We start from the raw sequence: 288,358 nt of genomic DNA, 5'->3' as shown, positions 1-288,358 counted from the left end.
GGGCAGCAAAATAACAGCACAGCAGCTGAAATTACTCCAAGTAATGAATTAAGTCACACTATGCTGTCAGAAAACTCCAACTGGTCATAGTTAAGCCCCAGGCTATTGACCTCTCAGGGGCTGGAGGCATGCTTGTTCCAGATGTGAGAAGAAGAAGGTAAGGAAGTACCCAAGGTCATCAGTTTTGATAGTCGCACATTATCAGAAGCTGAAATATCTTACTCTGTGTAAGAATTTGAAAGTTTAGCTGTAATATGGGCATTTAAAAAATCTGAATATTTTTTGTTGGGTAAGAATACCAAAGTTTACTGTAGCATCAGTCACTGTCATTTCTTTTAACGTGTAAACTATTGCACTGTAGATTGTGAATGGCACAACACAACAGTCTAATTACCTTAAGGTTTGCAAGCAAATGAAAATAATACAACAGCAAGATCACAGACAAAGGAAAGTCATGCAAAACCTCAAGCAGGATGAAGGTGGAAAGGTAAGTAAATGGTTATCAGGAGTAAAAGGGCATTTTGTTTCATAGGAAACATGAAAAATCTGATCAATGGTGTGTGTATATTCCTGAATATTATGTAGACAAATTTATAAGACACACACAAGAAGTATGGGTTCATTATGGAGTAGGAAGATGTACTGAAAAACTTGCAAGATCTCGTTATTTTCCGAATTTGAGAAGTCGAGTCCTACAGGTATTAAGAAGGTGTGCAATATGTCAAAAAACAAAACAGTCCGTTGTGTCAAAATATACTGAGCTACATCCAATACTCACAAAAAAAAACCTCTAGATACAGTATCCCCAGAAATAGGTGGTACACATCCAGAAGTAAAGGAGAAGTAAGATATGTAGTAACACTGAAACATATCAAAATGTATTCCATTACAAAGGCAACAGCCACAAATATCGGAAAAAGAATTGAGGGAGACAATTTGAGAGGAGTAGGTAAACCAAAGATGCCTAACTGATAATGCTTCATATTTTGTTGGGCAAACGTGAGAACAATTTATGCCCTCACAAGGCATAAAGCACATTTTAGTAAGCTTTTTTCACCCACAAGCAAACCTAGTAGAATGAGTCTTTAAAGAATTTAACCAGTTTATTAGGACAAACACCGTTCACAAACACACCCAATGGGTAGAATACATAACTCCTTTCATGCAAGATGTCTATAACCTTCCACATTCTTTGACAGGTTTCACACCTAATGAACTGATGTTCCAGGCAAAACAAACAAATGAGTGGGACTCACCCATACCAAAGTTACCGACTACAGAAATGAAACTACAAGACTAAATCAAACAAGCCATGGTTACACTAGAAAACAGAACGAAGAACAGAAAGAAGATTTATAAGAAAATGAAACATGTAGCACAAGTTTTTGAAGGGCAAGGAGTCCTCTTATGCACACACCCTAAATTGATAAAATTTGGCAAACTGAATAAGAATTACTCTATTCTGGACCATATGTAATTTCCAAAATACTGTGCCCTGGGATGTACAGTTTAGTCTATGAGAAAACAGGGAAAGCAAAGGTCCTCCACCCTCTCAAAGATATAAAAGCTTTTATAGAATGATGAAGTTAGGTAGCTTTTTTTCCTTCTATCACATGATAATCGTACATAGTGTATATGGTTGTAGGTGTAATTTTTCTTCTGAAGTACATTTTAAGATAAAGTAATGTGTATAGGTACAAGTATTTCTTTTGATCTGTACATGTAGGTATAAAATTAACAACAGTGAGAAGTAATACATCACTGTATGTGAAGCGAAAGTATAAACAAAATTAACATATGGCTCACATGGCCATGCTCAACAATACACACTGACATCAGTAGTAGGAGAGGAGGCATTGACCTGTGTGCAAGAGTGACAAACCAGCAGAAGGTGCAACCAAATAGGAATGCAATAAGTAAAAGTACTTAACTTAAATTCAAAGTTAACAGAAATACTAAGCAAATACATCTTCTGCCTAAGAGCTAAGGAACCTATTGATATATGTACACAGAGATTCAATTAAATGCTAAGCTATATACAACATATTTACAACCAAAAGGAAGCATTATGAGAAACTATACGAAACGTGTAAGCTAAGGGTAAACAACAAAATACCATAAGAAATGTCAAATAATTTTCTTTGCAGAGTCAATGGTCATAATGGGTAACAGAATGCATGAATGTCTATGAATCTAAATAAAGTATGGAAATATCTGTAGACATATGCAATGCCCAAATGTATTAGTGGCCATCGAGCTATGTAATTCAATTAATTTTACATTAGTTTTAAGTTTTTTTCTTTCAGCAATCAGTGCATTTTGAAGAAATGGGTCACACCTCGAGTAAACAATTTAGTTATAAGGATATTTATACAAAGGTATAATATACAAACGCAGAAGTTTTGAACAATCCAGATCTAGAATAAACTGAAGTGGATGATGATGTGTAATAAATTGGAACTCATTCACCACCTGAGAATGAAAGTGAGGTTCAGCCAACCAACCAGTTGCTAATGATACCAACTGGGATAAAGTCATTGCCAGAAGTGGATAGGAGTCTATTGCAGAACCATCTCAAGAATATTGGTGTTGTTGTGGTTGACAGTCACCAGCCATTACAGAGCCAACCCCCCAGCCGCCCAACTCCTCTTCCTACCACCTATGTGGAGCATGAGGGAGGAAATGAAGGAGTGGTGCTGAGGTCAACGAGGCGACAGGAGGTCATTCAGTGTTGGGTACAGTGTGTGGCAAGTTTGTCTGAGTAGTTTCATCATGGGTGGCAATCAAGGGGAGCACAGTTGAACTGTTTCTCACAGGTCTGAATATCTTCCAAGCAACCGTGTCATGACTGGGATAGGAACCGAGTTTGGCTCAACTGCTTCTATAGCCGATGAGGCATAACCATGCATGACCAGTTGTCCTGTGCTGTCACTTTCTTGAAGTCACAGTGGGCATCAAATGAGTGCTGAACAGATTATAAATCTGTGGCTGATGTGGGGAATTTCTGGTGTGTCCAAATGGGACTCCAGCACTGTGACAAGAGAGAGAAGGTGGGGTGTCAATGGAGAAGATGTTGACATGTGGAGGCTACATCTACCAAAGAGACTCTCATCGACTCAGAGGGATAGTGTATGTTGAGAGTGTGGTGCAGTTGATGTGACTAACTAATTTATTAGCTAGTTTGATCTTTGATGGGTGTGACAAGTGCCATGACTGCCATTGTTAGGCTGAAGGCCGAGAGGAGGAAGGTATGCTGGGTACCGATCCATTGCAGGTCATGGTTGATGTTGGTGTACACAGAAACATAGTCACACAGTCCAGTACTGTTGTGTGAAATTCATGTTGCAAAGAAGCACTGAAGTTGTTGGTGATAGTTGGAGTTGAATAGTGGAACTGACAGTTGTTGCACTGACACCATGTTATGTGTGATTCCTCCATAGTGACCCAAATGTGGCATAGTAGAGTACCTTCAGTCTAATGTAAATGTGTGGTAATCAAGTATGGTACCAGGTAATGCAGTCAGTGTAGTCAGTAATGTAATGTGAAGATCAGCATCACACGGTGACCGAGCTGCATTACAATGAGCCATGTGGAAGGGATGTGGTGTTACTTGCTGTCCAGGCAGAGGAGCATGTCCAAATATGCTAACAATGGGAGAGCCAGATGGTGAGGAGACACATGGTGTACTGTTGTGTGTGTTTTGTTGCATGTCCAGAATCATTGACAAACATAGATGCTGGATAGTGACGGGGATGTGCTTTGTCAGAATTAGGGTAGGTATGACCTCTTGGCGGGACTGGGGTCATGCATGTGCTGCCACATTGATCACAATGACAGTTGTGTCTCAAGACCATGAGTTGCTTACATGTCATGGTGAGGACAGCAGATGTGTTTTTAGTATGTTGTGGGAACAACACGATCTCTGTACAAAGTGCGCCTAATGATGCAAGGCAATCAGTGTAGTGTTAGTGAATCGCCAAGAACTTGTCAACTGAGGAGGCACAGTGCATGAGTGTGTAAATTGATTTATGATTATCTTCCTGCTGTTTGTCTCGAATGGTTGATGTACCAGGTAAGGCAGAAATGAAAGGTCAAAAGTCCTGGGATGCAGTGGCTTATGTTAACGTACAATGGCAAGGTGTTATGTACATAGAAGGAGAGGTGGAACTGGAGTAAGAAATCCATCACTAGGTCTGGTTTTATGTCATTATGAGAGAATGACCATGTACGAACATCAGTTTATTGGAGACTGAGGGCTGCCCATGGCCAAAACTTATTTCTGTGTGTAATATTGAACTCATACAGAAAGTGAGCTCAGGTCAGAATATGTCTGAGCATATCCAACAGATCATCATCACATAGCGCAGAAATCAGTTCTAATTAGTCTTTGTGGGATAAGCAACTAAATCAGCCATTGCTAATTATTCAGTGGAACTCAGTCATTCCATAAACTATGATGGAATGAGCATTCTAGCACAGAGCATATATAGTGGGACAGTGTTTTAAGAGAGTTACAGAGTTAAAGGTGGCAGAAAATCTCATGAATCATGACACTGGGCAACAGTTCAGTAGCACCTGGGATCCTGCACTGGTGTTGCTGAAAACACCATGGGAGCAGCAGCAGAACTCCACAAAAAGAAGAACTGAGGATGTGATCATGGTGAAGAAACCCCAGAGAGACCACCAAGTGTGTCATACTGATGAGTGGAACATCGCAGGGCATTTCTAGCAGAGCAGATCACTGAGGAACACCTCAAACTACACAATGGCAGCATGCAGACAGGTGCACTGAATCAAAGATAAAACACCAATGGTCAGCCTGTCACACTCGATCAAAAAGGAAATCATTATGAATGTTTTCGGTGGGAGTGGATTGCAAAGGGAACATCTGGAATTGCACCAGACCAAAAAAGGAACGCCAAATTGCTGATATATGCACCAGACCAATAAGAGAATGCCTAATGACTCTGCTAGTGGGAGCAGATGTCAGACAGAATGTGATAAGTGCAGAAAGTTATATTCCTACATCTAAGCTGTTGTGATAAGATACAGGCTAGCCAACATTGCCAAGATAGAGCGAGATAGAGAGAGAGAGAGAGAGAGAGAGAGAGAGAGAGAGAGAGAGAGAGAGAGAATGTATGGCAACATGTTAATATTGTGTACTATAAATCACATACTATAGAGAGTTTCCCATAGCATTATTTAATTTTTATATGTTGTGAATTTTGTTTAGTGTTTAAATGATCACCTTTCTGATGTGAAATTTTTGATGGAAATTTAGTTATGCATTGTAATTGCTTAGATAGTCAAAAACAATTATTACAAAAACATTTCATGAAAAAGTGATATATGTCATAAGTATTTTTCGTTTGAAATTTCTCCTTCCCATTCTCTCTCTAACATGGAGTGAAACATCTTGTAGTAACATCAGTAGAACATTTTGTAGGAAGTCAGCATACATTGCACCATTTAGATTGCCATCGATAAAATGGGGGCCAATTATCCTTCCTCCCATAATTAACCCATACATTAACCCACCAAGGTTGCTGATGTTCCAGTTGTTGCAGTCATCATGGATTTTCCATAGCCGAATAGTGTGTATTATGCCTGTTTAATTTACCACTGTTGGTGAATGATGCTTCGTCACTAAATAGAACGTGTGAAAAAAGTCTGTCATCTTCCCGTAATTTCTCTTGTGCCCAGTGGCAGAACTGTACACGACATTCAAAGTTGTCACTATGCAATTCGTTGTGCATAGAAATATGGTACTGGTGCAATCAATGTTGATGTAGTATTCTCAACACCGATGTTTTTGAGATTCCTGATTCTCACACAATTTGTCTGCTACTGATGTGTGGATTAGCCGTGACAGCTGCTAAAACATCTACTTGGGCATCATAATTTGTTGCAGGTCATGGTTGACATTTCACATGTGGCTGAACACTTCCTGTTTCCTTAAATAATGTAACTATCCGGCAAACAGTCCGGACACTTGGATGATGTCATCCAAGATACCGAGCAGCATACATAGCACATGCCTGTTGGACATTTTGATCACAATAGCCATACATCAACACAATATTGACCTTTTCTGCAATTGGTAAACAGTCCAATTTAACACAGGTAATGTATCATGAAGCAAATACCATCTGCACTGGCAGAATGTTACGTGATACCACGTACTTATACATTTGTGACTATTACAGTGCCATCTGTCAGAAAGTGAAAAAAGTGGTCCAACTAAAACATTCATATTTCTTTACATATTATATGAATATGTAATAAAAATGGGTGTTCCTATTTAAAAAAAGCAGTTGATATCCGTTTGACCTATGGAAGTGCCATCTAGTGGGCCAAACATAGCGCCATCTGGTTTCCCCCTTCAGGCTAGATCAGTTTCATTCTTTGTAGTTTTTTTGTTTGATGCTTATAAAACAGAAAGAAACTTCCACATGGGAAAAATATATTAAAAACAAAGATTCCAAGACTTACCAAGCGGGAAAGCGCCGGCAGACAGGCACATGAACAAAACACACAAACACACACACAGAATTACGAGCTTTCGCAACTGGCAGTTGCTTCGTCAGGAAGCAAGCAACTGCCAGTTGCGAAAGCTCGTAATTCTGTGTGTGTGTTTGTGTGTTTTGTTCATGTGCCTGTCTGCCGGCGCTTTCCCGCTTGGTAAGTCTTGGAATCTTTGTTTTTAATATATTTTTCCCATGTGGAAGTTTCTTTCTATTATATATATATATATATATATATATATATAACTGAAAATTGCCATTCAGGAGGTCATCAACAGCATCAGTGTTCTGACACTTCAGTGGGTTATGCAGAAGTTTGCTATTTGTCTGTTTTATTTGTCTGTGCCACATTGCCAATGATGACACGTATATCAAACATGTTGTAACCTAGAATCTGAATATCTGTAGTGATGATAACATGTTGAAAAAAGTGTGTGTGCACCATAGTTTGTAACTAATTTACATTTTTTTCATATTGTTCAATAATTGTCACACTGTATGTACTTATTAGAACAGTTCACAATGGGAGGTAACCTCCATGGTATACAGTCACTGTAAAGGAACATCAAAAGAAATAGAGATTAGTGCATAATAGGTGTACAACAAAGTGTAGAGCTACTGATAGAGAGAGATGCTGAATGAAATTTGTTTGGCTGTCAGGAGAACAATATGTGATGCTTACCATAGCAGAAATTGTCAAATGATATTTCACAAAACCCAAAGAAATTCTGTAACATGTAAAGGCTATCAATGGGACCAAAATTAAGTGTCCTGTCCATAGTGAATGCGACAGGAACTGCAGTTGAGGGTAACAAAACAACAGCTGAAATGCTTAACTCATTTTTCAAATGTTCCTTTGAAAAGGAAAATCCAGGACACTTACCCTAATATAACCCTTGCACCACAGGAAAGATGAATGAAGTAAGTATTAGGGTCTGTGGCATTGAGAAACAGCTGAAATCATTATAGCTGCACAAAGCACAGGACCCAGTGAATCACTATCAGAACTATACTGAATTTTCTGCTGAGTTAGCCCATTTTCTAATCTATCATAGATCCCTAAAAAAAACTGCCCATTTCTTGGGAAAATGCACAGGTAACAAATGTCTACAAGAAGAGCGCTAGAAGTGATCGACAAAACTACCACTCAATATCCTTGACATCAATTACTTGTAGAATCTTAGAACATATTCTTAGCTCAAACACAAGAAGGATCTTGAACAGAGTGAGCTCCTTAATGCCAACCAGCATAGATTCCAAATACATCAGTCATTTGAAACTCAACTTGCACTTTTCTTACATGACATACTGAAAGCTTTGGATCAAGGCAGACAGGTAGATGCAGTGCTTTTCGATTTCCAAAGAGTATTAGACTTATTACCACACCTACACTTATTGTCAGAATTTTGATCTTACGGAGTGCTAAGTGAAATTAGTGAATGGATTGAGGAATTTTTGGCAGGGAGGGCACAGCATGTTATCTTGAATTGGGAGTCATTACCTCATGCAGAACTAACTTCAGGTGTGCCTCAGGGAAGTATTTTGGGACCCTTTCTGTTCATGTTGTATAATAATGACATGCAGGCTGGAAGAAGCTGCATAAATATTTGGTAGATATTGATAAGATTTCAAAGTGGTGCAGAAATTGTCAACTTGCTTCAATGTTCAGAAATGTAAAACTGTGCACTTCACAAAACAAAAAATGGCAGTATCCTATAACTATGATATCAAAGAGTCACAGATGGAATCAGTCATCTCACATAAATACGTGGGTGTAACACTTTGTAGTGATATGGAATGGAATGACCACATAGGCTCAGTTCTGAGTGATGCAGATGTTAGGCTACAGTTTATTGGTAGAATACTGTGGGAGTGTAATCAGTCTACAAAGGAGATTACTTACAAATCACTCACACAATCCATTCTAGAATGTTGCCCAAGTGCTTAGGACCCATACCAATTATGACTAACAGGGGATGTTGGATGTATATAGGGAAGAACAGCATGAATGGTCACAGGTTTATTTGATCCATGGGGGGAGGGTCGCAGTGATGCTAAAGAAACTGAAGTGGCAGAATCTTAAAGATAAATGTAAACTATCCCATGAAACTCTTGTAACAAAGATTCAAGAAACTGCTTTAAATGATGACTCTAAGAATATACTACAACCCCATATGTATTGGCCACATAGTGATTGTGAGGACAAGATTAGAATAACTGTAACATTCACAGAGGCATTCGAACAATTACTCTTTCTGCCCTTCATAGCTGAAAGAAATGGGAAGAAACCCTTTTAACTGGAATGTACTCTTTGCCATGCTCTTCATGGTGGTTAGCAGAATATGAACATAGATGTAGATGTAATATGCCTCATTGTTGAGGTCAGCATTTAGAATTAATGTTATTCTCCTAAAATGATGCTAGTCGTTAACAATGACTGTGCTACATTAACAGACTGTACTTTTACTAAAATAAGGTATATTTGATGGAAGACAGCACATTTGTGATATGAGAGTGTATGACCATTAGAATTTACTCTACAACTAAACGGGAATTGCTAATTTAGATGTTTTTAAAACTTTTACCCACGATTGGAAAAATATTGAAACAGAATATTTGAAAACAATTTTCATATACATGGACATATGAACACTGGACATTAAATAAAAAAAGAGTTGGTGAGTAGATACATATCATATGTTCCCATAAGAAAGGAAGTCAGCTAGTGAGAGAAAAAACAAGACAATTGAAAAATTTGCATGGAATTAAAGTGAAAAATTTGGAATGAAAATTCATAAAAATAAGACAAAAGATTATACAGCAGAGTTAAAAATTTGTAAATTCAAATTTATGTGACATAATACATCAGTAAATCAAAATAAATTTAAGATAACATATGATGTAATTTTAAAGACATTGAAATAACACGAAAATGATAAGCTGGTTTTTAGTTCTCTCGGAAATGTCCCGTGACAAGGTGAAAGATAATCTACATCATATACAGATGACCTAGTGCTACAGTTAAATTTAATAAATTTTATACCTTTGTAACAGTGCTTCATTGTCTTCCACTTCTACTGTATGCTGAACAGTTTTCTCTGGCTTGGCCATAGATTTCTTTGGAACCTTTTTAGATTTGCTATCTTGTAATTGAAGTTTTTGTCCCAGTCCAAATATATAGGGGTCATCTAAAACATTTTTACAATAATGAAAATTAGAAGTGAATTAGTGTCACTCTTCTAATAACTGGTTAAAGAATGCTGTATGTATTATAACTGTTATTAAGGGAGGCAACCAAGTAGATATCAGTATTCAAACTTGACAATCACATTGTGCACCTGCTGTAAGCCATTATTTAATACTCCTCATGGTTCATAAGATAGTGAGTCAGTTATTCTCTGGACGAAATGTATTATGATTCACACAAAGATCAATTGACAGTTAAACAATAATATTGAAATGAGGCCTGGGCTGACATATGAAAAAAGTATGAACTGCTCATTCTATGTATCGTACTGTGAACATATGTTTTCCAGGGTTTAGCACTGCCTGTGTGTTTTTTCAAACTCTCCAGACCCTGGTAGACTGTTATCAAGGATAATGTTATAGGTTTTCAAATAGAGTAAGCTGAAATCTTTCCATCTGCTCTTGGATTTATATCAATAATTTATGTTTTTTCTCTTCCTCAATTTAATCTATATCTAGTTATAAACATCACATGTATGTAAATGTTTCCAAATTTGTAAAACATCTTATACAGGCCATACATTATGCAGCTTTGCTATTCAGACACTAACTACCAATATGCTGTCACACTAGTATATTTAGATTTATTAAAAACAGAGTTAATGAAGAATAATGAATAACTGAATATGTTGCTATAGCATAGATTTCAATTGAGGTAATTCATGTTTTTATAAAATACTGACACCTACTCACAATCACTATGTGGCCAATACATATGGGGTTGTAGTATATTCCTAGAGTCATCATTTAAGTTTTAACTGTCCTGAAACTAATTAACTTAAAAGATAATTGGTGTTGAATTCCAGACACACCCAGTTACTGTTGCCTTTTGTGCCATTATATGTGTTTAAAGCACAAGTGCGGTGGTCTAGCGGTTCAGGCGTTCAGCCTGGAACCGGGAGACTGCTACGGTCGCAGGTTCGACTCCTGCCTCAGGCATGGATGTGTGTGATGTCCTTAGGTTAGTTAGGTTTAATTAGTTCTAAGTTCTAGGGGACTGATGACCACAGATGTTAAGTCCCATAGTGCTCATAGCCATTTTAAAGCACAAGTTTGATACAACACTTCTGCTGGCCTAAGTTTTCTAGACCAAATGACATCCATCTTTATACAATAAGGTCACAATTAAGAATTTACACAATTTATTATAATTTCAGATGTGGCAATTGTACTCCTAAATAGGTAATTCCTAGTGCAGACATGCAAAATAGTTTTGTAACCTTTCAAAGTTTGTTAACTAACTACTTTGCTGCATTGTTAACTGCAACAGGCAAAAGACGTCCTTTGTGGTGCTGCTCCTTTTGCAGTTTTTACCAAGATAAACTCACACTGCCACGTTCTTCTTTAGAACACTAGTGAAGAAGTGTGTACAAAATCAGCTAAGTGAAAAATCCTTGCAATACGCTTGTTTATTTATATTTATACACAAAAACTGACTTATTAATTTTCCTTTGTGTGACACAATGTGTAGAAGATCGTGTGCCAATTTAAAGTTCTAGATTCACATATTTTACTATTTGTATTCTTTCTGTGTTATTTTTTAGTGATTGTATCGATACCTATTTGTAATATGATATATTGTGAAATTTTGAACATTCGCAAGTGCCGTGATAAACTTGCACTGTTAGTGTTAGTTGCAGGCTAAAACGTTATTGTGCTCTTTTAAAAATTTTTAGAACTATAGACTTATCATCATTCAAAACAACTGTTCTCTAATTTCATTGTACAATTACATGAAAATTAGGTTATTTTGAAAAAATTTGGATGCTCCTAAACCTATATTTTCGTAAGTTCTGGTAGAAGAGTTTTGGATACAGGTAGAGTACGTAATTTATTTCGTAGCAAATCAGCATTCGTGAGTCACAGTTCTGCCAAAGAATGCCTCATTCTTGAACTTCATTGTATATCAGTGCAAATTACAACCACTTTTGAAAATTGTCAAAAGCTCCCATTGTCCTTTACATAAACCAAGAGCAATTTGTAACAAATTGGCATTTGTGATTTACATAGTTATTGTAGCAGATTTTCTTACTAACATATTGTGTGACACCTAGCTTTCCCTTAAAGAGGAGTAGCCTGATATGTTATCTGCTTTTGTAGTAAATTACCTCTGTTTTCAAGTTTGCTAACAACTATAATCAACCTCAAACCGTTTTAGGAAACTAGCAGTTTTTACCATAGTTACCATAATAGAAATCTCGTTTTGTGTATTTGCTTCAATTCATAGAGGAAATTAGCAACTTTATAGCTCAATAGGTTGAAAGATAACCAGCAAGCTTAATTTGAAGTTATATGTTCACTGCCTTGTAATTCATTTCAACAGGCCAACCTGCAGCCCCACTCTTAATGCGGTTCCCGAACAGGGTATGAGTTGGTTGATGTTCATAAGCCGCTGGAAATCATCCTGAACACTGTCAAAGGATTGGCAGCTGCTGCAAATCAGTGTATTGGGAGAGCTCTCAAGAGTTGTGTGCCTGTGGTATCTGTACCAGTGGTACCTCAAGTACTGTACTCTGCCATTGATTATTCATGCACTTGACTGTGAGTGGTGTGTCAGTGGTGTGTCAGTAGTACCATAACTGGTACAATGGGAGGTACCCTCTGCTATGCCATCACAATGGTTTGCAGAGTATGGGTATAGATGTAGACTTATTATGTAAATAACGTTATTGCTTAAACATATAGTTCACCTTTCCTACTAAATTTCATTCTTGTTGTTGTATAAACAATATATATTTTTCAAAATCATAAAATAGTTTTATGCCAGTCTATAAGTAACTCTCTTGTTCCTAGAATGCTCAGTCTGCTCTCGATAATCACTTGAGTAATACCTAGGTGTGACAAGTCCATGGGTAGCCATTTCCATATTATCATCTATGAATCGAGTCTGTATCCCAAGATAAATATGCAGCATCATTGTGGAAGTCCCCTAATATCAGCATTTCAACATGCAAGCTCATGTAGTCAGGTCAAGACTAACAACAATGCAGTTAACAATTTCATGAAAATTGACATTCATCCAGCCTGCATCATGTGATGAGATGTGTAAAGCTTGTCCTATCTTAGCTGGAATAATTAACATGTCCACAACATTTCTGATGCTAATGACATGTCTAATGAAATGTCTGTGTGATTTTTGTAGGACCCTGCAAGAATTAACTGTATAAACTGATCCATATAAGATATATGTGTTTTGTTTAACAGTACAGTACTAAATGTCTTTAGTAAATTATGTAGAGGACTGTGATCAGTTGTGAGTGTTTTATGAACTGTGATTTGTTTAACAAGGTTTATGCCACATATTTGCACTGAATCTGTCATTCAGTGTGTTGGTAGCCTGGTTTTTGGGTGCTACATAAAGAGCAGCATTAATAAATCAGTAATCATGCAATAAGTCAATTTGAGTATAATAAATATATTGTCAAATGAAACTAAAAATGTTGGTGTTACATCCCTTAAATGTATAAGTCAATTTGAGTCTAATAAATATATTTTCAAATGAAACTAAAAATAGTGGTGTTACTTACATCCATTAAGTGTGTAACAGATCAATATCCAAAAGTTTTTCTCTGTGGAGAAGTTGAACAGGATGTGCTGTCAGGAATAAGGACGAGGCATTAACCAGGTTAATGTTATTTATGGTTTATACCACCATATATGCATTCCTAAGATGTTGGTGCTCTGGTCTGTCTCTAGAAACAGTGAAGTAATATAGGGACTAATGGAATGAGAGAACCCAAGAATGGCTTTAAGTCACTGTGTACAGTCAGTTTGTTCCATGTCTTTATACTGTAGCATGACATATGCCTTAATAAACAATTTACACCTAGATCTATACTTTGCCAATCAATATAAAGTGTGTAGTGGAACATATATTAAGTGTACAAGCTGTTAAAGTTTCTACCCATTCCATTTTGAAACCAGGTGTGGGAAGAATGGCTGTTCATATCTTGTCTTTGCAGTCCCTACTGGAGTGATACATAGAGGGCTGTAGTGTAATCCTAGGCTCATCACTTAATGTTGATTTTTGAAACTTTGTGAGCAGGCTTACTCAGGATAGTCTGTGCCTATTTTCAAGCATCTTCCAGGTCAGTTTCTTCAGCATCTCCAATGGGTCAAACAGACCTGTTACCATTTATGGTTCATTTATGTGAATATGGTCAATATACTTCATAGACCTATTTGTTACAGGTCGAACACATTTGGACAATATTCTATGAGTGACTACATGAGTGTTTTCTAAACTATCTTCTTCCTTAGTATTCTATCAATGAATTTAGCCATGACTCAGGCTATGTGGTCATTCCATTTCATAGACCTTTCAAAGTGTTCTGCACTGGTCTTTGTATGAGTTGAATGATTCAGACTGTTACTGTTGATATTTTATTCATAGGCTATACACCCTGTATTGTGATTGTTAGTAATCAGATGTGTTGTATACTATGGTAGGTAAATCTCAATCTCTTATTTTGCGCTCTTCACATACTGTGTCCTGTGTGTGTCACAAATTTTTCTTGATACATTATATAATCGTCCTTTTAATCATGAGCATAGGTGTGGTACAGCATCAAATGTTTGTCAGAAATTGACAATGCTGAATCTTCTAGTCTTCCCTGATCCATGACTTTCAGGATGTCATGTGAAGAGAGTGTGAGTTTGGTTCCACAATTCAAATTTACACATGTTCTTTCTGTTTAAAAATTATCCCACTAGTAAAACACCACTCATGGATTAGGTCTTAGGCCTGTTCCAACTGGTCAAGTAAAATGTACAAGGTGATGTGAGGAGCAATCTATGATCATAAAATGTGTGATATGTGTTATTGCTGTGTTATTGCTGGTAGATGAATCCCGATGACACCACTGCTTCTTTATTCAAACAGCTCCTCATTTGGCCTCAAAAGAAGGTGGAACCCCAAACCTAACCTCCCTACCATAGAAAACAATCTGAGGAGGTAGCAGACATGGAAAATGGGTCCTTCTGTACTGCTTACAGCAATACTAATCATTCGCCTGCAGAGTAGTTATTATATTTATGTTGTTCTAATTACGGACATCTAAAATTTTTCCAAAGATGTTTAAGAAGTGGCCTATGATAAAATACTGAGTTATTTGACTGTGCAGAATTTGTTAGCTGCCTCTCAGTGTGGTTTCTCACATAAATGTCTAGAGGGAAAACAATACAAGATCTGAAAAATTAAATCCTAGCAGAGTTGGACAACAATAATCATCCTGTCAGTGAATTTTGTAATCTGGCCAAAATCTCTCATTGTTTAGATCACAAACTTCTGTTTGTTAAAACTGAATTGTTGTTGGCTCTTTCTTGAACAAATAGTCTTACCATCATGACAAGATCCTGTGGTGACTACTGATGCACACATAATAGTTACCCTCTCTCTGTGGGATGCTCTTTTGACTCTAGTTTGCTTTCTGTATAAGGGTGGTGTGTGAACTCTCTGTTTTTTTATATATTATTAATTTGATGAATAAAATGTGTTTCAAACTTACTGTGAATTTATACTGGTATAAGTTGTGAATTCTACTTTGGTGGCCCCCATTTTACATTCAGTCACATCCACCATTCCACATCGTACATGCCTTGGGTAATGATCATGAACTATGGAGCTATTTCACACCACCATTTTTGAGCTTGTTTGCTCTGGACATTACACAGATAATGCAAATGTGTCTGGTGGTGCAACCTCCAGACCAGTCACAATCTACTTTGCCACCTCACCCTCATGTCTATCACACTAACCTGCATGATGCAATGCAGCCATGGTGGAACTCCATGCCATGTTGTCAGAGTCATTTGGCATGGTTGCTGATCCCTACAAGATGACAGTTTCTTCACCTCAGGCTCCCTTGACACACAATATGTCTCTCTTGCCCATGTCTCCAGTTTGCTCCATCATTTGTTTTCAATCAGCTATGGCTGTGGCACCCACACCAGTATTTCATTCTTCTGCACCAGTCATGAATCCAACCACACTGGGTTTTACCTTACCAGTTGATGCTGTGTCTTAGACATCCTCGCTGAATCAATCTCAGCTAACATCGATACACCAAGCATTTGCCATGCCACAGACCAGCTCATTTCAAGGTGTTCCAGTAGTACCCAATGAAACTATAGGTTGTTTCCCTAAATTAGTCCTTTCAGTCAAAGAAAGCTTGAAGACTTGGCTTGCCCCTGTGGATAACATCTTTGACATACTCAGGATCCGAAACAATGATGTCAAATTTTTCTGTCTAATACCTCACCTACATGAACAGATAAATTTGGTCAGTGATCTTAACCCAACTAACCCCACCTGGTGTAAGTATGCTGATGGTGAGAACATTGTCACTGAGCACTTACCTTGCTCTGAATCATATCATCCACACGGAGCAGTTAAGCAACCAGATGCCATCACAGCTTTGGTGCTGATTGCATGCCCTCACTGACCTCAAAATATTACACTTTGGACTGTATGGGTGTTGAATCTACTGCACAATCTCCAGCTGCAATTTCTTTCCCATATAATAGACTCTTTGGATGCTTGTTTCCACCTCGCTGATTGCGAATATGATATTATCCATCATCATCCTCCTATCTTCAGCATGTTGGCACAGGATGCAGTTGGAAAGAATGTGATAGAAACTTCCCCCTCTTGCTCATACTGCAGAGGCCATACAAGGGTGTGTACAACATGGGATGAGGCTGTGCTGCCACTTGGGAGCCAGCCACTAGTGTTAACTACTCTCGTCTCACTTCCTGTTCCACCATCTGAAGACCAGTCGACTTCCAGTTACCATCATTGTGCAACAAATGGCGTGAGCGACTCCTGTTGCACTCCACATCCAGTCAATCCACTATGCTGGATTCATATGATGTTTGGTGATGCCACACAGAACTGTTGTCTGGCATGTGTGTGGAACCAAAACATGCTTTGTAGACCAGTTCAGGTGCCCCAGCCCATGCACCTATCTCAGGATGCCTCCTCACAGTCATATCCTGGTTCTTTGTCATCTGGCCAGCTGTATGTGCTTGACCAAGTGCTTGACCGAGCTTCTAATTCATGTTTCCTCATGGATGTGGGTGCTGATGAAAATGTTACTCCCCCTTCAATTACTCCTTTTAACCTTATTCTGTCATTGGTAGTCCTTCAAATGGCTAAAAGCTAGACTATCACAGTAAACAGTGCTACCAGTCTTCAACTACAGTTTATGTCAATGCTCCAGTTTCCTTGGACCTTCCACATCACTGACGTTAATGGCCTGGTGCTCGGAGTTGATTTCCTCCAACATTTTGCCCTCTGTCCAGGCCTACATGCAGTAGCTTTGCATCACCTCCCATTGGCCAAAATCATTCTGGGCTCTTTTTCCCTAGATATACAGCCCTGGGTACTTCGCATGATCCACTCATTTCCACATACACCAAGTGCTCCTGTTGATAGCTTCCCTTGCCAGATCCCTCACTAACCTTGTGTCACAATGCCACAACATCATTGCACTATGTGCCACCAACAGCATCCTTCACCAGCTGATCGCCAACACATCAGACAATGTAGAGTGTGCTTGTTGAGTGATCAACAACCTTGCTGCTTTTCAGGCACGACACATTCAGGATTCTGCCTTTTGTTCTTTGCAACCACAGTGCATACACTCAAGGGTAATGACTGTCATTTTTCCAGTATTTCACAAGACATTCTGCCACACTCCTTGTGGGAAGATGAACGAATCTGCAACCTGTAACTCTGCTCCACATAGAGTCACAGCAGCTAACAGTAACTTCCACAGGTTGAACTTGGTGGAAGGCTCACTCATCCATTTCAAAGCTAGGCATCTTACTGTTAAGAAATTACATCATGTGAAGGCCACTGCACAAGGACTCGTAGATGGGTGTATCTCGCACCCTTCTGATAGCAACTAGTCTTCCACAATTTGTGTGGCTCCTAATAAGATGGTTCCCTTAGCCTATGTGGTGACTATTGTAAACTTAATGTATGTACTGTCACAGACAACTATCTGATACCTCAGGGGTTGGTGTGCCCTCTGGGATTCCATGCTGGAAGCCGAAAGGGAGTCTTCGGCAGAGAGAGATGAGCAGGCCTGGGCGGAGCGATATCAGAAGATTGCAGAAGCCATGTCAGCAAGGGGTGGGGCTGGCCGAGCAGAGGAACTGGAGTTGCTGCAGGGACTCACTGTCGTTCGTTCTTTTTATAAGGTCAACCTTCCTCACCCTGTGGTTACGGGCTGGTGTTATTCTGGCCATCACCTTATTGGTGGCATTTGGTTAATATTGTTAAAGGTGAGCTGGTAGTTTGGTGCATCTTCATCTGGTGGAGTTACAGTGAGACTTCTTTCTGTAGTATTCTGGCTTGCGCTCTTGAGCAGTGGGTGTTCCCACGTCGCATGTCGAAGTACTGACTTGTGCCCTGGTTAATTTACGTATGAACTAGAGTGCCTATGTGAGCATGTTTGCTTAAATTGTTGATGAAGTGTTTCACAATACCCTTACTTGAGTGTCTTCGCATTTCAGTTTATTACTGAACTTATGCCAGTTAAGGAATGCCCAAATTGTCACACTAGTCAAGTAAAGTTTAATTCTACTGTGACACCACTCTTTACCTGTTGGATTAAAATTAATTCAATCTTAACCACAGCTATGAATAATTCAAGGCTAATTGTAAGTGCTGTTTTTTTAATTTTTTTTTATCTCTTACTCACTACTGTTGAGTGTCAAACTGTTTTGGAAACCCATTCCACACATCTATTGCATACTAGGGTTTTAGTGCCAACCGCCAACAGTGTGGTAACTTGATATCAATCCTTTTCTGGCCTACAACTATTGATGGATTTCTGTGGTAAAATTCAAATGGAGGCACTGTCTTGTTAACTTGACTGAACTGAATTTTCTTGCCTTATAAACCAGTTCATTACTGATTCTGAGTAGTTTAAGCAGTGGTAGGGCACTCATTACTTGGCATTAATTGCATTGTCTTGGTAAATTGGTGTGCTACATAAGATTATAATGCAAGTGCCATTGTGGGTAACACTTACCATTTAACTATATGAGTTGGTTTTGTGACTCATTGTGGCACACAAGGTCACGTAAGACAGTGCTGTAGTGGGCAGATATTGCTATACGTCTGTGATATTATTTCCTGTAAGCCATTGTGCCCATTAGGTTTTGTAAGGCTTAAATACAGTGACCAGTTTGGTAATTTTCTGTGTTTTGTAATAACATTTTACGAACATTAAAATTTTTGGAAAGGTTTAAATCTCATATTTGCAGATTGTTTGATGTTAATTAACTTGTTGATGGTTCATGTTAAATCAGCTGATGTACATTTAAATTGAACAAGTTATATGCCAATATGTTGTTACCAGTACCTTGCATGAATTTTCTTGCATAATAAATTAAATTTTATATTCTATCCTCAATTTGTTGTTCAGCCTTCCACTCCAGTAGCCCCTGTATCCTGCTCCCAACCATATCAACAGAGGTTATGGTTTTCATGGATTATTGATCCCTCATGGATGGCCTCTGCAATCCTGTGTCTGGTCTACCTCCTCGCCATTTTTGACATTCACTATATGATCAAAAGTATCTGGACACCAGACTGAAAATGACTTAAAAGTTTGTGGTGCCCTCCATCAGTAATACTGGAATTCAACATGGTGTTGGTCGACCCTTAGCCTTGATGAAGGCTTCCACTCTCACAGACATACATTCAATCATGTGCTGGAAGGTGTCTTGGGGAATGGCAGCCCATTCTTCAAGGAGTGCTGCACAGAGGAGCGGTCTCGATGTCTGTCGGTGAGGCCTGGCACAAAGTCAAAATTCCAAAATAATCCCAAAGGTTTTCTATAGGATTCAGGTCCGGTCTCTGTGCAGGCCAGTCCATTGCAGGGATGTTATTGTTGTGTAACCACTTCACCACAGGATGAGCATTATGAACAGTTGCTCAGTCGTGTTGAAAGATGCAATCACTATCCTTGAATTGCTCTTCAACAGCGGGAAGCAAGAAGAAGCTTAAAACATGAATGTAGGCTGAATGTTGGCTGAAACCAGACATAAACAGTAATGAAATCCTAACTCAGATTGGAATATATATCGCAGAGACAGGCTGGACAGTGAAGGGGGAGGCGTGTTTATAGCGATAAAAGTGCAATAGTATCGAAGGAAATTGACGGAGATCCGAAATGTGAAATGATTTGGGTGAAGGTCACGGTTAAAGCAGACTCAGACATGGTAATTGGATGCCTCTATAGGCCCCCGGGCTCAGCAGCTGTTGTGGCTGACCACCTGAATGATAATTTGGAAAATATTTTGAGTATATTTCCCCACCATGTTATAGTTCTGGGTGGAGATTTTAATTTGCCGGACATAGACTGGGAGACTCAAACGTTCATAATGGGTGGCAGGGACAAAGAATCCAGTGAAATATTTTTAAGTGCTTTATCTGAAAACTATCTTGAGCAGTTAAACAGAGAACCGACTCATGGTGATAACATATTAGACCTTCTGGTGACAAACAGACCCGAACTATTTGAAACAGTTAATGCAGAACAGGGAATCAGCGATCATAAAGCAGTTACTGCATCGATAATTTCAACCATAAATAGAAATATTAAAAAAGGTAGGAAGATTTTTCTGTTTAACAAAAGTGACAAAAAGGTGATTACAGAGTACCTGACGGCTCAACACAAAAGTTTTGTCTCAAGCACAGACAGTGTTGAGGATCAGTGGACAAAGTTCAAAACCATTGTACAATATGCATTAGATGAGTATGTGCCAAGCAAAATCGTAAGAGATGGAAAAGAGCCACCGTGGTACAACAGCCGAGTTAGGAAACTGCTGCGGAAGAAAAGGGAACTTCACAGCAAACATAAACATAGCCAAAGCCTTGAAGACAAACAATGCAGGCAGGTCAGTTAGTAAATAACGTGGGTGCTTTCACACGTGCCTCTACCTTTGATCGTGTCCACCTACCGGGTTACAGGACTGGAGTAGGTGGTGGTGGCAGGGTGCATAGGACAGGTTTTACACCGGGGGTTGTTACAAGGGTAGGAGCCAGAGGGTAGGGAAGGTAGTTTGGGGATTTCATAGGGATGAACCAAGAGGTTACAAAGGTTAGGTGGACGGCGGAAAGACACTCTTGGTGGAGTGGGGAGGATTTCATGAAGGATGGATCTCATTTCGGGGCAGGATTTTAGGAAGTCGTATCCCTGCTGGAGAGCCACATTCAGAGTCTAATCCAGTCCCGGGAAGTATCCTGTCAAAAGTGGGGCACTTTTAGGGTTCTTCTGTGAGAGGTTCTGGACTGGACTGGAGCAGATTCGTTTGCCAAGAAGGCCTAGGCCTCATCCCCTCAAACCCAAAACCTTTCACAGAAGAACCCTAAAAGTGTGTGAGGGTATATACCTATCCTTTTTTCCATCCTTTTTTCCCCCTAAGTTAAGTCTTTCCACTCCCGGGATTGGAATGACTCCTTACCCTCTCCCTTAAAACCCACATCCTTTCATCTTTCCTTCTCCTTCCCTCTTTCCTGACAAAGCAACCGCTGCTTGTGAAAGTTCGAAATTTTTTTGTGTGTTTTTTTATTGGGCCTATCTACCGGTGCTTTCCCACTTGATCTGCTTGGTAAGTCTTGGAATCTTTGTTTTTAACGTATATATATACTTGCTAGTTTACTCCAGTAATTAGGTGATGTAGAACCATCACAATAAACAACCATGTGAGCATATTTCTCTGTGTGCACATTCTTTCCCCTCTTCAATACTTGATGGTTCTTACATCATTTTATCTGTGCTTCCATTGTTTGCGTCTTCATGTTTCATTGTGTGAATGCATAAGTGTGTCTGTGTATCCTGATTGTCCTGATTCTTTGGCCTACTTATATTAAATAAGTTTAAGGATATTGGAAACCACGGAAAATAAGAAGGATTTCAGTGACAGAAGTATATGAATATGTAAAGAGGGAAAAACAGACTGGTACTCAGATGAGAAGTAGGAAAGGGAAGAGTAGAAATGGTTGCTAAGATCAAAGAGGAGAAAGACAATAGCCCTAAAGACAGGAAACCCTTCCCACTCCCCTTCCTCATGATCCCTACTACGCTGGTACTTGAGTGAGAAGGCAGAGGATGTATGCTGTTAAACGACTCCTACAGAACGGACACTCTCACCTTCTCCTTTGAAGTCCCTGAAGAAAACCTTAGAAACCCCTGTGGAACAACAAAGGGTGAAGAATCAGTCACACGTGTCTGCAAGGATTGTCTGAAAGATGTGGTGTGTGTTTAGTGTTAGTCATGTTTGTAGTTACCCTACCCACCCCTTCCAAAACTAATACCAACCCTCCCTTATACATCACATCTCATAAAAGATATAAAATGTTCTAAAGAAATAGAAAATTATATACTGCAATCAAATAGTAGTTTAGTTAATCACTTTACACTATATTTTGTGCACAAATGAAATACTCTGTTCAGTTTATGTCGTCTAGACATCACTTGGTTTATATAGTATAATCATATTATACCTTTCACTCGAATAATATTTTATTTGTTTCATTTCATGTCTAGAAACCACTGTCCAACTACTTTACCTTCATATCCAGTTTTCTACAGGAATAAAATTGTAGGGTAGTTTAAGAATTCAAGAATAGATTACAGAATAGTTTAAGATTTGAAGGGAATTCGCTGCAGGAAAAAATAGCACAGAAGGAACACCAAAAACAACTAGGGATCTGACGGTCATCACTCCGCCCGTTAACACAGAATGTTAATGTCCCTGGGAGACAGATGTTACTCTGCTCAGATCCCATGGATCTGACATTAACCTCACTCTATTACTTACGGACCAATACTTCTCATTAAATTTTGTGTGAAAGCTTCCCCACGACAAAACAATTTCCACTTTACTAGGAAACACAACATTAAGTAAAATTATTCTATTTTCTACTCTGTCAAGGACAAGTTTGAATTCCTCACACAAGTCATCTATAAGATTGCTATTATCATTAAGTTTGGAAAAAGCAACACTAGAAACGTTTATGGAGATTATCCTCATGACAACTTTTCAATCGATTATTTCCTTTACCTGTTCCTCCAGATTACTTATATTTACTAAGTGTGAAGTGACTAGTTTCTGCTTTCTGCTTCAAGTCACGTTCCATGTCATCAACTAAAGTGATACCACCTGCAATTTGTGACTGGACTATAGGTATTAAATTGTCCGGTTTCTAAACACTTTCCTTTAAAGTGTGTATCTCTGCTTTACCACATCAAATGCAGCATTACATACACTTTTAAATGATCCTAATTTTTCACTAAGTTCAGATTCTACATTACTACATTTATCTTCAATATTAAATTCTAGTTTTTCAGCTAAGTCCTGAAATTGGTTACTCTGGGTCTGACTAAAGTCAGTGAAAACAGTTGGTTTACACGGATAGTCAGGGAATTACTTAATTCATTCTTTAAATCTAATTGCAAACTCTCCACATTATCATTTAAGGCATTGAACTTAGCATTTAAAACCTCACCCAACACTTCTAGTTTTTCACTTAAAGTAGCACTTAAGTTCCTTTCTTATTGAAGTATTTTGAGCAGTCAGTTCTTTATTTTGTGTATCTAATCTAGAATTTAATTGTAAACTCTGAGCTTCTACATTTTTACTTAAAGTAGCAATTTGAGCATTTACAGCAGCTGAATCTGCCTGCTGGGCTTTAATTAAATTCACTATTTTGAACCAGTCTGGCATTTCCCTAGTCACTTTAATAACTGTGGCTGGTTCTGTTAGTTGCTGTACTTGATTCATATTCTTTCTACTTTTAGATCTGCTGACCTCTGAGTATAATAACTATACTAACAGTCTATTATTTAATAGTGTCCTTAACTTAAAATTCAAATAATTATTGTGTTTCACGCATCCAGCGTAGCGTCTTAGGTTGCGGCAGTGAGTAGGTGTAGAATTGGTGCTGGTAAACAGCATGGGCACCGGCAACATCGAAGGTTATTTTCAGCGTCAGTGTCGGTGAACAGATTTGTAGTCAGCACCAGTGAGCAGCAGTTGGTGCTGTTGACATCGATTGTAGGTTACCACATCCACAGCCCCGCGATGTGTATGAGGGCTGCTTACTATCCACAGTGGATCTCCATCATCTAACAGATCTCAGCGTAACTCTTCTTAGTCTAAACAGTTAAGATTTTCTTCCTCTTTTCTCTGGTATTCATTAACTTTCATCCTTTTTGCTGTTTATGCAGAACCCAACTCTGTGAAATAATTTCTCTGTCTTGTTACTGTTTGTTGCTATGGCAACTCACCATATCTTCTTATCTTGATTTCGTTTTAAAATTCCTTTCTCCTCAAGTCCTGATTATGTTGGTAGCCACGATCTAAGGGTTTCTTGATGATAGAATGTGTGCAGTACATATACAAACTTTATGTTTTCACCAGTAAATGGTGGAGTTAAGTATGCAGAATAACATTCTCACATTCCACATATAAATATCTTCATCTTCTCGTATTTCACTCTTAGTTCGAGTTTTAGAAACACGTTTAATTACATTTAAAACGAGTTGGTTTAAGAACCACACATAATTTAAAGACAGTTCTTGCTTCTAGCATGTCGAATATCCAAATTAACAGTCTCTAGTCAAATCATATTTCATTTGTTCATAACAATTACAATCCTTACACCGTCAAGGAATAACGTGTGCTTGCTCATCGTATGTCACAAACAGCTTCTATGGCACAAGCGGCAAACACTTGACTGCACTGACCAACTGCCATGATTGCAGTATTCTCCCAATACAAGTCCATCCTGCGCACACAAAAACCGGTGGAGCAGACACATCTCCACTCTCCCACACTCATACTTAAAATATCAAGTATTCAAGATGGTGGAAGACCAAGTGTCTCTAGAATTAACCTCGAAATTCTCAAGGCACTACAAAGATAATCAACAATCTGATATTAGCATGGTTTGCCCTTACAAGAATCACTCATTGTATTGATCTAAAGATGAGAGTATTGGCTAATTGTACAAATTTCCACCTCATGTTGTGTAATATTATCTTCTGGGGTAGTGCACCTGGTGAATGAAGTGTTTATTTAAAATTTTCTTTCTATAAATTGCCTGAATTTCTGGGTTTATTGGATGGAAAGATCTAGCAGATATATAGCAAACAATATTGTTCATTTTAAAGCTCCATGACAAATATGTGTAGTAATGTTCTTTCTAATTCACTTAATTAAATTTGGCTGTCATAAGGATGAATAGCATTAAGCATTTCTGTGATACAATGTGCAGATTAAATTACTATGATTGTCTCATCTATTGTTAATGTATTCCATAATTTGTTTCACATGATAAGAGACTCTACTTCTTGAGGAAATCTACAGCACATAATCAATGAATCCTATCAGTTAAGAAACCCCAGTCCAAAACAGACAGGATTCTGTTCCCAGCTAATCCAATCCAACACACCTCCAAATTCTTCTCAAGGCCCTGCTGCTCACCATCACTGCTGAACATGAAGGAGTTAATCCCAGGCTACCAATAAAATGAGTCACCTTGGAATTAAATTCCACTCATAACCTAGCTATCCTTACTGTCACCTGTATTTGCAACATTCATGGCCATACATACGCTGACTACCTGCAGTACATCATCCTATCACTCACCAACAGAAACAAATATGAATCCCAAAGTCTCTAACAATTCCACTTCTTACATTACTATCATTAAAAAAAAACAACAAAAAAAAAAAAAAAAACAAAAAAAAACATAAAATCTCGCCAAATTGTTCTCATTGCAAGTCCCAAAACCTTCATAGAGACTATCAAAGCCTGTAGTCTCTTGCCACAAGGAATTCCCCCCAGTGAACCTCACCCTGTAAATGTCTCAGCTTTCACATCATAGCATGGTCATTCCCTTTCAGCACTGCCACAATCATGATCTTGAAGATCATGTATATTCTAACAACTGTGAGAAAATGCTTCATTTTTTTAAATGTAATCAAATCATCTTGATTTAAAAGTCTTCATCTGTGTGTAGTAATGAACTCATTACCAGTATTTGAGTTTATCATATTGAAACTATGTAAATTTTCACCTGATAGCCAAATTGTGTCCAGCAGCTAGTCAACACTCTCATGAGGAATTAAAATAACAATAGAGAAGAACAAAACATGGAATTCACAATTTGATTGGGACATCTTACAAAAACTATGAGAAATCTGGCAAAACATCATGTCTGATTGGTAAATTGTAATGTTTCATCATTAGCACATTATGTAATTTTGTATGAAGAGGACATTTTTGATATAATTCGGAGACCCAATTTCTCAGTTTTTATTTTGTTGTTCTTTGGTACAGGTTGAAATGTTGAAATGTTCCTACTCTCAAATAGTACATAATTAATTTGCAATATCAATTGTGTAATCTGCATTATACTCCACAATGGAAATGGGTATTTGCAAGTAATATGATAATGATTTATGGAGTAGGAAACATTTTGATAAAAAATTGTACTTATCTGGTTTGACTGGAAGTGTCAGTCATAGCTGATCAGTTGAACACACAATTCTTTTGTTTGTTGCAGAAAGTAATGGTGTCACTGTCCTGGAAATAGGAGGGAGGACCAGAAAGTACTGCACAATAATTTTTTACTCCCTGGTATTTCAGCTGGAATGTTGAGATTTCATGATGATATAGTTTGAAGTTTGTGCTACAAAGGGCATTTTGTCCTCATGTGCAGCTCTTGCAAGAGAGGTCTGAACTGTGAAACAAACATGGTGCACATGTTACTGTCATCAGCATCATCTGCTCAGAAATTGAGACACTGGAGAAAGAGGGCAAGTATGAAAAAATGTTTTGAGTAGCCAAGGAAATGTATTTCAGGGAAGGAAGAACAAAACAAACAAAGAGATAGAAGGGGAGGTGGAACTCTTTTAAGTGGCCCACATGCTGTTCAGAATAGATGGAAAGAATATATTGAAACTCTCTATGAAATGGGTCAGAGACCTTTTGATCTGCAGATTGAGAAGACAAAATCAGTAAATAAAGCTGAAAAAGGAGATTTTATCCTAGATTGAGAGGTAAATAAGGCACTGGAGAACCTTAAAAACAACAAAGCATGTGGTGTAGATGACATTACGGCAGAAATCTGAAAAAGTTTAAAAGAAACAGGCGAAAATGATTTCACCTCTCTTTGCAATGGCATCTATGACAAAGGGGAATTGCCAGGAGACTTTCTCAGAAGTATAATACCTCAATCCCAAAGACTAATAATTCCAAAAAGTGTGAAGACCACAGGACAATCAGCCTAATACTGCAGGCAGCAAAAGTAGTTCTATGAATTCTGAATAGGAAGTTATATGAAATGCTGGAAGAAACACTTGATGAAGAACAATGTGGTTCACAAGCGGAAAGGGAACATGAGTTGCCACTGGACTTCTAAGAATATATATTGTTTTCATAGACCTTGAAAAGGCTGTTGACAGAGTGCAGTGGGATAAGCTGTTAGATACCTTGAAAAAGAAGGGAGTGAAGTGGAAGGAAAGAATATTGATAGGAAATGTGTACCTGAACCAGAAAGCTTGGGTACAATTAGGTAAGGGGGCTCTGGAGACAGCAAGATTGGGAGACGTGTTAGACAGAACTGTTGTCTCTCACCAATCCTACTTAACATCTATTTGGAGGAAGTACTGGAAAGCTGTTTGGATGAGACAAGAGGCATCAGGGTAGATGGGCAGAAAATTGAATGTATAAGGTTTGCAGATGAGTTTGCAGATGACATGGTGATGCAGAAAATCAAGAGATGCTGACTCAAATGCTAAATGACCTGAATGAAGCTTCTTGCAGCATATGGTATGAAAATTAATAAAAAGAAAACAAAAAGTGTAGATATACGCCTAAAGAAAAGAAAAGTGAAAATTAAGTTGAGGTCAGAAATCATAGAACAGGAAGAGCATTCAAATATTTGGGAAGATGGATTAAAGAAGACTTGGATTGTCAACAAGATATTGAAGTGAGAATGGCTCTGATGAAAGAGGCATTTCAAAATCAGACAAGACTCCTAACTAGTTGTTTAAACAAGGAATTAAAGGAGTGACTGGTTAAGTGCTTAATATGGAGCATGACCTTGTATGGAGCAGAAACATGGACTTTGAGAAAGCAAGATGAGAAGGGAATTGAAGCTTGTAAAATGTGGATATGACATAGAATGGAGATCAGCTGGATTGATAAAGTCAGGAATGAATAATTACTGGGAAGAGTTGGAGAAAAACAGAGGAACAGGAAACTAAACTGGATAGGCCACAATCTAAAAAGAGGTTGCCTTCTAGTAAAGGCAATTGAAGGTTTCATTCTGGGAAAGAGAGGCAAGGGCAGAAATAAGTTCCAGTTGCTGGATGATGTCAGCAGGCCACAAGGAGGGTACCAAAGAATGAAGAGGAACATAGAAAACAGAAGAAATGGAGGGCTGTGCAGTCAAAACCTGTCACAATTTGGACAACCCAATGATGATAGTGGTGCATACATGTTATGCTGAAGCACTGCTTCCAATCAAGTACAGCCCAGATGGTGTGGTAATTGCCTGTTGTTGCCATGATTTTGTTACCTCTTGCTGAGATGTCACTGCAGCAGACAGTGGCTCTTTGGCATACAATATGGGAACAGACTGGTGGTGTTGCTCTATCTGATATTATGGTGCATTGGTCAGCACTCTACTCACTGGTTTCCACAACCCTTTTGCAGCAGACATACCAGCACTGCTATTTTAATCTACAGGACTGAAAAATGGTGGCAGTCCTACAATATGTAATTTCTTCCGTTACATAACTTATCATTAGCAAATCCACAAAAGTCCATAATGAGTCTCTACACTGAGCAAGTGATATACTGAACTTCATTCCATAACATTACCAACACTTTATGAATCCAGGGGATGGCCTGAGAGAGGTGGGGGGGTTGGAGAGAAGAAAGAAATACACCCAGTACCCCACCCCTACCTCTCTGTCCAGAAATTAAAAATTCCCCCACAGTGAAATTCACTTCTTATTTTGTAGACAGTGACAAATGTAAATTTTTGGGGATATACCTAGTTTAAAATGTTAGGTGAGTACACCGTATCAATTTTGTATGCAGTAAAATCAGCAGTTCACTGCACTTAATTAGCAAACTATCAAAATTTGTTTCTAAACAAACATTAAAAACTGCTTATTATTTGGCAATATTTGCATATATTGATTATGGAATAGAGCTATGGGGATGTGCTGCTGATAGGCACAAGAACAGAATCCTAACACTACAGAAAAGAGCAATCAGAACCATGCATCAACTAGGATACAGAGATTCGTGTAGGGAAACCTTCGTACAACATAAATATCTAACAGTATATTCCTTGTATCTGTAAAGATTAATAAAATTCTTTGTGGAACATAAAAATAGTGAAACTAGGGGATCTGATGTGCATACTCATAGCACAAGTCGAAAAGATTGCTTCTTCAGACACAGAACCAAACTAAAGACAACAGATCATAGTTCTTGCATTAATGACCAGATATGGTTTAACAAACTGCTAAGTGCTATAAGATGCCACAGAGATAAAGTATTCAAAAGGGAATTAATATCATTCTTAATTCTCAAATGTTTGTACTCACTGAATGAATACTGGTATTAAAATGTAATTATTCTTAAATGTAGTCCTAACTCCTCTATCTATATGATGTACTATTCTGGGGTGATTTTAATATATACTATTTTTGTAGCAACATGCTGTAAATTCAAATACCTATACTATGTAACAACTTTATGTTACATTATGAATTACTGTACCATATATTGCCAAGTGCATCACCCGTAAGTGGCTTTTTGTACACGTGAATTGCAGATTCCCACTGTTTGTACCAAAATTGTATAAAAATGCTATGACATTTGCAAAAGTCACCAGTCGTTGACTATATGCAAAAGAGATAATAACTAAATAAAAGTATAACATTAAAAGCCAAAATAAGGTGTTTATTTAAATTATTATAAGGGCTGTAGTAATGTAATAACTAAAAACTTGTATTGTTTTGACAAATTTCAACTATGCTGGCAGCCACTGTTCATGAAGCTTGGAATGAACAATAGACAGGTCATTATAATGCTGCACATACTGTTATGCTAGAATGGTTAAAATACTGATCTCACAAGTACAAAATTATCTTGAAGTGCACTTGAGAAAACTGGAAAAGTCTAGGATTTTGGAAGAGAGGATACTAATATTTATTTTTGCAGAGAAACTTTTGGAAGATGACATCTCATTTAGGTGTATTGTGAAAATTTTTGTTACATATGAAGTTAGTGTTATTTGTGTGAACAAAACATAGTGGATGAATAATATATATTTGATTTAGTTTATTTCCACAAAGTTATACTATACCGTATGTTTGCAATTTTTAAATAGCACAGGGTGAACAATTATGAAATACTAATATTTTGTAAATGAGAAGTGAGAGTGAAAATAATTTTTACTGCCTTATTGCAGTTATAGTCAGCAGCTGTTTTTGATAATTCAAATATACAAAGTTCTAGCGAGAGGAAAATGATGATGTGGAATGACAATATTAAACATATTAACATAAATTATGTCAGATGGGTGTCTATACTTGAGGTATGTGTATTATCTGCAGAGAATTATTCTACTGTGGTTAATATCATGATGTTTAGGGCACTATGAAAATATTTCAATGTTATAGGAAATATTTATGGAATATGTGGTAACATGATGAGGTTTTTGAAGATTATAGGAGATGTTAAGATTAAGTTTGAGTTGTATTTTCTGATGATAATAGGGATTATGAATATGTTAGGTAGAGGATGTATTAGGAAATTACTGACACTCTATTTTGTAGTTTATATTATTCTTGTATAAGATAGCATGCTGTGTATGGTTTAGAGAAATTACTATGGCGAGGTTATGCTATTTGTTGAAGTAAAGATTTGGTCAGTAACTGTGTAAATGAGTTATTGAAGTGTGTACTCTGGGTCTGACAAATTTGTGATACACAAATTTTGGACTGATTTCAAACAAATGAAAGAAATAACTACATAGAATGGTGCAAATGAAATAATCTCTATAATGCTGTAGCTGAGTATAAATATTTAACACCAAAAGGTGAACTACAGGAATTGTTTGATTTGGTAATTTCTGAACTAAACATAAATAAGAATGAGAGATTGTTACCTATCTGGTTCTTGCATATTGTAAAATACTATGAGATTATTCAAGATTCTACACTGAAACACCAAAGAAGCTGGTGTAGGCATGTGTATTCAAATACAGATATATGTATAAGTGTCTGCCGCAATTGTTAGATTAGTTACTACTGCTACAATAGCAGGTTATCAAGATTTAACTAAATTTGAATGTGGTTTTATAGTTGGTGCACTAGGAATGGGATGCAGCACTTCCAAGGTAGTGATGAAGTTGGGATTTTCCTGAATGACCATTTCACGAGTGTACTATGAATATCAGGAATTTGGTAAAACATCAGCTCTCCGGTATTGCTGCTGATGGAAAAATATCCTGCAAGTATGAGACCAATGATGACTGAAGAGAATTGTTCAACATGACAGAAGTGCAACTCCTCCACAAATTGAAGCAGATTTCAATGCTGGGCCATCAACAAGGTCAGCATGTGAGCCATTCAATGAAACATCATCAATATGGGCTTTTGAAGCCAAAGGCCCACTTGTATACTCTTGATAACTGCATGACACAAAGCTTTATGCCTTGGCTAGGCCTGTCAACACCAACATTGGACTGTTAATGATTGGAAGCATGTTGCTGGTCGGACGAGTCTCATTTCAAATTGTATCAAGTGGATGGACGTGTTCGGGTATGGAGACAACCTCATGAGTCCATGGACCCTGCATGTCAGCAGGGGGCTATTCAGACTGGTGGAGACTCTGTAATGTCATGGAGTATGTGCAGTTGGAATGATATGGGACCTCTGATATGTCTTGATACAGCACTGACAGGTTACATACATGAGCATGATGTCTGATTATTGCATTGCAGAGGCATTGCTGTGGCACATTAACACAGGTGAACATAGCAAGCCAACGCCCAGCGAGACCCAGAGCTATGCGTCCGCACACCTCGATGTTTGCTAAGCGAATGACACTCCATGCTGCGGCACAGCTGGACACCAGTATCGCTTATCACAAACGCATCTTCTGGTCGCAGTGTGTACACAGGTACACTGCACCACCAGCGACGATGCCGTGCATGTCACAGAGGCATTGCTGTGGCACGTTAACACAAGTTTTGTACGTTTCGTATCTTAATGCAGGTGACCTTGAATGGGACTGCTGCAACACATGATCCCTAGTATTACTAGGATTGAGTTGCACTATAATTCACTTCACTGTAATGTACAAGCAGTATTTGGAGGTAGTACCTGGCTGACACTTGTGTTAACATGCCACAGCAATGACTCTGCGACATGCATGGCGTTGTCACTGGTGGCGCAGCGTACCTGTGTATCACAGTTTGAAGGCGATTGATATAGACTTGGCTGGACAGTTTAATAAACAGCAATTGATTGGAGGCCCGAATGTTTTTTTGTGGTCTCTATCTGACCTTCACCTGTGATGTGCAAGCTGTGTTTGGAGGTAGTTCCTGGCTGACACTTGCTGTTGTATGAGGCAACCAAGCAGATTATGGTGGCCTTGAAGCATTTCCAGATGCTAACAGTTTGGCTTGGAAGACATGGAGTATTGCTGAGACTGCAGGACTGTTGTCCATTATGCATTCCGATGAACATGGGCAATTCCAGCAGGACAATGCAAGATCCACATGTCCAAAATTGCTACAGAATGGTTTCAGGAACACCCTTTCAAGTTTAGGCACTTTTGCTGGCCACCAAACTCCCCAAACATGTACATTACTGAGCATATCTGGGATGCTTTGCAATGTGCAGTTCAGAAGAGATCTCCTCCCCTTCATAATCTTATGGATTTATGGACAGTCCTGCAGGATTCATGGTATCAATTTCCGCCAGCACTACTTCAGAGATAAGTCAAGTCCATGCCATATCATGTAGCAGCACGTCTGCATGCTCGCAGATGCCCTACATGATATGGGGTAGGTGTAACAGTTTCTTTGGATCTTGAATGTAGTTTAGAGTAGGAATATTTTACACTTTGAAAACTATGTTCATTTTGTATAGGTTATTGAATGAAGTTAAATTCTTTGAATTTGAGATTTGAATTGTGTAAGTAACTTACTGAATATCATTCTCAAGAAACGTAAAAATTTTTTCTTACCGTCTTATTAAATCCTAACGTGTCATTGGTTAGCATTTTCGAGAGAAATATGTAAAACTGATGGATTAATCTAATTTGAAAGGAGGAGAAAGGGGTTTTCCCTCTTACCATAATTTTATTGTTTTTTCAAAAATGTCTTGTCTTATTGTCAGAAGTCAGGAATTCCAAGGTTGGTGAAGGTGATACGTACCTTATCAGAATGAGAAACAAAAGGTTATCTATGTCATCTTTAGTTATGTTGTTCAGGTATAATCCATTGCTTTGGAATATGAATTTTTGAAGCAAAAACATTCAGTCACTGCTCAGTAACCTCAATGTGAATTGCCACAACATATGTTTAGTATTTAGCATTTCTTCATATCCATTGTTTCTATTATTTCTATTTATCATGTGATCTGCTATGAAAATTGAATATTTTAAAACAATTGCAGTGACTCTAATATCTATTATACTCAACTTTTCAGCAGTATGAGAATTAAATTGGGCAATACTCTTGAGTGTTCCTTTGAAAAGGCACATTTGAAAACAGAGTGAATCATTTCTGCTTTTGCTTTACTATTGACAGTTTCACTTTCTGTCTCATCCATGAGTGACTGAACATTAAGTCTGATACCACTAACAGTTTTCACATATGATTCGAATTTCGTTAGGTTTTGTGGAAGATCATTTGACAATATTCTCCTAGGATTGTTATTGCAGCCTTCATGCATTGCTCTGTTGACAGCTTTCTTGATGCATGACATTTACATCTCTCTATCTATAGTCCTATGCTTTATTTTAAGCCATAGCTTCAGTTTATTTAGACGTTTCTTTAGGTGCAACTGTATACCATGAAAGATCCCTCATATCATGAACTGTTCTGATGGGTATATATCTATCCAGCACATGGTCAATTATTCTTTTAAAATTGATTCGTAGTTCCTCTATATGGTCTTATCCAAAGCTACAAGTTTCAAGTGATTAGACACTACTACATTTTTGTCTATTTTACTAAACATATGTATCTTTCTCCTCCCCCCCATGAACCATGGACCTTGCCATTGGTGGGGAGGCTTGTGTGCCTCAACGATACAGATAGCCGTACCGTAGGTGCAACCACAATGGAGGGGTATCTGTTGAGAGGCCAGACAAACATGTGGTTCCTGAAGAGGGGCAGCAGCCTTTTCAGAAGTCGCAGGAGCAACAGTCTGGGTGATTGACTGATCTGGCCTTGTAACACTAACCAAAATGGCCTTGCTGTTCTGGTACTGCGAACAGCTGAAAGCAAGGGGAAACTACAGCCATAATTTTTCCCAACGACATGGAGCTTTACTCTATGATTAAATGATGATGGCGTCCTCTTGGGTAAAATATTCCGGAGATAAAATAGTCCCACATTCGGATCTCCGGGTGGGGACTACTTAAGAGGACGTCATTATCAGGAAAAAGAAAACTGGCGTACTACGGATTGGAACGTGGAATGTCAGGTCCCTTAATCGGGCAAGTAGGTTAGAAAATTTAAAAAGGGAAATGGATAGGTTAAATTCAAATATAGTGGGAATTAGTGAAGTTCGGTGGCAGGAGGAACAAGACTTTTGTTCAGGTGAATACAGGGTTATAAATACAAAATCAAATAGGGGTAATGCAGGAGTAGGTTTAATAATGAATAAAAAATAGGTGTATGGGTAAGCTACTACAAACAGCATAGTGAACACATTATTGTGGCCAAGATAGACACAAAGCCCACACCTACTACAGTAATACAAGTTTATATGCCAACTAGCTTTGCAGATGATGAAGAAATTGATGAAATGTATGAAGAGATAAAAGAAATTATTCAGGTAATGAAGAGAGATGAAAATTTAATAGTCATGGGTGACTGAAATTCGTCAGTAGGAAAAGGAAGAGAAGGAAACATAGTACGTGAATATGGATTGGGGCTAAGAAATCAAAGAGGAACCTTGCGCAGAGCATAACTTAATCATAGCTAATACTTGGTTTAAGAATCATGGAAGAACCCTGGAGATACTAAAAGGTATCAAATAGATTATATAATTGTAAGACAGAGATTTAGGAACCAGGTTTTAAATTGTAAGACATTTCCAGGGGCAGATGTGGACTCTGACCACAATCTATTAGTTATGAGCTGGAGATTAAAACTGGAGAAACTGCAAAAAGTTGGGAATTTAAGGAGATGGGACCTGGATAAACTGACTAAACCAGAGGTTGTAGAGAGTTTCAGGGAGAGCATAAGGGAACAACTGACAGGAATGGGGGAAAGAAATACAGTAGAAGAAGAATGGGTAGCTCTGAGGGATGAAGTAGTGAAGGCTGCAGACGATCAAGTAGTTAAAAAGAGGAGGGCTAATAGAAATCCTTGGGTAACAGAAGAAATATTGAATTTAATTGATGAAAGGAGAAAATATAAAAATGGAGTAAGTGGAGCAGGTAAAAAGGAATACAAACGTCTCAAAAATGAGATCGACAGGAAGTGCAAAATGGCTAAGCAGGGATGGCTAGAGGACAAATGTAAGGATGTAGAGGCTTATCTCACTAGGGGTAAGATAGATACTGCCTACAAGAAAATTAAAGAGACCTTTGGAGAAAGGAGAAACACTTGCATGAATATCAAGAGCTCAGATAGAAACACAGTTCTAAGCAAAGAAGGGAAAGCAGAAAGGAGGAAGGAGTATATAGAGGGCCTGTACAAGGGTGATGTACTTGAGGACAATATTATGGAAATGGAAGAGGATGTAGATGAAGATGAAATGGGAGATATGATATTGCGTGAAGAGTTTGACAGAGCACTGAAAGACCTGAGTTGAAACAAGGCCCCCGAAGTAGACAACATTCCATTAGAACTACTGACAACCTTGGGAGAGCCAGTCCTGACAAAACTCTACCGTCTGGTGAGCAAGATGTATGAGACAGGTGAAATATCCTCAGAATTCAAGAAGAATATAATAATCCCAATCCCAAAGAAAGCAGGTGTTGACAGATCTGAAAATTACTGAACTATCAGTTTAATAAGTCACAGCTGCAAAATACTAACGCGAATTCTTTACAGACGAATGGAAAAACTGATAGAAGCCTACCTCGGGGAAGGTCAGTTTGGATTCCGTACAAATGTTGGAACATGTGAGGCAATACTGGCCATACGAGTTATCTTAGAATAAAAATTAAGAAAAGGTAAACCTATGTTTCTAGCATTTGTAGACTTAGAGAAAGGTTTGACAATGTCGATTGGAATTCTCTCCTTCAAATTCTGAAGGTGGCAGGGGTAAAATACAGAGATCGAAAGGTTATTTACAATTTGTACAGAAAGCAGACTGCAGTTATAAGAGTCGAGGGGTATTAAAGGGAAGCAGTGGTTGGGAAGGGAGTGAGACAGGGTTGTAGCCTATCCCCAATGTTATTCAATCTGTATATTGAGCAAGCAGTAAAGGAAACAAAAGAAAAATTCGGAGTAGGTATTAAATTCCAGGGAGAAGAAATAAAAACTTTGAGGTTCGCCAATGACATTGTAATTCTGTCAGAGACAGCAAAGGACTTGGAAGAGCTGTTGAATGGAATCGACAGTGTCTTGAAAGGAGGGTATAAGATGAACATCAACAAAAGCAAAATGAGGATAATGGAATGTAGTCGAATTAAGTTGGGTGAAGCTGAGGGAATTAGATTAGGAAATGAGACACTTAAAGTACTAAAGGAGTTTTGCTATTTGGGGAGCAAAATAACTGATGATGGTCGAAGTAGAGAGGATATAATATGTAAACTGGCAATGGCAAGGAAAGCGTTTCTTAAGAAGAGAAATTTGTTAACATCGAGTATAGATTTAAGTGTCAGGAAGTGGTTTCTGAAAGTATTTGTATGGAGTGTAGCCCTGTATGGAAGTGAAATGTGGACGATAAATAGCTTAGACAAGAAGAGAATAGAAGCTTTCGAAATGTGGTGCTACAGAAGAATGCTGAAGATTAGATGGGTTGATCACATAACTAATGAGGAGATATTGAATAGAATTGGAGAGAGGAGGAGCTTGTGGCACAAGTTGACCTGAAGAAGGGATCAGTTGCTAGGACATCTTCTGAGACATCGAGAGATCACCAATTTAGTATTGGAGGGCAGCGTGGCAGGTAAAAATCATACAGGGAGACCAAGAGTTGAATACACTAAGCAGATTCAGAAGGATGTAGGTTGCAGTAGGTACTGGGAGATGAAGAAGCTTGCAAAGGATAGAGTGGCATGGAGAGCTGCATCAAACCAGTCTCAGTACTGAAGACCACAACAACAGAATGTATCTTTCTACTTATCTTCGTTGTCCTTAGTACTCTGGTATTCATTGTTCTGGATTATGCTTATTTCAGAGCCTGACAACAAGAAAATATTGGTCTGTGCTTCTGTTTATAATTTATAAATGTTTGCCTTGCTTGTAAATGTAAGGGAAACTGATATGACTTACACACATGAGATTTATGGTTACTTTCTTAATCTTGCAACCTCTGTTGCCAACTGGGGAATGCAATTAGCGTTTGGATCTGAGCATGGTGTGGTGCCCTTGTGAGGGACTGCTCCAAACATGAATGGAACCAAGAACAGTGCATACTCTACTGGCTGTTGCTGAACACTAAGCAATGTCACTTGGAGGCTGGTCCACCACTAGAAGCTGATCATAATGAATACTGTGTCATGGTGCAATATTGCTGTCATGTGAATGTTATAATAGTGTTGATCTTGCAGTGCAAAAATCTGATTGTCTATCTGTTATTTGTTATGGAACATGTTATTCTCATTAGTAATTAAAGAAATTTTGATTTGATTGGGTAACTTGGTTGGTAATGTCTGCAGTGCACCTTCGGGCATAACACTAGTGTCCAATAATTCCCTCAGATGTCACCAGAACTGGGAAGGTGTCCTGCTCTATAACTTTTTTGTATAAGTCATCTGATGAACTAGTTGCTCTAGTAATTTGCACAACCACTGTAGTAAAATCACTTTTGATATTACATTTTTGCAAGAGGTTAGGGGTAATAGAATGAAGTCACTAATGATGGATGCCTAGTCCCCAATATTACACAATGAAGCGAAATATTTTGGTGTGCCATTGATGACACAGAGGATAGACAGAACAGTTTCTGTGATGCCAAACCAAATCTGTGAGTGTTCAGGCTGAAATAAAGACAGCATACATAAAGAATGTTGAGGTGTATGTGCATCACTGTAATTGTGTTCATGTGGTACAAAATAATGTGATCTGTTGGTGTCATCACGCAGAATCCTATTGATCATGCATTGCGTGGGTGATAAAATCATATTTCTTCATGTGTGTCCCACAAGGGAAAGGAACAGTTTGTCTGCTAAGTTTCGGGTAAACATAATGGGATCATCTATTGGCCACTTGGACACAAAAATCTGAATCAGGTCAGGGAATACATGTTTGTAACAATGTATTTTGTTCCCCCTCCATAGTGAGGACATTAAAGCCTGATGGATTCATAACATAACTTAGTTGTGCATGTTCTAGGTGGTCAGCCATTCAAGTAACAGGAGGAATAAGATTTCTCTCACACTTCACCTCATAAATAAACTGCTCTTTATAATTTATGGCACTTTTTAATCCATAAAAAACACTATTTGGTCATACATAAGATCCCAATAAATTTTGTCTAGTATCACTGCCGGTAGTTTTGTAAGAATACAGTTTTGCATATTGCAGAGGTACTAATGGAAAAATACAGTTGCAATAACATTTGTATACTGGTATAATGAAACTGATACAATTCATTTGCATAAATACAACACATAAAAATACACATACCTTTATATCAGAGACCCTAAAGCAACTGTCTCCCCCCCCCCCCTACCCACCCCCACCCAAAAAATAAAAAAAATAAAATAAAAAAAAGAAATAAATTTAAAAAAATGCAGTACACGGTCCACACACTGTCAAAAGGTACATATCATAAATAGTGTTTTCTGTATTAAATGTTTGATTTTGTTTTCAATTGTAAACGTACGTAATATAAAATTTAGTTGTGTTTCCACAGAATTTAAAATGCCCAATCTGCCAGAAATATAAACAAGCATGAGTTTTACCTGGTTCAACTTTACAATCAGAATAAGATTCAAAATTGCAAAGTATGATGACTAATTCATGTTTATGTGCAATAGATACCTTCTCCCTGATTTCTGCTAGGCTTCTTACCTGAAATCCCTTTGGTTTCATGTGCTTCAATCAATTCCTTATGCCTCCATTTCAGTCCAGCATCTATAGAAACAAAATGGGTTTGTAACACTCAAACTATTCATAGTTCTTTGCATGAGATTATCTCTTCAAATTTTATGGTACCTGTAGAAGAGGCTTCCATTCTTGTAGTTGATGGTAAAAATGCTGACTCCCAGTTGTTGACATTGTAAAGAACTGCCAAATAGCGCATAAGGCATAGAGAGAATGGTGTGAAACCTTCATCATTAAAGCAGTTGACATCAGCTCCAGCATTGAGCAGTGCCTCTATTGTTAGAAAGGCATCTTGTGACTTGCATGAAATAAATAAAAATAGTTAGAGTTTCACCTTTAAATATAATTATTCTATCTTTAAGATTCCATAATGTAGGAAAACCTCTTCAGACATAGAACAAGTCAAGGTATACATTAACAAAAGATGAAGACATCACAGAAATTTAGTGTGTATACTGTATCAAAAATAAAGCACTACTATACTGCTTAGTGCTAATCATGCATATGCTAACTAAATTTAATTGAGTAAATTACAAAGAAAGCTTTTACTTTGAAGAAAAAGGAAAAAATGCACAGGATTCTTTAATTATGCTATAAATGTTGTAGTTATTTGCTGTTAGTAAATATATATTTATTAGATTAAAAAGGTATTTTTCAAAGAAATTATTTTGGTATGTCTACAAATATTGAGCCCTATTTAAGAACATTACTACTTGTAAAGTAGCTTTATAATAGACGCTCTTACCTACCATATTTCTAACAGAAATTTTTCAATACTTGAGTATATTTAGATAATTTTCAGGAACAGTGGTTAATTACGTATGTTTGTACAAAACATGCTATATAACTCCATTCTGAATCCTAGACAAGGGGCAAAATTTAATGGAAAATTATTATCATTTCCTGCATAGTGACAGTGTAAATCAAAGTTCAGCTGAAAAATAATTTTTATGACCAAACAATAGAAAATCCAGGATGGAATGTAACAATACCAGAGAAGGAAAGATGCTACTCACCATATAGCAGAGATGCTGAGTCATGATAGGCACAACAAAAAAATTCACACAATTATAGCTTTCGGCCATTAATGCCCTTGTCAGCAGTAATGTACACACACACACACACACACACACACACACACACACACACACACACACACACACACACACAAATGCAACTTGCACACACGTCCGCAGTCTCTGCTGTGAGCAGCAGTTCCAGTGCATGATGGGAGTGGTGACTGGGTGGGAGTAAGGAGGCAGCTCAGGTGGGGAGGGGGAGCGATAGTATGGTGGGAGTGGTGGACAGTGAAGTGGTTCAGTTTACATGGTGGGAAGGATCCATATGTCACAGGCTGTGAAGCAGTCATTGATATGAGGGATATCATTTTTGGTAGCATGTTCAGCAACAGAGTGGTCCACTTGCTTTTTTGCCATAGTTTGTCGGTGGTCATTAATGTGGACAGACAGCTTGTTGGTTGTCATGCCTACATACAATGCAGCACAGTGGTTGCAGCTTAGCTTGTAAATCAAATGACTGGTTTCACAGACAGCCATGCCTTTGATGCGATAGGTGATGTTAGTGACCGGACTGGAGTACGTGGTGGTAGGAGGATGTATGGCACAGTCCTTGCATCTAGGTCTATTACAGGGGTATGAGCCATGAGGTAAGTGATTGGGAGCAGGGTCTGTGTAAGGATGGACGAGTATATTGTATAGATTTGGTGGATGAGAGAATACCACGGTAAAAGGGGTGGGAAGGATAGTGGGTAGGACATTTATCATTTCAGGGCATGACGAGAGGTAATCAAAACCCTGGTGGAGAATGTAATTCAGTTGCTCCAATCCCTGATGGTACTTAGTTATGAGGGTAATGCTCCTCTGTGGCCGGACTGTGGGACTTTGAGAGGTGGTGAGAGATTGGAAAGATAAGGCACAGTACATTTGTTTTTGTACAAGGATGGGGGGATAAATATGATCAGTGAAGGCTTCAGTGAGACACTTGGTATATTTTGAGAGGGACTGCTTGTCACTGCAGATGCAACAACCAAGGGTGGTTAGGTTGTAAGGAAATGGCTTCTCGGTATGGAATGGGTGGCGTCTGTCAAACTGGAGGTGGTTAGTAGGTTTGATATAAATGGAGGTACTGATGTAGCCATCTCTGAGGTGGAGGTCAACATTTAGGAAGGTGGCTTGTTGGGTTGAGTAGGACCAGGTGAAGCAAATGAGGGAGAAGTTTTCGAGGTTCTGGAGGAACATGAATAAGGTGTCCTCATCTTCAATCCACTTAGTAAAGATGTCATCAATGAATCTGAACCAGGTGAGGGGTTTAGGATTCTGTGTTTTTAGGAAGGATTCCTCTAGGTGGCCCATGAATAGGTTAGCATGAGATGGTGCCATTCGGGTGCCCATTTCTGTACTGCAGATTTGTTGGTAGGTAATGCCTTCAGAGTAGAAGTAATTGAGGGTGAGAATATAGTTGGTCACGAAGACTAGGAAGGATGTTGTTGATTTGGAATCCATAGGGTGTCTGGAAGGGTAGTGTCTAGTAGCAGTAAGGTCATAGGCATTAGGAATGTTAGTGTACAGGGAGGTGGCATCAATAGTGACGAGCAGGTGACCATTTCGTAAAGGCAAAGGAACTGTGGAGAGTCGGTCAAGGAGTTCGTTGGTATTTTTGTATAGGAGTATAGATTCTGGGTAATAGGTTGAAGGTGTTGGTCTACGAGAGCAGAGATTCTCTCAGTTGGGGCACAGTAACAGGCCACAATGGGGCATCCAGGGTGGTTAGGTTTATAGACTTACGGAAGCATGTAGAAGGTGGGAGTTCAGGGAGTGGTAGGGGTAAGTAGAGAGATGGACTCTGGGGAGAGGTTCTGGCATGGGCCTAAGGATTTGAGTAGTGACTGGAGATCCTGCTGGACTACTAGAATGGGATCACTGTAGCATGTTTTGTAGGTGGAAGTCTCTGACAGCTGACAGAGTCCTCCTGCCACATAATCCTTGTGATTCAAAACAATGGTGGTGGAGCCTTTGTCTGCAGGTAGGATTGTAAGGTTGGGATCAGTTTTTAATTGGTGGACTCCTGTTCTTTCTGAAGATGTAAGATTAGTTTGCATGTTCAGGGATTTGGGGAATGATGGTGAGGCAAGGTTCAACGTTAAGAAATTCTGGAAAGTTAACAGCGGGTGGTTTTGAGGCAGTGGGGATGGATCACGGTTGGATAGAAGAGTGAACTGAGTTAGGCAAGATTCAATATTGGTCTTTGGTTGAGTTTGGTTGGTTGGGTTGGTGGTGAAAAAGTGTTTCCACTGTACGGACTGGAAGAAGGAGAGAAGGTCTTTAACTAGACCTGCATGGTTGAATTTGGGAGTGGGGCAAAAGTTGAGGCCTTTGGAAAGGACTGATATTTCTGTGGGACTAAGGCTTCTGGAGAAAAGGTTCATAGCTGTGTTGCGGGTTTGTTTAGGTTCTGGGTTCTGTGTGGTGGTGTTAGGGAGTTCTGGAGGGGGATGTTGTAGAAGTGGTGGACAGTGGTACTCTGAGGTGGGAATAGGAAGTCAACAGGATGGAGTGGTTTTGAGGTGCAGTTGTGCATGTTGCTCAAGTTCCTGCAGGGCAAGAGTTTCAATGTGTGGTATGGGTTCCAGGAATTTGGGATTACATAGCAGGAGAATTTTGCAGATGGAGAGGAGGTACAGCAAGGAGGATTGGGCTTGGTTCATATGGTTTTGCAGGACTATGTTGGTGAGGGCTATGGACTGGCGAAATCTGAACAGGTGGAGTTGTGGAAGGAGGGTTGGCAAACAGAGATGGGTAATTTGATGGCAAGGCCATTAGGGGGGATTTCATGAGCCAAGCAAAAATGCAGGAACAGTACATGGGACTGGGATCTGGCTAGGGATAAGGAAACTTTTATATATTGATGCAGATGGAAGGAGAAAGGATCCATGGTGGTGAAAGAAATGGGACAAATTACGTAATAAAGTAGAATTACATCCGAAAAATTACACAAAAATGCCCCCACATACGTGTGAAAAATATGAAAAGGGCGAAATGGATGCACAAGGGGAAAAAACAAGATGAAATCTGAGGAAGATGATGATAATGGAAGGCGAAAACTCACTAAAATTGACAAGAAGTCATAAAGGTCAAAGTAGAGAATAACTAATCATTAAAAAAATATGTATATTACTGTGGGTATCAGGTTAGAGGGCGGAAAAGGGTAAAGAAGGGAGATGACAGATGTGTTTGGATGAGGTGGATTTAGTGGATGCGAACAGGGATAGAATGGAGAAAGTGTTGGGTTGGGGAGGGGTTCGTAGGTAGAGATGTAATATCATGTGGCACTGGAAAAGTGTGACAGATAACATGCAAAAATATTGGAACTGACACAAAGAGAGTAACAGGTTGGAGGTATAGTCTTAATTATTCTGGCACAAGTAATGTTGGACAGAAGATGCTGCACCACCTGTCAGTGTGGTCTTTAGGCAGTCTGTTGAGCATGGCAGACACGGATGATACAATGTGACTCATAAGTAGAATGGGCAGTGCCATTTGTAAGACAACAAGGGAAAAACAGGAAAGAAAAGATAGATGGATGGACATTGAGTATAGTGATGTAAAAGAAAGTATTTACAAAGGGAAACAGCACAGGGTTTAGATCGAAGATAACAATGGAAAATCCAGGATGGAATGTAACAGTACCAGAGAAGGAAAGTTGCTACTTTCTGAGTCACCATAAGCACAACAAAAAGATTCACACAATTATAGCTTAAGTCCATTAAGGCCTTTGTTGGCAGTAGATGCACATACACACAAGCAGACACACACTCATGCAAACGCATTTTACACACATGTCTGAACCCTCAGAGAACTGAAACCACACTGCGAGCAGCAGCACCATTGCATGATGGGAGTGGTGACTGCATGGGAGTAAGGAGAAGGCTCGGGTGGGGAGAGGGAGAGATAATATGGTGGGAGCGGTGGACAGCGAAGTGGTTCAGTTTACATGGAGGGCAGGAGAGATGGTGCGGAGGGGGGAGAGGGTAAGTAGCAGAAAGGAGAGAAATAAAAAGGAATTAAAAGACTGCATGTGGCAGTAAAATGATGGCTGTGAAGTGCTGGAATTGGAACAGGGAGGGTGCTGGATTGGTGACGACAGTCACTAATGAAGGTTGAGGCCAGGAGGGTTACAGGAATGTAGGATGTATTGCAAGGAAAGTTCCCACCTGCGCAATTCAGAAAAGTTGGTGTTGGTGGGAAGGATCCATATGGTGCAGGCTGTGAAGCAGTCATTGAGATGAGGGATATCATGTTTGGCAGTATGTTCAGCAACAGAGTGGTCCACTTGTTTTTTGGCCACAGTTTATCGGTGGCCATTCATTCGGACAGACAGCTTATTGGTAGTCATGCCTACATAGAATGCAGCACAGTGGTTGCAGCTTAGCTTGTAAATCACATGACTGGTTTCACAGGCAGCCCTGTCTTTGATGGGATAGATGATGTTAGTGACCGGACTAGGTCTATTACAGGGGCATGGGCCATGAGGTAAGGAATCCCAAAATCCTACTTTAAATGATATTGTTACAGCTTACTTGTCTCACATTAACACTTTATTTACTTGAGATACACTGCCCCAGGAAATAATTTCATAAGACAATAGGGGGTGAACATATTCAAAATAAGCTATCTACCTTGTCTTTAGCCAACAAAGTGAGAGATGCTTCTAAGGGGACAACACATGGAACTGAGCTTCATGATCAGTTTGTTTGTGTTGACTCATTCTTAACTTGTTATGCAGTTGAACTTCGAAGAATTTTTCACTGTTTGTTTCATTTAGCACATGATGATTAATGCCTGTTGCTGGTTTGAATTTGTATAATATGAGTGTCTGTGATTAGGACTTAAAAATTAGCCATGAATCAGTTCTAAGCACCTTCATATATCATCTGGTATGTTCAGAATGAATATGACAGATTCTGACTTTTAAAGTCATCAGAAATTCATTTACTTACATTAAGATTGAGAGTGGGCCCAGCAAAAATATTTGTTGCACCTTACATGTTATGTTCCTCCATGCTGAGGTTAATTTCATGCCCAAGACTCAGTATGTAAGGTTAGAACTTATCCATTCAAAAATAGCTTAAGAGAAAGAACGCTTAAGAGTAAAATTACCTAATCAGCACAAGATTTTAGTATTCCACTAGGAACACCATGATAGCTAGTAGAATTACATGTTTTTAGCCACATGATTCATTTTGTAATCTTTTTAATTGTTGTATGAATCTGATGTCTGAGGGTGGTGTACTCAGTGCCTGCACAAGTAAATCTAATGTATCTGCTACCACTGGGATGAAATTTATCATTGAATTTAGTTGCAAATGATTTGAAAGTATCACCATTGATATTAGAACTATTTTCCAGGAATTCATTAGTTTTTGATCACAGTGTCCATGTGTTTCATGTTTAATGATATTCCAAACAGTTTTGGAGATTTTGTTGGAATGTTTTATTTTTTTAATGTCACATGTTGTTTTGCTTTTTTTGTGGCCAATTTGAATAACTTACAGTACTGGTAGTAACAAGAGTTTCCAGTCTTGACTGCTGATTGTTACTAAATTACACAGAACTCTCTGTACCCACCTCAAGATCCCCAGGAGTTATCCCCACTGAGTCTATTTTCCTTGTGTCTGTTCAATCCTGCCCTTATTTGTTTTAAGGAAAACAAGTCACAAAGTGCTGATGAAATACATTTAAGACAGAGTTAAGTTTTCCACCAACATTGTCTGCTGTATATATTTCTCCTCAGCATCCTTCCTATAATGTCTATGATTCTGTGGTACAGTAATATTTATGTATGACCTATATCATCTAACTGTTATGTTTACATTATTATTATCAATTAACAATCATGATCAGATGAACTATTGACTATTGGTTTCACCACTCCAAGCTGTTAGGTCTAAAAACAAATGCTCAGAATTTTACTCTCTTATTCTGTGAAGGAGGGATGAATGCCAGATTCAATTGGGCATCAAAATAATCTGATGATGAAAGATGAAAATTTGTTTGGGCCTGAGACTCAAAACTAGATCTCCTGCTGAATGCAAGCAGCTATCAAGACATGCTTTCCGTCCAACCCTAATTCTCAACTTGTTGCACACTAGTAGCATTAGAATTCACTGTGTATTCATTGTACATTCATCTACTTGTTCACTGTGAGTTCTGTATTCCTGCAAGAGGCTTGGACACTGTTAAGCATCCACACTGAAGTTATCAAGGCAGTCACACAAATATAGACACACACACACACACACACACACACACACACACACACACACATGTTCAGAACAACTTGAACAACTGGAGATTGGAAGTTCATATTCACAGGACACATACATTAGAGTGTTCCGTGGAAAGAATTAACATTTCAGTCACCTTGACTCATCATTTGTCCTGTAGGCACAGGGTCAACCAGAGCCCTGATTACTTGTTCCATGTGTGATGGCATCAACACATATAATACTGCACCAACATCATCCTGTGATATAGCCATCCATGCTGCATTCACTGAGTTCCCAAGCTCATCTGTGGTGGTTGAAGCTGGGTCACAGCACTGCACCAATTGTTTTACCATATCCCAAACATTTTTGATTGGTGACAAACCTGATGATCAGGCAGGCCAGGGCAAAAAACTGACATCCTGTGACACCAAAAACGCACTAGCAACGTTTAGTCACTATGGGGTGTTGTGCAGAAAGGATATGACAATGGGCTGTAGGATATCATTCACCTAGGTCACACTGGTCACAGTGCCCTCAACATGCACTGACTGTGATATATAGTTGTACCCAATAGCATCTCTCACCATAAGGCCTTGAGTTTGCACCGTAAGTCTTGTGCAATTGCACTCACTATGATGTCACTCTCCCTGTCTGTGGCAAGCCAAAATGCAGCCATTATTTTCAAACAAACAGACCCTGGATTCATCCAAAAACACTATTTGATGTAACTCCTGTACCCAGTGACATCGTTCCAAACACTATTGGCATGAAGCATGTTTCTACACATTCAACAAAGGTAGACAGAGACATGGATGACATTCCATAACTGTTACCATCTAGCATGTTTCTACACATTCAACAAATGTAGGTGAAAACATGGATGACATGAACGTAACCCATGCCATAATAAACAGCAATGGACTGTCACCCCTGATAGTGTAGGATGTGTTAGTCTGTTCCACCATTGCACCAGAGAGGAGATGGATGCAGATCTGTTCTGTAATGCCATTTGGATGAGGAGTCAATCTTCTCTGGGGGTGGTCTGGGTGGTGTGACCTAACCCATGTACCCATGTCATCAGGTCACATGGCCTTCCATTAACCATTCTGTACACACCCAATTCACTGCTGAAACACTTCATCCCACATGAACAGCAATTTTCCACTTGGAAAATCACATTCTCTTATGCCAACAATGCATCTTCTTTCAAACTCTGATTTGATGGTATGGTTCACTCATACATCTGTGAGGCAGCCAGAATGTCTGCTCAAGTCACACTGATCAGTTACCTTTGCTTTACAGTGACATTAAGAGCTGAAGTCAGATTTTACTGGTAGGTAGTATTGCATATTAATGTTGACCTTAAACCCGTGGGCTGACAGGGTTTAAATGCAAATCATTTCTGCAGACTGTACTAGTTGCAGGCCGTGTGATCGACCGATATACTGTAAGCAGCAGAATAGTCCAGTATTCATGTGAGGAACAAGTCAAGATGGTGTTTGTTTCTGACCAAGCAGAAAGAAATTGTAGAGAGGCAACAGTCTATACCAAAACAAGCATCCACACTGACACCACACAATATTTCAAACCCTTTTTGGGCGTTTGTGTGATCAGACAGATGAACATGCAGGGAAAAGGTGGACTGTGCATGCACCAGATTTGGAGGACCAGGTTTTAAAGTATGTTGAGACAAACCCTAGTACAAGCTCCAGCAAGTGGTGCACCTACATGATGTAAGCCAAAGTACAATTATGTCTGTCCTGTGTGATGATCATGACTATCCCTTTCACATGCAACCCCATGGAGGTCACTTTGAACATCTGTTGTGACTTGGATGTGATGCAACTTTGTACTGTTTTCTGGTATGAATTGTGATTGTACACACACTGTCCATTTCTGGACACAAGTTCATAAGGGCTTTTTCCCTCCATTTCCAGTCAGGAATTCTTCCCTGTAGTTTGTGAGTGTGTGTGTGTGTGTGTGTGTGTGTGTGTGTGTGTGTGTGTTTGGTATCTGTTCTATTCTGTCAGATATGTCTGGTAGAGAAAGGTAGAACAGGCACCATACTGTTACTTGATACAGTGCCAGAAAGTAACAAATTTCAAAGGAGAGACTGAATACTAACATTTGGCAAGTTGATAATTTGGGGTGGATAGGAAACACCTCCATATGGCAAAGGTGTTAAGGTAACCAATTGTGTTAAGTGGAAGATTTGTGTTCAAGTTCTGGTCTGTCAAAAATTTTCAACATTCACCACAGAATTACTTCAATACCTGATAGCGGCTAGTGTTAGTCTTTCCTTAAAAACAAATTTGATATTTTCAGTCACTGTAATGACCAACCATGTTGTGTATCTTCTGTTGGATTATAGGTAACATCACTGAGCCCTGCACTTGGTTTAAGAGTACTAGTTATCTGGTAATCACTTTTGCAAAGAACACTTAACCAGTTCTGTCACCCCCTTCATGGGGTTACCACACACTAATAACCTTCTCAGTCTTCTTGTATCTTTTATTGCTAAATGTAGATAAAATACTATGGCTAATACTGTCAGTCTGTTTTGGTTGTCATTAGTCTCCAAAACAATGTAGCTGTTAGTGACAGCTAGACAGAAGAAATTGGACTCTTAACATCTCCTGGATATTTTCAATAATTTAGAAGGCTTGGATGTAATTCAGTATTGTTGTCTAGACCTGTAGGGTTAATACTGCAGACTACACAATTGAAAACTGCTAACTCATCTTGTAGCACTGTCACATCAGCTCCAACTTTCAAGATAACATGTTTTTTTCTAGTATTATGTAGTGTTAGTGACAATCACTGTAGCCTGTCTCCAGATGTGACCAGCATCATTTCTCACGTAGGTTTCAGTACAACATCCTCAATGAAAATAATGCTGACATTAGATGGAAAACTTTGAAATATTATATACAATACCATTTGTATAAATATTTCAGAGGTGAATTACAGTCATTTGGACAGCTGAAAGTAAATTAAATTCAAATTCCTGTAATACTATGCTTTCATTAAAGTTTGCCACTGGGTGGTTCTTCAAAGGAATATGTTCTTTAAAATCAAATGATGTTTGAATTAACTGGTGTTTTATTTGTTATGTAAAGAAAGATTACATGCTGTCAGTATTAGCTATTCTTATTTGTTGCCATGTCACTTCATGGCTAAGACAAAGAATTGTTATGTTTAATTATTGACTGTAATAAAGCAGTGTTTAATGATATATTGAAGTGTGTGATACATTGAAGTATAAACGAAGTTATGAGAATCAAGATACAAATAGCAGTACATGGAATAAACTGTCCCCACTAATATCTGCACATACTCGTACATATAATTTGATTTTGGCAATCTGAAATGTCGTCCATGCGGTGTGGGAGTATGTTGCAGAGCTGGGTGACTATGGGAGAGGGTATCTCCGTAGTCGATGAGGTAGCAGCGAAACCAACACATGGGGTGGCGGGTGACATGTCTGAGAAACCCGCAAAAGGTGACGAGGAGGCATTGGATGAACAAAACGAAGTGGTGGCTTGAAAATTGTATCGTCCTGCATGGGTACTATAAAGGGGTCAAGATAAGGTGGTTTTGGAGGTTGCCAGACTGAATCATCTCTCAGTGTAGCATGGGAGCAAATGTTGAGAGCAGTTGGCAAGTAAGAGCCTGGCAAGGAGTGGCTGATAGGTGGGTGCAGGCGTGCATGTTTGTAGTGTGTGCGCATGCGACTTATGAAATGTGGGGAAGGGGGGGTGAAGTTTTCAGGTACTTGCAGCTGAATGAGTTCCAGTGGTAGGACGGGATTCTCAGAAAAAAAAAAAAAACGAATTCTGACATAGTTCACTGTAAGTCGGGCTTGAAAGTTGAAAGGAGACATGGAAGTGCTACAGGCCATAGGCAGTTGTGGCACCTGTGCACCATGTTTATAATGCAGTACCACCATTTCACTAAGCTGTTGCTTTGTGGGTGGTAGGCTGTGGTGTGAATTTACTTTATGTCACAGACGATACATAAAGTGGTGAACAGGGAAGATTCAAACTGCCAACCCTGGTCAGTGGTGCTGGTAGTCAGACAACTGAACCTAGCAATCCATGAGGAGATCAAACCCTTGATCACTGTCTCGGCAGTGATGTTAGGTAAGGGGACTGCCTCTACCCAGTCTTGCAGTCAGTTGTGGATAGAATGTATCTGTGGCCCACTGACGGTGGAAGAGGACCGATAAGATTGATATGTACATGACAAAATTGTCCTGGAGGCATGTCAAACTTGCCCAGTGGTGGATTGGTGTGGTGGCCAATTTTGTTCCATTGGCAGGGGATGCAGCTGTGTGCCCAGGTCTGACAGTCCCATTTTATATTTTTTCAAATGGAATGCTTGGAGACAAGCTGTGTAGTAGCATGGACGCCAGGGTGAGTGATGTTAAGCAGAGCGTCGAAGGCCTGCCGTCATATGTGGGGGTGGGAGTAATGGGTGTAAGGTAGAAAAGTCACACCTCACCTTGTCCCACAATGATGGGGAATTTAGCTTTAGTAAACACAAGGGATGTTTGAGGGTCTGTGAGGAGAGCTTGAGATTCCTCGATGGAGGCTTGTAGGGTGGGCAGGTTGGATAAGTCAATGATGCATGAAATAGTATTGATCTGTGAAAAAAAATCTGCAGCGATGTTGCCTGTAACTCTGATGTAGCAAACATCGATTGTGAACTGGGAGACTACATCAAACTGACAGAAACACCAAGGGTGTGGGTCATCGGGGGTGGGGTGGGTGGAGGGGGGTTGGGCGGGGGGAGGTTACAGAAAGCATTTGCGAGTTGTTTGTGATCTGTGAGGATGAAGAACGAGTGACCCTCCACATCGGGGCGGAAGTGTTTGATGGCCTCTGTCAAAAGTGGAGTATTTCTTTTGAGCTGTTGATAGTTTTTTAGAGAAGAAATGGAGAGAGGAAACTGTGTCTGCCTTGCATTGCTGAAGTACCACTCCCACTGCAATGTCATTGACATGCATCATGACAAACAACTCAGCTGAGGGGTCGGGGTGTGCGATTGTTGCAGGTTTGAGTCCTGAAGTCTGTTTACTCGACAATGAGTCTGTCAGCAGAGCCTGCATGGTGGCAGCAGAAGGCAGGTGATGATGGTACTAATTTATTGTGCCCAGAAAACATCAGAGTTCTTTGTAAGTAGCAGAGGGTGGCAGAGGAGTAATGGCATGGGCGTGAGATTTGGGAGGCTGTATTCCGTCGGTGGAGACAGTGTAACCCAAGAAGGTGATGGAAGGAGGACACAACTGGAATTTTTCTTTGTTGACCTTGATGCAGTTGGAGTTCAAGGTCTGGAGGTCCATGGATAAATGATGTTCACGTTCCTCATCTGACCTGCTAAAAATGAATATGTAATCCAGAGATGCAAAGCAGAGCTCAAACTGTCATAAGATGTAGTCAATGAAATGCTGCCATGTTTGCACCATGTTTTTTAGACTGAATGGCATGAAGTTGTATTGCAACAAACAAAGTGGCATGAGAATAGCTGTTTTACGGATGTCATCTGGTGCTACGGGAATCTGGTGGTAGGCACATTTACAGTCAATAACACTGTAGATTGTAGAACCCAATAACATATGAGTGAATTCACTTATGTTAGGCAAGGGGTAATTTTTCACGACAGTACAAACATTTAAACATCTGTTCTCACTGCACATTTGAAAAGAACCATCATGTTTGAGGATGAGGTGGATCGGTGAAGACCAGTTGCTGTCTGACTGTTGCAGGATACCTGCCTCCAAAAGTTCTTTAATTTGCTGCCGGGCTGCATACAACTTAATATGGTTGGGGCATCTAACCTTGTGCTTAATAGGAGGGCCCGCAGTGGTAACTATCTTGTGTGTCATTCTGTCAGTGGTGGAAGAATCTGAGAAATGCACATGTGACTGATCAATGTCCTGATGCAAAGCTTTTGGATGGGTAGGGCATGATGAGGCATAGTCGTTAGTGTGAATGGGAAAAGGCAGCACGAAAGTCACATGTCTAGTATGTGAACATGGCGTGCACTTGTTTGGAGAGGGCGGCTGTGCATGCAACTTGGAGTAGGTTGGAATGTGCGGCGACTGTCTGCTGTCAACCTTGCACTTGGTTCCCAGTGCAGGTGAGAGCAGCATTGGTGTTGTGCGTGGAACAGTGAGTCATGTGACTGGCACACGAGAGAGGGTGAATGTTTATCAATATGCGGGGCAACTGCCCATGCAGTGGGCGTGTTTGTATCATGCGCACAACTGTTATTAGAAGCATTGTGTGACACATATGGCAGTGAATGTGGTGAGCACATTAGGGATGCGGAGTCTACCAGATACAAATTGTCACATGCAGGTAATGTATTTTGGACTAACCTGATGAGTGTCTGAGATGGTGTCTCCTGGAGAAACACAATTAGGTGGCGGGACTGTGGACTGCAGTTTCGGCAGTGAAGTACAAGCTGTGATGGGCTCATTGTAAGTGTGTGCTACTCATAGTTTTCCCAGCGGAGTTGTGCTGCCAAGTCGTATTTTGACAATAGGTTAGTGATGCAAGTCACAATGTTGTCCACAAGAGCGGAGCACACACGTACCAACTCATATGTCACGAGAGAAACAGGACATGGAACATAAGTGCGGGAGCACAGTTTGACTGTTAGTGGGATGGTGTAGCACTGAGTCCTGAACTATGTTAGGAGAGAGTTTGTAGTGGGACAAAAACTCCATACCGAGAATTGGTTCATCAATGTTGACAATGTAGAAAGCCCAAGGAAAACACAGAGAAGGAGACAGGTGCACTGTAACATTGGCAGAGCCTGAGGTTTGCAACATTGATGTGTTAACAGCTCATAGAAGTGACTTCATCGGTGAAAAGATGGGGTGAGCCATCAATCTGGGTATGATAGATACATTAGCACCAGTGTCAACTAGGAAAACGAGCCATGATGAAATGTCAGCCATGTCCGCTTGGCCGGGCATATGAGTGGACAGAGTGCAATTTATGAGGGCACCTGTGAGGTTCCCCGCAGGACTCGGCGTCTTTTATGTCCTGCAGTCAACATTTGGATGCTGGCAAGATAATTGGCACTTCTTGGCATTATCGCCGAAAACCTTGTGGTACCAGCAGTATGAATGAGCCGGATGTGGTGGTGACTGTGGCAGCGGAAAAGGCTTGTCTTGTTGATTTGGTCCAGCATGTATACCAGTGTGGGTGATCCTGGAGTTCTCAGATGGTGGAGAGATTGAGTGAATACTGCCAGGTGATGTAGGAGGCGTGGAGGTGGAGTGAGCACTGCCTCTGCCAGCAGATGGCTGGTAAGCAGGAGTAACTGTGCCAGCTAGCGGTGAGTGGTGAGCTGGTCGGTGTTAACGTAGCAATGAATACAGTTGGTATGCAAAGCAGAGACAAGAGCCAATTGACTCAAAGGATTGCAGAAGCAGGTGAATCTGTAGGTTGGTAGGCAATCTGGCAGACCACACCGCCCACAGAGTGATGTCCAGCATGGTATGCTCACTCACAAGTAACTGAAGGCGGTGCCAGAGTTGTGATGGAGTTCGGTCCCCCAGGTGTTCCTCATACAAGATCATGGTGATTAATTCTTGTTGTAAGCAGGCGAGTTGGTCCATGATCATTTTCTTTGTGAACTCATACTTCAGTGAAGATGGTGGCGAGAGGAGTAGATCACAAATTAAGTCCAAGTGATTATGGAGGTGCATGACGACACACAGGAATTTAGAGTTGTCATCAGACACATGATGCTACTTGAAAAGATGCTTGAACAGCATAAACTATGATGCAGGGTTGTCTTCGTATAAAGGTGGCAGGTTCGGCAGACAACCTGGGGGAGGGGACAAAGGTGGCTTCGGTGTCCCTTGAAAAACCGGCTGGTCAATGGCAGGAGAGGTCATACAGCAGACCGACACAGTAATCATGGATGTGTTACTGGCAAGAATGTCCATAGCAATGGTGGATTGCATTGTCCTTGATGTGTCACGAAAACATGACGTGGCTGGCATGGTCAGTACCATGGGAACAAGCAGTTGTGTGATATGTGTAGGGATCCTGTCAACTGGACCAGAGGTTACATGTACTGATTTGGATTTGCCCACCTTGGAAATAATGCGGAAGGCTGGTGTGGCAGACACATGTGGAGTTCGGGGAGAGGTGAGTGACTGAGCAGTTTGAACCAGAGTCCTCTGATAGTGAAGGGGGGTTGGGGGCAGGGAGGAGCACTGGGGGGGTGGGGGGGGGGGGTTGTTAACTCATGTGACAAAAGTAAGAGTTCTCTGCGCACATTGAAACACACCCAATGGGGTCGAACTATAAATTACTGGTGGAACTTGCAGAAGATCACTGCAGTGTGGTAAGATACCCCTGGAAGGCAAAATGCCGAAAGATGTACTTGAAGCCACATGGTCCGAAAGTTAAGGAACAGGAGCAGGGACCAAAAGGCTACTTACAACATATACAGAAACCAGATGGCAGTTATAAGAGTCAAGGGGCATGAAAGAAAAGCAGCGGTTGAGAATGGAGTGAGACAGGGTTGTAGCCTGTCCCTGAATGAATGGAGTGGGACAGGGCTGTAGCGTATCTCTTATGTTATTCAGTATATGAATTAAACAAGCAGTAAAGGACACCAATGAAAAATATGGAGAGGGAATTAAAGTTGAGGGAGAAGAAATAAAAACTTTGAGTTATGCTGATGACATTGTAATTCTGTCAGAAACAGGAAATGTCTAGGAAGAGCAGTTGAACAGAATGGACAGTGTCTTGAAAGAATGGTATAAAATGAACATCAACAAAAGTAAAGACAGGTTAATGAAATGTAGTTAAATTGAATCAGCTAATGCTATGGAAATTAGATTAGGATATATGAAGCTTAAACTAATGGGTGAATTCTGCTTTTTTGGTAGCAAAATAACTGATGATGCCTGAAGTATAGAGGATATAAAATGTAGACTAGAAATGTAGGAAGAGAGTTTCTGAAGAATAGAAGTTTTTTAACATCAAATATAGATTTCAGTGTTTGAAATTCTTTTCTGAAGATATTAGAGTGGAGTATAGGCATGTATGGAAGTGAAATATGGATGATAAACAGTTTAGAGAAAAAGAGAATAAAAGTTTTCAAAATGTGGTGCTACAGAAGAATGCTGAAGATTAGATGGGTGGACCACATAGCTAATTAGGAGGTACTGAATAGAATTAGAGGGAGACAAGATGTTTGCAGCACAACTTGACAAAAAATGGCCTCAGTCAACAGGACACAAATTTGAGACATGAAGAGATCACCAATTAAAGCGTGGATGGGTAAAAATCGCAGAGGGAAAGCAAGAGATGAATGTAGTAAGCAGATTCAGAAGGATGAAAGTTGTAGTAGTTGTTCAGAGATGAAGAGGCTTGCACATGATAGAGTAGCTTGGAGTGCTGCATCAAACCAATCTTTGGACTGTACATCATAACAACAACAAAACCTCTCAACTGCCGTTGATACCATTTCTTTGTATTCAAGCCACATCTGATTGACACTTATATAGTCAGAGTGGAAGAAGTGAGAAAGCCTCTAAGGGAGGTGTGAATTTTTATATGATTTTTTTTTAAATAGATGCTTTTTTAAGGTAGAATAACATCACATAAACATGGATGTCTCAAGGATCATAATATTTCTAATCATATAATTAATTAGTTCTCTGTCATATCAGTTACACCTCAAGCTGCACATCATGCAAGGTCATCTTAAGGATTATGGGATTACAAGACTTAGTGCCCAGTAACTTAATTCCCTGCCAGTATTTCTCTCTGACAATGAAAAGAGTATCATCTGAAACATCATCTGCTCTGTCACAATAAAAGAAAGAAAAATAATTCTCACAAAGATTTTGTTTCATTACTAGGTACAGAGTGGAGCAAAGAGTGCTATTTTCAGATGATATCAAATTGATTCCATGTTTTTAAGCATCCAGTACTTTTCCTCAGTACTGACTTCTAATCAAATTGTGTTCCTATGGAGAATCATCTGTGTTGTATGACTTGATTGATAGTTTTGTGTCAGAAAGGTCACAGTTTGTAATGGTTGATGAACAGTCTCTGAGTAAAACAAAAGTGGTGTCAGATTTCTCAAGGAAGTGTTACAGGCCCTATCCCATTCCTTGTCTGTGTAAACATTTAGGAGGCAATCTGAACAGCACTCATAGATTGTTTGCAGGTGATTATTATCTTGTTAAGTCATCAGATGATCAAACCTAATTGCAAAATGATGTAGACAAAATATCTATATGGTGTAAATAGTAAGAACTAACTCTAAATATCAAAAAGTGTGAACGAATCCACTAAATTTTAGATATACAATAAATGACACACATGTGAAAACTGTTAAATCCACCAAATACATAGGAACTATAATTATGAAAAACTTAAAGTGGAACACACACATAGACAATGTTGTGGGGAAAGCAAACCAAAGACTATGATTTATCTACAGAACATGCAGAAAAAATCTACTAAAGAGACTGCTTACACTGTGCTTGTCTGCCCACTTCTGGGCAGAATAAGAGAAGAATAAGAGAAATCAGAGTTCACACAGAAAGATTGTAATGTGCATGTTGTTCTAGGGTGTAGAATGCTACAGCCTCTCCCAAGATTATTACAAAGTATCTGATACCATCTTTTATTATATGCATCCATTTATTAATTGTGTGATTCAGTGCTCCCTAAAGCCCTTTATGTGTATCCTTATAGGTATTATTCAGTCAAGTTGTGAAAAAAACATATTATTCTTTGTAAACACATACAGAATATTCTGGAAGGATGCACATTATTGTGATTGTCAATAGATGGTTGTCATTAACAAAATATGCCAAATTATGTATCAAATTGAAAAATGGAAGCAATAAATGTTTACAAAACTCAATGGTATTGCTTCCAACTACTGAGGATGATGTATGCAATGTTGTAAGGCAATTAATAAACAAAAACCTGGGAGGTTTAGATGAAATCCCAATGTGTGTGCTAAAAAATTGCATATCAAGTATGGGGTCCCACAGGGTTTGGTCTTAGGTCCTTTACTGTTCTTGATATACATTAATGACTTACCAGTCCACATTGATGAAGATGCAAAGTTAGTTCTTTTTGCTGATGATACAAGTATAGTAATAACATCCAAAAACCAAGAACTAAGTGATGTAATTGTAAATGAAGTTTTTCACAAAATTATTAAGTGGTTCTCAGCAAACGGACTCTCTTTAAATTTTGATAAAACACAGTATATACAGTTCTGTACAGTAAATGGCACAACTCCAGTAATAAATATAACAGAACTCTGTACCTAAGGTAGAATTTTCAAAATGTTTATGTCTGTCCATTGATTAGAGGTTAAACTGGAAGCAACACATTGATGGTCTGCTGAAACGTCTGAGTTCAGCTACGTATGCTATTAGGGTTATTGCAAATTTTAGTGATAAGAATCTCAGTAAATTAGCTTACTATGCCTATATTCATTCACAGCTTTCATATGGCATTATATTCTGGGGTAATTCATAATTGAGTAGAAAAGCATTCATTGCTCAAAAACGTGTAATCAGAATAATTGCTGGAACCCACCCATGGTCATCATGCAGACATATATTTAAGGATCTTGGGATCCTCACAGTAACCTCACAGTATATATATTCACATATGAAATTTGTTGTTAATAATCCAGCCCAGTTCAAAAGTAATAGCAGTGTGCATAGCATAACACCAGGAGAAAGGATGATCTTCACTATGCAGGGTTAAATCTGACTTTGGCACAGACAGGGGTAAATTATGCTGCCACAAAAGTCTTTGGTAACCTACCAAATAGCATCAAAAGCCTGACAGATAGTCAACCAACATTTAAAAATAAATTAAAAGAATTTCTAGCTGACAACTCATTGGCTGAATTTTTAGATATAAATTAAGGGAGGGAAGAAAATCAACTTAAACATTAGTGTCATGCAATATTTTGTGTAATGTAACATCTTGTACAGGCATCTTTTATTAACCTGACATGTTCCACATCATTATGCAGTGTCGTATTCATGATCTATGGAACAAGTGTTAATCTAATCTAATCTGATCTATGATATCAAAGCTCCAGTAACATAAATCATAAATGAATCCTTCAAATATGGTTGCTTGCCTATCTGAAGCATGCCAAAATTTTACCAATTCACTAGAAAAGTGACATAGAAAGCGTTGAGAACTACAGACCAATACCCCTATTGTCAAGCTTTTGCAAAGTGATAAAACAGGCTTATGAGCGATCTAAGTAAATTCAAACTTCTCTGCAATGACCAGCATGGTTTCAGGCCTTGTAGAGGTACAGAATCTGCAATAGTATAATTTACAAAAACAGTTTTAGAAGCACTAGATGAGAACAGCTATGTAAGTGGCCTTTTACCTGTCTAATGCATTTGATACAGTTGACCACCATAAGCTGTCACATTAGTTAGAGGCATTAGAAGTAATGGGAGTGGTTCTTAAATGGTTTCATTCATATCTAGGAAACATAGTACAGTCAGTAGAGATCACACATGTCTCCAATGGACCAAAGTACATTGAGAAACATATATCTGATTCACAATATATCAAAATGGGGTTCCTCAAGGAAGTGTACTGGACCCAGTACTGTTTTTGGTGTATATAAATGATTTCCCACAGCATATCAGCCATGGAGAGAAAATATTGTTTGCTGATGACAAGAGTAGTAGTATTAGTAGAGGGGTTTTGGGTGCACGACAGCGAGGTCTTCAGCGCCCATTCAGTAACATAGTGAGACGGGTCTCAAGAAAAATTCCAAAACAGGAATATAAAACGAAACAGAAAACATGGATAACAATCGTTGAAAAACATGTGCTCACCCACATCAAAGCGTGGGATGAAGCAGAGTGTCAGCAGTAAAACATGGACAACACAGAAAGAAAACGTTAGAGGGAGCTAAAACAATGTAGCAGATGAAAGTGGCTGTCTGACCGCAAGGAAAAAAGGGGAGGAGTCAGCAACTCTGCAATACACTAAAACCTCCTGGCTAAAAGTTTAGGCCAGAGTCCAGACACATCACAAAACTTAAAAACCCTAGACACACACGTCTCATCATTAGCTAAAACAGAAGGCAGATGGCTATCAACTTGCTTGGTGTGCACATCTCTGTCCGGTACATTTTAACAGACTGCATTTTATACCGTGATGCACGGGCTGATGACAGTAACATAGTAATCACCATTAAGACACCAGCACAAATGCTGGAAAATTCTACTGAAGTGCTGAGGGATGTTCACAAATGGTCTCAGGAAAAGAAAGTAACTCTCAAAATAAAGAAAATAAATACAATATGCTTTAGAATGAACAGAAAACAGAGTCCTTTAAATTTGAAACTAGACAACATCTCCATAGATGATGTACCTACAACAAAATTTTTAGGGTTCTACATTGACAGCCAAATGAAGTGGAATGAACATGCTATGAAACTCTTGAAAAAGATATCCACAACACGTTATGCACTTAAGAGTCCTCGTATCCACATGCAATAGTGAATGTTTGAGAACTGTTTACTTTAATTATGTTCATTCAGTAATCAGTTATGGAATTATTTTATTGGGAAACAGTGCTCAGAATTTACAAACAGTATTTAAAAGGCAAAGGAGAGAAGTAACAATTATTACAAAAAGCAGTAAGTGGGCCCATTGCAGAGACCTTTTCAAAATGCTAGAAATTCTCGCTGTTTCGTGTGAAGTTATAGTCCAAAATTTAGTGTACATTAAGAGAAACATAGAAAATTATAGCACAAATAGAAGTTATCATAACTATAGTACAAGAACAAGCCACTGTCTTCACCTAGACAGGAAAAATAAACATAAGACTCAAGATAACTTCTTCTATGAAGGCATAAAACTGTTTAATAAACTGCACAGAAAATAAAAGAAACAGGTAACATGTACTGCTTTAGGAAATACCTTAAATTGTTTTCCAGGAACACTGCTTTTGCACTACAAGTGAACACCTTAGTAGAAAGTGATTGTGAACAACTCTTGTTTCGTAATGTTTATTGTATATGTAACATTTTCATAAGGATTGTAAATAACTTACATGTCGCAATGTTTAACTACATGTAACAGCAAACTGTATAAATATATGAATGTACACAAACTGACAACATATATACATTTTTAAATGTCTATAGATGGCTAAATAAATAAATAAGTAAATATTAAGAGGCTGTGGAAATGGTGGAATATATAACACCTCTGATCACCATAACTGGATTTGGTAAAGTTAGCCAACACAAAAATCGTCATTCTGATTCAAATGAAAATAACAATTATTATCGAGTGATGTAATTTCCATTGTTATTCATTTTTATGTAATTCATTGTAATTAATGATTCTTGTAAATTATGCACATAATTACCTCTTGTTAGTTACACTACCCAAATTTACAAAACTCTGACAGATAAGACAAGTGTGTATTTAAATTATATAATCTAGCGAAGCACTGTGTGTATATTTCACACTAATGTTATCAATGAAATATGTACAATTACTAAATTGAAATTAAACTAAAAACAAAATACTTGTTGAAATCAGATTGGAATTAATTTTCACACAAAATATAAAAGATGATAATAAAAAATAGCATGTTATTCTACATTATATGTTATAATCTGTACAAATGTAACAGCAGTTAGTTTAGATGAAATTGTTTTTAATTGTAAGTTACATTTTGTAATAAATTAACAATGTGGCAGTTGTATTTAAAGCAATGCAGCGAGGCTGCAGAGAGTTCAGCCAGTGAAGTCAGTCAAAGAGGTTAGTTAGTCAGTGTTTCTGTTTGCCTCAGGAGTCTGTCAAGTAAAGCCAATAAATAATTTTGTGAAGCTTGAACCTTTTATGATGTCCTCATCAATCATCAATGAACTTCAGGCCAAGTTAAGTAACGTTCGAAAATGTAAGGTTATTACAAATGGAGCAGTAGAGAACTATCATGAAGGTAGTTTGATGAACTCTCTGCCAGATTACAGAGTAATCACATAGATGAAGCATATTGTTCTTGCACACATGTAGTAAATATCAAAAGTGACTGACAGTCAAAACTCTGTTAGTTAAAATTAAATAAAATGTGAAGTCAAAATCAAAACACTGGTGTGAGAATAATGAATATGTCATTGTTTAAAACTGAGGGATTTGTTTCATTCATATATCATGAAATTTATTGGCGGAGAAAATTTATGCAATATATATTGGATAAAACTTGTCAAATATGGAAACAGATGTAGAAAAAAATTAATTTTTGAAAGTGTTATTTGTTCATAACATAATGTTTCATTTCTAATGAGAAATTTGTAGTTTTAAAAAATTTTATGTTGCCATTAAATATAATAAGTAATCTGAAAATTACTTAGGCATCAAATAGTCCATAAAATTAAAGGAAAACATTAAATATATCAAAACTAGGAAAACATTTTGTAACTTTACTTGGATTTTATTATTTAAAACTGTATATAATCATGTGGCTGAGTCCACTGGGATGTCTGGTTGTGGTCATTGTTTTGTAATCTCATCAATCAGTAATTTTATACACCCCATCATTTAGTGATTTCAAAGTTATTTGGTCACCCAGCAACTACTGTTCCAAGATATTTTTTTGGATCTGACTTTTTTCTGGTTGTATCAACTCACCAAAATCAAATAGGGATAATGCAGGAGTAGGTTTAATAGTGAATAAAAATAGGAGTGCAGTTAAGCTACTACAAACAGCATAGTGAATGCATTATTGTGGCCTAGATAGACACAAAGTCCACGCCTACTACAGTAGTACAAGTTTATATGCCAACTAGCTCTGCAGATGATGAAGAAATTGATGAAATGTATGATGAGATAAAAGAAATTATTCAGGTAGTGAAGGGAGACGAAAATTTAACAGTCATGGGTGACTGGAATTCGGTAGTAGGAAAAGGGAAAGAAGGAAACATAGTAGGTGAATATGGGATGGAGGGGGGAGGGGGGGGGGGGAAGAAATGAAAGAATTTTGCACAGAGCATAACTTAATCATAGCTAATATTTAGTTCAAGAATCATAAAAGAAGGTTGTATACATGGAAGAATCCTGGAGATACTAAAAGGTAACAAATAGATTATATAATGGTAAGACAGAGATTTAGGAATCAGGTTTTAAATTGTAAGACATTTCCAGGGGCAGATGTGGACTCTGACCACAATCTATTGGATATGAACTTTAGATTATAACTGAAGAAACTACAAAAAAGGTGCTAATTTAAGGAGATGGGACCTGGATAAACTGAAAGAACCAGAGGTTGTAGAGAGTTTCAGGGAGAGCTTATGGGAACAATTGACAGGAATGGGGGAAAGAAATACAGTAGAAGAAGAATGGGTAGCTCTGAGGGATGAAGTGGTGAAGGCAGCAGACAATCAAGTACATAAAAAGAGGAGGGCTAATAGAAATTCTTGGGTAACAGAAGAAATATTGAACTTAATTGATGAAAGGAGAAAATACAAAAATGCAGTAAATGAAGCAGGTAAAAAGGAATACAAACGTCTCAAAAATGAGATCGACAGGAAGTGCAAAATGGCTAAGCAGGGATGGCTAGAGGACAAATGTAAGGATGTAGAGGCTTATCTCACTAGGGGTAAGATAGATACTGTCTACAGGAAAATTAAAGAGACTTTTGGAGAAAAGAGAACCACTTGTATGAATATCAAGAGCTCAGATGGAAACCCAGTTGTAAGCAAAGAAGGGAAGGCGGAAAGGTGGAAGGAGTATATAGAGGGTTTATACAAGTGTGATGTACTTGAGGACAATATTATGGAAATGGAAGAGGATGTAAATGAAGACGAAATGGCAGATAAGGTACTGCGTGAACAGTTTGACAGAGCACTGAAAGACCTGAGTCGAAGCAAGGCCCCGGGAGTAGACAACATTCTATTAGAACTACAGACGGCCTTGGGAGAGCCAGTCATGACAAAACACTACCATCTGACGAGCAAGATGTATGAGACAGTTGAAATACCCTCAGACTTCAAGAAGAATATAATAATTCCAATCCCAAAGAAAGCAGATGTTGACAGATCTGAAAATTACCGAAATACCAGTTTAATAAGTCACAGCTGCAAAATACAAACACGATTTCTTTACAGACGGTTGGAAAAACTGGTAGAAGTGGACCTTGGGGAAGATCAGTTTGGATTCCATAGAAATGTTGGAACATAAGAGGCAGTACTGGCCCTACAACTTACCTTAGAAGCTAGATTAAGAAAAGGTAAATCTATGTTTCTAGCATTTGTAGACTTAGAGAAAGCTTTTGACAATGTTAACTGGACTACTCTCCTTCAAATTCTGAAGGTGGCAGGGGTAAAATACAGTGAGCGTAAAGCTATTTACAATTTGTACAGAAACCAGATGGCAGTTATAAGAGTCGAGGGGCATGAAAGGGAAGCAGTGATTGGGAAGGGAGTGAGACAGGGTTGTAGCCTATCCCCAATGTTATTCAATCTGTATATTGAGCAAGCAGTAAAGGAAACAAAAGAAAAATTTGGAGTAGGTATTAAATTTCATGAAGAAAAAATAAAAACTTTGAGGTTTGCCGATGACATTGTAATTCTGTCAGAAACAGCAAAGGACTTGGAAGAGCAGTTGAATTGAAAGGACAGTGTCTTGAAAGGAGGATATAAGATGAACATCAACAAAAGCAAAATGAGGATAACGGAATGCAGTCAAATTAAACTGGGTGATGCTGAGGGAATTAGATTAGCAAATGAGACAATTACAGTAGGAAAGGAGTTTTGCTATTTAGGGAGTAAAATAACTGATGATGGTTGAAGTAGAGAGGATATAAAATGTAGACTGGCAATGGCAAGGAAATCGTTTCTGAAGAGGAGAAATTAGTTAACATTCAAGTATAAATTTAAGTGTCAGGAAGTCGTTTCTGAAAGTATTTATATGGAGTGTACCCATGTATGGAAGTGAAACATGGACAATAAATAGTTTGGACAAGAAGAGAATAGAAGCTTTCGAAATGTGGTGCTACAGAAGAATGCTGAAGATTAGATGGGTAGATCACATAACTAATGAGGAGGTATTGAATAGAATTGAGGAGAAGAGGAGTCTGTGGCACAACTTGACAAAAAGAAGGGACTGGTTGGTAGAACATGTTTGAGGCATCAAGGGATCACAAATTTAGCATTGGAGGGCAGTGTGGAGGGTAAAAATCGTAGAGGGAGACCAAGAGATGACTACACTAAGCAGATTCAGAAGGATGTAGGTTGCAGTAAGTACTGGGAGATGAAGAAGCTTGCACAGGATAGAGTAGCATGGAGAGCTGCATCAAACCAGTCTCTGGACTGAAGACCACAACAACAACTACATCAACTCATTCATCTACTACTAGAATAATTACAATTGAAGCAAATATGTCAACTTTATAATTTTCACACAAAAAGAAGGTACCATCTGCTCCACCAAAAAGGTAAGCAATCATTAATATAAACAAAATTATTGTGGTAATTTAACTATTCAACCCTCAGCCCTAGAAAGTGTGCAGCATTATTGCTAATGTGTAATAGAATGCACCACCTGGTTACAATGAGTTATTTCAGCTGTCATTAATATTGTTTCTCTTGAAGGGAGTGAACATTAAAACATATTTGTTTCACACAAATGAATTACCACTTCTTTATACAGTATAAAACTTCTTTTTCTTTAGGTGCAGTGCCCTGGAAGATCATTCTACAAGTCAATGGCAGGGACTGAATTTTATACAATAAGCTGATGCCTTTGTCTTTAGATCAACACAGTGCAAAATACTTCCATAAGCAGAGCATGCTAAACTGAATTTCTTAATCTGTAGGTTGACACTATTTTCACTTGTGATTGTATAAGTCTGTAACAGTATATATTTTGTTGATAAGAATGTATGCAAACGATTTTGTAAAAGTTTGTATTGCTCAGAAGCCATTAAAGCTTCTCTAAAATTCTTTATTTATAATATAAAATACAGTATCACAATATGGGTGATGAGAACTGTAAAGTGTCAGAATATGTAGATTTAAGTATGATGTGTTTTTCCATAACTTATTGGACTATACTGTACTATGTTACATACTTACAGCTGCGATCATTAGACCAGTGTTACCACTGCAGTCAGAGACATTAGGATTAACACTCCCATCAGCAAGGATGGCTTGAACTCTTTTTCTTTCACCATTCATACAAGCATTAAGTAAGTCAATGCACATTGATTCATGATGTCCTTTCCGGCGGAACAATTTCCGTTTACAATGAAGCAAACTGAGTACATTAAATGAAACAGTGGCCTGAAAAACCATGTACATGGGATTAATTTCAGTATTTTTAGGTTGTATGTCTATATTTTAATCAAGTAGTAAAAATTTTACATAGAAGGCAATTTTTTCCATGCCATGATGGTATAATGAAATGGATGCAAGGAAAAAGTTTGATGTATTTTCTGTGTGACAGTATTCTCATTTTACAAATTTCATGCATAACATTATTAACACATTCTTTACCAAAGTTTTTAGAGCATATGAACTTCTAAAAATACACAGGGTATAACAAATATTCCACAGTGCAAGCCTGACACATATCCATTCTATATAATGTCACAAGAGACATTTGAACTTATTCTCCTGCTCCTCTGTTGAAATTGTTAACTCAACTGCTCATGTATTATATCATCAAATTTCTTTTAATTACTACTTGAAAAGAATTAAGTTTAATCTCCCAGTGTTTAATTGTAATAATGGACATCATCCATAAATTGAATGATGCATGTTACTACTATATTGCAAGATTCAGGGTAGAATGTAGCTGAGAGAAGATTAGCCCTTACTTTTGCAAAGTATTTCAAGAATACTTCTATTTGTGTTGGAGTTTCTTATGTGATTGTTCCCTGTTGTTCATAATATATAGTGTTCCTGTCCTTGGCATTTGCGAAGTGATGCATAGTTGTTTTGAATGACCAGCCTTTATTTTTTGCATCAACTATCTTCTTGACATAATCAAAAGGAACATAGTCATTAGCTACACCGGCAATAAATGGTTCATAAATTGGTTCTATATCAGTGATTTCCTCAGAAGCCATCTGTACCAGTTCTACATTCCCCAGGAAGTGATAGTGCTTTCTTCAAGTTTGTCAGTTAAATCAAAAATAGTGTTTTGCTTTGCGTGATGAAGACAGTAATTAAATCTGGAGCAAAACTTTTAACACCTTTTTCACATCAGTTTTCATTGTTCAAAATGTCAACTTTTACACTTCACTATATCACTCACACACAAACACTATGGAGCCAGTATATACTTGTCTTGCACTGCCAAGGCACTATGCTGCCAAGTGCACAAATTACATGCAACTGAGGTTCAATTATGAACCAGACAGAATCAGTAGCTAAAATGTACATTACTGACAACTTGTGGATCAGTTATACCTATGTATATACATGAGTTCAATGCCCATAACACACTTTGTAAATGTACCTGGTAAGTCACATTTTGATACCTGAGGTTCATTCTCAGCATGTGCAAGGACCTCAATGGACCCCTTCCTGAATCAGAAGGCTTCTGTTACATTTTTAGATCAACAACGAAGTCACCCAGTGGGTTGAAATATCTATAGTGAGGGCATTTTTTTTAACTAACAGATTTTCTGTTTTGGCTAACCTGTTTCTGTAATGACCAATGAAGGCTGCTAACTTGAAATGGCACTTTTGGTAAACTCTGAATATTTTGGGGTGTTCAACACTTCTGAACCACTGCATACCATCTTAAAAGCAAGGGCTTAGTGGAACACTGGCACTGTTAACTTAAAAAAATGCTCATGTGCTGTGGAGGTGATTGGACAGCATCCTTGCCATGGGTGTTCTTTAGGCACACGTTCAAGGAACTTCCTATGTTAATTCTCAATGTGAAGGAGCATCTCCACAGGTACATGGCCTCTACACATCTTCATGCATCAATCCTGAACAGACTGCAAGTATGTGATACTGATAGATGGCACAGACTGTCCTATCTTACAACCACCTTATTCTGGCCTCCAAAGATTGATAAAATGAGGCCATAATACCTTTGACATTCTACTCCGAGGAAAAATCTTAGCAATGGTAGTGATTCATCTACACAAATTTGCACACAACCTGAGACAGTGTCAGTACTTCAGATACATCAGTAGGGAACAATATTTTTGCAGCATGTCTCAGTACAGAGCTATTTCAACTGGACATGTCACCGAAACTGTTCAATGACTACCTCAGCATCTAAGAACACTATAGGGATTGGTAAGCTGATGAAGGGTGTCTCCTAGACAATTCACTCACAACTACAAACAAACTCCCATAGGTCATCATTTCACAGGTGGTTACAATTTGACTTTTCACTGATGGAACTGTTATCATGATGACTAAGGCTAGAACTTCCAGTTCCAGATACAGTAATGGAATGTGGTACGATTACAACTATGACCTCATCGTCGCACACAGCCCAGCTCCCTGCTTCCCCACCCTATCCAATGAGGACCAACTATAATGCTATGGCCAACCACACAGTTTCGCTCCTCACCTAGCTCATCATCAGTTGTATTAAGACATGCTACAGACAGCTATGCCATGCCTTCTCCACTAATGCAATGCAAAATTGTGAAGCAATGCCCTGTGCAAGCAGCCAGCCATGGCATGGTTGGTCACATATGCCTGTGTGAAGATGATATCATCCACAGCCACATATGGTAGATCAGAAAATATTGAATTCCCTATCATTCTGCATTCAAAGTCTGTTAATTCCTGTCATGCACGATAAACATGTGAGACACCTTTCCACATCGCTCAAATGAGTACACATAAGACCGAGCAAGGTGGCGCAGTAGTTAGCACACTGGACTCGCATTCGGGAGGACGATGGTTCAATCCCAACTCCAGCCATCCTGATTCAGGTTTTCCGTCATTACCCTAAATTGCTTCAGCCAAATGCCGAGATGGTTCCTTTGAAAGGGCATGGACGATTTCCTTCCACATCCTTCCCTCACCCGAGCTTGCGCTCCACCTGTAATGACCTTGTTGTCGACGGGACGTTAAACACTAATCTCCTCCTTCTCCTCCAGTACAAATAACATCTCTACCAATGCACTGTTCCTTTATATCTTGTTTACATGACACTACTGCCAACTGTTCATGTGCATATTGTTATCTCATAACTTTTATAATCTCAGTGTACAGTTTGCTCAAAATATTCATCAAGCTGACACAATGAACACAAAACAGTATAACTCAAATCACAAGATATTCCTAACTCATTATCACTTTAGCTGTATAGTCATCTTCATTAACTGCATAAAAATCATCATTGCAACCCATTACCTCAAAATTCATTGTATATATATTGATGAAAATTGCATAATACATCCACATAGCTTCCACAAAACTGCATGAAGTTTACAGTGATACATTAGTTACAAAAGTGCTGTGATAATAGTTTCCATATTGCATTCTTGGTCCCACAGCAGCTATTTCAAAACATGTGGACTTACTCTTCATTACCATTTCAACCTTTCTTCATGTAAGTGCTAACATAACATATAACTTTCCACTGTTTCTTTACAGATGTTTTCTGACAAAAACATTCTTGCCGTTAATAAGCATTCATCTCAAATCACCAAAAAATACATAACTGAACTGACACAATTTACAAAAGTTTTTCTCAAATATGTAAATTTTCAACAAGGATTCTTCCTAATGATTCAGATGTATCCACAACCACGTTTTCATCTGACTGTACCCACAATATTACAGTCAAGTATGTAAAAGTGTACTTCCTATCTTTTAGCAAATAATTCAGTAACGAAACAAAAAGTTCCTTTCCAAAATTACCAGCAAATTAGTCACTAACCATACAAAAATGTAAAGAACCTTCATGCCTTACTCTGAAGTTGCATATTAGCTCTAATCATTCTAAAACTCTAGTAGTAATATTTTTTAACTAATGGACAGAAAAGTGACTGACAGAAGAAGATAGCATGTAGAGTTGAACAGATAAGTAGGAGAAAACATGCAGAATGAAAGAATTAAAGTTTCTGAAGTAATGCTGCATTTGCTGGGGCCCTGATTTTTTGATGTTCATACCACAAACAAATTTTTGTAAGTCATGTGAACTTAAATGTTAGGGTTCTTGACCTTCATCACCATTCTCTATAACCACTGCTTGAGCAACTGTCACGTTTCTGGCCACTAAAGTTTGTTTTCATTCCCTGATATGTAAATTTCCACCATCATACACCACTGTTGGACAAAAAGATTTCTCCTTAATAAGGACCTCATTTTCAGCTTTGTCTTTACACAAATCACCTGACATTAAGGTCTCCCATCCCTTCAAAGCTCTGTCAAAACAGAAATTCTTGGCAACAGAGTTATTCAGTAATATGTTGCTACATAATCTAGTCAACATTTTGAAACCATCATTACCTTCACCGCAAATAATTTTAATGCACACATCTGTAAATCCTCAAATTTTTGTATAAAAATTTTCTTCTTAGCATTCTTGTAAATCTCTCCTAACGGTTTGTCATTTTATACAATAGGCAGGTCTATGTTCTAGATAGCTTCTCAGAATCATTTTTAGGTTAAATGGACTATCGCTGTTCAGTATTTGTCATGCTGTCTGCCACAAAATTTTTTGATCCTTACTTCAATCAAATAACTATCTTCCACATTACCACCTTTCCCCTCTAAAAACACTATAAGTCCCAAATAATTGAATTCATTTACCACACATCTACTAAATTCTGCAGTCATTTCAGTGTTGACTTCAAGCTAATTTTCTAACCTTGACAATATGTTGTTGATGTTTCCTTTGCTCAGTGTCGAAAATTGTTAACTGTCTTTTGCTTACTTCAGCTGTAAACATTTCATTACTTTTGCATCTGAGTGTTGACTAGTTTTTTGTAACAAACTTAGTTATGAAGATAGTAACTGTTCTTGAAAGAACAGATACCATTGATGACCATGCAGCTTCTCTAGAATAATTGATAATTAATTGAAACCCTCAGCTACTGACAGATGTTCTTGATAAACTTTGATGGGGACAACTGAAAATGTGTGCCCTCACCGGGACTCAAACCCGGGATCTCCTCCTTACATGGCAGATGCTCTATCCATCTGTGCCACCGAGGACACAGAGGGATAGCATGACTGCAGGGACTTATCCCTTGCACGTTACCCATGAGGCCCACATTCCCAACTGTTGAGTCTCGGTCAGGGCACACATTTTCAGCTGTCCCCATCAAAGTATATCAACAACAGCTGTTGGCAGCTGAGAGTTTCAATTAATTATCATTTATTCTAGAGAAGTTGCATGGTCATCAATGGTATCTGTTCTTTCAGGAACAATTACTATCTTCATATACAGTTATAGGCTATCCAGCCACTGACCTTCGTCTGTGCGAATATGCCCAGGTTGCCCGAACTCTTACGGGAATTGTCACCTTAGTTGGTGCAAATAATGAGTTGATTGGTAAATATCTATTAGAAACATGGACAGCTCAGAATATGGGTCTCATATGCAGAGCTGGCGCAATGCATGTGTGAAATGTGCAGCCGCATCGGGTGGCACTTTCCGAGGGGCATTAAATCTGAGGGGATTTGAGACCAAACCTCAAAGGGAGCGGCTTCCAGAATTGCGGCATGGCACCTTGACTATCTGCCGGGCGCCCCTGTTGAACAAGGGGAGCGAGGAGGACTAATTTCTTCCTCGCCGTTGTGGCAGCACCGTTTATGCTGGAGGAACAGAGAGGGGGAAGCAGTCTCGCGTACACGCCAGTATTCTTATGAGTGGAGCATTGCCAGCCTGTTATGCACCATGTGTTTACTCACAACTAATTTTGCAGAAGACGAAATCTAATTTGGAAATTCGAATGCAATGTTCGATACTGCGGTTACATGTTAAGTGTGAAGCAATTTTGCTAAGCCCTTCAGTGGCAGTTCCCGAGTGTTTTATTCTTCTCGCATTACGGAAAAAAATGGTTGACCATTACTACAGTCAAACATGTCCAACACCTACAATGGCTAGAAGTATTTCAAATGGGTAAATGCACTGTGAATAATTACAAGGGATAAAGATATTGCTAACAAGCCTGGCATAAGTTGGGTTTCGACATATTTTTGAAAATTTTTGCTATCCGGTTCTGAGTGATACTTGCTTCATGGCTCGAAAACCAAAGCGTCCGACTGTCTTCACCTGCAGGAACAACAATTAAACTCTGACCGGCACTTTTGTATGACAATACTACTCGCACACTATCACTTTGCCACCATGTGTTTACTGTATAATGCGTGTGAATCCATGTTTCATCTTAGTAAACTACTGGTCAATTTTATTCTGATGAAAACCTGAGAAGGTATGGTCTTTCAGCAACAATACCATCTCGTCCGCACAAATTTTGACACCTTCTGAAACAAAAATCCAGAGACAGAACATTGCTTTCAAGTGTTTCCTTGCTAGCTTTGAGGCTCACTTCTGTCTGGCAAAAGTTGTGCAGTCTTCGCAAAGATCGTATTTCTTCCTATTGTCCGTAACGCCACAGAAATTGCTGCCTGATAACACATTTATCCATATCATCGGTCACCTACTTATTGTGAGCTTCTTGCTTCTTCTTCTTCTTGGACGCTAGTTTAACCGTAGCCTCGCTGTACCTCATCACGTGACCTAGTTCCTGTCAATGCCGCGTCACCACTTCGCCTTCCAAGGCAGTAGGTATTGTTGCGTTCTCTATAATGAAAACTACAGCATTTGTTTTGGTAGTTGGCCAAGGGTGTCAAGATTGGTCAGAAGCACTTTTATTGTGTTTTGTAAGAACAGAAGAATTAGTGCATCTGAATTTCTTGCAACTTGGTGTGTAAGTGCTTTTCATATATTGTACGATTAGTATTGCGCATGCACATTACTCATAAGTTAGAGTTTTTCTCCTTCAAGATTGCAGAATAGGAATCTTTATTTTTCTTATGATCTGTTACTTCAAAAATTGGCAATTCAGCACATAAGCACCCATAGTCCCAATAGCTAGAATGAAAATAAAGCATAGAAAAGTGAATGACTAATTTGTTACCCCTTATGCCATAATCAGACATGAAAGAAGTGACACATGGAAATTACCACAGATGTCGAGTGCCAGCTCTTGGAAAAGAACAACCACAGAGCAGTGAGTTAATATATTTTGACTAGCATTAGTACCCATTGATGCCTGGGGGTGTATTTATTGCATTATTATGTTACTCCATCTCGTAACAACTCCTTGGTTGATTTACCTGCACCAACAAATATTTCATTTCGTCTCTCCATTGTCTTTCGCCTCACTCTTTGACCATCCCACCCACGTCTGTAGTGAAATTCGGCCAGAAATTCAATTTCATGTGGCTTAATTCTTATGACATCTCCTGAACAGTGTATCCTACAGCAATATAACTTTTTGTTTACATGCAGTGGAATATCAGGAAACTGTCCATGGAGTGTGTTGCAAATAAAGTTAGTACACTGCCATCAACAGTTAGTTCCACGCAATCATTTTTACAGGCTGGATCGAAACATGTCTGACAGTAGAAAAAGACTGTCTGGCAGTGATTATAGGAAAAGATGGGCGCTGAAGGAAGAGGACAATAAGAAGCGAAAGGAAGCACTACAATGATATTTCAAGCCAAAGAGAGAACGACCTAGCAGCGGCGAGGATGGGAAAATATATCCTGAAAGTACAGAAAAGTGGAGCTACTGCAGCTACATATTTATCTTCAGGACATGACCAGAAAGTTGACAAACACAGTACTGCGACCATTGCATACCGTAGCAATGCTGACAGTGGGCCAACCTCATGTTCAACAGACCTCTTCTGGACTCAAGACTTGCTTTGCAATGAAGAAAGCTCTGAGATTGAAACATCAGGCAGAACTGAAATTAGGTGACCCAATTCAAAAAATAATGGAGGAACATCAGCCGAGGTACTTAACACCAGAAAAAAGATTGAAGGTGAGCCTAAACTGGAAAACACAATTGACTCAGATCCTGGAAGATGGCCAGAAATTAGTAACGACTGCATTCGAATGAATTTGGTCATGGGAGGTCCTCCCGAGGGCATTAAGGAAGCTGAAGAATGCCCTAAAAATGCGGAAAACTGTCGTTTCAGCCCTGTGCCCTACAGCTATTTAGAAGAAGCAGATAGACATTGAATGGTGTACTCAAAGAGGAAGGATGCTATGTTCTGCTTTTGTTGCAAACTTTTTTCGTTATCTACAGTAAAAATTGCAAAGAACAGTATAAGTGACTGGCGGAACCTTGCTTCATATCTCAAAAGTCACAGGAAGTCTATCGAGAATTTGAATTCACATAAAGAGTGGATCATGTTTCCCGAGGGACTGTAAATGTCACAAAATGTCGACATCCATCATCAAAGGCTTCTGAATACTGAAGGTGATCATTGAAAAAATGTTCTTGAGAGCTTAATACCAATAATGCATATCCTGGATCGGCAATGTGTGCACTTGAGAGGAAGTATAGGTACACTGTTTCAGTCTGACAATGGAAACTTCTTGAAACTCATTGAATTATTCGGAAAGTTCAACTCTGTGATGATGGAGCACCTGCACAGAACAAAGCAAGATGAGAACAAGGGTCATCATTATCTTGAGAAAGAAACACAGAATGAAATAACTCATCTTATTGGATCATCTATAACCAACAACATTCTATTAATGATGAAATCTGCATAGTATTACAGTATAATTCTGGACTGCACACCAGATATTTCAAAAGTTGATCAGACGACAGTTGTGGTATGTTTTGTCCAGGAGACAAGACTCGATGAGGTATACGATGTCTGAATTCGGAAGCATTTCCTGGGATTTCTTCCAGTGCCTGATTCTTCAAGCTCCACTTTGACATAGCTCATACTCAAGTTCTTGGAAGATAAAAAAATCCTATTGTGTAATATGAGAGGGCAAGGATATGGTATTGGAGCAAACATGAAAGGAAAGAAGTCTCGTCTCCAGAAAAGAATTTCAGATATCAACAATAGACTATTTTACATACCATGTAGCAGTCACTCATTGAATCCTTGCTGCTATTTCTTCTAAATATGCTGTTTCCATGTTTTCGACAGTGAAAAGCTTGAATGACTTCTAATTCTTGGTTCGATGTTGGGATGTCTCGAAGTATCTGCCAAACCTGTAGCTGAAGCCACTGAGTAATACTAGGTGGGAAAGTCGCATCGATGCACTTATTCCCCTGAAGTTTCAAATTGGAGGAGTTTATGATGCACTAGTTCAGATATCAGAAGAATTCGATGGCATGACGACTCATGAAGCAGTGTAACTTGCGAATCAAATACAAAATTATAGCTTTCTCACTTCTCTGGTAATCTCGTATGACGCTCTGCTTCAAATCAGCATTGTCAGTAACACCCTCCAGACCATCGACATAAATGTTTCTGAGGCCGTGGAAATGATTGAAAAAATGAAAGCATATTTTGAGACCTGCAGAACAGAAGAAAAGTTTGTTTCTTTCTTGACAGTTTCCAAAGAATTAGCTACAGAATTAGAGCTAGAAGATCTAACGTTAACACAGATGTTTCCTCATGATGGAGTAAGAAGCCAATACTCTTTATCTATTAAGGAAGGGATGAGACAATAGATGACCCAACAAAACATTACAAAATTGAATTCTACTATTATATTTTAGATATAGTAACCTCATATTTGGATGAGAGATTCAATCAACTGAAATCTCATTGTTATTATTTTGATTTTATCTTCGACATCGGCGAGCTGAAGAATGCACCTCCTGACAGCTTTGACACAAAGTGTAGAAACCTCTCAGGAATTTTTCAAGATCATGATCTAGCAACATTGATGCACTGGAGTTGAGGGAAGAACTAAAAGTGCTTTCAACAACGTTGAAACCTATAATATGTCCAAAAGAGACTCTGAAGTCTATAGGAAGACATAATTTTTGCCCTAATGTTAACACTGCTCTGAGAATTCTCCTAACACTCACTGTGACAGCTGCAAGTGGAGAGAGGAGTTTCTCAAAATTGAAATTGGTAAAGACATACCGGTTCCTCCAATCAACGATGAGCCAAACTTGTTTAAATGATCTTGCAACAATATTGATTGAGCACGAGCTTGCAGATGACTTAAATTACACAGATCGTGTGAAAGAGTTTTCACAAGCAAAAGCCAGGAAGGTTCAATTTCTCTAGTATTTTGAAAAAATTTTATATTATGATCAGTGTCTTGGTTGTCTACTGCGTTTTTCCTTATTTTGTTCAACATTAAATAGTTATTGTAATATTATTGTTCAAACCAAATCATCATTAAATTGTAAATATATTTTGTTTTACGTTAAATACATTATCTGTTCACAACCATTGAAAATGTTTATTTACATTAACTGTAAGTTCATGCCGCAGGGGATTAGCAGAGCAGTCTAAGGCGCTTCAGTCATGGACTGTGCGGCTGGTCCCGGCAGAGGTTCGAGTCCTCTCTCAGGCACTGGTGTTAAGTAGTGCGTAAGCTTAAGGACTGATGACCTTGGCATTTAAGACCCATAAGATTTCACACATACTTAAACATTTTTGAAAATCCACAAGGCTTATTAAAATTAGCTAGATTGCTCCTATCTGGTTTGACTCCATTTTTGAGCTGATGCCCAGCGACTGTTTTGTACTAATCCATAGAGAATGTCACCAATCAGTCACAATTTTTGTTTTTATTTTCAAGATCTATATAGATTTTGGGCACAGTGTGGCTATTCTCAATGCTTTGAGTTATGTTTACATCTATACCATCATGCTGAATGTAACTGTCAACATGACGGTCTAGATGTAAGCACATATTAAAAGCTTTGAGACTGGCCACTCAGTGGTCAAAACCTAGGTAAATCTGAAAAGTAAAACCTATAATTCCAAAAAAATGAAAAACAGAAGAAAAAAAGGGAGGGCAATTTAGCAGCTTACAGGGGCGGCACTTGGGCTTGCGCCTGCCCTGCTCAAAGTAAGTGCGCAAGGGATAAGTCCATGCCCTTGCACTATTCATCTTGTGTCCTCAGTGGCTCAGATGGATAGAGTGTCTGCCATGTAAGGAGGGGATCCTGAGTTCGAGTCCCCATTGGGGCACACATTTTCGGCTGTCCCCATTGACGTATATCAACACCTGTCAGCAGCTAAGGATTTCAGTCAATTATCATTAATTTTAGGTGCTCATTTTATATTGCTCTTTGAATACTGAACTTGAGATTGCAACTGTTCACTACTTAATTTATCACTGTTTTCTTTAAGTTTTACATCCAGCTACTCAAAATTTAATTTCATTGTTGATTTCAAAACTAATTTTTAATGTTTTCTGTTTAACTGCATCTGTTTAAACTATCTGTTATTATTTTAAAGACTTTTGCTAGATTTAGATTCATTCCTTATTCCAGATTATCCACCATCCGAAATAATACTGTACCATCATTGAGAATTTCTTCCACCTCATATCTGATTGAAATGATAACATTTCAAAATATAATCTGAAAAAAAAATTCAAGAATAAAAGTTTAAATTCACAACATCTTTCTGTCTGAAGCCCATTTCACCAGTTGTTTTCAACAATGTGACCCTGTTCCTTCCCATTTTTACTGAATTTTTCAGATCCCATGAAGATCACTCCTCTGTAGCCACCTTTCAGTGGGACACCCTCTCCTAGCACTAGATTTTTTTCTGTAGAAATAACTGATATCATGTATACTGTCTACTCTTCTATAGGTGAACATTCTCTGCTCTTTCACTGAAAGAATTTCAGTATGGTGGATGACGTTTCAGACTAAAATGTATAAAAAGAAATTAATTTGGTAGTATACTGTATGTATGGTTAAAATCACTCTTCTCTTAGAAATATTTGAAATTATGAAATTTCTGGGATTCTTAAAATTCAAACTATTAATTGTACAATCTAATGCTAATTATTAAATTTATATCTGGAGTCATTTATAGAACAATGTTATATCTTGCTGATGATTTTTCCTTTGTCATGAAAGTTTGTAAAATCTTTTGCTTTGTAAACTCTTTGTGAGTACTACAGAATGTAAGTTGTTGTGGGCATGCCTTTGATGGAAGAGGGCGTGTTTTTTATATTTGGTCTACAACAAGGTAACTGATGGTTGTATGAAAATGGAAATTGTGAAGTCAGTGTGATATAGAAGAATAGGATAAAATAAAAGAAAATCATATCAACAGATAGTACTTCATCAGTTATTTAGAATTCTGGAACACAGTAAGTCAAAATTTCACCATATGAATATACCCCTAGACTCGAGAACTGGAGCCAAGAACAAGAAGAAAAAATGAAGTTAAGTGAGAAGTTTTTCTTTTGTATATTTATGCCTCTTGAAGCTTTTGAAACTTTTAGTGACAAGACAAGTTTAATGTTGGGTGGGGGGAGGGGGGGGGGTAAGATTACAATCTTCCACTGTTACATTAAGAACGATATATATGCTTCTGAAAAATACAATTATAATTAATATTATCAGATTTAGGCTGCAGCAGCCAAATATAACTTCCTCTCAGCATATCAGAATCAATAATCAGATAGAATGTTCATCTGCAATTATAGTGAAAATAAATTGGATAATGATGGACATTAATTAAAAATCCCTGAACAAGTTTTATATAATGTTCTGGAATACTTAGCTTTTATTGGGGATGTTCATCTAGGGGCTTAATGTTACATTGTAACTTATAATTATTGTGGTCTGAATTTTAATTCAAGACTAAAACAGGCTTTATACTCTTGACTTTTTTTATTTATGATGAAGTTTTGCATTGAGAGCCACGTAGTTATATCCTTGAAGTTTACAAAGGTCTGTTATGAAAGTATCCCACCTTTGGCTGGGGTTAAAATCTTAGCTGGAGTGTTTTACACCTAATCACCCTTAAAGTAGTTCCCTTGGGGCTCCACATACTTCTCCCAATGGTGCTGTCATTATTTGAAACACATCAAAACAGTCTGTTTCGGATTGGATGTTAACTCATCTGTCATTTCTACCATAATGTCCTGTCTTATTTGAAATAATTTTGCTTTCAATGGCCTCTTGAGTTTGGGGAACAGCCAGATGTCACAGAAGGCTGTAGCAAGATAGTAACATACCTGTTGAATTACAGGAATCTGGGTTTTCATCATAAAAGTCTGATCAAGTCCAAGGATTGTGCTGAAGTATAGTAGTGATTGAGGCACCAATTTCCTGCATACAAGACCACCCTGTAGTACTCTATGGTGATTGTTTGATCCTGTAGAGTGTACTCATGGTTGTTTGATTCTGTAATACGTACTCAAGGTGTGCCACAAATTGGGAGTCAAAGAAAGCAGTCAGCTTCACTCTGGCATTACAATGCACTTGGCAAGTCTTCTTTGGTCTAGGTGATGAGAATTATTTCCTCTTTGATGACTAGGATTTGCTTACCAGGATGTAACCATGCCACATTTTTATGATGTATGTGATGTTGTGGTCAATGGTTGTGGAGGCCAGCATGTCATGTGAGAGTTCAACAGTAAGTTAATTTTTGCTCTACTATTACCAGCTTCAGCATAACACCACTTAAATGATGATTATGATGCACCTATGGAAGAAACCCTCGCAAAAGTCTTAAAAACCGAAAACAAATATAAGTGGTCAAGTGTAGTATACAGTAAAAAGAATCTGAAGCACCTGAGTAACAAAAAACAAAACAAAACAAATGACTTCCTTGTTATTGGTGATTCTCTGCTAAAAAATGTGGTAGTACCAAAATGCAAAGTAGATGTTTGCCCAGGAATCAAGACTTACCATTTGAACAAACACTTCAGCAACATACATAGGTCGCAGAATGAACCAGCAGAGGCTTCTCGGAAGAATTATAAACGAGTCTTCATTCATGTAGGTACAAATTCTCTTAGAAGCGACACTGAAGAGGAAATTGTAAGTGAAACAAAAAACTTAATTCGATCAGCCTGTAATCACCAACAAAACATCTAGAATTGTAGTGAGTGGTATTGTATACAGATGATCCATTAGTGATCAATACATAGACAGAATAAACTGTGATGTAAACAAAATCTGTAAAAGTCTAGGAGCTGTGTTTATAAATCTGAACAAGTTCTTAAACAATAATGCTTGGGTAAAGACGGTCTTCATTTAAATAGGCTAGGATCCAGAATTCTCAGTAAAATGTTTGCTGATACATGTAAAATTCTGAATAATAAGAGAAAATTGTAAGTAATGATGGCCATCGGAAACAGTGTTTGCTAACAAAAACGGCAAGACTGAAACGGTACCCAAGAAAGAGTAAGGTTATACCTGAACCCATAAATAAAAAACAGTGTCCCTGTATAATGCACTTGAATATAAACGGTCTCAGTGCTCATTTTTCAAACAAAAATCATAAACTTGACGACTTACAAATTATTCTTTCAGAATTTAAAAATATTAAAGTTATCTGTCTCAATGAACATTTGCTTACATATGGTAGAATTAAAATTCTTAATAAAATCGAAAATTTCGAATTAGCTAACAGTTTTTGTAGATGAGAGAAATCATATGGAGGTTCTTGCATACTTACTCATTCTGATATGAAATATGAAATAAGGACGATTTTAATCATTTGAATGAAGAATGTATATTTGAAAGCTGTTGTATTGAGTTAAGGAACCTAACTGTCTTAGTAGTTTCTATTTACAGAGTACCAGACAAAACTACAATTGAAGCTTTCCTGTTCAAATTTAAGTGCCTTCTTGAAAATTTTAATAAAGAAAAAAGGTAAAGTATTATAATAGCTGCTGATTTCAATATTAATATCATAGATGACAGCAATGATGTGTCCTAATTCAATGACTTAATAAAAAAACTTTGGCTTGAAAGCAAACTTCATGCAACCCAATAGAATAAATGCACAGTCAGCATCCTGTATTGATAATATTTCAAAAAAGCCACATGAAAAGGAACTTCAATGAAAAAACCCAACTATAATTAGCAATAAGTTAAGCGAGGTTGAATGGCCTTATGACAGCTGTATCTCAAGTTGTACTAACTTTAACAAATTTCTTGGTAGCTTTCTTCAAATATTTAATGAAACTTTTCCACTTGAAACCAAATGTAACAAAACGACTAGGAAGATTAAATGGATAACTCAGGGTATAACAGTTTCTACTGCCATAGACTGCCCCCCATGAACCATGGACCTTGCCGTTGGTGGGGAGGCTTGCGTGCCTCAGCGATACAGATGGCCGTACCGTAGGTGCAACCACAACGGAGGGGTATCTGTTGAGAGGCCAGACAAACATACGGTTCCTGAAGAGGGGCAGCAGCCTTTTCAGTAGTTGCAGGGGCAACAGTCTGGATGATTGACTGATCTGGCCTTGCAACATTAACCAAAACGGCCTTGCTGTGCTGGTACTGCGAACGGCTGAAAGCAAGGGGAAACTACAGCCGTAATTTTTCCCGAGGACATGCAGCTTTACTGTATGATTAAATGATGATGACATCCTCTTGGGTAAAATATTCCGGAGGTAAAATAGTCCCCCATTCGGATCTCCGGGCGGGGACTACTCAGGAGGATGTCGTTATCAGGAGGAAGAAAACTGGCGTTCTACGGATCGGAGCGTGGAATGTCAGATCCCTTAATCGGGCAGGTAGGTTAGAAAATTTAAAAAGGGAAATGGATAGGTTCGAGTTAGATATAGTGGGGATTAGTGAAGTTCGGTGGCAGGAGGAACAAGACTTCTGGTCAGGTGACTACAGGGTTATAAACACAAAATCAAATAGGGGTAATGCAGGAGTAGGTTTACTAATGAATAGGAAAATAGTAATGCGGGTAAGCTACTACAAACAGCATAGTGAACGCATTATTGTGGTCAAGATAGATACGAAGCCCACACCTACTACAGTTGTACAAGTTTATATGCCAACTAGCTCTGCAGATGATGAAGAAATTGAAGAAATGTACGATGAAATAAAAGAAATTGTTCAGATAGTGAAGGGAGACGAAAATTTAGTAGTCATGGGTGACTGGAATTCGAGTGTAGGAAAAGGGAGAGAAGGAAACATAGTAGGTGAATATGGATTGGGGCTAAGAAATGAAAGAGGAAGCCGCCTAGTAGAATTTTGCACAGAGCACAACTTAATCATAGCTAACACTTGGTTTAAGAATCATGAAAGAAGGTTGTATACGTGGAAGAACCCTGGAGATACTAAAAGGTAACAAATAGATTATATAATGGTAAGACAGAGATTTAGGAACCAGGTTTTAAGTTGTAAGACATTTCCAGGGGCAGATGTGGACTCGGACCACAATCTATTGGTTATGACCTGTAGATTAAAGCTGAAGAAACTGCAAAAATGTGGGAAATTAAGGAGATGGGACCTAGATAAACTGAAAGAACCAGAGGTTGTACAGAGTTTCAGGGAAAGCATAAGGGGACAATTGACAGGAATAGGGGAAAGAAATACAGTAGAAGAAGAATGGGTAGCTCTGAGGGATGAAGTAGTGAAGGCAGCAGAGGATAAAGTAGGTAAAAAGACGAGGGCTGCTAGAAGTCCTTGGGTAACAGAAAAAATATTGAATTTAATTGATGAAAGGAGAAAATATAAAAATGCAGTAAATGAAGCAGGCAAAAAGGAATACAAACGTCTCAAAAATGAGATCGACAGGAAGTGCGAAATGGCTAAACAGGGATGGCTAGAGGACAAATGTAAGGATGTAGAAGCTTATCTCACTAGGGGTAAGATAGATACTGCCTACAGGAAAATTAAAGAGACCTTCGGAGAGAAGAGAACCAAGTGTATGAATATCAAGAGCTCAGATGGCAACCCAGTTCTAAGCAAAGAAGGGAAGGCAGAAAGGTGGAAGGAGTATATAGAAGGTTTATACAAGGGTGATGTACTTGAGGACAATATTATGGAAATGGAAGAGGATGTAGATGAAGACGAAATGGGGGGTAAGTACTGCGTGAAGAGTTTGACAGAGCACTGAAAGACCTGAGTCAAAACAAGGCCCCCGGAGTAGACAACATTCCATTGGAACTACTGACGGCCTTGGGAGAGCCAGTCATGACAAAACTCTACCAGCTGGTGAGCAAGATGTATGAGACAGGCGAAATACCCTCAGACTTCAAGAAGAATATAATAATTCCAATCCCAAAGAAAGCAGGTGCAGACAGATGTGAAAATTACCGAACTATCAGTTTAATAAGTCACAGCTGCAAAATACTAACACGAATTCTTTACAGACGAATGGAAAAACTGGTAGATGCGGACCTCGGGGAGGATCAGTTTGGATTCCGTCGAAATGTTGGAACACGTGAGGCAATACTGACCTTACGACTTATCTTAGAAGAAAGATTAAGAAAAGGCAAACCTACGTTTCTTGCATTTGTAGACTTAGAGAAAGCTTTTGACAATGTTGACTGGAATACTCTTTTTCAAATTCTAAAGGTGGCAGGGGTAAAATACAGGGAGCGAAAGGCTATTTACAATTTGTACAGAAACCAGATGGCCGTCATAAAAGTCGAGGGGCATGAAAGGGAAGCAGTGGTTGGGAAAGGAGTGAGACAGGGTTGTAGCCTCTCCCCGATGTTATTCAATCTGTATATTGAGCAAGCAGTAAAGGAAACAAAAGAAAAATTTGGAGTAGGTATTAAAATTCATGGAGACGAAGTAAAAACTTTGAGGTTCGCCGATGACATTGTAATTCTGTCAGAGACGGCAAAGGACTTGGAAGAGCAGTTGAACGGAATGGACAGTGTCTTGAAAGGAGGATATAAGATGAACATCAACAAAAGCAAAACGAGGATAATGGAATGTAGTCAAATTAAATCGGGTGATGGTGAGGGAATTAGATTAGGAAATGAGACACTTAAAGTAGTAAAGGAGTTTTGCTATTTAGGAAGTAAAATAACTGATGATGGTCGAAGTAGAGAGGATATAAAATGTAGACTGGCAATGGCAAGGAAAGCGTTTCTCAAGAAGAGAAATTTGTTAACATCGAATATAGATTTATGTATCAGGAAGTCGTTTCTGAAAGTGTTTGTTTGGAGTGTAGCCATGTATGGAAGTGAAACATGGATGATAACTAGTTTGGACAAGAAGAGAATAGAAGCTTTCGAAATGTGGTGCTACAGAAGAATACTGAAGATAAGGTGGATAGATCACGTAACTAATGAGGAGGTGTTGAATAGGATTGGGGAGAAGAGAAGTTTGTGGCACAACTTGACTAGAAGAAAGGATAGGTTGGTAGGACATGTTTTGAAGCATCAAGGGATCACAAATTTAGCGTTGGAGGGCAGCGTGGAGGGTAAAAATCGTAGAGGGAGACCGAGAGATGAGTACACTAAGCAGATTCAGAAGGATGTAGGTTGCAGTAGGTACTGGGAGATGAAGCAGCTTGCACAGGATAGAGTAGCATGGAGAGCTGCATCAAACTAGTCTTAGGACTGAAGACAACAACAACAACAACTGCCAGAAAGAAGCAACTACATAATGAACTGAAATATAACAAAAACAGACGTTTTGCTGTGTATGTGAAACATTATAAAGGCATATTCAAAAAAGCTGTAAAGGCAGCAAAACAAATGGCAAACAATAAGTTTATTTTACAACATAATAGTAAGACAAAGGCAGTGTGATCTGTTGTCAAATCAGAGTTAGGTGTTAAAGTCAACAGTAATGAAATAACCAAGTTTAAAGTTGATGATAATGTTGTTGTAAACCCAGCTCAAATATCAGAGTGTTTAAAATGAATTCTTCATAAATGTAGCAAAGTCAGAAGTTGATGTAACAGGATATCAGAATAAAGTAAATCCCTTTGGACACAACCAAGTAGCTGAGTATCTCACAGATTTAAAAAAGTCACAACAAAGGATGTGAAAAATGTTATATTGTCATTAAAAAATAAAAATACTGCTGGATGGGATGGGACACCAAGTAAAGTGATTAAAGCAGTATATGACATAATAACACCCCCGCTAGCTAAAATAATCAACCAAACTTTTGAACAGGGTGCTTTCCTGATGTGTTAAAAGATGGCAAAGTGAGACCTCTGTTCAAGAAAGTGTTGAAGGAAGATATTTGAAACTATCACCCTATTTCTATTCTCCCAATCCTGTCAAAAGTGTTAGACAAAGTAGCTGCAAATCATATCTAAAATTTTATCGTAAAAAATGATATTATTGTAAGTAACCAATTTGGATCCCAACAAGGAAAAAACACACTGGATTCAGTAAATAACTCTATTAAGAAGATATGCAAATCACTGGATCAGAGGAGTAAAGTTGCAGGTATATTCTGCGGTTTTTAAAAAGCATTTGACTCGGTGAACCATGATTTACTTATCTACAAATTAAAAAAAATATGGGATTAAGGATAAAGCTCTGAAATGGCTCACATCATACTTGCACAACAGAAAGCAAAGGGTAAGTGTCAAATCAAATGCAGTGATTATCATTATAAATGGAGTACAGTATCACAAAGTGTGCCTCAGGGCTCCATTTTGGGGCCAATCCTGTTCCTATTCTATGTAGATGACTTGTCCATAAATATAAATTCCCTGTCAGTTCTGATTGCTGATGATACTTCTGTTTTAATTGAAGATGATGCAGAAAAAATTCAGAGCTCCATTGTGAGCACAATGGGTAATCTAGAAAACTGGTTCCGGTTAAATGGCTTGAATGAACATTGCAAAAACCAATGTGGTACATTTCGAAACCAAACATTTGGAATGTGTGGATCTTAAAATTAATCATCACAATCATCCTATGGAAGAAGTTAACACAGTCAAATTCCAAGGACTAAATGTGGACATCAACTTAAAGTTGAGTACACATATTGAGTCCTATTAAATAAACTATGCAGCTTTGCATTTGTAATGCAAATACTAGCAAACTCTACTGACATGAGTACTTGAAAAATAGCATATCATAGTTATTTTGAATCTGTCATTAGGTATGGTATCATTTTCTGGGGAAATTCAATGAGTGTATCTTGAATACTGAAACTGCAAATGAAAATTATAAGATACATGTGTAGTGCACAACAAACAGAATCTTGTCGTCCATTATTTCGGAACCTGCAAATCCTAACAGTTCCCTCCATTTACATTTATGAAATTACAATTTTTGTACACAGTGGACAAAAATTATTTGAGGAATATTATCTGAACCACACATACAACACACGAAATAAAAATAATTTGCTGTTACCCACACACCATTTCAAATTATAGGCACGAACTCCACAGTATATGGGGATGACAATATATAACAAGCTAATGGGCAAAAATATATTTAATATGAAGCCAAAAAGTCTAATAATAAGGCTACAGCAGATTCTGTGGGAGAAATGCTACTGTTCAGTAGAAGAATTCAAAGAGGATGACATGATAATTTGAGCAAGGGAAAATTTATTGTTAGTCTCTTATTGTAGGTGTAACCAAATTGTATTATTATTATGATACCATTTGTTAAAATCAGTTGTTCAAGTAATTGTTAGTTTTTTTATTGTATGTGTATTTTTATATTGTATTATTGTTATGGTACCATTTGTTAAAATGAGGTGTTGAATGTGTGTGGTAAAACTTTACCAAAATTTTGGCATGTCTCTTGTACCTGAATCAAATGATTCAGTTTATGTACGTAATGAGACTAATAAACCACAATTTACAATTCACAGTTCACATGAACACTCTCTTCATGGCCAAATCTCCAGTCACAATGGAATGTCAGCCACAGTAGAATGTGTCCAGAAAGTGCTGATCCCCACTTCTTCCACAATTTCTCAGATAGTTGTAAGATGGTTTGTATCACCAATGAATTACTCAATTTGGGTTTCGGTACGTTGATGGCTGAATGGAGCATGGGTCACCATCCACCAAGGTACAGCTGTCTTTAAACTGGTTGAACCACTCCTTAATCTGTGTGATGCCCATAGCATCATCACTGCAAGCCATTTGGCTCCTCCCAGTTTCTGGCAAAATTCGATACAGTAGCATTGCGCACTTACAGTCTAAAACTACCTCTCTCAACTGATGCTTGGCAACAAATGACACTATTAATGAGAGTTCAAGATCAGCTCATACAAGTCTGTTCGATTCATACCCAGCAGATAAAAATAAAAAGGTTGTCTCCTTTTCTAATGGACCCTGTATTGCACTTCATTTTCAAACACCAAAAGTTATATCAGACAGCACACAACTTTCAATGGTGTGTCTACAATGTGATTGATTACACTACTGGAAATTAAAATTGCCAGGTCACAATGATGACATGCTTTAGACATGAAATTTACCAACAGGAAGAAGATGATGTGATATGCAAATGATTAGCTATCAGAGCATTCACACAATGTTGGCACCGGTGGCGACACCTACAACATGCTGACACAAGGAAAGTTTCCAAATGATTTCTCATACACAAACAACAGTTGACCAGTGTTGCCTGGTGATACGCCATTGTGATACCTTGTGTAAGGAGGAGGAATGCCTACCATCACGTTTCCGAGTTTGATAAAGCTCGGATTGGAGCCTATCATGATTGCGATTTATCGTATCATGACACTGCTGCTCGCATTGGTCAAAATCCAATGACTGTTAGCAGAATATGGAATCAGTTGGTTTAGGAGGGTAATACTGAATTCCATGCTGGATCCCAATGTCCTCGTATCACTAGCAGTCGAGATGACAGGCATCTTATCTGCATGGCTGTAACGGATCAAAAAATAGCTCTGAGCACTATGGGACTTAGCTTCTGAGGTCATCATCCCAGAACCTAGAACTACTTAAACCTAACAAACCTAAGGACATCACATACATCCATGCCCAAGGCAGGATTTGAACCTGCGACCGTAGCGGTCGCGTGGTTCCAGACTGTAGCGCCTAGAACTGCTCAGCCACTCTGGCCGGCTGTAATGAATCCCTGAGAAACCCTACATTTCAGCAGAATAATGCACGACCGCATGTTGCAGGTCCTGTATGGGCCTTTCTGGATACAGAAAATGTTCGACTGTTGCCCTGGCCAGCACATTCTCCAGATCTCTCACCAACTGAAAATGTCTGGTCAATGGTGACCACGCAACTGGCTCGTCACAATACGCCAGTCACTACTCTTGATGAACTGTGGTATCAAGTTGAAGCTGCATGAGCAGCTGTACCTGTACATGCCATCCAAGCTCTGTTTGACTCAATGCCCAGGTGTATCAAGGCCGTTATTATGGCCAGAGGTGGTTGTTATGGGTACTGAATTCTCAGGATCTATGCAACCAAATTGCGTGAAAATGTAATCACATGTCAGTTCTAGTATAATATATTTGTCCAGTGAATACCCCTTTATCATCTGCATTTCTTCTTGGTGTAGCAATTTTAATGGCCAGTAGTGTATATTTAATGTGAAAGGATGACAACAGATGTTTATGTGCAGCAAATGAGGTATGTCCTATTTGCAAACATAGAAATATGTATACAGTGTACACAATGAAAATAAAACTTTTGTATCACTGTGTAATGCAAAATTATTTTATATTTCTAAATTTATGGTTCCATTTACTTTTATTTAAGATATAAATACAAGTTATTCTTGACTGTTAGTTTCTAAATCCTTGTATCAGCTTGTATATCCTACTGTGTTACTAGAAAATGACAAGGAAAGTTCAAGCTCTCTTACTGCTTTTGCTTGAACTACTTTTCTTATTTTTCTCAATTACTCTTCATGTTCTTCTTCCCCTTTCCTCAAATATTGTTCATGTTCTTGCCTTATCTTCACTAATGGATCTTACATCTTGGTATTCTCAGTTCACTACAGAATGTGCCAGCCTCATAGTCCATTAAGTCCTTGGAGTATAGATGATCGAAGTCTTGTAGAACATTTGTAATTTGATATCTAGTAAATGTATGAATGATCTACACTATGAAGAGTTTCAAGTAAAGTGACCCTTCTTGTACATTTATTACCACCAGAAATACTATTATGACAGCATCAAGTTTCACATCAGATGTTTTTATTTAATTTTGTACCTCTAGCCCTCTACTTCATTACACACAGATATGGCACTAAAAACATAATCACTGCATCAAATCACTGTCACTTGGAGATGCAATATCAGCAGAGCACAGTGACTGTACATAAATTGTACACTGCACACTTCTGAGTCACTGAGATAATTAAACATCTTGTGCATAAAATAATGTCACACCAAAGTAAACAATGTTCATCACCTCAAAAGATTTACACAGTGAGTGCTTGATAAAAGTGCATGAAGTAAGACACACATGTATGCTGGTCTTATCATATACACAGTCAAAAAGAAGTGTTAAATATGAACTTCATGCATATTGATTAATTTTATATGTGTCGCATGTAATAGTCAATATTCTAGATATAGGCTACACACTGCGGGTTCTCTTGACAGCTTATAGATGTTTCACATATTCTAGCTAGCCTCAGACTGAAAATTTTGGGTGGCATCTGAGTATTTAAAGACTGGTGTATGAACATGTTGTGACCTCAGGATCTGTAAAATCATCCTAAAAATGTCTAACCCATATTTTGCTACTTAGAGTGCAGTAAAAGTATGGGTATCAATCACAGTTCAAATTATGAAATATGTTTTGTGTTATCAAATTAGAAAACTTTACGAAACTATTTTAGGCACCTGCATAGTAAAACAAATTTAAATTACAGAGACATTTGATCAATAGTCAATTATAATACCCATCTCCAATTATGAAATTTGTAATTCCATTCTTTTTTGAGACATGTTTTCTCTAAAACTGATTTACAAAACAAAAGTTTAGAGAACTGATACGTTGTGTGGGAACATTTATTTAAATTTCATTCTTTTCCCTGTTTTCTGTTATATTCCAGAACTCCATATCTACTTTTCATATTAAAGTAAATAATTATCCTATAAATGTTTTATCTGAGTCATACAGGTAGAAAAACGAGACCAAAATTATTTTGATTAAGGTGGGGATGTAACAGAAAATGTAAACATTTATTTAAAAATCATTACAGCCAGATTTATTAATGCACAAATATAAAATTTTGCATGTGTAAAGCAAAAGAGCTATGTTTTAATGGAAAATATAATAAAATATGCAGGGTTAATATGTTGTCTGAAATTTGAACTTCAATTCTTTTTGTCTTATTTATAAAAAGCCATAACTCAAATTCTAATCGGAAAATTTTATTGTGGAGTCCTGAGAAGCTTATAATACCACTGAACTACAGTTATTAATTTTGGTTGCAAACTGTATCATTAACAGAGTTTTTAATTAGGCACATTCAAAATTAACTTTTTTATACATACAATCATCTAAAAATCAGAATATAATTGCAGGCTCTCATATTGTTTTTGTTCCAGGGAGACGTCAACATGTTGCAAACAGTTCCTGAAAATTTCATAGCATTAGCACATATACTTTTTGAGAAAACACTTCCAATAACATAAAAAATGTACAAAGAGAAAATGAAGTTCCAAGATTTTCTTGTCATATTTCTACATATAATAAGCTCACCTTAATTTTAAATCCTCCATACTGATACTCCTCATCCTCCAGGTTTCTCTTCTCTCCTTTTCGAATCTGCCTGCCCTGTATTTGCAGGTAAGACACTGATCTGTTAGCTTTCTTGCCCCTTCTCTCGTTGATGGTGTAAAAGCTTTTATTGTAAACACACCAGGATCTATACCAATTCTCTTCTGCACTCCAATTCTGCCATTATTTCCTTGAAATTCACAAACACCTACTCATTTTACATGAAAGCATGTATGCCTTAAATCAGGAAGTATTAAATCTTCAAAACGAAAATGAGGAACTGCAACAACAGTTTCACAAGTACAAAATTGTTAATCAGAAGAAAATGATCGTATATTATAGTTCACAAAATACGGACTCATGCATTAATAATATGACTGCTAAGTGCTGTGAGTGCGGAGTGCGATGAAATCATAACAAAAGGCTTTCAGACGAGTTAAAACTCTCAGCAGTGGGTACAAACTAACTGTTCATGTTCAGTGAACAAAACAACAGCTTCAAAAAAGTGCGACAAAATCATAGTGAAAGGTTTTCAGACATGTGCAGAATCCCAGCAGTGGGTACGAACTAACTATTCACAATTAGTAAAGAAAACAACAGTTTTAAAAAAAAGTGAAGTGGGAAAGATAACACAAGAAAAACAAGTAAATACATTGAAGAAATTGCAATTGTTTGATGAGTTTTCAGATATAGAAATTTTCCTGGACAGTCACAGATGAAATCTCACAGAAATATTTTGCTATGACTTTAATGTGAAAGCATGCAGGCACATTAAACATGGGGGCCTATGAAAGAAGTTACAAAAAACAAAGGATCAGTAATAACAGAGAAGAAAAATAGAAGCATCATGACTATAGGCACAAATGATGTTTACAGAAACGAACTAGCAACCGCAACCTACAACCTAAAGCAAGCCTTTCATCTTACAAGAGAGGAGATCATCTTTGTTAGTGGAATACCTCACAGCTATGATTTAATGCCCACCTCATGTGTAATTCTTGAAATCAGAAAGGCAAACAGACAGTTCCATACGATCTGCAAAATGAACCAAAATGCACATTTTCTCAGTATTGACTTTCTCCAGAGGAGCCACCATACAAATCATGGAATACATTTACGTACAAGTGGTAAAACTCTACTAGGAAAAAAAATTCTTCATATGTTAGAAAAACACAGACAACAAGGAAATGGTACTGCCATCCCAGTGATGATCCTTGGAGCAAAAGAGCATCAACATCAGATAGCTGCCATTACAAATGCAATGATACTGCAAATACTACTCTACCAGATGCACAAACTCAGACAAAGGTAACAGAAGCAACTGGACAACCCATAGGAAATTAAACAAAAGAAACTACAATAAAAACTGTTAAGCAGCCGTTAGTTTCTCCAGCAGATAAGGAGACTACCACAGCAACAAAAACAGTCAAGCAGCAGTCAGTTTTTCCACTAGCAATAAACAAATAGACACTAACAGCAACCAAATTAGTCAACCTGCCTTCAGTCTCACCATCAGCGATAAACAAGATGACACCTATAGCAGAGAAAATGGTGGTCAGCAGAAGAACTGTTGTTCCTCCTCCCTGATTCAATGATTTTTTATGGACAGAAAAACTAACAAAATGGAAATCCTACAGAATTGTAATCTGTGGCGATTTTAACATAGATTTCCTAGTAGAGATGGCGACCATGTTAACTTCAAAAACTTTATGAATCTCTACAATCTGGAACTATAGGTTAAATCCCCAACCAGAACAACCAACCACAGTGAATGTTGTCTTGACCAAGTAGCTACTGACACAGAATGCACTACATGCACTGTAAAGCTGAGATTCTCTGACCAAAATGCCCTAATTATACACATACTAGTAAGCAAGCCCCCTCAAAAAACACCAACTAGAAATTTCTGTCAAAAAAGTATGCAAAACTTTCTGTCCCACATGCAGACAGAAAACTGGCAGGCTAAAAATCAGTCTCAAAATGTAGATGACAAATTTGAGACTTTTCTAAATACTTTTAGTTATAATTTCAACTACCACTTCCCCTTAAAAACAAAATATATTTCCAATAACAGTAAATCCCCCAAGTGGATTACCGCAGGTATTATCACTTCAGATAAAAAAAAAAACCTTAAGCTCAGCAAGACCGAAATCGGCAATACTGAAGAATTTAAGAATTACTTTACCAAATACAAAAAAATCTTTAGAAATGTAGTTAATGCAGCCAGAAAACTGCAAAATGATAACCTGCTAAAATTACTGGCTAACAAAAGTAAATGCATATGAAAAATCATTAATACAAGTGGCAGAAATCAACAGCTGACAAGTAATATGAACATAAAAATAATTGGGAAATCAATCACAATAAAAAAAAGAAATAGTAGATGAATTTAACTCATATTTTATTAAAAATGTTGAAAGTTTCACAGACCACCTTAAAAATAATCATCTTCCAAACTTGGAACAAAATACTGCACCGACACACTGCTCTTATTGCCAATAACAGAGGCAGAAATAGAAAAAAATAGTCATACAAAAATTAAGAAAAAATCCTCTGCAGGCAAGATCAGTTCCCCTGCTTTCTTCTCCATAACCACAGCAACCTCATAATTAAACCACTGCCTTCATTCCTCAATGGCATATTTCCTAATAAACTCAAGACCACAAAGTTCATACCCATTCATAAAAAAGGAAGTAAAGATGACATCAGCAATTACAGGCCAATAGCAGTACTCTCAGTATTCAGTAAAATATTTGAATATACTATGGCAGAAAGACTAAATTCATTTCTGACAAAAGGAAATGCCATATCACCTGCTCTGTTTAGTTTCCAAGGAGGAAAAACCACAACTGATGCATTACAGCAACTCCTAGATTACACCTTAACATTAGTAGACAAGAAGCTTCCAGCCATAGGCATATTCTTGACCTAATAAAGGCATTTGATATGGTCAATCTGAATATAGTGCTCCAAGGCATTTGATATGGTCAATCACAATATACTGCTCCAAAAATTTATTCCCATGGAATAAGGGGCACTAGCCATGACTGGTTTAAAAGCTGCCTCAAAGACACTGGTTTAAAAGCTGCCTCAAAGACAGACACCAATACGTCCAAATGAATGTAACCAGTCGACGAGGAATTGCTAATACTGTGCAGTCATCTACCCCAATCACAGAACATGGAGTTCCCCAAGGCTCGGTGTTCAGACCATTATTATTCTTACTTTATATATACGACCTCCCCTTAAATTTACACAACAACAGAACCTTCCTCTTTGCTGATGATACCACAATTATGATATACAACTCAAATGAACATGACACAATAAACAGGAGCATAGCACAACTAAACTCATGGCTTAATTCAAACAGACTACTCCTAAATATAAAAAAGACAGCTGGTATTACTTTCCACACAGTCCAAAATGAAAACCCACCAGTACTAAATATATCACTGAGTGGTGATAAAATCAACTATGTAAAGTAAACCAAATTTTTGGGGGTCACCATTACTGACACACTTACATGGAAAAGTGATATTCATGTAACATGCACCAAAATCAGTAAAGTTTGTTTCATGATTAGACAAATACGGAATATTGTTAATACCAACATCCTCTCATCAATGTACTTTGCTTTTTCCACTCTATATTAAGCTATGCAATTATCTTTTGGGGCCACAGTGCAGAAGCAGTGATGCTATTCAAATTCTCAAAAAAAAAGTTAAAGTAATATTATTCAAACAGCAGAAATAATCCTGTAAACGTCTGTTCCAGAATCTGAACATATTACCACTACCATGTCAGTATATACTGGACCAACTATGTTTCACCAAGAAAAATATCAGCAACTTAGATATAAACTCAAACTGGCATCAACATAACACGAGGTCAAAGAACTCTCTATAAGTAATTCCCGATTCAGCAAAACTATACAGTGAAGGTGTCAAATATATGGGAATAAAACTCTACACTCATCTCCCAATAGCAGTGAAGAACATTACACAAGTGAAGGATTTTAAAGTAAAACTATGGTCACTGCTAATTAAACACTGCTTCTACAGCATACAGGAATTCCTCAAAAACAACCTGCTATAAGGAGTTGCTCAACAAAAACATCAGATAATGGATTCCAAACTATTGACCTTATGTAACATAACTCAATGTAAGTTTTATTGGTATAAATGCTTAATTCTGGTACAGAATAAATATAAGACCTAAGTACATTACACATGTGATATAAATATGTAATCATTTTATAGATTCATAGACATGTACCTCTTCTTATGAATGCCTAATATGTATCAGATGACCTGTCCTATATCGTGGTGTGCATTTCTGTACAATGTGTGATTCAGAGGTTCAAAACAAACAAATAAATAAATATAAATAAATAGAAAATGGAAAGTCAGTTTGGCCTACAGAAGTTCTGTGTTAGCAAACAAATTAGTTAAAGAATAATTACAATATCCAGCACATTACTGTGTTCTTACATGTTTATTTCAAAATAAACATACTTCACAAAGTTTAAAAAGGTACAGTTTGTTTGATTTACCACAATCAATATTACAATGTTACAGTCTATTAACAGCTGCTGTGTTTACACAGTCAGATTTGGGATAAGATATCATCTTTCTAAGTCCTCCTTCTTCTCAGTTTTCAATCTGGCTGTTAGCTGAAGCTGGGGAAAATCTAAGCCATTTATGGTTCCCATCTCCACAACTTTTGAAATACATTCGTTTGCATCCACTTTTCAACTTCATTGACTTTTAAAAAAAATACTTTTCCTGGGTAGGTTTTGCAAACTTTGAGCCAAAAGGCATTGGAAATTTTTAACTTTTTTCTGATGAGGTGTTCTTTAGTTACTTTGGAGAAATCATAAAAATCATCATCGTTCATCATAATGGTTAGAAAAGGAGTTTTGATATTGGAACTCCACAAAACTCTCACAAGGAACTTCACATTTTTCTTCTCTTTTTTTTTTTTCAGTTAGAGCAAAGTCTCGGTCACAGGTTAAATACGAGTGCCCAGAGACTTGTGGTGAACTTTGTCAAAGTCATCATTACAAACCAAGTCTATCCATAGGAACAACACCATTTGATTTTTGTTTCTGCTGAAGCTGTTTTCATACCACATTATTAATTTTTTTCTGGGTAATTTCACTTTTAATCCCCCTTAACACACAGTTTGCTGCATGGTTGCCTCCCCTACCCTCATGCCAGGGAAACATAAAACCTTTTTTATTATCTGCCATATGTAGCAAGAAAGTGACATAAATAATACATTTGGCAGTGTGACAATGTTGGCAAAGAGAAAACCTGTTGTAAATCTATGGATACTGTGTATGTATCACTTGTAGGATCATGCTTATCTCTTCTCTAGCTTTCTCAGCATGTCTATGATAGAATTCTAGTGAAGTATGATGTACTGCTCTATTGGTTGAGTCATTCAACATATCACTTTCAAGCTGATAACATGTGTTACAGATATCTTTCCTTTGGCAGTGAAATCTCAGTTTGGGAAAGTGTTCTTTCAATACTTTTTTGTAGTTCAAATATGTAATGTTTGTGTTTGGATAAAGCATAACAAAAGCCTCATACATTCTGCTGAAAATTTAAATCTTCACTAATAAATGGAAGGGAGCTTCTACCATTATGTAATGGCTTTCATCATTGTTCGACAGTGCGTTTTACATCAGCAGTTGTGTATTTCCTTTCTTTGTTTTCGTTTCCCCCACAGTCAATGTAGGTAACATCAGCACTCTTTTTTGATTTTTCCAAGGTTTCCACTCTTTGCCTGGTAATTTTGTGTATTTCCAGAAAGGTACTTTTGCAAACTTGAAAACGTCCACCTTCGTTGTCAGGAACTGGATAAAAAAAATTGGTCTATCTGCAACTCTCCTCGGTTCTTCATAAAAACCATGATGTCTTCTTCTAACATTGCATAAACTTACATTTCCCACCAAATAAGAGTTTTGCTTAACATTATCACTTAGTTTGTAGAACAGATTGAATATGTTTAATTTGTGCTCCAATGCAATGTCTCTACATTGATAGCAGCCCTGGCATGAAACCTACAACAAACAAACATGGGAATTAGAGGCATTAAATAATTTGTGTCTACCACGAATAAGCTGTGTGTTTGCTACTCTGTACAGTTAGTAGGTCTATGTCCAGGAACCAAGTAAAACATAACCTTACATGGTCTGTATAATCTAAACAGTGGTTAACTTTAAATGACACAGATAAACTATAATGAAGCTAAGTTCTTCAAAAAAGCTTTAGTCGTAAGGCGTTAAAGTTATCATTTGCACTTACCTCATCAGGTGGAGATTGTTTTCGAGGTACAGTAACTTTATTATTGTTCTCATATGGATTTCCCTCGGGTCTTAGCTTCTTATTTATTTAGGAAACACTGCCTTCCTTCACCCCTTTTCTGACGTTTTCTTGTTTCATCCATCACATAAACCACAACAGTAAACACAACAGACAGACAGACACAACATGTCTGTTTAGCCATACTAACTCCTTGGTTCCTTCACTTGCTGCAACAAACTCCGCTTCAGTGGTGGATAGTGCAACTAATTTCTGCAGTTGAGTTGTCCATGATACAGTATCACCAATCATTGGAACAAAACCATTTGCTGGTCGTCTTGTTTTGGTGTTGTCGGCAAAGTCAGCATCAGCATAGGCACAAAATTTACCACCAGATGAAGTATAGAAGTGACCTAAGTCTGGTGTACCATGAAGATATCTGAAAATATGCTTAACAGGGTTCCAAGCGAAAGAAGTGGGTTTAGCCATAGATCGAGCAAGTTTTGAGACAGCATAAGCTAGATCTGGACGAGTAGAGGATGCCAGGTACATTAACGATCTCACAGCTGAACAATAAGGAACATTGTTGTCAAGAGTACTGCTATATTCACTGTCTAATTGTTTATTACCACATGGAGTTTTTAATGGTTTTGAATGATAAAACAATGTACAATGAAGAAACGATGTAGAATCTTCTCTATGTATGCTTATTGTGAAATAAACAAGCCAGACTCTTATTGCTCTACTTGCATACCTAAAAAGGAGCCTAAGGATCCCACTGTTATTTTGAATTCAGGCTTAAACACATATAAAAATGAATTCACTGTACTTTCAATAGTTCCTGCAATAACTTCATCATCTACATAAATGGCAAATTTTTTGTTTTTGTTCTGTCAGATGAAAATGCAAGCCAATTTTTCTCATTAATCAACAAAACTTATTATTCCAGCAACAAGGTGATTGCTTAAGAATGGTTCAAATGGCTCTGAGCACTATTGGACTTAACATCTATGGTCAGCAGTCCCTAGAACTTAGAACTACTTAAACCTAACTAACCTAAGGACATCACACAACACCCAGCCATCACGAGGCAGAGAAAATCCCTGACCCTGCCGGGAAGCGAGAACGCTACCGCACGACCACGAGATGCGGGCAATTGCTTAAGACCATACAATGATTTCTTGAGTCGACAAACACAACCTAACCCATCTTCGAAACCTTCTGGTTGAGCCATGTACATTTCTGTGCCCAAATCACCATATAAAATGCAAGTCTAATGTTGAACTGAGCAAGTTTAAAATTTTCTAAAGCTGCAAGCACTATTACACCACGAATAGCATCATTATGAGCAACTGGACTATATGTTTCATCGTAATCAAATCCAGCACTTTGAAATGTAATATGCACAACCAAGTGGGCATGGTATTGGACAATCAATCCATCAGGCTTATATTTAACATGATGCACCTACTGATAATCGATACCATAAACTGGGTATACTTTTACCGTCATGGTTACTTTGACCACTCAAGCATGAAAAGTTTTACATCTCTCTGCTGGCTCTCAGTTGCATCGTTCGTGAATACTCTTTGGTGGAGAAGTTCCATTAAAATGCACTAGATCTCGCACATGTAGTGCTGATTTTCTTAAGCAGCAGATGGCGAACCTGTAGAGACTTGAAGTTGTCTATGAAAAGTGTGCTTAAAGTTAGTTGTGCAAAATCCATCAACATCTCATAACAACAAAACCATTGGTGTTTTAAATTATATCAGGTATGTTGCTCCATCAATTCTCATGATAGATCACTGATTATTTTGTTCATATGTATACATCAACTAGTATATTACTTTTTCTGAGGTCATGTTCATGAAGTCTCAGATTTGGGGTTACTGGTGAATGGTACGCCAGGCTTACAGATTCACTCTTGTTGTTGTGTTCTTATGCCTCTATTGTTCTCCTACACGGGTACAATATGCTGAGAACTCATAGAAGTCATAGAAAGGTGCCTGGTGCAAGGCAGTAGAACACTTACTGTGAAGGAGACATGCAGACTGCATTAGATGAAATTAAAAGTGGCACAATTTCAATGAACGCAGTATCAAAGAAACACAGTATTGCAGAAGAAACACTAGATAATAAGGTGCATTTCAAAACATGAACGTAAATGTGGAAGACCATTTGTATTTACAAATGAAGAAGAAGAAACATTTGTTCATTATGCTTTGACAGTTAGTGAATGGGGTTTTCCTTTTGATGTGCAAGACTTGTGATATTTGGAAAAGCTATATTTCGATACAAGAGAAAGAAATGTATCTCAATTTGGTCCAAGAAATACACTTGGTATTGAATGGGCCTGCAGTTTTATAAAGCATCATAAGGATCACTTATCCCATAGGAAATGCCAAAACTTGAAGACCTCAAAGACAGAAATTACTGCAAGTTTACTTCAAGAGTATTTTGATCATCTGAAAGTGTCATTAACAGTAAGAAATTCCACTGATATCATTCCACTTTGTACAATCTTCAGTCATGATGAGATTAACTTATGTGACAATCCAAGACGGAAGAACTGCGGCCATGCACTTTCAGCAGTTTGTGATGAAGTGTCCAGAATTCTTGCAATTTAGACACATATGACTACCTTTTTTCGTTGAATTACTCCCCTCTGTTGCAAATTTCTTCTTTTTTTGATGTTGCTCATTCGATTTTGGTTTTGCATGGAAAGCACCAGCTGCCTGTGCAGCTAGCGAATTCTCAGCTGAACGCAAATTCTCAATTAGAAGTTGTGTCATCTGCTCAGGTTCAGGAACACAATACCAATGTTTTGAAAATACAATGGTGGAGCAACAAAAGGTGCAATGTTTCATTTGTATTAATTTTGTCCAGTTCATTGCACAAGTCATCGAAAATGTGAGTTTTGTTAAAGATGCAGTGCCATCTTTTGATGTTTCAAAGAAACAATCAAACAATGTATATAGTTGCTGCAATGAAGATTGTTTATATGCTGATGTAAGAGTATCCCAAATTTGTTTTGCGTCAGTCTTCTTTCTTACTTGAATAGCAATTTCCTCATGAAGTGCCATTCCAATGTTATGAGCTGCCTGAGCATTGTCCCATTGCCAGCAACAATATACAACTGATGGTTCTTCTCCTTCTGCTAATGAGGGACACTTATGGGTACCATCTATAATAGAATAAAGAGAATATTCCTTTAAACAAAAATTTGAATCTGCCGTTTCCATTTTCCCCACTGATCTTCACTTGACAATTTGCGAATGTTTGTACAACTAATATCATCTCAGCTTAAGCGTTGTGTCTGCCACTCCAAAAATTTTGCAGTCTCATGAATATCCTAGTGTATGGATAAATTGTCCCTCAAACGAATATAATAATTCTCAGAGCCTGAAGTGTTCAAACCTGGGCCCATAACCTGTTGTCGATGAACCTAGGATATAATTGTATAGCATGAACACAACACTTTTAGAAATAGTGTTCTTCTTCCTTTAATATCTAAAAGAAGACTCACAACAACCACAAAAACTTCAAAGAGTAAAAACATGGAAAACAAAAGAAACTCATAGGAGCAAAGAAATTCACAACACAGAACCAAGCACCACCATAGAAGAAGAGAGGAAACACAGTTCTGATATATTTACTGTAACACTAATCCCTGCAAATTGAACACAATTGCAGCTGAAACCAAAAACAACAGCATGGGTCCACAGCTCAGATTTTGTTTCAGAATAGGTGGCACTTAGCACCCGAAGCACTCTGGTGCCAATGTTTTAAACCACTTCCACACTGATTACTAGATACTCTTGTTTTTCCTGATGGAGGTTAGGCATGTAGCCCATATTTTGTCAATAAAGGAATTTTTTTATTTCTGGCACTTACACCAAATTTTATAATTAGTCGACAATTCAGCCTTCCACCTACAAATATGTGTTAGTATTGTCAAAATGTGGATAAACCACATGCAAAAAATTTTCAGGGAAAGATATAAATGTCAGCCACAGATATAGATATCAGCCAAAGATATAGATAGAAAATAGCATTCACACTAACAAAAATACTGCTGAAGCAAGCAGTTTCCCAAAGAAAAGGTGGGAATGGCTGCCAGTGTAGAGTTTATCAGATTAACAATTTAAAGGTATTTCTAAAGCTGCTATCACGATAAAATTCACATACAATATAGATCAAACTGTGTATATCAAGAAAATAAGGTTTTTTAAAAAAAATCAATATTTTGGACCAAAATCCATCACATCTCACTTGAACTACTGGTTCTGAAACAATCTAAAATATTGTTGTTCTATTCCACAGAAGTCAGATACTCTTTGTTTAGTTTTCACATAGGACAGTCTCTGTACTGCTGTCAGGGATTTCAGACATTATTTTTACAGTTTTGTAGCATGCTTTGTCTGGGCACTGTGAATCAAGTGTGCATCATTTATGTCACTTTTATTCTAACGTTTGATTTTAATTGAAAATATGTCTGAAATATAATACAATCTAGCTAACTGGAAGACAACCTCTCTTTGTGAAATTGCAGAAACCTGAAGCATGAAGTTGCCTTTATGCATAGTGTTTAGTGGAAATAAACCACAATGCCTCAAATACGTGAATAACGATCATCACTTACGTTTAAAACCTCACACCTGAACATTGTCCCCAAGACTACAAGAAGACATGAATTGGAGATACAAAAACTTTTGTAAAAGCAAGCTGAGTATTTAAAAAATCATTCTAATCATCGTAACAACAATTCTAGAACTTGTTTTCTGAATTACTGTTTCCCATTTTGTTCATTTATATAGCAGGTTGTCTTGCTGAAGAAATGCAAATGCATCAGTAACAGTTTATGTAACAAAGACCTTACTGGACTTAGGAACAGGCAGAATTATAGTTGCGAGTACCCCATTTATGATTACAACACTATACTGAAAATCATGGTAAATTATGCCAAAGTCTTAATGTTGTTGTTGTTGTTGTGGTCTTCAGTCCTGAGACTGGTTTGATGCAGCTCTCGATGCTACTCCATCCTGTGCAAGCTTCTTCATCTTCCAGTACCTACTGCAACCTACATCCTTCTGAATCTGCTTAGTGTATTCATCTCTTGGTCTCCCTCTACGATTTTTACCCTCCACACTGCCCTCCAATGCTAAATTGGTGTTCCCTTGATGCCTCAGAACATGTCCTTCTTCTGGTCAAGTTGTGCCACAAGCTCCTCTTCTCCCCAATCCTATTCAATACCTCCTCATTAGTTATGTGATCTACCCATCTAATCTTCAGCATTCTTCTGTAGTACCACATTTCGAAAGCTTCTATTCTCTTCTTGTCCAAACTATTTATTGTCCATGATTCACTTCAATACATGGCTGCACTCCATACAAATACTTTCAGAAATGACTTCCTGACACTTAAATCTATACTCGATGTTAACAAATTTCTCTTCTTCAGAAACGCTTTCCTTGCCATTGCCAGTCTACATTTTATATCCTCTCTACTTCGACCATCATCAGTTATTTTGCTCCCCAAATAGCAAAACTCCTTTACTACTTTATGTGTCTCATTTCCTAATCTAATTCCCTCAGCATCACCCGACTTAATTCGACTACATTCCATTATCCTCGTTTTGCTTTTGTTAATGTTCATTTTATATCCTCCTTTCAGGACACTGTCCATTCCATTCAACTGCTCTTCCAAGTCCTTTGCTGTTTCTGACAGAATTACAATGTCATCGGCGATCCTCAAAGTTTTTATTTCTTCTCCATGGACTTTGATACCTACTCCGAAATTTTCTTTTGTTTCCTTTACTGCTTGCTCAATGTACAGATTGAATATCATTGGGGAGAGGTTACTACCCTGTCTCACTCCCTTCCCAACCACTGCCTCCCTTTGATGTCCCTCGACTCTTATAACTGCCATCTGGTTTCTGTACAAATTGTAAATAGCCTTTCGCTCCCTGTATTTTACCCCTGCCACCTTTAGAATTTGAAAGAGAGTATTTCAGTCAACATTGTCAAAAGCTTTCTCTAAGTCTACAAATGCTAGAAACGTAGGTTTGCCTTTCCTTAATCTTTCTTCTAAGATAAGTCGTAAGGTCAGTATTGCCTCATGTGTTCCAGTGTTTCTACGGAATCCAAACTGATCTTCCCCGAGGTCGGCTTCTACTAGTTTTTCCATTCGTCTGTAAAGAAGTCGTGTTAATATTTTGCAGCTGTGGCTTATTAAACTGATTGTTCGCTAATTTTCACACCTGTCAACAACTGCTTTCTTTGGGATTGGAATTATTATATTCTTCTTGAAGTCTGAGGGTATTTCGCCTGTATCATATATCTTGCTCACCACATGGTAGGATTTTGTCAGCACTGGCTCTCCCAAGGCCGTCAGTAGTTCCAATGGAATGTTGTCCACTCCCGGGGTCTTGTTTCGACTCAGATCTATCAGTGCTCTGTCAAATTCTTCACGCAATATCATATCTCCCATTTCATCTTCATCTACATCCTCTTCCATTTCCATAATATTGTCCTCAAGTACATCGCTCTTGTATAGACCCTCTACATACTCCTTCCACCTTTCTGCTTTTCCTTCTTTGCTTAGAACTGGGTATCCATCTGAGCTCTTGATGTTCATACAAGTGGTTCTCTTATTTCCAAAGGTCTCTTTAATTTTCCTGTAGGCAGTATCTATCTTACCCCTAGTGAGATAAGCCTCTATATCCTTACATTTGTCCTCTAGCCATCCCTGCTTAGCCATTTTCCACTTCCTGTCGATCTCATTTTTGAGACGTTTGTATTCCGTTTTGCATGCTTCATTTACTGAATTTATATATTTTCTCCTTTCATCAATTAAATTCAATATTTCTTCTGTTACTCAAGGATTTCTACTAGCCCTCGTCTTTTTACCTACTTGATCCTCTGCTGCCTTCTCTACTTCATCCCTCAGAGCTACCCATTCTTCTTCTATTGTATTTCTTTCGCCCATTCCTGTCAATTGCCCCTTATGGTCTCCTTGAAACTCCGTACAACCTCTGGTTCTTTTAGTTTATCCAGGTCCCATCTCCTTAAATTCCCACCTTTTTGCAGTTTCAGTTTTAATCTACAGGTCATAACCAACAGATTGTGGTCAGAGTCCACATCTGCCCCTGGAAATGTCTTACAATTTAAAACCTGGTTCCTAAATCTCTGTCGTACCATTATATAATCTATCTGAAACCTGTCAGTATCTCCAGGCTTCTTCCATGTATACAGCCTTCTTTTATGATTCTTGAACCAAGTGTTACCTATGATTAAGTTGTGCTCTGTGCAAAATTCTATCAGGCGGCTTCCTCTTTCATTTCTTTGCCCCAATCCATATTCACCTACTATGTTTCCTTCTCTCCCTTTTCCTACACTCGAATTCCAGTCACCCATGACTATTAAATTTTCGTCTCCCTTCACTATCTGAATAATTTCTTTTATTTCATCATACATTTCTTCAATTTCTTCGTCATCTGCAGAGCCAGTTGGCATATAAACTTGTGCTACTGTAGTAGGTGTGGGCTTCGTATCTATCTTGGCCACAATAATGCGTTCACTTTGTTGTTTGTAGTAGCTTACCCGCATTCCTATTTTTCTATTCATTATTAAACCTACTGCTGCATTACCCCTATTTGATTTTGTGTTTATAACCCTGTAGTCACCTGACCAGAAGTCTTGTTCCTCCTGCCACCGAACTTCACTAATTCCCACTATATCTAACTCGAACCTATCCATTTCCCTTTTTAAATATTCTAACCTACATGCCCGATTAAGGGATCTGACATTCCATGCTCCGATCCATAGAATGCCAATTTTCTTTCTCCTGATAACGACATCCTCTTGTTTAGTCCCCGCCCGGAGATCCGAATGGGGTACTATTTTACCTCCGGAATATTTTACCCAAGAGGACGCCATCATCATTTAATCATACAGTAAAGCTGCATGCCAACGGGAAAAATTACGGCTGTAGTTTCCACTTGCTTTCAGCCGTTTGCAGTACCAGCACAGCAAAGCCGTTTTGGTTATTGTTACAAGGCCAGATCAGTCAATCATCCAGACTGTTGCCCTTGCAACTACTGAAAAGGCTGCGCCCCTCTTCAGGAACCACACGTTTGTCTGGCCTCTCAACAGATACCCCTCCGTTGTGGTTGTACCTACGGTACGGCTATCTGTATCGCTGAGGCACGCAAGCCTCTCCACCAACGGCAAGGTCCATGGTTCATTGGGGGGGAGGGGGGGGGGGAAGTCTTAATAGCATTATAAAATACTGAAATATGCCATTCGGTACATACAGATTAAGGCAGTAAAAGAGCAATGCCAAGTGTCAGAATCTATCAACAACAGAGGCATAATTTGAAATGGAAAATGTAGTTGGGCACTAATTTTATTGCTAATAGTCTCATAAGTTTTAAGTTTCAGAAAATTAAAACACTTTACTGGAAATTTGGTACGTCACTCTTTCTAATGGTTGGCACCAGTATTATCATAAGTGAAAATTATCTTACTAGAAGTTTACTCTTGCGTGTTGTGGTAAAAACCTTTACAATGTACCTCTTTTTAATTAAAATGATTTTTGTGAGAATTGCTTACAATACAAGGACCTGCACTTTAAAAAGAACTGTAAATTGAAGTGAAACTTATTGTAGTTAATGTTTTCGAGTTATTCATCCATATGCTACATATACATTTCATAGATAATTTTATTAAAAATATAATAATTAACACAGAAAAATTATTACTATTAGTAGGGCTGCAATTAGAGCAGATGGGGGGCCTGAGCTTGCCATGTTTCAACTAGTACCCATGTCAACCTTTCGCTGATTTCCTACTGACCTCAATGATGCATGTTACTCTACATGACATTATCACTAGTGCCAGTCATGATGAATAACTAGCAGTAGTTCAGTATTAATAACTTGAATAAATACATAAAGTACAGATATAACACAGTTCACTTCATATCTTCACATGTGATTTCATAATTCAAAAATATGACAGTTCCTACCAAATATTTTCCTGCACCACTTATTGACAAAACTAGGATTTCATTTCATGCAAATTTCCTTCTTGCCCACAGAAAAACTATTGTTGTTGTGTGGTGTAGCACACTCTTCAATACTGAATACTTCCCCATAATATTCTTGTGATTTCTTCCTTTATTCAGCCATAAGAAAGTATTCCATTAATCCATTTCACAGTTCCCCATTCTGGCCATGTGGTCAGCCATACTGGCTCCTCCTTGCTCCTTGACAATGGGTACATCTGGCCTGTTATTGGCACATGCTGACAGTCCTTTCATAATCAATTTTAATGCCATTATCTCAGTGTATTCTTTCATGTATGTCTCTTCACTGAATATTGTCTAGTCATTCATCACCACAGGTAAGGAAGGTGTCAGTGTGAGGGTGTGAATAACAAACAGTTAATAATCATGTCACTCAATATGTTGATTATTCAGAGAAATACTCAGATGTTTAGGATGGGTGGTAGGGACAGAGCATCTGTAACGCCGAAAATCCTATTTCCATCTATTGTACTATAAAGTTTTTCCTTATTTTGTTACATGAAGATATGACATTTCTGTGTCTTTATATATAGTAATTGTTTTACTATATATATATATATATATATATATATATATATATATATATATTGTTACATGAAGATATGACATTTCTGTGTCGTTATATATAGTAATTGTTTTACTATATATATATATATATATATATATATATATATATATATATATATATATATATATATATATATATATATATAGTTGTTTTGTAAATACTATTTGTATTTTTACACTGGGTCTTGCCTAGGGAAAACTATGCTATCGAACGATTACATCGATAGGTCGTGTGCAATGTGTTTAGGATCTTTATAGTGTTAACTCTGCAGCGTGGAGCACGGGCAAAGAGAGTCTGGCTGGAGTAGGGCGCTGGAGCAGGTGTGTTTGTAGGGAAGCAGTCTACTCACACCGTATAAAACTCACAGCAGTCTTTCTATTGTGTGCCAGCCTAGTCTGCTGTAACTAGCTCTGACGTCATAAATGTTGCGCAATACTTTAAAAATCAAGTAAATAACCTGAAACGTTTCTAGCATGTCAGGAGTAAGACTAAATCAGTATGTGTTGAATATCAGTTCAATAACTTTAACCATTTTCGAAATTTGGACATTTTTCTGTAAAAATCATTGGCGTAACAGAAAAGAGCTAGAAACTTAAAAATTTATATTTAGATTCCTTTTGCATAACAATTTAGTAGAAACAGTATTCTGGATCTCACAAATTAAAATTTTAGTTGAAATTCATGATTTTCTGGTTTTTGTCTTAAAAATTAAGGAAGCAAGATAGATTAAGTAGGTGAATAAATAAAGCTAGGACGTTTAAATTTAAGTAGAAGGGCGATATGCTACAATCATAAAGATGTGAGAAGTTTCAACTGAATAACTATAAAACTATAGCGAGAGCGTATCTCCAAAGGTCAAGTTCAGAGCTTGTCTACTGCGTGTAGTGTAATTAAATTAATTCTCTCGCCCAAAATATAGGACTTAGCCACGTCAGACTTTTATTATGATTACTTAGCTGTGTGCTGATTGCACATTTAAATTGAGAGCTTCATTGGCTATCAGCAAAGGAAGCAATGATTTATTTGATAACTTAAAGTGGTGCATTACTAGCCCAGCGGCTAAATGGGACAGCGAATTAATCAGGCGTTTCCTTAGCTGTCCGCACCTCGGCTTTATATATAAGAACGATGCGTGAGAAAAAAAAAAGGCCCCAGTTCTCTCCAGACACTGATCAGCACACCATCTGTGCCGGGAGTCGCGTCGCGTCGGTATCATTGCTAGAAACAGCCTCGGATGCCGAAATAAGTTACTGAAATCATTTTTGAGTGAAGTGTTAATTCTGGGATGACTTTAATGATCTATCTTCAGTTCGCGTATGTCGTATTTTCACGTGCCGCCGTAGGACAGACATTCTACCATTATTTAGCGTGGCGTTTGATGAACATTATCATCAAATTATGGCGAGCATTCACTTAAACATTTAATTTGAACAGTTATAGTTGCATCAGCGCATTAGACTCAGAACTGCTCTGGTAGCTGGATTGTGTGGATTCTTTGTGGTCTGTGACTTTCAGAATATAGTGAACATTTTAGAGTGAATCGTTTTTTATTATGAATCCCAGACAATCTCCTAATTCCTCAGAGCTATAAGCTGTAGCTATAAGTGTATTTCTCAGATGAAGTGGGCACTAGGAATTCTAATTACAGGCTTCACGTTTTGCTAATCACTTTCTGGTTGCCAATATTGTAGTTAGAGAGCCAGTGTTGAGAACGGCAAACAACAGCATTAAATAAATCATAGGAACATTTTAACAACTAATTTTCATACGCCGCCCCACATATGGTGCATCGGCCGTGAAAGACATATCATACATTTTAACACAATTTCCACCCGCCGCCCCCACGTATGGTACATCGGCCGGGAAAGACATATCATTCATTATTAACACATAATTTCCATACGCCGCCCCACATCGGCCGGGAAATAGAAAAAGGAAGCAAACTGAGTAAAAGTGAAAGTGGTTTTTAAATATTCGGATTCGGGAGTGAAATGCGACACGCAACTGAGTAATAGAACAGTGATAGTGTTACGTGTGCATGTGGTTGACGCAATTGGATTAACATCGCATCTGGATTGAAGGAGCTGACTCTGAGTCTAGCGGCACTGCCGGCATCGCGAGAGGCCAGTTTCGCCACACCGCAGCAACCGGAGCCGCGCCTGCAGTTGCGGGCCACGCAAACACAGCAGCCGTCGAAGTGCCGTCTGCAGTTCAACGCGCCGCGTCTCATCAGTAATCCTGGTACGCCGCGCCGGCAACGCCATACATCGTGCAGAAGGAACTAAGTTAAGTGAAAAACCGTTAAAAATTTTACTAACCTGCACTAAAAGACTGTCGGCGATGGAACCGCAAAAAGAAACTGAGGTTAAACTTATGTATGTTGAGGGAACTGTAAATCCAGACAGCGGTTACACTGTAAATATGTACTAAAGTAGTAATGTTAAAGTGAAATATGAAGTATTGTCTCCTGACAGTAGTGTGAAAAGGGGCAATGATTCAATAATAGAGACCCCTGTAGTAAAGCAGAAATCAGAAATTGTTAATTTATTGGATGATAGTTTCTCTGATGAATTAAAAATGAAACAGTCATCACAGATGGTAGAGTTTAAGAAGGAGAAATTAGATATGACTGATCAATCAGAAGTTTCATTTAGTTTTGATGATTCTGGTGTTGGAGCTAGTTTTTCCTCACCTGAGTGCGATAAAAAGCCAGCTAGTGAGCAACCCAAAGATACTGGGGCTATGGATTTAAATGTTATATTACAAGCAATAGCGGCCAGTAATGGAAAATTGTCAGCCAGTAATGCTGAATTATAGTATGAGATTGTGGCCAGCCAAATTAATTTTAATAAACGATTTGAGGCAATGGACAATAAATTAAAATCCAATAAAGCTGAATTAGAAACTTCCTTCAAGATTGGCTGCAATAAGTTGAAAGAGGATCTGGAAAGTTTAAATTATAAAATTGATTATAACCATGAGGATATTAAGAAAAAGGTTGCTCAACAATTCTCTGAAATGTATAAAACAGTAAAATCCGAAGTTGCTGACGTTCGCAAAGACTTCCAAATGGAAGATGCGAAGATGGAGCACAAGTTAACAGAAAAGATCGAGGCGGAATCTGAACTGTGCTCAGATGGGTTTAAAGATGTTAATATAAAAGTAAACAAATGTCAAGCAGAAGTAGATGCAATCAAAACTGATACTACTCATATTGTGCAAAGAGTAGATAATGTTGAAATGAGAGTAGAAAATATTAGTACTAACATTGCTAACATTGAGAGTTAAGTAGCTTCAGTAACTTCTGGAAATAGTAGTATACAACAAGTTGTAGCTGCAAGCGCCGCTTTTGTCGGGTGTCGGCAGTTCTTGCGGTTCGATCCAGATAAAAATATCCACCCGCTAGATTTCTGGAAAGATTTTGAAGATGTGATTCAACCAACTTGGTCTGAACGAGATAAAATCTCATTTATTAGAAGCCATTTAGCAGGTACGCCATGCGTTGGTCAGCTGATGTTATGTTGAAGTGTAAAACATTAGCGGAATTAAAAACAGCTTTCATTAATGATTATTGGTCTAGTAATAAGCAAAATGAAGTATTGAGAGAATTTTGGAGTGGAAAACGCTTCAATGTAGGCAAGGAATCTATTAAAGAATTTGCTTGGTCATGGATCTCACGTTTATTACATTTGGCCGTAAAGCTAAAACCTGAAATGATAATACTAGGTCTCGAAGCCAAACTGCCATGGTATTGGCAAACTAGAATTATATCTGCCCCTAGAGACAATCTGGATCGTTTCATTGAATATTTGGAACGTGTAGACCGTGTGGCTGCCAATGAGGAGCAAGCACGTAATAACAGATATGGTAATAACACTGGTAGTAATTTTAAGAACGAGCAGAATGGCAATGTGAACATCAGAACAGTAGGTGTTCGCCATCCTAAGAGAGGTAGGAATTGGAGAAATAATTATCAGAACCAACAATGGCATCCAAATAATAGTAATTTTGTTCCAAACAAAATTATGCAGGTAAACAACAGTGCGGAAAGCAATGCAGTGCCAGTTAACTATAATGGGAATAAAGGAAACAGTAGTAGGCCGAGGCAGAAAAACTAGTTCCCGTCTATGAGAACACTGGCGCTCACCAGGCGGTTACTTTTTCTAAGCCAGTAATTACAGTGATTGGTAAAACAGATCAGAATACTCAGACCGAACATGTGGATGAGGGATCGGTAGCATCTAAGGATACAGCAGAAATATTAGATCACTCACAGTATTTGATAGATACCGTGTTAGAGACGCTTTCTAAGTGGGAAGAGGAAGAGAAGGCGCAGCAGTGTAACGGTAGGGAAGAGCTACAAAATACTGAATTGTCAAGTGAAGAAGCAGAAGAAATTCATGCTCATGCAGAAGAAATTCATGCTCATATTTACGATAAGGATGATGTGCTCTCATCTAAAGTGCCTGTGCAGTATGTTGATACTGTACTAATAGATTTAGGACAGGAGGTAAGTCAGAATGTAGAGGATAGCCTGTTAGGGGTTGATGAACCCAGTAGCTGTGACCACTTGTCACTTGAGAAAGAACCCAACGATAATGGTGAAAGTGGTTTAGCTGTAACTAGTGTTATGCCCAGTCTGGAGACGCAGAATGGCTCAGACTACAGTAATTTGGGTCATGTTCAGCAAACTAAATGTAATGAAGTCGTGCGGTGTTTTAATTTGAAATTAATAGACTGACTGGAAAAGGCAGCTGAAAATGTAATTCAAGAAACCCCTACACACTTTGACCTAAATGTAATGAAGACAGATGTCGATCACTTTAGTTGGAGACAAATCCAAAAGGAACTATTGGATGAGTTTGAGGAACCACCCTATAATAATAGTGAATATGTTGGGTATCAATGTACGTTGTCTCTTAGACAGTGGAAGTGAGGTGAATGAGATATCTCTGTCCGTCTTTGATGCATTACCTGGTAAAGACAAGCTTACAGTAATGAGGGTATCAGGAGTAAGAATAATTGGTGCTACTGGCAAGGTGTCAAAAACGGTAAACATGAAGTTTTACTACCCTTTAACATTAATGGTAATTTTATTGATCATCCATGCTTAATTGTAAATAATCTCAGTATTGAGGTTTTAATTGGCATAGATTTCTTGTCGAAATATCAGAGTGCTGTTGGCTTTGAAAGAAGCCAGTTAAAAATGGTCTTACTGATAACCGGAGTAATTACGGTACCTTTTATTGATAAACATGTAGTAACTAATGATGAGACTTGGGAGCTGCCTATACGAGCTCTGAAAAATAGGAGATATTGGGACGAAGATGTTAATCTTAGTAAAAGTAAGTAAACACAGAAGAAGAAGCAATTATTTTGGACAAAATAGAAGCTAAATTGCAGGAAATCGATAAAATTTCAACTAATCAGAAGGAAGAACTGAGACAGGTTTTAAAAAGGCATCATAAGGTATTTTCAAATCGACCTGGTGTGGTCAAAGGTTATGAATGTCAATTAAAGGTGAAACCTGGCCAAGTTTTTTTCAGGAAGCCATACCAAATACATGTAGCTAGGAAGGAGGCGGTTTGAAAGGAGATACAGAGGATGCTAGAGTGGGGTGTGATTGAAAAAGCGGTCAGTGAGTACAATAATCCTCTTATTGTTGTACCAAAAAGAGACGGGAGTGTCAGATTGGTCTTGGACGCTCATTGGTTGAATGAAATAGTGATTAGGGAAAGTGATAGACCGCAGAACATGGACGAGTTATTGCAAAAGTTCCGGGGAGTAAAATTCTTAACCTCTATGGACATCGTGTGAGGATATTGGAATTTGCCACTGGCGGAAAGTTCAAGGAAGTATACAGCTTTCTAGTACGAAGGAGTTTGTTACCAATATCGAGTGGTACCTTTCGGACTTAATATCTCTGTTTGTCCTTTCGTATGTGTGATGTGCCATGTTTTAGGACCAGCCTTAAGTAATAAAATCACAGTCTACGTAGATGATCTATTAATAGCAACTCCTACCTGGGAAGAACACACAGTTTTATTAGAGAAAGTGTTAGAGGCTATTGAGAGAGGTCGCATGAAACTAAAGATTGAAAAGACAGAGTGCGTTAAAGAGGAAATAGGTTTCTTGGGATATATGATAAGTGGAAAAGGTATTCTGCCTGACCCAGGCAAGCTAGCAGTCATTGAAAAATTTGAGGCTCCCAGAAACAAGAAGCAGTTGAGATCGATGTTCGGTCTTTTCGGCTTCTATAGGCGTTTTGTTAGTGATCAGGCTTTTAATGCGCCCTGTATTCACCTCCTGCTGAAAATGAATAACCCTTGGGTTTGGACAGCAGAACGCCAACAGGCGTTCGAGGTGCTTAAACAATCTTTAATTAATAGTCCTATTTTACATCATCCTGATTTTGAAAAACCATTCTGTATGTCTGTTGATGCTAGTGGCTATGGTATAGCTGTGGAGGTATTCCAAGTAGAAATAGAGAACGAACAAGAAGTGCACAAGACTATAGCTTTCACAAGTCGATCTTTACAGGCAGCCGAGAGAAATTATGGCATCTCAGAACTGGAAGCGTTGGCAATTTGAGCAGTATCTATTAGGTCACAAGATAATTGTTTACAGTGACCATAAGGCGTTGACCTTTTTAAGGACCTGTAAGTTGAGGAATGCTCGTTTGGTAAGATGGTCATTGCATCTCCAGCAGTTTGACCTTGACGTTAGATATATTCAAGGGAAAGATAATTTGGTAGCTAATTGGTTATCTAGAAGTGCGGAGCTCTGTGATGACACGGGTATTACAGCAACAGACCTAAGTGAAGTACGAATGTTTGCGTTGCACGAAGTAAAGGAAGACAGTGCATTAAAGAGGGTGATTAAGAACTTGAGACGTGAGCAGAATGCAGATGACCAGCTGAAATTAGTAAAGAGCTATTTGGGAAATGCGAACTATCATAAGGTTTCGCAATACTACTGTCTGCATAAAGGTATTCCGTTTAGGAGGTAAAAGGTAGGTGTTTCTGAGTGGAAGCTGTGCTTTCCCTTACAACATGTAGACTTACTAATCGACTACGGACACCTGAGGTATGGGCACTATGGTGCAAAGAAGTGTATTGCAAAGTTAAAAGAAAAAGTTGTGTTTGACAACATGTACCACCGTGTTGCCAAGCGTCTAGCATCTTGTGTAGTGTGCGAGAAAGTCCGTGCTGCTAACACCAGAATACAAGGGGATATGCATTCAATAGAGCCAACTGAAACGCTAGAATTACTGGCTTGTGATTTGTTTGGCCCTCTTCCTTCTTCGAGAGCTGGGTGCACCCATGTTTTTGTTGTTGTGGATGGATTTAGTAAATATGTTAAGCTATAAACAATTAAAAGAGAAAATGCAAAAACGTTGGTAGAAAAGTTAGAAAAAGATTTCTTCGTGAACGTTGGCGTTCTGAAGAATTTTCTGTCAGACAATGGGCCTCAATTTACTTCTGATAGATTTAAAGAATGTCTGGATAAGGATGGAGTGAAACATCTGAAAGTATCTTCGTATTTCCTCCAAGGAAATATGACTGAACGCATTATGAGAGAATTGAATAGGCTTTTCAGGACTTATTGTGCTCGGAAACACTAAAGTTGGACAGAGCACATGAAATATTTTGAGAATGTAATTAACAACTTAAGGCATGATGCAACTGGTTTTGCGCCTTGCGAATTGATGTTTGGCCAAGAACCGCACAATGTGATTGCAGATGTGGTAGAATCCCCTATTCTAACTCAAATATCCACAGACGAGAAGAAGTTAAAGGCAAGGGCAAATATAAGAAAAAGAGCATTGGAAAGGAAGAAGCGTCATGATGCAAAAGCTGTGCCCACTAGTTTTGAGATAGGTCAGTTAGTCCTTGTCAAAACCAAGGAAAAATCAAAGAAAATAAACGCAGAAACAAAGAAATTCATGTTCGTTTACCAAGGGCCTTTCAGGATCATAGGAAAACCACATGGCAATGCATATAGGCTAGAGTACCCTACAAGTAAAAAGATATTAGGTCTCAGGAACGTGGTTCATAGGTAGTGAATGAATTCGGTAGGTAGGAGGTTGTTCTGTAACCTCTACACAGTATGGCAGCTGTGCAGTCCACCAACAGTAAGTTTAAAAGATATACAAATTAATGTACCAGCAGGAGCTGAAGTGGCAGTGAAACCGATTATATGCTGATAAATAGTCAAAGAGAGTTCTTAGTGTTATGAAAAATATGCAGATAAGTAGTAAGAATGAACTCACCTTGTATAGCAAGGAATGGTTGTGTAATAGAATTGAACAGTGTTTGTGGTTGAGACGTGAAGGACACTTCCCTGAAGTATTTATAAGGTTGGAGCTGATCGTTATTTGGTGTAGTGTGTGACAGGACACACCTACACTTATTGAGGTTATGAGTTGGAGGCGTGAATGCGACCATAGGTACGGTTATGTTAGATGAGACAGAGCAGCTCATGGTGTCCTATAGGTTTAAGGAATTTAGCATTACGCTCGTCCATAATTACTTAAAGCACTTTAGTGGTAGGTCGAGAGAGACTACCTGTGGTTTCAGCGTCCGATCGAGTGGACATGGATTGCCACGTGAGCAAACTGATCAGCTGCAATACACTATAGATATGAAATAAATGTGCTATCCTATGCGTTAATTGTTAATGGAGTGAGTATTACTTAAGTTCATACACTAGCAAAGTAAGTAAGTACATAATTGCAGATGTGGAAATGACACAGCAGCAGAGGACCAATAGGTGGATGTAGTAGTCAACTAAACGTAGTGTGTTTTGAACACAAAGAACTGCACTATTACCACACGTTACTCACATGTACAAAGAAGCTGAAAAGACAACTACAAATCAAATATACTCATACTACCTCTAAGAATAAGGTAATCAAAGATGAGTCAGTTAAGTAAATAAAATACAGATTTGTCAGAAACGTACTGAGCATTGGTTCAGGGTTCCGGCCCAGAAATAATAAATTGGAATTAAATAGGATTTATGATTGTATGCCTTGAGCATAAATTTTCTCTAGTAAGTAACTAACGGCGTTTTGAGCCATTTGTTTATCGATTTTATGACAGTTAAGTAACCAAGAGAGTAAAATTGAAAAAGTTCTGTTAACTTTGTTCCAGCAACATATTGAGAGATAAAATATATATCCCCAGTTCATTGTGACCCACCCTTAGATATTAAGTGAACAGAGTCTGAGGCACTCTTTTTGTTAGTTCTATAGGGCAAACCAGATAATGGCAGCCTGGTAGCTGTGTGAAAGCATGGAGCGACTTGGACACAACCCACAGTGACCCCTCCCCTTTCCCCATGTAATTTAGAGTGAACGTGAAAGACGCACACCATAGCAACTTCCCCTCCTCTACCCTTTGAATGGAAGTGTAGAACGCCAGCCAAAGTGGCTACAACCACGTGTGTAAAAACGAAAGTGTCATGATTTGTGAAATTCTCTTTCAGGTTTAGAAAAGACTGCTAAGATATAATTATCTGTTTATGTATCATGAATAAATGTGTTATTTTCTTTGAATTTGTCTATGTAAAAATGTATAACATTTTCATTGTTTTACATATTTTATGTGTTTATCTGTCTAAGGCAATATGTATGCCAAAGTGTTTCATTGATTTTGCTTAAATTTTGAGTGATAATGTTGCTTAAGAGGCAGTGAATATGCCAGCAATTTAAATAATTGAAGTAGGTAATAAGTTTTCTTTTAATATTTCTACATGTTTACATTTCAATTTTAATTTTCATAGGGAGTTAAGCTGTACTCTTGCTTCCCTTATTGTAATTAATTTTTTTTTCATTTAAATTCAAAAAAATTAAGTAGAGGGTGATGTAGGGAAGCAGCCTACTCACGCCATATAAAATTCACAGCAGTCTTTCCATTGTGTGCCAGCCTAGTCCGCTGTAACTAGCTCTGACGTCATAAATGTTGTGCAGTACTTTAAAAATCAAGTAAATAACCTGAAACGTTTCTAGCATGTCAGGAGTAAGACTAAATTAGTATTTGTTGAATATCAGTTCAATAACTTTAACCATTTTCGAAATTTGGACGGTTTTCTGTAAAAATCATTGGCGCAGCAGAAAAGAGCTAGAAACTTACAATTTATATTTAGATTCCTTTTGCATAACAATTTAGTAGAACAGTATTCTGGATCTCATAAATTAAGATTTTAGTTGAAATTCATGATTTTCTGGTTTTTGTCTTAAAAATTAAGGAAGCAAGATAGATTAAGTAGGTGAATATATAAAGCTAGGATGTTTAAATTTAAGTAGAAGGGAGATACGCTACAATCATAAAGATGTGAGAAGTTTCAACTGTATAACTAAAAACTATAGCGATAGCGTATCTCCAAAGGGCAAGTTCAGAGCTCGTCAACTGCGTGTAGTGTAATAGGACAGACATTCTACCATTATTTAGTGTGGCGTTTGATGAACATTATCATCAAATTATGGCGAGCATTCACTTAAACATTTAATTTGAACAGTTATAGTTGCATCAGTGCATTAGACTCTGAACTGCTCTGGTAGCTGGATTGTGTGGATTCTTTTTGGTCTGTGACTTTCAGAATATAGTGAACATTTTAGAGTGAATCGTTTTTGATTATGAATCCCAGACAATCTCCTAATTCCTCAGAGCTATCAGCTGTAGCTATAAGTGTATTTCTCAGATGAAGTGGGCACTAGGAATTCTAACTACAGGCTTCACGTTTTGCTAATCACTTTCTGGTTGCAAATATTGTAGTTAGAGAGCCAGTGTTGAGAACGGCAAACAACAGCATTAAATAAATCATAGGAACATTTTAACAACAAATTTCCATACGCCGCCCCACATGTTGTGTGACACTCCCGCGAGTTGCCGCACTTTCGGGGTTTGGCAGCATGTAATTGCACTCGACTTGCTATAACAGTTTCTAACATGGTGTTGTGGATGGGAAGCATTAGCTGGCGCACATCAAGAGCCCATTTTGCCTGGTGACCGTGTTGAGAAGAAGACGCGCCAACATCCAGCTTCTGCAACAGCGATGGCCGACAATGAGTGACTGTCGGCACCTCCTCGATGGAAAACTTCAAACCTTCGATAAACCAACAAGAGAAGACTGGAAGCAATTTAAGTTTTAGAACTGTATGGCAGACCTCAGCTTTTCAAACTGTTCAATTTCCCTCACAAAATTACAGCAACGTAGCATGAACCATTGTTGCTCATTGTCCCAATTGCATTACCAAGCAGGGTCCCTTCCTTTTTACTGAACGAACCTGAGTGTCATTGAAATTCAAACGCCAGCATTAAAGTAATGTCATTCCATTTCATTGCTTTAATTTCAAAGTTCAGTTAAAGTATTCATAGCTGGCTACAATATTTAGATTACACAAGCACAAATTAAGAGTGCTAGTTTTGTTACCATATTTTAGCTTACCTTTGACTGCAGCTCAGCTTGGTATGTACTAAATTTTACTATTGTTAATTGTTCAGAATCATTTAATTCAAGTTCAAAGTTAAATCTCTTATCTCTAAATCACATAGATTCAAGTAGCTTTTGAAATGATTGTTGAGGTAGCCCAAGACTAACCTTATTTTATTGAATTTCGTAGTGCTTCAGAAACAAAGTTCACTATTAATTTCAGTCACTAAATTATCTTTCAATTTTCCCTTTTTGTTAATTCTTATGCTAAATTAATTCAGAGTGAAGCGAAATTTATTACTTCTGACAAACATTCAGTTTTCACACAACACGTGTCAACCTTCAGTTGCCACACTTTTAGCACTAATTAATGTGCATTAATCTTTCATTTTCAATTATTATAGTAGTTGTACATAGGACTGGTGACTGTAATTTTCCCCAAATATCTAATTAACATCAATTAATTGTTAATTTAATGGTGGCACATTTCCTTTCTTTTTTAATTTTACCCTTTTCTCAAAATTAATTTCCACTAATTTCATTTGCATTTTTCCTTTCATTTAGATGTAACCCTTTCCTCCCTTTTGACTGACAAATTAATTTTGGTGATGATTTCTTTTTACCCAAATTTCCATTAGGTGCACACGGTTTAATTTTTCACTGTCATTAAGGTTGATAAGTGAGGGGGAGGTTTCACATTGAGAGACATTATATTGAGTGCACTATCTGAAAATTACCTTGAGCAATTAAACAGAGAACTGACTCATGGAGGTAACATATTGGACCTACTGGTAACAAACAGACCCAAACTTTTCGACTCTGTAAGCACAGAAGGGGGTATCAGTGATCATAAGTCCATTGCAGCATCCCTGAATATGGAAGTAAATAGGAATATAAAAAAGGGGAGGAAGGTTTATCTGTTTAGCAAAAGTAATAGGAGGCAGATTTCAGACTACCTAACAGATCAACAGTTTGCTTAGATATGGTGTGATCTTCTGGGGAAATACAGGTATGGCAAAACAAGCTTTCAAACTTCAAAAAAGGGCTATTAGAATAATGAAAGGGGTTCCCCGTAGAATGTCATGCAGGGAAATATTTAAAGAATTTAAAATAATGACTCTTCCTAGCTTATACATATATGAATGTGTCTGCTTTCTGAAAACTCACCAGGAATTTTCAACAGTAAATAATCAGATTCATAAACACGAAACAAGAAATAGAGATGATTTTCACAGAGAGGCCCACAAAGGAGCACTATACCAAAAAAGTGTCAACTACTAGCCCAAAATACTTTTTAATGCATTGCCTGCTGCAATAAAGAAAATTAAAGAATGTCATAAATTCAAAGTAGATCTTAAACAATTTTTAATAAGAAACAGTTTTTACAACATTGAAGAATATCTAAATATGGGAAAGTAACATTATTTATATAAAGTGAAGTAAAATACTTGTATTTATTATGCAAATTTTTGTAACACATTAAATAACAGAAATTATATTGTAATTGTCTAATAGGGGAAAGTAAGATTATTTATATAAAGTGATGTAAAATATTTGGATTTATTATGCAACACATAAAATATCAGAAACTATATTGTAATTGACTACATCCATACAATGTATATTGTTAACGGATGAATAAAGAGATTGACTGATTGATTGATCAAAATGAAAATTTTTGTTCCGACACTGACAACGTTGAGTGTTTATGGAGAAAGTTCAAGGCAATTGTAAAATGAGTTTTACACAGGTACATGCTGAGTAAAACTGTGAGAAATGGGAAAAACCCACCGTCGTTTAACAAAAAAATTAGGAAACTGCTGCAAAAGCAAAGAGAGCTTCACTGCAAGTTTAAATGCAGCCAAACCCTCTGAGACAAACAGTGTTAAAGATAGCATAAGGAGGGCTATGTGTGAAGCGTTCAGTGAATTCGAAAGTAAAATTCTATGTACCGAATTGACAGAAAATCCTAGGAACTTCTGGTCTTACGTTAAATAATTAAGTGGATCATAACATCATATTAAGACACTCTGCGATTATGATGGCATTGAAACAGAGGATGACATGCATAAAGCTGAAATACTAAACACCTTTTTCCAAAGCTGTTTCACAAAGGAAGACCGCACTGCAGTTCCTTCTCTAAATCCTCACACGAACGAAAAAATGGCTGACATCGAAATAAGTGTCCAAAGAATAGAAAAGCAACTGAAATCACTCAACAGAGGAAAGTCCACTGAACGTGACGGGATACCAATTTGATTCTACACAGAGTACGTGAAAGAACTTGCCCCTCTTCTAACAGCCGTGTACCACAAGTCTCTAGAGGAACGGAAGGTTCCAAATGATTGGAAAAGAGCACAGGTAGTCCCAGTCTTCAAGAAGGGTCGACAAGCAGATACACAAAACTATAGGCCCATATCTCTGACATCGATCTGTTGTAGAATTTTAGAACATGTTTTTTGCTCGCGTATCATCTAATTTCTGGAAACACAGAATCTACTCTATAGCAATCAACATGGATTCTGGAAATAGCGATCATGAGAGACCCAACTTACTTTATTTGTTCATGAGACCCAGAATATATTAGATACAGGCTCCCAGGTAGATGCCATTTTCCTTGACTTCTGGAAGGCATCACATAAAGTTCTGCACTGTTGCTTGATAAACAACGTAGGAGGCTACGGAATATCAGACCACTTGTGTAGCTGGAATGTAGAGTTTTTAGCAAACAGAACACAGCATGTTGTTCTCAATGGAGAGATATCAAAAGACGCTAAAGTAACCTCTGGCATACCACAGGGGAATGTTATAGGACCATTGCTTTTCACAATATATGTAAATGACCTAGTAGATAGTGTCGGACGTTCCATGCGGCTTTTTGTGGATGATGCTGTAGTATACAGACAGGTTGCAGCATTAGAAAATTGCAACGAAATGCTGGAAGATCTGCATCGGATAGGCACTTGGTGCAGGGAGTGGCAACTGACCCTTAACATAGGCAAAAGTAATGTATTGCAAATACATAGAAAAAAGGATTTTTCTTTCTTTTTTCTGTTTATTTTTTTTTATTTTTGCAATCATATTGACCAACTAGGATCACGTTAACAACTTCAGTTCCTCTTCTTTCTTCCTTTGTCGTTGTTTCCTACTTTTCCAGTATTCCCTCATTTTTTCCCCATGAAGTCTCTTCCTTTCTTCTGTCCATGTTGTTCCCGATTTTTTATTTCTTCTGTTTTGAAAGCCTTCCAAATGTAGTATTTTGTTTTTAAAACCGTTTCTTTCTGCTATTTCTGATTCTTTGATGTTGTTTCTTTCAAGAGCTTTTCTTACTTCTATAATCCATGCTATTGTTGATTTATTCTTTCAGAAATATAGGAGTATATGCTTTGTTGGTCTATTTCAATCCATTCAGTAGATATATCCAAAAAAGATTAATCTTCACTTGGCCATTATTCAGATATTTTCTCTATATTTTTGCAGATCTCCTCAGTACTTCTTATTTTACAACCATCTGCAGTTTTCATTACACACATTATTTTTCTAATAATCGTTTCCAGTACCTCTAGTTTGTCCATCTTATAGGTTATCGTTAGTAATTCAAATCCATATAAACATTCTGGTCGTACCACTGTGGTGTAGTGTTTTAGTTTTGTTTTTCTAGATATACATTTCTTGTTGTAAATGTTTTTGGTCAAACCATATGCTCTTTCCATTTTGTTAATTCTTACATCTATTGCAGATTTTTCTAGTCCATTCTGTTGTATAGTTTCTCCAAAATATTTAAATTTATTTACTCACTCTATTTTAACTGTTTGTGTTTCTATGTATTTTGGTGCATTTTTTATATTCGACACGAATTTTGTTTTTTCAGCTGAAATTTTGAGAGCAGTTCTGTTTGCTATTTCAGTAACTGCTTCTGTCAGGTTTTCTGAAAGAATTGCGAAATCATCCGCAAAAGCAAAGCAGTTTACCTTAATTCCATTTGTTTTCATTCCCAGAGTTATTGGTTTAATTTTGTGATTTTTTAGCTCCGAATTCCAGATCCTTACCATTTTTTCTAGAACACAGTTAAACAGTAAAAATGATAAACTGTCACCTTGTGTAACACCAGTTTTTATTTCAAATGGCTTAGATACTTCTCCCATAAATTTGAATTTAGATACTGTACCTGTTAGTGTTTCACGAATTATGTTTGCTAGTTTTGATTTAACATCAAATTCTCTCATAACCTTATCTATAATTTCTCTGTCTATACAGTCAAATGCTTTTTTGAAATCTATAAATGACACTAGTATTGGTTTGCTGGTTAACATTCTATGGCAAATTATTGACTTTAAGTTAAAAATTTGTTCTGCACAGGATCTTCCCTTTCAAAAACCACCCTGATACTCTCCTAGTTGTTTGTCTAAAGGATCCTTTGTTGTATGATTATATGATAGCAGAACAAACACTGGTAGCAGTTACTTCTGTAAAATATTTGGGAGTATGCGTACGGAACGATTTGAAGTGGAATGATCATATAAAATTAATTGTTGGTAAGGCAGGTGCCAGGTTGAGATTCATTGGGAGAGTCCTTAGAAAATGTAGTCCATCAGCAAAGGAGGTGGCTTACAAAACACTCGTTCATCCTATACTTGAGTATTGCTCATCAGTGTTGGGTTGACAGAGGAGATCCAAAGAAGAGCAGTGCATTTCATCACAGGGTTATTTGGTAAGCATGATAGCGTTACGGAGATGTATAGCAAACTCAAGTTGCAGGCTCTTCAAGAGAAGCACTCTGCATCACGGTGTAGCTTGCTGTCCAGGTTTCGAGAGGTTGCGTTTCTGGATGAGGTATCGAATATATTGCTTCCCCCTACTTATACCCCCCGAGGAGATCATGAATGTAATATTAGAGAGATTCAAGAATGCACGGATGCTTTCCGGCAGTCGTTCTTCCCGCGAACCACATGCGAGTGGAGCAGGAGGGGGAGGTAATGACAGTGGCACGTAAAGTGCCCTCTGTCACACACCATCGGGTGGCTTGTGGAGTATAGATGTAGATGTAGATAGATTATTTATTCTCCACAGTTAGATCAAAAACTATTTATGATATTGAAATCTGTTCTTTACTATGCAGTGAATACCAACGCATTCTCTTTCAACTACTTCACTTTATGTGTGTATCCCATTTGTACCTCCAACAATAAGGGGATTTTGATGTGAATGGTAATCTCCACAATCATGCACCCAATGACTCTAGATGCAATGTCATTCATGCACACTTACAATTTTCTACTTACTAATTTAGCACTGAAGTAATTTTTATACTTCAGTTCTGTTGTAATATCTAACTCAGTACTCCAGCTACAGCTCTGTTTGGGAGTGCATGACTTACATTTATTTCTGAATTGAGATTTTTAAAAGAAAGGTTGTTATCTAAATATATTATAGCAAAGAATCATACAGTGTCAAAGAAACACAGTTATCTTAGAAATCAGCTGTTGATTCTTAATAAATTCTTGCATGCATTTGCTTTCATAATACCCTGTATATACTGATAACATAAAATCTACTAATTGAGATTTCTTAGTGTACCCCTTCCCTCATGTGTATAATGTATGAAGTCATGCAGACTGAAGAAGTTGACAGTTAAATTTCTGAATTTATAGCTCAATAATAAATTGTTACGAAGAGCAGACCACAGAATTGCTTAAGCACCTAAACAAGACTGTAACTGTAGCGAGAATGGTACCATACGTAGAAGATATAAATGTAAAAAAATTTGCTTACTTTAATCCCATTATGTCATATCGGAAAATATTCTGGGGTACCTCATAAGTATTTAGCGTGCAAAATCATGTAATAAGAATCATTTGTGGTGTAAATTCAAGAACATCATGTAGAAACATGTTCAAGGAACTTCATATTCTAGCCATTGCTTCTCAGTATATTTATTCCTTAATGACAATTGTTGCAAGTAATATATCTATATTTCGAAGCAGTAGCTCAATATATATACACACATCAAAAAAAAATTTGCATCAACCCAGTTCCCAGAACTCCTGAAGATGGATGTTGTCAGTGGATATTGTATCACAGACATAGTCCCTTTGGTTGTTCAGAGATGTCACTAAACCTGCCCAAAGATGTAAACAACCATGCATGAGCAGCATCTATTAGATGGAGGTGATCTGACAGCCATTAAGTTCCAATAATTCCACCAGACATGTTGTCTGTGGTTCAAACATGCCTAGACATTCAGTACAATGGTTTGATCATGTCTGCACACTGTCCAGCAAGTGCAGAAAGGTTGATGTTCTCTGCTGTTTTGGGGTGGCATTATGTGGGGCTGACATACACCACTGGAGGTTATGGAAGGTGCCATAACGGCTGTATGATATATGAATGCCATCTTCCAACCATTAGTGCAACCATATTAGGAGCATAATGGTGAGTCATTCATGTTCATGGATGACAATTTGTGACTCCATCTTGCACAGCTTGTGGATGACGTCCCTCAGGATAATGACAGTGTTTGACTAGAATGGCCAGCATGTTCTCCAGACATGAACCCTATTGAACATGCCTGGGATAGAATGAAAAGGGCTGTTTATGGATGACGTGGCCCACAAACCACTTTGAGGGATGTACAGAGAATCTCCATTGAGGAATGGGACAATCTCAACCAACAGTGCCTTGATGAACTTGTCGACAGTATGCCACAATGAATACAGGCATGCATCAAGGCAAGAGAATGTGTTACTGGGTATTAGATGTAATGGTGTTTACAGCAATCTGGACCACCACCTCTGAAGGTCTCGCTGTATGGTGCTACAACATGCAAGTCGAGGTATTAGTGAGCAATAAAAAGGCTGGAAATGATGTTTATATTGACCTCTATTCCAGTTTTCTGTACAGGTTCTGGAACTTTCAGAACCGAGATAATGCAAAACTTTTTTTGATGTGTACGGTATCAATGTTAGGAATGAGAACATTCTACATAATGACCTAAAGTCACTTACCTTGGTCCAAAAAGGGGTCTAATATTCAGGAACACACATTTTGAAGAATTTGCCAGCAACTCTATAGATGAATATGTTCATAGAATCTTAGGCCAGCTTAAGTAATAATGTCTGTCAGATTTTAGTTTTGAAAGTACTTTGCCACAACAGTCAAGATTAGGTATTCTGTGTATAATAAATTTATCAATAGTGCATAACAATGTTTCATTTTGACATCATATTAAATCGGTAAATATTAGCTGTTTCAGTTTACTGTATTCACCTATTTTGACAATTTCCTGACAAATGGTCAGGGTAGTAAGTATTATATTCAAATGTTAAATATATTTTTAATATACTTTCTGACATGTTCCACACGCCCAAGAATCATCTCATTTTTTGGGTATATGGTATGAAAACTAAAATTAATATAATCTAATCTTACTCTAAAATGATTATACCACAAGCTGCGATGTAACTGCTGAGCTGTAGGTATGGATGTGAAACAAACACTTGCACAAGCGTGTAAAAGATTGTAGTGGTGCGAAGAATGCTGTATATACTTCCCCACAACTAACAACAATATTATGAAAAGGATAGTTGCTACTCACCATTTAGCGGAGATGCTGAGTTGCATACAGGCACAGCAAATTAAGCTCTGGCAGAGTCTGGTCATGTGTGTGTGAGTTGGATTAGTGTGAGTGAATGACAGAGGCCTTGTTGGCTGAAAGCTTAATTTGTTGTGCCTATCTGCCACTCAGAATCTCCGCAATATGATGAGTAGCATCTATCCTTTTCATAGGAGGGGAAGTGGTGGTAATATGAAACAGGGTTGTAATATGAAACACAGTAGTATTTGAAGACTAGTAATATCATTTGGCGTTAGTTTCAGCCAACTGAAGCACAATGTTCTGTTTCCACCACTAGAGGCTGGAGAGGGCAGTTTCTCATTGTTTGTAGCAGTGAGTAGATTCACATGGTTTTCCAACCTCCAAAACTTTTTGCAACGTAAGATTCAAATATTTTTCCTGCGGCCTTTATTTAGAAGTTAGCATACTGTTTCTACATTACCATTTAGTAATGGAATTAAACCTATGAATGATAATTTTAGTTACTTGAAATTGTTTATTAAAAGTGCAGTCTGTTTAGTTAGTTTTGAAAATTGCTTTGGGTGGAAATATGAAACAGGCTGTTCCATATTACAACCCCTTTTTTTGTTTTGTATGTGTTGCCATGCCAAGAAGCAGGCACAGCAAGATGTTTCAATATACCAAGAGCTACTCTCTTGAGAAAGGTGGCTAGAAAGGATATAGATTTAAATACTTTAACACATGAAAAAATAGGTAGAAAACCTATTCTTCCCCAAGAAATTGAAAGGACCTTGTTGAGTATTGTCTACTGATGAAAAAGAATTTTTATGGACTCACTCATAATGATGTGAGCTGAATGGCTTATCAGCTGGCAGTAAGAAATGGAATCAGCAATCCGTTCACTGACGATATGGCCCGAAGAGCATGGTTCGATCACTTCACGAACAGACACAAGAATCAGCTTTCAGTGCAAAAGCCTGAAGGAACTTCACTTGCTTGAGCCACTGGCTTTAACCTAGAGAGTGTCATGAAATTTTTTGATCATCTGAAAGCTGAATACACTAAACATCACTATCCTTCTGACTGGATCTTCAATGTTGACAAGTTTGGTCTTAATGTAGTATAAACAAAAATTCCATATCTAATTGGCATGAAGGGAAGAAAGCAGATAGGAGCCATCACTGCTGCAGAGAGGGGAAATCTGGTGATGATTATCACATGCATGAGTGCAGGTAGCAACTTTGTGCCTCTGATGATGATTTTTCCATGCACCAATTAGATACACAGATTAATGAAAATGTGCACCTCCTGGAGCTATTGGAAAATGTCATCCATCAGCCTGGGTGCAGTAGTATCTATTCACTGAATGGCTTACCCACTTTGTTGAACATACGAAACCTACAGCTGAATCTCCAGTCTTGCTCATACTGGATGAACATTAGTCTCACACTAGGAATATAGATGTCATAATAAAAAACAAAAGATAATCATGTGACCATTCTCTGCTTCCCACCTGATGCTACACATAGACTACAGCCCCTTGACAGGACTTTCATTGGCGCCCTAAAAACATACTACAGTGAAGGGATTAGGCAGACACTAAGAACAGGCGTTATGGACACCTACGATATTGCGGAGAAGTTTGGAAAGGCGTACCTCAGAGTCCAAAATAGTGCAGTAGCAGTCAATGGATTCAAATGTACCTTCATTTATCCACTAAACAGAGCTAGTTTTACAGAATCATAATTCATTGCAGCTGAACATGAAGCAGAAAAGTTTGCTGACAGTGGTGAAGGACTTTGTGATGGTGGATTCGAAGCAAGGCAGTGGGGGGCAGAATTGCAGACAGTGAGTCCATCAACATCTGTAGGCTATGTAAAGACACAACACCTCTCTCCAGTCCCAAGTTCAAAAAAGGAGGCATCAAACAGAGGTCGGAAAGCACTTTTGGCTACTTTCCTAACCCTATAAAAACACTTTGAAGTGTTTCATAGACAAGAAACAAAATACTGAACTGAATCTACAGATGAAAAAGGCATCAATTCAGTTATCTTCCTTTTATAGCCTTATAGATCAGCCAGGAACTGTCAAAATGTCAGACAGTGTTCGCTCACACCAGTAAGCGAACACTGTTCTCAACTACAAAAAGAAGTAAGGACAAAAGTTGTAATGAGGAAGAGGAAATAGAACTATCTTCTGCTAGTTCAAACATGATAGAATCTCAGACTGTTTGTTTTGTGGTGAGGCATTTAAGAAGTCAAAACTTGGAGGACTTTGGGTTCAATGTGTCATGTGTCATAAATGGGCTCATATGTTGTGCAGTGGGTGTGAGAGTCAAACATTCATTTGCAACACTTGTTCATGAAGAACTTTAAATTGTGGACCAGAATTGTTAACTATAGCTCATAAAAACTATTTTACTAGATATTTACATTGTCAATTGTGATTTTTTCCATGTCAGGTCAAAATACCATTTTATAATTTCATTAATAAAAATCTAATTGGGGAATGTATATTTTATTATTAATTTTAAATCTGTTTCATATTATCACCCCACTTCAATATGCTCATAATTTACAGCAAGTTAAAAAATCTATTGTAATTATTTATTATGTTCATTTTTCATCAAAATTATTATTCATCTTTTGTAATAGATATATAACCTAACATAGGTGACATTTTTCATGAAATAGCCACATTTTTAATTCAGTATTTTGCATTAAACAAAAAAGTGTTCCATATCACCATCTCTTCAGCTATTGTCACATTCAGTCCTGGTTTGCATTCTTTGATTTCCCCAGATTTCTTCAGAACAGTATAAATTGCTTTGCAAAGTATAACATTGCACATTTTGCTTAACAAATAATGAAAAGAACTAATAAGACACAATGCAATAGACTATATTTTTGATAATCATTTAATATTCAATATTTTGCACTTGTGATACTTTGTGAAGAGCTAGTATGTGTTGAGCTGTATGTGGAGGTATGGTTAATATTAGCTGAGAATTAGATGAGGCAAAGAAAGAAATTTGAAAGAAAACAGTTTTACAGTTGATTCTTGGAGATTGTAACATTACAGGACATATTGGGACATATTGAAGTATTCGATACTGTAGACTTTTAGGGGATGTCGATACAGATATGCAAAATGTAAAGGGAAACTTTGGTGATGTTTAAATATTGTACTGTGTCAATATTAGGACATTTTGCACAGAAAGAACAAAAATAGAAATGCTTCAAATGGCTCTGAGCACTATGGGACTCAACTGCTGTGGTCATCAGTCCCCTAGAACTTAGAACTACTTAAACCTAACTAACCTATAGACATCACACACATCCATGCCCGAGGCAGGATTCGAACCTGCGACCGTAGCAGTCGCACGGTTCCGGACTGCGCGCCTAGAACCGCGAGACCACCGCGGCCGGCGAACAAAAATAGAATTAATGTAAATATATATTAGTGTTAGTAACCTATTTTCATTCAATTTTTAATTATATTTCATTTTGTAAAAGAAAGACTCACTGTTTGCTGTAGCTCTGATTAATTGTATAAATTATCAGTTTTGAGCTAAATTATTTCGTATAATATGGACAAGGTACTTTTAAAAACTCACCAGCTAAAGAGAAAGTCTGTAAATGAACGTTTAATGCACACTTCTGGAACTCTCTATGGAGAAATTCTATATTATGATCGCAAAAATACGAAAACTTGTGAAAACTGTTTCATAACCTAATTTCGAAAGACGATTTGTATCAAGGAATATTGCTAAAAAGATTTATTTACGTTTTGAAACACGATTTAAATCATTTTACATATAAATAGATGTTCTAAATCACTCAAGAAATATCCAGAATCAAATGTCAAGATATTTCTGGAAACATCGGTACAAATCTGGTGAAGGTTATCCAGAAGTTGGTAGAAAAATGTTATAAAATCTATTTGGAAATTATGCTTGTAAGAATTTATATGTACTGAGCCTTTTACTTATTTTAATCTGTACTAAAATTCTGTAATGTCTAATTTAGTTTTAAGTCGTGAATTGCTATCGTATTGTAAACAAAACATTGTCAAAGCTCTCATTGTTTGGAAAGATATTAATACACCTAGGAGTTGTCAGATGCCAGTTCGGATATGCAGGAAGGTTAGCTCTGAGAGTCAGTTGTTGAGTCTGTGAAGTCTGTCAGTTCTGTTTGTAAATAAACATCTGTAATGAAGAATTACTTGTTGTTGTCAATATGAACTCAAGACCTTTTGCACGAAGCAGACACTTCCTAATGCAACGTTTTAATTTGGTGTTGAGGAGTTGAAATGTTTTAAGATGTTGGAAATCATGTTGGATATAGTAGACACAGAACAATGCAAATAAAAATTCTATCTTTAAATATTTGAGTAATTCAAGACATTGTCAAAAATGAGTACTATAGAGTGACAAATGACTCAAAAGTTAATTATATTATCAATCACCTCAGACATCCTGTGTTTGAAAATATGTTTAAGCATATGAATCTGCATTTTAGTATTATTCCAAGCCACTATATGAGTGACAGGAACAAGTTTCTTGATCATATTCATCCCATTTGGCTGTAACAAAAAGCATAATTGTATTATAAATCAATGTCTGTTTAGAATTAATATTAACATAATTACAGAATACACATAATTTTTATTAATGAGAGTGTATATACAGGATTATCAATGTATTAAAATATGCACCAATACAAAGTCACTAAATATTTTAGATTGTTCTGATTTATATCCTTCATGACATGTTTGATGGGCATTACTATATGGTCTAAGAGAAATACCTATACCAAACATTTCATATTCTATTGCTGAGACAACCACAAAGTATGGCTAATTTTCAAACTTATGGAGTTTCAGGAACCCAGGCAGCATATTAGTAGCCATGCAACAGTCAGCTTGTGTCATCATCCATCAACTGCCAAAGACCACAGTGCCATGTCAAACATTTTGTGGAGCATGTACAGCACAAGAATCGGCATACAATTTGTTTAACTTTAGCCCTTTTCTTCTCTAGTAAACGTTCTTCTCTGTGTTTATTTATTTATTTTGTTCTGTCTTTGAGCATTTTTATGCAATTGATATCATCATAAGGAGTTTGCATATATTGTGTAAATACATTTCGTTGACATAATTCCAGTGTACATACTATTAATAACACATGGCAACAATTCCGTAATTCTGCAATACATAAATTTTTTTAAGTATTATCACATAAACTACTGACATACTAAGGTAAGTAAAAAATAGTTTTCAGTTACAAATAATTTATTATCTCATGTCACCCTTAGAACAGTTTTGAGATTCTGAAATATTGGAGAAAGACTTTTCTTTCAACCATTTTTCCGTTGTTTTTTTTAACGTCATTAAACGAGACATGATGCACCTGTACAGATAAAGGTAAAGATAAAGTATTAAATAATTTTATGCCCAAGTATTCATAACTAGTATGTGTTTTCTTTAGTCTAGCTGTTAGCATAGCTATCTGTTTCATTTTTCTAGCTTTATGTGGTGTAGAGTTTTCCGTAAGATGTAGTTTTTTTTTAAAGATTTCTTTAATGTTTACTAGGCTACAGAATATAGAAAGTGATGGAACTGTAAATACTTTTACGTTTTTAAAAAGTGGTTTACAGGAGGTTTTAAAATTTGTAACTCCAGAAATAGACCTAATAGGTTTTTTCCCAGATGAAAATAGTTTGGCTTTTGCAGAATTACCACTTAAAATGATACCATATTACAGGAGGCCGTGAAAGAAGGCATAGTAGGAGTTAAGTAACAGAGGAGACACATGCCTGTACTTTAGTCAATAAAAAGATAAATGGAGGACTTTCTGCAAATGTGGTCTCTGTGTTTGCCTCAAGTTAATTTGGTATCAACGTATACACCAAGTAGCTTAAGTGTTGAGCCTCATCTCCACTGCTTGTTAAACTGAAAATGATGTTCGCTGTCTTTTCTTAGGTGACGGATAGCTCATTGACTTTGAACCATTTATTAGATATGTTAACGTACTCTTTGTTTTCCTGTTTCTGTTTGTTTATGCCCTTCCCAGAGTTAATGAATGTTGCATCATCAGTATAAAGTACAGATTTAGAGGGCATGTTACTGGGAAGATAATTCACAAATATTCTACACAGTAAAGGGTCAAGTATGGATTATATTAGATTAGATTTACTTTCATTCCAATTGATCCATAGTGGAGAGGTCCTCCAGGATGTAGAACATGCCAGAAAAACAATAGAACATAACAAATATTTACAACTGTAACAAATAAGCTATTGATGTACCTTCCATAGGTCGCAAGTGGAATGACCATCAATTTTTTAATGAACACTATATGTGAGAATCATTTTAGAATCACTCATTTACTGAGATCACATTAATGCACTGAATTTAAAATTAAAAAAAAAATGTTTTATTTATTTGAGGTAATAAACATAGAACAGAACTACTACAATAATTATTTGTGATGAACACATTAGTGCACTGAAATGGTGCAGAAGTTTGATTGTATTTCACACACACACTCACACACACACACACACACACACACACACACACACACACACACAAATCTGTTAGTTCTATTGAGAGATTCATCAATGGAGTAGAAGGACGTAGCCACCAATAAATCCTATAGCCTCCTCTTAAACTGAATTTCATTGGATGTTAAGCTTTTAATGGCTGCTGGCAAGTTATTGAAAATGTGTTGCTGATTAATGCACACCTTCCTGTACAAGAGTAAGTGACTGTGAAGACTATTCTTATTTCTAGTATTGATTCCATGAATTGAGCTGTTGGTTTGAAAAAGTGATATATTTTTAATGACAAATTTCATTAAGGATTAAATACATTGGGAAGCAGAAGCTAGTATCTCAAGTTCCTACAGAATGTTATTGAGTTCACACAAGATATAACTCTTATTGCTCATTTTTGAGCTTGGAAAACTTTAGCTTGGCTTGATGAATTACCTGAAAAAAAAATCCCATATGACATTCTGGAATGAAAGTAAGCATAGTATGACAGCTTTCTTCATTTTTATACCCTTTATGTCTGACATAATTCGCATTACAAACAGAGATTTGTTAAGATGCTCCAGTGGTCCTGTGGTACACTCCTCTCAATTGAGTTTATTATCAAGCTGTAATCCCGAGAATTTAACACTGGCCACTTCTTCTATCTGCTTGTCACTATATGTTAGGCATATGCTTGTGGGACACCCTTTACAAGTTCTGAACTGCATGTAGTGTGTTTTTTCAAAGATTATTGACAAAGAATTGGCTAGGAACCAGTGATTAATGTCCACAAATATTTTAGTAGCCGAGGGTCCTAAGATGGAACCTTAGTGGGACTCCACATGTAATTAGCTCCCAGATGGATGATGGGAAATGGATAGGTTAAAGTTAGATATAGTGGGAATTAGTGAAGTTCAATGGCAGGAGGAAAAAGACTTCTGGTAAGGTGTCTACAGGATTATAAATAGTCAAATAGGGGTAATGCAGGAGTCGGTTTAATAATGAATAGAAAAATAGGAGTGTAGGTAAGCTACTACAAACAGCATTGTTGTTGTTGTTGTTGTTGTTTTCAGTCTTGAGACTGGTTTGATGCAGCTCTCCATGCCACTCTATCCTGTGCAAGCTGCTTCATCTCCCAGTACCTACTGCAACCTACATCCTTCTGAATCTGCTTAGTGTATTCATCTCTTGGTCTCCCTCTACGATTTTTACCCTCCACCCTGCCCTCCAATGCTAACTTTGTGATCCCTTGATGCCTCAAAACATGTTCCACCAACCAATCCCTTCTTCTAGTCAAGTTGTGCCACAAACTTCTCTTCTCCCCAATCCTATTCAATACTTCCTCATTAGTTATGTGATCTACCCATCTAATCTTCAGCATTCTTCTGTAGCACCACATTTCGAAAGCTTCTATTCTCTTCTTGTCCAAACTATTTATCGTCCATGTTTCACTTCCATACATGGCTACACTCCAAACAAATACTTTCATAAACGACTTCCTGATACATAAATCTATATTCGATGTTAACAAATTTCTCTTCTTGAGAAACGCTTTCCTTGCCATTGACAGTCTACATTTTATATCCTCTCTACTTCGACCATCATCAGTTATTTTGCTCCCCAAATAGCAAAACTCCTTTACTACTTTAAGTGTCTCATTTCTTAACCTAATTCCCTCAGCATCACCCAATTTAATTTGACTACATTCCATTATCCTCGTTTTGCTTATGTTGATTTTCATCTTATATCCTCTTTTCAAGACACCGTCCATTCCGTTCAACTGCTCGTCCAAGTCCTTTGCCGTCTCTGACAGAATTACGATGTTATCGACGAACCTCAAAGTTTTTATTTCTTCTCCATGAATTTTAATACCTACTCCAAATTTTTCTTTTGTTTCCTTTACTGCTTGCTCAATGTACAGATTGAATAACATCGGGGAGAGGCTACAACCCTCTCTCACTCCTTTCCCAACCACTGCTTCCCTTTCATGCCCCTCGACTCTTATGACTGCCATCTGGTTTCTGTACAAATTGTAAATAGCCTTTCGCTCCCTGTATTTTACCCCTGCCACCTTCAGAATTTGAAAGAGAGTATTCCAGTCAACATTGTCAAAAGCTTTCTCTAAGTCTACAAATGCTAGAAACGTAGGTTTGCCTTTCCTTAATCTTTCTTCTAAGATAAGTCGTAAGGTCAGTATTGCCTCACGTGTTCCAACATTCCTATGGAATCCAAACTGATCCTCCCCGAGGTCCGCATCTACCAGTTTTTCCATTCGTCTGTAAAGAATCCGCGTTAGTATTTTGCAGCTGTGACTTATTAAACTGATAGTTCGGTAATTTTCACATCTGTCAGTACCTGCTTTCTTTGGGATTGGAATTATAATATTCTTCTTGAAGTCTGAGGGTATTTCACCTGTCTCATACATCTTGCTCACCACATGGTAGGATTTTGTCAGGACTGGCTCTCCCAAGGCCGTCAGTAGTTCTAATGGAATGTTGTCTACTCCGGGGGCCTTGTTTCAACTCAGGTCTTTCAGTGCTCTGTCAAACTCTTCACGCAGTACTTACCCCCCCATTTCATCTTCATCTACATCCTCTTCCATTTCCATAATATTGTCCTCAAGTACATCACCCTTGTATAAACCTTCTATATACTCCTTCCACCTTTCTGCCTTCCCTTCTTTGCTTAGAACTGGGTTGCCATCTGAGCTCTTGATATTCATACACGTGGTTCTCTTCTCTCCAAAGGTCTCTTTAATTTTCCTGTAGGCAGTATCTATCTTACCCCTAGTGAGATAAGCTTCTACATCCTTACATTTGTCCTCTAGCCATCCCTGCTTAGCCTTTTTGCACTTCCTGTCGATCTCATTTTTGAGACGTTTGTATTCCTTTTTGCCTGCTTCATTTACTGCATTTTTATATTTTCTCCTTTCATCAATTAAATTCAATATTTCTTCTGTTACCCAAGGATTTCTAGCAGCCCTCGTTTTTTTACCTTCTTTATCCTCTGCTGCCTTCACTACTTCATCCCTCAGAGCTACCCATTCTTCTTCAACTGTGTTTCTTTCCCCCATTGCTGCCAATTGTTCCCTTATGCTCTCCTTGACACTCTGTACAACCTCTGGTTCTTTCAACTTATCCAGATCCCATGTCCTTAAATTCCCACCTTTTTGCAGTTTCTTCAGTTTTAACCTACAGGTCATAACCAATAGATTGTGGTCGGAGTCCACATCTGCCCCTGGAAATGTCCTACAATTTAAAACCTGATTCCTAAATCTCTGTCTTACCATTATATAATTTATCTGATACCTTTTAGTATCTCCAGGATTCTTCCATGTATACAACCTTCTTTTATGATTCTTGAACCAAGTGTTAGCTATGATTAAGTTATGCTCTGTGCAAAATTCTACCAGACGACTTCCTCTTTCATTTCTTAGCCCCAATCCATAATCACCTACTATGTTTCCTTCTCTCCCTTGTCCTACTGACGAATTCCAGTCACCCATGACTATTAAATTTTCGTTTCCCTTCACTACCTTAATAATTTCTTTTATCTCGTCATACATTTCATCAATTTCTTCATCATCTGCAGAGCTAGTTGGCATATAAACTTGTACTACTGTAGTAGGCATGGGCTTTGTGTCTATCTTGGCCACAATAGTGCGTTCACTATGCTGTTTGTAGTAGCTTACCCACATTACTATTTTCCTATTCATTATTAAACCTACTCCTGCATTACCCCTATTTGATTTTGTATTTATAACCCTGTATTCACCTGACCAAAAGTCTTGTTCCTCCTGCCACCGAACTTCACTAATTCCCACTATATCTAACTTTGACCTATCGATTTCCCTTTTTAAATTTTCTAACCTACCTGCCCGATTAAGGGATCTGACATTCCACGCTCCGATCCGTAGGATGCCAGTTTTCTTTCTCCTGATAACGACGTCCTCCTGAGTAGTCCCCGCCCGGAGATCCGAATGGGGGACTATTTTACCTCCGGAATATTTTACCCAAGAGGATGTCATCATCATTTAATCATACAGTAAAGCTGCATGTCCTCGGGATAAATTACGGCTGTAGTTTCCCCTTACTTTCAGCCGTTCGCAGTACCAGCACAGCAAGGCCGTTTTGCTTAATGTTGCAAGGCCAGATCAGTCAACCATCCAGACTGTTGCCCCTGCAACTACTGAAAAGGCTGCTGCCCCTCTTCAGGAACCACATGTTTGTCTGGCCTCTCAACAGATACCCCTCCGTTGTGGTTGCACCTACGGTACGGCCATCTGTATCGCTGAGGCACGCAAGCCTCCCCACCAACGGCAAGGTCCATGGTTCATGGGGGGACAAACAGCATAGTGAACGCATTATTGTGGCCAAGATAGACATGAAGCCGACGCCTACTACAGTAGTACAAGTTTATATGACAACTAGCTCTGCAGATGACGAAGAAATTGAAGAAATGTATGATGAAATAAAAGAAATTATTCAGACAGTTAAGGGAGACGAAAATTTAATAGTCATGGGTGACTGGAATTTGGTACCAGGAAAAGGGAGAGAAGGAAACGTAGTAGGTGAATATGGATTGGGGCTAAGAAATGAAAGAGGAAGCCGCCTGATAGAATTTTGCACAGAGCACAACTTAACCATAGGTAACACTTGGATCAAGAATCATAAAAGAAGTTTGTATTCATGGAAGTAGCCCTGAGATACTGACAGGTTTCACATAGATTATATAATGGTAAGATAGAGATTTAGGAACCCGGTTTTAAATTGTAAGACATTTCCAGAGGCAGATGTGGACTCTGACCACAATCTATTAGTTATGAACTGTAGATCAAACTGAAGAAACTGCAAAAAGGTGGGAATTTAAGGATATGGGACCTGGATAAACTGACTAAACCAAAGGTTGTACAGAGTTTTAGGGAGAACATAAGGGAAGAATTGACAGGAATGGGGGAAAGAAATACAGTAGAAGAAGAATGGGTAGCTTTGAGGGATGAAATATTGAAGGTAGCAGAGGATCATATAGGTAAAACGACGAGGGCTAGTAGAAATCCTTGGGTAACACAAGAAATATTGAATTTAATCAATGAAAAGGGAAAATATAAAAACGCAGCAAATGAAGAAGGCAAAAATGAATACAAACGTCTCAAAAATGAGGTCGACAGGAAGTGCAAAATGGCTAAGCAGGGATGGCTAGAGCATAAATGTAAGGATGTGGAGGCTTATCTCACTAGGGGTAAGATAGATACTGCCGACAGGAAAATTAAAGAGACCTTTGGAGAAAAGAGAACTACTTGTATGAATATCAAGTGCTCAGATGTAAACCCAGTTCTAACCAAAGAAGGGAAAGTAGAAAGGTGGAAGGAGTATATAGAGAGTCGATACAAGGGCAATGTACTTGAAGACAATATTATGGAAATTTGTAGACTTAGAGAAAGCTTTTGACAATGTTAACTGGAATACTCTATTTCAAATTCTGAAGATGACAGGGTTAAAATACAGGGAGCAAGAGGCTACTTACAATTTGTACAGAAACCAGATGGCAGTTATCAGAGTCGAGTGTCATGAAAGGGTAGCAGTGGTTGGGAAGGGAGTGAGACAGGGTTGTAGCCTATCCCTGATGTTATTCAATCTGTATATGAGCAAGCAGTGAAGAAAACAAAAGAAAAATTTGGAGTAGGTATTAGAATCCATGGAGAAGAAATAAATACTTTAAGGTTCGCCGATGACATTGTAATTCTGTCAGAGACAGCAAAGGACCTAGAAGAGCAGTTGAACAGAATGGATAGTGTCTTGAAAGGAGGATATAAGATGAACATCAACAAAAGCAAAACAAAGATAATGGTATGTAGTCGAATTAAGTCGGGTGATGCTGAGGGAATTAGATTCGGAAATGAGACACTTAAAGTAGTAAATTAGTTTTGCTATTTGGGGAGCAAAATAACTGATGATGGTCAAAGTAGAGAGGATATAAAATGTAAACTGGCAATGGCAAGGAAAGCGTTTCTCAAGAAGAGAAATTTGTTAACATCGAGTATAGATTTAAGTGTCAGGAAGTCGTTTCTAAAAGTATTTGTACGGAGTGTAGCCATGTATGGAAGTGAAACATGGATGATAAGTAGTTTGGACAAGAAGAGAATAGAAGCTTTTGAAATGTGGTGCTACAGAAGAATGCTGAAGATTAGATGGGTAGATCATATAACTAATGAGGACGTATTAAATAGGATTGGGGAGAAGAGAAGTTTGTGGCACAACTTGATCAGAAGAAGGGATCGGTTGGTAGGACATGTTCTGAGGCATCAAGGGATCACCAGTTTAGTTTTGGAAGGAAGTGTGGAGGGTAATAATCGTAGAGGGAGACCAAGAGATGAATACACTAAACAGATTCATAAGGATGTAGGTTGCAGTAGGTATTGGGAGATGAAGAAGCTTGCACAGGATAGAAGAGCATGGAGAGCAACATCAGACCAGTCTCAGGACTGAAGTCCACGACAACAACAACAACAACAACATGCACGATGCCTGATAGTTAAATACATTTCTCTTTCCTAATAACATTTTTTGTTTCCTGCCAGAGATATAAGATTTGAACCATTTTGCGACATTTCCTGTTACACCATAATATTCTAATTTTCTTAAAAAGAATATTGTGTTTTACACAGTCAAATGCCTTTGACAGATCACAAAATATACCTCTTGCCTGCAATTTCTTGTCTGATGAATTAAGTACATTTTCACTGAAAGTGTCCTTCTAAATATCAGAACCATTTGGAAAACTGAACGGCATCTTTCGACAGTTTTATGGTTATAAAGCTGATTGCACATTACCTTTTCTAAAATTTTTGAGAATGCCGGGAAAAGTGAAATTGGATGGAAATTTGATTCTATTCCTTTATCTCCCTTCTTAAACAGTGGCTTGGCTTCAGCATATTTTGACCATTCACGAAATATTCCGCTGAGAAACAACTGGTTATACAGATAGCGTAATATGTTGCTTAACTCAGAATCATATTCTTTAATCAACTTTGTTGATATTTCGTCATACGCACTAGATGTTTTTGATTTTAACGATTTTATGATGGATGTTATTTCTGCTGGGGTAGCGAGGATCAAATTCAACTCCATCTTTTCAGTAAGACTTATAAAATGTTTGTTAAAAAGTTCTGCAACACTATAAACGCCTGTCACCAATGTATCATTTACTCTTATTGCTGTTTCCCCCCCCCCCCCCCCCCCCCCCTCCTTTCATGTCTGGTTCTATGCGCCTCCTCCTTCACTTTATCCCATATTAACTTTATTTTGATATCTGATATGTCTATTTTTTTCTTGTAATGTATTTGCTTTCATGTCCATATTACCATCTTTAATATTTTGCAGTATTTCTTGTAATGTGCTATAGCATCAACATCAGAGCTGTTTTGAATAGGCAGGTAAGTTTTCTTTTCGTTTTACAAGATACCTCTATTCCTTGAGGCATCGGCCTTGTCCCAGTGGATCCACTGGTTCACATGAGATTACTGAATTTAAGTGCTGTCAGGCATTGCAGGCACTTGGATGGGTGATCATCCAGGCTGCCATGCACTGTTGCCATTTCTTGGGGTGCACTGGTCTTAGGTATTCCATAGCAGCATCTACAGAACTTGACAACTCCATCTTTTCAGTAACACTTGTAAAATGTTTGTTAAAAAGTTCTGCAACACTATAAACACCTGTCACTAATGTATCATTTACTCTTATTGCTGTCCCCCCCCCCCCCCCCTTTTCATTTCTGGTTCTATGCGCCTCCTCCTTCACTTTATCCCATATTATCTTCATTTTGTTATCTGATATGTCTATTTTTACCTTGTAATATATTTGCTTTCATGTCCATATTACAGTCTTTAATATTTTTCAGCATTTCTTGTAATGTGCTATAGCATCAACATCAGAGCTGTTTTGAATTGGCAGGTAAGTTTTCTTTTTGTTTTAAAAGATATGTCTATTTCTTGAGGCATCGGCCTTGCCACAGTGGATCCACTGGTTCACATGAGATTACTGAATTTAAGTGCTGTCGGGCATAGCAGGCACTTGGATGGGCAATCATCCAGGCTGCTATGCACTGTTGCCATTTATCGAGGTGCACTTAGCCTTGTGAAGACAATTGAGGAACTACTCGACTGGATAGTAGTGGCTCTGGTCACAGAAAACCTTCATAATGACTGGGAGAGCAGTGTGCTGACCACACGCCCCTCCTAGCCGCATCTGCAAATGAGAATGGCACAGTGATTGGATGGTCCTGATGGGGCACTTTTGGCCTGCGGATGGAGTGCTCTATTCCTTGAGTAATCCATGGGTTCTTTGTAGACTTTGGTGTAACCCTGGTTAGTTTTGAGGAAAAACAATGTTCAAATAAGGTAAGCACTTTATTAGCAAAAGTGATATACTTTTCATTTGTACCATGAGTACTGTATACATCACTCCATTGAATGCCTCTGAGGAGTGCCCTAAAATAATCAATTTTTGGCTTTTTGATTACCCTCTTGAGCTCAGATTTAACAGATTTTATATCCTGTTTAGTGCTAACATTTAACAGATGGCAATTGACTATTGGTTTTGTAATATAATTTTGTTCAGTGGACTTATCTATAAAGTTATTGGTTTTATCTATAAGCACTGAAGAATGCCTGGAGTATAAGTATTGGGATTTCTGGTTATTGTAAATTACAATTTCTTTTCCTGTCATTCAGATAGGAGTCGTTAAGGGAGTGTTGTAAACCTCTGGCTCCAAAACACCAAAGTTTCTCTAGTAGTATTGTATGGTTCACTGAATCAAATGCCTTCCTTAAATTGTCTAGAATGACTTCAGCATATAACTTTGATTCAAATGAGGTTTGTACAAAAGAAATGATACGTTCAACTCCTTTCACTGTTGAGTCAGAATGTTGTTTTCAGATAGATGTCCACAAATTTCATATTGTATGAATTATTCTATTATTTTAGAGAGAATAACTGCAACTGAAATTGGACTATAGTTGTTTGTGCATAACTTGTTACCCTTTTTATGAACGAAGATGACAACTGTTCCTTTTAGACACTCTAGAAAATGGCCAATAGCATGCATCCAGTTCATTACTCTACAAGAGGGTTTGACATGAGATCCATTATTCTTTAAATCACAATCTTGCTTCAGCTTCAAGAAACTGTGGTTATATCTGTGTGTGTGTGTGTGTGTGTGTGTGTGTGTGTGTGTGTGTGTGTGTGTTTTTGACAAAGGGCTTATTGGCCAAAAGCTCACTTACTGACAGTCTTTTTGTAGTACCTATCTGCAACTCAGCATCTCCACTATATGGTATGTAGCAATTACCCTTTTCATAATATTATTACATTACCTCATCGATTTTCGATTTTTTAATAACAAATTTTGATAAGCCGTAAGTGTCCTCAGATTTTGAATTTCCTAATTTTGTTAAAGATGTAACCACAACACATATCTCTATTTGTGGCGGCTTGAAAGTTGGCACAGTGTTTGCACAATTTTGAAGAAACTGTTTGCCAGAAATGAGGTCTAGATCAGAAGTGTATGTTGAATTGGAAGTATGCTGACGAGAAGTTAGGGTGTCAGTGGTGTTTACTGCATTGACAAAAAATTGATTAAATTCACCTGGTGTGATACTGACAACACCTGTGATCTCTTAACAATGTATACCAGTACCAAACTCTGATTTTAGAATCCTCCCTGCTGCCATACATCTATTACTTGAGTTTTCAGTGTAATGTTTATTTCCCCTGCATTTGACTATTTTAATTTGTGACCTATAATGTCCTTTGAGTTTGTTATAAGTGGCTTTGTCTATATTACTGCTTATTACTTTTTCATAGCAATTAATATCAATACCCTTAGTTTCTGCAAGTGAGGCATAAACCATTTGTTTTGTGTTAGGTGCCCGGGTCCTCTGACTTTATTTTTTATTATGTGGCTCCTTGACGTTTTGGCATCAGATATTAAAACCTTTAGTGATAATGTTTATAAGTATGTTGAAAGCTTCCTCTACATTGTTGAAAAAGTAAGACAGTATGCCAGTCTACTTGTATTAGTTCTTCCCTGTATGTGTTAATATTCTTATCAGAAAATAATCTAATTGTCCAGTACTGAATTTGTTCTTGGTCTACATTTAATTTCTTAGTAATTAATTCCACACATTTACCTATATTATCTGATGGGTAATCACCATTTAACAACCTGGTTCAAATTCACTTCTTCACACTTTGGTTATGAAGTTATTATGGATAGATTGAAACCTTCTAGGACTTTCATTTGCACAGAGAAGACTATATGACCTTAACATATTTGCTAAGTTAATATTTTTAGCTGTATTTTTTCTGATTCAGTGTTTCAAGCCTCCAAAAATTAGTATGTTGTGTGTGGTGTATTTCTGCACATTGACAATAAGCTTTTCTAAGCATTCATTAAATTTCTCTAATTCTCTTTCATGGGAGTGATGTACAGAGAGAGATATAAGCCATACTGTAGATAATTAAGCCTTACTGTTAGTAACATGCACAACAGTACGTTTCAGGTCTCTCTCATATATATATTAAAAACAGATTCCAAGACCTACCAAGCGGGAAAGCGCCGGTAGATAGGCACAATGAATAAAACACACAAACACACACACAGAATTTCGATCTTTTGCAACCGGTTGCTGCTTTGTCAGGAAAGAGGAAAGGAAAAGGAAAGATGAAAGGATGTGGGTTTTAAGGGAGAGGGTAAGGAGTCATTCCAATCCCGGGAGCGGAAAGCCCCACCTTAGGGGGAAAAAAGGACAGGTATATACTCGCGCACACACACACACACATACACACATCCATCCACACACACACACACACACACACACACACACACACACACACACACACACACACACACACACAGACACAAGCAGCTATATATATAATAAGATATATAATAAAAAGAAACATTCTACATGGGAAAAATATATATTAAAAAACAAAGATGCTGTGACTTACCAAACGAGAAAGCACTGGTAGGTAGACACAATAAAAAAACACACAAACACACACACAAAAATTTCAAGCTTTCGCAGCGCACAATTGCTTCATCAGGAAAGAGGGAAGGAGATGGAAAGATGAAAGGATGTGGGTTTTAAGGGAGAGGGTGAGGAGTAATTCCAATCCCAGGAGTGGAGAGACTTACCTTAGGGGGAAAAAGTGGACAGGTATACACTCACACACACACACTCACATATCCTTCCGCACATATACAGACAGACATATATACAGACATATGAATACAGACAGGTGTCTGTATATGTGCGGATGGATATGTGTGTGTGTGTGTGTGTGTGTGTGTGTGTGTGTGTGTGTGTGTGTGTGTGTGTTTGTGTGTGTGTGTTTGTGTGTGTGTGTGAGAGAGTGTATACCTGTCCCCTTTTTCCCCCTAACGTAACTTACGTTAGGGGGAAAAAGGGGACAGGCATACAGGCCTTTAAATATGTCTGCTTGTGTCTGTGTATGTGCGGATGGATATGTGTGTGTGTGTGTGTGTGTGTGTGTGTGTGTGTGTGCGAGTGTACATCTGTTCTTTTTTTCCCCTAAGGGAAGTCTTTCCGCTCCCGGGATTGGAATGACTCCTTACCCTCTCCCTTAAAACCCACATCCTTTCGTCTTTCCCTCTCCTTCCTGAAGAAGCAACCATCGGTTGCGAAAGCTAGCAATTCTGTGTGTGTGTTTGTGTGTTTTGTTCATGTGCCTGTCTGCCGGCGCTTTCCCACTTGGTAAGTCTTGGAATCTTTGTTTTTAATATATTTTTCCCATGTGGAAGTTTCTTTATATATATATCGAAGATGCTGTAACTTACCAAATGAGAAAGCGCTGCTATGTTGATAGACACAATAAAAAACGCACAAACACATACAGAAATTTTCAAGCTTTTGCAACCCAAGGTTATACACAACTCTCCCGCACGTTCAGGGCCTCACTGCGATGGAGCACTTCCCTTCACACCGATCACCTGCTACCCTACCTAAAACCTCTTTCCTCATTATCTTAGCCAGATTCATCCTAACCCACAACTTGTTCACTTTTGAAGGTCAGACATACCAACAAGGGAACAGCTATGGGTACCAGGATGGCCCCCTCATATGCCAACCTATTTATGGGTCGCTTACAAGGGGCCTTCTTGGTTACCCAAGCTTGCCAACCCTAAGTTTGGTACATATTTATTGATGACATCTTTCATGATATGGGCTCACAGTGAAGAACAACTCCTGAATATCCTCTCCAACCTCAACTCATTTGGTTCCATCAGATTCATCTGGTCCTACTCCAAATCCTGTGCCACTTTCCTTGACGTTAACCTCCATCTGTCGAATTGCCAGCTTCACACATCTGTCCATATCAAACCCACTAACAAACAACAGTACCTCCATTAAGACAGCTCCCACCCATTCCATATGAAATGGTACCTTCCCTACAGCTGAGGTCTTCGTGGCAAACAAATGTGCTCCAGTCCTGAATCCCTGAACCATTACACCAATAACCTGAAAACAGCTTTCGCATCCCGCAACTACCCTCCCAACCTGGCACAGAAGCAAATAGCTAGAGCCACTTCCACATCCCCTCAAACCCAGAACCTCCCACAGAAGAACCCCAAAAGTGCCCCACTTGTGACAGGATACTTTATGAGACTGGATCAGACTCTAAATGTGGGATCTGACTTCCTCAAATCCTGCCCTGAAATGAGATCCATCCTTCATGAAATCCTCCCCACTCCACCAAGAGTGTCTTTCTGCTGTCCACCTAACCTTCGAAACCTCTTGGTTCATCCCTATGAAATCCCCAAACCACCTTCCCTACCCTCTGGCTCCTACCCTTGTAACTGCCCCCAGTGTAAAACCTGTCCCATGCACCCTTCCACCACTACCTACTCCATTCTGTAACCCGGAAGATGTACACGATCAAAGGCAGAGCCACATGTGAAAGCACCCATGTGATTTACGAACTGACATGCCTACACTGTGAAGCCTTCTATGTGGGAATGACCAGCAACAAACTGTCCATTCGCGTGAACGGACGCAGGAAGACAGTTTTTGTTGGTAATGTATGGCCAACACATCTTGGCACAGTGTTACACCATCTGCGTTATCTGGATACTTCCCACTGACACCAAACTATCAGAGCTTCAGAGATGGGAACTTGCCCTCCAATATATTCTCTCATCCCATTACCCACCAGGCCTCAACCTCCACTAATTTCAAGTTGCTGACCCTTGTACCTCACCTGTCATTCAACAACATCTTTGCCTCTGTACTTCTGCCTCGACGGACATCTCTGCCCAAACTCTTTGCATTTACTTATGTCTACCTGTGTCTGTATATGTACGGATAGATGTGTATGTGTGTGCGAATGTGTACCTGTCCTTTTTTCCCCCTATGGTAAGTCTTCCTGCTCCCGGGATTGGAATGCCTCCTTACCCTCTCCCTTAAAACCCACATCCTTTCGTCTTTCCCTCTCCTTCCCTCTTTCCTGATGAAGCAACCTTGGGTTGTGAAAGCTTGAGTATTTATGTGTGTGCTTGTGTGTTTTTTATTGTGTCTATCAACATACCAGCGCTCTCTCATTTGGTACGTTACAGCATCTTTGTTTTTTATATATATTTTTCCCACAAGGAAAATATAACCCTATAACCTTGATTGGGTCTAAAGTAATTTGTAATTGCATGAAAATGTGGTGGAACACATTTTTTGTCAATGTTCATTGAAGCATAATATCATTCTTCTTTTATCTTCCAAAATAATACCAGGTTTGTCAGTCTTAAATTTTGTTGTTCTTGTGGTCTTCAGTACTGAGACTGATTTGATGCAACTCTCCATGCTACTCTATCCTATGCAAGCTGCTTCATTTCACAGTACCTACTGCAACCTACATCCTTCTGAATCTGCTTAGTGATTTCATCTCTAGGTCTCTCTCTACAGTTTTTACCCTCCACACTGCCCTCCAATACTAAATTGGTGATCCCTTGATGCCTCAGAACATGCCCTACCAACCAATACCTTCTTCTTGTCAAGTTGTGCCACAAACTCCTCTTCTCTCCAGTTCTGTTCAGTACCCCATCTAATCTTCAGCATTCTTTTGTAGCACCACATTTCGAAAGCTTCTATTCTCTTCTTGTCCAAACTATTTATCGTCCATGTTTCACTTCCATAGATGGCTACTCTCCACACAAATACTTTCAGAAATGACTTCCTGACACATAAATCTATACTCGCTGTTAACAGATTTCTCTTCTTCAGAAACGCTTTCCTTGTGATTGCCAGTCTACATTTTGTATCCTCTCTACTTTGACCATCATCAGTTATTTTGTTCCCCAAATAGCAAAACTCCTTTACTACTTTAAGTGTTTCATTTGCTAATCTAATTCCCTCAGCATCACCCGATTTAATTTGACTACATTCCATTCTCATATTTTAGGGATCTGATATCCAAGTGTAAAAATAAAGTAGGGCAGTTATTCTAAGGAGGAAGATTTAGTGTGTTGTGGGGAAAGCAGCTTTTTTTAAGAAATAGAGGAACAGAAGGTCAAAGTTATACAATTGTGGCTTATCTTGGAATTTGGAAACCCCACTTTTTTGGCAGTTGTTTATTCCATGATGCTTGGTTAACTTAACCACCATGTTATAAAGTCTTTTGTGAATTAGTTTTAGAAACAGTGCAATTTTTATGAGGCACCTGCAACTCATATTCTTGGTTAGACCACTGTTGCACTAACATTTTTAAGACACGCAAAAAGGATGCAAAATGATGAGTACATTGACAAATCCAGCAATAAAGTAAATGTAGTATGTAACATTTTAAAAAGCGAAAGAGGGGAAATCAAGCCTATACACACGAACGTACAAATCAAACTCAACAATGAATCTATATCTAATCCTGAAGTTGTGGTGAACTCTTTCAACAAATTCTTTACGAGCATTGATGAAAAATTTGTCAAAAGAAATCCTAACACAAACTACCAACCAGCAAACTAAACATGTCACACATGTGCAGAGTCAATTTACATTACCAAAGTCACTGGAAATGATGTTGCAAAAACCTCAGAGAGTTAAAAAATTCACATCAGCTGGAATTGATGGTATCCCAGCAGCTGTCATCAAATAATGTGTACACACAATTGCTGAACCATTAACTCACCTCTTGTGACTTTTATTTCCAGACAGGTAATTTCCCTGAAGCTCTGAAACCTTCTAAAGTAATTCCTGTCTTCAAAAAATGTGATAATAAAGACATGAATAACTATAGGTCTATCTCAAACTCATCCTGACTTTCTAAAGTTTTTGAAAAAATAATGTACAGAAAACTGATGGACTTCATTGGAAAAAAAAGAAAGATTTACTAAGTTTAGCTCAACATGGATTCAGATGCAACAAATCTACTGCAACTGCAGTATATGAATGCATACATACGCTATTAGATCTCTTACATAAAAAGAAACCCATAAAAGGCATATTTCTGGATCAGTAAAAGGCTTTTGACACTGCCGACCACAAAATATTGCTGGAAAAAATAGAACACTATGGTATCAGAGGAACTGAAAACAATTGGATTGCTTCATTCCTAACCAATCAGATGCAGAGTGTCAGCATGAAATACACTAATATACAAACGAACTCAATAAACAAACCCCTATCGAGTAATAAAACTGTAAAGCAAGGTGTACCACAGGGCTCAGTATTGGGACCTCTACTTTTCCTCATATATATTAATGACTGCAGCCTGAATAAAGAGGCACACAAAACAAAAATATTTCCTGATGACACAACTGTACTCCTCAAAGGGGAGAATACAGATGCTGTGCAAAAAGCTGTGAACTTGGCCACTGAAAATTTCAGGAACTGGGCTAAAATCAACAGATTAACAATCAACACCAAAAGAAAAAGATTCCATGAACTTTCACACAACACAGAATGCAAATTCGTCTCAGTCACTTGTCAATGTAAATAACCAGCCTAGAGATGCTGACACTGTTTTCAAATTCCTATGTCAGTGGGTTCAAGATTACCTAAAATGGAATACCTATGCAGGAAAGGTAAATGCCAGAATTAGTACTGGCTGTTATGCATTGAGTGTACTAAAATCGTGTGTTAGCCTGAAAACATTAACCAGTGGACACTATGCTTACATACAAGCCCACCTAAAATATGGTGTGATATTCTAGGGATAATCTCCTACTGGCCTGACCACATTCAAAATCCAGAAGAGAGCAATGAGGATTATTACTCAGAGCAAACCCAGAGACTGCTGCAAACCCATCTTCAGGAAGTTGGAAATCCTTACACTGCCTTGCCTATACATTCTTGAGACTCTAAACTTTTCAGTAACCACATAGTGCCAACTGACTGCATAGTCATAAAAAATAATGAAATACATAAACACAACACCAGGTAAAACTCAAATCTGCATGTTTTACATACAAATACTCAACTGTGTAAAAAGGGAGTTTTTCAAATGGGCCTCCAACTGTTCAACAATCTTTCCACTTGTATAAAGTCCATCAAAGACAACAATAACTTTAGCAAAGCTGTAAAGTAATAATTGTTGTGTCTTTGTTTTTACTCTATAAATGAATACCCAGAACAGTAATCTTGCTATTTATGTTAAACTGAAAACACTGAGCAGTGGAGTGAAGTAAACTTAAGCAATCTTTGCAATATAGTAAATTAGGATAGTATATGTTAATGAATGTATCAATGTTAACTGATATTCTGACATCTGTAGCCCACTGTCTACCATCAGATCACATGGAACAAATATATAAATAAATGAATAAATAATCATATGTTCATCCTAACAGTTCTTTTACAAGTTTTAATATGAATTTAAAGTAACAACACATTACACAAAGTGGTTCTGTCAGTAAAATATTAAGATTATAAACTTATCATTACAAGCTAGAACTTTCTTTTTAAGTATACATTTGTAGTATGTGTTTCGCTTACAGTAGGCCTACTATACATAATCAGGAATATCAAAAATGTCTTACTGTCATCCTCCACAATATGTTGTATATTTTCATCTTCCTCAGTTCTATTTTGACATACCAGACTATTATAAAATTAATGGTGAATGGATGGAACATACACTCCTGGAAATGGAAAAAAGAACACTTTGACGCCGGTGTGTCAGACCCACCATGCTTGCTCCGGACACTGCGAGAGGGCTGTACAAGCAATGATCACACACACGGCACAGCGGACACACCAGGAACCACGGTGTTGGCCGTCGAATAGCGCTAGCTGTGCAGCATTTGTGCACCGCCGCCGTCAGTGTCAGCCAGTTTGCCGTGGCATACGGAGCTCCATCGCAGTCTTTAAAACTGGTAGCATGCCGCGACAGCGTGGACGTGAACCGTATGTGCAGTTGACGGACTTTGAGCGAGGGCGTATAGTGGGCATGCGGGAGGCCGGGTGGACGTACCGCCGAATTGCTCAACACATGGGGCGTGAGGTCTCCACAGTACATCGATGTTGTCGCCAGTGGTCGGCGGAAGGTGCACGTGCCCATCGACCTGGGACCGGACCGCAGCGACGCACGGATGCACGCCAAGACCATAGGATCCTATGCAGTGCCGTAGGGGACCGCACCACCACTTCCCAGCAAATTAGGGACACTGTTGCTCCTGGGGTATCGGCGAGGACCATTCGCAACCATCTCCATGAAGCTGGGCTACGGTCCCGCACACCGTTAGGCCATCTTCTGCTCACGCCCCAACATCGTGCAGCCCGCCTCCAGTGGTGTCGCGACAGGCGTGAATGGAGGGATGAATGGAGACGTGTCGTCTTCAGCGATGAGAGTCGCTTCTGCCTTGGTGCCAATGATGGTCGTATGCGTGTTTGGCGCCGTGCAGGTGAGCGCCACAATCAGAACTGCATACGACCGAGGCACACAGGGCCAACACCCGACATCATGGTGTGGGGAGCGATCTCCTACACTGGCCGTACACCTCTGGTGATCGTGGAGGGGACACTGAATAGTGCACGGTACATCCAAACCGTCATCGAACCCATCGTTCTACCATTCCTAGACCAGCAAGGGAACTTGCTGTTCCAACAGGACAATGCACGTCTGCATGTATCCTGTGCCACCCAACGTGCTCTAGAAGGTGTAAGTCAACTACCCTGGCCAGCAAGATATCCGGATCTGTCCCCCATTGAGCATGTTTGGGACTGGATGAAGCGTCGTCTCATGCGGTCTGCACATCCAGCACGAACGCTGGTCCAACTGAGGCGCCAGGTGGAAATGGCATGGCAAGCCGTTCCACAGGACTACATCCAGCATCTCTATGATCGTCTCCATGGGAGAATAGCAGCCTGCATTGCTGCGAAAGGTGAATATACACTGTACTAGTGCCGACATTGTGCATGCTCTGTTGCCTGTGTCTATGTGCCTGTGGTTCTGTCAGTGTGATCATGTGATGTATCTGACCCCAGGAATGTGTCAATAAAGTTTCCCCTTCCTGGGACAATGAATTCACGGTGTTCTTATTTCAATTTCCAGGAGTGTATTTCAAAATGTCATGAATATCTTTATCTTAAAGTTTCTTTTGGTTTATTGGCCTTGGGTTGGAATATTATGGTACTAGCTGAACATGTTGTAGTTCAAGGGTGTGTTTATTCTTTCACTTTTATCCTTTAACAATATTCACATATGCACCTTGCTCTATACCACCTGAGTAACAATACCTGACACAATATTTCCAGGGTTGTTCAACAGAGACTTTTGGCATTGAAATGCAACTGAAACCAACAGGTTCTTTATCCTCAGTAAATCTATGATTAGTTATTTTATAAGTTAAAGGCTTTGAACTTAAGAAATCAACCTGTTCCATTTCAGTTACATTAAATTTTCTTTATACCTGTCCTAGTATTTTTATAAGATCTGCCCACCCAGCAGGTGTATACACATATTTTTCCAATCTTTTTCTTTTCTCTGTGACTCCAAAATTCCTACAACAGGGTAGGTAGCTGTGACCTGATACTAGATACTTGTGAACTATTTCCTTAACATATTTTTTGTGAATGAGTTGCAACCAAAAACATACTAATGATATATCCTTATTTTGATCGAAACAGTTATCAAAATACATGATTACTTTATTAATATTATTATTTGTGTGGCAATAGATCTTAAGTTAGTTTTCAATTTGACTTCTTGAAGTATCTCCTAGAAAAGTTTCACTTCTCTGTGGCTTTTTATGGGTCTGCTTGAGTTAAGGATATCTGTGTGCTTTTTTTAGTTTCTTTGACCCCTCTGTACATTATATCATACAAATATTTAGACCCTGATAAAACTTGGACCTCTGCTCTTCATGCATGTTCTGATACTGCCATTTTATCTGTGTTACTCAGATAATATTTATTCTTTTCCTCTCAATGGAAGGAACTGATGTTTCTTTTAGCAATTCCTATGTATAGTAGACTACATGTAGGAGGGATTTTGTATACTCCTGCAATATTCAGATACTGCATGACCTCCCTATCATCTTTAAATGTGTGTCATTACTATATCTTCTTAGTACTCTGCTGATGGAATGGGAAGAAAATACATAACTTAGGTTAAGTATTTCATCTCAGCCAAAGAAGAAACATTAGAAACTGCAGTTTAATTTGATGAGTCATATGCTTAATCATAAATAAAAATAGTACAACTTTCATTACGCACAAGCTTCCTCCAGCTGAAATGCTTTGAAACACTTCGCAGACATTAACAAACATTTCAATTTGGATACCACCAAAGTGTTTCTTCTTAAAGACTTTCCCATATAGCTTCTACTGTTGCAACATACTGGTACACCAAGAAGACTGTCACAAAATGAGCTTTCAGCCAGCAAGGCCTCTGTCGAAAATAGACAAAAAACACACACACACACACACACACACACACACACACACACACACACACACAAGCACATATGCAAACATGCAAACACATCTCACACACACATGAATATAGGCTCTAGTGCCTGAAGTCAGACTATGAGCAGCAGCGCATGAGATGCAGAGGTAACCTGGTGGGTGTAAAGAGGAGGCTGAGTGTGGGCAGGAGGAGGTGTAGCGGGGTAGGTGTTGGGTACGGTAAAAGTGTTGCTATTGGGAGCATGCAGGGATGAAATGGAGAGAGGGTAGGTCATGTGGTGGAGTTGGGAAGTTAGACGAAGGGCTCAGGCTAAATGGGGAGGTGGTGGTGGGGGGGGGGGGGGGGGGGGAGGGAGGACAGTGGAAGAGGAGAACAGTAAAAGGTCGAGATGCATTGGTAGCGGACCTATTCTCTCTCCACATCATCCCTGCATGCTCCCATTAGTGGTACCTTACTGTTCCCAACCCCTACCCAGTTATCCCTCCCCTCTTGGCCATAGTCTCCTCCTTACCCCCACTGCCCCCACGTGGTTGCCTCTCCCATCACGGGCTGGTGCTCATAGTCTGGTGTCAGTTGCCATGTGTGTGTGTGTGTGTGTGTGTGTGTGTGTGTGTGTGTGTGTGTGTGTGTGTGTTGACAAAGGTCTTGTTGGTTGAAAGCTCATTTTGTGACAATCTTTGTTGTGCCACAGCATCTCTACTATATGGTAAGCATAGCTCCCTACTTAGCAATCATATACAACCACTCGCTCACCGACAGATCTGTACCTACAGATTGGAAAATTGCCCAGGTTGCACCAGTGTTTAAGAAGGGTAGTAAGAGTAATCCATCGAACTACAGACCTATGTCATTGACGTCGGTTTGCAGTAGGGTTTAAAATATATATATAGTAGGTAGATTCATGATTTACTGTCAGGAAGGTCGCAGTTCGTAGAAATAGACAGCAAATCATTGAGTAAAGCTGAAGTGATATCAGGTGTTCTCCAGGGAAGCGTTCTGGGACCTCTGCTGTTCCTAATCTACACTCCTGGAAATTGAAATAAGAACACCGTGAATTCATTGTCCCAGGAAGGGGAAACTTTATTGACACATTCCTGGGGTCAGATACATCACATGATCACACTGACAGAACCACAGGCACATAGACACAGGCAACAGAGCATGCACAATGTCGGCACTAATACAGTGTATATCCACCTTTCGCAGCAATGCAGGCTGCTATTCTCCCATGGAGACGATCGTAGAGATGCTGGATGTAGTCCTGTGGAACGGCTTGCCATGCCATTTCCACCTGGCGCCTCAGTTGGACCAGTGTTCGTGCTGGACGTGCAGACCGCGTGAGACGACGCTTCATCCAGTCCCAAACATGCTCAATGGGGGACAGATCCGGAGATCTTGCTGGCCAGGGTAGTTGACTTACACCTTCTAGAGCACGTTGGGTGGCACGGGATACATGTGGACATGCATTGTCCTGTTGGAACAGCAAGTTCCCTTGCCGGTCTAGGAATGGTAGAACAATGGGTTCGATGACGGTTTGGATGTACCGTGCACTATTCAGTGTCCCCTCGACGATCACCAGAGGTGTACGGCCAGTGTAGGAGATCGCTCCCCACACCATGATGCCGGGTGTTGGCCCTGTGTGCCTCGGTCGTATGCAGTCCTGATTGTGGCGCTCACCTGCACGGCACCAAACACGCATACGACCATCATTGGCACCAAGGCAGAAGCGACTCTCATCGCTGAAGACGACATGTCTCCATTCGTCCCTCCATTCACGCCTGTCACGACACCACTGGAGGCGGGCTGCACGATGTTGGAGCGTGAGCGGAAGACGGCCTAACGGTGTGCGGGACCGTAGCCCAGCTTCATGGAGACGGTTGCGAATGGTCCTCGCCGATACCCCAGGAGCAACAGTGTCCCTAGTTTGCTGGGAAGTGGCAGTGCGGTCCCCTACGGCACTGCGTAGGATCCTACGGTCTTGGCGTGCATCCGTGTGTCGCTGCGGTCCGGTCCCAGGTCGATGGGCACGTGCACCTTCCGCCGACCACTGGCGACAACATCGATGTACTGTGGAGACCTCACGCCCCACGTGTTGAGCAATTCGGCGGGACGTCCACCCAGCCTCCCGCATGCCCACTATACGCCCTCGCTCAAAGTCCGTCAACTGCACATACGGTTCATGTCCACGCTGTCACGGCATGGTACCAGTGTTAAAGACTGCGATGGAGCTCCATATGCCACGGCAACTGGCTGACACTGAAGGCGGCGGTGCACAAATGCTGCGCATCTAGCGCCATTCGTCGGCCAACACCGCGGTTCCTGGTGTGTCCGCTGTGCCGTGTGTGTGATCGTTGCTTGTACAGCCCTCTCGCAGTGTCCGGAGCAAGTATGGTGGGTCTGACACACCGGTGTCAATGTGTTCTTTTTTCCATTTCCAGGAGTGTATATAAATGACCTGGGTGACAATCTGAGCAGTTCTCTTAAGTTGTTCACAGATGATGCTGTAATTTACCATCTAGTAAGGTCATCCGAAGACCAGTATCAGTTGCAAAGCTATTTAGAAAAGGTTGCTGTATGGTGTGGCAGGTGGCAGTTTGAAGCTAAATAACGAAAAGTGTGAGGTGATCCACATGAGTTCCAAAAGAAATCCTTTGGAATTCGATTACTTGATAAATAGTACAATTCTCAAGGCTGTCAATTCAACTACGTACCTGGGTGTAAAAATTACGAACAACTTTAGTTGGAAAGATCACATAGAGCCAAAGGTTGTGTTTCAGTGCCAGGACACTTAGAAGATGCATCAAGTCCACTAAAGAGACAGCTTCCACTACACTCGATCGTCCTCTGTTAGAATATTGTTGCGCGGTGTGGGATCCTTACCAGGTGGGATTGACAAAGGACATCGAAAGGGTGCAAGAAAGGGCAGCTCGTTTTGTATTTTCACATCATAGGGGATAGAATGTGGCAGATATGAAACGAGAATTGGGATGGAAATCATTAAAGCAAAGACATTTTTCATTGCGGCGAGATCTAATCACGAAATTTCAGTCACCAACTTTCTGTTCTGAATGCAAAAATATTTTGTTGAGCCCAACCTACATAGGTAGAAATGATCATCAAAATAAAATAACAGAAAGGTTTAGATGTTCGTTTTTCCCACGTGCTGTTCGGGAGTGGAATGGTAGGGAGATAGTATGATTGTGGTTTGATGAACCCTCTGCCGAGCACTTAAATGTGAATTGCAGAGTAATCATGTAGCTGTAGATATTGACTTAGATAAGCGTAGTCACTCTATTATACACCATACTACTATCCTAACATTGGATACTTTTGCTCCTCCTCTACTTATAGAATTTCAAAGGTAACATACAAGTCTAGTAAGAAAAGCAAACAGTTAGACTAGCATTTACCTCACAGCAGTCCAAAAATTCCCTTGACACAAAACACTTGCTCAGCCTGAAACGTACCTAACATCTCAAGTATGACTCTAAACCAAAAATATGTGTAAGTGTAAGATGAAAAAACACAGGTAATGACTGAGTATAGAGTGTTTATAGCAGGATTATCATCTTTGTATTACATGAGCACAGTCTCAGAGCATGTATAATCATCTTTAATCTGCATCACAGTATCGTCTTGAAGTTTCTTGCAATATTTTCTGTATAGTACTTATAATCCAGTAAGTTTATGTATATTATTGTATAAAACATGTGAGTTACTTGATATAATCTTGAACAAGTGCATGATTCAATTTGCTTGTAATTAATCAGTTACTTAGTTAAACAAGAGAAAATCATCACAAAAGGTATTCACAAAATAAAAGGTGCTAGTACTTAGTCTAAATCAGTCTTGAAAAATTAGGTAAATATATAAAATCAAAAAATAATAAAGTTGTAGACTTGCCTCCCAGACCATTCCTGAAATCTCATATGGAAGTCAACATATGGCACATATAATGAGAAGGCTTTCAGTGGTAGAAACATTTGCATGCGGGGCCTTGACTTCCAGAGAGTGTTTGATTAGCTTGTGGAGAAGGGTTAGGACAGGCCTCTGAAGTTTCTTGCAAAAAAGATTCACTATCATGTAGGTCAGTGTCGTTAAGGATCCATGCTGGTTTCAATCGCTCAATGGACACGACAGATGGTTTGTTCTTAAAGAGGATCATATAAGTATTTTCAGAGCGTGACAGGACCCAGTATGGGCCAGTGTAGGGTGGAGCAAGGGGTGGACGCACGGTGTCTTCAGTTACAAGAACTGAGGTGTGGGTGAATGAAAACCGGAGGGGTAGCATGCGATCAAGGTTGCGGAAAATGTAACTTGGTGATATGCTGTCGAACCTGTCATACCAACTCTGGAAGTTGATCCTCAGGAAGCAGAGGAGGATCATCAAGAAAATCCGCCAGATGTGCGAGGTTTTCTCCGTATACCATCTCAGCAACTGATGCTTTAAGGTCTTCTTTGAAAACCGTCCTCAACCCTAAAAGGACCCAGGGGAGTGCCTCAGTCCAAGAGGAAGAATGACACATGAGAGCAACCTTCAGGGTACGGTGCCATCGTTCTATTAGACCATTAGATTGTGGGTGATAGGCTGTAGTTCTGAATTTGTTGATACCACACAGTTGACAGAGGTGATTAAACAGATTAGTTTCGAATTGTCTCCCCTGGTCTGACGTAAGTGAAGTAGGGCAACCAAAATGAGAAAGCCAATGGTGGACAAAAACATTGGCTACAGTGTCGGCCGTAATGTCCACGATGGGGATAGCCTTGGCCCAACGTGTGGTCATGGTCAGTAACTAACGGAATTCTTAGATATCGATAACGGACCGATGATGTCCAAATGGACATGACAGAATCTACCTGAGGGCACAGTAAATTTCCCTGATGGGGGCTTAGTATGTTTGTGTATTTTGGCTCTCTGGCAAGGTATGCGTGCTCTCACTCACTGAGTACAATCTCTTTTTACATTAGGCCAATGGTATCTTTCTGTCTTTCCTAAGAGCTTTAGGGACTATAGGACAATATCTGTACAAAAGTACTTTATGGCCTCATAAATGGCGTAAAGTTCACGATCAAATGTGAACCAACTTCTTTGCATTTCAGTGAGTTTTTTTTTTGAAAAGAAACGCAGGGGTGTAGTATCTGTTAGTAGGGTCTGTTGCAAAACTGCGCCAATGGCATTATCGCTAGCATCTGTGGTTATTGTCAGGGAGGCGTCAGGGTGAGGGTGAGACAGGGTAATAGCATTCACCAAGCCGTACTTAAGCGAGTCGAAGGCTTGCTGCATGGTCTGATCTCATTCTATGTGTCTGTCACCTGTGGTATTCTTTCCCTTTAAGGCCTCAGTGAGAGGGGCTTGAAGAGATGCCCCATGTGGAATGTGGAATCTAAAAAAATTTACCATTCCAAGGTATCTACGTAGCTCTTTATAGGTTTGAGGGAGGGGAAGGTCAAGTATTTGTTGTACTCTATCTGAGGTGGGACGAATGCCCTCATTGTTGACCAAATTTCCCAGGAAAATAATCTCTGGCTTCTCCAGTTGGGATTTGTCATGATTAATCTCAACTCCGTGTCATGCCAATCTATCAAAAACCTGTTGGAGGTGTTGTTTGTGTTCCTTTGCAGTTGTGGAGAAAATAATTATGTCATCTTGGTAGGCATAGCAAAAATTAAGGCCACATAGAATGGTGTCAATGAATCTTTGCCAGGTCTGAGCGGCAATCTTCAGTCCATAAGGCATAAACAAATATTCATGTAGTCCAAATAGGGTGATGATAGTGGTTTTGGGGATATCTTCTGGGTGCATCAGAATCTGATGGTATGCCTTTTTGCAGTCTAACACAGAGAAAAAGTTGGCACTGAACATGGATTGTGAAAAGTCATGGAGGTGTGGGACAGGGTAGTTATCAAGTATTGTTCTGGCATTCAAATGCCTATAGTCTCCATGGAGTTGAAAGGAACTGTCCTTTTTGGGAACGACATGTATTGGGGGAGACCATGCACTGTCCAAGGGGTGGACCATACCCAAGCATAAAAGTTCATTAATACATTCTCTGGCAGCGGTAAGTTTTTTTGCATTGAGGCGATGGGGGTGAGAACGGACAAGTGATCCCTCATTTGTGTTAAGCCGGTGACAGACGCCTGTAGTAATGGCCTTGATTTTGTGAATAGGTGTGGCTGAAATACGTGGAGGGACGCAAGAAGGAGTGACATTATCATCGGTGCGCGGTAAGTATGATAGGGAACTATCCTGAAACACATTATCATTGAATGGTAGTTCAGTGAAAGCAGCAGTATTGTCCGCGGAGCTGCGCTGTGCAACAGCCGGCGGGGTTGCATTGACGGTGGTGTCACTGCACGAAGCAAATGTTGCACACACATGCGCGGCGTTGCCTGTAACAGCTGTTGCCTCTGTGTTTTAATGAGAGGCGGACGGTGAAGCACAGGGTGGGGGGTTGCTGGGCGGGATGCTGTCTTCGATGTCTAGGTTATGGCAGGCGCTGCTGTGGTTGTGTATAAACAGCGGTGCGGTATGCAGGTCCTGTGTAGTTTCGTGTGTGTTATTACTTTCAATCTTGATCTCCTCTCTAAGCCCGCACAGTTCATCAGTCAGGGCATCACAACATTGAAGTAGCTTTGCATTGTCTTCAAACAGTTGGTCGATTTCAAGGCGTTGCATAACTAAGTTCACTACGGCAGCTTTGACTTCCTCAGATAGAATAGACTGTCTCTTTGTCTTGTTGACAGGTCGTATTCGAGCTGCATTCTGTCGGCGTGGATGGGGAATATCTTGCTGAAAATTTTTGTTTAAAATCCACTGAGCAGAGGGCAGGTGTAATTAACTGCAAAGAAAAGTTATGAGCAGTTAAGAAGTCCAATCCCAATACTGGCTCGTCAATTTCTACTGCCGAAAATTCCCCGTTCATAATTATGTGTATCATCGAAGTAAAGGAGAAGTTGCGTTACACCATAAAACTTTAATGAGGAATTGTTGGCTTCTCTGATTAGGTGAGATGAATGCTTGATTGTAGAGGTAACCATTGAACGTGGAATGATGCTCACTGGCACCAGTGTCCACTAAAAACCATTTCTGAGAAGCTATATCCTGGATATACAAACATCCGAGAGAATAATTCGGAAGTACTAGCCTGTGATCTGTTAGGCGACTTTACGTCACAGTGTGGACCGGTGAGCCTATAGCAGCCTGCCGTGCATGTTTGGGCGCATTGCACAAGGTGAGCGGCAATTCCTGGCTGTATTACTGTAAACAGAGTGAGGATAAACTTGCTGATACTGTGTTGTTACCGGGTGAAGGACGTCACTTGAAGTTGTGGTATGGGATGTTGAAGGACAATGTGCAATCTGGTGCTCAGCCAGTGTACTCTGTCTGTTGTTTTGGAAATATCGGCCTCTTCCACGTGGGGGAGGCATAATATTGAGGGGGACACACGTAGATAACTTTCTTCTCTTGATTATCTTATATGCGGTGTCGGTCAGCAATAATTTCCCTTGTAGAAGTTCCTGGTCGTGTGATAGGAGCTGCAGTTGGATAGCTTGTGGCAGCTTTGCAACCCAGAAAGAAAGTAAAGCTTCATCTGGCATAGTTTTCCTATTGAAGACTGCTCTGATACATCGCCATAGTTGTGAAGGAGTCGAGTCTTTGAGATGTACATCTTGCAGTATGTATAAAACAGACTCTTGCATAGTCTTAGCTAGACGTTTGCAGATCTGTTGTTTTGCCGGTGTGTAACGATTTGCGGGGGCCACCGACAGCAGTAAGTCCTGTACCCACTCAGCGTGGTCCTCTAGGGCATTAATAAGCTCAATAAATTTAGCACTGTCTGAATCTATGTTTTGGACAGCTGGTTTAAACACGGCTGGAGCGATAGGTGCGGCAGGCACAGCCGGGGCTGCGGAAACAATCGGGGCAGGACAACCGTCCAATCAGTAATTGTTGTCACTGAAATTTGTACCCATCTGTTTCTGTGGTGAGAATGTGTCCAAAACTGATTTATCAGCAATAATCTGTGGACTCAAAAAGTCTGAGGTTTATAGTGTTGGGGCACTGTTGCGCACTACATGTCACAGGAGGTTGTAAATATGACGCACTGTGAGTCACAATTTAGGCACAGCACTCATGATTGGTTTGTTATAGACAAACGTAGTAAAAGATTTCATAGCAGGTGACATCACTGACGATGTTGAACGAGTCCACAACGGCATTGTTGATGATGGAGAAAACTCCACGGTGTTGTAATTGTCTTCCAATTTTATCCCAGTTGTTCGTGGCATCGTGTGTAGGAAACCATGGAAAGCCAGTGTAGAGGCACCATTAGTATTGTGTTGTAGTCTGAAAGGAGCGGAAGGTGAGCGATGTGGAGATGTTGAAGTAAACCGCCACATTGTCGAATCGGACGTATGTTGCATATCGGAGGTCACCAGTATGGTGAGTGTTATACTTATAACACAGAAAACACCATTTACTTTCACTACGTAATATTTTATTGGCACACGATAAATCAAAACACAAAGAAATAGATTTCGACAATTACAGTAACAGTCGTGATGAATGTCTCACACCAACTAGTCAACAACCAAAGTCAGTAAAAACGAAGTACAAAAAAGCAGAGATATTAATCTTTTCTGGCAGTTCAGCCACAATACTATTGATCAAAAGGTGCGTATGTACACCTACAGGAGGGGAACAAAGAGATGGCCTCTATCTGTATTTTACTCTTTCATCAACGTTTGTGCTATCAATGCAACCGCCATATTCAACCAGCAACATCCAAGATGGAATGGAGAGAAACACAACAAACAGAAACTTCATCTTCTGCAAGCTGGAATGGAACTAGTAAAATTGCTGGTAGAAGACAGAAGTGCCAATGCAAGAGGGTTATCTAACCAAATTGTTCAATCAATGGAGACTCTACTACAAAAGAAAATCAAAGAAGTGACAACAGAAACACGTCAGCCTCCTGCAGGGAAAGGTCGGTGCCATGTTTGTGTAATAAAAGCTGAACAAAGCAGCAGAAATACAACAATTAAGTAAACCAAAACAGTATTGCGGACAGTGTCATAAACATGTGTTTAACACACATTCAGAAAAAATTGTGAAGTGTGTCTCTTGGCTTGAAGTTGAGGACTCAGAGTAGTCTATTGTATATGAATACAACTGTATTTTGTATTGTAACATGTAAATTTTTTATTCACTCAGTCCAATATTTATAACAATCAACAACATTTATAAACCGATACCTTAGTTAAAATACATAAAACATTTTGAAAGTTGTAATTTTTCATCAGCAAACTTATTTAATACCTGTGGACTCACCTGGTGATAAAGAGCAGTTTATTATATCTGACAGTGGTTCACACACATGATGGCAGACTCATTTTAAAAAGCAATCAGATATACCATCAAGACCTCAGGAATATTTGTTTGGTCTCTGCCTTATAATATTGCAGATTTCATTTGGTATGACTGGGTCAAAGCAAATTGATTATGGGAATACTGGTGAATCTGAGTGATGAGTGAGTGCAGGAGTCTTGACTAAAGAAGAATACTTGTCACCAATATGTGTGAAATGGTCACTAATATTTCACACAATTGCTTTGGGCCAGTGATAACACCATCCTGATCTTTAATGCAGGTTATTGAGTGTGTCTTGTCTTTTTTGCCAACTGTTTCACTAATCAGTCTCCAAACTGCTTTTGCTTTATTACTAGAGTTGATAATGAATTGCCTATTATACATTTTCTTTGCTTCATGAATTACCTTGTTTAGAATTCTTTTATGCTGCTTGAAATACTTACGAAATACCTCAGTGTCTATAGTTTTACTGTAGGCATATAGCAGTCTCTTATTTCTGCAAGAGCTTTTTATTCCTGGTGTTAACCATTTATTATTGGACAGTTGAGATGTGTATTTTTTAGCTGTAAGTTTGATTGGGAATGCCACTTCATAGCAGTATTGCAAGGTACTCATAAATTCTTGAGCCTTTCTGTCAACATTGCTGGCACAATAGACACCTTTTCAGCCAGCTTTATGGAGCAGAAGTGAGAAATGTGCTATATTATTTTTATTGCCGGTTGATCTTTTGTAAGTCCATTGGGGAGGTTCTCTCTGTCTATTTGCATCTTGCATCGTCATATTCAGTATCAAACAGTTGTGATCTGATGTACCGTTGGAGATGTTGTCTAGTTTGCAGACAGATGACATGTCAGTGTTAACCAAAACAGTATCTATTGCAGAGGAACTGGTATTAGTTGTTCTAGTAGGTTTTTTTGTTTAAGTTTGTCATTTTATAACATTGCAATATATTCACTTTTTTCCAGGAAGCAGTGGATTCTACTAGGAAATCTATATTAAAGTCTCCATATAAGATAATACTGGGATATTTTAAACTGTACTGTTGTAGTAGCATATCTAGTTTGGAGGTGAGTATTTGTATGTTACTGACAGTTGGTCTGTAGATACATATGACTAAAAGCTTAATAGATTTAACAATGCCAGAAACAACCAGAAATTCAAGCAAAACAAGAGTATCATGAGATACAAGAAAACAAAAACGAAAGAGTCAAGTATATATAAGTGTTGAATCCAACAGAGTTAAACATTATGTATAATGTCATGGGTAAATACTAATAAAGAATATCAGTAAAGAATGAAAATTAATGCAGTTAAGAAAATTATCTGTGGTCACACAAGACCAAAACAGAAGGCAACTTAGGCAAATTATCTGCAGTCACATTAGGACAAAAAAGAAGCCAGTTTAGGTAAATTATCTGTTCTTACACTAAGACAAAGCATAGAGATCAGGGCAGAGAATAATTAGATAAATTTCCTATGGTCATGCTAGGACAATGCAGAAAGCAATTTAGTAAATTTTTCTGTTGTCACTCTAGGGCAATAAAGAAAGCAATTAAGTAAATTATCTCTTGTCACTTTAGGACAGAAACTGAAAGAAGCAAAGCATAAACTTAAAGTCAGAGAACAAACTATTGAATGCTCAGCAGAGTGACAGAGTCAATCATAGAAACAAAGTCATTAGCTTTGTATATTCATTGTAAGACTTCAGTAGAATGACAGAATCCCATTAAATACTTTGCAGAGTCAGATCACAAAGCACAACTGCATAAAAATCTACAGAATAATAGATATGGTGTATTAGCTCTTTCTCAAAGCATCGTCAAGTAAGTGTAAGGTGTAAGGCATTCTGCATGAAAGTGTGTCAGATGTGTCAATATAAGCATCATAATAGTCATGATATTGCATAATAGTTATGTATGTGAGAAGCATAAAGGCTATTTGTGATAAAGCATAATAACATGAGTCAATCATAAGCATTATCAAAGCATAAGTATTATAAATATCTCTCAGGAGTATTTTATTCATGTATATGAGCATATCCCCAATGTTCGTGTAACAAGTTTAATTTTCGAATCCTCCACTGTTCTGCTGACAGTCCGTGGTATCAAGTATCACAATGAAAGATTTGTGTAATCTTATGTAAAAGGAATGTTGTACTGATGTGTAAAATTGTAGAAGCAAATACCACATTCGCTAGGGATCTTGCATTTGCCATATGCACGATGAACAAAAAATGTGCATCACCTCGAGGGTGCATGTTAATGATGAAATCTCACAGTCATTGTATAAATCAATAAGCAATCAACTCAAATGTCATTTCACTGTCCTTCAGTGAACAAATTTCAATCTTTCAATGCATATAGCACTCAGATTAGTAAGGCAAATGTGTAGATTTGTGTGAGCAGAGCATGGTACTGATGTTTAAAACTGTAGAAGCAAATATCACATTAGCTGGGGACCTTGCATTTGCCACACACATGACATACAAAGAGTGTGCATCACCTCAAGTGTGCCAGTTAATGATGAAATCTCATGGTCACTGCAAAATAAATAAGAAATCAACTCAAATATCACTTTACTGTTCTTCAATGAACAAATTTCAATCTTTAAATGCCTATACGACTCAGATTATTAAGTTAAACGTGTCAATTTATGTGAGAAAAGCGTGGTACTGGCGTGTAAAACTATAGAAACAAATACCACGTTACCTGAGGATCTTGCATTTGCCACATGCATGCTGCAGAAAGAGTGTACACCCACCTCAGAGTGCAAGTTAATGATGAATGTGAGGTTTCAACTGAACAATATTTCTCAAAATAAATACTTTTCTTGTTTTTGGATAAGTAAATTGATAAATGTTAGGATGAGGTACTTCAGAAATTTCAGAAGGTCCAATGTACATATCAAAAATTTTCTTAATCTCTTTGTTTATTGCCTTAGATTTCCCATAGCTTTTGTTTAATACTAAGTCACCAACTGTGTACTGTGTTACTTTCAACCCATTGTTATGCCTGAACTGTTTCTTATTATAACAGGCTTCCATATTTTTCCTCACAATATCCTCTGTCTCATCAGGTAAAAGTTCACAGCATATAGGGAACTTAACTAATTCATACAAGAGGTTTACAGGCTCCTTATTGTAATGAACTTCATCTGAGGGGGGGAAAAAAATAAAAAAATAAATGATACACTAGTGGTGCATTGTAAGTGGTTGTGGTTGAGGATATCCTCAGACCATTTTATGTAAGAATTCCAGTTAATGTGGTCATTATCACAATAAGTCCTACAAGGGCATCCAATCTCTCTCATGTCTATTTCTCTTGGATTGCAAGAAGGTGAATTAACTGAAATGCATATATGTTTGCTGTTCTTATCTGTAACAAACTGCTTCCAAATGTTGGATGTAAATTGACTGCCATTGTCAGGTTGGATTGGTCTTGGTTTACCAATATTGTTGAAGTAATCATTGATAAAACATTGAATTATCTTGTGGCTAGCGGCTTTCTTCAGTTGTTACATCTTAACTAATGTAGTGAAGAAATCAACTACAAACACATAAGAATGAGGAAGCTTCTCATAGAAATTGACTTCAATGAATTCAGATTTACATTTAAGAATAATACTTTGTAGGATAGGATAATGGAATGTAGTCAAATTAAATCGGGTGATGCTGCGGGAATTAGATTAGGAAATGAGACACTTCAAGTAGTAAAGGAGTTTTGCTATTTAGGAAGTAAAATAACTGATGATGGTCGAAGTAGAGAGGATATAAAATGTAGACTGGCAATGGCAAGGAAAGCGTTTCTGAAGAAGAGAAATTTGTTAACATCGAATATAGATCTATGTATCAGGAAGTCGTTTCTGAAAGTATTTGTTTGGAGTGTAGCCATGTATGGAAGTGAAACATGGACGATAACTAGTTTGGACAAGAAGAGAATAGAAGCTTTCGAAATGTGGTGCTACAGAAGAATACTGAAGATAAGGTGGATAGATCACGTAACTAATGAGGAGGTATTGAATAGGATTGGGGAGAAGAGAAGTTTGTGGCACAACTTGACTAGAAGAAGGGATCGGTTGGTAGGACATGTTTTGAGGCATCAAGGGATCACAAATTTAGCATTGGAGGGCAGCGTGGAGGGTAAAAATCGTAGAGGGAGACCGAGAGATGAGTACACTAAGCAGATTCAGAAGGATGTAGGTTGCAGTAGGTACTGGGAGATGAAGCAGCTTGCACAGGATAGAGTAGCATGGAGAGCTGCATCAAACCAGTCTCAGGACTGAAGACAACAACAACAACAACAACTTTGTAGGATTCCTTTATGATTTTGATTTGTCACTTTTACCCTCTGACGTCTGTCACAAGATGCAATATAAGACTTGACTCTTCCAGAGATATTTCTAAAATAAACATTCTCCTGCAACTTCTGGGTGCACTTCATACTGCCATAATGTCCAAAAGCTTCATGTAAAAACTTAATAAGTAAATCATGTGTTATTTAAGTCATCATAATTCCACTGCTCTGATTCAGGTCTGCGTCATTTAAATAGAATTCCCATGTATAACTGGTAGTGTTCTCCAAATTTCGCATACATCCCCCCCCCCCCCTCCCCCGCTCCACCCTCCACCCCTTTTTTTTTTTTTAAGAAGGTTCTTTACTAACTTTATCCTGATTTTGATGTCGCCTCAACTGTTTACACATCTTAAGTATTACTTTTTTGCCTTTTACATCTTTGATAAACATGGTTGTGAAATTCTTATCATCCTGTATTCCAACATCTTCCTGCTCATTCTTTATTGGCAATGCAGATAGAGCATCTGCAACAAAGTTCTACTCACCCTTAATATGTAAAATAGTACATGCAAGAAGAAGACCCAATGTGTTATCCTGTTATCAAAAAGTTTATATTCTTGCAAACAGCATAAAGCTTTATGATCAGTAAAAACAGTTACCTTGTGTCCATTTAAATAATAAACTTTTTTTAATCCCCACACAATGGCAAGTAGTTCTTTTTCTGTTACAGTATAGCTTCTCTCAATTTTTAATGAACTATGGCTTCCAAAGCTGATTGCACAATGCTCCAATTGTCCATCTACCTTCTTTCACTGGAATAAATAAGCACCTAAACCATAGTCACTACCATCAGTTGTAAAGCAAAATGATAAAGTAAGATCAGGTTATGTAGAATTTCACTGTTACTAAGTTGTTTCTTAATCTCATCAAAAGCTAAATGGCAGTCAGTTAACAATTCTCATATTGCATTTTTCTTTAAAAGATGCCGTATACTAGGTGCATCCAAAGCTTGAGTCCTAATGCATTTGTGACAGAAATGGCGTAGACCAAAAATGATCTTAGTTCCTTCTTATTTCTAGGTTTAAGAAATTTAGCAGTAGCTTTAATTTTGTCTGCATCAGGTAATATTAATCATTTGAAAATAGTGTTACACCAAACTTATGCCTTTATGTAATCCTCCACTTTTAAATCTTCTGCAACTCTCTCACCACAAATAGGAAATGAATATGGCTTTGTAGAGAAAGGCTGGTACTCTTTAACCCTTAACTTGCATGCATAGTTGCTAACTCTACTTGGCTTATCAATAAATATTTCTTTATAGGATCTCTTTTACCTAGTCAGTATCTCCAGGCTTCTTCCATGCATACAGCATTCTTTTATGGTTCTTGAACCAAGTGTTAGCTATGATTAAGTTTTGCTCTGTGCAAAATTCTACCAGGTGGCTTCCTCTTTCATTTCTTAGCCCCAATCCATATCCACCTACTATGTTTCCTTCTCTCCCTTTTCCTACTCTCGAATTCCAGTCACCAATGACTATTAAATTTTCATCTCCCTTTACTATCTGGATAATTTCTTTTATTTCATCATACATTTCTTCAATTTCTTCGTCATCTGCAGAGCTAGTTGGCATATAAACTTGTACTACTGTAGTAGGTGTGGGCTTTGTATCTATCTTGGCCACAATAATGCGTTAACTATGCTGTTTGTAGTAGCTTACTTGCATTCCTATTTTCCTATTCATTATTAAACCTACTCCTGCATTACCTCTATTTGATTTTGTGTTTATAGCCCTGTAGTCACCTGACCAGAATTCTGGTTCCTTCTGTCACCGATCTTCACTAATTCCCACTGTATCTAACTTTAACCTATCCATTTCCCTTTTTAAATTTTCTAACCTACCTGCCCGATTAAGGAATCTGACATTCCATGCTCCGATCCGTAGAACGCCAGTTTTCTTTCTCCTGATAACGACACCCTCTTGAGTAGTCCCCGCCCGGAGATTGGAATGGGGGACTATTTTATCTCTGGAATATTTTACCCAAGAGGACGCCATCATCATTTAATCATACAGTAAAGCTACATGCCCTCAGGAAAAATTACAGCCGTAGTTTCCCCTTGCTTTCAGCTGTTCACAGTAGCAGCACAGCAAGGCCGTTTTGGTTATTGTTACAAGGCCAGATCAGTCAATCATCCAGACTGTTGCCCCTGCAACTACTGAAAAGGCTGCTGCCCCTCTTCAGGAACCACACGTTTGTCTGGCCTCTCAACAGATACCCCTCTGTTGTGGTTGTACCTACGGTACAGCTATCTGTACCGCCGAGGCACCCAAGCCTCCCCACCAACGGCAAGGTCCATGGTTCATGGGGGGGGGGGGGGGGGGGGGGTGTTTAATTGTAATATCACAAAACTTACTTTCAAAATTTGTTGCTTTAACTGGATAGCCATATACACTCACATCATCACACTGTTCTTGATCTAAATTTGTTACTATCTGGCCACGAGAAGTATTTACCTCCTCTACTTGACAGGCAGCAGGTGGAGGTGGTGAGATGACCCCCAATTATAATTATTTTTTGAGTTATTAACCCTTCTGTTATCCTTAAATGACCTGTCAGGTTTATGAACATGTTTAAAAAACTCTCTAATGAATCACTGGGACTGGAAACAAGGAACCTGTGGGTGCTCATTGGCAGATGTCTTTTCAAGGCATCAGTAAGAATGAGATCATCAAAAAGTTTGTCCAGGTGAGCAAGCTTACATAACTGTGTCTAACAAAATTCTCACATCAAGAGATTACCTAGTATGTACCTAGTACTGTTCAAAAATGCAGTTTTGCTGCCCACCTTTTTACTTCCAGACCAGAATTTGTTCAAGAACATTTGTTTGAATTCATTTACTGACTGAAGACAGTCAGTTGCTCCTGACAATGACAATGGAGGCTATCATCAAAACCTTGAGATTTTATCCTAAATTGACACGACAAGAAAACCAAGAATATTTTATGTATCAGTGCCATCATTTAATTGGATCTTAACTAGTTGTAAATTTTCAAACAAAGTCTACATTTTTATCATTAACACTGTTAGTATGGTTATGAATTTGATCATTATATAGTTTTACTTTCTGTTTGATGAATTCACATTCCTGCTCTATATGTTCATGTATAACTTTAATTCAGAGTTCCTTCTACCTAACTCAGTGTTAATAAGATCTTCAACATTCTCTGCATTCAACCGTATGTGTTCTACCTTATTGTTTACTGTTTGAATTTCTAGGCCAGTTGACTCACATAACTAAGTTTTCGAAGTGAGTTTGCCACTTGTTCCTGCATAGCATGAATTTTCCTTTCCATTGTCTTAACAGTGTCATTTAGGTTAACAATACTCTTTTTTAAATCACTGTTTTGTCTTGTAAATTCATTCTTTAAATCATCAATCTGACTTGTAAGTTTGTGATTCAAGAGTTGAGATATTCTTTTTAATAAGCATGTCTAATGTTTTCAGATGGCAAGAGACAGTGTGGTATTGGGTTACAAGGCACACGTCTCTCAGGTCAGTTAACTTGCACATTGTGTGTAGCGACCCTCTTCTCTGGGTAATGAGGAATGTCAATAACCCATGAACCTCTTCTCCAAAGACTATAGCTGGTTAAGGGAATTTATTAAAATACTTCCCTATCCTTGAAATAATTGTTATACTTGTATAATACTTTTCAGTTCCATCACTTTATATTTTCAATTTTCACAGATAATAACTTCTGCAAGCTAACTGATTCCTTACATGTTAGACTCATTTACACACATTCAAATGGCATACATATATCTGGTTTCCTTCATAGCCAAGACATGAAATAATTTCAAAGTCTCTAGCCTCAGGCGGGTCCTATACATGAATGTGCATAGCAATCTATCTTCAACTGTTCAATAGTCTTTTTTTACTATCACCACAGACACTAACACATCAAATAATACAACATAATTATTTGTTGAGTTCTCCTCACGTATTCTGTGGTGCTGGCAGCAAACCCTTGTTGTCGTCAGTCACTCGCCCCTTTTACAGTCCTCTAATAACAAACTTCCGACCTGCACATAGAAACAGGTGGATCAGTAGAAACGTTCTCACTCTCCCACACACATACCTAAAATATCGGGTATTCAAGATGGTTGAAGGCTGAGTGCTTCAAGAATTTACACTGAAATTCTTGAGGCACTACATATCCCTCCCCTTAGCTCGAACACGTGATATTTTATACATATATGTACATTAATATTACACTACATGATAATTGTTTATCTTTTAACAGTACCTCTCTTTTTTACTAACAGTACCTCTCATTTTTACTAATAACCATGCGCAATTTTACCACAATTACAAAATGTGAACCTTTCAATCCATGTTGCGAGTTAGCTATTTTCAATCTCCAAAACAAATCTTTATTTTTTATTCCTCGTCCAATTGTAAATTCCAGGTGCACACAACTCATGAATACTCTACTGCTTTATTCTTACTTCCCATCCTCTTTTTCCTAAGAATGTAGTCATTCATTACTTACTGTAATCTGGAGGAACCCTGGGAAGAATAAAATGTTCTCTTCATCTGACACATGTAAATCTAAAATGTAAAAATGCTAGTGCTGCATAGAATTCAAATTTGCCAGACGAATCCCTTTAAATGTGTGATTTCTGTCATGATACTTCCCTTTTCCTCATTAGGAACAGTACATATATCTTACATTGGTTGATCCTTGGAGTAACCTTTCTCCTTCTTTTTTGGTAAGTATGCCCTATGATACAGGTCAATCCCTTTTGGTGCCCCTGTCTACACCTAATAGGTCACCCTTTCATAGGTCTGCCTATCCAACCTTTTTCTCATCCAATAAATGTCAAGTACACCCTCTGTATCCTTCTTTAGTAGGCCTCCTGGTTCATTGCCCTAGCATACATCTTTATGAACACCATTCTTAAATATTCTCTGGTACAATTACAAATCAACTTCACACTTCTATTCCACTTTCTAATACTTCATCTAATACCCTCGAGTCCTCTTTCACTCCTCACTTCTATCTCATAAACAGGTTTCATGCTCACACATAGTAGATGTTACATCTACTTGCAGTTACCAACTCCCAGTAGATACTATGCCTTTTCTCAAAGGACTAGCATGGCACGTTTAAATATATTTTTGAGAGCGACAAAAAAATAACAGTGCAGAACCTTCACATATCAACAATGTAATATGTGTATCAATTCAGATGTACATATTTATTTGTTCCCCAAATCCCTTGGTGGTTCTGACATCACTTCACATTTCTAATTTGTAATTCTCCTGTTTGTGTTTAAATGTACCTTTGTGTGTATGTAGATATGTGTTTGTGTATCCTGATTCTTTGGCCTACTTGTACACTGGATATACATCACATTGATTAGACCTAGAATTTCCTATGGGGCTATAATGTGGTGGAATGAAGGTAGAACAGCCGGTTGCTGGTAAGGAGCTTGCTAAGATGCAGAGATTGGCCTGTGTAGCCATAACAGGCGCAATTTGCAACACACCAACGCCTGGAATTGAAGCTGTGCTGGGTATGCCACCACTTCACCTTTGGGTCAAGATGGAGCAGCAGCAGCTGGGGCACAGAGACTTAAAAGTGGTGGAAACTGGGAATCATTTGGATATCCAGAATCACACACTAACATGGTGAGTGAGGTAAATGTAGGAATGGCTTGGGCGATGCCTGCTGACTATATAATAACTCCCAACTGCTTCAACAAGACTTAGAACAAAATAATTGGAAGTAGGGAGCAGTGGGAAAAAACAGTTTCACATTGTATGGGGGACATAGTTTGGTTCATCGATGGATTGAAAACAGACTAAGGTATTGGGGCAGGGGTGTACAGTGTTCAGCCAAAACTGGAGAGCATCATCTCTCTAGGGAAACTGGCCTCTGTATTCCAAGCGGAAATTACTGCAATCAGGGCATATGTGGAGGAGAACATGCGTAGTTGCTACAATGACTGTAGCATCTACATATTTTCAGACAGCCAGGCAGCCCTGAAATCATTGGCAGCTCCTGCGACAAGATCTAAGATTGTTGCAGATTGCCATAGGGCTCTGGTGGAGCTAGGGAGAAGCAATAGGGTAATCCTAGTGTGGGTTGCTGGCCACTCAAGATCTGTGGCAATGAACAATCCGATAGATTGGCTAGGATGGGGGCAACAACTCCATTTATTGGCCTGGAACCTGTCCTGACAATCACCAAGGATGTGATCAAATTATAACTGCGCAGCTGGCTTAGGATACAGCATGTAGGATATTGGACCAAGGTCCCTAAACAAAAATATGGTAAGGTAATCATGCCCAAGCCATGTTTTAAAAGAATCTCTGTACTCCTGGGATTGAACAGGAATGAGGTCAAACTCATGACTGGACTGATGACTGGCCATGAGAATTTCAAAAAACACCTACACACAATGGGTGTAATGGAAGAGGGCCCTAAATGTAGGAACTGTGATGAGGGTGAAGAAACTGCATCACACGTAATCTTCGAATGCATGGAATTGGAGAGTAAAAGATACTTTGGGACAACTAGACCTGAAGAAATTGTGTCTAACAAAAAGCTGGTAGAGGGACTGGTTGGCTTTACTAGATACACAGGGAGCGATACCACACAATAAACCTAGTTTCGGTGTGGGCAGTGGTGAATCAGATCTAAGCTGTTTTAGCTTCCCTGTTAAAATCAATCAATCAATCAAATCTCTCTCTGTAGCCATATAGTTTAATTCATGTTTGTGAAGACTTTGGCTAGCAAAAGCTATAGATATGTGATTTATACTTTCCAGACTACATTCTCCTTGTAAAAGTTCCACTGTTATACCATAGTCAGAGGCATCTGTTGAAATTTTAAATGGCTCACCTGTAACTGGATGGTGTAGTATAGGTGATTCCACCAGTGCTTTTTTCACATTCTCCAACACATTATTAGCCTCTTGCTATTCCATTCCATAATAAACGCAGAAGTCTTGGGTCGTTTAGCTCTTGACTTCGTATGTATCATCTGTAACATCCAACCATTCAAATAAATCTCTCCAATTGTCTTGTCTGTCTAGGGGGTGGCCTTTATACATTCCAGATTGGGTTTAATTCCCTGTACTCCTACAATATGTCCTAAAAACTTAATCTCTTGCCTCACAAAATGCAATTTAGATAATTTTACTGTTATACCCTTTTCTTTAAATTTTTTTCAGGGTCTTCCTTAAGGTTTTACAATGTTCTCATGTAATGGAGATTATAAGGATATCATCCACATATATTATTAATTCTCTTAACAGTTCCATTCCTAAAGTCTCGTCGAGTGCACGTATAAACACAGATACTGAGATATTTAGTCCAAACAGTAACACATTAAAATGATATGATTTCCCATCAAATAGAAATGCTGTATACTACTTTGAATCAGGATGTAACTGAATATGCAGTAGTCAGGTCCATCATGCTAAAATACTATGCTTTTTAAAATTTGGACAGAAATTCATTGATGTTAATTCGTCTGTCTTGTTCCATCTCTATATGCTTATTCAAAGTGTGCACATTCAGCACTAACTGCACACCTCCTGTAGCTTTTTTTACCACCACTAAAGGGTTATTCATAACACTTGTACTACATTCTATTACTTTATTTTGAATCATCTTATCTATTTCTTCCGTAACCACTTGTTTCAGGCTTACTGGTATCTGATAGGGTCTTAAAAAAAAAAATGGAGCATACATGCATAGTCACTAATGCTACCCAGACTATCAGAAAATACCATTTCATATTCCAATAGAATTTTAGATAAATCCAGTTTTTGGTTGTTGGTTAATAATGGGGATTGATTTAATTTGTTTCGTAAGTCAGCTCGTTGTGATGCATCATTTAGATTTCCAACCTCTGTTGACAATTGTGCTGTCACTGTTAATCATAAACGCTGATTCTCAATTATTTGTTTACGATTATAGTGGTCTGTCACAACCTTTACACAATATTTATTGTCTCCTATTCCAACATAATTACTAATATGTGTAACTATGAGTCACATGTAGTTCAGACAGAAATATCTGATCATCATGGACAACTAATCAGCTTTTGCAGAAGTAATGACTCAGTATGAGAATCAAAAAAAAAACCAAAGAAATTAGGATCATCAGTGAACAAAATATCAACATCTTTAGAACAATGTTAAGTAAGGAAACCTGGAGTGAAATCCTACAGCCCCAGAGTGTAAATGAAAAATATGATGCATTTATTTCAACAATTAAGTACCATTTTAATGTAGCATTTCCCAAAGTAAAGAGACAAGAAAGGCAGCAAGATCAAACACAGTGGATTACCAGTGAAATACTAGAACAGCGAAGGAAGCTTCAGGATGTGAGACGGATGGCCGAAGCTGAAAACTATAAAATGTTAAAAAAGAAATATAGAAAAACAATAAGAGAAGTGAAAGCAAGAGCAATTGACACCACTATAGCGAACTCAAAAAACAAGGCAAAGGCAACTTGGAATGCAATCAATGCTGAAAGAAAGAAAAAAGATGGGTCAAACAAAGAAGAAGGTATTAGGTCATTTAAAATAGACAACAGAGTGGTCACAGATGATATGGAAATAGCAAACATACTGAATAATAACTATATCAGTGTAGTAGAAAACCTAAAATTGGAAAGAAATAGTAAAAAGAGAGGTATATTAAGGTACCAAAAAGATCATGCAGTACTATGTTCTTAAGACCAGTGACAGAAGATGAATTACGGAAAACTATACAGAAACTGAAGTCCAAGAAATCAGCTGGTGATGATGAAATATCAAATCATGTAATAAAGCTGGTATGTGAGGAGATAATAACACCACTGAAGAACATAGCAAACTGTTCTTTCAGATATGCAATTTTTTCTGAAAAACTGAAGATAACGAAGGTAGTGCCAGTGTACAAGAAAGGGTGTAGGGATGATCCCAACAACTACAGACCAGTTTCACTGATAACAGGTTTCTCAAAAATCCTAGAAATGCTTATGTATACCAGATTAGTTAACTTTTTGGACAAACATAACATTCTCATGCCCACACAACATGGTTTCAGAAAGGGTAAATCTACAGAATCAGCAATTGTCAGTCTAACAGAATACATTTTACAATCCTTGGATGAGAAAAAGGTTGTCTCTGCAATGTTTCTGGATCTTTCAAAGGCATTTGACACCATTGACCATGAAATGCTGATACAAAAATTAAGCAACTATGGCATTCGGGGGCAACCAGGTGAATGGATAAAATCATACTTGTGCAACCACAAGCAGTATGTATCATTAGGAAACTCGTACCAATCAGAAATCAAATCCATCAAATATGGAGTGCCGCAAGGGTTTGGTAATGGGGCCATTGTTATTTAATGTATTTGTTAATGATATAGGTGTTGAGGAGGAAGAAAAGAAAATACTGTATGCTGATGACATGACAATACTAAATAGTGACCAAAATATGGAACAGCTTGAGAGAAGAGCATACATATCTGCAAATGTTACAGCTCAATGGCTGTTGGAAAATGAACTGGTTATAAATCTAAAAAAGACTATGTATGCAGTGTTTAAAAACAAGGAAAAGGCTGTAGACATGGATTTAGAGGTTGATGGAACAAGGCTGGAAGAAGTAGAATCTGCTAGATTCTTAGGTATTCTTGTGGATAATGAACTGAAATGGAAAAAAAAAAAAAAAAAAAAACAACATATTAATAATGTCTGTAAGAAACGGAGCTCTGTCATATTCTTAATGATGCAGGTATCACAGTATTCAGACAAGAACCTTCTGTGTACAGTGTATCATGGACTTTTCAAACCATACTTACAGTATGGAGTGACTGTGTGGGGAAACTCAAACAAACAAGAGACAAAACGAGTGTCCACATTACAAAAAAAAGCAATTATGACCATTTTAAGAAGAAAGACCTCTGAAACATGCAGAAACTGTTTCAAGAATTTAAATATCTTAACTTTTTCATCATTGTATATATACAAAACAATAATGTACATCACAAAAGGTAGTAAGGGCTGGATTACAAATGCTTGTGTACACACCCACAATACAAGAAAGAAGAATGAAGTATGGAGCATACCCCACCGACTGGCAATCCTAGAAAAAGGACCCCAGTACTTTGGTATCAGACTACTAAGAAGTCTGCCCAAAAACCCTGAAAGATAGTGTATTTCACAATGACTTTCCAAAGAAACTTAAAGACTATCTCATTGAAAAAGAGTTTTGCAGTGTTGCAGAATACTTATGCCCTTAAATTAGTATATATTGTTACTCATTATCAGTAATGTAAAAATATAAGCTAAAGGTGTAGAAAAATAAGTGATAAGAAATGTTAACACTTTGTCATGTCCTATATTACACGTACATTTACTGTACACAATGTAATCTTACAGGATCAAATAAAATTCAAATTCAAATTCAAAAAATTCAAAACAAAAAAATTTTCCTCAAAATTCAATATGATGGCCAGTCTATGCTGAACAACACATTTCTATTGATATTTTCCACCACTAAAAGTGTCTCACGAAATGGGACATTCCCAATGATGCAGTTCACCTGGGTCTCATGTTTCACAACTTTACTTTTGATCCCAGTAATACCTACTATGTACATTCCTGTTACTGGTAGTAGCGGTAAGTTATGTTTAATTCATAATGTGTTAAAGAAATCATTAGAAATAAGTGACAATTCACTACCAGAATCAGTAAATATGTTAACTTCAAACTCTTCCATCTTTTCAACTATTATTGGTTGTGGATTAATGGTAGTTAAGCTAGGCTCTTCTACCAACAACCATTCTTTGGTCGGAAATTTATGCGTAAAGCTAACATATTTATTATAAGCTAGGCCTCCTAATTTATTTCTATGACCTGGGCCCTGGCTCTGGATCCAGATCGCTTAACATTTTCCTCATTGTTTGTAATCACTGGCTGGTTACCAAATCATATTACTTTTCCACTGTGTACCCTATTGCTACTAGGTACAAATTCCTACTAAGCTACTGGGCCTAAATTCAAAGGTGAATGTTTCTTTTGATAATGTTCATTACCACTATTCTGACTACAATGGTGTACTCTAGCTAGATTAGCTTCATGGCTCTTATCATTACTATTACTACTATCATCATTTCTTTGCAAATTCTGACTTTCACTTTGATGTATGTTCTCATTCTTGTCTTTGTTTAGGGCATCAAGTGCATCTACAAAGGATAACAATTCTTCTATGGTATTCCACCCACTACATGATATATCTTTTTTAGCAAAGATATATATTTCCTATCAAAGATAGCCTTATTAAAATCCTAACTAACTCTTCTTCCTCCATGGATTTATTTAAGTACTTGTCCCATGTCAAATGCCATTCGAAATACCTTCTCAGTGTTCACCACATACTGTTATAATACTTTGGGTCCCACAAATCAGATAATAATTATTTTTGGTCACTCGCTAAGCAATACTTCTCCTTAAACTTTTTCTGGAAGTCAGCCCAGGACGAAAAATACTCAATGTTCACAGTGCGCCATTCTGCAGCCTCTCCTGAAAGGTTTGCTACCACAAATTCTATCTTTTTTGAGTCTTCCCAGTTTTTTGGCAAGGCTTGGTTAAACTGTTTCAGAAAATGAGTTGGGTGTATGTCCCCATCTGGCTTAAATTTTGGAAACTGCCTGGATTTTCCTGAATTTGCTCCCCATTGTGGGTTGGTTATTGCCTCACTGGTTAACACCACATTAAAAGAAGTCACTTTTTTGTCTACCTTATCCCGGATAAGTTTGAATCCTTTCCATAATCTGTCTATGCCTTTCTTCGTATCATTAAGTTCCAAAGCTAAATCTGAAGAAACGTTCAGGGTTACCCTCTTGGCCACTTTTCTGTCTATTAACTCTTCTGCTTGTCCCTCCAGATTGCTTATATTTAAGGTATCTGATGTCACTATTTTCTCTTTAAAATATATTTCCACAATATCAACTCAAGTGTTGACACCTGCAATTTGCGACTGGACAAAAGGAATTAGCTTATATTTTTCTCAATACTCTCCTTCAGGGTGTGCAACCTCTGACTTACAACATTGAAGGTAACATTGCATATGCTTTGAAATGATCCCAATTTTTTGGCAAGTTCCATTCCTACATTGTTACATTTACCTTCAATGTCAAATTCTAGTTTTTTAGTCAAATCCTGAATTTGCTCATCCTGTCTCTGGTCAAATTAAGTAAATAGTGTTTTAACTTGAGTATTAAAAGAACTAGTGAGTTCATTCTTTATATCTAACTTCAGATTTTCTACCTTATCATTTAAAGAGTCAAATTCAGTCTTTAATAGACTTTATTTGCTGCTTGACTGTTCAAGGTTTCACTCTGAGCATTTAAACTAGAATGTACTAAACGTACTTCTCTCCTTATGGCTTCATTCTGAGCGTTTAATTTTTTATTTAGAGTGACTAAATCAGCTTTCTGGTCATCCAACTTAGCACTTTGGTCATCTAGACAATATAAGATGAGATAAGACACTTCACTGTCACATAACATGTTTTTATACACAATTGAGAACATTGGTGTCTCGTCAGTCTTTAACCTAAGTTGTTACAGTATTTTATACACTACAGGAAATACGTCATACATACATTACAAAATTATATTTTAAATCTTTTCGTAACTCGTTGAATCATTACTATAGCCTTCACACACCTGTATGAAGTATGGATGTACTGTACAGGATACAAATGCCATATAATTCTATATATAAACATGAATACACAGTGAAGGTGTATACTTTGTATCTATATGGCTTCAAAAGTATACCATTTGTACTTGCATCTTTACTCCCTATTCTTATTTATAAATTCTTCTAAACTATAACATTGCTTTTTATTCATTTAGAAATTCTTCCAGACTATAACAACATTTGCTTTTTAGCAATGTGCCAATGGTCTCCAATGTGGATTCCCCAAATATTGACCTTATCTTATTTCTGATCTTCAGAGCCATGTGATATGGGGTATTTTCATATACTGTGAGTCGGTGACAAGTTAGCATGTATTTCAATTTATGTCTACTTTCATAGGCATGTGTGAATGTATTTCCTTCAAACAGATGTGACTTTTTCTGTTCAAAGAGAAGTATTTCATATATGAAGATGGAAAAGATTGTCATGAAGCCCAGGCTTTTGAATAGTGGTTTGCATGAATGTCTACTGTTCGTTCCTGTCATTGCTCGGATTATTTTATTTTTTTAGTTTGAAGATTCGAAGGAGGTTTGTCTTTTCAGCACCCCAAAATATTATTCCATATCTTATAAGTGGTATGAAATATGCGTGGTATACAATTTTCTTCACTGTTAAATCCATTACTTTGTGAAGTACCCTCATTGCGTAAACTAAACTATTTAATCTCTTCAGTAAACTGTCCACATGCTCGGTCCATTGCAAGTTTTTATTTAAAGTTATCCCAAGAAATTTTACAGAATCATATGTGGTCAGTTCTTTACCTGAATATTCTATTGTGATATACATTCAGTAGTTTGTTTGGTCCTGAAGTGTATGATTTAGGTTTTTTCAAGATTTAATTTCATCCATCCATTAGTTTTATCCATTGTTCAAGTTCTTGCAGAGTCTGTTTCATGGTCCTTACTAATTTGTCAATGTTTTTGCAGCAGACTACAGCAGTTGAGTCATCTGTGTAAAGTACTGTATCTGTATTTACTTTGCTAGCCATGCCATTTATGTATTAGAAGAACAGAAGTGATCCTAATATCAAGCCCTGGGGCACGCCTGCTTGAATTTCTTCCCAGCTAGAGCAAGTTTTCTCTGCCTTTTGATGTATCACCACACTTGGTATCTGTTTTTGAGATAAGGTGAAAACCATGTTATAGATTTTCCATGGAAGCCATAGGTACCCAATTTTTGGAGCAGTAGCGTATGGTTTACTGTGTCAAATGCCTTTGAGAGGTCACAAAAAATACCACATACACTTTGTTTGTTGTCAAGGCATTTACATACTTTGGAGATTAGTTCATTTACAGCTTGTAAAGTGTTTCGTCCCTTCCTAAACCCATATTGGTTATTGAGAATAATATTACCTTCCTTATTGTACTTTTCTAATTGATTAAATACTATTCATTCAACTATTTTAGAGAAAACTGGGAGTATAGACACTGGGTGGAAATTTACTAAATCATCTTGTTTTCCCTTTTTGTAGACTGGACAGACTTCGGCATATTTCAGTATGTCTGGAAAGCAGCCCTCATCAAATGATTGGTTTATCATTTTACAGTGTTGAGGTGCAATGCTATCAATTCCTGCCTTTATGATATTTGTTGGAATTTCATCCCATCTCACAGATTTAAGATTTTTTTAGGGATTGTATGATGTTAGCTACTTCATGACATTATACTGCAGTAAATTTAAACTCTCTTGATTCCTGCAGTAGTGCATCAGGTCTTATTTGTGGAATTAAGAAGTTATGAATTTTGTTTGTGGTTATGAGGTACTTATTAAATTTTTCACAGATGTGCCAAGTGTTAGTAACAGTATTCCCACCAATTTCTAGTTTGTAATTAAAATGTTTTGTTTCTTCAGTACCTGTTTCTTTCTTGACAACCTGCCATACTGCTTTTGATTTATTTGAGGCATTAGCTATATATCTACTGTTTGCCAATAGTTTTGCTTTTTTAACTACCCGATCAAATATTTTTTTGTATTTGATTTTGTACCTGATAAATTCAGCATCACGGTTAGTTTTTACTTTGTTATGCATTTCCCTCTTTCTAATACTAGACATCCTGATACCTTCCGTAATCCATGTCTTACTTTTATTGTATTTATGATTTGTTGATATGAGGGGAAAGCTTTCATTGAAAATGTTCTTGAATTCAGATATGGAAGTGTTGTAATTATTGTTTACTGAACACTGGTTGCTGAAGGTCCAATGGGTTTCCTTTAATTTCAAGGTAATTGTATTTATATTTGGCTGGCTGTAATTTCTGACCAATTTCACTGTGGGCCTATATGTTTTGTCTATGTATGGCAATGACATAAAAGTGCTCAGTGATCAGATATTCCTAAGTCTAATACATGTTTTAGTGTATTCCCATAATTTTTGCTGTTCACTATATTATCAATGCTTGTGGCACAAGTGGCTGTTACCTTGGTGTACTCAGTAAAATTTAGTGTTAAGCCGTTTGTAGCCAAAAAATCCTTCAGGGTGGTAACAAATCTGTTTTCATCTCTTATATCTATATTAAAATCAGAACAAATTACAATCTTTTTATATGGTTTCCTTATCTGCAACCTACTTAGCAGAGTTTCTCTAGAAATGCCCTAGTAGCCCAATATTCTGGGACATGATATATGCTTATGATTAGTAAACCGTATTCAGACAGCTCAATGCAACAGCTTTCGAATACCTGTTCCTCATTTAAACAATCGAATGTCATTTTGGTTTTGAAGTTTTGTGTTTGTTCAACTAATATACATGATACCCCATACCCCTTTTTTCTGCAAAAACTTGATGTTAACTTGTATCCTGAGAGTGAATTTAGTAGCTTGACATTCTCCCATTTAAGCCAATGTTCATTCAAACATATGACTTTTACAGACTTAATTTGCCCTAAGAGTATTTCTAAGTCATATAGTTTGTTCATTTCTCCCGACACACCACCTATGTTTAAGTGCATTATGAAGCTATTTTTACTGACTAAAGAATTTACAGTATCTATTAAACTGTCGACAGAGTTACTAATCTAGCATTTAGTTGAGTGTTTACTGATTCTTAACTTTAGACCTACTCCCTTGATTAAATTTGCTTCTTCAGTACAGTCTGGCGTGTCCCTATTCAGTGCCATGGCCATGGCTGGTCCTGAAGTTTGTTGCTGTTCTTGATCCATAATTTTATTGATCTTAAACCTAACACTCGTCTAAAAGAAAATTCATCACTTAGTACAATAACTACACTAAAAGTTTATTATTCACTCTACCCCTCAACTTTTATCAAAAATTATTGTTTTTCTCTCGCCTGACATAGAGTTCTAGCTGTATTGGTGAGTGAATGTGTAACCACACAGGACAGCACTGGTGACGGCAGCATCGGATGTTGGTTTCAGCATCATCATCAGCAAGCGGACGTGGAGTCAGCACCTGTGAGCAGCAGCTGCTGCGGTTGGCATCAGTGACTGGTTACTGCATCGGCATCGGCACAATGTATGTGTGTGAAGACTGCTTACTCTCCACACCCAATCTTCTTAGTCGAAAAATTGAGGTCTTTTCTCCAGTTTACTTTGCTATTACTTTCCCAAGTCTTTTACAGTGTTGCACTTACAACTTTCTTCCATTTGTTTGTTGGACTCAACACATTTTCTGGGAACAGTTCTCGTATCTTGTTAAGCCTGGTTGCTATAGCAACACCTAATATCTTCACCATATTCTAACGTTTTCCCGGAACAGAAAATAATATCTTCTTATTGCTGTAATTTATTGATGACGTATATGAACTTTAGTGTCAACATACTTGTTGATTAACTATGTACTAGAAATGCTATGCAGAACAAAATTCTCTTCTTAGACATATAAATATCTCTGTTGTCTCACTTGTATCTCAAGCTTTAGAAATAATTAAGTACATTGAGACATAAGAGTTGGTTTAAGAACCATATGAAAATATGAACATGTGTCTTGACTTCTCCAAGTCCAAGACACAAAAAAATTTAAAAGTCTCAAGCGAGTCCAATACATGAATGTGCATAGCAATCTATCTTCAACTGTTCAATAGTCTTTGTTACAATCACCACAGACACTAACACATCAAAGAATACAACATAATTATTCCTTGAGTTCTCCTCATGTCTTCTGTGGTGTTGGCAGCAAACACTTGTCATCATCAGTGACTCACCCCTCCTACAGTCTTCTAATAACAAAGTTCCAACCTGCATATAGAAACAGGTGGATCAGTAGAAACGTTCTCCCTCCCACAATATCGAGTGCTCGAGATGGTTACAGGCTGAGTGTTTGTAGGATTTACATAAAAATTCTTGAGTCACTGCACATGAGGCCTGTTCATTTGGAGAAATTTCTAGAAATGTGATTGTTGCAAGTTTGGTGTTGATGATTGAGGATGTTGAGTATATGAAACCTCTCCAGCTGTATCAAGATTTTCTGTGCTTGTCATATTTGAAGATATATTGGGCACAAAACACAAAAGTAAACATACCTACCTAGATTATCACCACACACAAATTCAAATTCAGAACTATCCCACCTGTCAACAGTCACATGACAGAAGAAAGTAGGAAAAATAATTCATGAGGAAAAGTAATTTAAAATTAAAAAAAAAAGTACTTGTCTCAGATTGGTCCAATGATGATTAGCCACGCCACACTTCCTGCCTCATCCCAACTATTGTCCAATAAACAATTGTTCCACATCACAATTAGACTCTAAAATGTAGTGCAAAAATTAGCACATAGGAGCGCTTTAAGTGCCACTGATGCTGAGTGGAAAAATATATTGTATCTCAAATTCTGAGTATACTGTAGTTGTAGAGTAGTAATAGTCAGTTCTCAATCATACCACTGGAGCAACTTAATAGGTTTGGGTTTCCACCATTCACAATCACAGTTAATGAAAGTTGGCATATTAAGTAAATTACTCCATATGATTAGATACTCAGCTTTGATTACCTCAGGGGTTGTTGCTTCACAAAGTCCTCAATACTTGCATCTCTGTAGTACATATTTTGAAATAAAACACAGATTATAACACATTTCTTGTCATATAATTTGACAGATTACCAATGACATTGGCCATCTAACAGCCTCCGAAAACACAAACAGCTTCTGAAAGATAATAATGCAGACTATCTTCATAACTTGTGTGTCACTTCCTTTTTTAGAAAACAAAACAATCAAATGCATTATTGAATGCAAGATTTGCAAAATAACAATTAAAAGTCATGAGATGATTTTAGTTACTTGCATCAGAAAATGAGCCACATATTGCCCTACATGTTCTGATATTTAATTTCTAAAAGTGTATTTAATTTCATTTATAATTTCCATGAATTTACAGTACAACAATGTAACTTACATTTTAGTTAATTATAAACAAATTACCTCGAATAAGATATTACTACTTACTCTCAAGTAGAGCTATCATTTTAATGATCATAATGAATGGACATCATAGCTTTTCAGAAATAAGTGAGAAGTAAATTTTCCAGAATACGTGGTGCAAAATGAGTGCACATCTCACATCACAAAATTTCTAATTTGGATGATTAACAAACTGCTTATTCCCTTTAGCTGCTAACATAAATTGTGTATTATCTTAATGCAAAATTTAATCTGAGATAATAAACTCAATTGTACTAGTTTTTTAAATGGCTTTTTATTACTGGAACTGGGTATAGGCATAACAATATAAAGTCCAGAAAGTTAAAAATTTGACTAAAATTTAGGTCTTCTGAGGGAGTTCACATGAGGAGGAGATTTCAGATACGGGTGGGAAGATATTCGCATTTCAGTATTCATATATTCAATTTCTATCAGTATGCAGTTCATCCTTTATCAATTGTTTTATGAGTTGTAAGAGAGTGCACATGTTCTTACTGTGGCTGTTGTTCTGACTTACCTTTTTTCACCTGGAAAGAAAAATGTTGTCGTAGGTGGGGTATATTCATATCTCTGATACTATATTTAAAGCTTAGTTTATATTTCTTCATTCCTCATAAAGCTATCCCCGTTCATGAAGAGTGCAAATACCTACTTCTAAAAATGTAAATAAATGTACATAGTATCATAGTGTGTTGCTAGTTTTCTGTAGATAGTCCTTTGTATATATATTCCTTATCTTAGTTCTTCCTGATTTCTTAGTTGTAGTTTAGTTCTATAGTGTATATGTTTTATTTCCTTAGTAGTCAATTCATATTATAAAGTTTTTTCGAAGTGTATATTGCTCGTCACACCCCACTTCACTACTTTCATGCACTACATCTCAATCACACACATACTGTGTGTTTAAACAGTACAGTGTCAAATTATATAATTTCTTATGCTCAATGCGGGCAATCTTTTCTGTGTTTGTCTGGCTCTTAAACATACAATGAAAATCATACATAACTAAACCTTACATCATAATAAGACCACACATATGAAACAGGCTAAATGAAATCTTTCCTTAAAACTGAACTTCAATCATAATAAGTATATTCATGTGGACAGTATGTCTTCTCTTATACACACTTATGAACATTGCTCCTAGCTATGCTGATCAGTGTCAAATTCTGTTTAGTGCACATATTCATGTATATCTTTGTGTGAGTAGAGCCCCATTTTTCTATATCACTGCTTAAGTCTACTAACTTACAGGCTGCTACTGGGTAAGGAATTTTTGATATAACAAATTGCCCTGTGTACAGCAGGTACCAGTTGCATTTCAACTTACCATACTTTGTTGATTTTGGATGAGTTGTGAGGAGTACTTGAAGCATCAGAATGTGTCCTCATTTTGGTAATTGATAAAGTCCTCAGTTTTGTAATTGATAAAACAGACCCTGTGAAATTATATTCAGGATGGCTCCAGTATTCAGTACTATGGATACCCTCAAACCAAGTATTTGTGCATTGATTCCTGCCTGTACTGTGCCTTCATTTTCATCTACACAATTGGTAATATCTTCCTACATATGTCATCTTCAATATCAACATACCTAAGAAAACAGCTTTTAGTTAGTTCCATGTCCCATCCCTTTACTGGTCATTGAACAGAGGCCTATTGAGACCAGTTCAAGTTTTCCAAATTACCTTGAGCACTGACCTTTAGGGGCAACCTCAACTATGTGCACTTTATGCATCTGGTTTTGCTAGTTAGTACCCTGCACAGCTCTTGACTTGAAATTTCATTGTCACTGGCTGCTATTCAAAAAGTAATTTTGATTGTAATGATTATAGTCAGGCGACAGCAGATTACTTTGCCACATGGCTGCATTCTGCCCTTGGCAGGTGCTGTTTGGGACATTGGCCCCTGTCAGTGGTGTATTATATGCTTGCTGACTATACTCTCTCTGGCCGTTAAATCCTGGCATTGAAATTCTGTCCTTGGTTATTTTTATATCCGCACTTGAATTTTTGTCCATTTCCACTACCAAAATGGTGGCTTTGGTATTGCAGCGAGGGGGATATTGCTGCCAACCATGTTTGTTGTTATTGCCATTCCCACTGTGTTGTCCATTAGTTAATGTTGGGTCTGCCTGTATGTTCTTCCTTTGTGGTTGTGCAGGTCCCTCTTCATAGATAACATCAATGGAATCAAGAACAGAGAAGAAATTCTCTTTCTTGTCCTCAGGAATGGTGATTAATTTCTCATGTATGTTAGCCGGTTGTCAGCTTTTCAAAATTTTTAGGACATTTACACCTGATTTCAGATGTGTTCAGTAATTTGTTTTATTTAGATACTTCTCGTAGTATCTTCTGAACCATTCACTTTTACAGCTGAATGGCGCTGTATTAAGCACTTCGTGTCTCACTCGATCTTATACTGCAATGGTCCAGAACTTGTCTAGGAATACCCTTTCAAACTGTTCATAGATGTGTCATTTTTCTGCTATGCCAGTGGTCCACAGCAAGACATCACCCTGTATATAACTTACCACAAAGTATATCTTCTGTGCTTCAGTCCACTTGGCACAACATTCTGGAAGCTTCTCATGGACATGACTGAGTTTGTTCACTTACCTTCGGAAGAAAAAATTGGAAACTGCCTGTGTTGTAACAAGCCTTCATCTATGAGCAAATTAGAAAGGCATGCAGAACTGTCCACTGACAGCATGGCATTGTTTTTATGTAACTGATTGTATTCCAAATACCTCTGTGTAACAGAGACATAAATTGGCAGAGTCTGATGCATGTTATATTTGTGATCTATTTCACATGACAGGTTAGAGTTTAAGACTGATACATGCTCAGATTATCTCTCCTGTCTGTTGAGACCTGATAGTTTGGGGTTGAATGTTTCTTTTCCTTTTCGGTCTTACTAATAATGTTATTTGCCAATTTTACCCCGCTGCTTTCAACTGCTGATTTATTTCAGTTCTGTCTTCTGTACCTTCATCACTTCCGCAATCATATCTACATAACTCTTGCATCCCTAGAGTACCTTCTGGTCTCTCATACTAGTTTCAGCTCTATCCTTTATTTCCTTAATTGTTCAAGTAACTCTTTTTGTGTATCTCTCTGCTGATGTGTAAAATTGTTAAATTTTGCATTGGTACTTTGTATGAGTATTTGTTTTTGTTCTTCCTTAAACTTATTCTTGAAATTATTGAAGCTTTGTTTAAATAACTGGTGTAAGATCTGCATCATGTTCAGGGTTTCCAGTGTGTACAATGCATGCTGTCCAATCATGTTACCATTAGGTGTAAGTGCGGCAAGCAAAAGAATGATTTAGTAAGTCTGTGCCATTGTGTATTACATTTTCACTAGGAGAAAAAATAATTCCTGGGGAAAATTTTGACCCTGTCTCACCTAGAATGGTAATGTTACTATCACCTATGCCCATGTTAACTGAAAAATGTAATTGGTTGTAATCACTGTGACCAACATTTTCAGTATCAGTTTTATTTTTGGCCATCCCATGTCAATGACATCTTGTGCCTGGCTATCCAGCAATTGACTGGCAACAATGTGCCCATCTTGTGTATTTATTTTTTGATAATTTTACAAAATGACAAAATGAATGAATATTTTAGAAAATGAAATATCTGTTTGTAATAATGAAACCTATTGAGTGATGCCTCACTAACATGTATCAGGATACATTGTCAGTATAGCTCAATTGTATGCATATATTTCTCTCCCTAAAATTAATTTTCCACCCAAATGTCTTTGTATTTTATGAGGATACTTCAGTTTGGGAATTGGATTAGGAAAGGTGCTATGACCACTATTGTCAGAGATGGTACATGCACAGTAATGCACACAATGTATTGTGAATTTTCCTATATTTTCATTGACTTTTTGCTCCTTCCAGGATCAATTTTCAATTGATTATGTTTAATCTTTTGTCCATTGTGTGAATTCCATCCTCATTGCAATAATGTATTATCCCATTCATAAACAGAGAAAGACAACTATTGGTGTAATAGAAAATTTACAAAATTATATAATTATTTTAAATTATTGCAAATAACTCTCATGATGGTATAGTTCATCAAATATAGTGGTTAGGGTGAGAGACAATGTGAATTGTTCAGAGGTGATGTAGTTATGCTAATGCACGTTTAGTCACACCAGAAATTGTAAGTCCAGAAATGCACACAGGTATGGATGCATCCATTTTAAGAAACATTGTGGCAATTCTGGAACACTGACTGAAGATTAATTCCTCTGAGTTATTGTGTACAGCTCATTATTTACCTCATACCCCCATGATGTACAACAAAGCCAGTGAGAATGTGTCAGTTATTCTCTCTTCCTGTTGACTTCTTCTCCAAAAAGGCCCATTTAAAAATGCAGGTCCTTCTCACTTCGGGGTGAGAGGGGAGAGTACATGAATCTTTATCACATCAGCTCAAAAGACCAACAGACAGTGATATCAGTGAAAAAATATAACTTTCAGTTTTCTATCAGTTTATTCAGATATAACCATACTTCCCTTCAATAGCTTTGTCACACAGAAACAGTGCAAATAAGAATCATTACCAATATTTATTTATTTATCTGTGTAGACCATTTAAAGAACCTACATAGTATCACTTGGACTTAACTCAAAATGTCAATTTTGGACTTACAGAACCTCTGCACTGCACGATCATATATGGTATAGCCTTTGTCAAAATTGTTCTCCAACAGTCTATTCAAAAGTGTCCTGTTGCCTAGCTCATGTGACCATTTCATTGCACATTGTCTCATCCTAAGTATACAACCAGCCCAAGGATTACAAACAACAAATAGTTTTATGTGATCCTTATCTCACCTAGTTTTCACATACACTTAAATATGAATTAATTCCCAGAAATGGCACATACCTTTATCAACTGTGACGTGTCAGTAGGAATCAAATGAAGAGGAGTATACAATTCAAATCATGGACGAATTTTGTAAAGAGGGTCATGGTTAGATTGGTTATGATAAATTTATTCCTCATGGCTATTTAAATGAAACTTTGACATAATTACTTTGAAACTCTGCAAGAAGGGATTATGTCCAATTGATGTTTTAGATCAAGAGCCAGTAATTTTTCGATTCTTCAAAGGAATATATGTTTACTTTTACTGCAAGCATGGGGAAAAAGACTGTAATAATTATCAACTTTTTTTACTAATGATTAAAAAGTAATCTTGGTTTTTTGCTTTTATTATTTATATTTTATAAAAACTGAAAAATCATCCATTGAACTAGTAATTAAGTCAAATTAAGTCAAAAAAGGCAGTCACACTGGTAATTTCCTAAAAAGAGCTTACAGAAGGAGCATTGCCAACTCCATGTAATGCAACTATTTTATGTACTGCCTTGAGTCTTTTTAGGCAGTAATGGCAATGAAGTTGATAGCACTCTTTTTCATTTATTAATATCTATATCAGCTGATAGGAAAATCAGTCTCATCTTTAGTAGACTATCACATGTCTCTCTTTGTCTATTACCTATTACTACAGAGCCTATGTCCACAATTTGTTACATTGAACTACTGTACCAGAAATAGCTGAATCTCTTATTATTGGTAAATTATATAAGACCATTGGCTTACAGTTGAAAATTTCCAGATCAAATCATGTGTGATGTACACACTATTAGAACAGTGCTAACTGTACAGCTGTAGATCTGATGCCCAGCTGCCAAAATAAAATTTTTCTTTACCCTCTGGAAGTCTCATGTTGTCAAGTAGCTCTGTGTCATAGCAGAAAGGTAAAGGAAGGAATTAAATGAGAACTCTTCTTCCATGTCCCTTCCAAATGTAACATTTTTCAACACAGGTCATGCACAAGACCCAAGGAACCACAAACTGTGATTCTATGACAGCATAATTACATAAAGAGAAATTTATTGTGACAGGATGCATAAAAATGACATGGAAATTCAAGACAAGTTGTGTGACTCTGTGCTAAGTAAAGCAAACAGCACCAACTTTTCTGCTGTACAAGGTTTGTAAGACATAATGGCATGACTCTATGGTCTCAGCAGCAGTCGAGTTACATCATGACAAAAGCTTTGTGCAGTTACATATAAACAGTTGTGCTTGCTGACTTTTTTTAAGTCTGAAAATTAGCTGTAGCCTTTTGAGTAGCCTTTAAGTAGCTGTAGCCTTTAAGTACATCACAGCATCATGAGAAAATTTGCTAAGTCCAGTTATTATGCCTTAGATTATTTCCTAATGCCAACAGAACAGCAATTACCAAGGATCTCAGAACCAGGAGTGAAAGTTTGCATTATATGTCATCAATTATGCTTTCAAAATTATTTAATTTCTTTTACAAGTATACAGAACAACAATATAGAGCTGTTTTAATAAGAGTAAACAATGATAAATATATCTTATTTCAGATAAATAAATTGAAACAAGTGAAGTCAAAAATGATGAGGGCAATTTATTTTGTATTGCAGGAATGGGCATATATTTCAAAGATTTCTGTACTTTTATGGATATTAATTATAATTATTTATAAATGATCTGACATTTATATAATATTTGTACTAACATAGGATTACATTGATATATAGCTTTATTGAAAACTATAAAACTTGGGGCAGCAAAACCAAAACAGTTTGGATTTTATCTATTCTGTTGATATGAAACTTTCTGTTGACTTATAACTTACTGAAATAATAGGAAGATCATCTATCCAGTCAGAAAAAAGAGGTTTTTGTCAAAGTTTATGGAATGCAAAATAAACCACATAGTGTACAGGAGTGTGTGCACTGTTGTGGACGCTGCTGACACACAAATACTGTGGGACTTGAACCTATATCACATATCATTGGCAAAAGGCTTAAATAATCTAGAATCAAATGCATCTGGGCATAATCCAACAAAAACTTTTAATCTGTTGGGAGTTTCTATTAAGAAATATAATAGTACTAATGATTCTGAAAGCTCTCAGAACTGAGTGATGGCCATTTTGTTATACTTCTGTAGAACTAGAAATAATACTGTCATACTACTGCAGTTCTTACCAACATTGGTGGGTATGAAACATAATTAGTACACATATGACTGGTATAGAAGATTATTTATTATTGAGCATAAGAGTGTACACAAAATGCAGCTGGCATGGTACAAGACATAGAGCAGACTGTGAAGCCAGAGAGAGGGCCCAACCTGCTGCTGTTGGGAACCAGAGAGATATTTTTCCCTTGTGGCAGTGGTGTTATTAATTGACTCTTCAACTAGCCTGCCTACCTCTCCATGGGGCAGGGCATGAGAAGAAGTGAGGAGCACAAGGTGTCTTTGTGCTGGAAAATATGATGATGATGACGACAACGACATTTGGTTTGTGGGGCATTCAACTGCGTGGTCATCAGCGCCCGTATGAAGTCCCAATTTTTACTCAGTCCAATCTAGCCACTGTCATGAATGATTATGATGATGATGCAATGATGAGGACAACACCCAGTCCCTGGGCAGAGAAAATCCCCAGCCTAGCCAGGAATTGAACCCGGGACTTTGTGATCCAGAGGCAGCAAAAGCTGCAGACTGTGCTGGTGAGTTGCTTGTGGCAGTGTGCATTGTGGTGGGCACACAGCAGGAAATGAGTAATGCATTTCAGCTTGTGACATATGCTAGGCAGAAATAAGCTGTAGCCAGCAGATGACATTAAAATGGTAATCAGGCAGGTGTTGGGGTACATGACAAGGTCATCAAAAGTGAGACATACTAGTGTCAGTCACTGTCAGGGACAAGACCATGGAAGATGGGGTGCAGCTGGAACATCAGCAATCTGATCTGAAGCAGGTGGTGGAAGGGGTATAGTCCTTGGTACCATGATGTTCAGGATTACATTCCTGGGGTGGTGCAACATGACTGGCCACATGATGTTGTATGGCAGCGGGATGGTGCAAGAAAACTGGCATGTGAGAAATCAGCTAACCAACTGATGTTCATTGTGACAGGCATTGATGACGAGATGGTCACTCACTAAATTGAAGGAGACGTCCTTCAGGAGGAGACCGTATATATCAAAGTTGAGCTTTCAAGCATAAAGTAGGTTTGGCAGTAAAGGAGGCACATCAGGCATAAATTCAGCACCATCGTTGTCTTCTATAGTCCATGTAGGCTTTAATCTGTTGACAGAAATGGTGAAGCATTTACCATGAATGATAATATCAAACGTGTTTGTGAGGCAAGGATTGTGGAGCAAGAGGGGAAATGCGCAGGCAGGCTATATGATGGCACATACAAGCCACTAGTACTGGGATCTCAGATTAGCTTGGGATGGGGAGAGGAGACTTCTGACAAAACTGGCAGAGAGGTATGAAGGTTCACCATAGAGGAGCTCTGCAAGAGAGGTGGAAAGTTCCTCTTTGTAAGTTGCATGTATCCACAGCAACACCCATGGAAGGGCCTCAGGCCATGATTTATCATGATATATCAAAGCAGACTGATGGTCTGATGCCATCATTCAACTAATCCATTGCTCTGGGGATGGGATGCTGTGTTGTGGTAGCTGTGGGTTCCACATATGTTACACAGTTCTGTGAATAATGAATACTCAAATTTACCTTCCTGATTGCCGGGCAACCAAATTGGGAGATCCTGTTATCAATTAATATTCTGGCAACTGCTTCTGTGTGATGTCTCCGATGGGCATGACTTCCACCCATCAATAACTCTGTCTGTGATGGAGTGCATATATTGGAATCCCTCTAACTCCAGGAGGGGCCTGATGAGGTCTACGTGGATGTGTTGGAAGTTACCATGGGAAATCCCCAGTCTGCCTATTAGAGGCTGGACATGGCACCCAATTTTACTCCTTTTGCAGGCTGCACATTCATATGCCCAGGACTTACAATCTTAATTTTCCTTCAGCCAGGTGAACCCGTCAGTTACAAGTTTGACTGATGGCCATATTCCAGGGTTTGAAAGACACTGAAGGTGGTCAAACATGTTTTTCTGGAAAGACTGACTGGGCAGATTCTGTTCTGGGAAACATCACACAGCACATGTTTACTAGAGGCCAGAAAGCAGAGTTGTTTGAAGCATAGTACATTTTTGGGTCATGGAGTAGGTAGGTAATCTGCTGGTTATGGGATTGCAATGACCGTGAGTTGGTCATAGTCTATGTGTGATGTGGTCATGGATATTCTAGACAGGTAGTCAGATTAACATTTTCTACATACGTAAGATTTCTAACATCAATAGTAAATTGGGTGATACACACTCCTGGAAATTGAAATAAGAACACCGTGAATTCATTGTCCCAGGAAGGGGAAACTTTACTGACACATTCCTGGGGTCAGATACATCACATGATCATGCTGACAGAACGACAGGCACATAGACACAGGCAACAGAGCATGCACAATGTCGGCACTAGTACAGTGTATATCCACCTTTCGCAGCAATGCCGGCTGCTATTCTCCCATGGAGACGATCGTAGAGATGCTGGATGTAGTCCTGTGGAATGGCTTGCCATGCCATTTCCACCTGGCGCCTCAGTTGGACCAGCGTTCGTGCTGGACGTGCAGACCACGTGAGACGACGTTTCATCCAGTCCCAAACATGCTCAATGGGCGACAGATCCAGAGATCTTGCTGGCCAGGGTAGTTGACTTACACCTTCTAGAGCACGTTGGGTGGCACGGGATACATGCGGACGTGCATTGTCCTGTTGGAACAGCAAGTTCCCTTGCCGGTCTAGGAATGGTAGAACGATGGGTTCGGTGATGGTTTGGATGTACTGTGCACTATTCAGTGTCCCCTCGATGATCACCAGAGGTGTACGGCCAGTGTAGGAGATTGCTCCCCACACCATGATGCCGGGTGTTGGCCCTGTGTGCCTCGGTCGTATGCAGTCCTGATTGTGGCGCTCACCTGCACAGCGCCAAACACGCATACGACCATCATTGGCACCAAGGCAGAAGCTGCGCAGCTAGCACCATTCGATGGCAAACACCACGGTTCCTGGTGTGTCCGCTGTGCCGTGCGTGTGATCATTGCTTGTACAGCCCTCTCGCAGTGTCCGGAGCAAGTATGGTGGGTCTGACACACCGGTGTCAATGTGTTCTTTTTTCCATTTCCAGGAGTGGTGTTGAAGTGACAGAAACAGTGGGGGACAGAATCAGTAGAATGTTTTCTTTTTTTTTTTTTTTTAATGGTATATGAGAAGAGGCAGTGATCTGTGTAGATTGTGAGGGGCAGTCTTCGGCATCATCCTGAAAGTAATGCAGGTCTTCGTACACTGTGACCAGTTCACAGTCAAAGGGGGACTATTTTAATTTGTAATTAGACACTTTCTGTGTGAAGAAGTGCAGAGATGAGTAACACCACCAAATTCCTGTTGTAGAATGAACCCAATAATGAAGTCACTAGCATCCATGTTGATTGATAGGTGATCTTTAGAAGAAGGTAGTGTTTGAGTAGTTGCCTTAGCAATGTCATTTTTGATATTGTTGAATACTTGTTTCACAGAGTCCACTGAGGCTGGTAGAAGAGTGGCAGCGGAATTGAAGAGATAACACTGGTAGAAGCTTATCATCCTTAATAAATGGCATAATTCATGATTTACAGTAACAGTCTGATTTGGTCTTTTTTTTTTTTTTTTTTTTTTTTTTTTTTTTTTTTTTTTTTTTTTTTTTAGTGGGACAGGTAACATTGGTGTCAATTGGGTGGGTGATGAAAATTGCATCATACTGTTGCAACTGATGCTTGACGTCATTTATGATCACTCTGTTCTGTGTTAGCATGTTGAGAACTAGTTTGTGGTGATGCTGATGCTCTTCTCATATGGTGGAAGAAAATATTATATCATTCAGATATGCATAATAGAAGGGTAGTTTAAACAGGATACTTTCAATAAAACACTATCTAGTTTGTGCTGCATTTTTAACCCATAAGACAAAATAGAAATTCAGAAAGATCAGTTGGCATAATAATAGAAATCTTTGAAATTTCATTCTCACTTTTAACAATTTGTAAGTATGCTTTCTTGCAGTCTACCATACTGAAGATCAATGCACCTGAGAGAGAGTGTGTAAAATCTTTTGTATTGGGAATCGTGTAACTGTCTATGCCGCATGAGTTTCAAACTTGTAATCACAGCACAAATACTAAGGAGCATGTATCTTTAGGACAAGTTTAAAGTGTGACACACAAGCACAATCAGATGGGCAGACAATCCTTGTTTTTAATAGTTCATCCAAGTGGCCTTTGCTGCACATAAATTGTGTGGTTGTAGATCAGTGGTTCTCAACCTTTCTTAGATGATCATCCCTGAGTGCAGCCAGACATTAGCTAGTACCTCCCCTACTCCCCCCTTTCCAACTGTTCTCCCCTCCCCCACACTATCACCAACTTTAGTATAACTAGACTGTAGAATGAAAGTCTTTTCTTGGTCATTATTTTTGTCACATATATGAGTGTTGGAAAGTCACATGTTAAAATATTGAGTCTGGACTAACTGAATCTCATTGAGAAGGGTGAGGCAATGGGTGATATGGTAAGAGGGCTAACAGAGATTGATATGGTTCGTCTGCTGTCTGAGGGGAGTTTGTTATTGACCACGTCAATAATGTGTCAACCCCCTTCCCACCAAGCCAGCTCCAGTAGCAGTTGGTAGTATCATAATAAGTGTGCACCAAGAATGTGTTCTATGTCACTATGGAAGTGGGTCACTGGAATCCAGATCAATATCAATGTTGTAAACCGTGATTTTAGTGGCATTCATCACAAGAAGCTGAACATGTGATGTAACAGCAGAAGAGGGTGTCCTGGTTGTGGGCATGGGACTGGCTTGTGTATCAACAAGTAGGTAGTTTTGTGTTAGGTGGCCAAACACGTAGAGATGAGAGCCAGAAGTTTGAGACTGTGATGTTTGTTTGTCAAATGTGTTATGTACATGGAGTCATATTGACAGCTGAGAGCGGCCCAGTGTGCCTACTGCAGGCCACTGTTGGAGTTTGGGAACATACATGGTGGCTGACAGTTGTACGCTGCATTTCTGAACTGAGAATGTAACCAGCATTAGCGTGGGAGAATGGCTATGGTGGCGGGCAAGGCTGTGTTGCTGGGTGGGTGGGGCTGTCTTAGACACACCAAAGGTCATTGTTTATTGTGGCATCTGGCACTGATAGCTCAGGTGGAGACAGTTGAAATCAGTCAGCCTTGGCAGCATCATGATGGGTCGGGTGGTGAGGTTGTCATGTGTCAGTGCATTGTTAGCCAGATAACTGATGTTCCGTCAGAGGTGACTAATGATGTGTAGCTAATCTGAGCCATAGTTTCACACTGAGATGTTCATGTTCATGTGAAATCACCATGGGTTGCACCTGTGATATCAGTTTCATGATCCACAAGTCCACCAAGTCCAATCAGGCATGAGATTCATAGCTGTGAAGGAGTGCTGTCACCAATAACTCCCTCATAGATACCTTGTTTGAGCTGTTGCTCCAGTGTTCATGACAGGCACTATAGTAGCAGTGACTTGGCCATTTCATACTTGTTTGCTGTGAATAGAGTGAAAAATAAGTGACTCATCAAATCTGTTTGTTCATTAATCTGTCTCAGGAGAGTGATTAATTTAGCATTGTCATCTACACTCCTTGAAATGGAAAAAAGAACACATTGACACCGGTGTGTCAGACCCACCATACTTGCTCCGGACACTGCGAGAGGGCTGTACAAGCAATGATCACACGCACGGCACAGCGGACACACCAGGAACCGCGGTGTTGGGCGTCGAATGGCGCTAGCTGCGCAGCATTTGTGCACCGCCGCCGTCAGTGTCAACCAGTTTGCCGTGGCATACGGAGCTCCATCGCAGTCTTTAACACTGGTAGCATGCCGCGACAGCGTGGACGTGAACCGTATGTGCAGTTGACGGACTTTGAGCGAGGGCGTATAGTGGGCATGCAGGAGGCCGGGTGGACATACCGCCGAATTGCTCAACACGTGGGGCGCGAGGTCTCCACAGTACATCGATGTTGTCGCCAGTGGTCGGCGGAAGGTGCACGTGCCCATCGACCTGGGACCTGACCGCAGCGATGCACGGATGCACGCCAAGACCGTAGGATCCTACGCAGTGCCGTAGGGGACCGCACCACCACTTCCCAGCAAATTAGGGACACTGTTGCTCCTGGGGTATCGGCGAGGACCATTCGCAACCGTCTCCATGAAGCTGGGCTACGGTCCCGCACACCGTTAGGCCGTCTTCCACTCACTCCCCAACATTGTGCAGCCCGCCTCCAGTGGTGTCGCGACAGGCGTGAATGGAGGGACGAATGGAGACGTGTCGTCTTCAGCAATGAGAGTCGCTTCTGCCTTGGTGCCAATGATGGTCGTATGCGTGTTTGGCGCCGTGCAGGTGAGCGCCACGTTCAGGACTGCATACGACCGAGGCACACAGGGCCAACACCCGGCATCATGGTGTGGGGAGCGATCTCCTACACTGGCCGTACACCTCTGGTGATCATCGAGGGGACACTGAATAGTGCACGGTACATCCAAACCGTCATCGAACGCATCGTTCTACCATTCCTAGACCAGCAAGGGAACTTGCTGTTCCAACAGGACAATGCACGTCTGCATGTATCCTGTGCCACCCAACGTGCTCTAGAAGGTGTAAGTCAACTACCCTGGCCAGCAAGATCTCCGAATCTGTCCCCCAATGAGCATGTTTGGGACTGGATGAAGCGTCGTCTCACGTGGTCTGCACGTCCAGCACGAACGCTGGTCCAACTGAGGCACCAGGTGGAAATGGCATGGCAAGCCGTTCCACAGGACTACATCCAGCATCTCTACGATCGTCTCCATGGGAGAATAGCAGCCTGCATTGCTGCAAAAGATGGATATACACTGTACTAGTGCCGACATTGTGCATGCTCTGTTGCCTGTGTCTATGTGCCTGTGGTTCTGTCAGTGTGATCATGTGATGTATCTGACCCCAGGAATGTGTCAATAAAGTTTCCCATTCCTAGGACAATGAATTCACGGTGTTCTTATTTCAATTTCCAGGAGTGTATTATTCCATGTGTGGCCATGATGTACTCATTGATAGCAAACTACATGGTGGATTGATTGGTGTGAAACAGTGGAAGCCTGAATGTTGAATGAAATATTGATGTGTATGGTTCAAATGGCTCTGAGCACTATGAGACTTAACTTCTGAGGTCATCAGATGCTGTGATATGCAAATGATTAGCTTTTCAGAGCATTCACACAAGGTTGGCGCCATTGGCGACACCTACAACGCGCTGACATGAGGAAAGTTTCCAACCAATTTCTCATACACAAACAGCAGTTGAACGGCATTGCCTGGTGAAACGTTGTTGTGATACCTCGTGTAAGGAGGATCGCGATTGCAGTTTATCATATCGCGACATTGTTGCTCGCGTTGTTCGAGATTCAATGACTGTTGGCTGGATATGGAATCGGTGGGTTCAGGAGGGTAATACAGAATGCTGTGCTGGATCCCAATGGCCTCGTATCACTAGCAGTCGAGATGACAGGCATCTTATCTGTGTGGCTGTAACAGATGAAAAAATGGCTCTGACCACTATGGAACTTAACTTCTGAGGTCATCAGTCCCCTAGAACATAGAACTACTTAAACCTAACTAACCTAAGGGCATCACACACATCCATGCTTGAGGAAGGATTTGAAACTGCGACTGTAGTGATCACGCCGTTCCAGACTGTAATGCCTAGAACCACTCGGCCACACCGGCCAGCTATTGATGTGTAGTCCCAAAGTTGTGGGCGCATTGTAGGCCAGAGTGAAAGAGTAGTAAGCATATCAAAACCTGGTGCAATAGGTGCAGCAGCAGTATCATTAGCTAAATGTTCACTTGACTATATCAGCTGCTGTGATGCAAGGTGCAGAATTGTAGACACGTGACATGGGTGGCCGTGACATACATGGCCAAGAAAAATGAATCAGAATGTTGCACAGTCTGTTGCATGGAAAATGATGGAGAAGGTGTGGGTGTGGGTGTGATAGGAACACCATGTCACATTGGTGAAAACATCTGTCTGATACCATTGTTCAGGTGGTAGTGCAGACACATGCAACATGGTATGTGTGACATACTACAGGGGGAAAAATGAATCGAAGTGTGAGGGGCGGGTAACACTGAATATGTCAGGGGTGCAGTAGATAAACTGTACACACTGGATGAAATGTATGTTTGATGCCATTGTTCAGATAGGAAGTCAAGATTGTTCTCTGATACCAAATGGCATTGTTGCAGCATATCCTCAATTTTAAGCACAGTTTGATGAGAGGCACTCAGTAGCATGGTGTTGTAGCAGAGCACGTAACATGAAGTAGCAGGAAACTCACTGATTATTCATGGTAATTGAGGGAGTTACTATGTAGTTACCAGAATGGTTGTACAGCAAGAAAATGCAGCCAGAGGTGATAGTTCTTAGGCACAGTGGTGGGTAAGAAACATAATTAATAAACATATTACTAGTATAGAAGATGGTTTATTGTTGAGTGTAATAGCATACACAATATTTGACAAGCATGTTACAAGCCATAGAGCAAACTATTAAAGCAAAGAAGACCTGCACAACACACTGCTGCCAGAAACCAAAGTGGTATGTTTTTTCTCACAGCAGCAGTGATATTACTTGAGACCCCACACTACGACACATTTCCATTTGATCAAATTCAAAAGAAAACTGCTGGAAATAATTCAAAACTAAGCAGCACCAAACATAGTTCGTAGAAAAGAATTTGTATGAGTAGCAGTAAAACGTTCTGAAGAATTCACATTTTAAGTAATACTAGAGTTGAAGTACTATAACTGTGACTGAGGATAAAATAAAAATGGTTAGTTTCATGATTTGTATTGCAGGATATGAGTGTTAATAAGTAACCTGGGCATAAAGCAAAAATTCAGAAAATACTGAGTAGCACAGTGTAGGACATGAGGCTCAATAAGGACTACAGTTTATATAAGATAAAAAAATGTCCAACTATTATTTAGAGGAAAAATACTCAAAAGTAATGAATGAGCTACATTAAAATTTTAACTGAGAAAGGAAAACAGGAAACAATTTAGATATTAAAAATAAATGGCAAATGCTTTTGAAAACTCAAACATCCCCTACATTCTTATTTAACTATATGCCAAGAATGATTATTAACCTGAAAAATGAATAAACATATGGTGATGATTAACTCTGAACATAATCTCTTGACTTACATTTTCCTGTGTAGTTAAAGTGTCTTCACTGTATTCCACTTCTATAAACATATCTGTATCTCCTGTGGTATTACAGAAAATATTGTGGAAGTATGGTTTATTTATAAATAAGCTCTGATTCTGTCTCACTGAAGCCAGGTAAAGTACCATTGAATGTTTCAAGAATCTTCTGTCAAATTTCATTTCAGACATGAGCTCTTTTGCTGGATCAGGTACATCCTGAAACATGTATAGTTGTGTAATGAATGTTTCACTTTGGGTAGCAAATCTAGGTTTTTGACATACACTTTCAGAAAACTGAAATAGTTGAAGATATTTAGTTTGCACTTTATTATTCTGATAATGAAGTTTAAGTACAATAGTTGTTTGCATTGTGTATTTCTTATTTACTAAATAATTTGCTGCTCAGTATTTCAGTGTAAATATATTATTTATATAATGTGTATAAATGTATATATTACTTAATGTTATTATTTAAATTATTTACCCAGTGCCTCTATGCAATTATTATTGCTATGTGTACAGGTGTTATAGTCATATAATTATTATTATTTAATTCTATTTTTGGAAGAAGTGGTAATAGAAGGTATAATATTAATAAAAGATAATAGAATAGTCAGAAAAGATAGAAATTGTCTCCAAAAAATTAAGATAGAAATACATAAACAATTTAACTGCCAGTGGTTGTCAATCCACAGAGTCTGCAAAGGGCATGAATTCTCCTTGGACCTTAATCTTTTAATCATATCCACATTTTATAAACCTTTTCTTGCCCTGTATCAAGGTCTATTGGATATACAGGTTTTGGGTGTGGTATATTCTGAACTTTAAAAGTTCCACTGTAATGCTGAAAAATTTGCTTGTTTCCATCTTTAAATCTGAGCTATGATGAAAGTCCCATACTAATACCAAATCATTTATTCAAAAGTTTGGTACAATAGCACTATCATTAAAAGTTCTGACTCTTTTTTGTGCCTGATGTAATCAAATTCTTTTGTACTTTTTCTTGCAACTTTTCAAAGTCATTCACCAGCAAATTTCGCCACTTTAGTAATTTTAACAAGGTCCCAGCTATAAAGGCATTATTCATTATTTTTACAGGAGCTATATGTGGTAATTTGTTAAGGAATACTGGAAATTTTGACACTATCTGTGCCCAGGTACTGTGCCTCATAGAATAGTTTGTTTTACACAGTTGTCCTACTTCCTTCATAACACATTCACAAAGTTTAGTTTATGGACTATGCTTGGGTACAGTTATGTGTCTTATCCCTTCTCAACCCAAGAATTCCTTAAAATTACAGTGAATAAACTACCGGCCATTATCAGTTAATAGACATCATGATCTAACCATATTTTGAAAATACTCTTAAAACAATGTACAAGGAACCCGATTCTTGTCATAAAAAATTATTCATGAACCTTTTTACAAATTTACTTCAGTCACCTTCAAAATCTCTCTATTACATGTGATGCACTTGTCAAGTCTCTTTTCCCACTGTCAGAAGCATGTTTGGCACTCTTCAGGTTTGATATTGTCCAGTGCTCCTTGCGAAGCTGTTTTTACCTCCACCACATCATCATAGCGCTCCCATTTTAGCCTTTTTTTCATTCATAGAAATAGGAAGAAGTTGCACGGGGCTAGGTCCGGCAAATACGGAGCATGGGGAACGACAGACCACTTCTGAGATGCCAAATAGTGGGTCAATTGTAAGGCCATGTGTGCTGCAGCATTGTCGTGATGCAGAAACCAGTCACTTGATCGCCAAAGTTCCGGACGTTTCCTCCTCACATCCTCTCGCAGACGCCTTAAGACATCCAAGTAAAAGTGCTGGTTAACAGTCTGGCCAGGCGGAACGAATTCCCAATTTACAATTCCACGAACATCAAAAATGACAATGATCATTGTATTCACATTTGACCTCACTTGCCTTGCTTTTTTTCATCTGGGAGAGTTGGGAGTCCTCCACTGGCTTGACGCTTGCGTGGTTTTGGGGTCATACCCATAACACCAACTCTCATCCCCTTTAATGACTTTGTTCAAGAAGTTTGGATCACGTGCAAACTCTGTTTTCAAGTCCTGACACACATTCATGCGAATGGATTTTTGCTCCTGTGTGAGAAGGTGTAGAACAAATTTAGCAGCAACACATCTCATGTGCAAATCCTCACTCAAAATCCACTGGCACAAGCTCCAACTGATTCCTGTCTCTGCTGAAATTTGGTTGATCGTTTGGTGATGATCTTCGTTGACCTTTTGGCGGACCTTTTCAATGCTCTCCTCATTTAGCGATATTGAAGGGCGTCCAGAACGAGCTTGGTCTTCAACACACATCTCACCACATTTAAAGCGCCCAAACCACTCGAAAATCTGTGTTCAGCTCATAGTGTCCTCCTGGAAAGATTCCTGAAGCATTTGGTATGCCTCCATTGCAGTTTTTTTAAGCAAGAAACAAAATTTCTCACACACTCTTTGTTCTTTAAAAGTTGCCATGACGACTTCGCAGAGGTAACCCGCCAACAGTCAGAGAAACACAATACCACACACGCACATTCAGCTCTACACTGATGCCATCTGCACAGCTGTTTCATGAAGGTCTCTACTAACACCATCCAGTGTGAAAATCCTGCACTACGTCTATGAGTGGCAGTGCCCTCGGAGGCCCCATCATATTATTGTATTGGTATTTGCTTGTTTAATGGGTTAAAGTTCAACATACTTTGACCACAATTTCACAGATATCAATATATAATTTACTGCTCCCCTGCCTGTGGGTAACTGGCAAATAAAGTTTGCTGCCGTTAAGTCCTGCTTAGTATTCTCAACAGCCTCCCATAGTCTCATTAATTCTTTTTATGTTCTTCAGCATCTTCCTTAGAAGAAGTGTTAGTATTAAGTGATTCTACTTTATGTTGTATGATAGAATTTACAAATTTGTGTAATCATTTCTCCAAATTAAATATCATTTCAGGTATGTTAATTATTTCTCAAAATTCTTTGCATTTTTGTAGAACAGTTACATGCTCATTCACTTCATAGATTTGCTCTTTAACCTGGTTGAACTCTCTAATGGAAACTGACCTACTTTATTAATTGTATCATCTAATTCTTTGAGCTGATCTTTTACTCCTCATGAACTATATGATATTGGTTATTGATCTCATTCTTCAACTCCTGAGACAATTGGGTCATGCAGTGTTAGTTAATTTAGCTTCAGTCTCTTGTTTGACATGGTCCTTTATTTCTAATTTTAGTTCTAACTTGACAGACAGCTTATTGCTTTCAGACTCTATTTTGCCACATTTTTCTTTATAATAGAATCCATTTCATCAGACACTTGTTGTAATAAACCTTTAAGCCATTTTGGAGCCTCTACTGACATTTTTTTAGTAATGATGGACAGACAACACAAATATTGTGTATTATGTACCCTCTATTATGCTAATGACAACAGCCTTGCCACACTGGTAACAGCGGTTCCTGTGAGATCACCGAAGTTAAGAGCTGCCGGGCTGGGCTAGCACTTGGATGGGTGACCTTCTGGTCTGCTGAGTGCTGCTGGAAAGTGGGGTGTGCTCAGCCTGTGTGAGCCAAACTGAGGAGCTCCTTGATTGAAAAGTAGTGGCTCTGGTCTCATAAATTGAGAGCAGTGTGCTGAGCACATGCCCCTTCATGTGATGCCTGTGGCCTGAGGATGACACAGTGGCCGGTCAGTACCATTGGGCCTTCAGGGTCTGTGCAGATGGCGTTTAGTCTAGTCTATTGTGCTAATAAAGGGTTACTGTACAGTTTTTTTAAATCTGATAACACTGAAACACTTTGTCACTGTCTTGATGAAAATATTTTTTAAAGTGGTTTTCTATATGTTCTAAACAGGTCACCCTTTCTGATAAACCACACTCTCTCATCATGCAGCCAATGCAACCATATGTATGAGGCAATGTACCATGATGATTTGCTCCACCCAGCACAGCTGATGTCTTGAACACAGTTATAGGTAGACTGTACTGTGTTGTACATCAGCACCCCCTGCAACATTGTTCAGCTACTACTGCATCACCACTGGTGTCAGAATTCGAAATCTTCTTCACTGAATCTGACAAAAAATCCTTCTCCGCTGAGAAACTTCCCTGTCATTGTTAAAAATTTTTTTATTCATGTTTCAACATTCTTTACTTGATAAATAAATTTAATTGAAGTTACTGAAGTACTTGTACCACAATTGTACAGGTATAGTTTGTCTTCAGGTATAGTGAATTGTTCCGATATTTTATTTCTTAATTGTCTTAATGGACTGTTACTGAGTTTAGACAATATAGTTATGTCTGTTCATTTTTAGTTGCTCCTTGTGTTTAATCCTTGTTGCTGTTAGCAAGGCCATAATTTAACACTCATTGACTTTCAAGGTTTTGTAAATTTATAGTACACTGTTTTCTTCCATTTCCTCTGCATCCTGTACACTGGGAGCAAAATGAAATGTTGTTCTTGTTGGTTTAGCATTTTAAGTAGCTGCTGGCTTGCTCTTTATAGTTGAAACTGAATCAGAACACTTCATGAGATCTGTCACACAATTTAATATCTGATGTATTTACCTTTTTCTTTCTTTCTCTTTAATTCAGTTCAATTCAGTCACCACAGTCGATTTTCTTGAAGCAGAGATCCTGCTAATGAGTGATTCTGAAATGCCGTGTGTAGTTGAGAAAAGGCTTAACTTCTTCACAATCCGCAGCAGTTACAGTTGCAAAAGAAGTTAACTTCTACTCATATCACAAAATAGCACTTCCACTACTTTGCTTTCACCAACATATATTTCCCGAAATTGGTGTACAGATCATTAGAGTGACTTGTGAAGTAGAATAAAACACAACTTTTGATACGACATAGGCCTTGAAGGCTCAACATGACATTCAAGATTACAATACATTTTATTTGTCACAAAATCCTCTTGTCTTTTTTTTTCATTCTTGGACAGTGTCATTACTCCTTGACAGTCAAGCTACTCCCAAGCTGTGATTCCAAAATGTAGAAGTCCCTACCCACAGCAAGTGAAGCCATTTATTTGTCATCACACCTTGTCGTTTTCTTATATTCCACACCTCCCGTTTAATGTCTGTGCGTACAAAAACAAACACCTGTGCACAGTATATCTCCTGTGACTTACTCCCTCCTTAACATTATTTTGTAATGATCAACTTTCCTTGTGTAGTGGCGAATTCTGCCACCGAATGTATCAGGATGACCAAATGTAGTGGAAAGACACCAAATGTAGGGGCTGGTGCCAGGAGGCACTTTCCAAGTGATTTACTGTTTTTTAGCTACAGTGATCTCATTTTTCTTGGTCTGTGTCAAAGGGCCCCGAAATGCAGAGGAAGAACCCCAGTGGCCTGTGCAATGCAATGCTGTGTTGAGCCGGCCTTGTACATCAGCGGAGTTGCGTCATCATCGGGATGTTACAGTTGACTCTACGGTCTGCGTCCCTGCCAACTCAGCTGTCTCAGTCCTCGTTGCCTTTGCGATGTTCCAAGGAGCCACCGAGTGGCCCGCTGACAACTGAGAGGTGGTCCGTGTGGCATTCCTTCACCAGCAATGTGGCTTAGGACGCGGCGACAACAAGCGATGGGGACCCGCAGCCCAGTCTTCAACCCTCACCCTGATTGTCACTTGCGTGTGTTGGAAGCCAGGATGACTGCCCACGGTAGTGAGGTGTGGAATGGCCTGCCATTGGCTGGCTGGCTATGGACCCCCATCAGCCTCAAGGGTCAAACTAATGGCCCACCATGGACTGGAATGCGGCGCCCCATCTGCTGCTGTGTGTAGCCGGTGGTGTGACACACGCCGCCATCTCGGAGAGCTGTCACACCTGAATGAATCTCATTAGAAAATGGCACCTATTTATACTCAGCTGTGCGCTTCTGTTTTGCCAAGTGCGCCACTTCACATCACGTATGCATAACACTTAGGTTGGCCAGTGGTCCCCTTCTGTCTGTACTTGCATCATGGAAACTGTTGTGTGTGCCTTCTTCAGCAGTTCAATGCCCTGTGGTCTCTATTTGCCTTCATAACTGCTCGTAAGCGTAACTCACTGTAATCTGACCCACACCTGGCTGTAACTTGTGCTCAGAATATTGCACAAAACCAACTTTCCCTATCCTAAATGGTGGTGTTGCTACACTTGTATTTGTACTAAACAAGGAGTGTAAATGTCATTTACCTAAATGGCATGTAACACTACATACTCCAAAACTGATTGACAGATTGACTCCAACTCCTTATCTGCATGACCGTCTTTATCATTCCAGTGTTCAATTCGGACTTGAATTAACTACTTGTTTAGAAAACCAAAGATGCAGAGATATCCATAAACAATCAATTTTCTTAACCAAAGAGATACAGACTATTATTATTCTGTGAACAAAAATGTATTTCTATCAAATTGAATCTTTTTGAATAATTATCATAAGCAATAAGTGTGGTTATAATAATAAATTACAAAGTAATAACTTTAAATAATTGTGTATTTTGTTCTTCAATGGGTCACAAAAAGAAGAGGTGTGCTCAGAGGTTCCATTAAACCATGTCACCTCACTCCCCAATGGCTCCAACAAGCATTCGTCACATGCCTACCCCCTGTGCCGGCCACCCCTCCTACCCAAATTCATAGCTGCAAACTGGCTGCCTCCCTCGAAGCTTTTAACCATCCAGCCCAATCAGTATCCTTGAATCCCATCTCCCTCTCTCGCTCTAGCCATATAACAACCTAGTCCAGCTGCTGAAATGCTGTACTGGTGCTGTTAGTCCAGGCAGCACCATGTAGGGTCATAGGCATATTTGTGTGTGTGTGTGTGTGTGTTGTCTAATCCCAAAGAAGGCCTTTTGCCTAAAAGTTTACTTGTTTGCCAGTCTTTTTGTAGTACATGTCCACAACTCAACATGTGCACTACGTAGTAACAATGTATTCTTTTCATGATACTTTCGTTCTTCCATCCTGGATTTTCCATTGTTTAAGATATAAATTCTCTAATTTTCAAATATGGGATTTTCTGTACTACATAAGAAGAAAATAGAGGGGTTAGGACCTTAGAAAATATAATTTAATAAAAGAAGATAAACGTCAACAACAAAAAACTAATGGTTGGTGGCAGCAGAAAAATGTAGAAATGGATGAGACTGTAGATAATAAGTGGGGTATTATAGAAAATGAGTCTGGGAAATAAAGCAGAAATATGATAACAATAGTAGCAACTGACAAAAAAGACAGAGAGATGGGAGGAAAGAGAAGGTATGAACCAAAGTATGTAAAGAGAGAATCGCAGAAAAAGACAAAATTAAGGAAGAGGTTTATGATGACAGGAGGGATTAGTAAAACTGTAGCTAGATGTGTCTTGAGATCTACACTGGTTGACACAACTGATGAAGTGTGCAGAAGACATGGTTGGATTCCACTGTACCTCATACATACACACATCACCAGTTGAGTAACTTATTAAGAGTTGCAGTTCTCAGTGACAGATAGAATGCGTTCATGTTGGCTAATGTTTCATGTTGTTTCTGGATCTGGCAGCGTATATAAGGGTATCAAACAAGGCAGATGCTAATAAATCACTGTGAGGCACATGGAAGTGCTGTTTACTCATTAGAGAAAGCTTTAACAGCACTTGACAGAGTTTAAATCTGATCGCATTGTGGGTCCCCATTTAGCTGGCTGATCAAATTTGCAGTATCCAGAATTATGTTACATTCAGACTTGTCAGGTGCACAATGTTGAACTGAAAGGGAAGATGAGGATGGGCATACTGATCATCAAGGTTCTGGTCAACCACACCTGACCACCACAAGGGAAGGTAACCATACTGAAATCCAGGTTCCTGCACCTGCCACGTGAGAATTGCTGAATTGTGTATTATCTCACACCTGTCGTCTGAGACAAGTAGCAGCCAGACAAGAGAATTACCATCCCACGTGTAGACTTCTGTTAACACCACAACACAAATGGCTGCATTTGGGGTGATGGGATGATAAATAAAAATAGACTGGTGATGAATGGCACCATGTTCTGTGCAGAGATGAATTGTAGATATGCACTAACTTGGATGATCAATATCAGTGAGTATTGTGGCAATCTGAGGAGAGGACTTATGCTCCCAATATTTTGGAGAGGCACAGAGGTGTTATTCCAAGCATCACGGCATGGGGAGCCAATGCTTATGGCTTCAGATCATGGTCTAACCTGCCTGCTTACTCTGTTGGCTACAGTATTCTTTGTGTTAAGACTTCACAAACTTTGTAAAATTTGTATTTGCATAATAGATGCATATTAAAGAGAGAAAGTGCAAAGTTTTGAATTTGTATTTGTATTTAGCTTGTAGTACTTGTTTGCACATTGGTGAATTATTACATAACTCACACTCTGCTAATATGGTTCATCTTCTTGTGAGAGGAAATCAGATTTTATGGTTCAAATGGCTCTGAGCACTATGGGACTCAACTGCTGTGGTCATCAGTCCCCTAGAACTTAGAACTACTTAAACCTAACTAACCTAAGGACATCACACACATCCATGCCCGAGGCAGGATTCGAACCTGCGACCGCAGCAGTCGCACAGTTCCGGACTGCGCGCCTAGAACCCAGCGGCCGGCAATCAGATTTTAATTTTAAAATATGTACAGCGAAGTAATACTGACACTTCAGGTACCTTTGTATTGATGTCAATTTTTAACAAACTTTAGAAATTACACTTATACCAGTCGGCACTAATTATCATGTTTCATTGTGTACAATCTGATCAGTTGTTTGTCCCATAACTGAACAACTTTGTAACTCAAAACTTTATAGGAAAAGTGACCAGCAGTACAACAACCCCATAGTCACTCTAAGATCCTATAATTACATTTCAGTTTCTCATCCATTGAAACTTATCTATTATGATAAATTGTCCAGGTGAATAATTATTTTAAAGTATTTTTCAAAACAGTTACAACAAAATTAAATACAAAAACAATTATTGTAAAATGTAATTAATGAGTTAAAATACAATTATAATTTTGAAATAGATTGAAAACATAAAAATAATTATGTTATTCAAAGAATAATAAACTATATTAAGATCAAATATTCTGTTTATAAATATATATAACTATTTTAGCTTTTGCTCCCAAAATTACAATTAATATGAGGTTACAATTTGTACCATGTATTATCATGTTATGAGTTGATGATTCTACTATGCGTGACAGAAGGTGCACAGACCAGCATCTTCACAACAGCTGGTGGTGACTGAGGGAAATGTGATGGCATAATGGTATATCACAGATATCCCACATTATTGTGGGTTACTTCTCATACAACAGTGTCATGGTGCCATTTTTCAACAGAAGTATTGTCTCTGCACATGGCACATGTCCTTATGAACTATCTGCATGACTTTGAGTTACTCCTGTGCAAAAACGATTCTTGGCTTTGTCCTCAATAGAACATGTATGAAACTAGGTCAAACACCAACTATGTCCCAGTGCCAGTGTCCAGGATATCAAGTTCGACTTAAAAAATGTAGGATTACTTGTCTCAGATGAAAATACCATTGTTTTATAGAACACTATCTAACAGAACCAGTGCTGCAATGTCATGCTGATAAGTGGGCTCATAAAGCCAAGTTCTTTGCAAATTTGACTTGAATTTGTAATCATGAAAATAGCATCACACACCCTCACAACCAGTTAAATTTTATTTCATTCCCTATTCTCTTCTGGGCATTTCACTTTCTTTGTCAGGTAATATAAAAATAGCAGACAAATTTCTCACATGCAAACCTTTGAGGTACACCCATTGACAGGAAGATTACAGATCACATCACTTAAGAAGAAATAACAAATACTGAACAACAAGGAATCTCTCACAGGTTGTTTCCTCTTTAGTGCAAAAAACATTAGTAATAATGAATAGGTGACAGAGCAATGTAAAACTCTGCAAGAAATTGAGCTTATGCAGTCAGTGGTAAGTAGCAAAGGTTACTAAGGTGACAAATGGTTGCTGCAGCTAATAGTAACAAAATCAGAATCCAGGAGAAAGGCGAGAGTATATCTAGAAAAAAAAAAAAAAAAATTCTGTTGCTTATATGATAATTTTTCAGTTTGAATACTTCTGAGGAGTTGGAAAATCAGTTGTTAAAAAAGCTTATGATGATGATGTGAAACCAAAAACTGGAAGTTAAAAATGTGTGGTGTCACTGGCGCAGAGCGCCCTATCTTTGTGCCTTCACTTTTTTGGACTGCTTTGTTCCAGTGTTACCTTTTGGTGCGTACCACATTCAACTACCATATTTGTTATGTATGAGTGATTGGTAAATTTGTATTCAATACTCAATGTGTGTTATCTCTCAAGTAATCCTATGTGATAACCAAAACCATTGTCATCTCAAAGCAAGTTATTTTGTGCATGTTCTTGTCATTTACAAACTTAATGTGCCAGCTCAATAGTGCAAGTGCAACAAACCCGATTAACTATGCCAACTAACCTTACCCAGCCCAACATGGGCGCTGCCTAGAGTGGCAGCACAACAACAACCGACACATGGACAGTGCCTGCCACCTAATAACAGCATGGATGACCATTCAGTTAAAGACATTGTAGTTTATCCTTCATGTACATCGTACCTTTGGAATGGCTTGCCTTGCTGACAAAGTTCCATAACTGTGAATTGAACATTTCTATGCATGCAGCAGCACATTCTAATATATACAGTGTTGCAGACCATCAGATCATGGTTGCACCATGACTGCCTTCTGCTCACCATCATAATGGTGCTGGCAGTTCCACCTGCACAGGTTAGCAGGTCAGCCACCCCGTGGCTCTACCGCAACCACTCCCCGCCCACTGTTGCAACAGCACCAGCCATTACACCTGCACTGCATTCTTCATCAGGCTTGCAGATTGGACACACCGTACCGACTTACACTCCTGCTCACTCCACACCATGTGCTGCATGTGGCCACCATCCCACACAGACCTCGGGCTATGTACCGTTCACCGCTACCGCACTTCTGGCATCAGGGGTATCCTGCTCTGCCCACTCTGATCTCCATCTGCCTATGCTGCCTCAACTTGTGTTACCTGGCAGGTTCCGTAAGCTACCTGCATGACAAAAAGACAATCCATGAACTTAGTTTGCATTAGTGAACCACATACTGGACATCCACGACATTTTGGGCTATGACATTTGCTTCTCTCACCACCTGCCTTGCACAAATATTCAATGGCTAAAGCACTGCAATTGAGCACCATTCCCACCCTATGGCAGAGGCTATTCATCACATTATTCATGAGGAGCATCACAATGACGGTACCCCTTCGCAGGTTTGGCGGCGCCCAAGTGCATTAATCAATGATCAGGCTTTACCTGAGGCCACCATTAGGACATTGTGGATGGTCAAAATGCCTTCAGATCTGCAACTTCATATATAGTCTCACATTGCCAACCCACTTGAGGTTAATAACACATGGTGGATCATGCTTACGCTATCATTTGTTACTGACATCACCTGTCACTAACGTCTTCTCCACCATCCTCAGTTGGCACACCTGTGCCTACGGTTCCATGTCCTGTCAGCAGAGGTCAGCGCACTCACCTCAGCACCTAATCTGCCTGTCAGGAGCTGCCATCTAGTGGCCTACAAGGTGTAATACCAGTGGGCTCCCAACAGCTGCCGACCTCGCCCGAGCAGCAACCCAGTCGGCTACCAGCCCTCACGCAGTTAGTTGCACCACTGTGCCAACTGGCCTACAGGCTGAGCTGGTTCAACACTATGTATGGGGATGCCACCCACAACTGCAGCATGTCTTGCACCTACCCAAATGAGACTGGCAGGTTTAGGTAGCATGTACCTTCACGGCACCTATAATCCGAGGCTGCACAACTTGCTTCAGTGACGCGATGCCTCTATGCCACAGACTTATCGATGGGCATCCATTTTCTCATTGACAATGGTGCCAATGTTAGCATAAAACTGGCCAATCCATCAAGATGGCACTTCACCTATCACTGGTTCACACCTTCCCTTGGACCTTCCACACTGCAGATGTGGATGAACCTGTTCAAATGGTTCAAATGGCTCTGAGCACTATGGGACTTAACATCTGAGGTCATCAGTGCCCTAGACTTAGAACTACTTAAACCTAACTAACCTAAGGACATCACACACATCCATGCCTGGGGCAGGATTCAAACCTGTGACTGTAGTGGTTGCACAGTTCCACACTGAAGTGCCTAGAACCGCTCGGCCACACCAGCCAGCTGAACCTGTGATCAGGTTGAATTTTCTACACCATTACAAACTTTCACAGGACCTGCAGGCTGCTGCACTCGGTCACTTGTCTGGCCCCACAGTTCCATGCTTGATTAGTTCTGGATTACTTCACTTTCTGCCTGCTTGGCTATCCTTTTCACGTGTGCATTCCTGGTTAAGCGCATAACAACATGGCTCTCTGACCTGTCACATGTGTGATCACAAATCGATGAGCTCCACACCCAGAATGATGCCTTATGCACCTGCATCACATTTGTCTCCAGCTAATTGTCACATGCACGGCATACCATACATTACACATCTGCAGCCCCTCAGCAAGGCGGGTTATCACACACCTCTACAACGCCTTCTCACCAATCTTATTCTGTGCTGAGCATTCCACTGCCTGCTGTTTATTTCACACTGCCGTGGGCAAATCTACAAGATGCACCTGCATGCACCCCTCCAGATTCTTAGTGCCATTTCAGTCCTGCATTGCATCTTCCATTGCATCTTCCATTGCTGACTACAGCCGACGCCCTGCCTACACCACCCCAGGTTCCCAAGGTCAGTGAATCGACATTGACTGTGAGTACCTTCTTGACTCTCCGCCCGACCATCTTTCTTGAGTATTGGCACTTGTTATAGGATTCGCACTACCACTGGTCCACCTGTTAAGGCCAGGCATTTTCTTAATGCTTCCAAACTTCTGTGCACCAGGAAGATCATTTGGGATCTGTTGACTTTGGGCATCCTCCACCCTTCCGATAGCAAATGGTCTTCACCTATTCACCTTGTTCCCAAAAAGGATGGCACCTTACACGTGCACAGAGACTACAGGTTCCTTAATGTCCGCACTATTATTGATAACTACCCCATTCCACATATCCAGGATTTCACGCAATTACTCCATGATTCTACCTTTTTCTCCTTTTAGGTTGTTCCAAGGTGTAAAACATTATACTGGTAGCCAAGATCGCAGGAATTATTTTTATTCCATGATAACCAGTTTTGGTGAAACTAAACCCACCATCATCAGACCTTAGGAGACATACAGGTTACAACATCAAGGCAAACTATTGTGATATTAATAGATGCCTGTAACATGCAGGCCTTACAAAATTGTAGTAAGTAGCAAGGTGTATAAGTTCCAAGGTGTATCATCAGATCCCTATGCATCCATGGGATATTCTGAAGATGGCGATCATCACACCCTTCGGCCTATTTGAATACTTTTACATGCCTTATGGATTGAAAAATGCTGCACAAACGTGGCATAAGTTCGTTGACTCCATTCTGCTCCCTCTGCCATTTACCTATGCTTACTTAGATGATAGGGACTGATGACCTTAGCTGTTTAGTTCCCCTTAAACATCCCAACAACTTAGATGATATACTTATCTTTTCCTCCTCCACTGAGGAGCATCAAGTTCACCTCACTTCAGTCTGTTCAGCCCTCACTGCCAAAGGTGTGATGATCAAGCACGATAAATTTCAACTGTGTTCCACATCCGTTACCTTCATGGCCATTGTGTCTCTGCCAACAGCCTTAGACCGATGAGTTCTCATGTCAAAATCATACTTAAATTTCCTCTCCCTGAGGATTATGTTCAGCTCCATCGTTTTCTAAGTTTGGCAAACTTTTACCACTGATTCCCATTTCTGAGGGTTACATATACATCTTATCAGTCATCAACTGTGTGACCCTCTGGGTTGAGAGGGTCCCCCTTACAGACATCATGGCTGAGACCATTGCCTGCTCCTTTGCCTCTGCATGGGTTGCTCACTTCAGCTGTCCTCTGTCTCTCACGATCGGCCAAGGATGCCAGCTTGAGTCCACACTCCTCGCATACCTCTACAAACACTGCAGTATCACCAAATTTCATTCCACAGCCTACCACCCACAGATGAATGCCCTGTTGAGCAGTGGCACTGCACACTCAAGGCTGCCCTAATGTACCATGGAGGTCTATAGTCGGAAGCCCTTCCATGGGTCCTGCTAGGTATTCACTCAGCCCATAAAGAAGATCTTAATGTCTAGTTAGCGGAGGTTATATACAGTGAGCCTCTCCTTCTTCCCACCAAGTTTATTAAGGATTAACTTTCAGCTGCATCCGAGGATCTCCCCGCACTGGTTGAGTGGGTATGCACACATGTCACACATCTCCACACCCCCTTTGTCCTGTCCCCAAACAACCCCACCTGTGTTCACCCACAAGGACCTAGCTACATGTGACTTTTCTATAATGTGGGATGACACTGTGCGAGTAGCCCTGCAGCTGCCTTATTTGGGCCCTCACCGCATGCTTGTGTGTATTAATCAGTTGAAAGTGGCATGGTAACTCAACGATTTACCTCCCGACGCAGCCGTCCTGCCTCCAGCTGATTCATCTCTGTCTGTGCAGCCATTGGAACCAAGGCACTGCTGCACTGCCTACACTGATGCTCCCACTTCCCATGCCATCCTCCGCCTACAGCTGCCATGTTGGAACCAAGATTATGAATTTGTGTAAAGACACTTCCCTCCACTGTGCTCCTCACTACTGGGGTGACTTTGCTTTTTTGGAGTGCTTTCTTCCAGTGTTAGCTTTTAGTGCATAACATGTTCAACTGTCATATTGGTTATGTATGAGTGATTAATAAATGCTTATTAAATACTTACTGTGTGTTATCTCTCAACTAATCCTACATGATAATCCCAAATGGAATAAAATAAATAAAATGGCCATATACCCTTGAGTGATTGAGACAAAGCAAGTTAAGTATCCAGTCCCATCTGCTATGTTTTTTGGCTTTCCAAGATTTTATAAATTTTTTTGCTAAACTATGATAATGTCAATATGTTAGTGTACCTAGAACACAATGAGTGCATTTTAATTTCATAAACAAGCTTAGTCCAATTTATTATCATTGCTCATTATATACTACTTGCTAACATTTTTGCAGGGATCTAAGTAGTTAACTTAGAAACTTTGTTAATTACGAAATGTTGTTAATTGAAAAAGCTCATACAGTATGCTGTTATTTATTTAGTAATTGGTAGGATGCATATTTTAGCATATTAATGCCTCTCATTTGAAAGTATCTCCAACTTTTCCATAAGATATCTAAAATTGTCGGAAACTAATTATCGTCTGAATTAACATTAAAGCTTTAGGGCATTACTAGCTTCTTTTATAAATTATGTCAAACTTCCTATAAATTCTGAACTTTATCATTATAAGTTTGTTGATACCTTTTTTATGTCCCATTTGACATGCAGCATTTGTTAATTAACACACTAATTAGAAATTTCAATATTTTGAGAGTTATAAAATATTTCATTTAAGATGACTACCATCGTTAATGAGTAGTGTAATACACATTGTTCATAGGCTAAACTTCATATTGACCTAGCACATATGAGGTCAAGCAGTCTGCAGCTGAGAGTAAAGAGAGCAACACCTACGTCTCTTGTCATTAGCAAATGTGCCACAGACCCATAAGTAACATTCTAAAATAGTCACACATATTGAGTACAGTCCATTTTCTTCACTTGTCAGTTTAATTTGTGACTTCTGTGACAGTAATTACTTAATAGAATGAACATATTATTGACTCCTATGAGCCATGATTGATTAGCAAGACTGTGCTGATGGTCGTATTGATTCTACTTGTGCACTGTCTAAATTGTTTTTCGTTCCTTAAATGTGTATGAGGAGATTGATATGATGAATTGATACATTAAATTTTTGACACATGTTAATCATTTTGAACCACTGGACAGTGTTGTGAGATTACTGCACTATGACAATTTAACAATCTATGAATTAGTGTAGTAGGTCAAGATCTGCTTTCCTTTGATTCACACTATATATGAGACTCAAAACTAGCCATATCAGTGAATGCTTGACACAAAGAGTGTAATTAACCCTTTGATGACTACTGGCCCACCTGACATGTTTAAGTGCGGCTGTTGGGTTTTCTCTACAGTCCTAAGGATGTGTTGACATGTACAGTACCACTGGTCTTTTCACTGCTAGCAACGAGATTAGGTGTGCTGAGTCACAGCTACCTGAGCACGACAGATGTGTAAACACACAGAGCTGTCTTTCAGCCCTGCTCTTCCAGTAGCTGTCCACTGTTGTGATTGTATAGCTCAAGAATGTGTGTATATTAGTTGCTGTGTTCCCTCTTTGCAGAATTCGACTTCACTTCCTGAGTTTTTGTCAATTTTCTTGTTTTATATTGGAGAAAAGTCATGTCATGATTGTTTCACAGATAGAGAGATTCTGGATATGCACACTAGGAGTGACAGTGAGTGTGAATTATCTGATGCTGCCAGCAGTGATGAGTCTTCAACAGAATCTTGACACTGTAGTTTTCAGTTCTTTACATCAGAGGGGAGAGCAAGAAATACAGTCAGTAGTTCCTCTGAATCTGAGGAATCAGAAAGTGACAGTGAAACTGTTCAAAAAAAGAGAATGCTTAAGTGATATGTTTGACTGCAAAGAAACTGATTTCTTGCTGTTAAACATTACCTCGATGACTCGAGTTTGGGGCAAAAAGGTTACTAGATCCTGACCCAAGCATTCTCTCATTTTTTGTGATCTTTATTCTGGAGAAATGTTGCAATTTATTGCAGACGAAACAAATCATTTTTACACTTACACCAGAAAAAGTACTACAGAATCTGTGAATTCTTGAGTGTCAAAGTATAAAGACATTGTATTTGAGGAAATGTTTGTTTTGTTGCTATTTGCCCTCTAATGGTGCAAATTAATAAGATAAACTTAAGTGATTAATGGTCCAGAGATACACTTTTGAACACATGAGTTTTGAGCAAAATTATGCCCCCAGACCATTATTGTCTACTTCTGAGAATGATAAGCTTCAGTGATAACTCTGTGAGTACTGTAGTGGATGCAACAGTACTTAAAATTGTGACGATTGTTGACAGAGTTCGTAAGATGTTTTGTAATTCATTTCATCAGCATAACAAGCTTTGTATAGATAAAAGTCTCTTGGTGTTCAAAGGACGATTATTTTTTAAGCAATTTATTCCAACCAAGTGAAGTAGATTTGGAATAAAGACACTTGTACTGTGTGACAGTCAGAGTGGGTATATTTACTATTTTATTGTACATTCAGGTGCAACAACAGAAACTGTGTTCCACAATTTAGGGAAAAGTAGCGACATAGTGCAGAAGAAATTAAAATGATGAGCAACTGAGTTTAAGTCCACTGACAAGATCCTTGCTGTCAAGTGGTGTGATAAGAGAGAGGAGTGAATGTTGACCACAAGTCACACAACACAAATAGTTGACACAGAGAAGACTGACAGAAATACTGGCAAAAGAAATAAAGAAACCACAATGTATTGTCAGTTACAATTCAAGTACGGGTGCAGTTGACTGTTGTGACATGTTACTGAACTCATTGGGATCAGTGTGTAAGACTGTGAAATGGTATAAGTTTTTTTTTTTTTTTTTTTTTTTTTTTTTTGCGTTCTGGATTTGTGCATTCTAAATGCACCAGTTGGTAACAGGGTGAGAAGTGGCACTCACAGAGTTTCACCTTTCTCTCATAATGGAGATTGTAGAATAATATTCTACATAAAGGGAAAAAGCTGGTACGGGAAGGCACTACAATTATGAGAGTCCTCTGTGATTCACAGGGAGACATTTTCCGGGTGTTATTGTAACTGAACATTCACAGAAAAGTGCACTAATGCACAGATGCATGGTTCAGAGTAAAAGTATGCAAAATGCAACATCATTATTACTTCCCTGCCAACATAGGGTGAAATATCTCTAAGTGAAAAAGATGCTCATCTTAGATTTTTGAGCTGCTGATTGGTATATTCATTCTGTTTTAATTGACTGTCCATTCATATGCCTGCAAATTTTACATGCAGAGGTTAATCAGTTTTCCGCTACTGACTTCTATTACAAGAGTTTGCACCTTTTTGTTTGCTGTCTGAAGTCAAATAACATTTGTTTTTGAAAGATTTAATTCTAGAATATTTGCTGGGAACAGATCACAAACTTGCTGGGTTATTATTTTAGTTGTAATCTGCACTGAGAATTTAATGAGCTTGATAAAGATACTTGTATCATCAGCAAACGTTACATATTCTCCTTGTTATTGACTGTTGCTGGTAGCTCACAAATACACACTAACAAGATCAATGGTCCAAGGATTGAGCCTTAGCAAACTTAACTCCCATAGTACTGTTGTGGTCAACATAACTTCACAGGCATCTGGTAATATGTTTTTCACTCATTTTCAAAACTGCTATTTTCAAAATCTGTAAATTTCTTCCTTCTGACTCATCTGTATCAAATTATATTTTGCTCATTTTTATATTTCCACCAAATTAAAATTTATTCATGGTTTTTGTCCTGAGAACCAGTTGCTTCAATGTGACTCCAATTTAAATTGTTTGTCTTTTTTTCCTTCAATGTAATAATTATTAAAACAGAATGATGAATGTTATATTGAACAGATAATTATGAAACACCAACAAAAATGAAAATTTATTTCCTGATTATTTTTACAGCAATTGTTAGAGTTTCTTGTCTCAGCTATTGTTGTACACTTCCTAGAATAACTGAGGTCACTATGATCCCATCAGCACATTGGAAAATCACATCTCTCTTATTTTCAAAGCTGTTATTTTTACAATGTATGAATTTCTGTCTCTGAGTCAGTTGCATACAATTATGCTTTTTTCAGTTTTATATTTACAACACGCTGAAATCTGGTTTTTGGAACTGAGTATTGCTGGGGTCAATATGACTAGAAACTATTTTTTTTGAAGATAATATATATGAAAATATAATGACGACTGTTGCATTCAACAATTCCATTTTTTGTTTTTATGTTAGTTCATTAAAATACTGCCTGTATATCTGCAATAAATTAAGTCGGGTATATATGACCTCAGTGCCACTCAATGAAACAAAAAGCCTTGTAGCAGGAGGGTTAATAGTTCCCCATCTGATTTTACTGTTTCACCTAAAGCTGTTGAAACAACTTTTTGTTTCCTGTAATGTAAGTAAGTTTCCTGTTAAACTTGTAGTGTCTCTTTGATATCATATTGTTGAAGTTTTGTGGTAATGTGATGCATTTTACCCACTTAAAGCTGTAGTGAGACCACAGAATATTCCCAAGGATAGCTTCTGGAATCCTATTCATCTAAAAAAAATTTTGTGGGACCAAGTATTGTTCTGTCTTAGGATTACCCTCTGTGTGGAAGGGTGTCAGTGTGGTATTTTGTGTTAAGCGTTCATATTGTCACATAGAAGAAGGTGTAATTAGATGAACAATGACCAGTAACTTCACATAACGAAGGCTTATTCAGCACTTTCCCATACAAGAGTGTGGAGCAGACTGCTTCCATCCAGAACACATACAGTATATATACAGCTACAGAACATTCTAGTACAATGATTCTTGACATTTGTGGATACTTCTAGAATGTACTTGAACCAAATATAGAAATTAAAATTGTACAGTTGAGGTGAGTTTTGAACTTGTGACACTCCATGCAACAGTTGTATCATAACCAGTCCACCAGAGTGCTATTCAGCTTCTTCTGTGACATTGCTCTCTCCTTAAGTGAACAGCGTCTTGGTGTAATGTCCTCCTAGTCTGGGAATGAGTCATGGGTCCTGCATACTCTGACTTCAGATGACTGATTCTGGCCCTGGCAGTGATCTTCTTAGAACTTCTTTTGCCACTATGATCTTCATCACCTTTCAACTTGTTGCCTGTTTCTGGAGCTTCAAATTTACCCTGGGTTGCAGGATTCTTAGAGCGCTTCATTCGAAGGACGTGGACTGTATCTCTGATCTTTCATCATCTTGTGTCGGGATCAAAATCTTCAGCTTCATAAGTAACATCAGACAACTGCATTATAACCTTATAAGGTCCAAAGTAGCGCCAGAGGAGTTTCTCAGAGAGACCAACTTTCCGAACAGGAGTGATGGTCTCCAGTGCTAATCCAGTGCTTCACCACTGATTTGTTAAATTTGCTCTTCACCTGTGGATTGAAGCATTCAGAGAACTCTTGAAGAATGTCAAGTAGCTTCTTCTGTTGTTTCACAGTGAGATCTGGTGATAGTTGAGCTAGAAGATCTTGTCTCATAGTGGTAGTGCTAATTTTGCCCACAGACTTGGCATGGGTGGTTTCTATGATATTCAGCTGTTCTTCAATTAACGGCTCAGCATTTACTATGAAGATGCATCTTGGAATGATCTGTGGTTTTCAGCACCTCCACCAGAATAATGTTACATAGAAGAAGGTGTAATTAGATGAAAGACGAACACTAACTTCACTTAACAAACGTTTATTCAGCACTGGCACATAAAGAGTATGGAGCAAACTGCCTCCGGCCAGAACACATACAGTATATACACAGGTACAGAACATTCCAGTACAATGATTCTTGACATTTTTTGATACTTCTATAATGTACTGAAACTGAATATAGAAATTAAAATTGTACAGCCCAGGTGAGTTTTGGACTCATGACCCTCCGTGCAACAGTTTAGTATCATAACCAGTACATGACGGTGCTACTCAGCTTCTTGTGTGGCAATGTAGCCCACTGTACACGACCCTTTCAAATATATGTGAAAGAAAAGGCCACAGAGGGATAGGTCAGTAGTTAGAGTGATAGAAGTCTCTTAGGATCTGTTTTTATTGGTTTAACTCTAAAATGTTTTAGTCTATCAGTCCATGCACAACAGAGCACTGTACCAATATCTTCCAAAAAGCTGCATACAAAAAATGTGATCCTTGATGCAATCACATCTTTGGATCTACGCATCACAGAGATAGGAGGTCAAGTTTTCTGGATAACCTTTGGCTTACTGGCAATTAGTATATTTATCAGAAAAATTGGTGTACTGTCTCAGTCCCACAGTACAGGGTCAAAATTTAAACATCACAGAGTTCCTCCATCCCAAGAAAATTGGGAAAGTTAGTTGGTTCTTTTGCATTATGTGTTACCTAGGGTGGATCTTGGAAAGCTTATGAAAGTACCAAGATACACTTGCAATTAGACAATAATAACAGTGTTAATGATATGGCACATGTATCTGAAAATGAAAAGGAGGAATATCAGATATCTCATTTAAGTTTTGATCAAAAGATTTGGCATACTATGTTTAATTATAGTGAAGTATGTGCTAATCACAAACCATTATTGAAAGTGAATGTAGGTGAGGTAAGTGACTTTGATCAATATTAGACTTATATTGTTAGTGATGTTGATGAAGTAATTTTGGAGGAATATGATAAGTATCAGGTAATTGTGGAAATTAAAAATAATGAAGTTTCAGAGTTATTTGTAAATGATGTTGACAACACATTTAAGGTAAGTGATGTATGTGAGGATCATGGAATACCATTCCAATAAAAACAGTTTTGCATTACTGTCATTCAAAGTAATGATCCAACAGTAAAGGTGAGACATCTGTGAGCCTGGAGAAGTTAGCTTGGGGACAGGTCAGTGATAACATAGATAAAGGTGCATTCTGGAGTGAGTTAGCTGAGGTTATTTAGAATGTGAATCCTAATTGGTAGAATGAAGTGAAAGAGGATCTAAGTAGGAAGTGCCGTTTTGACAGTATAGGGTTTTGTGTTTCTTCTGTAACAAATGACGGTAGTTGTGCCATGGAGTCTGTTCATTGTGTTCAATCTTTACCTGACAACATGAGTAACCAAAGTAATGCTATGATACCACTGCAGTTGATAAAGCCTTGTGTAGATGGTGTGAATGTAGCATTTGATGAAATTGAAGGTGATCTTTTGTATGAAGTGTGTAATAACAGAGATGATGATTTAGATTTTGGGTGTCCTTACATTAAAATTGAGATTGATCAGTGGGAAGGCAACTATATGATTGATACAGATAGCCCAATTCATGGTATATCTGAAGAATTTACAGACAAGATCAATTATAGAAAGAATTTTGTGTAATTCCTATTGTAAGTGTAAAGATAAAAGGAGCTACTGGTAAGCAAAGCAAATTGGCAACATCTCAGGTACTTTTAACTTTTAGTATAGAAGACAAGACCTTTGAACATGGACACACAGTGATGATTAGCCTGGAAGAAATTATACACTATACCTGTAGGTTCATACAACTATATAATTCTGTTTTGTAATAGATATGTGTTTTAGAATTTGATACATACATCATACATGCCATGTGATTAAATGAGTAGATCCTTTTTATAGTTTTGAAATGGGACAATTTCATTAAGTATCTAGTAATAAATTTTTTGTCTTAGAATACTATTAGTGTTAAATATTATTATTATTATTCCTGTGCACTCTACAGAAAATTACTAAATTTAATAGTCATGAACTTTTTTGGGTAAAGTCATGGGTTTCGTGGTAAACTGAGTGAAGACTCATTTTATTCATGTGCACTGTAAATATTAGGAATAATATCTTAAAGTTTCATTCTGATGTAAATCCTGTATACTTATTTTTTCAATATAGATAGCAAAACATATGCCATGTGATGCGAGGAAGGTACTGGGCAACATAATTAGTACACAAAACAATATTTCAGGATTTGATGTGAAAGCTAGACAGGAAATTTCCTATCCATTGGAGTGTGCAATGAGAAATCTGGTGAGGAAACTTCTGTATGGCTGCATCCTTGTTGGTGGCGCACAAGCATCTGTCAACATATCTGTCATGTGACTGAAATTTGTAAATTGTTAGCTAAGAAATTATCCTATGTGAAAAATCTGTGGAACTATTTTTTTTAGGAACTTAGCTACTGCTATGGACAGTGTTATGCAACATAAATGTATGTTTTTTCAGGTAAGGGGATTAACTTCCTAATGTGTTATGTAACTTAAAATAATGTTGTGAGAGGTTGATGTCCTATGATTGATGATTTGTTATGGCCAAACAGAAACGTGGAACCTTTAAAAATTCAAGAGTGCATTCTACGAACCATGTTGCAAATAATTATCAGAATCTGATAAAATTAGGCACTGTTAGGTTAGCAGCCATACTTTTTAATGAATTTTCTAATCTCAACACTCAGCATGTATTTTTTTATGAGTTGGAAATGAATCTTCTATGTAGGTTAATTTGTATGAACAATTAGCAAATAGTGTGGAAGGCATTTACGATTGTGATCATGAATTGAGTATAGACTGTATAACAAGATGCATACATTTCTGATTTCACACACTTATTTTGGTCCTCAAGCTAGTCAAATATGTCATCATTCAAAGCTATTTATGACTCTTGGTTACCTGTATTTATCCTGTGTACTGAATTGTTGTATATCATTGGAACTTTAGTTTTGTGCATACTCATGTCTAATTGTTTTGGGTACCCCTCATCATCGTGACTGTGTGTGTACTCATATGAGAGTATGCAGCTATTGACTGATGCTTCCTATAGCTATTCCTTGCATATGATTGAACTTATTGAAATATGATTATGAACTTTACTCATTTTGTTTTCTCAAAACATTTCTGCTGGTGTGTACCCACTGTGGCTTTGGTTCATGGGTCGGTCCCCACATCATAAGCTTAGACCCTAGTATTTTCTCATTTTTTTCTCCTTTCATGGCTCAACATATCCTTACATACTCTGGTTTATGTGGCTGATTGCTTTTGTGCTATATTCCTGCTTGAAACTGAGAATATTCTTCTGGTCTGTACCTGTCATTGCGGGTTCTTGGAGTCAGCTCACTTGTCATACATTTAGGCTCTGAATAGTTTTTCTTTCTCTTTTGATGATTTTGAAGGTATGACTTTATAGATGTAACCCTGCAATTTGTAATTCTAGTAATTTACACTGCCTCTGCACTTATTTCTATAGTTTCGTGTTGTAATGTTGTAGTTTTGATTTTGTATCATTTGTCTTCTGACAGAATGTTCCACAGATCTGAAAATCTGAATGCCATGTCCTTTTATACATACAGATTATGACCTGTATAGTAGATATTTTTCTTATGTTTTCTGCAATATGTTATGTATTGGTTACTTTTATACATCTGTATTCTATCTTTTGGCATTATTTTGTACACAGTTTGACAAACCTTACAGTGGGTCACAAAATATTGTAAATACATCGTTTCCATATTATTTGAGGGGGATATTATAGTGGGACATCCTTCTCTAGCATTACTTTTCCTAACAGTACCTGTTGAAACCAGCAATATTTTTTGAACTTTGGACAAGTCTACATTATCTCAGTTGTTTTTCTGAAAAAAATCATATAATTTTATGCTAAATATATTAAAAACAAAGATTCCAAGACTTACCAAGCGGGAAAGCGCCGGTAGATAGGCACAATAAATAAAACGCACAAACACACACACACACACACACACACACACACACACACACACACAGAATTTCGAGCTTTCGCAACCGGCAGCTGTTTCGTCAGGAAAGAGGGAAGGAAAAGGAAAGATGAAAGGATGTGGGTTTTAAGGGAGAGGGTAAGGAGTCATTCCAATCCCGGGAGCAGAAAGACTTACCTTAGGGGGAAAATAGGATAGGTATATACTCGCGCGCACACGCACACACACACACACACACACACACACACACACACACATATCCATCCATACATACACAGACACAAGCAGACATATTTAAAGGCAAAGAGTATGGGCAGAGATGTAAGTCGAGGCGTGGGGGGGGGGGGGGGGGGGGGCGTCGTTGTAGTGATGTCATGAGGTTGACATGGTATTATAAGGTGGAAAGGGTAATATGAGGTTCAAGTGAAAATAAATAGAAATATATATAGGGAGAGATAAAGGTGTGAAAAAAGTCGAAAAAGTGTTGGTTTGAGATGAGCTATGTTGATCCTGTGCTGAACTTAGGTTGGTGAACAACAATGGGTGCAAAGGTTAGGTAGTTGTGTTGTCTCCAAAACACGTGAGAGGGTGGGGAAATTCAGGAAAATTTCGAAAAAAATTTCTCGAAAGAAGATTCGAAAAAAAAAATATTTCGAAAAAAGTTTCATGTTTAGCCACAGGGTGATCCTCATTACCAACAAACACTGTCTGCCTGTGTCCATTCATGCGAATGAACAGTTTGTTGCTGGTTATTCCCACATAGAAAGCGTCACAGTGTAGGCAGGTCAGTTGGTACCAATCTAGCTGCATGTGGGCGCGGTGGATTATGGGAGCACTACCATCAGCCACCCGGGCACGGAAAAAAGCACTGTGCATCCTGCTTTTGGCACAAAGAGTCATTCCAATCCTGGGAGCTGAAAGACTTACCTTAAGGGGAAAAAAGGACAGGTATACACTCGCACACACACACATAGCCATCTGCACATACACAGATACAAGCAGACTGCACAGAAATATCTGTTTGTATCTGTGTATGTGCGGATGGATATGTGTGTGTGTGTGCGAGTGCATACCTGTCCTTTTTTCCCCTTAAGGTAAGTCTTTCCGCTCCCGGGATTGGAATGACTCCTTACCCTCTCCCTTAAAACCCACATCCTTTCGTCTTTCCCTCTCCTTCCCTCTTTCCTGAAAAAGCAACCGTTGGTTGCGAAAGCTTGAATTTTGTGTGTATGTTTGTGTTTCTATCAACCTGCCAGCGCTTTTGTTTCGTAAGTCACATCAACTTTGTTTTTAGATATATTTTTCCCACATGGAATGTTTCCCCCTATATATATATAAAATAGAAAGAAACTTCCACATGGGAAAAATATATTAAAAACAAAGATTCCAAGACTTACTAAGCGGGAAAGCGCCGGCAGACAGGCACATGAACAAAACACACAAACACACACACAGAATTACTAGCTTTCGCAACCGATGGTTTAAAGGCCTTTAAATATGTCTGCTTGTGTCTGTGTATGTGCGGATGGATATGTGTGTGTGTGTGTGTGTGTGTGTGTGTGTGTGTGTGCGAGTGTACACCTGTCCATTTTTTCCCCTAAGGGAAGTCTTTCCGCTCCCGGGATTGGAATGACTCCTTACCCTCTCCCTTAAAACCCACATCCTTTCATCTTTCCCTCTCCTTCCTGAAGAAGCAACCATCGGTTGCGAAAGCTAGTAATTCTGTGTGTGTGTTTTGTTCATGTGCCTGTCTGCCGGCGCTTTCCCACTTGGTATATATATATATATATATATATATATATATATATATATATATATATATATATATATATATATATATATATATATATATATATATTAAAAATACCAAGCGGGAAAGCGCCGGCAGACAGGCACATGAACAAAACACACAAACACACACACAGAATTACAAGCTTTCGCAACTGGCAGTTGCTTCGTCAGGAAGGAAGGAAGGAGAGGGAAAAATGAAAGGGTGTGGGTTTTAAGGGAGAGGGTAAGGAGTCATTCCAATCCCGGGAGCGGAAAGACTTCCCTTAGGGGAAAAAAAAAAAAAGGACAGGTATACACTCGCGCACACACACACACACATATCCATCCGCACATACACAGACACAAGCAGACATATTTATATTTATTTATATTTATTATTTTTATATTTATTATTTATTATTTTTATTTTTAATATATTTTTCCCATGTGGAAGTTTCTTTCTGTTTTATATATATATATATATATATATATATATATATATATATATGAATGATGTTTGGAACTGATATTTTTGAAAAACTGAATCAGCTGAACGTGACATTACAGGGAAATGGGTTGTTTGCTCATGAAATGTGGGCACATGTCAAAGCATTTAAAACAAAAAATGAAGGCAAATTTTGTCATTTACCTTTACTAGGGAAACAGAAAGTACCTGGAAGTGTTTCAGCTAAGATTAGGGATTATTTGCAGAGTTTAGTTTGCAGAGTTTGTCACCCTCACAATACCCCCACAACGACCCCATTAAGTTTTATTTACATTCCCTCCGCAAACATGCCTTCACCCTCGCGAGATTACACTCTCATATTTTATTTTCTCAGGCTTGTCTGACATTTGGTATTACCCCCAAAGACCTCACACTCAAAGTTCCCATCTCTTGCTGCAACCCTTCTTTCCATCAGTCCTTATACCAGTTCCAAACTGAACAATCCATTGCCCTCACCCACCTAATCCTTCACCTACACATCAACTCAGCCAATGAACACACCCGTCAACTCCTATCCTTAATAAAAGTCCTCAATCTTTCCTCTCCCACATCCACACTGGCTGTTCAGAGCATCCTCCTACAGGCCAACTGCAAATTAGAACAGCTTGCCACCCTCCACCTCAAAAAACTATCCCATCTCCTGGTTTCCCACCTCCGGAAAGGCTACTCACTCACCCTTCATAACCTTTCCAGCAAACCTCAACCTCCTCTCACTGCACACAAACCCAGTCTCTCCCATCTACTCAACCTCCCACTTCCAGCTCCACTCCCTCCAAAACCTCAAAATTCCAATCAACACAATCTGGAACCACAAAACCCTAATTCAATACTTAACCTTTCCTCCAAACCTCTCTCCCAATACAAAACCTCTGTCCTATCCAAAGGCCTCACTTTCAGCCCCACTCCCAGATTCAACCAAACAGCCCTCGTCAAAGATTTACTGTCCTACACTCGTACCCTCTGCTGGAAATATCACTTTGCCATGAAGAGAAATGATCCTAATCCTACTCCTAATGATCCAACTCCCCAAGACACTATCCAAATTGAACCCTGCCTGGAACAGTTCCGTCCTCCATCACAGCGGGACCCACCTCCTTTTCTCAAAATCACCCTCTCCAAACCTTCCAGGAGTTTATGACTTCCAGCCTTGCCTCTCAATTCTTCTTAAAAAACCTTAATCCTACTCCCAACATCACCACTGCTGAAGCCCAAGCTATCTGTGATCTGAAGGCTGACCGATCCATCGTCATTCTTCCGGCGGACAAGGGTTCCACGACTGTGGTACTTGATTGTCGGGAGTATGTGGCTGAGGGACTGCGTCAGCTTTCAGACAACACCACATACAAAGTTTGCGAAGGTAATCCCATTCCTGATGTCCAGGCGGAGCATCAAGGAATCCTCAGAACCTTTGGTCCCCTACAAAGCCTTTCACCTGACTCCATCAACCTCCTGACCCCACCGACACCCTGTACCCCTACCTTCTACCTTATTCCTAAAATTCACAAACCCAATCATCCTGGCCGTCCCATTGTAGCTGGTTACCAAGCCCCCACAGAACGTATCTCTGCCTACGTAGATCAACACCTTCAACCCATTAATGCAGTCTCCCATCCTTCACCAGAGACACCAACCACTTTCTCGAACACCTGGAACCCTTACCCAATCTGTTACCCCCAGAAACCATCCTTGTTACCATTGATGCCACTTCCTTGTACACAAATATCCCACATGTCCAGGGCCTCGCTGTGATGGAGCACTTCCTTTCACGCCGATCACCTGCCACCCTACCTAAAACCTCTTTCCTCATTACCTTAGCCAGCTTCATCCAGACCCACAACTTCTTCACTGTCGAAGGCCAGACATACCAACAATTAAAGGGAACAGCCATGGGTACCAGGATGGCTCCCTTGTACGCCAACCTATTCATGGGTCGCTTAGAGGAAGCCTTCTTGGTTACCCAGGCCTGTCAACCCAAAGTTTGGTACAGATTTATTGATGACATCTTCATGATCTGGACTCACAGTGAAGAAGAACTCCAGAATTTCCTCTCCAACCTCAACTTCTCTGGTTCCATCAGATTCACCTGGTCTTACTCCGAAACCCATGCCACATTCCTTGACATCAACCTCCATCTGTCCAATGGCCAGCTTCACACGTCCGTCCACATCAAACCCACCAACAAGCAACAGTACCTCCATTATAACAGCTGCCACCCATTCCATATCAAACAGTTCCTTCCCTACAGCCTAGGTCTTCATGGCAAGCGAATCTGCTCCAGTCTGGAATCCTTGAACCATTACACCAACAACCTGAAAAGAGCGTTCGAATCCCGCAACTACCTGGTACAGAAGCAAATAACCAGAGCCACTTCCTCATCCCCTCAAACCCAGATCTTCCCACAGAAGAACCACAAAAGTGCCCCACTTGTGACAGGATACCTTCTGGGACTGGATCAGACTCTGAATGTGGCTCTCCTGCTGGGATACAACTTCTTCAAATCCTGCCCTGAAATGAGATCCATCCTTCATGAACTCCTCCCCACTCCACCAAGAGTGTCTTTCCACCGTCCACCTAACCTTTGTAACCTCTTAGTTCATCCCTATGAAATTCCCAAACCACCTTCCCTACCCTCTGGCTCCTACCCTTGTAACCGTCCCCAGTGTAAAACCTGTCCCATGCACCCACCCACCACCACCTACTCCAGTCCTGTAACCCGGAAGGTGTACACGATCAAAGGCAGAGCCATGTGTGAAAGCACCCACGTGATTAACCAGCTGACCTACCTACACTGTGAAGCTTTCTATGTGGGAATGACCAGCAACAAACTGTCCATTCGCATGAATGGACACAAGCAGACAGTGTTTGTTGGTAATGAGGATCATGCTGTAGCTAAACATGCCCTGGTGCATGGCCAGTACATCTTGGCACAGTGTTACACCAGCCGAGTTATCTGGATACTTCCCACCAACACCAACCTATCCGAACTCCGGAGATGGGAACTTGCTCTTCAATATATCCTCTCTTCTTGTTATCCACCAGGCCTCAACCTCCGCTAATTTCAAGTTGCCGCCGCTCATACCTCACCTGTCTTTCAACAACTTCTTTGCCTCTGTACTTCCTCCTCGACTGACATCTCTGCCCAAACTCTTTCTCTTTACAAATGTCTGCTTGTGTCTGTGTATGTGCGGATGGACATGTGTGTGTGTGTGAGTGTATACCTATCCTTTTTCTCCCTAAGGTAAGTCTTTCCGCTCCCAGGACTGGAATGACCCCTTACCCTCTCCCTTAAAACCCACAGCCTTTCATCTTTCCTTGTCCTTCCCTCTTTCCTGACGAAGCAACCGCCAGTTGTGAAAGCTCGAATTTTGTGTGTATGTGTTGTGTTTGTTTGTGTGTCTATCGACCTGCCAGCGCATTTGTTTGGTAAGTCACATCATATATATATATATATATATATATATATATATATATATATATATATATATATATATATATATATATATTAAAAACAAAGATTCCAAGACTTACCAAGCGGGAAAGCGCCGGCAGACAGGCACATGAACAAAACACACAAACACACACACACAGAATTACGAGCTTTCGCAACTGGCAGTTGCTTCGTCAGGAAAGAGGGAAGGAGAGGGAAAAATGAAAGGATGTGGGTTTTAAGGGAGAGGGTAAGGAGTCATTCCAATCCCGGGAGCGGAAAGACTTCCCTTAGGGGAAAAAAAGGACAGGTGTACACTCGCACACACACACACACACACACATATCCATCCGCACATACACAGACACAAGCAGACATATTTAAAGGCAAAGACTCTTTGCCTTTAAATATGTCTGCTTGTGTCTGTGTATGTGCGGATGGATATGTGTGTGTGTGTGTGTGCGAGTGTACACCTGTCCTTTTTTTCCCCTAAGGGAAGTCTTTCCACTCCCGGGATTGGAAAGACTCCTTACCCTCTCCCTTAAAACCCACATCCTTTCAGTTTTCCCTCTCCTTCCCTCTTTCCTGACGAAGCAACTGCCAGTTGCGAAAGCTCGTAATTCTGTGTGTGTGTTTGTGTGTTTTGTTCATGTGCCTGTCTGCTGGCGCTTTCCCGCTTGTGTGTGTGTGTGCCTCCAGTATATATACAGCATTAGAAATGAAAGATTTATAAGGTGTGGCCCTCCACTAACCTCTGTGTCTATAATGTGGCCCTCAAGCCAAAACAATTGCCCACCCCTGACCTAGACTGATTCTCAAACCATGCACTGCAGCTCACAGCCTGGCCTCGGAGAACAGTGGTCATGTGCTTGTGGGTTGTGCTTGCATCAATGTGGGTGTGTGTGATCTACTTTAGAAGAAGGCTTTTTGAACAAAAGCTCATTTGCTTAGCACTCTCTTTGTTGTGACAGTTTTGGACTCAATATCTCCTCTACATGGTGTGTAGCAATCTATACTTTTCAGAATATTATGATTACTCAATCCTGTGTTTTCCATAATTTGATATGATGTACTTAGGCACTCATCACTACATTTGGCTTTTTCTCTTTTAGTGTGGGATGTCTCTTATTTTATCTCTGTATCTTAATAAAATTTTATGGGTGTTTTCAAACATTGTAGTCTTTGTATTTAAAAGTCTGACAAAATTTGTCTTATTAGGGAGGAGGACTCACATTCATTTTTAGTATGAAATATGTCTTTTTATCCTAATTATCATCTGATATGGATGCTCATATAAAAAGAAATACAAAGTATTACTTATAAGTCACAAACTAAATGGTAACCTAGCAAAATACATAACACATAGATACATAGAAAATGAACTAATATTAAAAGAAGAGAATTTGTAAGTTATACTTAAATAAGTTACTTCATCTCACTTCTGCTCTAACAAATTCATAAATGCAGTTCCAGAAATCATGTAATTAAACATATCAGTCCAATGCTAGGCTAGGTGAATAACTATAAGATTTACTTTGACCCCATATTTTATACAAGGTACAAATACTGTACAAGAGCAGTATAGGAAAAATTAGTTTCACGTACTTTTTTTTTTTTTAACTTAGGAAAGAAATATAAAAGGCTTTTAATTTTTTCTTTGCAGTTTATTGTTTTTCAATAAGCCTAGATGGTGTATCTATTTCAAGTTGATTGGAAAGCATCATAATTCCTGTTTCACACTTGTGAAAAAGTGTTTCAACACTTATAATATCATATTTGAAAAGCCATTATTTGTGTCACTGTAATGACTCTGTGTTAGAATAGGACATATATAACAGATAAGATTGGTATTACAATGGTTCTAGCAAGTGTTATTCATGCAAACAGGGTGAAGACACTACATATAAAGAATATTGGCGACGAATCTACAATAAAATATCATTAGGTTTTACTGATGGGTTCCTTGACAATATACAAAAATTGAGGAATTTTTTAAAATTCTATTACAACTTAAGGACAGAATAGTTAGAGAAAAGTGTGATTTAGTACAAAATAATATAAAGCTCTCCAGCTAGGTTAGGTTTTCCTGTTAAGAAATGAAATCACAGCAGCATAGCAATCCCCTCCCTATAACAATTGAAAGTGGATTTTGGTTTCTTTCTCTGGAGTTTATTTTTCTTTCACAACTGTAACAAGTGTTTTTTTTATATAATGTAATAATTTTTTTTCATTCCGACCAGTACTGGCAACTGAAAACAGATGCTTTTTCTTATAGAACAGGGTGAGTAAATTCTTTATAAAGACATGGAAAATATTTGTATATGTGTGAGATGCTTTAGTTCTCAAGAACGAAGGGCAAAATATTGTAACAGCAGTGCATGACAATTAGATTATTTCCTACGCCATACAATCTCAAAACTTTAACAATAACTGTGGCAATATCAGTATAGTTATCTATATTGTATCATATTGTAACATAATATAGTAAGTATCAAAGACATAATATTATTAAACTATATGCATTTCAGTGCATTTTTTCAAGTTTTCCTACACCATCATAGATATGAGCATTTAACATAGAATAATAATGATTTTTTGTAAAACATCTGAACTGAAAAGAAATATAGTTTCAGGGAAGAGACACTGGTGGATAAAAAATCACACCGCCAAGAAGGAGTAGTGAGACATAAACAAAAGTTGGTAGGCGCACTACAACATCTGAAAAATGATATCTATTCAAATTTCACACAAGTCACATAAGAGTGATGCTACTAGTTACACTGTGACTGTGAAGACGCAAATAAAGTTTCCTTTGTGACTAGATGGGCTGAATTGACTTGAATCAAGAATACCTTTAAGGTGACAAAGATGCCATCATCAAGCCCTCACTGAATTTGAATGAGGTTGAGTAATAGGGATATGAGAAGCTTGATGTTCCTTCTGTGATATTACTCAAAGATTTGACAGGAATGTAGCCACTGTACTTGATTGCTGGCAATGGTGTTCAAGAGAATATACAGTACGAAAAATGACTGTACTCTGGATGGCCATGTGTTATTACCAAGAGGAGAAATCATTATGTTTGGTGTATAGCCCTGGCACACTGTACTGCATCTGGACCAGCAACTGAGCAGCAGCTAGCACCAGAGTGACACAGTGAACTGTTACAAATCAGCTCTGAGCCAGACACCTTGCAGCACACATTCCACTAAACCCAGACCACCACCATTCATGACTTCAGTGGTGTCAAGCTAGAGTTGATTGTAAGTCAGAGTGGAGGTCTGTTATGTTTTCTGATGAAAGCTTGTTCTGCTTCTGTGCCAATGATGACCATGCATTGGTTAGAAGAAACCAGTTGAGGGTCTGCAATCATCCTGTCTGCTCACTAAACACACTTGACCTACATCTGGAGTTATGTTCCGGGCTACAACTTCATCAACTTCATATGGCAGCAGAAGCACTTTCATAGTTATCCCACTGCAAATTTGTATGTCAGTTTGGAGACTTGAACTGTTGTGCCACCAATCATGAACAGCATTAAAGAGGGTGTTTCCCCAAACCATAAGGCTTGGCCATATACCACTGCTGAAACCCAACATGCTCCACAGAGTATGCCTATGTGTGGGCTCTAAACTCTCTGATTTGATCCTCATGGTCTCTTTGCAAGATATATGTAGGAGAGAGAAATATACTGCTTGACTCCTCAGTGAAGATATGCTCTCGAAAATTCAACAGAAGCCAGTACTGAGCTACTGAGCGTCTCTTTTGCAGAGTCTTCCACTGGCGTTTATGTATCATCTCTGTAACACTTTTGCAATTACTAAATGGTCCTGTAATGAAACCTGCTGCTCTCCATTGGATCTCCTCTGCCTCTTCTATCAACTGTATCTGGTACAGATCCCAAACTGGTGAGCAGTATTCAAGCAGTGGGCGAACAAGTGTGCTGCAACCTACTTTCTTTGTTTTCGGACTGCATTTCCTTAGGGCTCTTCCAATGAATCTCAGACTGGCATCTGCTTTACTGACAAATAATTTTATATGGTCATTCCATTTTAAATCACTCCTAATGCCTACTCCCAGATTCTTTATGGAATTAACTGCTTCCAGATGCTGACCTGCTATATTGTAGCGAAATGATAAAGGATCTTTCTTTGTATGTATTCACAGCTCATTACACTTGTCTACATTACCATTCCCTGCGCTATGTGTCAATTCGTTGCATATCCTCCTGCGTTTCAGTACAATTTTCCATTGTTACAACCTCTCAATATACTACAACATCATTCACAAAAAGGCTCAGTGAACTTCTGATGTTATGCACAAGGTCATTTATATATATTGTGAATAACAATGGTCCTACAAAACTCCCCTGTGGCACACTTAAAATCACTCTTACTTCAGAAGACTTCTTTCCATTGAGAATGACATGAAGTGTTCTGTTATCTAGGAACTCTTCAATCCAATCACACATCTGAATCTATGTCTGCATGATTACTCTGCAATTCACATGTAAGTGCTTGGCAGAGGGTTCATCGAACCACAATCATACTATCTCTCTACCATTCCACTCCCAAAAAAGCGTGGGAAAAACGTAAACCTAAACCTTTCTGTTCGAGCTCTGATTTCTCTTATTTTATTTTGATGATCATTCCTACCTATGTAGGTTGGGCTCAACAAAATATTTTAACATTTGGAAGAGAAAGTTGGTGACTGAAATTTCGTAAATAGATCTCGCCGCAATGAAAAACGTCTTTGCTTTAATGACCTCCATCCCAACTCGCGTATCATATCTGCCACACACTCTCCCCTACTATGCAATAATACAAAATGAACTGCCCTTTTTTTTCCACCCTTTCGATGTCCTCCGTCAATCCCACCTGGTAAGGCTCTCACACTGGGCAACAATATTCTAACAGAGGACGAATGAGTATAGTGTAATCTGTCTCTTTAGTGGACTTGTTGCATCTTCTAAGTGTCCTGCCAATGAAACCCAACCTTTGGCTCACCTTTCCCACAATATTATCTATGTGGTCTTTCCAACTGAAGTTGTTCGTAATTTTAACACCTAGGTACGTAGGTGAATTGACAGCCTTGAGAATTCTACTATTTATTGAGTAATCGAATTCCAATAGATTTCTTTTGGAACTCATGTGGATAACCTTACAGTTTTCGTTATTAATCGTCTGCCACCTGCCACACCATACAGCAATATTTTCTAAATTTTTTGCAACTGATACTGGTCTTCGGATGACCTTACTAGACAGTAAATTACAGCATCATCTGCGAACAACCTAAGAGAACTGCTCAGATTGTCACCCAGGTCATTTATATAGATCAGGAACAGCAGTGGTTCCCTGGGGAACACCTGATATCACTTCAGTTTTACTCAATGATTTGCCTTTTATTATTATGAACTGCGACCTTCCTGACAGGAAATCACAAATCCAGTTGCAAAACTGTCTACATTGCCATTCCGATAGGCCCACAGCTTGATTAGAAGTCGCTTGTGAGGAATGGTGTCAAAAGCTTTCCGGAAATCCTAAAATATGGAATCAACTTGAGATCCCCTGATGATAGCGGCCATTACTTCGTGCGAATAAAGAGCTAGCTGCGTTGCACAAGAACGATGTTTTTTGAAACCATGCTGATTACATATCAAAAGAACATTCCCTTCGAGGTGATTCATAATGTTTGAAAACAGTATATGCTCCAAAACCCTAATGCAAACCGACGTCAATGATATAGGTCTGTAGTTCGATGGCTTACTCCTACTGCCCTTCTTAAACACTGGTGTGACCTGCGCAATTTTCCAATCTGTAGGTACGGATCTATCAGTGAGCAAGTGGTTGTATATGATTGCTAAGTAGGGAGCTATTGTATCAGTGTAATCTGAAAGGAACCTAACCGGTATACAATCTGGACTTGCCCATATCAAGCGATTTGAGTTGCTTCACAACCCCTAAGGTATCTACTTCTAAGAAACATATGTTAGCAGCTGTTCGTGTTCCAAATTCTGGAATATTCCATTCATCTTCCCTGGTGAAGGAATTTCGGAAAACTGTGTTCAATAACTCCGCATTAGCGCCACAGTCGTCGGTAACAGTACCATTGGCACTGCGCAGCGAAGGTATTGACTGTGTACTTTACATACAACCAGAATTTCTTCAGATTTTCTACCAAGTTGTTTTATGCCCTCAGGTTAGCAAATAAAACATGTTACATTAAAATATATAACAGTAAAGCCTGTTGAATGCACACTTCTCACACAGGTCTGTCTTTCCACCAAAGGGAAAAAGGGCAAAAGGATTAGGCATGGAAGAATATCCCACTCTAGGATGTGTAAGGACCACTTATGCCACTCATCATGGCCAGAAGGAACTAAGTCACTGTTTCACTGAAGATATCACTGTCTACAGCGTATTGGACCTCACACTCACCCACAGAACCTCTCACTTACATATGAATCTCACTGTCATGTATGCAATAACTGCAGGGAGATGAATAAGGAATAGATCAGAAAGAAAAAGCTTCCTGTATTGTTCCATATTTTTGAATGACCTGAGGATAACAAACAGTTCTGTGGACTAGATGAGAAACAGCTGTGGGAGCCCTATTCTTATGACAAATTTCGGGAACACAACTGAGTGGCTAATGAAACCACTCTGCTTAGATGCATCAGTGTAAACACAAATACAATTTAGGTATTATTTTATAACTTAATTCTTTTATGTAATCCAGGGCACAGGACATACTGGACACGAAAAATTTCCAAAATTAACTTGGAATTCTTTAGCTTCCACAGGGATCTCTTACTCCATCCCTGGCTTTCAACCCCAATTCCATCAGGCTGTGTGATCTCACGTCTCAATTTTTTCTCAGATCTCAAATGACCTCATCACTCACAGAATATTGTTGAGCAAATATTTTTGTGGTGCTATAATAATGGGTATTGATGCTGTCATTTGTAGAACAGATAAGAAACTGTATGTACACCATGAGCTGAAGCAGGTGATAGAACAGTAGGGATCATCAGCCTCTGCAGACAACCTCAGAACTGAACTAGTATTATAAGTCCCAGTTAATAGCCTGATTGCCTGATGACATTTGGAATTACGAAGGCCTTACTGATCTGTAAATTTGGAATCCATATTCGAGCTATGATTGTATGAAAGCTTTGCATAGCTGGAGCAGATATGCTTAACCTCTACTCTAGGACTTACTATTGACAAATTTTAAAAGAATTAGAGTTTTTGTGCATCTTAATTTCGGGTACTTCAGGTGAGGCAGAATAGAGATTCACAAATTCATTTTTCCCCAAAACAAATATAGCTCATTTTTTAATCAAGTAAATGAAAAACAGAAAAACAGCAATTAAAAAGGACACATCCAGTTTTCTCAGAATATATCTTAATTTCTTTCTCTGATGTTTTTCCAATGATGAATTATGCTTTAAAATGGAGCTAATTTGATTGCACATTTCTGTTAATATGAACACATCTTAGTTATAATTAAATGATGGGTCCTATAACCTAGAAAGATTACTGAATGAAATGAGAAAGGAAAATATTCATCTTTGATGACTTTTCACATTTCACAGATTGCTCACCACAGGATCCAAGTCATAGGATTTGTTGAATATGTATAAAATGAAACATACCTCTTGAACTCTGACAAGGCTTCTGTACCTCAGAAGATAAAGTTTGGCTTCTATGGATGATGCAAGATGAGGAACACAGCTGCTTAGCTGCTGTAATAATCTTATTAACTGTTTTCCTTTCCAAAAGCCAACATTGTGTAAACCATCACTTTGTGTGAACACCCCAGGACCATAACGCATATTCTTTTTCATTAAACCCTGGAAAAGAAATAGCAGTATGTAAATCTCCATTCAAATTACTTTGTATTCTACAGAGGGAACAAATATAAAGATTTAAATTACACAGTACCAAGAGCTATTTGGACAGGGATAGCTGGAGTACAATATACTGGGAAATATAGCCAAATGAGACAACAAATAGCAATTTACATTGTTTTCTTAACGAGTTGCTTATAATATTTATTTTTAATTTATTTTAATTGTTAATTATATTATTAAAGGCCCACAGAAATATAACAACAATGTCATTTCTTTTAAAAACATCTGATCAAACTGCTCTGTTTCTCAAATAGTTAGCTAACTAGTTAATTAGCTACTATTTAGTTTTTTCACTCCCCGTGGATCATAATTCATATTTGCGACCTCTTGCAGTGGCATGGTATGAGTCAGTTTTATAACTTTACTACATTTTCTCAGTGGAAAAGTGAAAAACATGTCAGCATGCTGGCCACTTACCAGTACATGCTTCCTTAAATTTATTTATATTTTTGCATAGAGTGGTTTATATGTAACAATGTTCAAAACTTTTCACACAAACACACATACAGAGATTCCACCCCCCCCCCCCCCCCCCCCCCCACACACACACACACACACACACTTCTACAGAGCAGGGGTACTCAAGCAGATATGACTCCAGTTGGTGTTTGAAGTCAATTTTATCATCTATTAAGTTTTCTACCTCACTGGCTAGTTTTTATGGCTGTGTACCTCACTCCTTTTAGAGCCACGCTAATGCTGTGTTATGGACAGCATAAATTATTTCCCCTTCAAATATTATTTTTATGAATGTTACTGTTGTTTTCAAACAGCAACTGATTCACAACTACAAACTTCCTGTTAAGATAATTTGGAAAATACTGGGGACTGTCATTTATTTGTATTTTAGGAGAGTACATACAACTACAAGACTAAAAGGGAACAAGAGTCTACAGACATTATTATAAACAGCAACCAACAGAGATCTTACTTTAATGTGCATAGAATGTTTTTTTTTACTATGATCTTTGTAAATCTCAACACATTCTTTTAGAGAAAACAATATGACATTTCACAAAACTCTGAATTAATAAAACCAAAGAAGAGATTTTAATATCAAGTAAGCATCAACCTTTCTTTCAGTTTTTTAAAAGCAATACTTTGAAGAGGTGTCTATTTAGAATGTCAGCAAGCTGTTCTTGAGTTTGACAGTACTGTATGTTAAACCAGCCATGATTTAGATCATCACTGATGAAATGATATTTCACATCAATGAGCTTTCTTCTTCTTAACACTTAATGCATTTAAGCATTGCTGTTGTACTTTTATTGTTCACACAAAGTGTGATTTTAGTGTTTTGATTCAGAAATTATTCCATGAAACCCCGAAAAACTTTAATCTCTTGATGACTTTGAGCTACAGATATCTATTCTGCTTCAGTAGCAGACAGCGCAATAATATACTGTTTCTTGCACCATAAAGTTATTGGAGCTTTATTGCACATAAATATGTTACATATCTTTCCTACTACCTGCAAAATCTGCGTCACAGTAATCCATTATTTCTTGTTTCCATTTTTCTTATGAGTAGAGTCTTCCATCCCCTGTTGCTGAATTCAGGTATTTTAAAGTTTTCTTCAGAATTAGGATATTTGAGTGATTTGGATTACTGCATTTCCATGATATGGAAAGTTTGAATTCACTGCAATGGTTTCTTTGGTTTCTCCTTGATTGAAACTCGAGTTGTAACAGTTTTTTACTTCCCATTCTGTACCTTTTCATCCCTTCTTTAGCATATTTTTCTTAGTGAAGACTTAATCCAGGACATCTTCAATTGCTAGTTATGAACTGGACATAGCTAAACAACTTCCTGTAACATCATAATAATAAGTCAGTTCATTGTATGTGAAAATTGTCTTCACAACCTCAGTAACCAATAGAAATTTAACCACTGACTTCAATAATATGTAATCTGTAATGAGATCATTATATTAACTTTCATAAACTTTAGAAGAATGCTAACAAAAATTAAATTCACAAGAAGTCTGATGATATTTCTGTTCCATTTGTGATACTGGAATAAATTCAACATGTTTCAGCCAACCAGGAAGTATCCCATTATTAGTAATACAAACACAAATCAAAATATCCACGGGTGTACTGCCGGTCTATAGTGTCCAACGGGCACAATATTTCGGCGATCAAACATGTCGCCATCATCAGGTGAACTGACGGACTGAGCTCCTGTGAAGGTGCCGGCACGGAGGTCCATACGCTCTGGCTGCTCACGGGGAACTGGGTTCGGTCACGGCGGAGGCCGATTTAAATACCCTCCACCCGCGGCGCGCTCCCTCCGCCGTGGAACAGATTGTGACGGCGTCTGAGATGACGTTGGTGTGATGGCTCTGTCCGCCGTGGTCGTCACAACTATGCGTTTGCTCGATTTACTCTTGATTAACCCAATCGCTGGTTCCCAAGCCTTGCTAAGATTATAGCCACAGTCACGGTTTATGGGGTTGTCATTGGTGCGAATTTCTATGGCCTCTCTAACAACGCTGTCCCAGTATCTCGACGTCTGTACCAGAATCCTCGTGCGGTCATACTCCATAGCGTGATTTTCCGACAAACAATGTTCAGCGACCGCCGACTTGCTCGGATACATCAGTCGAGTGTGCCTCTGGTGTTCACGGCATCGATCCTTGACGGTACGCATCGTCTGACCAATATACGACTTGCCACATTGACACGGAATCTGGTACACGCTGGCCTTCCTCAAACCGAGGTCATCTTTGGCGCTCCCCACCAGTGCACGAGTTTTATTCGGAGGACAAAACATAGTTCCGACTCGGTGTTTCTTCAGAATGCAGGCGATTTTCCCCGAGAGTGCGCCTGTGTATGGAATAAATGCAGTTCCTACCTCCTCCCTCGTGACTTCATCCATCTCAACAGGTTGTGCTGCAGTGGTTGGGCGGAGAGCACGTTGGATCTGCCACTCTGAGTACCCATTCTTTCGAAACACAATTCTCAGATGTTCCAATTCCTGGGATAGACCCACTGTGTCAGAGATAGTGCGCGCCCTATGTACTAGAGTTTTAAGTACCCCATTCCTCTGTAAAGGGTGGTGGCAGCTGTCTGCGTGCAAATACAGATCAGTGTGTGTTGTCTTTCGATACACCCCATGACCTAGGGTGCCATCAGCCCTTCTCCTGACCAAGACGTCAAGGACGTCAAGGACGACCCCATAAACCGTGACTGTGGCTATTATCTTAGCAAGGCTTGGGAACCAGCGATTGGGTTAATCAAGAGTAAATCGAGCAAACGCATAGTTGTGACGACCACGGCGGACAGACCCATCACACCAACGTCATCTCAGACGCCGTCACAATCTCTTCCACCGCGCTACCGTGGCGCAGGGCGCGGACGGCGGAGGGAGTGCGCCGCGGGCGGAGGGTATTTAAATAGGCCGCCGCCGCGACCGAACCCAGTTCCCCCTGAGCAACCATAGCGTATGGATCTCCGTGCCGGCACCTTCACAGGAGCTCAGTCCGTCAGTTCACCTGATGATGGCGACATGTTTGATCGCCGAAATATTGTGCCCGTTGGACACTATAGACCGGCAGTACACCCGTGGATATTTTGATTATCAAATACGCCGGGAGAAACTCAAGAATCACATCACAAACACAAATGATTTATTCCACCTGTGAACTTATTTACATGCAGTTGGTGTTGTCAGTGTTAACACAATAATAATACTATAAACTTGAGCAAATGTCTTTAACTACAATACAATAATCCAAGATGGATGCAATACATATTTATGCAAGTATCAATAACAACAAAATGTTTCCAAACAGATCAATTGCAAGATAAATGAACTAAATAGTTCAGTGAATTTCAAATAAATAATGAAACAGATAATTAACTGTAAGTACATGAAGCAGAAATAAAACAGTTGCACAGTGTGGCATTTGTATACTTTGAAGTTAATTTATTGTTCATTCTCATAAGGAAAGTGGGCCATTTGTCGCACTCAAGGAACTCTTGAGCAGAGTAAATTACTTTACTTTTCATCTACCTCAAAATACTAGTTTTAAATTTATTTACTGGCACTGGGCAAGCCTTTTCAGTTAATTTGTTGAAGTATACAGGACCAAAATATTTGTAACTGTTGTGTGTCTTTGAAAGCCTAGCATATGGCATAGGAACTGTATGTGCACTGCCTATGTTATGTTCATGAACTGTCCTCCTCAACTCAAATTTATGCAGACAAGGCAGTTGTAAATATACAGGCCAGGCACTGCCATTATATTTAGTTTCTTAAAATAATCTCAACATGATTCATATGGGCAACACATCTTATGGCTTTCTTTTCCCACTTAAACACTCATTTTGAGCCTATGGAATTGCCCCATAATAGTATTCCATAACTCAGGTGGGAATGGAAGAATACAAAATGTGCATACAATAGAAGTTCTTTACTGTCTCATGCCAATTTGCCACATAAATTCCCTTTGTGAGTATCCCAGCTGAGCTTTTGATCTATATGAAATCCTAAAAATTTTACTGTTTTGTTATCATGATCTGTAGCATTCAGACTGAATAGAGTTTCAATTTTACTATCATTCTTGTGTAGTATATTTGCCTCAAACCAAGTAGTGCATATCTCCATTGCCACTGCTATGTTGTGTTGCTGTAAACAACAGCTTACACAGGTATATTGATAAGTTACGAAAATCATAACAACACTCACTCTATTGATATTTCATCACAGTTAGTAGAATTCGTTTATATTAAATGTTTTATGATACTAATTACTTTTTAAGGTGTAGTGATCATTACATTCACTATACTAAAGCTACTTTTATGTCTGATGTCAAGTATTCCAGATTAGCACTCTCTGAGTCTGCAAACCTCATGTGATCAGTTACTGAAATAAATAACTTATTAAGCCATTTTCAATTTTACATGCATCTTATCAGTGGAAATCTCATGTGGTAGAATTAAGATATCATGATGGTTCAATGAGTGCCATACTCATCACCTTCTGGTGAAGTTTCAGGATTTGGAGAGGACCCATTATTTTTATTAGTGGTGCACTCCCTCCACTTGGCTGCAATCAACTGTGTCCTTGTAACGGTGGGTGTGGAGGGTTTGAGAGTGCAATGGTGGGGATGGAAAGTTGGCCAAAGACTGCACTCAAATCTCTGCAGGAGATCCATATTTATATGGATTCCTTAATAATGTTGTCACAGTAGCCAGTGACTCAGCATTTGAGACAAAAGTGTGATCTTTGCTTATACTATAATCTGCCACAGCTGATTGTTTTGTGACCCATTCATACACATCTGATGTATTCCTTACAGTGACCTGGTAAATACTGATACATTTGCCCCACATACATGTGCCCACATGAACATGGGACCCAGTATATGTTCAATTTTAGAGTCAAGAAACTTCAAACAGAGTAACATATTTGCAGAACACATTTAGATGGTTTCCATTGCATTCACTAGAGCACAGCACCTGGTAAGGGATAGACTTGACTAAGGCAAAAATATCAGCTGATCAATGTGGATGTGGACTGTTGTAGGAGCGAGCAGATATTGAAAGTGGAGAGGCACATGAGAAGGTGGTGGTGTGATGGACAAAAATGTAATAATGAATGCTGGAGGTAGACACTTAAAATAACTGGAACAGTGTTTATCTTTGAGTATCTTTTGCAGTATTAATGTGTCATGTACACCTGGAGTTCCCCCCCCCCCCAAAATAATTCCATATGTTATTATACTTTGAAAGAATGAAAAATACTATGTTTTTACATATTTTTCAGGAACACAATCCGTAAGTTTCCTTAACAGGTAAATAACTCTTGACAACTTACCACTAATATATTGTACATGTTGACCCCAAGATAATTTATCATCTATGTACACCCCCAAAAATTTGATGTAACTTGCATCATCTAACAGAAGCTTATCTCTAAGACTACAAACTATCTGCTGTGTTTTGTTTTCATTCAGCAGGAATCCATTTGCCTTGAACCAGTGGGATGCTTGGTCAATTGTATTTGCTGCACAAGTTTTAAGGCTATTGAAATCATCACTGGCATGAATAAATGTTGTATCATCTGCATGCAACACAGTGGTGGACTTATAAATGATGGAAGATCATTTATTTACCTCAGCTCAGTACAGCCGGTAGATATACACCGATCGGCTGTACTGAGCTGAGGTAAGTACTGGCCAGCCCCTCTATATCTTTGTTAGTATTTGTTTCAGATCTTTATATGAGATTTTTCATTAATCATTCAGGAAGATCATTATCATTATTAGAAACAAAAAGGTGCCCAGGACAGATCCCTGTGGAACACCTACCTTGACTTGTTCTATACTTGACATTTCTTTCCTTACACAAACAACTTGTTCACGGTTCTGACGATGTCATTTTATTAATTTAAGGCTGTTATGTCTAATGCCATAGAATTCCTGTTTTTCTAGGAGTGGCTTATGCTTTACACAGTTGAAAGCTTTGCTTGGATCACAAAATGTGAGTTGAGCACAGTCCTTATCCTCAAACACTTGATGTAAGTATTTGACTACAACGTCTATAGCATCCACAGTAGACAACTTTTTCCTAAAACCATATTGGGATTCACTAATTATTCCTAATTTTTCAAAATAAACGGATAGCTGTTGGTAAATTACACATTCCAGTATTTTAGAAAAAGCTGGGACTGTGGAGATTGGTCTGTAACTGGAAGGTGAGACTATATCCTCCTTTTTATATATTGGAACTACCCTAGCCACTTTGAGTTCTTAAGGAAAATATCCATCAGATATACATTTATTTATACAGAATGTTAAGGGGTACACAATATAGTCTATTACTTTCTTTAGTATATCACAGGATATCTCATATATATCTACACTGTCTGAAGATTTCAACCATTTTACAATGCTTAGGACAAGACTAGGTGAGACCTCAGAGAGCATACACGTGCCTGTGTCTGTTGGTGTTTTCCAAACACTTTTAGAAAGTAACTCTGATGAAGTGATATCAGGTTTGATTATAGTATTTCCTACATCTTCAACAGATTTAATAAAGAAATCATCTAATTTTTGGGGACTTATATTAATTGTTTTGCTTCTTACATCTTTAGCAACACCATTTGTTAATTTATGTGTAGTTTTGCACTTATTTGTGGAATTATCAATGGTATTGAAATTAAGTGCTTTTTTGGCTTCCAGAATGGCTTTTTCATACTCATTCCTGCATTTTATATAGACTAATCTGGCATATTCTGTTTTATGACTGCTACATATATTGTGAACCCCATAACTTGGTTTTTCATATTTGATAATCTTTTAATGTACCATGGGTTTTGTCTGTTTGTAGCCCTGTTTGTGAAGCCTTTGTCAGTTAATTTGCATTTCTTGATGGGGATGTTGTCATTAAATTGCATCAGAAAAGTTTTAAAAAATCTCTCAAATAATAGTTTCCCTGGCAAATAAGCACTAAGATTAAAACTTGTGTCTCCATGACATTGGTAGAACCAGTCTCTCTCAGCAAGAGACTTACAGAGCTGAACAATTTTGTCATCTGTGACAGGTCTGGTGATTATAACTTTTGGGACAGGCTTAGGAATATTACTCTTACCAATACAGAATCTACTTGTATAGTTTAAAGATACAGAGTCTTGATCTGAAAATAGAAACGCTGTAACATCACATGATTCTTCTGTAGTTTTAAAGTTGACAAAATATTGTCAAGACATGCTTTATCTCTTGTGGGCCTGTTATTGATTGAGTGCAAATTGCACTGTCTTAGAAGGTTTTTCAACTCAATCACAGTATGTTTATGTGTTGTTATATCAAAATCTGCTTTCAGATATCCACCAATTACTATGTCATAATGCAACCATCTGGTCCCTCTTAGTACATCTAACAGCATGTCCAATTTTTCTAGAAATACATTGATGATACCCTTAGGTGACCTGTAAAGGAATACTGTTACTAACTTAAAATTGTCCATAACTATACCAGTGGCTTCAAAGTTTGTTCTTCATGCAAATAATCTAGCTGCAACTTAACAATGGAACAGCTGAATGACTGGTTAATATATATTGCCACTCCATCTCTTATATGCAATTTTCTACAGTAACTATTTGTACATTATAATTATCAAATTTGACAACTGGAAGTACACTCACAGCAACCCAATGTTCACTGAGACAGAAAGTATCAAATTTGTTATCTAGTCCAAAACTGTTTACAATAAATTCTTTACCTATTAGTCCTTGAACATTCAGATAGCAAATTTTAAGATCATAATTGTTGTTTATTTTAGACTGAACATTTTGGTGAGGCATTATGAAATTTGTTACACTACTTATGTTGTGGACTTCATCTTGCTGCCTTCCACTAAAACATCATTTAGATAGAGAGGAGGTACTGTTTTCCATCTATCCGTAACACTTGATGCTGCTTCTCCTGCTGCAGTTCTCTTTTCTCCTTTTAGAGGCACTGTAGTTACCGTTGCTGGTGAAACTTCTGCTGTTACTGTTACTGTTACTTCCTTTTCCACTGCTGCTATTGATAATACCACTGGTGTCTGTGATGCTTTAAATTTTTGCACAGATGTAATTTTTTATCATAGAGTGTATCTGCAGATGTTTCTTCCTCATATGCTGTTGGTGCACTTTTCTTTTCTGTTGTCTTTGGCAGAAAACCTGTTGCAGGTAGTGCTATTTTTACATAGGCATCCACTCCTGCTGTCTTTATCACCTGGAGACTTTCTTTGGCCAGCAGTTTCTTGCCTGGGTTGTTTCTGTGCAGTCCATGTCTAGTAAAATGCCCTCTTACTGAACTCGTCAATGTGGAGGATAGTATCTGGACTCTTGTGCAGCTCTCTGGTGCTTGGGTCACTCATCTGCTTCTCACCATGGGTACAAAATCTTATTGGACAGATATAGCACTGACCCAATAAAGACAGTCTGCATTAACATTGTCTGTGCCATGTACATTTTTTTATGTCTGTGATACACTATTAGATAATGTCCAAATGCCAGAACCACCTTGGGCTAATGTCCAATGATGGATTCGTTATGGCAGAATATATTGCTAGAAGCTTCCAGTCAAACATGAAAAATTTGATTTGGGAGAGTGAGACTTTCCTGGAGAAAAACTGGAGTGGCTGTGGTTCACCAACAAGTACCTGCTGCAGAACGGCCCCAGTAGTGGAATTGCTCTCATCAGTAGTGAGAATCAATTTGACATAGGGGTTGGGGTTGCCAAGGTGACAGCATGTCCTAATCGCTGTTTAGCATGTCAAATTACATTTACATATCTGAAGTTCACTGAATTTTCCCCTTGCCCTGTTTGTCAGTGCCCAGCAGAGCTGAGGCTGGCCAGAGATGGCATGGTGGAGATCAACACAGTGCCATCACTGGGTCACTCATTGTATTTTCGTAACAGAGCAGCTTTCACTGCACCATACTAGTTCTTTTGTGCCAGGGTCAGGATAATCGCTCTAATGAGTTTAGCCTGCACCATTAAACTGCAAGGTAGATCAAATACATGTTGGCATCACAAGAAATTCTGGAAAACACAAGAATACATTCCATTGTCACAAACCATAATGCCAGCTAAGTGGCACTTATTGTGGGTAGTTTTATATGTGTGAGTGACAGTTGGGACAAGACAGGTGAGTAGGTATTCACATAGTTTCTCACAACATGGCTGCCAGATCTGTGCTTGTGTTGGAATATTTAGCAGTTGCCCAAATGCAGTGTACAGTGATGATGATGTGGAAGGTGCAATTACAGAATTGTACATAGTTTGTGGCCATTAATAAACTGGGGCAGGGCCAGATGCAGTATTTGTTTCAAAGTCTGAGCATCTGGTCATTGTTGAGACATGACAAGGCCAGTGTTAGCAACAAAACATCACACTGTTGCATGTTGCACTCTGCTTTAATAACACAATTAGCACACCACACTCCAATCCTTGATCTGCTGTCCACAGAAATAAGTGTGGATGACAAATCAATGTGGGGCACCCACACTGTTGCAACATGATAGCACAAGCCAGATTTCTGCTAATATCAAATGAATGTGTCCCTCAGTAGATGTGTAGTTATCATTGTAAGGATACCGATATCCAAGGGCAATGAGGAACAATGGTCCACTGTATCTCTCAAGTAAAGGAATAAATATAGTCTAGTCAGGTAATTTTCTTTCAAAAAAACAACAAACAAGACTGATTATGCCTGTTTCAACAGTGACTGCGAATATCACATGTGTTCAGTGTATAGCCTTCGGTGAATTTCAATACTATTGTACTGTGACTGTTCTTATTATAGAAACTAAAAAAAATTTGTTTGTGCAATAATGTAGTGTAGTTCCTACACAGAAAGTGAAAAGTAGTTACCCTCAGAGATTGTCAGTTTTTGTTATTTGGTTAATGGTGATTGCCAAAACAGTGAATGAAAGAGCTGAATTCCTTTTATAGTGTTGAAGCTTGGTGTTTGAGTTGGTTATCAGACAGTTGAGTTGACAATTTTTGTTGCCAATGTAGAGGTTTTCCACTACAGACTCTTTCATTAAGTGGTTACAAAATTTGTCTACATTGCGCTTTTCAGCAACATTGTAATTTTGGATGAGAAAAGCCTCAAGTAAGGAAGAGGACTGAATCTTGTCTCGTTCCTTCATCCTTTTTTTTCCATATCATTCTAATCTGCACGCCACTATACTCAGTTTTTGAGAACATTATCTTGAGATGTTGTAGCTTGACTGAAGGTTTACTTTGTCACACATGATATGTGCTCTATGTACCATGGTGGTTATCACTGTATGGTTTTGTGCTGCATGGTGGCAGCCCATTGCGTGGAAGTAAGGTCTGTGTGGATCTTTTTCTTATGTGCTGAATGATCAAGTGTGCCATTTCCCTTCTTCTTTATCACTATCTCCAAGAAAGTGAGTCATCCATTCTCGTCTACTTCAATACTGAAAGCAGTAAGCTGTTAAGGTAGTCCAAAAACTCATACAGCCCATTTGCCATGTCCCCGCAAAACAAATCTACCACTGACATAAAGCATAGAAAAGTGCCTATGGATGCACTATCTACAAATCTTCTCTTTAAACAGTTAGTTTTTCTTATTCCATTACACTCATGTGATAAAAGTAATTAGATACCTCCTACTATCATGTAGGACCTCCTTTTTCCTGGTGTAGTGCAACAACTCTACATGGCATGGACTCAACAAGTTGTTGGAAATGCTGCAGAAATATTGATCCGTGCTGTATCTATAGCCGTCTTCAATTGTGAAAGTGCTACCAGTGCAAGATTTTGTGCATGAACTGACTTCCTGATCATGTCTCATATATGTTCCATGGGATTCATTTTGAGCAATCTGGGTAGTCAAGTCATTCATTCAAACTGTCCAGAATATTTTTCAAAGGAATCACAGACAACTGCAGTCTAGAGACATGGAACATTGCCATATATTAAAATTCCATCATTGTTTGGAAACATGAAGTCCATGAATGGCTGAAGATGATCTCCAGCAGCAAAATATAACAATTCCATATCAATGATCTGTTCAGTTGGAGCAGAGGACGCAGTTTATTCCATACAAAAACAGTCCACTCTATTATGAAGCCACCACCAGCTTTCAGAGTGTCTTGTTGACAACTTGGGTCCAGGGCTTAATGAGGTCTGCATCTGCACCTCACTTGAACCCTAGGAAAAACTCTTATCAACTTAAATCAGGACTCATCTGAAAGGCCATGATTTTCAAGTCATCTAGGATTCAGCCTATATGGGCATGAGCTAAGGAGAGACACTGCAGATGATGTCACGCTGTTAGCAAAGACACTCACATCAACCATCTGCTGCAACAGATCATTGAAGCCAAATTTTGCTCCACTTTCCTGATGGAAACATTTGTCATATGTCTCACATTGATTTTCATACTTATTACACACAGTGTTGCTTATCTGTTAGTACTGACAACTCTACAGAAATGTCACTGGTCTTGGTCATTAACTGAAGGCTGTTGACTGCTGTGTTGCCCATGGTGAGAGATAACACCTGAAAATTGGTATTCTTGGCATGCTTTTGACATGATAGATTGCAAAATATTGATTTTCCAAACAATTTATGAAATGAATTGTCTCATGCGTCTAGCTCCAACAACTACCCTACATTCAAAGTGCGTTAATTCCCATGTGTGGCCCTAAGCATGCTGGAAACCTTTGACACAACTTACCTGAAGCTCCATCAAGGCACTTACTTTTTATATCTTGTGTAAATGATCTACCACCGTAAGTATATGTGCATATCACTACATATGTTACTACTGTCAGAAATACTTTGTAGTGTAGGGTAAATGTCAACCTGTAATTCACCTTCTATATGAAAATATAGACAGGTTGTTCATTTAGTTATTAGAAGTGACTTTACATGTAAAAATGAGTCATATTTACTGTTGCTGTATTGTGCACATAATTTCAAATACTGGTACAAAACTAGGTTTCAGGCTGTAGCCAGACAGTGGACACTCATTGATGCACTACTGAGAACATCAAATACTGTTGAGGCATGTTACAATGTAGCAGAAGGAATGTTTGGTATTTTTGTGGCTGATTTGAAGAATCACTAATTTAAAGTGTTCCGTGAAGAGTTTCACAATCCCATTGCCAGTAGGGATCCCATAAACATTCCATCAAAAAACTCCCCACTAAATTTGAATTAAATGGTAAGTTGTGAAGGTTTAAAAAGTTCAACTGTTTGTGGCTTGATCTGTATAGCTGTAAGTGGCAAGGGGTCTTGAAAAGATACTCCTGTGAAGAGCAACAACATAAAAACTGACTATTAGGGTCATCACCCTGCAGTCACATGCCCATAAGAACATTCACAAAATCGGTTGAGTACTTTACATGTTGAATGTAGTGTCCTGTAAAGTGGTTTTAGAACTGTAGCTAGATATGTGGCCAGCCCATAATTGTACAAGTTAATGACATCAAGTATTGTGTACAAGTACACCCTTCATTTATCAATCTTTGGTGGTCCAGACAGGTGTGGTTCGGCTGGTCCTCTGGTATACAGTTTGTCCTTCACCTCCTGTGTCAAATATGAAATCTCCATCATAAAATTCCACCCTGAATTGTGAGAGGAGGGAAGCACTTTAATTGCCACAGATACTGAATGAGAAAAACATACAGTATCTTAAGTTCTGACTATAGTTGGAAAGTGTTAGTAAGTGAATTCTCAATCATATTGTTAGAGTGAAACGTAACAACCCATTAAGACCCACTTAACACATACATTCTCCAAATTAATTCGGGATCACTCATGTAAATAAAAAAGATTGTAATATGTAATATATGCCTGTATAAATTTATACCAACAAAAATAATTACATTATATTTCCTTCAAGTGTAGAAGCTCTGTAAATGAAAGGAACATTTTCCATGAAGGGAGATGAAGTGAGATGCTAACCTAAACCCTGTAACACTTAAGAGTTCTATACCAGTGGTCACATGATGTTGAGAGAGGCAGATTATGTCAACTGGGTTTGAAGAATCTAATTCATCTATGCAGATAGTTAATTCGTTAATTTTATTTCTCAGTCCTCGAATATTTTGATGCAATAAAGATAGGTGACATTTCACATTGACTGAGTTAATATTGGGTAGAGTTAAAATATCTGCTGACCATTGAAAATTCTTAACCAATAGCTGTTTATGCTGATGTAATAAGATAGAATTATGTTTTTTGATTTCTTTCTCAAACTGAAGGTTTGTCTCAGTTCTAACCTCTCTTAAAATTTGGTTTCTTTCTGTCCTCCCTACCCTAAGAAAGGCTCTTTTCTGAACCCTATAATGACTTTTATTTTACCACTGACAGTGCCTCCCCCCCGTTAACTCTCCTGCTATTTTCCCAGACAATTTACCCTTCCCCTTCCTGTTGAGGTGAAGGCCATGCCTAGTATAATCCCACTGACTGAGAGAATCAACAGGAACCACACCAATGTGTGACCCTGCACCTGACGTAAGCATCTGTTCCAGCTCCAAATTAACTCTCTTGACAGAAAGTTCAAATGAGGTCAGTCATGGTGCCCAAGAACAGATACAAACTCAACACTAGTATGCTTCAATGCTGATGCAATCTTTGCTAGGTCACACTCTATACTGTACCCAGGATCTCAGTCAATACTGTTACCTGTCCCACCCACGGTGTCTTCCTTAGTGAAATCTTTGCAAAGTGATCCTAAATCCTCTGTCACCTGCTCCAGATAAGAAGTAGGTTTAAAAAAATTGGTTACCTGGTATTATGATCCTATTTCATCCTGCAAAAGTTGGCCAACACCTCTTCTATGGGAACTACCTAACAACAACACTTTCTTTATCTTTACTGATTTCCCTACATTCTTACTTTTCAATTTGGTGCTGAAAGTTTGTTGTGTCCTGTCTACACCTGCAGCTGCTTGAGGCTCCCCACTTATAACTGAACCAAGAGGTCAAATCTATTTTCCACATTCATAATGAAGCTGTCAGACAAAGTTCTAGGCCTGTTCCTCGTGTTGCCTGTTGCCACTTCCAACCTCTCTTTAGCCTTCTCCTTCCTTAACCTGTCAAGATCTCCCCTGGCCTTGTCTAACTCAGACTGAAGGATGGCAATTTTCCCCTCCTGTTCTAGTATCTTCCTATCTCTGCTATAAACCCCCCAAAAAGAAGTCATGGGTTACTCAAGGAATAGAGGTATCTTGTAAAACAAAAAGAAAACTGTATCTGTCAATCTGAAACAGTTCTGATGATGATGCTATAGCACATTACAAGAAATACTGAAAAGTATTAAAGACTGTAGTATGGACATCAAAGGAAATATATCACTAGGAAAAGATAGTCATATCAGGTAACAAAATAAAGTCAGTATGGGATACTGTGAAGGAGGAGACTGGTAGAACCAGTCAGGAAGAGAGACAAATAGCATTAAGACTAAGTGATACATTGGTGACAGATATGTATAGTGTTGCAGAACTTTTGTAACAAACATTTTATAACTGTTACTGAAAAGATGGGATTGTAAGTTTCTGTAGGTACTGCCGTGGGATACCTCAGATGAGACATTTCAAGTAACTTACATAATATGAGTTTGACCCTCACTACCCCACAGCATTAACGTCCATCACAAATTCTTTAAAATGAAAATCATCTAGTGGGTATGATGAAATATCAACAAAGTTAATTAAAGAATGTGTTTCTGAGTTAAGTAACATACTATGCTATCTGTGTAACCAGTCTTTTATCAGTGGTATATATCCTGAATGGTTGAAATGTGCTGAAGTTAAGCCACTGTTTAAGAAGAGAGAAAGAAATACCATCAAATTTCCAGCCAACTTCACTTATGCCAGCATTCTAAAAAAATTTATTAAAGGTAATGTACAATCAGCCTTATAACTATCTTATCACAAATAATTTACTGTCAAAGTTGCAGTTCAGATTTCTAAACGGTTCTGTTATTGAGAAGGCTATGTACACTTACAGTGAAATGTACTTAGTTCATTAGACAAAAAAATTGCATGCAACTGGTATATTTTGTGATCTGTCAAAGGCATTTGACTGTGTAAATCACAATATCCTTTTAAGTAAATTAGAATATTATAGTGTAACAGGAAACACTGCAAAATGGTTCAAATCTTATATCTGTGGCAGGAAACAAAGGATGTTATTAGGAAACAGACACATATTAAGCTATCAGGCATCATCCAACTGGGAACTAATTACATGTGGGGCTCCACAAGGTTCCATCTTAGGGCCCTTACTTTGTCTTATGTATATCAAAGACCTTTCATCAGTAGCATTAATGGACACCCAGTTTGTTTTGTTGATCAATGATACAAACATTGCAATAAATAGCAAATCAAGTGTAATCTTAGAAACATCACCTAATTAAAAAAAAGGATGATCATTCCACTGGGGACCTATGGAAGGTACATTAACTTATTCAGTATAGTTGTAAAATATCTGTCAGATGTTATTGTTTTTCTGATATGTTCATGGTAAATGATAACAGCCAAACAGTTGCAGGATAAAGATGCATTGAAATCCTTGATAAGCTTATATTTTAATTTTACCTACAAGTGTCATCTTTGGTGTGATTGTTTTATGCATCTCCACTGCAAGATGTGATTTTAGTAAATGACTAAAAGTTTTTGTGCTTGTAATACTTTGGTAATTTTTGCAGTTACTTAAAGCTATAAGCATCTGTTTTTTCTGCTATCTCAGTTACATTGCTAAGTTTTTTGCTAATGAAGGTGTCTTCCTGTACAGGTGTATTTTTGCTTCTGATGAAGGTATATTTAGATATACATAAACTGTGGTCTAGGATTTCAATAAATCTTTATCCTGCAACTGTTTGGCTGTTATCATTAATCTTGAAGATTTTTAACAGTTGCTGCTTCAGTCATGTTTAAAATTTTTCTGATATGTTCTACGTCCTGGAGGACCTCCTCATTACAGATCAATTGAAATGAAAGTAAATCTAACCTACCCTAATTTATTCTTAATTCTGTATACATAATATGCAGACTTCAACAACAACATGGCTGTGCATTGTTTCAAGAACCTGCCAGAACATCCACGCCTGATGGAATTATCCCAATATCAGACATCACTATCACATGCTTTCACCAATGACACATCATTGTTCTACTCATAAACCCTGGCATCCTTATGAAATGGTTTCCGTCTCCTGGGTAGGTGCCTCACTGATTTGAGGTAGTCAACACTTTAATTGGATTGCACTTTATCACTTTATCATAACACTTTTGGGCTGCTTAATTCACTGTGTTGTGATTTTTTTCTGATTCAAACATTTAGATTGGACATGTTTGTACTTTCACATGAACATTTACATACATACACATGGATATTAAAGATAATTACCAAATTTTTGGAAACAAACTTTACATACAGACATTTTTATGAATGATTAAAGTTTTTTTAATCAGAAGTATTTTTGAAATTTAAATTAGAGGTCCCATCTAGCATTGACTTACTAGCTTTCTTTGAGATAAACATCTGTCTTAATAACCATTCATTTTTTCCCTTTTATTTGATATCATTTTCTCTTTCAGAAAGAGAGAAAATGTTACTCCAAGAGTGAAAACAGCCACGAGCTGAGTCTGAAAATCATGAATATTGCTTCATACACAACCATAAATGTACATACTTACAAACTAATAGAGTAGGGGGGGGGGCCTTCTTAGGTACCTGCCGCCAACTCTTAATATTTACTTCAATTGGGGCATGCACTCACAACATACTCTGTGCAATATTAATTGTTACATAAATTCTAAAATACAAGTGTTGGTTCCCATAGGCTAGACAACTTTTCTATTCATACACATACAAACGTATAAATTTTGCAGCTATGCAATTCTGTAGATTGCAAGACACCTCTGTTCATTTGCTTTCCTAACAGATCCTGCTGTTACCTCCTTGTTTCAGTATCTGACAGTGAATTCATCTGTAGTGATGTGTTTTCAGGTACAAATTTTGTTTCATGATGTTTCAACTTACATTGGAGCTTTGACTCACTGTGCTGCATTGAATCCATTCATGTGTATAGTTATCATTAATTTCAGCATAGTAGTAATTCAATTAGATATAAGTTTTGCTAGCTGTAGGTTCATGTAGATTGCAGTTGAGTAACTTATTCAGTTGTAGTTTGTAAAAAAAACTTAGTGTGAGGTATTCTTATGTTAAGTATGTGTAGTTAGCAGGATATAAGGTGTATTTAATTTTAGTATAACTTGTTCATTTGTTCATGTAATAATCTTGTTGTAGATAATCTTTCCTTCCTATGTGTGTTTCTATGTATGTAGATAGTGTGTGGATATATATATATAGAAAGAAACTTCCACATGGAAAAAATATATTAAAAACAAAGATTCCAAGACTTACCAAGCGGGAAAGCGCCGGCAGACAGGCACAATGAACAAAACACACAAACACACACACAGAATTACTAGCTTTCGCAACCGATGGTTGCTTCTTCAGGAAAGAGGGAAGGAGGGGGTAAGACAAAAGGATGTGGGGTTTAAGGGAGAGGGTAAGGAGTCATTCCAATCCCGGGAGCGGAAAGACTTCCCTTAGGGGGAAAAAAAGGACAGGTGTACACTCGCACACACATACACAGACACAACTATATATACTATACAGTTAGTAACTCTCAAGTGATCACACACACGATAATGTGTGTCTTTCCCTCTCCTTCCCTCTTTCCTGAAGAAGCAACCATCAGTTGCGAAAGCTAGTAATTCTGTGTGTGTGTTTTGTTCATTGTGCCTGTCTGCCGGCGCTTTCCCGCTTGGTAAGTCTTTATATATATCCTTTCCTCTTGTATACATTGCTCCCCACTACCCTAATCTATTTCCTATTTTATCTAGACATTCTTGAAGAGCAGCAGCACTGGTGCTACATTTATTCTTTCAAATAGTCAGAACATTAGCTCATTCCTGAAACTGCCAATTGTGTCAAATTCCTTATGATAAATATCTACATAATTGGCCTTTACTATTTAGGCTACTTACTGCTACTTAATATCACAAGTAAGTGTGTCAGCACTTCCCAACAAAGTTCTATTTACAACATCTACTCTCCAATGTATAAAGAAATCTGTATCTGATTGGTCTCATTAATTGCTGGTTTAGTTGTTTATGATAGTGTTACTGCTATGAAGGAAATTGAACAGTATATTGCTAATATTTTGCAGTGCTGCACATGTGCGAGATGACTGCTGTATTCTCATGTAATGAATTTGGAAGAAAAGTGGATGGAGGGGTGTGTGCAGGGGGAGGGGGGGGGGAGGTGCATAATAATGACCTTCAAAACTGCCCCCCCTTTCTGCCGCACAATATGTACTGTATTGTTGCGTGGTCAGCGTTGTTGCATATGCATGCATACTGTTGATGAATACATTCAGTGCACATCACACTGAAAATGTTTACCTTTTTAAACAGTATTACAAACATAAATTCCCTAAACACTAATTCCTTTCAAGTGATTTTCCTTACCTTACTTTACATTATATTTACACCTCGATCTGCATACAAGTGTGTGTTTTTTCTTTGCCTCTGTACTTCCGCCTCGACTGACATCTCTACCCTTACTCTTTGCCTTTAAATATGTCTGCTTTTGTCTGTGTATGTGCGGATGGATATGCGTGTGTGTACACCTGTCCTTTTTTCCCCCTGAGGGAAGTTTTTCCACTCCCGGGATTGGAATGACTCCTTACCCTCTCCCTTAAAACCCACATCCTTTCGTCTTTCCCTCTCCTTCCCTCTTTCCTGAAGAAGCAACCATCGGTTGCGAAAGCTAGAAATTCTGTGTGTGTGTTTTGTTCATTGTGCCTATCTACCTGCGCTTTCCCGCTTGGTAAGTCTTGGAATCTTTGTTTTTAATATATATATATATATATATATATATATATGGGCAACAATTTTCAGCTTCCTGATGTCCATAAACAGGGGTCACCCTGATTCCATCCTACAACAGACTGGATTTTTTGTTCTTCGGACCAATGTTGGAGTAATATGTTCCTAAATGCTCACACAAATGTGTCCTTTTTGATTGCTTTAAAAATATTGGAAACTGTCTGTGTTTGGGAAAACCTTCTTCAATAAGGACTGATGATTTTGCTTGTGCTATTTCATCTGACTGATTCTTTCTCCACCGTTTTGTTGATGGCATGACAGAGTTTGACAATGCTAGCACATGCACATATTTTATTTCCAAATTATTCCAGTTTGCCCATATCATACTCTGATCATCGCGAAACCTCGTTACCACAATTATTTTCTGTAGCTGACCAATTCTGATTTATAGCTACAGATAGACCATTTTAACTATTCTTTTTGATTATTAGTTCAGAGCAAATTTTATTTTCAATCTTTATCATGTCATTGTCAACTTTAGCAAGCATATTTGTTTCATGTTCACTTTTTATTTCCTCTACAGCCTTGACAAAGTTCTGTGTTTCTGGATGCATTTTTCTGTGAGCATGATGTCACTTTCAAATATTCACACTTCAGATCTTTTGATTAATTTCTTTATCGTCATTAAGCCATTCACATTCAGATGTTAGAAATGTATGACCCAGTTTTAAAAGACCAACATCTTGAATGAGTTTGCTTATGTCCTCTGTTAATTCTCCACATTATGACACAAATTCAGCTCTATTTCTTTGCACAGTCGTGACCAATTCGGTCAGATTTTTGTGATCGTTTTGCAAGACTTTTTGCACCTTTACCACCCTTTGTACTTGGTCCACATCTCTTTTTTTCCCTTTTTAATATCTGATAAGTTTTGGCTTAACTGGATATTCATACTAGGAAACTTGGTCAAGTTCATTAGTAGTCCCTGTCAGATCTGTATTCCAAATATTATGTTAAGTTTTAAGACCGTCACCTAATGTAATGACTTTTTTTCCTACCACCCTGACATGATTAGAAAATTTCTGATTGTGATTATTGATTTTTGTTGCAACCATCTCAATCTTTGAATTTAATTTTGTATTTAAACTACTGATTTTCTTCGGTAATTATAATTATCTGGTCACAACATGACAATTTCTGAACAAATTTTTGCGTTATCTGGAAGTATATCAGAAATTTCTGAACATACATTGGTCATTTCTTTATGCACACTGTACATTTCTGAACTCATTTTTAATATTGGCTACAATATTTGGCTACTCTCAATCTCATTCCTACCATGACATATTAATCTATCTACATTACTCAATCTTCTGAACTCACTTTGTTTGCTCAAAATTGAGTCACAAACATTTTCACTCTAGGCTCTGTTTCTACTTTCTCCAAAAAATTCACCTTCAAACACTGACTGAGAACCAGTCTCATCAGACGTTAGCCCCATATTATCCCCAAAAGCACATGAGTTTTACTAACAATAGCAGAGTATAATTGAATATTCTCATAATTTGGCAAATTAATGCCTTGTTGAAATACATTATTGTCATATCTTATTGGCAAATTTGTAGACATTTTCATTTTCACTATAGTTATTTGTTGCTTGTTGTTGGTTGGCAAACACACGTAATATTAAAATATACAGGAAACGTTAAATTCATACAGAAAACATATTTTTGTGTTTTTAGAATTACTTTTTGGTTGCAACAAGATGGCATGTAATTTTGGTACTACTACATCACACACAAGAATACTCATCCAATGTTGGGCTTGGTTGCTCACTTCAAAGGTTTGGAAATTGAACAAAGTATTGGTTCATTTTGGAATTGCTCACACATGCATAAAATTCAGCAACACTCTTGATCCTGCATTGAAAGTTGACTTGTTAATTTTTTTCTCTCAATTTGCAATTATGTAATTTCCAGTATATTAAAATTTTTAAATGTTTATTGTTTCTTAAATGTGTGGTGTCTCTGGCACAGTGTACCCTATCTTTGGCACCTTTTTTCTTTGGACTAGTCAGTTCTTGTGTGAATTTTTGGCATGCAGATGTGATCCTGACACCGTCAATGTCTCATCCAGCATTATTTGTGCTTGTTTTCGTCATTCACTCACATCGCGTGCTGGACTGCATTGTTTACATCACAATGGATCTACCTGTGACTTCCAGTGCAAGTGTAACGGCCCCCATCAACTCTGATGCTTGCGACCATGGGTGGACAAGTGTATCTCCTTTGAACTTCGTTAAAAGTGAACAGTTATCAACGCCCAGTCATGCTGGCTGCCACCTACCCTTACCCGGTTCAATATGGCCATCACCTAACATGGCAGCACAACAACAGTCACAGCCTGCACAATGCGCACCGCCTAACCACAATATGGAGGACCTTCCCGTTAAAGACATTATGGTTTATCTTTCATGTATATCTTTCATGTATATCAGGTTGGCTTCATGCACCAGCAAATTTCCAGGACTGTAAATCGAACATTTCTATGCACAGGGTAGCACATTCTCATTTACATAGTGTTGTAACGCTCTCCCCTCCCTCCTCCAGCATCCTGTTTCTTCAATGCTGGTCGCCTCCACCGTGCCTGTTTTGTGACCATTGCACCATGGTTGCTTTATGACCGACTTCCAGTCACTTTAGTAATGATGCCGACCTTTCCATCCATGCTGGTCACAGGGTATGCTGCACCGTGGCTCCACCATGACCGCTCCCCACCATCTGTTGCAAAGGCATCGGCCATTACACTCGTGCTGCATTCTTCGTCAGAGTTACCAATTGGAAACACCTTGCCACCTCATATGCCTGCCCCCTCCATATTGTATGCTGCATGCGGCCAGTGCTCCACCCAGACCTTGGGCGATGCACCATTCACCACATCTGCACTTATGGCATTGGAGATGTCCTGATCCGCCTGCACCAATCTCCATCTACCAGTGCTGCCTCAACATGTGTTACCAGGCAGGTTCCCTAAGCTACGTGCATTGCAAAAGGGCAACCCAAAACTTGGTTTACCTTAGTAGTCCACCTTCTGGACATCACGGCATTTCTGAGAACAGCACCCATTTTGTCTCCCTGGTGAGCCATCAACAAGCATATATGGACCTCGTCAGTGACTTGCTTCTCCCACCACCCACCTCTCAAACAAATTCGACGGCTAAATCACTGCATATCAAGTGCCTTTCCTGCCCTCTGGCATATGCTATCCATCAAATTATACATGATGAGCAGCTTGACAATCGCACCCCTTCACAACTTTGGCGCCGCCTACGTGCTTTAATCGATGACCACGCACTGCCTGATGCCGCTCTTTGGATGCTATCGATGGTCACAATTTCTTTGGATCTACAGCTTCATCTATTGTCTCACATAGCTGACTCTCTTGAGGTTTGATTATGCATGGTGGATCAGGATCACTACATAATTCGGCATTGACACCACCTGTCACAAACCACATCTCCCACATCCTACTCAGTTGCCACACCTGCGCCTTGTCGGCATAGGTCGGTGCTTACCTCAGCACCTCTGCTGCCTGTCACGAGCTGCCAGCTAGTGGCCTACAGGATGTACTGCCAGCAGGCTCCCGACAGCCGCTGACCTCGCCCGAGCACTAGCCCGATCAGCTACTGGCCGCACCGCAGTCAGCCACAACCTCCGCCCACGCTGTGCCGGCCTGTCAACCAGCCTACCCACTGTGCTGGTTCCACGCTACTTATGGGGACACTTCCCACAACTGATGTGCACCCTGCACCTACCCAAATGAGACTGGCAGACATGTTTAGGCACTACGTCCCACCACGTACCTTCATGGCACCTATCTTCTGATGCTCCATTGCCAGCTTCAGCGACGCGATGCCTCTATGCCACAGATAGCTCAACCAGGATCCGTTTTCTCATCGACACTGGAACTGATGTTAGCATCATTCTGGCCAAGCATGCTGTCGACACTCAATCCCCCTCTACCCTCTCCTTGACTGCCGCCAACTATTCTCCCATTGAGGTCCAGGGCACTGTCAAGATGTCACTTCACATCTCACCAGTTCATACCTTCTCTTGGATATTCCATGCTGCTAATGTGGATGAACCTGTCATCAGGTTGGATTTTCTACACCATTAAGAACTTTCACCAGACCTGCAGGTCACCATGGTTCGCCATTCATCTGGATCTATAGTTTTGTGCTCACCCAAGTTCAGCACCACTGTGCTCTCTGCCTCCTTGGCTACACTTTCCATGTGTGCTGCCCTAGTCGATCGCATAACCACACAGCTCTCTGATCTGTCGTACATGTGCCCCCAGATAGACGAACTCCACACCCAGAACAATGACTTGTATGTCTGTGTTACCTCTGACTCCGCCCAATTGTCACATGCACAGCATACCATGCATTGCCTATCTACAGCCCTGCCAGAAGGTAGCCCACCACGCATCTCTACAGAGTCTTCTCGCAAACCTGGTCCAGTGTCGAGCATCCCACCGCCTGCAGTTTTTTCACATTGCTGTGAATGAATTTCCAAGACACACCTGCATGTACCTCTCTGGATTCCTGATGCTGCTTCACTAATGCATCGCACAGTCCATTGCTGACTGCAGTCGTCGCCCCACCTACGTCACCCTGGTTCATCAAGGTCAGTGAGCCAACACTGCCTATGAACATCTTCTAGGCTCCTCATGCCGGCTTCCCTACATGCTTATTGGCCATCAATAATGGCACTTGTCATAAGATTCACACCCCTACTGTCCCACCTGTTTGTTATATGGCCAGGCACCTTAATGCTTCCAGACTTATGCGCAACAAGGAGATTGTTCAGGATCTGTTGGCTCTGGGTGTCCTCCACCCCTCTGATAGCATCTGGTCTTCTCCTAGCCACCTTGTTCTCCAAAAGGATGGCTCCTTACACATGTGCAGGGACTACAGGTCCCTTAATGCCAGCACCATAATCAATAATTATCTCATACCACATACCCAAGATTTCACCCAGCTTCCTCTTGGTTCTACCTTTTTATTGATTTTAGATTGTTCCGAAACATATCACCAGATATTCCAAAGATGACCATCATCACACCCTTTGGCCTCTTTGAATACTGATATATGCCTTATGGACAGAAAAATGCTGCGCAGTCATGGCAGTGGTTCATTGACTCCGATTTGGCTCCCTCTGCCTTTGGCTTACACTTACTTAGACGATATCTGTATCTTTTGTTCCTCTGCTGAGGAGCATCAAGTTCACTTCACTTCAGTCTGTTTGGCTCTCACTGCCAACAGCGTTATGATCAACCATGATAAGTCTCAACTATGTTCCACATCCATTACCTTCCTTAGCCACTCTGTCTCTGCTAAAAGCCTCCTCAGACCGATGAGTTCTCACATCAAAATCATTCTTATATTTTCTCCCCTCAGGGATTATTCTCAGCTCCATCGTTTTCTGGGTATGGCAAACTTTTACTGCCACTTTATTCCTCAAGCAGCCTCCATCCAAATGGCCCCCACCAATGCTCTCTCTGGCAAGAACACCACGCGAAAACGGATGTTAGAGTGGACCCAACCTATGCTTAACAATTTTGGTAATCTTAAAACTGCCCTAGCCAAAGCCATCACACTCGACCACCATGACCCTGAGTCCCATGTCTCAATCGTAACTGATGCCAGTGATTCAGCTGTGGGTGCCGTTTTACAGCAGCACACTGCTGACTCCACTCAACCCCTTCACTTCTTTCCCATGAAACTGACTAAGAGCCAGTGCAAGTGGTTGGCATTAGACCATGAGCTGCTTACAGTGTACGAGACAATTAAACATTTTCATAGTGACCTCAAAAGGGTGACCCCTCACGACCTATACCTATCACAGGCCACTCGTGGATGCTGTTTATAATCTGGCTAAAGACTTTCTGCCCACTCCTTTCCGTCATATGGACTACACCTGTCAGCACTCTTCCAACACTCACTATATCTGTGGTGCAGAGAATGTTGTGGCAGATTACCTTTCCCACATCTGTGTGCTAACTGCACTGCTGGATCAGGAGAAGCTCACCCGACTACAAGATATTTAAGTTGCTAAGTAGAAACTAAGAACAGGTAACGGCTCATCACTCTCTGTCCAGCCCCATACACTGCCTGGTTTGGCTATCCCTGTCCTTTGTGACACCTCTACAGGGACAATTCACCCCTGGTCCCTGCTGCCCTTCATCATAGGGTCTTTACCACCTAGCATCTCTTAGCTCACCCCGGGGACACAGACCACGATGCAGGTTATGGAGCATTTTGTCTGGCCTGGTGTGGAGCATAACTGTCGCACTTGGAGCCATGCCAGAGCAGCAAGGTCGGCACGCATGCCGAAACTCCTCTGGGTGTGCTGGACATCCGAAAAGAGCATTTCGAGCACTTCCATATCGATGTTATTGGTCCTCTTCCTCTGTCTGAAGGCTATAGATATATTTTATCTGACACTGACTGTGAGAACAGCTGGGTTGAGGCAGTCCCCCTTACTGAGATCCCAGCCAAGACCATTGCTTGTTCCTTCATCTTGGCGTGGGTTGCTCACTTTGGCTGTCCCCTATATCTCACCACTGATCAGGGAGACCAATTTGAATTCACCCTCTACATATGGCTCTGAGAACACTGCTGCATTGCCAAATTTCATACCACAGCTTACCACCCACAACCAAATGGCCTTATTTAGTGGAGGCACTGGACACTCAAAGCTGCCCTAATGTGCCACAGGGCCTATGGTCAGAGGCCCTCCTGTTGGTTCTTCTGGGTATTCACTCGGCTCATAAAGAAGATCTTAAAGCCTCTCCCACTGAGGTTCTGTACCTTGAGCCTCTCCTTCTCCCTATTGAGTTCATCAAGGATTCACCTACTGCTGCATCCAAAGATCTCCTCACCATGGTTGAGCATGTCCACATGTATGTCACACACCTCTGTACACCGCCTGCCCAGCCACCACACTACCCTCCCTGTGTTCTTCCACAAGGACCTAGCTACGTGGGGCTTTGTTATGCTGCAGGACAACACGGTGTGGGCAGCCCTTCAGACACCCTATTTGGGGCCTCACCATGTACTATGTCACAGTACCAACATGTTCTTCATCCACCTCCATGGACTGCCCCAAACAGTCTCAGCTAAGAGACTTAAACCGGCGTAGTCCAGCCATCCTGCCTTCAGCCGATTAGTCTCCACCTCCTGTCACCTCTCACGTGCAGCTGTTGGAACCACTGTGCTGCAGCACTGCTGACACTGCTGCCCCACTTCCCATGCCAGCAGCCCTCTACAACCACCACATTGGCATCAAGATTACGACTTCATGTCGTGAGCCTTCTCCCCACTGTGCTCTGCTTAATGGGGAGGGGGGGGGGGGGAATTCTGTAGTGTCCCTGGCACAGATTGCCCTATCTTTGGCACCTTCCTCTTTGGACCAGTCAGTTCTTGTGTGAATTTTCAGTGTGCGGATGTGTAAGAGCCGTTCTTTGTTATACGCACGAGTGACCAATAAATGTGTATTCCATATTGTGTTGTCTCTCAAATAATCTTCAGTGATAACCAGAAATGTTTCTAGGCTTTCTTCCTCAAATGCCATAAATATGCAACAAAAAATAATTGGTAGTACAATGTTGATATTCCAATAATGGATTCTAATTTTTATTGAACTTACACGTAAAATTTTTGAAGATCGCATCACTGTTTGGTCACTATTTGTAACATATTATTTGTGGGAATATGCAACAAAAATAATTATTAGTACAAGGTTGATCTCCAGTAATGGATTATAATTTTTATTTTACTTACATGTAAAATTTTTCGAGACCACAGTCATGTTCAGCCACCATTCGTAGGGTGTTACTTGTGGGAAAAGGATTTGGAAAGGACCAAGGAAATATTTATTAAATAACTTTTGTAAGATTATTACATTATCATACAAGGGAGGGATTTGAGCTATCCGAACACACACCGTAGCTCATGAAGATAAGCTTAAACATTTTTAAAAAATACAAAGATGTAAAACTTAAAAATGTTCTTATGTCTGTTCTTGAAATAATTTTCTTTTTATACTTCTTCAATACAGTGGTGACACTTTCGTGTTTCTCTCCATTATTACTGGTGTCCTTGAGCTTCTCATGATAATCCAAAGTTGTTATGGTGGATTTTGGCAGACTGGCGGGTGTACACATGTGTCTAGTCTCTTTGACAGCCCAACACAGACAGACAGCTATTAATTAATTAGTGCACACTGGATTTCTCATTAATAATGATTTATGGCCTTGCTACCTTTTATTGTTGTCACAAATGGTATCCCCATCTAGCGGTCCGAGAGTGGGTATTTAAATGGACTTAAAAATTAACGCCACAAAATTCATAAATGGGCTTCAAATCTGATGAACACCATTTTCCAGAGTGATATACATTGTGATGATGTAGTGCATTATGAAGGACATGAAGGTATTAGTGATAAATGTGAAAGACATTGTAAAATGTTGTTACAAAAACATTTCATTTGTGTTCTATGCAAAATGAGTAAGTTCATAACTAAGTACATTAATTTTTTCTGTGATCTGAAGTATGTTGCTAGATTTCCTTTAAAGCACTTCAAGTAACTTAACATTGACTAAGGATGTTTTCTTTTGGTCACAGGACATTACCAGTCAATAATATTTCACTAACTGCAGACAGATTTATGAATGCTGGTATATCAAGGAATATAAAAAAAATGTCTTTGTCTAGTGGATACTTCAGACATTTGTTGATCACAATACCTTTTTGTACCTTAAAATGCTTAGACATTCTCATGAAATACAGGTTCTAAGCCATGCCACTATGATAAAATCAATGAATATAGCTTTATGTCAAAGACTTAGAAGTAGATATTTTTGTTATGTGTACCATACTTTGCTTATACCATTTATGTGACATTTGGTAACAATTTGAGAGCTAGAAAATAGGTAAAATGTCAGACTTTGTAATTGTTTTGAAACTTTGTGAGAAAATAACTTTAAACAATGAAATTTTGCTCTTGTCCTCATTTGAATGAAGTAATAATACTAAGGTAGTCAAAAATGTTGCATATCATGTAATGAAGAATCTGTGAATATCGATTTGTTACACTTCAAATCTTATTGGCATAGCCAGTTTTATTATTTTGTATTAACATTTTTCTTGCATTGTATGCTTTCTAAATTTTTGTGCGGAATTGTAACAAAAACTGGTGGTAGTAAGATAAATGTAGAAACCAACCTTGGAACATATGAAATGACTAATTCCCAAGTTGAAGACTCAAAACCTAGAAGTCCACTTCTATATAGCTGTTCGAGAATGTCTAAATGTCAACATATATAAACACTTAATGTAATTAAAATGATGATCATGGACTTCTTAAAAAAGATAAGCAATGATACACAACTTTTTGTATGTCTTTTTTTAAATTTATGTTATAAAGATTATTTTGCACAAATAGATAGATATATGATAGTATTTTCTTTGCTGCCAAGTTGTTAGAGGTAAATCTATGTAGTATGAGTTTGAAGTGTGAGGATGGAGAACAAGTTACATGTGTTGTGTTAGCATAGTGGTTAATGTCGCTTTGTATTGTGAAGTGAAATGACTGAAAATATATCTATTCAACAACAGATAGTCCACCACCATTCATATGACCATCATTTAGCAAACTGAAGCTTAGCATCCTCTAGATCAGCTCAAAGAGCTACATTTGATAATGGTCTATAGACCTACAACTTTCAATAATGTAGGACAATTAAAAGATGATGATTATGGAAACTTTTATACAAGTTCTGCCATTACTCACTCTCCCTGTAGTGTCACACTGCCTTACTGAGCCAAGTGGTGTGAACAGTGGCCAGCTGCCCAAATCAGTAACTTGCTTCAAAATTAATAAATCAACTTTGGGCCACAATAGGATTCGAATGGTCAGAATATCCAGTTGAAAACAGATCAGGTTCTCCTGGTCAAAGAGAGGGGCAGGGCCCATGGGGAGCCAGGACAAAGAATCCGCTTTTGCATGCTGTGACATGGGATGAAATGGGGCTTGTAATTGTACCATGACAAGAAAAGTGCCCAGGGCTGAGGATGGCGAGTGGTTTTGTCTGGCAAGGATGCTGATGGGCTAAACATGAAATATACGTCTTACATTCACTAATTAAATGAAATTTACAGTGTACAAGAAAAATGAAATTTTTTAATGTATAGTCAATAACAAGAGCCCTTTTTTCCACCTGAGAATAATGTTGCTGAGCTGAGAGAAGTGTTTTTGATGCCAAGATAAATAGGCTGTTTGCAACCATCTGAATGATGATGCTCAGGATGACCACCACCCTGGGACGAGATGCTTGCCAGGTTGCAATTTGTCAAGACATTATGTGGAGCAAAGTTTATCATTAAGCTGCATAAAAACATGCTCACTGGATGTAGACCAAAGAAAAAGAGCACTTTTCCAAAGCAACAGGAAGGGATGGGTGATAGTAGCTACTCTGGAAATATACTTTGTTAGCATGACACTATTCCAAAGAATGCATGCAATTCTTCCAGATTAGATGGATGGGGTGACAAGTTGTTCCATGAGGCTCATGCCTTACCAGGAAATTTCATGACAGAAATAAACAGTGGAAAGTTGAAAAAATGAGACTTATCAAGATTACATTTGAGGTCAGCAGCTTGTAAAACAGAAAATAAAGGAAGGAGGTTACATAGGTGATCCTATATGGCAGCACTTGTCATGATGATATCATAAAAATGGTTAATGCAATGAGAGAAAACCATCATAATCTGGTGACCCCAAATATTAGCTACTGATACAGGTAGATCCTGAAATGCATGCTAACCACATGTAACTGTTTTGATACTTGTCCACTGGAATCTGAATGTAGACTTTGATTAAACAGAGTTTTCCAAAACAATTGATCCCAAGGCAACTGTGTGAGCAAATCCCCCTTCTCAGGTAGGAGGTAATTGACTATGATTGTCTGTCCATTAACAGTGACCCTGAAGTCACCACAGCTGAAGCGAACCATACATCCTTTGTTACAATCACTAAGGGTGTAGTGCACTCACTTGAGGAAATTGGCGTAATCACTTGCAGTGATACTATGTGATCCAGCTCCATCTTAACCTGGTTACACAAAGCTACTGGCACTGGCTATGTCTGAAAAAAAATTGTCAGGCAGAGGGTTTGATGGTGATGTGTTCCATCAAATTTCTTGCACAACTTAAGCTGAGGCGAAACAGGTCTGAAAACTTAGAACACTAGGACTCCAATTTGTAGTAAGGCACTTGGTCGGACTCCATCTTAAAAAAGTTACAGTACTTGTATCATTAACCACCAAGCATGTAATGAAACAGACAAACAACTTATACACTGATTTGTCTGTGAATTTGCCAAAAATAGGAATGTGCTGTTTGTTGTTGCTTACAAATCAATGCAGGAAGCATGCCAGTGGTGGGGTCCCTACACAGTTGTACAACTGTAAGTTGACTAGGAGTAGGATGGCCCCTGTCTCAACATAGATTAATGGCTTATCCATCATCCTCAGTTCAATGAACAGTTTGGTCTAGCCTACAGACCACGACAAACAAAACAACAAAACAGTGTGATTATCAAAGTCTGTTGAATCCTGAAATGACCCCTGGGAGGAGGAGAAGGGGGAGTGGGGTGATGGTGGTATCCACACCACTGCTATCTTACCCTCTTTTTACACTAATGGCAACAGGCCCGTCACCTGTGGCAGGCTGCCCATTCATGCCGTACAAAACAAGAGGGCTATGAAGGAAGTGGTGTTCACTGTTCCTCCAGCCAAAGATGATTATGTCCACATTGGCTCTATTATCTCATTTGTACTTTGTCCCCAGTGCACTAGGCTCCACATATTAAGGCTGCATGCTGTCACCAATGGTGAGATCCTCTAATTGGTGGCTCACAGCACAGAAGACAAAATGTTGGGTCCTAAAATTGTATGGCACTTTGATGGACCTCCTTATCTGGGGCTGAATGAATGATAGCATCTCTGACCATGTGGCTGCATAAGGCTCCTAAGAATTAGCCATGATGAAACAACACTTATGACTGAGGTGTAAAAGCACAGGCTCCCAAGCTCATTATGTTTGCTTATGCTATTTGCTTCATTACTAGAATTCAGCATTTGCACTTACCACATGTATATGCTTTGGTGATAGGAGGACAGAAAACTACATACTTCATCACAAGAAAGTGTCACTGGTTCTTGCACAGGAGTTAACTGGCATAGTAAGTGACACATACCAGTGGGTATCAATGATAACAAAAGAGCCTTACAGACCTCCATGTTATCCACCCAGAATGCCTCATAAATTTGGCAAAACCATTTCTTGTATGTGTCCCAGTCTTCCGCAGATTTAACATTGGGGGGAAATGGCAGCAGGTGGACAACCAGTGGATGAGCCTGGGTCAATATAGCCAAGCCAACAACCACTTGTCTTCCAACTAGGAACACAATGAAATGCACAACCACAAAAGAGATACATTTATTGTGTTTTGGAGTGACATCAACAAGGATACAATGAACATACCACAAACACATTTAACAATGGGGGCCATGCTATTATAAAGATGTTACCCACATCAGGTGTCACTGGTGTAGTACTGCATATCCACAATGGCCCTGGTGATGAGGGTTGGTGGCTTGGCTACCTCTTGCAGATACTTCAGATAGCAGCAAATGGTTCAAATGGCTCTGAGTACTATGGGACTTAACATCTTAGGTCATCAGTCCCCTAGAACTTAGAACTACTTAAACCTAACTAACCTAAGGACATCACACACATCCATGCCCGAGGCAGGATTCGAACCTGCGACCGTAGCAAGATAGCAGCAGGTGTGCCATTTGAATGTTGTTGTGCACTACACGTGCCATAGTGCTCCGACTTGCATCCACTGTGGTCTGTAGGTGTAGTGACAAATGGGTGACTATAGGCAGGGTACCTGCTAACTGAAAATTTTCAGAGTTGATATAACAAAAAAAAGTATACGGATAAAGATCCGCCTAATACAAGAAGCTATTGAACAATCTGTTTCATTAACACACTTCCAAAGGTATAGGAAAGGCTCCTGTGTAACAGGTTGCACTCTCATTTAGGGCTTCACAGATTTAAACAGTGCCAGTTCAGTTTTATGAAAGGGAAATGCACTGAAGGTGCATCTAAAAGCATGATTGAAATAGTAGGTACATGTAACAAAAAATACTCAATATTGATATTAGTTGTCATCACGGGAGCATATGATAATTTATGATGGTCCATGTTGTCTACCCGAGGGTGTGAGCTACAGGTCTCCCAGTGTATGTACTAAAGTTTCATAGATTTCTTTGAGGAATGGTCAATGGTGCACAAAAAGTAGTAAAAGAATTATCAAAGGCAACCTCCAGGAATCTATTTTTGGGCCAGTGTTTTTGGATTTGGCAGCCAAACATCTCTTGTACCAATTGGAAGAAGATGACCAAATTGATGTTGTGGTGTCACGTGCCAATGATGTCTTGGCTGCATTGTCACAGATCTCAAGACCAGAGTTGAAGGAAATGCAAATGAGTCCTCTTCTGGATGCTGTGATAGTTACTAAACATCAAATTAACCATAGATCCACAGAAAACAAAATACACACTCCTTTATCTCAACTTCCAATATGTAGAAATCCTACAGTTAAATTAGAAATCACCTCTATCATCAGGGAAATGATCATCAATAGCTTTGAGTCCAACCAGAGGAAAAATGTAACTTTATATAACACAAACAATCATAAGCAAAGCAACAACATTATGCACAAAACTGCCCACCACTTGATAGCCAACTAAAAGTTACTGCTGCATGCAGTGAGAATCTATCATGAAGCCATTTTCACATCCATCATAGGCTTTGAAGCATGTCTCTGGGTGCACAGATTTTGGTGCACACAGAAGACACAAAACCTGTGATGTGCTTAGAGGGGTGTGCTCCTCAGACTCACATGGGTATTTGGCACTGTGCCAACCAGGCCAACCAATGACTTACACTGATCCTCAGAATTTTACATTATGGTGAGATGACATGAAGCCTTGTCCAGGCTGTGTAATGGGTATGATCCTCCATGACATCATTATGGTGTACTACCTCTTGAAATGACAACAATTATAAAAAATTTTTAAAAATTGCACTGATTCAGTTAGGGTTATAACAATGATTTTTTCAATATACATGAATGATACTGTGTGGTTTGGAATGGGTAAAGCAAATTGGCAGTTGCAATCAGTCACAAGTAACTTTTATAATACTGTGCTGTATGTTTTGAAGTTTTAATCCTAATTCTAATCATCAATTAGTGCCAATAGGTGTCTGATCTGCAGTATGGTTATTGGTGTCCATTTGCATGATACAGTGAGGGTAATGTGGCAAACACATTTTATTTAATTTATTTTTTTTCCAAGAGACACAATGTCCAATTTATTAACAGTTGTAAGATAAGAAGATAACATCAGTGGAAAATGATGTGAATTAATTTTCACCCATCTCATTTCATTCACCTTTTAACTCTCACTAGTGAGACATAATTTACTTTTCAGTTCACATTTGGTGGAATATTTGATTCTATTGAGGTTTTATAGGTATGACAAGAATATAAGATATTTCTCAAGAGATAATCATTTCTAGTCAGTTAATATAAATTGTGTTAATCAAACCTCATGCACACAGCCATCAGGATAAGAAAACTGCCCGTAACCATCAATGTTGTTTACGTAGAATGTACCACTGTATGATAACTTTTTGCTGTCATATTTCCAGTCATATGTTCCTTTACCATGTAAGCAGTTTCTTGCTACACAACCAGTATACCTGTTGAATGACTGAAAAATTGAAAATTATTAAAATGTGACCATGTGTTAGTAATATTTATTGTAATGTGTTGTTTACTATTTAAAAGCATATCAGAATATACACTGGTCAATTTTCTAGTTAAGCTCCGTAGTTAAGCTGCCACTTCATTGCTAAAGTATCAACAGAGTATTGTCTCTATGTCTGTGAGCAGAGAAACTATGTATTACTCACTGCATTTACTAAACATATAAAGACTCAAGTTAATATTGTTGCTGTAAACATAAATATTAATAATGCACCCTCAGCATACATCAACATAGTTAATATTTTCCACTGTCATGCATAGCTACAGAATTAAAAATGGTTTCTTTTTATGCAGAACAAAGTCAATTATTTATTTTACATTTGGAACTTCTGTGTGAAAAACATGTTGGATAACATAGAATGCTTGAGAAATTATAAAAGATTGTAAAACATGGTAGGATTAAAGGTAATTTTTCAGACAAGTCTACTTCAAATACCCATAAGTTGCAACCAGAAGCTGAACAGTTTACCTTCTGCATGCATTCTGACATACTGCAACTCTGCTATGGGGTGTACCATCTTTGCTAAAGAAGAGCCTGAGACTTCACAACAGAGATCAACTCAGGTGCCAAATCAAGCCACTGACAACAGTATTTAGATGGGAAACAGGCATATAAAAATTCTACCTTTCTGGCTGAATAATGCACAGTTGTGCTTAACTGAAGTCACTGCCATTTTTCCCTTCGACAATGTTGAATCTATCATGGAGAAATTTACAATTGTGATTCTGCAACTGGACTTTACAGTTTGTGAACATCTGGTGGATGTGCTTCACAAACAATCTTTTGCTGTTATTCAGAATGCTACCTGGAACATTTTGTGCCACCTCCAGAACTGTCCTTAAAAACATTGTGGAGAGTGAGGCACCAATTGGTACTTCCTCCTCCAAAGTGCTCCACCCACTGCACACACTGACGGGACAAAGCTTGCTATCTGAATAGTCACTAGATCTTTTTTGGTTTCAATGTTTGACTCTGCAATGTGTACGCAATATTATCAGCTTTTCCTGACCTTCCCATTGATGAACTAGTATGAAAACCAGACTCTGCAGCAACTGCTTACACAGATCCAAGTTTGTTTGAAGTGAAATATGAGTTCCCATTGGGCAGCCCCGATCCAAGCACAGTGGTCTCAACTGTTTCAAGGACAGTGTACCTGTGCCTGCGCCCACTTCAATGTCAGAGCCATTTCATCAGTGAAATGCCCACCTTTACACCAGGTTGCAGTGACATGAAGCTGCCACTCACCCAGCTTCTAGTGATAGCCAGGTGTGCAGATGGTGCTCGTATCATAAACATTTTGGCATAGCAGCTTGACACCATATCAGACCACCTGAAGATGTCCGCAATGACCATGTCAACAGCATTCATTACTGTTCCATGTAGACTCCACATGCAACAGCATATGGTAAGATGCTCACTTCTTCTTCTGCTAAGGTAATAAAGCTACAGGAGAGTAGTTACATGCTTGAGGCACAAATATCTGAAATACAAGATCACAGAAGTGCTTTGTGGAGTGCCAATGCTAACTTGTGCAAGAGTAGTGCAGTATTATGCTGAAAAGTGTCTGTCATGGATGAAGAATTAGTGAATTCATTCCTTTCAGTGTTCAGATGCTGTGAGAAACCCTTGCTCAGCTACCTACCCCTCCCTCACCTGCTGGCACACCGGAAACTGCTTACCTTACAGTACATGAGTATCCTGCACTTAATGACCCATGCTGGCCTCTAAAAATCGCTGCCACTCTACACGACATTTCATTCTCACAACTCCATGTCATCCAGAGGCCACAAAACCGTGACACCTACCTACTGATAAATTTCAGGCAGGTAAGTCTGAGTTCAGTAAAATGCTATCAGATACTTCAGTGTCTAGATCTCCTAAATCTCACAACCCATGGGCTTCTCCTTCGCACGTGCTCTAGAAGAAAAATGGAACATGGCACTTGTGTGGAAACTATTGGGGCCTCCATTCCAGTAGAATTCCATATAGGTACTCAGTTTTGAATGCAATTGACTTTAACTCAAATGTGGAGGCTCATGTATCTTCAGTATTATTAAATGAGCAAATGACTTCTCACAGATACCAATGGCAAAGAGGGATATGTATAAAACTGCCATACCTATGCTGTTTGGGTTCTTTGAACACAATGCACCACAAATATGCCAGCATTTTATGCACAAAGTCCTGCAGTACTTGTCATTTACATTTTGTTACATGGATGATATTCTAATTTTTTCCCAAAGTCTCAAACACTATCATTAACATTTATGACATGTTTTTGTCATGCTGCAAAATTTTGGAACAATGATAAATATGGATAATGATTTTTTGCCAAGCAAGAGATACTATTCTTGGGATACAAAGTAGCATAGTTGGAATCACACCTCTGCTGAAAGAGTTAATGACATCCAACAACTTACTCTGCCACAAATGTTTAAATGACTGTGTCATTTCTTAGGACTGATCAGTTATTACAAATGTTATATTCTGCATTTAGCAGCACTTCAGAAACCACTCAACCTTCTGCTTTCTGGAAAATATACCTTCAGAAACTGATGTGTTCCATGGACTCCTGCAGAGGTTTCTGCCTTTAACTCTGTGACACTGGCATTGAATAATCAATGAAAGGATAACATTCTATGAGTTGGGTCATGGGATGTCAGAAGCCTGAATGTGGTAGGGAAGCTAGAAAATCTGAAAAAGGAAATGCAAAGGCTCCATCTAGATATAGTAGGGGTCAGTGAAGTGAAATAGAGCAAAGATTGCTGGTCAGATGAACAGGAAGGTAGGGCAGAGAGTGAGATACTGTGAACAGTTCAGTGATAGGGTTATTCTTATCAGAATCAACAGCGAACCAACACTGACAATGATTGTTCAGGTATACATGCCAATGTCACAATCTGAAGCTGAAGAGGTAGAGAAAGTATGTGAGGATGTTGAAAGGATAATACAATAGGAAAAGGGAAATGAGAATCTAATAATCATGGGGGACTGGAATGCAGTTGTAGGTGAAGGAGTAGAAGAAAAGGTTGCAGGAGAGTATGGGCTTGGGTTAGGAATGGGAGAGGAGAAGGATTAATTGCATTCCGTAAAAAATTTCAGCTAGTAATAGTGACTACTATGTTCAAGAATCACAAGAGGAGGAGGTACACTAGGAAAAGGCCAGATGATATCAGAAGAAATCAAATTCTGGATTGTAAGGCATATCCAGGAGCAGATATAGACTCAGATCACAATGTAGTAGTAATGAAGACTAGGTTGAAGTTTAAGAGATTAATCGGGAAGAATCAACATGCAAAGAAGTGGGATTCAGAAGTACTAAGGAATGATGAGGTGCGCATGAAGTTCTCTGAGGCTGTAGATACAGCAGTTAGAAATAGCTCAGTAGGCAGTACAGTTTAAGAGGAATGACACCCCTAGAAAGGGTAATCAAAGAAGCTGGGAAGAAAAACATAGGTACAAAGAAGGTAACTGTAAAGAAATCATGGGTAACAGAAGAAATACTTCAGCTGATTGATAAAAGAAGGAAGTACAAACATGTTCAGTGATATTCAGGAATACAGAAATACACTCCTGGAAATTGAAATAAGAACACCGTGAATTCATTGTCCCAGGAAGGAGAAACTTTATTGACACATTCCTGGGGTCAGATACATCATATGATCACACTGACAGAACCACAGGCACATAGACACAGGCAACAGAGCATGCACAATGTCGGCACTAGTACAGTGTATATCCACCTTTCGCAGCAATGCAGGCTGCTATTCTCCCATGGAGACGATCGTAAAGATGCTGGATGTAGACCTGTGGAACGGCTTGCCATGCCATTTCCACCTGGGGCCTCAGTTGGACCAGCGTTCGTGCTGGACGTGAGACGACGCTTCATCCAGTCCCAAACATGCTCAATGGGGGACAGATCCGGAGATCTTGCTGGCCAGGGTAGTTGACTTACACCTTCTAGAGCACGTTGGGTGGCATGGGATACATGGGGACGTGCATTGTTCTGTTGGAACAGCAAGTTCCCTTGCCGGTCTAGGAATGGTAGAACGATGGGTTCGATGACGGTTTGGATGTACCGTGCACTATTCAGTGTCTCCTCGATGATCACCAGAGGTGTACGGCCAGTGTAGGAGATCGCTCCCCACACCATGATGCCGGGTGTCGGCCCTGTGTGCCTCGGTCGTATGCAGTCCCGATTGTGGCGCTCACTTGCACGGCGCCAAACATGCATACGACCATCATTGGCACCAAGGCAGAAGCGACTCTCATCGCTGAAGATGACACATCTCCATTCATCCCTCCATTCACGCCTGTCACGACACCACTGGAGGCGGGCTGCACGATGTTGGGGCGTGAGCGGAAGACGGCCTAACGTTGTGCGGGACCGTAGCCCAGCTTCATGGAGACCGTTGCGAATGGTCCTCGCCAATACCCCAGGAGCAACAGTGTCCCTAATTTGCTGGGAAGTGGCGGTGAGGTCCCCTACGGCACTGCGTAGGATCCTACGGTCTTGGCGTGCATCCGTGCGTCGCTGCGGTCCGCTCCTAGGTCGACGGGCACCTGCACCTTCCGCCGACCACTGGCGACAACATCGATGTACTGTGGAGACCTCACGCCCCACGTGTTGAGCAATTCGGCGGTACATCCACCCGGCCTCCCGCATGCCCACTATATGCCCTCGCTCAAAGTCCGTCAACTGCACATACGATTCACGTCCATGCTATCACGGCATGCTACCAGTGTTAAAGACTGCGATGGAGCTCCGTATGCCACGGCAAACTGGCTGACACTGACGGTGGCGGTGCACAAATGCTGCGCAGCTAGCGCCATTCGACGGCCAACACCGTGGTTCCTGGTGTGTCCGCTGTGCCGTGCGTGTGATCATTGCTTGTACAGCCCTCTCGCAGTGTCCGGAGCAAGTATGGTGGGTCTGACACACCGGTGTCAATGTGTTCTTTTTTCCATTTCCAGGAGTGTATATTGTGCAATGTACTCTAAATGTCTGTATCACTTCAGGCATTATTCCTTTGGAGGGTTACAGGTAGCATCCTTGAACAGTCAGGGATCAGAGTAGTGCATGGCTTCACAAACTGCTAAAATTTCTTTCTTGAAAGTGGACCATTTACATTGTGATTGGGTAAGATTGTGGGAAAGAAGCACAGGGACTGTTGTAAGCCATTTACTTCCTGTTCCAGTACAATGCCATGGCTAGGTTTCTTGCACCTATGGTAACAGAGTTAAGCATTGGAAATTAGCTTGCACAAGGGCATCCAGTGTCCACATAAGTTTATGTTACCCAGAGGTGTTCCTGTCATTTAGTTCTTGGGTGAGGAGGCCTAGAGGGAGGCCACAGGGGGTAGATGGTGGAACTAGAAATAAATGATTCCCAAGAAATGACGAAGTTTCTGATAGCTGGAAGGCAGACGTAATTGGAAGAAATATCTATGTGCTTGGGGGTGAGTCAGATGCCCAAGGCATTCCCAATGTGGCCTAGGAATGTTATTTGCATTTGGAAAAGTTGACACTTGTTAGAATTTATCTTGATATTGTTATCAACCAGTGCACTGAGGACTTTTTTGATGTGAGGCAAATCAACGTCAAAGTTGGGCAAGAATATTAATATGTCATTAAGATATGCATAGCAAAATGAGAACTGAAAGAGTATACCGTCAGTAAACCATTGCCACATTTGGGCGGCATTTTTGAAATTGTATGGAATAAAGAGGAACTTGTATAGGCCAAAAAGAGTCATTATAGCCATCTTGTGGACGTTCTCTATGGGAATAGTGATCTGTAGGTAAGTTTTTTTTTTGGTCAACAATGCTAAATACTATAGCACCAGTGAGGTAGCACATGAAATCCTGAATGTCAAGTACAGAGTAATTATTTATGATGGTGCAAGTATTGTGGGCATGAAAATCATCACACAGTCTAACTGAACCATTTTTTTTAGGGACAAGGTGGATCAGTGTTGTTCAGCAACCATCCAAAATGCATACAATGTCCACCTGAAGTAGTTCATTGATTGTGGTGTTTGCTATATGGAGACGATGAGGGTTCAATGTGTGAGGGTATTGACTCACCAGGGTCCCAGTGATGGTGATGTTCAGTCCATTGTTCCATTCTCAATCACAGACGTAACAAACAAGTCCCAGATGGAGCTACATTGAGAGGTAGGGGATGGTGCAGAAGTGGAATGCATTTCACTAACATGTAGTACCTCTGTGGTCACAGAGGGTGTATCACTTGACTCCTGTGGGCACGGGGCAGTGCAGCTCCATGGGTAGGAGCTGGAGGCAAGGAACAAAGATGGTTGAGAAGGCAGCATGCCACAGAAAATTCATTCTTGGCCACATGGATGCAGTGGTAAAGCATTGCACTGTTGTTCCACAATATAGTCAAAGTTGCATAAGCGTCCATGTGTAGCTCTTGGATGTCTAGAACATATTTCTTATTCCTTGTAATCAGTGCTTTGTAACAGGTATTGCTCATGGAAGATGGATGAGTTGTAAGATCTGGTCATGGATCGATGCCCTCATGACACTATGTCAAGGCAGCAGAATTGTAGATTCCCTTGACAGAATGTCTAGAAGGTGAGTGTGTTAACGTGTCCATATGCAGTGAGGAAATGAGCTGGAAGTCACAAAGAAAAATGGTGCCAAGAACCAGTTTGCTCGTGTCAGAGATAATAATCATCAAAGTGAAAAGTGTGGAGAATCCCAGTCAGATGTGCAGGATGGTAAACCATGAACAGTAATGTCAGAGTCCTAAGATGCGCTCAACAGATTATGTGTAGTGAGTAAGCTTGAATCTGGAGCATGCAAATGAAAGCATGATGTTGTTGGAAGATTAATTGGATTGAGCTGATGGAAATGTTCATGTGAGGTAGCACAAGTCACACCACAGGCAGTTTCTACAGCAAAGTCAATAAGAAGATTGTCCATTGTAAAACATTGTTGTGCAATCACATTTGTCAATGAAACACCAATTTGTGGAATGTTACTGTCACATTTTATCAATTATGAAGCCAAATTTACACTGTGTTTGCTGTTAGTGAAGAATAGGGAATAGCAGAATGATCAGAAAAGTTCATGATGCAATAAGTGCAGGAATGCCACATGGCTGGAATAGAAGAAAATACTTAACACGAATGAACAGCACACAGTAGTCTGATCACCAACTGTGAAAGACCAGTATGCAATAGTGTTGGATAATGAAGCACATCATGGAGTTCAAAAGCCTCTTTATTAGGTATACACAATACATACAACATATGATTAAAAAATATGAAGAATGAATTTTTTAAAAGGTCTGCTGATGCAACAATTATTTTATGTAATTTGTACTATAGCCTGATCCACTGAGATAGGCAGCATCAACTTGCAACATGTTCTGACTTGTCACCCAGATATGCTAGAGTGAGGCCATCTGTATTATGTCTGTTGCACATCATTGATTTCAAACAACATATGAACATTATATTCTGTTTCAAGTTGCAAAAAAGTGTGAAAGGAACTCATGAAATGCTATAACTCTGATGAGTTTACAAGTGGTATGATTTAAAAGCAGAAATGAGTTAGTAGAAGACAAGCAACATTCAGGACAATGATTAACCTCAAAAACAGAAGAAAACATGCAAGAAGTGGCAAAAATTGTCCATTCAAACAGACTATTTAAGTTCTTACCAAAGAACGTAGCATCTTGTACAGATCTGTGCAAAGCATCTTAACTGATAATTTAAAAATGAGATGAGTGAGTGCAAAATTTGTTTCCAGTCTCTCAAGTTATCAACAGAAGAACAATTGCATGTCAGTTTGCATGCAGTAGACGAACTGCCTACATTCAGAATTAACTTTGTGTCCAAAATTGTAACTGGGGATCAAACTCTGGCCTTACTTTACTGAATTTTACAAAGATGTACTGCAATGCTTGTGGAACAATGTATGAAGAAAGAGATCAGAAAAATTGGCCATAAGCTTCATTCTTCATCAAAACAATGTCTCATGTCACACTTTACTTTTGATTAATGAGTTTATGGCTGGAAAAAGTATTCCTGTCTGCCCACACCTGTGTGCCCATCATAGCACTATGCAAGTTCTGGTTCTTTGCAAAAATTAAAACTGCTTAAAGGAAAATGTTTTGATACCATTCCTCACACTGGACGATGAAGGGGCAGCTGACTGCCCTTTTCAAAGCAAGCCTTCCAGAAATGCTTCCAGGCATGAATTCAGTGGTGGGATAAGTGCATTGCTAACCAAGAACTTCAGTTAAAAGTAATTAAACAAAATTCCATTAATGCTCACTATTTTGTTTCTAATAAAATTATCTGCCATATTTTCTTATCGCATCTTATATCCATAGATGACCATATGTTACAAACTAAAATACTGTATTGCTCAATTAGAGAGAACAGGTCAGCAATATTGTTGTTCCCACAAGAATAAACTGAAGTATAACACATTTGCCACCTCTGTGGATATGAAGAAAGTATGTGACACTATCCACAGACAAACAGTTTTGATCACTTTAGAAGAGCTCACTGTAGACAGGAGGGCTAGAGAACTAATGTACCAGAAAACCACAGACACATGTTTTCAAATGAATTCCTTCATGAAATTTCAAGACCTTTTGAAGTATTTTTAAGAGTTTAACAAGGAGATGGGCTCTCCTCAGTTATGCTGTTGGACAATGTCTTTAAAAAATTTAGGGTAAAAATTCAGAACCTCAGGACAGTAAACCAAAGTGAAGTGGCAAACATTTGATGATGACCTAGCTGTCTTCACTAAGCCTAATCAAGAAACCAAGTATACCATGTGAAGTTGCATGAGACACCTTTTAAATAAAATAGCATCAAATGCAATATTCCAAATATCCTATAAAAAGACCTCTTTAATGGGAAATTTACCCCAAACTGCCATAAGATCCTTGTTAGAAACAAAATTTGGAACAATTTCATACATTATATGTAAATTGGAGTTGGAATTGGGGAGAAGTGAAAGGAGAGGGCTTACTGATATCAGCTGCATCAGGACATTAGCTGGAATCAGCAGTGGTCAGTGAAAATGTGTACCAGACTGGGATTCAAACCTGAGATCTCCCCCCCCCCCCCCCCCCCACGAGATTTGCCCATTTGGTGACACGACAACTCAGACCTCCTGGGCATGGCTGCCTTCTTTTGAAGAATAGTTGTGAATCAAACATTAAATAGTTGTGTATCTTAAAGTCAAATCAAGCTACAAGCCAAGAAAGCACAGACATTTGAAAAAGGCAAGGTGCACTGTTGGCCTGTGTGGTGTAGTTTGTTTGCTTTTACTTGAGCTTCATAGCTCTGCATTACACTAATTTCAGCTGTCAAATGTTGTTTGTTGATGTACTATAGATCCAGCACGTTTGAAACTAACGTTTCATATTTTTGAGCTTATGTTTCGCAATATAGTAATGCCTCAAAAAGTAAAAACCAAACCATTTCTTGGAATGAGGCTCGGTATAGACAATACCTGTTTGGTGTGCAGCAAGCAATAAGATATTTAAGATTAATAAGTTAAAAATATGTTTAATTTTTTTTGATCTGACAGGACACTGAAAACTGTGATGCATATAGAGTCATTACGTCATCCACGTGATACAAAGAACCAAGAGGAACTAACTATTTGTGATACAATTAATGAAATGAAAAATATCTTTCCACGAACCCAAAAAGCTCTGAAAATTTTGATTACTTTCCCTTGTACAACATGCACTGTCAAACAGTCTTTTAGCAGTTTAAGATGGATAAATATTTGATTCAGAAGCATGATGCTACAAAGTCATCTCAATGGCCTAGCAATGATGAGCATACACAGAAAATTAATTTTTGATAATAAAGAAGTTTTCATTGACAAAGTGTTGCAGGAATTTACAAAAAATCTGTGAATATCCTGTTTTAACTTATTTCCATTAAATGTAAGTTGTGCAAGGTATGCATTTTAATTGTTAGTGACATTAACTGTTAATAAACAATTTCCTACTTGAATCAGTGTACAAGTATTTACTCATTTCCTCATCTTCTGTCTCATGGTGTGCCCTTAACATACTGGCTGGTGACTTCCTTGTTTTCAGGCTGGCGCTAAGACCTATGGGGCCCAGAGATGCGTTCTTGGGCCCCTTCCCAAAATTTTTCATTTTAAACTTCAGTTTCTTGGATAAAGTCAGTAAATTTTAAATCAAAAACTCATCAAAACAGATCTTCTTTAAGGAACTTTTTAATGCTCACAGTTTAAATAAATTCAATAGTATTTTCCATCAATTTAATAATAAGGTTATGTATATATGTTTCTTAAACAATCCACCAACTTTAGTGAGGGCCTCTTCCATCAAACTTTGGTTCAGAATCCTAGTGCACATACTACACTTCAGTTTCTTGTGTATTTGTTAAGGCACCTGGACTGATGAGCCCCCTTTCGGGGACCTGCATCTGGAGTACTTTTGAGCCATTTACCCTGTGAAAGTTTGTCAGCATGACAGGTCCCTTGCACAAAGCTTAGTTAAAATTTGGTTGAAATGACAGGAAAGAATAGATCATCAAGTGGAAATATTTGTCTGGTTATTACATAAGATTACAAAAGAAAACCCAAGCAGAACTGTGTTACATTTCTGAGACATAAGTACATTCTTAAAAATTTATTCACATGTATGTTATCATTCATTCTTTTTTCCTTTCAATAATGTACACTGGCAATATCTTCAGATCAAATCATCTATGATGTTCTAAGATCTCAAGCGTGTATTAATGTCTTTTAGCAAATCAACAAATGGTAACATTACAACCTGATAGAGAAGCTGATAATGGTTTGGCTGTGAAAATAATTCAAGCAGTTTCCCTTTTCTACTTGTGAAATACATTCCCGGTGCATCATTCTTAATTTAGAGGGCATTGTAGCACATGCATTATTTACGCAACTTTCCAGTAACCACCCTTGAATGTAACCTGTAGTCATAATTAGCACTGTAATGGAATACAAGAAGATGGAAATTAACATCCAGGATTCATATTGACTGAATAGTACATGGTCATATAGTATCCAGTCTCGCTTCCATTTTCACAACTGTATCAGATGAAAAGGCTTGAATATTGCTTATTTGAGCAGTTTCCATTCTTTCTTCCTATTGCTCATCTGTTTCTGAAGGTTGTGAAACATTTTTCATTTTTGTTTTAGGTTTGTTGTTTGGATGGCATATCTAATTTGACACCGTAGCTCTTTGTGATAGATATTAAAATTTCACTTGGAAAAAAAAATGTATGTGATATCTGTAATCTAATGTGTATCAGCAACTGGAATTTCATAATGAACTTCGCCTGTTATTTAACACACAAACTGAAATGTCACAATTTGCATTTGAATCACAGCAGTTATGTCAGGTATATTCACTCATGCACTGAACACACATGAAGGGCCACTAAACTGTATGAATAACAAACATCAACTATTGTAAAATATATGCAATAATTGTGTGTGTGTTCCTCTGAAAATACTGCCGCTCTTTCTCTTAAGCTACACTGCTACTATGTGTATCTATTACTTCATGATAAGTATTCACGTACCTTAAATCTATTCAGAGAGCAATATTAGTTGCTTACATATTGGAAAAACTAAAACTTGTACCACATTGACATTTGGCCTGAATTTACCCCACAGAAGGAAAATATTTTGATAAATTATAGAAAGAATGGCTAATAAGGTATTTTTCGTAGTGTTTGAACGCCCAACGTCAAAGCAGTAAATGTTTTTGAATGTTCATCTTAAACTGGTAAAAAGAAAAATTAATTTCATTTTTTGCTGTAGGGCATATGGTAACACAATTTTTTGGGGAAATGTGCCGTGAGTCTTAGGCTAATTATAAAGATAGCTCAGGGGACGTTGCCATCAAGTTAGTACAGGATTTTAATTCTCTGCTAAAACACCATCATAGCCAGAAGAATTAACAACTTTTAAATTTTTGTTGGTAATTTACACAATATTTGGTGTAGTAGTGCTAATGCATCTACTTTCGATTACTTATTTGGTGGTTTCAGCCTGTATCATTACTATCCTTAACAGTGTAAAAGTAACATTAAACATTTTATATAAATAAATAAATAAACCAGAAGAAAACAGATCACATTTACATGCAGTATACATAGTACCTCATCTGCAAACCAAGTCTTGATTTGTTCACACTCTTCCTCAGAATTACTCTTATCAATATCTTCAACAAATTCATAAGTTGTTTGTGAATATGTAGATGTTAAAAATTGATACGTATCGTACATTGTACAGTGAATATTAAATGCTGATTAGCAAATTTTGTCAAGTTCCACATTTAACAAATGAATCAAAACAGACGAAGTATATACAACACAGATCATGTTTTTAAAATTATGAATTACGATTTTCTTCATAGAGACAACCAATATCCGGAGACAGAACCATGGAGGTGTAATAAATAAATGCATAAAAGAGGTGGTACAACATACTTACGCTGTACATCGTTTTGAAGTCAAGAGTGGGCGATGCCTACCGCCATTTTAAGTAGCCCAAAACATTAGCAGAGTTGTTTTATGATTGCTGCTTGTTCATTATTACTGTCGTGTGCGTGCAACAGCTGATTTATACACTAAAACTTATACCGCTTACATGAGTAACATTGCGACAGGAGGGCTACTTTGAACGTTTTTCTGTTCTGGAATGCGTATTTGCTCTAGTAATACGAAACATTGGACGTCGTTAACGTAACTTGTTTCTTGCTACTATATTTCGTATAATCAGAAACAGAAAAAAATGCTGTGAAAAGTACGCTTCTGTAAGACTTTTAATTCCACATTTACTGTATTTTTATCGATTGCAAACGTAACTGGAATTCCGAAACCAATCCTTGTTTGCTTACTGGTTTCAGTACTGCTTCCGATTCGTTACGTTTTCAATTTTCAACTCGAATGCACAACATTAAAAAAAAATTACCCATGTGTTCTTTGCTAGCCTTGAAAGTGTGCAATGAGGAAGGAACTAAGGCATGCTATCATATCTTGTGTATTTCACATAAGTGAATGATTATTGAAATGAAAAGAAGCAGAATTGCATATAGGTATAACGCCATGAGGAATAGATTTGTCGTTGCTGCATAGAAGGTTGGACCAATGTGTTCGGCAGCGATCGGGCGCTTCCGTGTGGCGTCAGCAGCGCGAGACGTTTGCATTTTGTCAAGTTGCTGGCTTAATTATCGTATGGATTAGTTCATCAAAGAAGTCATTTGCTGACCAGCACTTTGCTTTATTGTATGAATTACTAAAGAAATTAGTTATTTTCAGTATACCGATTCCAAATTTCTGCATTTTCCAATATTTGTGTGTTTCTGTTGTCTGTTTAACTATTTATTTGCCTCAAGCAAGATTTAGCGTTTTTCACCATTTCACGAGACGTGAGGGAATTATTCTTTAATCCTACATCATTTACTTCAATTTACTTACTTCACTTCTTCACCTCATTCATTTTCTCCCTTTTCTTCCAGATTCAAAATACTTCATTTCTCCACTTCTTTCTCCCTTTTCCTTTTGTCAGCCTATTGACGTCCTGTTTCTATATATTTGGTGCGATCCTCACACCACTTCCACACATCTCCATTTATTTAATTCTAAAACGCCATTGCTTGCCTCTATGAGCATTACCTTCTTACGCTGTTTTCCTTCAGACAACCTTATTTCTAGCAACATACTACCTTCTGCATAATCTCATGGATTATTCATATTCATACCGTACTTCGTATACTGCAAAGTGTCTCTCTTAGTTGTAGTTTCTAACCCTTTACAATTACATGAAATATTTTAATTTATTTATTTTAGCCATGTTTGCCTCTTATTGGTACTCAGACTTTTGTTTTGCCATTCACTAGGTAGATCCTTACTAAGAATACTTAAAACCTAATAGCATATATACAACATGAAGACAAATGTGATTCTTACCTGTTATGATAGACCAGAAGAAGGGAATGAAACTTGAAAAGGAAATAAAGTTTCACCCAGCTGGGACTGCACGGTACGCCAAACCGTGTATCCGCCAAAGAGTGGCAGACTCCCTACAGTAATTAATTACTGTTAATTTTAAATTCCTTTAGATCCACAATATTTCTTAGACCTAGTTCTCTCTTACTCTTTGGATATTCCAAACGATAGGCATTTGCATGAGGTTTACTTACTATTCTAAATGGTCCATGATATACATGCATAAACTTTTTAGTTTCTGCAGAAATTTTCTTTGATTTTTCTTTTGTTTTGACCAGCACTAGCTCACCAATTTTAAAACTAGTGGGGGAAGCCCTTGCATCATGCCTCTTTTTCCTATCTAAAGCTCTTTTGCGTATATTTGCCCTGGCCTGTGCTTTTTTCTCATCCAATGTACTCTGACTTAGAACTGGAAAGTCAATCATACTCGGAATGATATTATGTGGTTCCTGATTGAACATCAGCTCACATGGAGCAAAACCTGTGGCATCGTGTTTCAGATTATTAATTATCTCTTCAAAATACTTAATATGATCAGCCCATGTTGAATGCTTCCTAGCACAGTAGGTTCTACATAGTCTATTCAGTTCTCGCATAACCCTTTCACTCATATTTCCTTGCGGAAAGTATGCTGAAATCCTTATATGCCGAGTTCCGCTCCTTTCAAGACACAACTTAAATTTTTCTGATACAAATTGAGGACCATTATCTGACAATAGGTTCTTTGGCTTGCCAATTTTCACAAAATAATCTTTCTCCAATTTATCTACAAGTGTTTTGGCATTGGCTCTCTTAATCGGATACAGTTTAACATATTTACTAAACCCATCAATCACCACAAAAACATGCGTACATCCTCCTTTAGATGTCGGGAGAGGTCCAAAAAGATCAACTGCACATAACTCTAAGGGTTCACTTGGGTCTACGTGATGCATATCCCCTTGCACTATTTTATTTACTGCTCTTACCTTTTGACAAATAACACAGGATGCTAACCTTTCTGCAACTCTACGATGCATGTTATCAAAGATGACTTTCTCATTTAGTTTAGCAATGCACTTTTTTGTACCATAATGACCATACCTTAGATGTACATAATCTATTAGCAGATCTACGTGCTGTGAAGGAAAACACACTTTCCATTCTGCTAAAGTTACCTTCCTCCTACGGAACAAAATTCCTTTGTGTAGACAGTAATATTGTGCTACCTTTGGATAATTAGGTCCCCCTAAATAGCTTTTAACTAGCTTCAATTGATCATCCTCATTCTGTTCTCGTCTTAAATTCTTAAATACTTTCTTTAAGGCACTCTCCTCTCTGAGCCCATGTACTGTCAACATACTTACCTCATTCCTTTCTGCCAAAGGAAGTTCTGATTCATTCCATAATTCAGCACTTCTTGATAGCCCATCTGCTACCAAATTGCTCTTTCCCTGTATATAATTAATTTCAAGATCAAACTGCTGAAGGTACATGGCCCACCTTGTCAACCTTGGATGCCTTAGTTTACAAGTCTTCAAAAATGTAAGTGCTTTGTGATCACTATAGATAATTACCTTCTGTCCTAACAAATAGTGCTCAAACTTCTGCATACCAAATACTATGGCTAGTGCCTCTAATTCTGAGATAGCATAATTTCGCTCAGCAGATTGTAATGAACGACTTGCAAAAGCAATAGTTTTATGAACCTCCTGGTCGCCTTCTGTTTCTAGCTGAAACAATTCTACAGCAATCCCATAACCACTTGCATCCACTGACATGCAAAAGGGTCTTGTAAAATCGGGATGGTGCAAGAGCGGACTATTAATCAAACAATCTTTTAATCCCTCAAAAGCAGACTGGCATTCTGGAGTCCAAACCCATGGGGTATTCTTTTTTAGCAGGTTGAGTAAACATGGATCATTAAATAAATGATCTTTAACAAAACGTCGGTAGAATCCAAACAAACCGAACATTGACCTGAGTTGCTTTTTATTTCGGGGCGCTTCAAACTTTTCAATACATGATAATTTGGATGGATCAGGTAATATACCCTCTCTGCTAATTTCATGGCCCAGGAATTTTATTCTGTCCTTTACACATTCAGTCTTTTCTAACTTT

The 288,358-nt window shown here is 38.6% G+C and overlaps 2 protein-coding genes and 1 long non-coding RNA gene across 4 annotated transcripts; all 3 read right to left on the bottom strand.

Annotated features, from left to right (window-relative positions):
- Positions 1–89,666: 89,666 nt before the first annotated feature.
- On the bottom strand, positions 89,667–91,421 carry LOC126273089 (uncharacterized). Its single transcript, XR_007549303.1, has 4 exons — positions 91,303–91,421; positions 91,165–91,215; positions 90,163–90,370; positions 89,667–90,036 (listed from the first exon to the last, which is right to left on the bottom strand). It is a non-coding gene; the product is annotated as an uncharacterized LOC126273089 (long non-coding RNA).
- A 5,217-nt stretch (positions 91,422–96,638) lies between these two features.
- On the bottom strand, positions 96,639–98,006 carry LOC126278475 (uncharacterized). The gene is made up of 4 exons (XM_049978658.1): positions 97,966–98,006; positions 97,752–97,881; positions 97,249–97,384; positions 96,639–97,186 (listed from the first exon to the last, which is right to left on the bottom strand). Exons 1-4 carry the CDS (start codon positions 98,004–98,006, stop codon positions 96,639–96,641), a joined length of 855 nt encoding a protein of 284 aa, XP_049834615.1.
- A 31,317-nt stretch (positions 98,007–129,323) lies between these two features.
- LOC126273074 (uncharacterized) lies at positions 129,324–284,629 on the bottom strand. Of its 2 annotated transcripts, none has more exons than XM_049976488.1 (5): positions 284,408–284,629; positions 272,020–272,184; positions 237,635–237,832; positions 199,664–199,882; positions 129,324–129,742 (listed from the first exon to the last, which is right to left on the bottom strand). In XM_049976488.1, exons 1-5 carry the CDS (start codon positions 284,531–284,533, stop codon positions 129,599–129,601), a joined length of 852 nt encoding a protein of 283 aa, XP_049832445.1. In that variant the 5' UTR covers positions 284,534–284,629; the 3' UTR covers positions 129,324–129,598. The 2 variants fall into 2 exon arrangements, with proteins under 2 accessions (XP_049832445.1, XP_049832454.1); XM_049976497.1 differs by lacking the exon at positions 129,324–129,742 and adding an exon at positions 183,741–183,947 and having other exon boundaries at positions 284,408–284,583.
- Between the last annotated feature and the right edge of the window lie 3,729 nt (positions 284,630–288,358).

The sequence above is a fragment of the Schistocerca gregaria genome, chromosome 1 (genome assembly GCF_023897955.1).
Source record: "Schistocerca gregaria isolate iqSchGreg1 chromosome 1, iqSchGreg1.2, whole genome shotgun sequence".
Lineage (NCBI taxonomy): Eukaryota > Metazoa > Arthropoda > Insecta > Orthoptera > Acrididae > Schistocerca > Schistocerca gregaria.
This window is presented reverse-complemented; position numbering and strand designations above follow the sequence as displayed.

Bases quoted from the DNA above. Each gene is read 5' to 3' on its own strand.
- LOC126278475 (XM_049978658.1), bottom strand. From the start codon at position 98,006: ATGACGGTAAAAGTATACCCAGTTTATGGTATCGATTATCA. The intron at 97,882-97,965 runs GTAGGTGCATCA...TACATTTCAAAG, and splicing joins GTTTATGGTATCGATTATCA to TGCTGGATTTGATTACGATG. The intron at 97,187-97,248 runs GTATGCAAGTAG...TACATAGAGAAG, and splicing joins ATCCTTAGGCTCCTTTTTAG to ATTCTACATCGTTTCTTCAT.
- LOC126273074 (XM_049976488.1), bottom strand. From the start codon at position 284,533: ATGTACGATACGTATCAATTTTTAACATCTACATATTCACAAACAACT. The intron at 199,883-237,634 runs GTATGTTTCATT...TACATGTTTCAG, and splicing joins GCCTTGTCAGAGTTCAAGAG to GATGTACCTGATCCAGCAAA. The intron at 129,743-199,663 runs GTAAGTCAAGAG...TTTTTGTTACAG, and splicing joins CTTTAACTACACAGGAAAAT to CCAAATGGGATGAATATGAT.